Genomic DNA, 273720 nt, shown 5'->3' with positions numbered 1-273720 from the left:
CACATTCATTCCTAGAAGTGGTTCCAGGGATTTACTGGTGACTTAAGAACATAATATTTGACTCTCTTGGTTTGCTTCAGTGTCTAGTTTCTTATATCCTCTGATGCAAAGCCATAGTAATGATTCTTTGCTTTTGACTTAACTTTTGCCTGTCAAACTATATGGGATCAAAATCAAAGTTTTGAATTAAGTATTCCTTTTGCAATCAAAGTTCTTTTCCCTTGTCTGTAGCAATCTGTTGTCTTTCTGCTAGAGTACTTATTATGCAAGATGCTTAAATCATAAAGTGAGCAATGGAGCAAGAAAGTACCAGAGCTGACATTAAATTATATTTTATTTCAGCAAAGGTCACAACTAACATAGTATCAAAATATACAGGGTAAAAATTTACCAGATATACATACAGTACATAATACAAAATTTAAAAATTGTGCTGGAGTTCATATGTTGGCAGTTCTATGTTCTGGCCTTTATCCAGCTATCAGTTCAACCCAATGGTGGGATTCAATTTTTTTTACTACCAGTTCTGTGAGGGTGGCTAGGTGGTCATGTGACTGGTTGGCGTGGCTAGGCGGCCATGTGACTGGGTGGGCGTGGCTAGGTGTGGCCACCCAGAATTTTTACTACCGTTTGCCCGAACCAGCCAGGACAGGCTGAATCCCACCACTGGTTTAAACAGGTGAAGGGCACACAAGTTAAAAGCCCATTTTACAGAAGGTATTGTATATGGTGGATAGACTTTTCACATATCATCTTGGTTGTCTTGCTCCTTATGCTGAAATAAACGTTGATGGTGGAATAACAAAACAAAAACATTAGACATCTTTCATAACGCAGCAGGAGTTCAGCATTGTCACCCAATTTAACTTTAGCCACATCTCAATTCCTCCATTGTCAACTAAGGGACACACAGAGAGATGTTCACCGATGGCCGCTATAAATGTCAAGATGCATGCATGAAATTCTTTAGAACATTGTAAGCAGAATCTTCTTGCGCTGGCTACTTCAAACATTGATTTTCAGGGCATAAAGAAATGAGACATTAAAATCATGTGTGAATCCATCAGATTCTTTAGATTGCTGCTGGTGAGCATTTGTCGGGCATTTGTTACGACTGTCATTCTCAATATCCTTGTAAAATTTGACTTCAGGTGGTGATTAGATACTGACATCTAGTGAATAAAACCACTTCATCAGTTGCTCCTCTTGAATTCCTTCTGAAATGAGAAACGTTCCTTAAAAGCTAGCACTCTTTAAGAGGACAAGGATTCTTTTGATTAGAATCTTTTAACCTAGTATCCAGCCTCTAATAGACAATCAGCCTCAGATCCTAATATATCCAATCCCTATTTTGTGGACTCTGTAACCTACCTTCACTTATGCTGACAAAATTGTACAATGAAATAGACCATTAGGGCAGCGAAAAGATCCCACATAGCCACCTTGGTTGCGTCCGCTGAGTCCCGCCCAGCCGCCCTGTTTAAGATAACCCGCTCCCTATTAAATAAAAGGGAGGCGGGGGAACCCTTGCAGGGCAGAGCTGAGGATTATGCCCAATTCTTAGCGGACAAAATTGCTCGGTTTCGGTTGGACTTGGACTCCACCCCTGCAGTTCCAGCCGAGGCACAAGAGGATCAGATGGAACATCTCTGGGTTGAGTTTCAGGATGTTACCCCCGGGGATGTGGACAAGGCCATGAGGGCTGTGAGTGCCTCCACCTGCGTACTGGACCCGTGTCCCTCATGGCTGGTTACCAGCAGCAGTGAGGTGACACGAGGCTGGATCCAGGCGGTCGTGACCGCCTCTCTTCGGGAGGGGAACTTCCCCGCCGCACTGAAAGCGGCGGTGGTGAGACCCCTCCTAAAGAAGCCATCTTTGGATCCAGCTGTCCTTAATAACTATCGTCCAGTCTCCAACCTTCCCTTCCTTGGGAAGGTTGTTGAGAAGGTGGTGGCCTTTCAGCTCCAGCGGTCCTTGGAGGAAGCAAACTATCTCGACCCCTTCCAGTCAGGCTTCAGACCCGGTTACAGCACAGAAACCGCCTTGGTCGCATTGACTGATGATCTCTGGAGAGCCAGAGATGGAGGATTTCCCTCCATCCTGGTTCTCCTTGACCTCTCAGCGGCTTTCGATACCATCGACCATGGTATCCTTCTGCGACGACTGCGAGAGGTGGGAGTGGGAGGCACCGTGCTGCGGTGGTTCTCTTCCTACCTCTCAGACAGGTCGCAGTCGGTGTTAGTGGGGGGGGCAGAGATCGTCCCCTAGGCCCCTAACATATGGGGTGCCTCAGGGTTCGGTCTTATCCCCCCTACTATTCAACATCTACATGAAACCGCTGGGAGAGATCATCCGCAGGCACGGGATCAGATACCATCAATATGCGGACGATACTCAACTGTATCTGTCCGCCCCGTGCCAACTCAATGAAGTGGCAGACGTGATGAACCGGGGCCTGGAGGCAGTTATGGACTGGATGAGGGCTAACAAGCTTGTGCTCAACCCAGAAAAGACCGAGTGGCTGTTGTGTTTCCCTCCCAAGGATTCCACCAATATTCCATCTCTCAGGCTGGGGGGTCAAATTCTATACCCCTCAGAGAGGGTCCGCAACTTGGGAGTCCTCCTAGATCCACAGCTATCGTTCGACCACCATTTGACGGCTGTGGCTAGGGGGGCATTCGCCCAGGTTCGCCTGGTGCGCCAGTTGCGACCCTACCTGAATCGGGAGGCACTCACAACAGTCACTCGGGCCCTCGTGACCTCTAGGCTGGAATACTGCAATGTGCTCTACATGGGGCTGCCCTTGAAGAGCATCCGGCGTCTTCAGCTGGTACAGAACGCAGCCGCGCGAGCGATTGTGGGTGCACCGCGGTTCACCCACATTACACCTATCCTCCGCGAGCTGCGCTGGCTACCTGTCGATTTCCGGATGCGCTTCAAGGTGCTGTTAATCACCCATAAAGCCCTACATGGTAGTGGATCTGGATACTTGAGAGACCGCCTTCTGCCAATCACCTCCCTGCGACCAATAAGATCACACAGATTGGGCCTCCTCCGTATTCCATCGGCCAGCCAGTGTCGGCTGGCAACTACAAGGAGGAGGGCCTTCTCAGTAGTTGCCCCGACCCTTTGGAACGAACTCCCCGTGGAGATTCGTACCCTCACCACCGTCCAGGCCTTCCGCACAGCCTTGAAGAACTGGCTAGCCCGTCAGGCCTGGGGATGAAGATAGTTGCCCCTCCCGAATGATGAATGCATGTTGGTTACTGTTTTTATTATATGTGTCTTTGTTATTGTCTGCATTTCCCCTTCCCTGATTTTATGTGAGCCGCCCTGAGTCCCCTCAGGGAAAAGGGCGGCCTACAAATGTCAATAAAATCAAATCAAAATCAAAATCATTTTTCAAGAACTGTTATGAAGATCATGTATGTTAAGCCACCAATAAGCTTGATAAATCTATGTTACTTTAAACAAAAAGTGAAGAGAAAAACCAGCAGGCCTAAGAATGTTAATTTTAATCTCTCCAGTGATATCAAAGCTATAGAGCAAGGGTGTCAAACTCAAGATCCAGGAGTGCTTAGATCTGGCCTGTGGGGCCGCCCTGGAAAGAGCAAAGGACCAGCCCACAGTTTCCAGAGTTTGCCAGATTCATTGAACCATAAGTTACGTGTATGGAAGTTATATAGTTAATATGTTGTTGTGTTGATTTTAGTCAGGGTCACCGGAGGCTAAAACATGAAGAACGGTTGCAGGAACTGGGTATGTCTAGTTTAATGAAACAAAGGACTAGGGGAGACATGATAGCAGTGTTCCAATATCTCAGGGAATGAAGAAGAGGGAGTCAAGCTATTCTCCAAATCACTTGAGGGCAGGACAAGAAGCAATGGATGGAAACTAATCAAGGAGAGAAGCAACCTAGAATTAAGAAGTAATTTCCTGACAGTTAGAACAATTAATCAGTGGAACCACTAGAAATTGTGGGTGCTCCAACACTGGAGGTTTTTAAAATAAGATGGAACAGCGTGTCTGAAATGTATAGGGCCGTGATGGCAAACCTATGGCACAGCTGGCATGAGAAGCCCTTTCTGTGGGCATACAAGCTGTCGCCCAGCTCAGCTGCACCATACATGCACACGCACCTCCCGCCAGCCGGCTGATTTTTGGGATGCGCAGGGGGTGTCCCCAGTGGCCCATTTTTGAGCCCAGGAGGCTGCAGGGTGGCCTCAGGCCCAAAACAGGGTGGGGGTCATATATGCATGTGCGGGGAGCATGGGGGGGTCATGTGCACATGTGGGGGGGAGGGGACTGTATGGGGAGTCATGCATGCATGCACAGGGGCAGCCACATTGCATTATGGGTGCCGGCACGCACATGTAGTTTCACACACATGCACGCACATGAAGAGAAAAAAGTTAGCCATCACTAGTATAAGGTTTCCTGCCTAAGCAGGAGATTGGACTAAAAGACCTCTAAGGTCCCTTCCAACTCTGTTGTTCTGATAGGGTGTCATATGAATGAATTCATAACAATTAGAAGGCAGACACAGCTACCCAGTTTTTCAGAGGTCAGTACAGATTTTCCCATGCAAAATAACTCCTTTTCCATTCCTTGTATTTCCCCCGCCCCCTAGTAGCCTTTTCGGCTTCAAAAAAGAAGTGGGCAGGAGCAAGCAGATACATCTCTGATAAACTAATACGGAAGAAGATGAATTAAATCTTTAGTTTTAAATCAGAATTCTTTTTGTTGTTTGGTAATGAATTAATATTTGAGAAAATGGCTCCCATCTAAATGTTGGGAGCTGGTGAACCAAATCTTTACCTTTAAATTAGAATTCTATTTTATTTATTTTTTTACTTTTAAAAGTGAATTAATGTTGTGAGAAAAATGGTTCAGGGGTTAAATTTCCCCCAAAGTATAAAACAATGCAAAGTATTGTGTTTATGCATTCTAAATCAATCCTGACACAATCTCTGTGTTTTTTTAAGATGGCATACAAATTGTGGCATTATAAAGGGGAATTTATTCATGATGCTATTGCAGTATTTAATAGATCAACTTATAAAGTCCATCTTGAGATATTAATTCAAATAGGATCAGACAAAAGCATACCTTGAAATGGCCAAATAAATAGTCATCTTTTCAATCCAGATCTACTCCTTGTGACAAATCAGCAAGTATAAACATCACCTACCGTATATACTCGAGTATAGGCCGACCCGAATATAAGCCGAGGCACCTAATTTTACCACAAAAAAACTGGAAAAGTTATTGACTCGAGTATAAGCCTAGGGTGGGAAATGCAGCAGCTACCGGTAAATTTCAAAAATAAAAATAGATACCAATAATGTTTTTGAATATTTATTTCAAAGAAAAACAGTAAACTAGCGGTGTATTCAATGAAATACTTCACTCACCTCATGATGCTGATGTCCCACTGTGGTGATGATGTCCCGTGCAGCCGCGGGAGCGATGTCCCGCCTCCTATGACACACGGCACAGTGATTCCTATCATTGGATCACTGTACCAGAGGAGGTGGGACATCGCTATGTGGCTGCTTGCCATAACAAGGAGGAGGTGGGACATCGTTGCAGAGCGGCAGGAGGGGGAGGAAGGGGAATCGTAAGACAGCCCTGCATTACATTAGAACGTGAGGAGGGGGATGGTGCGGTGCGCGCTGCGCAGCAAACTGACACAGAGGGAGGGGAAACTCACAGGGGCACTGGGCCATTCACGAGTGTCACCCAGCGGCATGGCCCCGCCCCTTTTTCTCCTCCATTTTGGGCAAATTTTTCACTGACTCGAGTATAAGCCGAGGCGGCTTTTTTCAGCCCAAAAAGTGGGCTGAAAAACTAGGCTTATACTCGAGTATATACAGTATATTGATCACCTCGCGCCGCGAAATGGAGTGAGCCCCCAATACTTGTCCCAGCTTCTGCCAACCTAGCAATTCGAAAACATGTAAAAATGCAAGTAGAAAAATAGGAACCACCTTTGGTGGGAAAGTAACAGCGTTGCTTGCACCTTCAGCATTTAGTCATGCTGGCCACATGACCATGGAGATATCTTCAGACAGCACTGGCTCTTTGGATTTGAAATGGGGATGAGCACTGCCCCCTAGAGTCGGGAACGACTAGCACGTATGTGCGAGGGGAACCTTTACCTTTATATTGAACGCCAAATGTGAAAGAAAATGGGTTTGTTTAATGTATTCGCTTTCCTCTTTAGTGCATATTTAATACATGTACATCAATGTTTTAAGTCCAGTTAACATTCCTTTTCATTTTGACTGATAATATTTTTTTTATTATATTCACAGTATTAAGCAAAACATCAAAAAAAGGTCCAGATTGAGCCCAAGTCTTGAGCTTTAACAAATGGATATACTCTCAATTATTCTGTCTTAAGGTCACAACTGTCAGTACTTCTATTTGTAAAGTAATGAAGGGATGATCTATGACCCTCCAAGCATTGCCAAACTGCAATTTCCAACATCTGACAGGTACTCAGATCTTTACTAAGAGATTCCCAGAACTGTGTTTCAATAACAAGCTATTCATTTCTGTAGTGGTACAAACATCAACTTCCTGTTCCAATAAGAATTGGGAAAAGATCTATAAACATCTCTCTCACATAGTGGAAAGCTTCTGATCTTACCTGAAAACTGTCTTCAGATTCATATAGGAAGAGAATTCCAAGCACCAGTGTTACTAAGTCCTACCCTGTTTCCCCTAAAATAAGCCCTCCCCAAAGATATTGCAATACAGCAGCAGCCATGAGTTGACCATGCATGCCACCTCCTGCACCTCAAAAATAATAAGACACCCCCCCCCCAAAAAAAAATAAGGCCAAGGGCTTATTTTGGGATCAAAAGAAAATAAGACCCTGTGTTATTTTCGGGGAAACACAGTAGCTGTCTAGTAAGGTTAAAGTAAGCAGAAGTCCAGACTTGTACAATGAAAGATGTCCAGCACTGATCGATGGGGATTCAAACACTCTCAGTGTGGGTTTGAAGCCGCATCTTGCAATGTTTGAAGCCTCTTTCATCACCCTGACTTCAGGTTTCTTATTCCTATTACTCAACTTCTTTTCCCCCATACTCCTGGTATCTCTCCCTCCCATGGCTAAGGAGATTCTTGAGCCCATTTTCTTCCCTCTAAATCTGATGAATGATCATTGACGCTGAGACTATAATTTCAAGCACTGTATGGTCCATTGGTAGGCAAGTGCCTCTGTGTATGATTAAAACATTTTTTTTAAATCCATAAATGTGTCTTCTGCAGTGAATTGGTTATAAAAGTGCTTCTTATGATGTATCTTGAAAGCTATACTTTGCGTAGAATTTAAGCCAGCCAGAGAATAATAAATCGTGAATGAATTCTGGGGGAAATGGAACCATTGGGCGACAAGTGAAAGATTTGGATATGGATTTCATCTCTCCCTTAAGAAAAAGTTCAGGATAAAAAAATGCCTGCATATTTGGATTAGGAGAAATATTCAAATCCATGTCCAGAATCAGTACAACTTAATCCTTTCCCCATTTTTATATGTTGGACATTCCAGTTCTTGGCAGAAGGCTCATGTTTGCTGAAGCCTCCTAGGCTAGGAAGAAGATTGGGCAGCCAAGTGAGAGTGTCCTACTCTGCCCAGCTAATCAAATCAACCCTGTTGAACCTTTCTCTGAAAGCTTCCTACATTAGCCTCCTTTAGCAGGGATGGTTCACCTTTTTGTCATCGCGTGCCGAAAGCATGTGCGACTCATAATACAATGCATATGAAAAACCCCACATGCCCCTGCACATGCGCACATGCCCCCATGCTCTCCCGACCCCCAGGCATGCACACATGACTCCCCTTGCTATGCCCGCACATGCACACATGACTCCCCGCCCCCATGCATGGGTGCACCTGCATGCACCCTGCCTCCCATGCATGCGTGGTAGTGACCCAAAAATCAACTGGCCAGCGGGAGGCATGTGCACATGCACGGTGGAGTTGAACTGGGGTAATGGTTCGCGTGCCCACAGAGAGGTCTCTGCATGCTACCTGTGGCACATGTGCCATAAGTTCATTATCACGGTCCTATAGCATAAAGGAAAGGGCTAGTGACACAGAAGGGTCATAACTGAAGATCTTCTTGTGAGCAGGACCAAAAAACCTGGCAAGCAAAAGCATTTCCAAGTGTGCTTAAGTGTCAAAATGACAGCCACATCTGCGCTATGAACCCTGCCTCTACTTGCAGGAATTCAATCACATTGGCACAGCCAACATCCTGACTTGTTTAACTTCAATACAGGAGAATATTTGTAGCTCAGTGTTGAAATGAGGGGCCCTTGGTGCTCTCTGAGCTTGCTTGTTTTCTTGCAGACATTTCATTGCCCTAACTAGGTGCTATTAAGGAGTGCTGTTTGCTGTCAGTTTATATTCTGGTGACTTGCCTGTCTGTGTGGGTGAAGGCGATCATAAAGATTCTGTAGTTGGGCTGTTTATTGATGGCTCTTTGGCAATTCCGTGATGAGGTATTGTTTCCTTGATTGTTAATCTGCAACATCTACAAGAAAACAAGGAAGTTCAGAGAGCACCAAGGAGCCCACATTTTTTTTGTGAAAATTTTAATTAAACAAAAAAAAATCATCTTTCGTTACATCTTGTTGAAAGCGTATCGATTGGTTACAAATATATTCCGTGCGTTTCTTCCATAATCCTTACATATGCTTCATTCAAATCAGGTTGTACATTTTAAGTCAAGGGGAAAAAAAGTTATATATTTTACTATCCCTGTACCATAATTCTCATTTAGTTACCATTGTTTAAACATGTTTTTATCTAGAATCATTTATATTAAAAGACACAACCACCTACTGGCATTCATTTGCAATTTCAATAGATCTCCAATAACATTGCATCTTTATAACATATTCTAAAATTAATTCGGTTAAGTAAGATATCTAAGCATTTCCCCCCACCTCCCGTAACACACCTGTATGTATCATTAAATATTGTCCATTAACATTTCATTGTTATTATTGTAGTTAACTAAAGGTTATTTACTGTTTATCTGACCTCTCCAGGGCCACACAATATTATAACTTTATATCCATCTTTAAACAATGATTTATTAATAAGATTTATAGGACTCTTCCCTCAATCTCAAATTAGTTAATTACGTGTTAAGAAAATAAACATTAGACATCTAAGACAGATATTAACATTTCTATTTCATAATCACCCAAAATATACATTAGCATTTCTGTGGCCTGGTTATTTATCTTAACTAGGGTTATTATTTCTCTATTAGTATCATAGTAAATTTATGTTAATGGATAAACATTCAATGAAGGACCCCTCATTTTTTAACTTCTCTGCATGGATGGTCCTGCTAGCAGACAACTGATAATTTTCCCTTGTTCTGATTTAAGTACCCAAAACTGTGTTACTTTGCTTACACTTTTCAACACTCAGATCTTATAAGGAACATTCATGATTGTATGTTCCCAGTGTCAAAGCTGCCTAAGAGTGGAAAACTGTCTTTGCAGAATGTGCAAGGCATAGGCATTTATACTGCAACAATTTAAATATGTGCTGTCTTCAGAGGTGGGTTCCTACCAGTTCGCACCTGTTCGGTAGAACTGGTTCATCAAATCTACCGAACCGGTTAGAAGAGGTTCCACCAGTGGACCCGGAAAGCAGGCCACACCTACAGAAGAGGTTCCAAAAAATTTTGAAACCCACCACTGACACACACACACACAGACTCACACAGAGAGAGAAAGAGAAAGAAAGGAAGAAAGAAATACAGAAAAAAGGAAAAAAAGTGAGAGAGAGATGAAAGAAAAAAAGGAAAAAGGGACAGAGAGACAAAAGGAAGGAAAGAGAGAGAGAGAGAGAACACATGGCCGGCAAGCCACTCCCACCAGGTCACATGGTCGACAAGCCACTCCCACAAAGGAGGCCACACCCACAGAGTAGGTTCAAAAAAATTTTGAAACCCACCACTGGCTGTCTTCCCCGGTACCATTTTCCTAAGTCGCAGAGTAAGCCCTTGTATGTTATTTTCATTCTTACAAGGTCAAGTCATACAATCGCAGTCCCATTTTACATTGTTAGGGAAGCTATTGGACCACTTCCATCTCTGTTTCCGTTGCATTTCTAGTCGCCTTGGATGCTGCTAGGCCCACCGAGTGTTCAAGCAGCAGCTTTAACGTGATCATGTCCATGTACAACAAGACAGCAAAGAAAGACAAGCATGGAATGTGGCCTCAACCTGCAACGAATAAGTGGAGCTTTCAAATGAGAACGGGGAAGAAGCACCTGTTTTGACTGGCTGGCAGCCAGGATCCCATAGAAGCTAACCTTAACACCAAGGCAGCATATTGGAAACTTGGAAACAGCCTTGATTTTGCTTTTCAATCACATTTGAAGATAATGCCCGTGCCCTTGTGTATGTTCCATCTGTTTTACAAGAAAAGAGCATTCAGCCAAGAGGATTGCAAGAAAAGAATAACTGCTGTCAGGTTTGGCACAGCACAGGAAGATATTAGATTCCCTCTGGAGTGTCTGGAAAGAAAGGAAGATTTCAGTGAAAAGCTGAGACCGTGGTCGGTGGATGTGCTTGGTTGGGTTTGGTTGGGTTCACAAAAATAGGAATAGAAAAGAATTAAAAAATAAAGGAGAATCAGAATAGCATGATACATGGAAGAGATTTTATCAATGGTTGGAAATGAGAGGCAGAAGTTGGAACAAGAAATAATAAGGATTTGTGAACTTGGAATGTAATATATGTAAATGAGTATAATGAGTATATTGAGTAGAATGTGTGTGTGTGTGTGTGTGTGTAACTAGCAATGTAATGTAAGAAAACAATGTTATTTGTATATTATCTGTTTTTTTATGTTAGCATGTATGGCGGAGATAATGCCAGGATGGTCACACTGTGTCCAATATTTTAATAAGAAATGAATAAAAAAAAATAAAGAAAAGGGAAGGGAAAAGTGCAGAAAAGAAGGGGGAGGAAGGTGTTGACTTCCAACTACCTTTATTGTAGTAAAATAAAATAGTAACATCAAGCCACAATTTTTTACTTTTACATAATCCTTCTAAAATGGGACTAGAGATTCTCTTAATGCCAGAGGGAGTAAAGGTGCTGAGACCCTGATCCTGGGCTCTTCTGCATGCAACATAGGCTCTGTTCCATTCAGGGATTACTCTTGTTCTCTTCTCCAAGAACAAAATTGTGGGTTTCATACTAAATGCAAAGTTGACCTGAGAAAGGAAGTGAAGAAGCTCCCTGCCGCCGCCCCCCCCCCCCGGGTTGTGTGCTAAGCCCTTCCTTTATTCTTTGTACACACATGACTGTACCCCATTGTATAACACCAACACAATTATTAAATTTGTGGATGACATGACAGTGGTGGGGCTCATTAATAAGAACAAGGAGTCTGCTTATAGGAAGGAAATACAAGAGCTGACATTGTGCTGTAAAGAAAATAATCTTACACTTAACACCAAAAATACTAAAGAACTTATAATTGACTTCAGGAGGAAGAGAGATGTACATTTACCATTATACATAAATGGCAAGGAGGTAGAGAGGGTTAGTTTTAAATTTCTGGGCATTTATATCTCAGAGGACCTCTCATGGATCATGAATGCTAACATGCTTGTGAAGAAGGCACAGAAGAGGCTATATTTCTTGGGAATGCTAAGGAAGATAAATCTATCTCAGCATCTACTTCTGTCCTACTATCGCAGCACTATTGAGAGTGTCCTGACATACGGCATTCTTGAATGGCATGGGAGCATCTCTGCAGCGGACAAAAAAGCTCTACAGAGAATCATTAAAACTGCCCAGAATATCACGGGGCTCCAGCTACCAATCCTGGATGACATCTTCGCATCTCGCTGTTTGAGGAAGTTGCATAGCATTCTCAGAGACTCTTCCCATCCTGCTTACAATCTTTTTAGATTGTTGCCTTCTGACAGAAGATACAGAACAATTAAAACTAGGACCACACATCTTCTGAATGGCTTTTATCCCAGAGCTATAATTACACTCAACAATGAACTAAAGGGTCACCATCAGTGAGCTATTGGACAGCACTATTTGGTCTGTTGCATGGATGTTTGGGTGGTTTAGGGGCGGGGAATCTCTTGGTGGGTGGGTGGGGGTGTTTGGGTATTGTTATGTGTGTTGGGCCTGGTCTCTGGGTGTTATGTGAATTTTGTTGTATGTGTAAACTGTGTATATATGTACAATGACAGTAAGGTAAAGTAAAGGCTGGAGATTTCAGGAATGAACACAAAATAACCTTTCAATTGTATTAATGAGGCCGCTTTCCAGTTACAAAAGGGAAGAAATTCTTTTTAGCTGTCTGATTTCTGATCTTAAAGCATTATAAACAATTTTTGGCACAATTAACTGATTAGTAGCCTTTCCCCAGAGATGGTATTCAGCCAGTTCTGACAGGTTCTGGAGAACAGGTAGCGGAAATTTTGAAAGTGGGGAGGGAATGGGGATTTTGCAGTATCCTTCCCCTGCCACACCCACAAAGCCACGCCCACAGAACCAGTAGTAAAAAAAAAATGAATCCCACCACTGCCTTTCCCTCTTTGTTACTCAAAACTATACATTTTTTTTTTCAACAAGGAAGGGAAAATGAGAGAAACATTGTCCTTTTGCAAGTGTTCTTGATTCCTGGGAACTGCATGGCTCATTCTTGCCAAATGAACATAAAAAAGACAGCTGCCTTTATGTGTCATTTCTTGGTATCAGGCATCGTTTTATGCCCTTTGAGCTATCTATTTTCCTACATTATCTTGAAGGTCAGCAAGACTCAATTCAGGATCCTTGATCTCTTTGCTTCCCACCAAACCGCCTGATTAAATATGCTGTGATTGCTAGAAACAGCTGGCAACATTCAGCCGGCAGTTAATTCTGCCAGCACGGAGGTGGAAATCAAGTGACAGCTTATAACATAATGGAAGATTGATAGTGGCGCTGAACCTTACATGCAGAAATAAACAGTTTCATTTGCCCATTTAGTCATTCTCCCATTTAGTTTATTGTTTAATGGAGAACAAAGCATCCAAAGCTATAAACCAAGACAGGAATGTTTGCTTGCTATGAACTTTGCTAACCAGCAAGAGCCATGCATAAAACTTCTCTCAATTCCCAAACATACCCAGGGCTATAATGCAGTGCCTGCCATTTTCATTTGCTCCAACACCCAATTATTAACATCTGCTGTGTTAATAAGTAAACTAACAGAACAGTCATGGATAACTTTGCTTGCAAATAATGGGACATCCCCTAGATTTCAGTGGATTATGATAACCTGAGGAGGAGGAAGAGGAGGAGGAGGCGGCAGACTGTTAGCCTCCTTGAATCATGTATAAGAATAGCAATAGCAATAGCAGTTAGACTTATATACCGCTTCATAGGGCTTTCAGCCCTCTCTAAGCGGTTTACAGAGTCAGCATATCGCCCCCACAGTCTGGGTCCTCATTTCACCCACCTTGGAAGGATGGAAGGCTGAGTCAACCTTGAGCCGGTGAGATTAGAACCGCTAAACTGCAGATAACTGTCAGCTGAAGTGGCCTGCAGTACTGCACCCTAACCACTGCGCCACCTGAGCGGCCATATAAATTTACTAAATATATAACTCTGATCACAGATGGAACCCATAGAATTTTATGAAACTTCTGCTATGACAATTTTTTAGAAATCTATCAAAGACTCTTTATCCGTGCTGGCTGGGGAATTCTGGTAGTTGAAATCCACCTTTTTTTAAATTTGCCAAGATTGAAAAACATTGCTATACGAGAATGATGAATGGCAGTCTAGCTTCTGCTTGTACACATTCAATGAACCTGTCACCCATCTGAATAAATGGGTCTTTTATTGAACTGTTCTTACTATTAGGACTTTGTTCCCAACATTCACTCAGATTCTACCTTCCTGTAACTTAAATTCATTATTCCGTGTCTGGCTTTCTGAGAAATAAAGGACAGGAGTTGGTTTCCTTCTGAGCCATATCAGAAGGAATTTGAAGAGTAAGATGATATCGTTCTTTCTGCTCAGTTTTCTCAATAATCATAATCCCTCTTCTCAAAACGCTGCAATTGGTTCCTAATCCTTATTGTTATTCTCTGGGTATATTTCAGCTTCCTCGATTTTCATAAATACAGGATGCTCAGAACTACCAATCCACTTGAGATGAAGACTGTCAGTATAGAAACAATGGGACTATTATTTCCTGAGATCGGAAGAGTGGCATAATGCAGCCCAAATTTATGTTTGCCTTTATTTTTCCGCATTGTACATTCACCATGTATAATCCCAAGATCTTTTTCCTAGTTATTGTTAGCCAATCAGGTACCCTTCATTGAATATCTACAGATTTCACATCTAAATTTATCAGAGTTTGTTGCAGAAAAATCAAATCCAGAAAGCACACACAGATAACTGATTCAGCAGGACTCATCAACTTCTTTATATACATAAGAATAGATGAATAAATGTACAATACCAAGAGGTGGTTCTTCCAAATAAACACAAGTCAGGAGAGTTACAAGCAAACACAAGCAGCTAGTTTCATTTCAGCAGACAAGTCCAGACTGACTGCTGGTTTACTTTTCAGGGCAGCAGACTGCTTAAGTTTCTGTTTCAATTCTCTGCACAGACTCAGATCTGTTTAAGCTCCTGTTGGCTGACTTAGTTGCTATGCCTATTCATTGGCTGACCTTGTTCCCGCGTCTCTCCCAGTCATGACGACTTTAACAAAATTGAATATACATTTTTTAAACACGGAGATGTTTTAGGACAGTGCTGGCTCTTCGGCTTTGAAATGGAGATGAGCACCACCCCCTAGAGTCAGGAATGACTAGCACATATGTGCGAGGGGAACCTTTACCTTTCTCCTTTACAGGCATTATTTTGCAAATCTCAGTGGTGTTTTATAAGCTTTCTGATTTCAGTATTGATGGTACTGAAGTAGTTTTTATTATTTGAGTAATGTATTATTCATGTTTTGTTTTATAGACTGCTTTAGAAGGATATAGATCTCGCAAGTGATCTAAATATGTTCTACACTATTTAAGAAGCCAAGATTAGTCCCAGATGTCAACAACTTAAGGGTTACAAGTAATAGAATGAGAAAAGTGAGTATTTTTTTCTGGAAGTATTTCAAAGTAGACACTTTCCCATGAACTCTAAAACTATAATCCCAGTGGCAATCATTTAAATTGATTCTCAATGGAATTGCTATTGAATTTCAATTTACTTGGATTAATCATTGGACTCAAAGTTTTATCCCCTAAAAAAACTTCCCAGTCTGGACATTTAATTATTGAAATGACCTTTTTAGACTCTTTATAAATTCAGCAAAGAAAAATCAGTGAAGTTGCTAAATGATTGAACCTGGGTCAGAAAAACCTAAGTCCCTAGATATCCCTACGGATAACTGGATTATTTTGGATTTTGATTATTTTCTCTTTCAGTTCAATTAACATCACAAGGCAATATTTGTTGTGATAAAATGAGGGGGGAGCCCAAGAACCCACGACACTAAAGTCTCATGAAAAAAATGTGATCTAAATGCCAAAAATAGATTTAAAAATACTATGAAGCAAATAGCTTAGCCTGTGGATACTCAGTAGATGTGTATCTGATCATGTTGTTAAAAATAATAGGAAAAACAAATAAATTGCAGACAATTGAACTGAGTGCATTCAATCAGGCTTGACTTCAGACGGAATGCCCTTCCTTGGTATGAAGGCTGTTGCCTTGACCTGAATCAAAAGCAAAGGAGAAACTTTACAATGTATGGCTTGTAGGACTTCCTGACCTTATTCTGTACACAGCTTGACTGTTTTTATCTTCAAGATTGCTTATCTTGGTTCTTTATTTGTCTGCCCATGGAGATACAGGATGCAAGAGAAATAAGCATTGCATTGTCAGAGACAAGTCGCAAGTGAGAAGTGATTTCTGAGCAAGAAACACAGCCTTGATGCTGTAACATTATTCCAATAGAAATACCTTTAAACCACGGATTTCACTGTTTTGATCAGCTCATAAATTCAGGGCCATGAACTTTCTAGGTGATGATTATCTGGCCAATTGCAACAGTCCTTAATTAGCTTGGAAAGTTGCCAATGCCTTTTCTATTAGTCCAAATACTCTGTTACTGCAGAAAAATAAGATTCCTGTTTTTGCAGCAGCTTTTGTCCCCCTTAGTTTTCAGTAATAGGAGCCAAATGGATGGATTTAATAAAACAGGGCTGCCTATGTTAAGAAAATCCAAATCACAGGGAACTAAGCCATAATCCAATTTTATACCTGTTACAATATGGAACACGTGCCTTTTTAGATTTCATATCTCTCACTCAAGAATGGCCATAGAGCCGTGATGGCGAATCTATGGCACACATGCCTCAGGTGTCACGCGGAGCCATATTTGCCAGGCCTCAGCTCTGGCGTGCATGTGCGAGCCAACCAGGTGATTTTTGGCATTCCGGAGGGCTATGGGAGGCCATTTTCCCTTCCCCAGGCTTTAGGAAAGGCTCTGGAGCCTAGAGATGGTGAAAAACCAGCCCAACAGTTCCACCGGAAGTTCCGGTTGGCCCGTTGTGCCTGTTTTTCGCCCTCCCAGGCTCCAGAAGCTTTCCTGAAGCCTAGGGAGTGTGAAAACGGCCTCCCCCAACCCTCCCGGAGGCCTCTAGAGAACCGGGGGGGGGCGTTTTCACCCTCCCCAGGCTTCAGGAAAGCCTCCAGATCGTGCGCACACAGTTTTGGCACACCTTTAGAAAAAGGTTAGCCATCACTGTCATAGAAGATAGAGGAAAAGTCCACAGATGCTTTGTGTTTAGCAGAATGCTTTTACACTTGGAAAAAAATGTCAGGTCTTTGCAAAAGCTCTTTTCTTACTTACACTTTGTACCAACAGTCAATCTCCCTGGCAACTCCAGCAGTCTCCTTTGATTGTACAAAAATGTTTCTCACTCCGACCCAGGTTTTAAATGGTTTTGTGATGATCCTTCCAACACTGAGTCATCATGAGCTTTGTAGGGCTCCTCCTCCTGCTGCTTTTCTGGAATCATGTGGACTTATTAAACTCACATTAACCAAAGTCTGGGTTTGCTAGACCAGAACCAAAAAGGAAATTTCAGTCTGCAATGCAAAGAATGTATTCTGGCACTAAACTAAAGGTTTCATGCCAACAAGATTCAAGTACATTTAGGGCATGGGTGCCAATCTCGCCACGTCATGTTGCCATCACGTGACATTTAGCAATGTTTTCCCCCTTCGCGGAGCTAGGGTGGGCATGGCCTGTGTGTTATGCATCCATCCCACAGGTCATCAGTTTGACACCCCTGGTTTAGGGGATCCAAGAATAGAGAACATTGATTGGATATTCAACTTAGAGGACTGATCAGGGATAGGTTAGAAAAGTTATATATATACATATACATATACATATGCATATGCATATGCATATACATATACATATACATATACATATACATATACATATACATATACATATACATATACATATACATATACATATACATATACCTGTTTATCTTTGGGGAGTGTGCAGTGCCCTGCATGCCTTTTCAAATATTTCCTGACAGCCCTGAGAATTAGAAACAAAAGGCAAGGTAAGATTAAAAGTACAAGTATCAGGCACAGATCTATACAATTTGTCTGTGGATGTATATTATTGAGGTTTCCTTCCTAGCAGAATGGATTCTCACAAGAAATCAGATAATCAAATATATATTCTGGAGAAAAATCTGTTTACCCCTTAGCAATCAATTCAGCTCCATTATGAAAAGGAATAATAAAAGGGTCATAAATCTCCCAAGGCTAACAACAGTGGATCTCAACCAGTAATGAAATTCATTTTTTTTTACTACCGGTTCTGTGGGCGTGGCTTGGTGGGCATGGTGTGGCTTGGTGCGCGTGGCAGGGGCAGGAGACTGCAAAATCCCCATTCCCTCCCCATTCTTGGGGGAAGGATATTGCAAAATCTCCATTCCCATCCCACTCCTGGGGCCAGCCAGAGGTGGCATTTGCCAGTTCTCCAAACTACTCAAAATTTCTGCTACTGTTTCTCCAGAACCTGTCAGAATCTGCTGGATTTCACCCCTGATCTCAATTACAGCTTTGAGCAGGGGCCTTAGAAGATGGGTTGGAGGAGTTCAGTACTATGAGCTGCTCAGCCAAAGGGGAAATTTAATGAGCATCCAACAAAATCCAAGGCAATCTCCATCCATCCAAGACCATCCATGGAAACTTCTTTTCTTCCTGTAGGGCCAACAAAGGCAAACATCTACTTTCTGCTCTCTAGAAATCCAACCCTCCTTATGCTAGTTTTTGACCATGATAAAGATTTGGTTGATTGACCATAAATGTCCTCATGTTTGTTTGGGTTAGAGAAAGATTCTTTTTTTCTTGATGCCCTTCTAGTTTATGCTTATTGTACTTCAGCAAGAACTGAAATCTAGGCATTAAATGACCTGTGAATATTTAGTAGCAGCAGGCTTTTCCTGTGTATGCAAATTGGTCCATTTTGCATTGATTCAGTGCCGTGCCTTTAATTAGCATATATATTCCAAGCCATAGCCGCATTCCCCTCACCAGATGTTCCTGTACACTCACCCTTCATCATTTATAACTATAGCCCCACAGTCACAAATGTCCATACTTTATTGTGCAGATTTGCATTTGTATTTATTATGTGCATTATATATTGTATGCTATTTGGCCACTCCCGTCTTATCCAGTAACAGTGTTTTCCATTCTGTCCCTCTGCGATGGATACCGTGTCATCATGGAAGCTGCTAACTGTTCAGAGTTAGGTTGGTTGCAGGTGGCTAAAACATGAAGACTGAAGTTTCATCAATGGGAATGAATGAAAACGAGATCCTGAAAACTGAGGCTGTCTCTCAGGTTCTTTTCAATGGGATCTCTAGCTCAGATAATACTGCTCCAAATCAGAGGTAGGTTGGAGGGAGAGAGAGAGAGAGGGAGAGAGGGAGAGAGGGAGAGAGGGAGAGAGAGAGAGAGAGAGAGAGAGAGAGAGAGAGAGAGAGAGAGAAAGAAAGAAAACATATTTGCAATTAACAAAATGAAAAGCGGGGGAGCATTGTCCAGTTGGAGTTAGCAGGAAATTAGCTTGCAGAGCTATAAAGAAAGAGTGGCATTAATTGCAGTTTTGCCATCTCTCAGGTTTGAGTAATTCACCTTTTCCCTAGAGGTATAGGTGAGTCTGTACTGTTCTCTATCCTCTTGCACATAAAGCAAATATTGATGTACATGCAAATGACACAAACTGATCTTATTTGCATGAAGCCATAACTCAAAATGAGATCCATTCGGTTTTCATCTAATGTGCTATGTGGATTTACAAACCTTGATTTATGGTTTAGCAGAGACTGTAGGTAGCTTGCTTGCCCAAGGGCAGGAGGGAAATATAGGTATAACTCAGCTTCGGGCTCTGTGACAAGCCAGGTAATAAATAACACACACACACACACACACACACACACACACACACACACACACACACACACCATACCATGAACTGAACTGATAAGCTTTTCTGTAACAACTAGGAGAGCAGAGTGCAAAAACAAGTGGTACCTGCAATCATGTGGAACAGACACTAAGAAGAATCATTTTCTCTCTTTTCTCTCTCTCCCCCATCTCTCCAAATAGTCCAGTTAGATTATGACTGTTGAAAAATCACAGCATTTTCCCATTATTTTCAGATAGGAGTATACGAAACCTAAAGCTTGAGACCTAAAGTACGGATAATATTGTAAGGAAAGACAACCTTTCAAAAACAGAGGAGAAAAGAGGAGAGAAAAACCTTTTAGTGGGGTTTTGGAGAGCTCGTATATATTTTTTTTCCTTGATGCTCTGCCTCGTCTCTTAATGCTAATTTTTACAGTTTCTTAATTATTTTGCTATTAAAGGTTTTTTTCTGCATCTGTAATGTTTTCTTTCCACACCCCTGGGTTCACAGCATAATAAAGTATCTATTTCTATAATTTTAAAATCTTCCTTTTGTGGGATGGATTTAAGACTGGAGAGCTGAAATGTCTCTTTTGTCCCTTAAAAGCTATCCACAGTGGGAACAATAGATCCGCTGGGGGAAAGATATTAATTATGTCCTGCCCATTCAAGATAAGCTCTGAGGGCTACAAATAGGGTTGATGATGTTGCATGTCCCAACAAAATGTGAGTTGCCCACCCTTGATCTGGGAAGCTAGATCATCCTGTAATCTCACATGGATTACACTGAACAGCTATATGGGCAATCTTAACCTTCTGCTGATGTTCCCCGTGGCTGACTTTGAGAAGCCAAACACTCAATATTGACATAAATATAGAGCCAGAGAAAGCATTTCTTCCAGAACTACTCTAATGCCAACATCAAATTCTCTAATTAGATCTCTTTGGATGACTTCAAGCAGAACACGGATAGATATTTGTCAAGGATGCCTTGATTTGGATTCTACGCTGAACAGAAGGTTGGGATCAATGGCCTGAATCAGTATCTCTTAGATTCTGCAAAACTAGTATTCTATAAAAAGCATTCAGATACTGTACGTCCTAAGTGTTTTTAAATATCTTCACCTTTGAAGCTTAGTCGCTATTACACATAGACGGCTGTGGAAATCTCCTGCAAAGCAATTCAATACATTGCCCTGATTGAATTGCTAGATTGCCTGTGTGGGGAAAATGTTTCTCCACCATACACCATGGTGGCACAGTGGTTAGAAAGCACTGCCAGCAATTCGATCCTGATCAGCTCGAGGTTGACTCAGTTTTCCATCCTTCCAAGCTCATTAAAATGAGGATCCAGATTGTTGGGGGAAATATGCTGACTCTGTAAACCGTACAAAGAGGGCTGTAAAGCACTGTGAAGCGATAAGTCTAAGTGCTATTGCTATAACCCTTCAAACTGAAGTGGGGAAAAGGCTCAGTAATGTATCCAGCATTTGTTCTGCACTGGATATGTTATGTATTGTATATAGTTGTAGAACATAACAGGATATGTCTTCTGCATCTTTTCAAGGCTTTGCAAAGTGCAGGGTTGAAACCCTGTTGTGGTTCCAGTGGGTTAAGAGAGTTGGCATTCCCTTTGACCAGCAGATGGCAGTAGAGATGCAAGTAGAAAACAGAAAGTTGGCCTCTATGCTTCTGCCATAACCTAATAACCTTGCAGCTTTCTTCTTTGGAAAAAAGAATACCCATAGGTTGCTCGTTCTTGAAAAAATTAAGAAACACTGGTTTAATTATCCCTTCCAACACAATGATTTTGGGAATATTAATTCCCCTCAGTAAAAAAAAAGTTAGATTGGTAATCTCGAAGTTCAAAAGTATGCAAATGCCAATAGATAAATAAGTACCATTACGATGGGAAGCTTACTGTGTTTCTTGTTTCATGCCGGCTACATGATGGCACAAATGTCTCCCACCAAACTCAGGTTTCCTCTGCTGAGAGTTGGAGATGAGCCCTACTCCTGCCTATTGCAGATTTTAGGCCTCTTGGGAAGAAGCTCTGTAAGGCACCACCCATAGTGAGCTCTACAAAGGTATAGATGTCCAAATGTTATGCAATCTGGACTGTAATTTCATCAACCTTCAGTTTTCTGAAGCGTCCTCAGTTTTGTTGATGAGTAGCAGACACCCCATTCCACCAAGGGGATTCCATGTGTTCAGCTGTGCCCAAGGGCCTCTAGAATTAATGGGACTCTGAACCAGGTAATAGCTAACTTGCTGATACACTGTTCTTATTAACCATTCTGTGATTAACAGGGTCATTATTCCAGTCAAACTTTAGCCTTTATGTCTGGAATTGAAAAAGAGGGATGGGGCAAGAGGTGTTTTTTTAAATCTATTATTCAGCAACTGGATGTTAAAAGAATCACTAGGGAAAGCTGACTCAGTTGTTGCAAAAAAAATCATTTCGGGTTTGTGTCTTGTTTCCCTGTTGTATCAGCATAAGGATTGCATGTAATATTTCAAAGCAATTCCTCCCATCTTGCTAATGGCTATAGTGCGGATGTTAGCAACCAGCAGCTCCAGAGCCGCACGTGGCTCTTTGACCCCCCCCTCCTGTGTTTCCCTGCTGACCTGGTCGCGCAACTTGCTCTCTGACCTGAGACACTGACCCAACGTGGCTGTGGCCGAAGCCAACCTTGCTAACACGAGGGCTGGCAGGGTGGGAATGGGATCCAGGAGGAGGGTACAACGGAAAGGGGGACATGCCTGCAGTTGAGGAGTGAGCACGAGCCACAGCCATCGCTTCCCTTTTTTTTCCCAAAAAGTTTTTTTACTTTTCCTTTCAAATTCATTCTTAAATATACATTCTTATAATTGCTATTTAACATTGGTCAATTCATATCATTTTTCCACCTGTTTATTTACATTTTTATACTTTCTTATTTCCCATCTGAGTTATTTGTTTTATGCTTTGTTCCTTTCTCTTTCTATTTGTATCTTTTTTCAAGCCAATCATAAAATCACCCCCATGTCCTGTAGTACACTGATTCCTCCTTGTGCTTTATTCTCAATGTCAACCTATTCATTTCTGCACAATCTAATATCTTCTTTATTACCTCCCTTTCCGATGGGATTTTGTCTGTTTTCCAATTTTGTGCAAATACAATTCTAGTTGCTGTTATTATTTGTACAATCAAATATGAATCTTCTTTACTATATTTCTCTGGTAGAATACCCAATAAGAATATCTCTGGTTTAAATTCTATGGGCTGATGTATCATTTTTTATAACCATGTTTATATTTGAACCCAATAGCTTTTTGCGTCCCTACATGTCCACCACTTATGATAATATGTCCCTGGTAATTGGTGACATTTGCAACATTTAGATGATTTATCCTTAAACGTTTTTGCTAATCTTTCCGGTGTCATGTGCCATTTATAAACCATCTTATATAAATTCTCTTTGTATGCTGTCGCCATTGTCAGTTTATAGTTCCTTTCCCATAGTTGTTGCCATTTTTCTAGTTCTATTGTACTGCAGCTGAGGAGTGAGCATGAGCCACAGCCATCGCTTCCCTGAAACCAGTCTGAACCAGCTGAATCCCACCCCTGGTTGGAAGACAAGATTTGTTTAGGAAATTCTTAGCTGTTTTCGCATGCAGAGAGCAAGGTGGTATACAATGATCAGCAGAAAGGCATCTAAAAAGGACACATGTTCTAAGCCAAGAGTGTCAAACTCAAGGCCCTGGGACCAGAACCGGTCCATGGGGTGCTTAGATCTGGCCCACAGGGCCACTCTGGAAACAGCGAAGGACTGGCCCATGGTGCCTCTGCCAGCAAAAATGGAGCTCACAAGGGCTATGGCCAGTCCTCCTGAGCTCTGTTTTCTCTGGCAGAGGGTTGCAGGAGGCTATCACAGCTGAAAATTGAGTTTGCAAGGGCCATGGGTGGTCCTCCCAAACTCCATTTTCACTGGCAGAGGGTTGAAGGAGTCTGTTGCAGGCGAAAACGGAGCTCAGGAGACTGTTTTTGCTTCCAGAGTGCTCAGGCCACCACAGGGGCCCCCAATATGAACGGTGTTGAACTGGGCATGTCCATCGTGGGCACACACACCCCGCCCCAGGTCAAACACAACCCTGATGTGGCTCTCAATGAAATCGAGCTTGACACCCCTGTTCTACACTCTTATTGAATTCCCTACAAAGAGAAAAGCAAGATGGGGTTTATTCATTTACTTTAATGGCAGTTGTATGGAATAGTTTATGCACACTCTAGCTAGGCTATGGAAGAAGGCAGATTCAAGATTCTAGAAGGTATTGCTTGGGGAAAATACCAGAACGAAACCAACAAGATAAACATAAACTGAGGAAGGGAAGGGGCAGCTGTTCATGCGAAAATAAATAAATAAGTAATGACCATTTTTGGGAGCAACTTATCTAGCAATAGCAATAGCAGTAGACTTATATACCGCTTCATAGGCCTTTCAGGCCTCTCTAAGCGGTTTACAGAGAGTCAGCATATTGCCCCCAACAATCTGGGTCCTCATTTTACCCACCTCGGAAGGATGGAAGGCTGAGTCAACCCTGAGCCGGTGAGATTTGAACCGCTGACCTGCTGATCTAGCAGTAGCCTGCAGTGCTGCATTTAACCACTGCGCCACCTTGGCTCTTTCAGTTGATGGACTTTGGTTGGATCTGATCAACAAAGCATGTCTTGCATCCTCATTGGCAAATATTTTTGCCTTTGCACGCAATGATTTGAGATAGAGGCAAGCTGGTAATAATCGTGTGTGGGGGAGAAAAGGTTATCTCATGCTTTGGTACAGACTTAGTTCAAGAATAATCCAGCATAACAAAAGCTTTTTCATTTGATTCGGGCAATCTCTGATTTGTTTTAAATAGTATTTGTGATATCAAGCATTTTCATTTAACCATTTAAAAAAGTATGCATATAAATTATAAATGTATAACATAAGGAAGGACTTAATGAAAATAAAAGAATTAGAAGCAAAACCCAGTGACAATGAGTAGGCATAATCCTAAAACTGCATGTAAATGTGTGTATATAATGTTCTTTGATATTCTAGTATTTCTCCAAGCATCTATTCCAAACATCTTTAATCATAAAACATTCCTTTCTTTATTGTTGTTGTTGTTAGTTGCAAAGTCATGTCTGACCCATTGCAACCCCATGGACAATGCTCCTCCAGGCCTTCCTGTCCTCTACCATCCTCTGGAGTCCATTTAATCTCATGCCTACTGCTTCAGTGACTCCATCCAGCCACCTCATTCTCTGTCATCCCCTTCTTCTTTTGCCCTCAATCTTTCCCAGCATTGGGGTCTTCTCCAGTGAGTCCTTCCTTCTCATTAGATGGCCAAAATATTTGAGTTTCATCTTCAGGATCTGGTCTTCTAAAGAACAGTCAGGGTTGATCTCCTCTAGGACCGACTTGGTTTGATCGTCTTGCAGTCCAAAGGACTCACAGGACTTACTTTATTCTCCAGCACTTACTTTATTACTCAATTCTTCTTAAATAATTTCTCAGGGCTATCTGTTAATTAAATAGGATAGCTGCTTAGCTTTCATCCCAAATCTAAATTTCTTAACTCCCAAACCAACATTGGTGTTGTTACTCATTAACCCCTTTTTCCCCTGGAGAAAAGCCCTTACGGCACAGAGAAGTATTCCATCATTTGGCTTCTCCCAACTCAGCACTCTTGACTGAATTTCTGAGCCACCTGTCTTTCTAGTTCTGCTGTTTGGTGAACATTTCAAAACTTCAGTTTTTAAATCCCCCCCCCCTTCTTTTTTTAGGGCTCTTTAATAGAGGACTTCCCATTCTGCAAATCTTCCCTCTGAGGTTCAACGGAAGCCAAGTACAATGGTAAGAATATTTCATTTAATGGTGGGAGAAACTACTCTTGGAATGATGAATGAGTTGGGTTGAGGAGCCGAAGGAAAGATAACCTCATCTGAAATTATCTTGATGGCAATGAAGCGACAGAGGAGAAGTGATGATTTTATAGTATTTGAAAAATGAGGTTCTTGTGTTATTTATCTTACTTATTTTATCACCATTTCCAAAAGGAACCATCTCAGGGGCAGGTTCTGTAGAATACTACTTTATGGTGCACCATACTCTGCCCAGAAGCAATAAGGTTCCATTTATTCTGGCCCAACTTTTCCAGCATGGTTTGTTTGAAACCTTGGTCAACCACGCTCTCAGATGGATCAGAATTCTTTCAATACTGGGGTACCAAGGTCTTCCCCTATGCAGAATATATGTATGTATGTATGTATGTATGTATGTATATGTGTATGTATGTATGTATGTGTATATATATGTAGCCGATAGACAGAGAAAGGAAGCAGTATGCTTCCTCCCATATTTGGACATACCAGGGGTTGTGACGCAACACACACACAGACACACACACAGACACACAGACACACACACACATATATGTGTGTGTTTTTTTATTTGTGCTGATAATGCACAATGGAAGTAGTGAACTTCCTCCCATATTTGGGCATACTGGGGCTTGTAACTCTCTCTCTCTCTCTCTCTCTCTCTCTCTCTCTCTCTCTCTCTCTCTCTCTCTATCTCTCTATCTATCTATCTATCTATCTATCTATATATATATATATATATATATATATATATATATATATATACACACACACACACACATACATACATACACACACACACATACACATACATACATACACATACATACATACATACACACATATACATACATACATATATACATACATACATATACATACATACACATACATACATACATACATACATACATACACTGTGCGCCCCAAAGCAAAGCTAGTCCCTTGCATTATATCTTTCTAAGAATGCATCTGAAAATATGTGGCTTGTATGTAATGTTTTCCCCACTAACCGGAAAGGAAAAGAAGTAAATTAGCAAAATAGAAAATTAATAGAATAGAATAGAGTACAATAGATAGAATAGAATAACAGAGTTGGAAGGGACCTTGGAGGTCACTAATTACTTTAAGGTTTTTCTCATGGGAAATTGAGGACAAATGTTTTAAAGAAATTAATAAACTGAGCACTAGAAGCAAAAACACAATTCACCTTCTCATAAACTGTTGTAAATAGTTAGCAAGTCTCCTGTGGAAAATGTTTTCTGTCATTAAAATTCCAATTCCCATGGCAAGAAAAAGGTTTGGAATTTAAATATTTGTGAACTATGTTTGCTATGGATATAACAGCTCAGGGGTTGGGACTGTGTCCTGATTTTTTTTTCTCCAAGGGTTTCATGAAGAAAAGGGTTCCCTTGAATCAAACTTGACTTCTGCTGGGTATATGACATTTGCTCATGTCAATTTCTTGACAGTAATACAGAAATGATTTGTCATTGCCTTCTTCCAATACAGTTTCTTTAACTTCCTAATCTGGCCTATAGGTCTAGATTTCCTAGTGGTCTCCTATTTAAGTACAAGGCCTACATACATAAACAGTTGTTAATTATGAGAGATTACAATTGGAACCTCCAACTTCCAAGTCACATGCTGAAATATCAATGAATTTTCATTGCACCAAAGGAATACAATATCCTTTAAAGGGGCAGTTCAGATACGACCAAGAATCATGAGTATGTAGAAAGGCTCTGCTCCTAAACTCTTTTGGAGTCAGACAAACCACTATTCAATTCTTTGTCATCTAAACTGATTGTTGGAGGATTTTTCAACCCTGAAGTTCTGACTCTGGTTTTTCAAATCCGTTTTTTAAAGCTGAAACTGACATTTGAGTAGTGATCAAGGGCCTATCCTCCAGAAAATGAATGAGACCCCGAAAAATAAAATAAAACCAGAATAGGTAGGACCAAGACAGCAGTTACATTTGATTTAATTGAATTTAAATGCTAAATTAAAAAGAAATTAATTCAATAAATGAATATGATTCCTCTCAATTTTTTTTTCTCTTCTATCCTATTAAGAATATTAATTTGGCATTCACTTTTGTAAAAGGTTGGTAGGCAGTGAGACATTCCAATCTGCTGAGGATATCAAACAGTCCTATGGCTTCAACTGGAGCCCCTGCCAAAATAGTCTGGGAACAGGTTATTTGTTCATCATGGAGATGGTGCAAGCGTATGAATTTGCCCAAGCTTTAAGATCAGCAACAGAGGCTAATTTGGTCAATCTTCAAGGTCAGATAGATCAATGTTTCTCAACCTCAGCAGCTTTACGATGTGTGGACTTTAACTCTCAGAATTCCCCAGCTAGCATTCTTTCATAGTTCAGGGGGCTACATCCAACTGTTTCAAAAGTCTTGTAATTTTTTTTTAAGTAGACTGTCACAATACTTGATGTATTAGTTGGAAGAGTTATATTTTAGAATCTTGGAGTTATTTTACTGTACCTAATTTTGTGCATGTAGTTTGCCATTTTAAGTGGAGTTGATCCAATAAGGTAATCTACAAGCAAAGCTATCATCCATGTTGTTTTTTAAAAAAAATCTTCCCAGAAGGGTACAGATAAAACTGGCAGTTTTCATGAAACCTGCTACAATGAATTCTCAAACGGATTGAACTTATACTATGTGTTTTGGGGCACTAGGTACATGGTGAAGGTGGAGTCAGATTCCAGAACTGGGCTAGAACATATGGATCCTCTCCAGAAATGCATTTCCAGCCAACAACAGTTGATGAGATCAGAGAGGTAAGCAAGCAACATCCAACCAGGTGTTCTGTTGTTTTGATGTTCTCTATGACTGATTGTTCTCTACCTGTTCTCTATCTTCTTTACTTCTTTACTATTCTCTATATTCCATTCTTCTCTACATATAACAATATGTCCTGTTGTTCTCTATCTCTATTGTGCCAGCTGCACCTTATGGGAATTCTTGTTGGAAAGTATTGGGTTGCTTATTGGATTGCTTATAAGAGCCATGGTGGCACAGTGGTTAGAATGCAGTATTGCGGGCTAACTCTGCATTCCACTGCCAAGAGTTCAATGCTGACCTTCTCAAGGTTGACTCAGCCTTCCAGTCATCCAAAGTCAGTAAAATGAGGACCCAGGTTGTTGGGTGCAATGTGCTGACTCTGCAAACTGCTTTGAGAGGGCTGTAAAACACTGTGAAGTTGTGTATAAGTCTAAGTTACTATTACTAAGTGCTATTCTAAATGTGCAAATGTGTGATTAACATCTTTGCAGATCTTGGCTCTGGCCAGGCAGAAAAGCAAGAAAGTGAAAGTGGTTGGTGGTGGACACTCCCCATCAGACATTGCCTGCACAGAGGATTTCATGATCCAGATGGGAAGGATGAATAAGATCCTTGAGGTAAAAGGATCTGGCACTGGGTCAGATTCACCATTCATCTTGCTCGGCTTCAGAATTCCAAAGGCTTATTTCCTTTTATAAAAGAGGCAGCTGAACCAACAAGACTAAAGGCTGCTAGGAATGTGTAAAGAGCTCCTAGATGTTGGTAAAGGAGTGGAGAGTAATTCTGGCTAGGCTCACAAGAAGGACGAGGGGAGAAATGATAGGAGTGTTCCAATATCTCAGGGGCTGCCACAAAGAAGAGGGAATCAAGCAGTGGTGTGATACAATCGGTATGCCCCAGTCCAGGCATACTGGTGCCTGCTGGGAGCACCAAGTACGGTGTTCCAGAGGGTCCACCCATCCACCCACCCTCCTTACCTGTACTTGAGCTGATCAGGGCTTCTGCACATGCGCACGGAGCATACGGCGCCTGCACAACGCTCCACCGAGCAGCTAGAGCGACGCAGAGCATCGCAGACAGTAAGTACGCATGCATGAGCTGTGCACGTTCTGCACATGTTCATGTGGTGGACACCTGGCCACGTTGCACTGTACCGGTTGCAATGGGATCCGGAACTCACCACTGGAGTCAAGTTATTCTCCAAAGCACCTGAGGGTAGGACAAGAAGCAATGGGTGGAAACTAATCAAGGAGAGAAGCAGTTTAGAACTGAGGAGAAATTTCCTGACAGTTAGAACAATTAATCAGTGGAACAGCTTGCCTCCAGAAGTTGTGAATGCTCCAAAACTGGAAGTCTTTAAGAAGATGTTGGATAGCCATCTGTCTGAAATGGTACAGGGTTTCCTGTCTAGGTTGGACTAGAAGATCTCCAAGGTCCCTTCCAACTCTATTATTCTATTCTATACATATCATGCCAAACCATTTTTTAAATTAAGTCTGATTATCAAAGATCCAGTAAGGTAAAATTCTCTTTATCATATTAATCGATCAATCATGTTTGAAGATCACAGTGCCAATTTTATATGATTACTCAAAGAGTTTTGGTGCTTTGACTCTGGTTCTGTATTTAAAACTCCTTGTGCCCACTTTGAAAATAATTCCAAAGAAACAAGCACAGCACCCCTTTACAACTTATTACAGCATGAATATTTTTTTAAAAAAACTTCTATGCAGGCTTGAAAAAGATGCTGCTGCCTTAGAATCAAATATTTAGTATTTAATCCTTGTGGGATGTCTGATGCATTTCTTCCCAATGATGCTTGGCCCATGTGCAGACATAATCAGTCCTGATCGCATATTTCCTCCAGGGCTGCTTCTTTGATTAACACAACAATGTATTATTCCCCGCAGGTGGACAAAGAGAAGCAGCAAGTGACAGTAGAGGCAGGGATTTTGCTCTCTCATCTGAACGTGGAGCTGAGCAAACATGGCTTAGCTCTACCTATGTAAGTAAACCTTCACTGAGATGGTAGGCACATCCCTCGCTGAAACAAACAAAATGTTTAAAAAGTTATGATATTTATGCAGTTACTTACCCAAGGACATCTAACATTATACTAAAGTAACCAAAATATATTTTCAATCCCCAAAGGCGTGTCACAATTTTTGAGCACCCCGGATGCTCGGAAATTGAAAATTGAAAAATTTGACACACCCAATAAAAATGCTCAGAGGGTTGTGAGCAGAGGTGGTATTCAGCCAGTTCCGACTGGTTTGCCTGAATTGGTAGTGGCGAACTGTGGGTGGAACCCGTCCCGCACACCTGCCCCGTCTCCAAAAGGTCCTAGGTAGCCTCATTTTTGATACTGCACACATGCGTGTATGCCGCGTGTGTGCAAAGTGCATGCGCGGGAAGTAGCATGCATGCACAAAAGGCTTCCAGTAAACTTTTACAATGCTCACAGTTGCAAACTGGTGGTAAACCTAAGTAAATCCCACCGCTGGTTGTGATACATGTAAGGACAAATATTATCACCAGTCTATAAATGTGGCCAGATGTGTGATGGGCTTCTGAGTGGCAAATTGAATCGAACCATTTTGGGAAGCGGAGAAGACCTTTTTAGAATCTTCCATCTAGTAAAGGTCTCTAGGACCAGGTTTCAACTCACCTAAATTAGTCAAATACATTACAAACTTAAGATTCAAGGCACAAATTTGCTTCTAGAGCCGGGCAGAATGATTTTACCACAGGAGCTCAGGTATAGTTCACTCCAAAGACCTTATAATTGCATACAGAGGGAATCCTTCACCCCATTGCCCTTTTTTGGAGTGGCAAAAAAATTCTTTTAAAGCCAACTGGAAAATGAAATGGGCTTATGGAAGCATATGCAAATGCACTCAGGTGTGGTGACACCAAGATGGAAAAAAACTATAATCACAGAAGGATCTAATAAAACTGACTCTTTTTCACAGCCAAGGTTATCCAAGAGTAATTATAAATGCCTGAGCATCCAGAACTGGTTCTCTTCCCCCCCTCCCCCAACAAAACTAAGAGAGGATTTTAGAGGAAGCATGGAAGGATTCCTGGGATGGAGGTGGTTCCCTTGTCAGTTGAGTGCATATAGGAACACAATTTCAGTTTCACAAGGATCAGAAATCCATGCACCCCTGATTACATATGTCCTTGTTAACACGTGAAGTGTTAATACCACTTTATAATGCCTTGGTAAGGCCACACTTAGAATACAGCATTCAGTTTTGGTCGCCACAATGTAGAAAAGATGTTGAGACTCTTAAAGAGTACAGAGAAGAGCAAGAAAGATGATTAGAGGACTGGAGACTAAAATATATGAAGAATGGTTGCAGGAACTGGATATGTCTAGTTTAATGAAAAGAAGGACTAGGGGAGACATGATAGCAGTGTTCCAATATCTCAGGGGTTGCCACAAAGAAGAGGGAGTCAAACTATTTTCCAAGGTACCTGAGGGTAGAACAAGAAGCAATGGGTGGAAACTAATCAATGAGAGAAGCAACTTAGAAGTGAAGAGAAATTTCCGGACAGTTAGAACAATTAATCAGCTTGCCTCCAGAAGTTGTGAGTGCTCCAACACTGGAAGCCTTTAAGAAGATGTTTGATAACCATTTGTCTGAAACGGTATAGGATTTCCTACCTAAGCAGGGGTTGGACTAGAAGACCTCCAAGGTCCCTTCCAACTTTGATGTTAGGTTAGGTTAGGTTAGTTATGTTGTGTTGTGTTGTGTTGTGTTGTGTTCCGAATCCAAGGAATCACTCCAGGATCAGAAATACAATTCTGCATGCAACATCCCTTCATAGTCAGTGTCCTATTTCTATGGCTTGATAGGTTGTGACATATGCTCAACACTCATTGGGGCATGTTTTGAAGTCAGAGCAGGTGCAGTTAATTAGCTTTTTTGTATCAGTGTCACATTTGTTAATATCATCCTCTCAACAGTCACCTTTGGATTGGATCCCAGCTAAATCTCTCCCTTCTCTGTGTTTCGTGGCCCAGTTTAGGAGCTGTGTCAGATGTGGCAGCTGCTGGGGTCATTGGAACGGGCACTCATAACACTGGCTTCAGCCACGGCATCTTGGCCACTCAGGTAAGACCCCTGGGTTGTAACTGGTGGGGTGTAAAAATTTCCTAGCCATTATGCCTTACGAGCAAGTTATTAGAATGCTAATTATGTCAGCTTTTATTCCCCTGTGGGAGAAAATAAATGAGAATAATGTAGAATTAGTCCCTGTGTTTGCAAGGCACCATGGCAGAGCAGTTACTCAAAAGACAGTGCCTGCCTAGAGTTCAGAAGCCTAGTGGATCCTTGGCTGGGATATCCCAGGGCTATAGACTAAATTGGGAAGCAGAAAAACATCTTGTGAAATATATTAGCAAAGTACTTCCTTTATTATTGCCCCAAACACTACAGACAAAGGTTCCATGAGGTCACTGATTTGAGTTGGAAGAGAATTTTCCTTGCACGTTAGGAATCTGGCAAATAGTCATGTGCTGTTCACACAGTGTACTTACTACCTCCTCCCACCTCACCTTTCACTCTAGATAACTTTGGAAGGAATTGTTTGGGCCCAAAACTTTTCCTTTATGTTCCAACGCTGTGGTTTAGGTTTAGGTTTCGTTTTATTTATATGCCGTCCTATTCCCAGCGGGACTCAGGGCGGCTCACAAACCCAAGAGGGGAAAGGAAACACAAGAACTACAAATACAAGCATTTAAAATAACCAACAGACACACAATCGAGAGGGGAAGGGGAACTCATCAACCCCAGGCCTGCCGACACAGCCAGGTTTTAACGGCTTTTCAGAAGGCCTGTAGAGAGGTGAGGGTCTGAAGTTCCCTAGACTTTGCTAACATACGTGGTCTCTGAACTGGATCCAGATCACCTTTGTCTTCCAGTTCAGAAGAAGTGCAAGAATCTTCCCAAGCTGGCAACTCATATAGAGCAACTCACATGGAGATCTGCTCCAAAAATTGTGATTGGTGGGGTGGAGGCAATTAATTCTTTTAATGAACTTCTCCATCTTCATGCTTCTAAAAATAGTATTTATTTATTTATTTATTTATTTATTTACTTACTTACTTACTTACTTACTTACTTACTTACTTACTTACTTACTTACTTACTTACTTACTTATTATGGCCAATGTAGCCAACAAATTTGTCACAAGAGACATTGTTTTTACATTATTTCTTTCTTAAAAATAATAGGCGAGGGGAAAACCCCTATAAAGTCGGTAATATGACAAGGGGAAAGAAAATAAACCAGATGGTAGTTTGACAGAAAGTAAGACTTTTAAAAGCTTTTCCTCGATTGAGGTGACAGAAAATGCATTGAAGCAATAAGGCTTTTTAAAAGACACTTGTCTCGATTCTAAATGCTTGCGGTGAATGTTTGCACATCTAAATTGGCACAGAACTGACATATTGTATGGCACTTCGTAGATCGGCCCCCAAATTAATCAACAGGAACCAATAACATACAGAAGAAGGCAGGCTCAGCCAAGGACTTCTCAGAATTGTTTCTATTGAAAAACAATAAAAGCGAGTGAGGAGCAAAAGGGCTGCCTCCTGAACTCCAACAGTCAATTGTCTGTGAGGTTTGAGAGTTCAGCTTAGTTATGTTTTTGTCCCTGGTTCAGCTGCCATTTACTTGCAGCTGGAGCAGAAGTGCAATTTTCCTCAGAGGTGTTGTCCTAATGCAGTGTTTCTCAACCTTGGCAACTTGAAGATGTCTGGACTTCAACTCCCAGAATTCCCCAGCCAGCATTCGCTGGCTGGGGAATTCTGGGAGTTGAAGTCCGGACATCTTCAAGTTGCCAAGGTTGAGAAACACTGTCCTAATGCCTGTTTTTTCCTCTATACTCAAGTAGACCTCGCAACCCTACATTTCAGCAATCTGTTCCTGAGCTTATTGGCCCCTTTTCTCTACTACAGTCACAGTAGCATCCTACAAACGGTGGTTATGGTTACTGAGAAAAGGGCCTGGTGTTGCACGAGTTGCCAGCATAATCACCAACACAGTTCACGGGGGCCATAAAATGCAGTGGAGGAAAGGGAACTTAGGGGCTTCACAGCCATTTCCATTAGCCATTATTCTGATGTTATGGGGGGCAAATGTATGGAGAAGCTGCATGGATGATCTCATTGCTTAATGCCTTTTTGCATGGAATGTGGGCAATTTTTGTAACTCCAGGATCTCTAGTGGATCAGGGGAATGATTTAAATACTGGTGTCAGGGTTCCAAGTAACACCCCTAACAGAAGAAGAGCCAACGCTTGAGTTTCCTCAAAGTTCCATTTTATTAGAAATGTCATATTGGCACATCTGGGAAAACCCGAATCTGAAGGCTTCCAGGTTTTCCCTACCCAAATGAAAGTTCAAGTCTCTTCCCAGCACCCACATGTCCATCACATGGTCCAATCAGGTACCATCCAAAACTGGAGATACCTCCCAGTCACACCATCCCATCTGCAGGGCAAGACGTCCTTGCCTCTCTGAGAAAAGAATGTTATTTTGACTACATCTCACCCACACTCCATATAATCCACCCTCCCGTTTTCCCGCAGCAGAAAAATGTGGCAGGCCTAAAGGCCCGATGTAAAAGATGGCCTTCAGGTCTGACAACTGGTTGTTGTTGTTGTTGTTGATGATGATGATGATGATGATGTTGCACTCTCTTACTGATCAGCTTTGGCCTGCTTTGGTGAGATTGAAGGCAGAGATTGAAACAATGGGAATATAAAAAGATCCCAAATGGGAAAACAGAGGCTTTATTAGCAAAAACAAAGGTGGTATTTCTAGGGGTTGACTGACATTTTTATTTCCCATAAGTTTTTTTGAGAATGGCACCGTGAGAGGCCAACCTTTGCCCTATTCCCAGTCTTCTGCCCTTTGAGGTGAGCAGACTCAGGAAACAAGAATGAGTTGGATCAGAAGCAACCTAGAACTAAGGAGGAATTTCCTGACAGCGAGAACAATAAACCAATGGAATAACTTGCCTTCGAAAGTTATGAGTGCTCAATCACTGGAGGCCTTTAAGAAGAGGCTGGACAGACATTTGTCTGAAATGATGTAGGGTCTCCTGCTTGAACAGGGGATTGGACTAGAAGACCTCCAAAGTCCTTCCAGGTTTGATGTTCTATGTTCTGCAAAGATCTTTACTGCAAGTAGAGTGCAATGACATAAATCTTGAAAGCCTACTAATCCAGCTCAATTTATATCTAGCATAACTGCAGTAGAGTTACTCTGCGTTTCTTTCTCAAATGTTCTCTCCTGGACTTGGGAGGTTTGTCAAGGGCCCCTGCTTCCTCCTGCAACAGATGCCCTTTACTTTACATTCCCAGGGTCTCTTAGCCATTTCATTGTACCAAGGGATCAGAGGTGGGTTCCTACCAGTTCACACCTATTTGGTAGAACCGGTTCATCAAATCTACCAAACAGGTTAGAAGAGGTTCCACGAGTGGACCTGGAAAACAGGCCACACCTACAGAAGAGGTTCCAAATTGTTCCAAGGTGGCGCAGTGGTTAAATGCAGCACTGCAGGCTACTGCTAGATCAGCAGGTCAGCGGTTCAAATCTCACCGGCTCAGGGTTGACTCAGCCTTCCATCCTTCCGAGGTGGGTAAAATGAGGACCCAGATTGTTGGGGGCAATATGCTGACTCTCTGTAAAACCGCTTAGAGAGACCTGAAAGGCCTATGAAGCGGTATATAAGTCTACTGCTATTGCTATAAGAAAAAAAAAAAAACAAACCACCGCTGCAAGGGATGTTTTAGAAATAAATAACCAGCCACAAAAGTTATGGAGCAGACTTCAGGGGCCATTTCAGCATCCCTTTTCTATCTCTTTCTCTCTGCATCTTTCCCTCTCACACATACCGTATTTGAAGGCAAAAGGGCAAGGTTTAGGCGGAGGTGGGTATCACACACTGTAAGTAACTCTACAACAACATGGTATGATTGATGTGCAATAAGTTCACATGGTGCAATAGGACTGGGATTTGTTAGTAGGATTTACTGGATAACTGATATTTTTTTTCTTTCACTGTGAGTTGTATTGTGTTGAGAGGGTGCACGAAGGGAGGCTCAGCCAATCTCATTGGACACAGGTTGTATTCTGACAATAAAGGTTTGAATTTAGAATTATAGAAATAGGGAATAGACATTGTCCTTCCCTCCCTAGCACTAGCCTCCAAAAGAAACTCCCACGGGGCAATGAGGATAGAAAATATTTTTCACTGACCATGATGGAGGATATTGAGATTTTTTTATGACAGAGAATGACCAGCTGCCCTAATTTAACTGCACAGGTACAACCTAGTTAGGACAGGTTCCACCACAAAACCGCGAAGCCCTTATCCGCGCCGACATAAGTGCGGAGGCAAATCCGCGGTGTCCGAAGTGCTAAGAAAAACACGACCCTACTGCCGCGACAACAGCGCGGCGACAGAAGGGCGTTCTACGTGCTTCGTTCTTTGCCTCTGTACCTCCAAAGGTAGCCTTCCTCCTCCAGCTGACAGCGGCAGCGGGCATGGGGCAAAGCAGGCTGCCCAGCAGCAGCAGCCTGCGGGAAGGGTCCAGCTCAGCCGCGGGGGGCAGCAGGAAGCCCGCGAGGGACCTGAGCGTGGCCGACGACAACGCCCGCCCTGCCTCTTCCTCCAGCTTCCTGCTGCCCCCCCCCCCCGCGGCTAAGCTGGACCCTTCCCGCGGGCTGCTGCTGCTGGGCAGCCCGCTTTGCCCCGTGCACGCTGCCGCTGTCAGCTGGAGGAGGAGGGCTACCTTTGGAGGCAAAGAACGAAGCATGTAAAACGCCCTTCTGTCGCCGCGCTGTTGTCGCGGCGGTGATGACGCGCGGTGATGACATCGCGGCTTTAGCGACACGGTTTAATCACCGCTATTTTGACGAGCGCGGTTTTGTTGTGCCACGCTTAGGACAGGGTCCCAAGTGGATCGAAGCTCAGCAGACCTGCCTCTTGACTCTGAGAATAGCTTTTTCCCCCAGCCCAACCTGATTTCTGATTGATTCAAATCAATTTCACAATAGGTACTGAGATACTGGGGAATGCATCTCCTTAAATATCCCCAAGCAGGACCTATAGCTTAGCTTCTTCATGGTGGAATTTAATCTGCTCTGTTCCACCTGGATCTCTGCCCCCCCACACACACACAAAAGTAGACTTTCTCTTTCCTACCCCTCCACTGCAGGGTGCGGCCTTGACAATTTTCAATGAAAGAGCTTCCCTTTCTGCATGAAGAGCATCACAGCATCAATCCCAGCTACTTCAAGCTAAAACAGGGTCATGTAGGAGACGATACTTATTTGGAAGACTTTCATGCCAATCAGTCCCAGCAATACTGATGTAATCAAACATTTGCACTGATTTAGTAAAACATTTTAGTTGTTTGCTTGCAAATAGGCAGATTACTGCCCATAGACTACATGTGGTTTCCTAGCCCTAAACCCAGTGGTGAGTTGCCGCCGGTTTGGGCCGGTTCGGGCCGGTTCGGGTGAACCAGTAGTTGCGACTTGCGGGTGGACCCAATCCCTTCCTATATCACTGCATTTTTTGATGCTGCATGTGTGGACGGTGCACATGAGTGAATTGCTGTGATTCTGTGATGCTGCGCGTATGTGCAGATGGGCGTGCTCACATTTCCAGTGCTGGACGAGCCGGTTGTTTTCATTCAGGAATCTGACAGTCCATGGATAAAAACTGTTCTTCAGCCTGTTTGTGTGAGGCTGCCTATGCTTCTATATCTCCTTCCAGATGGTAGGAGAATAAAGGATTGACCAGGGTGTGAGTTGTCCCTGAGGATTTTCCTCTCTTCTAAGCCAGCGAGCCCTAGCAATATCATCTAATGGTATCAGGGGACAGCCCACGATGTTCTGTGCTGTGCTCACAACCCTCTGTAGTGTCTTTCTATCTGCAGCTGTCAAGCCAGCACACCACACCGTAATTCTCATCCACTCTGCTAAAAAGAAAAACCCACAATTCAATTCTAAAGCTGATGCAGTAAACGGGAAAAAAATCTCTCTAGTTAGATGTGGGATGCATTGTGTAACTCATTCCTGAAAAGGCAACCTCCACTTTGACTTGCAGTTGTGGTGAGGGAGGAAATACCAACAAAGATTATGAAGATTTTATTGAATTATGAAGAATGTTTCTATCCTTGGGCTGTCAGACTTTTAAATACAACCACAATCACTCCATGCGCAGGCTAGTTTTTTTTCTTTTTCTTTCTTTTTTTCGTTTCTGCTATAATTTTGCACCCGTGAGGTTAAAACCAATTTCGTTGTATTTACCGTATTTTTGGAGTATAAGACGCACCGGAGTATAAGATGCACCAAGGTTTTGAAGAGGCTTTTTTTTTAAAAAAGTCGGTAGGTAGATAGAGGGATAGAGAAGGAGAGAAAGAGAGAGAAATACAGTTGTAGGTAGGGAGAGAGAGAGAGTAGTTAGTTAGTTAGTTAGTTAGTTAGTTAGTTAGTTAGATAAAGGGGGAGAGAGAGAGAGAGAGAGAGAGAGAGAGAGAGAGAATGTGTAGATAGGTAGAGGGATAGAGAGAGAGAGAAATAGAGAGAGAAAGAAATAGAGTAAATAGGTAGGTGTTTTTGCTGGCACAGCACTTGATCTATGTAATTCTCATCAATCAGTTAAAGAGCTTTCCAAAAGGGAAAAAAAAGTTTTTGCACTCTGCAAACCTCCCAAAAACAGCCCGTTTTTTGCAAAAACGGGCCTGTTTTTTTAAAAAGGCATGAATAGCCTTGGGTGGGTGGGAGCTTGCAGAATGCTCCTCGGGAGATGGGGGCCCAAAAAAGAGCAAAAAATGGTTGTTTTTTTGTGAAAACGGGCCCATTTTTTGTCAAAAAAGTTGCATGCATAGTGTTATGGAAGCTTATAAAGTGCTGCTGGGGGCTGGGGGGGGCAAAAAAAGTCCATTCTTTGCTCATTTCTGCCCTCCCCAGCCCTCAGGAGCTCTCTGAAAGCCTCCATAAAGGTATGCACGGGCATTTTGGGGAAGGGGCGGGGCTTCAGGAGGTGTATAAGACGCACCCAGATTTTCAGCCTCTTTTTTTGAGGAAAAAAGTTGAGTCTTATACTCCGAAAAATACAGTACATACAATGACAATAAAGATTATACTTATATACTTAAAAGCAAAAGTATTATGGAATAGGAATAGCACTTAGACTTATATAGTGTTTTACAGTGATTTAAAGCCCTCTCTAAGTGGTTTACAGAGTCAGCATATTGCCCCCAACAATCTGGGTCCTCATTTTATTCACCTTGGAGGGATGGAAGGCTGAGTCAACCTTGAGCGTGGTGACATTTGAATTGACAAACTGCAGGCAGCTGGCAGGCAGCAGAAATAGTCTGTAGTACTGTTGTCAGCATTCCAAATATCATCCAGAATTAAATCAGAGTCCAAGGCAGAGCTTTCCTCAAAGTTCCAATTTAATAAGAGAGACATGTTGGTACATCTGTGGAAAACCCAAACCTGACAGCTTCCTGGGTTTTCCACCTCGTTGAAAGTTCAAGACCTTGCCCCCACACCCACAAGTTCATCACATGGTCCAATCTTCCATCTTTGGCATGTGATGGACCCGTTTTTCGCCCTCTCTTGGCTCCAGAGGCTTTCTAGAAGCCTGATGAGGGTGAAAATGGCCTCCCCTGCCCTCCCCCTCAGAGGCCCTCCAGAGACTTCAGGAGGCTTCCCTAAAGCCTCCGGAGGGAGAAAAATGGCCCAATGAGCAACCCGGCCATTTTTTGCCCTCAGGAGGCTTCCCTGAAGACTCCAGAGGGTGAAAAACTCCCCAACACACTAACTGGAAATCTGTTCCCGAACTTCCGGTTTGTGCATTGGGTTGTTTTTCTCCCTCCGGAGGCTTCACCTGCCCTAACAAATGGCTCCACATGCCACCTGTGGCACGCATGCCATTGGTTCGCCATCACGGATATATACATTTCAAGTACAGGTAGTCCTCAACTAACAATCATTTATTTAGCAACCACTCAAAGTTACAATGGCACTGAAAAAAGTGACATGTCCACACTTAGAACAGTCATAGTAATCCACGGTCACATGATTAAAATCTGTACCCATGGCAACTGTACTACCCATGGTAGTGTATTTTGTGACAGCTGTAGCATTCCAGGGGTATGTGAGAGCTACTTAAGACCTTCCCAACTGGCTTCCCTTGATCAATTTCAACAGGGGAAGCTGGATTCACTTAACAATTACATGAGTTACTAAAAACCTGTAGTGATTCCAGAGGTGGACGGTAACAAACAGTTTGCCCAGAACCGAAAATGTGAGCATGCGCGGCATCAAAAGAATGGCGATTATATAGGATGAGATAGCGCAGGGCGAGTGGGTGGGCCCAGCTGTTGGTCAGAACTACTGGTTCACCTGAAGTGGTCCAAACTGGCAGGAGCCCACCACTGAGTGATACACTTAACAACTGTGGTAATAAAGAAGAAAGTCATAAAATCAGCTGTGACTCACTTAACATCCTGTTTAGCAGCAGAAATTCTGGTCTTATTTGAAGCCAAGGGCTACCTATACTTGCAAATGCACATGCAAACATAGAGGATCCATATAAAGGCTCATTTGCATTAATTCATGAATATTGACATAACATTGCAGAATAGGATGCTCTTCGCTGCCATGTAAGTGTGAGGATTTGTAACCATGAAATGGTATGAGGTGGAGCTAAGATGAAACTCAGAGCTTTGATTCCTTCTTCCAATTATCTGTAGCCCAGGAATAGCCATTTGTGGCTACTTGTAAGACAAATTGCTCTCCCTGGTTCAGACATGGTGGCTAGCTAGATTACCTACGTTTGAATGTGGCTAATACTTTTTCTCCCACAAAACTCTGTGAGTTGTAAGGCCCGACAAGAGAAGGCTGTGGAAAAGAAAGAGAGGGAAAGCTAACAAGATGGGGCAGGTAATCAATTGGAAGACAAAAGAGATGATCGAATGGCCTTTTTGAGAACCAAGAAGGCATAAAATGTACGAGCAGCTGACAGAAACAGTTCTGAGGGGAAAAAACAAAGGGGAAAAACCTTAGGAAATGGGGAGAAAGTGCAGCAAAGACAAGACAGCCTGTGCTATGAGGGGTTGAGAAAGGAAGACATATTTGATGAATGTTGCCTCCTTGTCTCTTTCTGCCTCTGAGCATCATTTTCCTGCCTGAAAACTTCTGAAGAAAGTTTTACAGTGGCCGCGTTTTTCTTCTGGTACAAGTGCTTGTAAATAAGGGCATGTCGACATACAGACGACTTCTCAGAACCGACCGGGAGTGTGACATACAAATGTGTGAACAAAAGTAAATGCGTAATGGGAATATTTAGGTAACCAGTTGCAAAAGAGCACAGGGCTCTTACAACTTCAACAGTGGTCCAGGAAACAGAATCAGGAATTTCTGCAGCTGCAAGTAAAAGAAACAAAGTAAGTTCCCAAATAGAGTCTCAAAATACAGAATGCAGAATGCAAATTTCAGTTGGAAGAGAGCAATGTGAGCCCAAGTAATATAATGCACATCAACTCAAAGTAACCTAACTTTCAAATACCCATGGATGAATCTTGAGCTTGGTAAGCAGGGCATGATAGAAGCATATAAGGCATGGTTTGGAGAAAGTACATGAACATAGCAATAGCACTTATATACCACTTCACAGTGCTTTACAGTCTGCTCTAAGCAGTTTACAGAGTCAGCATATTGCCCCCAACAGTCTGGGTCCTCATTTTACCGACCTCAGAAGGCTGGAAGACTGAGTTAACCTTGAGCCAATCAGGATCGAACTTCTGGCTGTGGGCAAAGTTAGCATGCAATACTGTATTCTAACCACTGCACCACCACAGCTCAATATCACAACGTGATATTGGAAGATTAATGGTAGGAGATGCAGGGTAGAAAACTGGAAATTCATCATATTATAAATTAGATTATAGCATCCACTGCCAGAGGATGTAGCTGCAGAGGTGGGATTCACTTACCTTCTCTACCAGTTCGCAAATGTGAGCGCACACACCTCATCTGTGCATGCCAATGCTACATCAGAGGTGGTATTCAGCTGGTTCTCTCCGGTTCAGGAGAACCAGTAGTAGCAGCTGCGGGAGGCTCTGCCCACCCGCTCCGACATAATGCGCCAGCACTGCTCATGCGGGTGGGCAGAGCCTCCCCCAGCTGCCACTACTGGTTCACTCGAACCGGAGAGAACCGGCTCAATACCACCTCTGATGTAGCATTGGTCAGAGTTTGTGTTCATTCCTTGCTTGTTTAAGCACAGTTATTTAAACTAGCCATGTTTGCTTACTTCACATGACACACTAAATCTAAATGCTAGCTTATAACAAGAATGTTAGGGTTCAAATAGCAAACTAGGTCAAAACTAAGCAATAGTTTAGCATGAGGTTGAGCCTATTCTGTTTGTGTGCCAGGGGTGGGTTCCTGCCAGTTCTAACCTTTTCTATAGAAGAGGTTCCACAAATCTACAGTGCCGTTTAGAACCGGTTCCAGCTCCCTCCCCCCGCCCATCTGAACATCATCAAGATGAAGAGCGAGAGCAGGAATTCTGGGAGTTGAAGTCCACAAGTCTTAAAGCTGTCAAGTTTGAATACCCCTGGGGGTTTTTTTCTAAAGGGTTAGGGGTACAAGAATCTTGTAACCTGACAGCTTTAAGAGTTGCGTGCTTCAAATGCCAGAGTTTCTGAGCCAACATTTTGGTTGCTAAACAAGAGCATTGTTAAGTGAGTTTCACCACATTTTACAAGTTGGCCATTCCCCCCACAGTCACATGGCCAGCAAGCCACTCCCCCACCCGGTCACATGGCTGGCAAGCCACTCCCACAAAGCAGGCCCCACCTACAGAAGAGGTTCTAAAAAAAATTGAAACCCACCACTGCTGTGTGCGTACATGTATATATGAGTGCAAGAGAGAAACATAGGAAATGTGAACCGGTCCTCAAGTTCATAGTAAGATGTAGTCCAAATCTGGTAGATTACTGAATGATGTAGAACTGTTCAGAGAGCAGATTTTTAAAGCAATGATGTTGGCCCATATCATGGCCTCTTTTGCTTGCTAGAATGGAAGTCCATCTTTGTTATTGTATATAGTCAAAGCCGTTAATGGCTATCTAGAATAGCAGCAGAGTCTCGGCTGTGAAGTTTTCAGAATGATAGACAGGTTTGTTTCAATTGATTTTAGTGTGATTTCCCTAGAGCTTGTTATCTCTTCTGAACCACTTTGACCTCAGAAGATTGCCTAGAGATTAAAAAAAAAAAAAACCTAGTACGGCAGCAGTACCATGCCAAAGGCCTCCGACTCCTAATTTTCTCTACTTCCTGTCCCTTGTTTTTTCTGTCCCCTGGGAAGTCATTTTCAGCAAGTGAGATTGTAGGGAAGGCAAATCAGAAGATTGATGAAATTTACTTTGTAGAGCTACTGGAGACTCAGAGGGTAGCCTGAATTTCAACCCATTGGTGCCCTCTGCTGGAGAAAATCTCCCGAGAGAGAAAAAAACTGGGTTAGGTTGGGAAAAATGGATGGCTGGGATGCTTTCATCACGCACTGTGTGAAGAATTGGAATCTCAAAAAACATTGCCTATCAGTTACTTACATCACCATCTAGCATCTTCCACCTAGGGGACCCATCCAGTTCAGGAAGAATGCTAGTTATGAATCATTGGAGGGGATGGCACCTTAGGCTCTTGCCTTTCTACCAACTGTAAACTCAATGAGGAGTTTATCTTGGGTTGGGACCTTGCCTCTCTAGCAACTCAGTGAAACTGTAAAGCCAATGATTGAGCAGTGCAATATTCTCCACATCCTTGCAGAAGCTTGGCAGTTGATCAAAGGTCATGACTCAGATCTGCAGATGTTCATATTGCTGAAGCAGATGTACTTGAACAAAACCTGAAACTAGGAGTATTTATGCTGGGATTAAAGAATAGAATAGAATAAAATAGAATTTTATTATTTGTATGCCGTCCTTCTCCGGGAGGACTTGGGGTGGTGAACAATTCAAGGGGGAAAAAGGGGAACATAAAAAACAAAATACAAATAATAAAAGTAGACAACAGTCGCACAACCATACATGTCGAGAGGGGAGGGAACTCATCACCCCCAGGCCTGCCGGCAAAGCCAGGTTTTGACGGCTTTTCGGAAGGCCTGGAGAGAGGTGAGGGTCCGAATCCCTGCGGGGAGTTCATTCCAGAGGGCCGGAGCTGCCACAGAGAAGGCCCTCCCCCGGGTAATAGCCAGGTGGCATTGGCTGGTAGATGGCACCCAGAGGAGGCCAACCCTGTGAGATCTAATGGGTCTGTGGGAGGTAATTGGCAGCAGGCGGTCTCTCAAGTACCCAGATCCAATACCATGAAGGGCTTTATAAGTTACGACTAGCACCTTGAAGCGTATCCGGAGACTGATCGGTAACCAGTGCAGCTCCCGGAGGATAGGTGTAACATGGGTGTACCGAGGTGCACCCACAATCGCTCGTGCAGCTGCGTTCTGGATGAGTTGAAGTCTCCAAATACTCTTCAAGGGCTGCCCCACGTAGAGCGCATTGCAGTAGTCCAATCTTGAGGTCATGAGGGCGTGAGTGACTGTTGCGAGCGCCTCCCAGTCCAGGTAGGGACGCAACTGGTGCACCAGGCAAACCTGGGCAAATGCCCCCCTGGTCACAGCCGACAAATGGTGTTCTAAAGTCAGCTGTGGATCCAGGAGGACCCCCAAGTTGCGAGCCCTGTCTGAGGGGCGTAGATTTTCACCCCCCAGCCTGAGTGATGGAATATTGACCAAGTTTTTGGGAGGGAAACACAACAGCCACTCGGTCTTGTCTGGATTGAGTACAAGCTTGTTAACCCCCATCCAGACCCTAACAGCCTCCAGGTACTGGCACATCATGTCAACCGCTTCACTGAGTAAAATAAGCCAAGCACATGGCTATGACTATGCAATTAAAGCTTTGGCCTCTTTTACATATTTTGCACATACAATGTGCATAAAAACCAATAGAACTTCAATCCTGCAGTCAAAGCCACAACCCTAACCTTTTTTTTTATACTGTCTCCTGAGGATGACTCTCTGAACCAATACTTGATAAATCCCATTGGAAACAAAACATTAAATGAATGTTAAAACTGAATTATCAGTTCAAAGTAAATCTTCCTGGTGCTTGTTAGATACTTTTAATTTAGAGTTTAAATTAGCCAGTTATGAGTGATGGAATTTTCCTTTCTCTTTTCTCAAAGACACAATGCTATGAACCTTCAGCATGGTTTGTGTTTAGAATTCTGTTGAGCATCATTATTATTTTTTGCTTCTTTTTATTTCTTAAATCAATCATACGATTGAACTGACCCAGTCAGGGATCTTATGGTAAATGAAGCTGATGTTATTTTTTTTATAGTCAATCAGATTTTACTGAACCAAAATAAGTGAAGATAAGAAAGTAGACATTTTTATAAACAGATTTACAAAGTAATTCTATTTTATAACTCAAGAAATCACAAACTAGCTGACACCAACTTTGGCTAACTTTTGGCTCCCTTCTTATGGGGTTAATTTATGGTTCAGTGTATCATGACATTCCAGTAAATGGGTTTCTTCAATTAAAATTGTTCAGATAACCATGGGTAAGCATAGCAAGCAAGCACAGCCATTGTTAAAAATATGAGCAGTTTGGACTTTGCTGTAATAATATAATGTTACGGTAAAATTAGCCTGAAGTTGAACTGTAATGACTCTAATGTGGCATTGTGTTTAAAATATCTCCAAAGTACCCTCATGGTAATCAGTATGGAGTCTGGTGACGTACAAATAAGGGAGATTTTTTTGTACCGAGTCAAATAGTTCAATATCAAGTAATGATGCATATGAATTCCAGCAATTTAAAGTCTCCCTCATTTATCTGTGAGAAATAATTACATCAAAAACTCACAGATGAATGTCTATTTTGAAATCTGTGCACTGAATCAGGTCAGGCGTACAAATCTGCAGCCTTCTTTGTTTGTTCCTTTTATTGCTCCTGTATCCAAAATGCAGATTGCTCTCAAAAGGTTGTCCTGTCCTGCATTTATATGACCACCCCTCTTTCTAAAGTGACTCTGGGTATGCAATAAATGTTAAGAAATACCCAATATAAGGGTTAAGGTAAAGGTAAAGGTTCCCCTCGCACATATGTGCTAGTTGTTCCTGACTCTAGGGGGAGGTTCTCATTCCGTTTCAAAGCTGAAGAGCCAGTGCTGTCCAAAAGACGTCTCCGTGGTCATGTGGCTGGCATGACTAAATGCCAAAGGTGCACGGAATTCTGTTACTTTCCCACCAAAGGTGGTCCCTATTTTTCTACTTGCATTTTTAACGTGCTAGGTTGGGAGAAGTTGGGACAAGTAGCGGGAGCTCACCCCGTTACGCGGCACTAGGGATTCGAACCGCCAAACTGCCGACCTTTCAATTGACAAGCTCACTTCATAACCTAAACAAAAAGAAGCTAGCACTGTGGCTGAAGACAACTCTTTTATGAGCAAACCCATTATGCAATATGATGACAGCAAAACCAAGATAAGATTCAAGGGAGGTAAAATATCCTTCTCTCAAGATCTCTTGGATTCCCAAAGATTTATGGGAATTGATGTCCAACAAATCTGAAAGTCACCAAGCTGGAGATAGATGCAGTAGAAGTTGTGGTGCTTCAGATTGACTCAAGGCAATGTGTTCCAATGGGATGAGCATATATTCAGTTGTTTGTCTTCAGTTAGCCTTGGATGAGTGCAATGGCACCAACAGGGTTAATGAGCATGTAAGGGTGGTATTAGCAACTGGGTGGCTAGGTTCACTTAGTGCATTTAGGCTAAGAAAACATAGCATCTATGCTTGCATCACATGCTGTACCGAAACCAACCAACCCACCGCATTATGCTTTCACTTGATCGAAGGATTTATCATGTTGATTTATCTTGTTGAATGATTTATCCTGTTGATAGTCCCAAAGGTGCTTTTTGAGGAGGCAACTGGATTTCTTGTTTTTTTTCTTTAGAAGATGTTTCACTTCTTCAAAACATCTGAAAAAGAAAAAAAAAAGCCCAATTGCCTCCTGAAAAAGCACCTTTGGGATAACCATGACCTGGATGACTGAGAATCTCTACAGACTTTTAGCTATACAATTTGGGATGAACACCCTTTGAATGGTGTGGGAGTAGGAATGGATTTCTAGAGGAAAAATTGCAGGCTACAGGAACCGGGAGCACTACTCAGGTGACCCTGAAGACATGGATAAATGGATAAAGTGCTTCAACAACCTTCTAAAAGGGTGCAGATTACCAGCTGTCTGCAAGGAATATAAATCCTTCCATTCCTCACTGTTCTGATCCCCTGTACTCCGAGGCACTCCAAGACAACATTACTGCTAGACAATTTATTCACAGTAAATTAAACAGACCGACAAGACTTCGGCAGCAATCCAGACTTCCAAGATAAGAAATACACACAAGAGCTTCTCCAGCGTTGGTATATTAGTTGAATCCTGCAAACAGCCTCCTCCCAAAGTATCTCCTTATATACTCTCTTGGGAGGAGCCTAATTACAACCACCTGGGTCCAATTATCTTCTGTATCTGCGTAGTTGCTCTCTGCATTTATCTGCCCACCTTTGCCTGGCGTCCAGGACCAACTCCCTTTGGCTTTCACCGCTGCTCCACGCCTCAGGTGCCTCCTGGTGGCCAACCATCCTCTCTGGTCCCTGCTCAGAGTCTGAACCCTGTCCAGGGTCCTCCACATCTTCCAGAGCCAACTCATAGGGCTCCTTGCTGTCGGAGTCTGTTTGCAGCTCCAACGGCTCCTGCTGGGCCACAACACCTCACCATCCTGTCAGAGCTGAAGAAGCTCCTTGGATGAGAAGTGAAACGTCTTCAAAATTAAAAACAAGAAAGTCCAGTTGCTTCTTGAAAAAGCACCTTTGGGACAACCATGGATGACTGAGAAACTCTACAAACTTTTATCCTGTTGCTACTGCACACTCCAAGCAAACCACCCTGTGGCAGTTTAGAATTTAAAACAATGACATGATCAATAAAATCCAATAATCTCAGAGTAAAATAAATGTTGAAAATATGCTAAATAAAATCATAAATAGCATCAACACCCAAAACAGCACAACATAAAAAGCTTCAAACATTAAAAAAATAAAATAAAGTAATTATGTGTAAATCATAAGATATCAGGCCTTCTGCAGCTTCAATGAAATATTGTTGGCTTGGCTGATAGAACTCAGTAAACCCAGATTACAGGTAATCCTCATTAAGTGACTGCCTCATTTAGCAACCATTGGCTGTTACAATAATGATCAAAAGGTATTTCTGTGATTAATCCTCACATTTTCAACTTTTGCAGATCTGTAAAACCAAGTAAAGGTGAAGTAAGATCGTAAGCATAGGGACAGTTTCATTTAATGACTGCTTCATTTAGTGACTGAGTTACCAATACCAACTGTGGTCACTAAACAAGGACTACCTGAAATATGACTTCATGCAACATATTAAGGAAGGAAATAGTTGATCTGGGAACTTTTTTAAAAACTATCTTAGTATGTTGTATATATGTAATCACATGTAGCCGCTGACTTACGACCACAACTGAGCCCAACATTTCTGTTGTTAAGTGAGACATTTGTTAAGTGAATTTTGCCCTGTTTTACAACCTTTCTTGCCACAGATGTTAAGTGAATCACTGCAGTTGATAAGTTAGGAACATGGTTGTTAAGTGAACCTGGTTTCCCCATTGACTTTGTTTGTCAGAAGGTCGCAAAAGGTGATCACATGACCCTGGGATACAGCAACGGTCATAAATATGGATCAGTTCCAAGCATCTGAATTTTGATCATACGATCATGGGGATGCTGCGAAGGTTGTAATGTCGAAAAACAATCATAAGTCAGCTTTTTCAATGCTGTTGTAACTTTGAACAGTCATTAAATGAACTGTTGTAAGTCGAGGACTACCTGTACTGAATGTAGCTTGGTTAAATTGAACACAGAACTGTTGTGGCCCAGCAGGAGCCGTTGGAGGTGCTACCAGACTCCAACAGCGAGGGGCCCTTTGAGTCGGCTCTGGAGGATGTGGAGGACCCTGGACAGGGTTCCGACTCCGAGCAGGGTGCAGAGAGACTGGTTGGCCACCAGGAGGCGCCTGAGCCTTGGACCAGTGGGGAGAAGACAAGGGAGTGTGATACGGACGTCAGCAGTGGGGAGGAGCCAAGGGAGTTGTTCCTAGATCCACGGCACCGGAGAGCTAATAGGTGTAAGGAACAATTGCGCAGTTACAGGAGGTAATTGCACTCAGCTGGTGGTAATTAGGCTCCTCTCCAGACTATAAAAGGAATGCTTGTGCACACGCCCCTTTTGCAGAAGTCAACGCATTAACTAATGTTGGAGAACAGTATTGTGAGCTTGGCAGGCTGGATTGCTGCCAGGCTTATCTGTGCTGGATTGCTGCCAAGGCTTGTCTGTGCCAGTTTGCTGCCAAGGACCTGTCTGTATATTAATAAATTCCGTAAAGTATCTTTGGCTTGGAGTGCTTTGGTGTGGAACGAGGGGGGTCAGAACACAGAACTATGCATGATAATTTTAACTCACGGTCCAGGGTTTACCAGTTGGGCAAGTTGACAGATGTTTCTTCTTTCGTGGTGGGTGCATGCAAGCAAATTACAGTAAAGCAGAACTCTTCAAATATACTGTGATCGGTGGGCTGATTCCAATGGTGGAATTCAAAAATTGTTACTACCAGTTCTGTGGGCGTGGCTTTGTGGGCGTGGCAAGGGAAGGATACTGCAAAATCCACATTCCCTCCCCACCCCACTAACCTGCTTTCCAGCTTCGTTCTCCTGTTCAGAGCAACAAAAGAAGATCAGCTGGGAGGCAGCAGGGGATGGGGCCAGCCTATTTGCTGGTTCTCCGAACTAATCAAACTTTCCGCTACCGGTTCTCTAGAACCTGTCAGAAGTGGCTGAATACATACCACCTCTGGCTGATTCCCAGATTCAACCAGATCCTTTGCTTTCCCCCTGGCAGGTGGTAGCCATGACACTGTTGACAGCTGCAGGGGACATCCTGGAGTGCTCTGAAACTGTGAATCCTGAACTCTTCCGAGCAGCCTGTGTACATCTGGGTTGTTTGGGCATCGTTCTCACAATCACGTTCCAATGCGTCGCAGAATTCTACTTGCAAGAAACCACCTTCCCTTCTACGCTCAAGGAGGTAAGCTCAGATGCTGCGTTCGGGAAGTATAATTTAAGACCATTTTGAGAGGCACGTGTTGTGTCTGTGTGGCCAAGTTGCCATTTGATATTTTAATGTCTCAGAAGAATCAAAGCTGCTAGAAAAATTCTACCAGCATGCAACGGTAATTGGTTAACAAAGTATTCTTTTTCTATGCACAGCAGTCTCAATTAATCTAATTTGTTAGGAAATCTTCTAAGCTGAGGATCCTAAGTAGGAAGATTGAGTTTCTTTTCAGAGAGTATCTGGTCTTTGGAAATTATTTCTTAGTATCTAAAATGTGTGTGTGTGCATTCCCCAGGTGTTCCAAAGATTTTACCTCTTCTTTTCCCACCGTTAGGAAAGAACAATGTATATTCAATATATTTATACTTGGAGAACTTCACATCTCATGTTATCTTCCATAAAACAAATTTCTGGCAGACTTTGGTTACAGTACAAACGTACCCGTCTAAGAATGCTTTATTTTATATCAAGATTCTCATCTTGTTTGCCTCTAAGATAAATGGGCGCTGTTCACTCTCCATTTATTTATTCAACCTATATGCTGAATATATATTAAGGGAAAATGGATTGGAAGAACATGAGCATGGATTGAAAATTAGGGGAAGAAACATCAATAACTTGCAATACGCTGATGACACTAAACATGTAGCCCAAAATGCAAGCTCCAGTAATAAAAGTTAAGGAGCATAGTGAAAAATGGGATGAAAAATTAAATCTAAAGAAGACCAAACTAATGACAACAGGTAGAACAACTATCAATAATACTTAGCACTTATATACCACTTCATAGTGCTTTACAGCTCTCTCTCTAAACAGTTGGCAGAGTCAGAATATTGCCCCCAACAATCTGGGTCCCCATTTTACCAACCTCGGAAGGATGGAAGGCTGAGTCACCCTTAAGCCGGTCAAGATTGAACTCCCGGCGGTGGGCAGAGTCACCCTGCAATTCATTCCTTAGAATTGACAACGGAGATATCAGAGTGTTGGATAACTTCTGCCTTTCAGGCATTAATAGTAAGCAAGCAGTCACGAAATAAACTGTAGATGATGACTTGGCGGAGCAGCCATCAAAGCCTTGATAAAGATATTTAAAAGTCATGATGTATCTATAACTACAAAAGTTCAAAATCATGTTAGGCATGGTGGCGCAGTGGTTAGGGTGCAGTACTGCAGGCCACTTCAGCTGACTGTTATCTCCAGTTCAGCGGTTCTAATCTCACTGGCTCAAGGTTGACTCAGCCTTCCATCCTTCCAAGGTGGGTGAAATGAGGACCCAGACTGTGGGGGCGATATGCTGACTCTGTAAACCGCTTAGAGAGGGCTGAAAGCCCTATGAAGCGGTATATAAGTCTAGCTGCTATTGCTATTGCTATTCTTGTGATGATCTATGGAAGCAAACATTGGAATTTGAAGAAGCAAGATGGGAAGAATATCAACATTTTTAACCTAGGGTATTGGGGGAGACTCCTGAGAATATTGCGGACAGCCAACCAACAAATGGATCATCAAATAAATCAACCCAGAGTTCTCCACATTATATAAAAAACGTTGAGACTCTAGAGAAAGTGCAGAGAAGAACAATCAAGATGATTACGGGCCTGGAGGCTAAATCATGCAATGAACGGTTGCAATTAATCAGCATGGCTAGTCTAGTGAAGAGAAGGACCAGGGGAGACATGTTCCAATATTTGAAGGGCTGCCTCAGAGAGGAGGGGGTCAAGCTATTTCCCAAAGCACCCAAAGGCCAGGCAAGGAATAATGGATGGAAACTGACCAAGGAGAGATTCAACCTGGAAATAAGGAGACTTTTTCTGACAGGGAGAGCAATCAACCAATGGAACAGTTTGCTTTCGGAAGTCATGGGAGCTTCATCACTGAAAGTCCAATCTGCCATTTGTCAGAAATGGTGTAGGGTCTCCTGCTTGGGTGTGGGGTTGTACTAGAAGACTTACAAGGTCCCTTCCAACTCTGTTAATCTGTTAAATGACCAGGCTCAAACTATGCTATTTTGGTCTCTCTGTCTCTGTGACCTACAAATAACTTACAGCAGCCTGTTGTAGGCAGATGGGCTGCTTTCCAAATTCCCAGCCCACATTGTCAAAAGGGACTGTGCTGTCCCAACCCATCTGGAGGGGGACAGCAGGGAAAGGTTCAGATGAGAACAATTTGCCTCATAACTTTGCTCAATTCATGCTGCAATTTTCCTCGGAGGAGAAATGACAACTTTTGAACATTTCTAGTTTAAAAGGTGAGGTGTGGTATGTAACATTATTCAGGGAGTAGAGAAAATAAATACAAAGATATTTTTTCTCTTTTTAAAGTGAGATTGTCCAATTCATCTGACTAATGGAAAGTTATCTTAGATACAGCGCACAGGAATTTCCTGAGCTGGCTTCCAAGGACATTTAGTCAAGTATATGGAATAAGTTTATTCCAAGGATGATGCTGTTACTATTGCAAACTGTCTAGTTTTCATGCAGTTTTCATTACTTAGATCTTATTGGCCATGTGATTATCATGTTTTAATCCATATTTGACCCAGAGAATTGTGTTTGGGAGACAATTGATAAATGATGGCAATAAAGATAAGGAAAATGTGTAGAAATAGCTAGGAAGAATCAAAAAGTGGCCGAGAGGTGAAGACACTTGCCTCCCACTTGGAAAGTTGAGAGATCAATCTTAGGCAGGAACAGATGTTTCTCAATCAGGGTGCAAAGAGAAAATATCTGCTGCGAACTCTGCTTAGGCGTAAGGAAAGGCATCTGGCCAGTAAACTCTCAGCTCCATTCAGTCACCCCCAACTCCATCCAGATAAAGGGGATTACAGGATCGTAAAAAGAAGAAGAAGAAAGTTAGAATGAGCTCTCTGAATACCAAACACAGACGACCAACTGCAAGAAAAGTCTACTACATTCCTATCCAACTTTAAGGATGACTTAATAGGTCTTTGATGTGACCATCAAGCATAGATTTTCTCATATACTATTTTTTCAGGAAATATAGAGACCTTGAGTGGGCAGTTTTACTGACACTGGTAGCATACAAGAAATAGGGGTGAATGGGCCAATTTTTCAAACAATTGAATTCGCCCTCTTCTCCTCATTGGCTTTTTTGTTGTGGTTGCTGCAGCTTTGAAAGACTTAATATATTACAAACATCTAGATCTAGCTTGATATCTCTCTATCCCTATCCCTATCCCTATCCCTATCCCTATCCCTATCCCTATCCCTACAGCTACAGCCACAGCTATCTATCTATCTATCTATCTATCTATCTATCTATCTATCTACCTATCTATCTATCTATCTATCTATCTATCTATCCATCCATCCATCCATCCATCCATCCATCCATTCATCCATTGACCAATCTAATTTAGATACCATCCATCTCATTACCAGAAGAACTATAATTCCCATAACTCACAACCAGCCAAGCAATCAACCATGTTAGATGTTTAGGAACCACCATATGGTCTAATAAATCTGGCAAGCACCAAACATTTGAAAGGTGTTCCGTGTTAGTACTTCAATAAATGAAAGTATGGTGGATTAATCCATTGCAATTAACTACAAACGTGGAATTAAACCTTCAGAACAATTGAATCTCTGAATACCTGATACTGGCAAAGGCAGGACCATTAATAAGGGGGACTTGTTAGCTTCCTATTCTGATTATAAGCTTCCAGAGGCCTATAAGATGGACACTGGAAATGGGATGCTAAGAAGACTTTCTAATTCACCAAGGACAAGTTGCAGAAAGAGCAGCACTTCCTATTTTAAAAGAGGGATGCAGATGTCCAGAAGACCTAAATCTGAGCCCATAATTTTATGAATGACCTGGATCAGACATTACATCCCTGAGAAATGCTGGCCTGTGATGCAGAAGACAGTGGTTTCACGTCTTCACGTGATACCTGAATCAGAGTGGCCTCTTTCTTTTCTCTTCTTTGACTGATTTTCAGCAGTTCCCTAAATATGCTTCAGTATTGCATTGTTTGTCCTCAAAGCATTTCCTGTTCCCTGAAGCAGCTGGAGAGAGCAAAATTAAGAGAAAGTTTTCCCCTCCCTACCTTTTCCCCCCTTTTCTTTGTGCCATGATTTTCTTTGGCACATATATATCTCATTTTTTCTGATTTTGCACATGGGCTTCCAGATTAGGTTGTACAAACAGATGCTCTTTTTACGTGAATTGTTGAGCTTCCGTGGCTGCTCACCTTCTTTGTTTCTCTCCCTGGACCATTCTTGTCCAATATATTTTACTCCTCCTTCAGTTCCTGCATGTTAATTTGTGCCTCTTAGTTCCCATGGTCTCTTAGGCATAGGATTCAGTGAGAAGGATTGCAAAATCAGTGGTTACTTTCTTCTTTCATTTTGGGCATTTTCTTTCCTGACTTTCAACAGAAATCTATAGTAGCTACCATCCGTTTTCAAATGGAAGGCAACTTTTCCATTTTAAGATGACTAAAAGCTGGTGAAAATATAACAGTAAACCAAATTCCTTGGCTGCAGAAAGGAACTGAGAAAATTCAACCTATTCTTTAGCAATGATTTGCAGTTAGAGAAGATGCCAGGGTTTCCTGATCCTGAAAATTATTTCAAGGGCTCCTCCAGGGTTGAGAAAGCCTGATGTAACACAATCCTCAATATCAGAGTTTGTTGCACAAATCGCATCCAGAAAGCACACACAGATAACTGATTCAGCTGGATTCATTAACTTCTTTATATACATAATAACACAGGAGTAAATGTACAATACCAAGAGTGGTTCTTCAGTTTCAGATCAGAGCAGCAGGTGCAGACTAGTTTCATTTCCAGCGCAGAGCGTAATACATACAAGACTAGTTTCAGTTTCAATTCTCAGCACAGCACACAGAGCTGCAGGGCTAAACCACGCCCAGGCTCCAATCTGTTTCAGCTCCCATTGGCTGATCTGTTGCTATGCCTATTCATTGGCTGACCTTGTACCATGTCTCTGCCAGTCATGAATTCTCTGACACTCAATTGTGTCAGTTTTGCTGCTAGATTATTTATTTATTAGATTTTTATCCCGTCTTTATTACTTTATAAGTAATGTACATAATACTCCTTCCTCCTTCTATTTTCCCCATAACAATAACCCTGTAATCTGGGTTGGGCTGAGAGAAAATGATGGACCCTGAATCCCCCAGCCAGCTTTCATGTCTATGGTAGGATTAGAATTCACAATCTCCTGCTTTTTAAGCCAGCACCTTAACCACTACACCAAATTGGCCCTCTGATGTATTAATTCTGCAATTTTGGCTCCCATCTCCAGAGCAAATTTACAACCTTACACGTAGGAAGAATTGGGATTACTCTGGTTATCCAATCTCTCATTTTCTATTTTTAAGCCATCTTAAACTGGTTCATGGCAGGAAGCAGCAATTAATTAGAACAATTACTGATCTTGTACAATGGTGGCATGAAGTTTCAATGATCAAATTTTGCTAGCAAAACATTTAGAAGGTGGGCAGAGGGAAACACCCAAGATTTGATCCCAAAATATTTTAGTGCAAAATATTTTAAAGTGTAAAAATTGCATTTTATAGACCCTGTATAAAACTCCCAGGTGAATGTTCTTGTTCCTCTGCATTATTTTTGAGATCTTCATATTGATAAGAATTCCCTGGAGCATCCTAGGGCAGGAAGGAACATTTAGGCCTTCTACTCCAGTATTTCTCAAACCGTGACAACTTCCACAATTCCCCAGCCAGCAAGTGAATCTTCAAGCTGCCAAGGTTGAGAAACACTGCTCTACTCAGGCCAGGAATCCCAGTTAAACATCCCCAGAAGATACGTAACTGTCCACTCAATGAAAAGGATGACAACTGTTTCCACTGTTGAACTGTTCTTGCTGTTAGGAAGAGTGTAGACTATCTGTTTGTGTCCTTTTCTTGCAGCAAATTAATGGGCTGAAAAATCAGGCTCTTGTAGAGGAGAAGCAGTGGCTGTGTGATGGTTAAAATATTGAATAAAAGTAGGGAAATGCAGGTTAACCTTACCATGGAAGTTCTTGGGGGTGAGAGGGATGGTCATTAATGTTCAATCAAAACTATTTCACACAGCTGTTGTAAGTATAAATGGAGGAGAGGGTATTATGCATTCCTCCTAGAGGTTCATGAGGAAAGGTGAGAAGTAATAAATTCATAATTTCACTCTTGAACGTGAATTATTCAGCATGTCACACGAATGACCCACCAAACTAGAAACTTTAGCAATATCACCCAATTTAAAGATGTGTCCATTCCGCTCTCAATTTGAACACCTTGTAGGTTCTTGACAACCTAGATAATCACCTGAAGAAATCTGAGTATTTCCGCTTCCTTTGGTTCCCTCACAGTGACAACGTGAGCATCATCTACCAAGATCATACCAACAAGGTGAGTACGTGCTACCCAGATGAAAGTCATCTGCCATTAAGTTTATTTGAGAAAGAAAACTAGGAAGGCAGGGTTAAGAACATTTCAGTTGCTATGGGGTGATCTGAGTCTTGCTCATTTCAACAGGACAGGTTGAATGGGGAAAAAATGATAATGGGTAAACCATCTGTTGGGTTACCCATTATCATTTTCCCCCCATTCAACCTCCCTGCTAGGCAAAGCATAACTCTCATCACTCTACAGATCAAGAAATTACATCTAATCACAACACAAATATGCTAATCCCCATCAACTGTTCCCAGACCATCTCAAAAGTGCCCAGTTGAAAGAGACTGGTCTGTCCTACTAAAATTAAATGATTAAAGCACTGGGCTTCGACCAGAGAAACCCAACCATGGAATTTGCTATGTGAAGTTTGGATCAATCACTCGGTCTCTCAGACAAAAGGACCTCACCAGGTGGTGGTTGTTGGCATAAATTGATGATAGGACCCCGTTTAAGACCCTGTATGAAAAATAAAAAAATGGGATATCAGTGCAATCAATCAATTCCCTGTTGATACATGCTCGGGTTTATGATGAACTTAGCATTAAGTGGTTCTCGCAATACCATGGGTTTAAAAGCCAGATCCCCAGCCTTGTGACAAGTTCATAAAAATCCAATACTCTTGTTTTTGCAGCCTCCCTCTTCCTCAGCAAACTGGTTTTGGGATTATGCCATTGGATATTATCTGTTGGAGTTCCTCCTTTGGATCAGGTTAGTTTCTACATCTCTTCAAAACAAAAATTGCCTGGTGGATGGAAGGACTGCATTTGCCTGGTTCATATCTCATCGCTTTCTGCTTCCAATGAGGTTTACTATACAGGTTAGCTTGAGGTGGGTTCTTGTAGTTGTCACTCATGAATGTATCCGCCCCTTCTCCAAGCCTTCAAAAATGAATTAAAATATATCAACCCGGGACAATCTATTTGATATTCTGATTAATTTTTATTCCTGGAAGTCAAGGGATTTCATCCCACACTATGTATCAAGCAAGATTACTCATAGACAGACGCATGCAGAATCTCCTACTACTGTTGTAAATCTCCCTATTCATTCTAGTAGAGTGATAGCTGAACTTAGGCTGTCCTCTGGTGGGCAGAAGATGAAAGCACCTTTGTGAAGTGGAAAAAATTGGTGGAAAAAAGAAATTGCTCCACCCATAATGGATGGACTCAAAACACACCATTGGGAGACTTGAAAGAACAGATTAGGGATGGGTTGCAATGGAGAAAAATCTATGTGGTTGCCAGAAGTTGAAAACAACTTGATGGTACATAATCAATCAATCCATCCGCTCATCATCCATAACTTGTTGAAAAGTAAATTCTCATTTGCATGGTGTTCACAAGTATAAATAATATTCTTGGCAACTGTACTGAAGGGATTTGCCATTGCTTTTTTTAAAAGGTTTTCAGTTTAGACCACAGCCCAGATATTTCCTGGTGGTCTCTCATCAAATCAAACCAAATCTGGGCTTGCATAGATTTTCAAAATCAGCCAAGATTGGCTAGAGATTGCTCCGTAATTGTGCTATTCTATTGAAATCAGTGGCCATATATACAGTAACAATGAATGCAATACAATACAATACAATAGCAGAGTTGGAAGGGACCTTGGAGGTCTTCTAGTCCAACCCCCTGCCTAGGCAGGAAACCCTATACCATTTCAGACAAATGGCTATCCAACATCTTCTTAAAGACTTCCAGTGTTGGGGCATTCACAACTTCTGGAGGCATGATAGAGATGAAGAGTGATAGCAAGGTTTCTTTGCCTGTTAGAATGCACCCTGGGAAATAATGAATAGCAAAGTTGATTGTGAGCCCAAGTCAAAGTTGATTACAAGCCCAGTACTTTATTTGTAGAACGCTGTTTAGCTCCTGGGGCTTCTAGCCTTGTACTTAAATAAGGAGGCCATGGAAGAAATGCTAACAGCTCTAGACATGTGTTGCCACTCCCACATGGCTTCCTTTTCATCCTTTTGGAAGCTACAAAAAGACTCCGTGCTGTGTTCGTGAATAATTTCTGTGACATGAACAGCTTGTTTAGAGGCAGCAATGGGGAAGGCTTTTATTGCCCATTCAGTGAAAGTCTTGCACTACAAAGCTCTCTTTGATGACTTCCAGCATTGACTCTCCAGCCCCCACCACCACCACCACCGCCGTCCTGGCTGCTTCTGCAAAGTAGAAACAAGGAAAGCAGAATTTCAGCAGCTCAGGATATTTTTCAGTCCAGCCCAGGAATGTTTGACTAGGAGCACTCAACTTGGCCATGGCAGCAGAGAATGATGGGCAAAGCAATCTCACCACATCTGGATGATATCAGATTGGGGAAAGGTGGTCACAGAGTTGTAATCAAAGATTTGGGAGGTGCCAAACTGGGAAAGGTTTTCCTTCAGACTGCCAGGAGAGGAATCCCAATTCCCTGTGCTGTCAGGGGAATTCTGGGAATTGAAGTCCACACATCTTGCCAAGCTTGAGAATGCCTGCTGCCAACTATACCCTCTGAGGGCTTTAGCCTGCAGACAAGGTGTTCCAACAGTGACTTAGTCCTTCTCAGCTTGTTGTTTCTCCTTCACCTTCAGCGCATTCCTGCCCTTCTTGGTATCTTGGATCAACCGCTTCTTCTTTTGGCTCCTCTTCACCGGCAAAGTGGAAAATGTGAACGTGAGCTACAAAATCTTCAACTATGAATGCCGATTCAAGCAGCACGTGCAAGATTGGGCCATTCCCCTGTAAGTCAATTGGGACTCTCTCCCCCTCTCGCTCCAATAGAAACCAATAGATTCCACAATATCTGGAGGATATTTGACATATAACATGCAGGCCTCTACCATACCTTTATAAGTTAAAACTATTTCCCTGTGTGTTGGTGATTCTCATGAATTGTTTCGAGATCACATCAGAGTGGTGTAGTGGTTAAGATGCTGACCTAGAAAGGAGACTGTGAGTTCTAGGTTTTTGTTAGGCAGGGAAGCCAGCTGGGTGACTTTGAGCCAGTCAGTCTCTCTCACAGTCTAACCCAGTACCCAAAGTGGTGGTTATGGGGAAAATAGGAGTATTGAGTATATTCACTGTTTGGAATTGATAATGTAGAATTACACACACACACACATACACACACACACACAGAGAGAGAGAGAGAGAAAGAGAGAGGGAGAGAGAGGGAGTTGAATATACATATAAGATAACAGAGTAATATAGGAATACCACACACAAACACACAAACACACAAACACACAACATGATGTAAAAAAGATGTTGAGAAAGAGTGCAGAGAAGAGCAACAAAAATGATTAGGGGACTGGAGGCTAAAACGTATGAAGAACTGGGTATGTCTAGTTTAATGAAAAGAAGGACTAGGGGAGACATAATAGCAGTCTTCCAATATCTCAGGGGTTGCCACAAAGAAGAGGGAGTCAAACTATTCTTCAAAGCACCCGAAGGCAGCACAAGAAGCAATAGGTAGAAACTAAGAGCCGAAGTGGCGCAGTGGTTAGGGTGCAGTACTGAAGGCCACTACAGCTGACTGTTATCTGCAGTTCAGCGGTTCTAATCTCACCAGCTCAAGGTTAACTCAGCCTTCCATCTTTCCGAGGTAGGCGAAATGAGGACCCAGACTGTGGGGGCGATATGCTGACTCTGTAAACCGCTTAGAGAGGGCTGAGAGCCCTATGAAGCGGTATATAAGTCTAACTGCTATTGCTATTGCTATTGCTAATCAAGGAGAGAAGCAATCTAGAAGAAATTTCCTGACAGAATAATTAATTGTGGAAGGACTTGCCTTCAGAAATTGTGGGTCCTCCAATATTGGAAGGTTTTAAAGAAGAGATTGAACAACAATGTTTTCTGAAGTGGTGTAGGGTTTCCTACCGGAGCAGGGGATTGGACTAGAAGACCTCCAAGGTCCCTTCCAACTCTCTTATTCTGGTTGTTAAGTGAATCACCTGGTCATTGACTGAACCATGCAGTTTTATTTACTTGGCGCCCTTCAGTTGTGTTGGACTTCAGCACTTCAGTTGCATGACATCAAGATAGCATGGTCAACACTGAAATCTCACCCAGTGAAAGACGCCAGACTGTAGAAAGTTGGAGACAGTAAGAGAAGACTTTTATCTCAAGTTACTTACCTTAAAATGGTCTTCAGATCTGTGGTTGGTTGCCAACTCACCCGAGCCCAGGAGTGGGCTGCTACAGGTTTGCCCATGTTCGGGAAAACCCATAGCTAAAATTATGGCCAGTTCGGAAAACCTCCAAATTCCAACCCCTGGCTGGCCATGCCCACCCTGCTCCTCCCCTCCCAGGAGTCTCCACACGGCCCATTTTTGATGCCAGGTAAGTGCAGGGCCTGCTCATAGGGGAGGGGGGAAACCGGCCTCCTGGAAGGCCTCCTGAGCCAGGGAAGATGACCTCCCCCCCCCCGGCTGTGGTGTAGGCGGCCAACTAGGCCACGCCCATCATGGCCACGCCCACCGATCAACCAGGCAGAGAACCCCTTCCTGAAATTTTTGAAGCCCACCCCTCTCTCTCACACACACACACACACACACACACACACACAAATAAACATATAGGATAGTATATGTAATAAAAGAACTTCACTGTACAATGAGCTTAAAGGTTGAAGAAGAAAAGGAAACAGGTCTCTGAGATCAGAGGCACATCGTAAATATTGCCTATAGTTCCGTACAAGGAAAAAGTAACCATATAAATCATTGTCTTAGAATAAATAATGCTCCAGTGCAGCAGGGTGAAGAACTGAAACCAGACCAAAGTAAAGTAGACCAGATGATGTCCAAAGCATTTGAGGAATACGAAACAAGATTAGTTATTCCCCTGGCTGAAGACTTATTTGTATTTTGCATTTCTTAGTTTGTCAAACATATACAGGATAGCAGTTATAAATATGGACATGGACATGAACGAAAGAAATGAATACAAACAAATGGGGCTGTTAGGACAGGGATGGTGGGCACGCTGGTGCGCTTATGCACGTCCCCTTTATGGACCTCTTAGGAATGGGGTGAGGTCCAAGGTAGACAGTTTAAGATTGAAGCTGCAGGGGTTAGAGGATGTAACAATGGAGTCAGGTAGAGCATTCCAGGCATTGACTTATCCTCAGCTGAGAAGAAGGCCATTAGAGGACCCATCCCTAGCACCTGGGATGAGATGACATCAGGATCCTCTGTTTCTGGCCCTTGTCATTCAGATCTGGACCCAGACACTCAATCCGTTCCACATGTAACATCAGAATTCAGACTGTTTGCTGAAACAAGACCTGGCTGTGAAGCTTGTCTGGCATGATGATCACGCTCTGCATTCCCTTTGAATTCAGAGTGTATTTATTTCTACCCCTTTGCCTGTTGGATGTGTAGCCTTGTAATTGCTAATTGATTCCATTCTGGTATCATTTTCAAATCACTTAAAGGCAGGCACTGAATTTAAAGCCCGTCTTTAAATTCAGTTTTTATAACGGTATTTTGTCTTTCCTTCAAGGATTTAGGCTGAAATACATAGTGAGTCCTTGCTCCCTTTACATTTACTAACCCTGATAGCTTAGCTAAACTGAATTACTAATTTAAGGTCACAGAGTTACAGATGAATAGCTATTGCTCTTCTGTGGTCTATTTTGCCTTTGATGTAATTAAACAATAATTGTTTGTGTCTGAAGAAAAAATGATTGAAGAGTGCTATCATCTCCTCCATGGCTTTAGTCTCTGAAAATTAAAAGTTCCCATTTCCTTCACTCTCTCTTCATATGATGTTGTTTCTGGTCCCTTGATCACATTTGTTCTTCCCTGAACTTAATTGGCTTTGATCATAAAACACTGTTGCCCAGAACGGGACATCATTCCCAAGATGTGGATAGAATAAAATGGAAGTCTTTTTTCCCCCTTTCATCTGAAAACTTTAGTTTTATGGCCTATGCTTCCATGACCTAAAACTATATTTCTCTTTCGGGCCATAGCTATTCAGTCTGCAATCAACTACTTTCAAGTACTATTCTTTTCACGGTTATTACTAGCAAGCTAAGTAATCATGTATCTGTATTTGAGTCTTTCTTCTTCCTAAAGAGAATAGCATTTGTCTTTTTAAAAGTTAATTCTATTATTTATAATTTCCTAACTTTAAAAAAAAAATGTTTCAAAACGAGGGATTTTGAGAATGCCTTTAATTAGCTCTCATTTATTTAATGCACATTTCCAGCTATGACATTGGTCCACAGTGGTTTTTAAAGTCCCCTGGAGTAGCTATCACTTTGGACAATCTGGAAATCGTAACTATCCATGTTCACTGACAATAATAGAGCCACAAATGTTGCTGGATGCTATTGTGGGTGACAGGATTCCCTTCTTTTATTGAACAACAACAGCAAATGGTTGCTCCCAATGGGCTTAAATCAGCCTACTGTGAGGTAGACTGGGTCAAGTAACTGACTCTACAAGATGACTCAAACTCTTGTTTTATTGAGATTGAATATAGCAACAGAATTTGGCAAGTGTGCCTACATTTTCCTTTCCCTCCTATTTATATATGAGGAGTTTGAGTCTATTCCTCATACTCTCTCCCCCCCCCTCCTGTGTTTAATGCATCTTTCAGTAGTACTTGTTGGCCTAACAACGTCTGGATTCCTTCTTCAAGGTCATCTCCATGGTTCCATATGAGAAGGCATGGATAGTGGTGGAAAGATAATATTGTCCATTATAAAATACTGTCTGATTTGACTACAGAGGTCTTTTTTTTTTTAGTGAGAAAACAAAGGATGCTCTTCTGGAGCTAAAGGGGATATTGGAGACTAACCCCAAAATGGTAGCCCACTACCCAGTAGAAGTGCGCTTCACCCAAGGGGATGACTTCCTCCTGAGCCCTTGTTTCCAGAGGAATAGCTGTTACATCAACATTATCATGTACAGGTGAGAAGGGGGGGAGGCATAACTGGAAAAGACAAGCTGGGTAATTGGAGGCAAGTGTTTCTTTCAGTGCCAATGAAAACTAAAGTGAAGCTTAATTAACTGTGGGCCAAAAAAGCAGAGCTTTAAACATGAAAGACTTGTGGTTCAAAAGGGATGAATGAATCCTGTTTTGGCCCCTCATGATGTCTACACCTTTCATTCAACTTTAATGGCAGGCTCTAACAGAACACCTCTATTTTCTTTCCCAGAATCTCCCATCTGTGAGTCTGGCACAGAGAGAGCTTCTGGGGAAACAAGGGAAGTTCCCTTCCTACCAATAGGCATTCCTTTATTTCCAAAAGATTCCTCCCTCACGGTGCTCCATAGGGAGGGTGTCCTGGGGTGGTGGTGGCAATCACCGGAAAAGCACCCTGAAGAACCAGCACTCCTGCAGCGAGTTTTCTGTTTGCCAAAATAAATTAATAAAATATATAAACTCTGCTACCCTCCCTATTTCTTTTTTAAGCCGAGCCTCAGCTGCAAAGAAGTAGTGATACATTCTGATCCAACACTTGTCTTGTTATGATCAGAAGAGTGACATTCAATGTGGTCACTTTCGGTACCACATATCAAGGTCTCCAACCTTGGCAACTTTTAAGACTTGTGGACTTACTGGTCAATTTATGCAGCACTCCAGGATCATTCCAGCACTTCTAGAGGAGTGCTGCATAAATTGACCAGTAATTATTAATCTCACCAACAAACCCCACTGCTCCAGAAAGCCATCTGAAAAGCATTGTTCCAGACTACTGATATGTCAGGGGTCTCCAACCTTGGCAACTTTAAGACTTGTGGACTTCAACTCCCAGAGTTCCTCGGGAAGAAAGGAACAGATTTCTATCCTTCAACACCCTACTTCCTACAAAGAGCCATTTTAGAACAGCCAATGGTGCCCTTCAGATTTACTGAAAATGCAACTACAAGAATTTCCAGCCACCTGGGGATTTTGTAGATCTGAAGTTGAAACGTATCTGGAACGGCCCAGCCTAAAGATCATTCTACCAGCTGGCTGCACATATGTTAATTCAGAAAGTTAGACTGAATAACCAGAAACATTTTGTGACTGTGAAGATTGGAAGCTCTTCAAGAAGTCCTACCCCCACAATTATCTTATCCTGCCTCTAGTAGTATTGAAGATATCTTCTGCATTTGCAATCATGCTGACAGCCATCCAGCAGGACGACCAGGTTACAAAAGGTGCACAACCTCTCTCCTCACCACTACTTTTGAACCAGTATTTTCCCCCTTCCCTAATCCACAGAGAGCAAAGTCACCCAGTGTTTGTGGCATGTGCATTTTCTGCGACTTACTGCCTACTTGCCTGACCTAACAACCCTCCCACTTCTGCTCGGCTTTGTGTGTTAAAAGAAAAAAAAAGAAAGATTGTTTAACCATGCGGGCTTGCAGAATCTTGACTTGTTGGAAAGGAGCCAGGTTAAAACAAAAGCCATTCCCTCCCTTAGTGAAATACCACTAAGCTACTGGGTACTGTAAATCAAATAAATGAGCTGAAGTTGCTCCTTGTGAGCTGAATGTATCTGAAATCCCCATGATGAGGGCAGTATGAAAAATCCACATTTAAGATGCCTTCAGGATGCCCTCCAAATGGGGGTGATGGGGATAGTCAGGATGTGGCAAAGCAGAAGATTCCCTCTGTAATGATGTCACACATATGTATATTCTTTAAGGGAGAATCTCTTTAATCCTTGTTCTGACTTTCTGCTGCTGCTTCTTTCTCAAGGCCCTACGGGAAAGATGTTCCACGCCTTAACTACTGGCTTGCCTATGAAGGAGTCATGAAGAAGTTTGGAGGGAGACCACACTGGGCAAAGGTAATAGGTCTTCTAGTAAACACTGACACTTTCCCCCTTGCAGAGTCAGATCATTTTTGCAAATAAACAACACAAAATGAAAATAAGAGCATGTAGCAATCACACTTAGACTTATATATCGCTTCACAGTGCTTTCCATCCCTCTCTAAGCGGTTTTACAGAGTCAGCATATTGTCCCCAGCAATCTGGGTCCTCATTTTATCCACCTAGGAAGGATGGGAGGCTGAGTCAACCTTGAGCCTGGTCAGATTCGAACTGCCAAACTGCTGGCAGCCAGTGATCAGCAGCAGAAGCCTGCAGTACTAATTTTAACCACTATGCCACCGAGGCCCCTTGTAGTCTTTTATCAATTAGGAAGACAACTTGACCTGGTACAATTATTTCCTATGTGCTGTCCCATAGTTGGCTACCATACTAAGGTTGACTCCTTGCTCTATCATTGTTCATCATAAGATGAACCCAACAGTATCACAGGGCTTTGTCAGAGTTCCCACCAGATACAGCAATAAATCTCTGCAGGAATTCATCCATACATTCAGTAGTGATTTCACAACAGAAGTTTCATATGCTCAACTCTAAGGGTCTCCATGGATGGAGATTTGCAAAATGGCAGGTGTGTTGTGATTGAAGTCCCATCTCTTTTGTATATACATGAAAAACAAGTGGGGCTTTGATCATAGCATCATACTCACCATCCTACAGATTTTAAAGTAGGACCTAACTTAGAATAATCGCTTTATTGCTGAAGAAGTCATATACATGAAGAATGCACGGAATTCAGCAACTCCAGGGCTTGAATCCCAAACATTTTCTTCTACCTTTTTAAGTCAATAGAGTTCTGACATTTTTTTCTCAGCCTTGAAATAGGAAAGCTAAGATACCTGCTCAGGACTATATAACAATTTTGCCTGTCTGTAGCATTTTAGTTCCTACCACAATTGCTTCCGTTCTTATGGATTTGAATTAAATAATAATAATTATTTTAATATAATTAAAAGTAAAATGAGTATGTAAATTAGTTGATCTAAAAAACTGCTTTGAAATTTCAAGGCCATACAATTTCAAGAGATTAATTCTCTTGCCCAAACCAGGCTGCAACACAATTGGTCTTTAAATAAAAATGTGCACAGGAAGACTACAATATCTCTATGCCCTTTCCAGCCCTTGCATTGCATGCACTAATGCTGTGACACAGACAGTCTAAAGTGAGACTTGAAATAATAAATGCTGTCTAGCATCATGAGACCAAAGTCCCACCCATTCATTTCCATGTTGTGTTGCATGCTACCATCTTGACTTTTTCAATATCTTTCATATATCTGATGTCTCTGGTAACTTCTGCCTCTTGGCTTATCTTAGGATATAGTTTTAGGCTTCACATCAAGAAAAGAACAGCTGATAACACCTCTTCAGCAATAGAACAGACTGCCAGGGAGGTGGTGGATTCTCCCACCTGTTTGAAGGAACCTGCACTGTAGAGTAGATTATTTTCTATTTCTTAAATTATATTTTTCATATGCATGTATTCAGTGTGTCCAACTGAAAGCTACAAAAGCTAACAATTGTTATCTAGTATCTTGCTTTAAAATACTCAAAGATATAAACTTTGAAAGCAAGCACTGAGCTGCAGATGCCAATCTTTTTATTTCCTAAAATGCCTCTGGGATTTATTTCCAACAGTATTTTGGAAATATAAATTATGGTTCAGATCATGAGAGCTTCTTATGCTTAAAAAGATTTTACAAAACAAAATCAGGTGGAGCAGAAGTATGGCAGATGTCAGTGAGGTACTGGTAGATCTTCTAAGTGTCCCTAAGAGCTGATTTAGAAACTGGGAGATTACAACCCATTCAGGCTAAGTGCTTTAAGCAGGCTGTAGGAAGACAGACTGATTTATAGATGTATACACAGAGTATCATCCATCTGTAATTACTACCAGGAATTTTTGAAGGATGCTTACCAAAAGTTTTGGGTTACAACTTGCAGCACCCATAGCCAACATAATCATGAGAGAGTAAGAGGTGAATTATTTCTGTGCAGATGTTGTGATCCTATGCTTGTTGACACCCATTTTCAAGACCAGTATCATAAAACATATTTTCTGTCACCAGGCCCATACATGCACCCGGAAGGATTTTGAGAAGATGTACCCAGGTTTTCAGAAGTTCTGTTGCATTCGGGAGAAACTAGACCCCAGAGGAATGTTTCTGAATACTTACCTGGAGAGAGTCTTCTATTGAAGGTTAAAGTAGAGGAAGTGGTCGTGACATGGACAAGCCCCTTATTAAGGAGTTCTCCATTGGTTATTCTTGTTGGATGGATAAACATTTGCTGGGATCTGATGCCAAACTGAGCTGCTACGAGCACATTGCTTTTATATTGCCCATTTGTTGTTGTTAGTTGTGAAGTCGTGTTCGACCCATCGCAACCCCATGGACAACTTTCCTCCAGGCCTTCCTGTCCTCTACCATCCTCTGGAGTCCATTTAATCTCATGCCTACTGCTTCAGTGATTCCATCCAGCCACCTCATCCTCTGTCATCCCGTTCTCTTTTGCCCTCAATCTTTCCCAGCATTAGGCTCTTCTCCAGTGAGTCCTTCTTTCTCATTAGGTGGCCAAAGTATTTGAGTTTCCTCTACAGGATCTGGCCTTCTACAGAGCAGTCAGGGACTGACCGGTTTGATCATCTTGCAGTCCAAGGGACTCGCAGGAGTCTTCTCTAGTATCATAGTTTAAAGGTCCCAATTCTTTGGTGCTCAGCCTTTCTTATGGTCTAACTTTCACAGCCATACATTGCAACTGGGAAAACCATAGCCACTTTTGTTGGCAGGGTGATATTCCTGCTTTTTATTATGCTGTCTAGATTTGCCATAGCTTTCCTCCCCAGGAGGAAGCCTCTTTTAATTTCTTGGCTGCACTCTCCATCTGCGGTGATCCTGCCCATAAGTCCATTTAAATGTGTTGGGTAAATAGAAAAAAAAAGTAACAGAAGGGGGAACATTTTTGGAGCAATTAAAATGCAGTCCACTGTTCCTCATTTTCTTAAGAGAGATACAATAAATAGTTGGACAATGATTGCCTTTTCCCAATTCTTTATTCAAAATTATGTTGTGACCCGCTGGACAATTCCGTACTGCTGCTGCTTCCATTCTATTCCCCAATTCTTAGGAAGAAAGAATTACATGATTTGCAGTTGTCTTCAAACTAGCCAATTTTCATATCAACTTTCTTTTTTCAGACGCCAACCATGTTATACTTATTACACTAGCCAATTGTATGGCTGCAATGAAAATGAGGTAAAAACTGAGACAAAAGCCAATTATTTTGGGTTTAGAAGGTATTCCATATTAGTATTTTGGGTTTAGCTGATCTTTGATCTTATAAAGAATGGTTGCTATTATTTCATAGGTGAAGGAAATATCCCTTTTTATGCACATACATGATTTATTAGAACATGGATCTTCTGTCTATATGTTTATATTAGATTTCTTTTCTAAAATAAAATCCAGATGGGTCAACAATCAAAATCAAAAGTGATCCACTTGTTTCTTAGACAGCATTAGATTTTTTTAATTACTCCCCTTTCTGTCTTTCTAAGGTTACTCCTCAAGATTACCTCTTTTCTTCTTTGTTCTTACATTTGTCAGTTTTGGTGCTCTGACTCCTCCCCTCTAGTCTCTCCCTAATTCAAGCATTTTGATAAAAATGCGGGAAAGGATTCTCAGGAGCAATGTACATTTCCTTAATGATTCTTTAAATGTGCACTGTAAATGGAATAGGGTTGGTGGTGGAGTGCTAGATAAAGGATGGACAATTTTTGAAAGAAAGTAGATGGTGGAGTAGACTGAGAACTGTATGCCAGTGAATATGACTAGCATTCGTAGAGCAGCTCAACATTTGTGCACTCTCTTCTTCCAATCAACCACTAACCATGTATCCATTATCACCACTACATAAGGGAGAATCTCTTTAATCCTTGTTTTCACTTTCTGCTGCTGCTGCTTTCTCAAAGCCCTATGGGAAAGATGTTCCACGCCTTAATGCCATGCACAAACTTTCACCCACAGTTGGTCTCCCCAGTGTGAACCTGGAGGTCACTTCGGAAATTTGATTGCGCTTTCAACACAAAAGTGCAACCCCTTTTTATACACACCGTGGTTTAAATCCAGCATGTTTTTCCTGTCTTTTTCATGGTTTAAAGAACACCTCACTTTGCTTTTCTCCAGCTGGGCTGTAGGTAGCAGATGGCTGGCAGATTACACATTAACAGAGTTGGAAGGGACCTTGTAGGTCATTCAGCCCAACCAACCCCCGCCCAAGTAGGAGACCCTACACCATTTCTGACAAAGGGCAGTCCAATCTTTTCCTGAAAGCCTCCAGTGAGGAAGCTCCCACAACTTCCAGAGGCAAGCTGTTCCATTGTTTGATTGTTCTCACTATTGCCTATTGGCATAATCAGCATTTCTATCCAGGGATACCTTAGCCCTCAGCACCTACACCATGAAAGGAAAAGAGTTAATTCATGTGGCAAATTCCCCTGCAGAAAGAGGTGGGGAGCTGACTCATGAGTAACAGCAAACAAACGCTGGACTCCCAAGGAGGTAGAAAACCTGCTGCAGGCTCTTAAGCATTCAAGGTCAAGGGCTGAAAACAAAAAGGCCTCTTTTAGCAGTCCAAACAAAGCATATAAGAGAAAACTCCTCAAACATAAAATAGTCAAATTAAGAGAGAGAAATGGGATAGACAGCAGTAGCTAGAGGCTTGATATCCTCCTTCACACCAGCAGGCTATTCCCTACTTGTGAAGATTCTGGCACCTTCCTTTCTTGCCATAAGGAATTCCAATAGAGGAACTAGCTCTACTTAATGCCTGACAAATCAGCAGATCTCAACAAGGCAACATAAACAGGTGAAAAATTCATTTTTACAATCCTTAATAAGGAAATTTCTGAGGCAAGTGTGTAATAATGGAATTTGCAGAAGAATTGGAAGGAGGTTGCGACATTCACTGACATCTACATTGGCCCCACATTATGCACCTTGCCTTGTTTCCATACTGTTTAATAAGGGAAATCTTTTTTTTTTAAATCTAAGTTTCTCAAAGTTCAATCAGTGGCTACAGAAACAAAGTAAGACCATATCATCTTTCCAAAATATAAAGGTTAATACAATGCAAAATGCAATGTTTGATTCGGTCTTGTATAAACTGAATTATCATTTCTGGATTTCTTTTGAGTCAACTCAGATGCCTGAAAACTTTTCTTGGACTGCCATTAATCTAGTAAAGGGTGGTTCATAAGAAACGCTTTATCAATATTTGCTTTCTATTATGTTATCACTTTGTCAACATTTGATTCATTTGAATGAACAAACTTCTTAATCCTCAAAATGTGCACTACTTTATTTACTCTACCCCAAGGAATGTAAACTGGACTCTAACAGATCGTTTTTTGAAGGTGTATAGTTACATGGGGACATTTTCCAAACTAAATATAAACAGTATTTCCCCAACAAAACATATGTGTAATAGTAAAGGCCTTCCTATAGAACCTGGATTCCTATAGAAGGCTGGATTTTGCCACAGTAATATTTTGGAGAAAGCAACCTTTTAATCTAAATTTTTCATGCTATGTGTTTGGCCTTTGTGAAAATAGGTGTGTCTTTGCACCTCTGCACATGACCGGAACTGGATGGGTAGAACTGCCAGCATGTCAGTGGAAGATTGGATCATGTGATGGACTTGTGGGTGTGGGGGCAAGATTTTGAACTTTCAACTAGGTGGGGAAAACCGGGAAGCTTTCAGATTCGTTTTTTCCCAGATGTGCCAACATGGCTCTCTTAATAAATTGGAACTTTGAGCAATACTTTGCCTTGGACTTTGATTTACTTTTGGATGCTATTTGGAACCCTGACAATAGGAATGTTTGTTTACAAATATCTCACCTTTAAGGTGGTAAACATACCCAACACACCTGCCTCTTCCTATTTTCCTCACACTAACCCTGTGAGGTGGGTTGGGCTGAGAGTGTGTGACTGGCCCAAAGTTACCCAACCAGCTTTCATGGCTAAGCCAAGACTTGAACTCATGGTCTCCTGCTTTATAGCCTGGTACCTTAACCACTAGACCAGGCTGGCTCTATTGGTGTTCTTCTGATGACATTAGTTCCCCTTTCCATGATCCCTCTTCCGTGGAAGAGCAGGCTGCTTATAAAAATTGCAGGCACCCATCTGGCCTCCCTCCCATATGAGTCCCCCCGCCTAGCATCAGAATACAAGAGTTGCCAATAAAGCTACAACTTTGAAACAGATGGGGGAAGAAAATGGAGGAGGTATGTGTCTTGGAAGTTCTGCAACCAAAGAAAACACAGAACAGTGCCAAATAAAAGGAGGTGTTTTTTCTTTCAAAAGGAGTGGATGGTCCAAAGGAAAAAGAAGTGTAGAGGCACAACAAAGCACAATGTGGAAAAATGTTAGTCATTAACAGGGAAAGAAAAAGCAGAAGAAATCCCAGAGAGGAATTAAAGACAGAAAGTAATATAAGAAAAAAGTATTGCTAGTAGTATTATAAAAGAGTAATATAATAATATTATTGAATAGCAATATAATAGAATATAGTGGTGGTTATAATAGTAGTATTTAACAGAGTAATATAATAATAGGAATAAAATGTAATATAATATAGGGTGGAGTCAAAAAGCAAGCACTTGTTGTCAGGCCTGTCTCAGTTTGGACATTTATGAAAGAAAAACCCTTGCTTCCATTTGTTGCGAAAGGTATACTTTTACTTAAGCCAAGTGGTTACAGTATAGGAAAAGCCAAATCTGAAAATTCCCATGCAAAGCTGTTTTTCCCTTCTCCCTGGCCTTCCCCCTTGGTCATCTTGCTATTGTCCAATGAAGTTCAAATTAGTTGTTCTAGTAACAGGTCTCTGTGGTGGGCGTTTTGCTTTCCGTTACCATGCTGGTGTCCTTGGATCACATAACCGCTGTTTCTGGTTGGCACTTCTGGTTCCTGACACATGCAGGCCGCCATCAAAGCAAAGCAGGGCTGAGGTGGTGTGATGGCAGATCCGACACTCACATATAGATGTGTAAATTTCACATTTCACTTTTATACCTTGTTTTATTTTGACAAATCTTCCAACCCTTTTAGGGAACTATTAAAAAATTACTCATCCAGGGCTTGTGTGGTTCTTTTGAGTCAGGGTCAGTCTATTTGGGTATAGTTTAAAAAAAAAAACATGACAAGCCAATGCCTTTTTCCCATTCCATATTGCAGTTTTTTAAAAAAATCAAATCATGTTTCTATAGCTTGATTATTGAACAGGTGCTAGTAGCTATTGCACACTGGATTACATTAAAAAGTCAGCATCATATCCGTCATTGATGAATTGATACATTACCATATATTCCTGGTCTTATATTTGACCTTCCTCATTATACATCCCAGTTAATTAGCATGTTCCAGTGCACTGTGAACATTGTCACATTACAAAATGCTTTTTCAAACAGCACCAGCCAAGCACGATTGGCCTCTTTCCAAGGAGTTTTCAAACCCCATGCTAATAATGGCAGCCTTGAAGAGGTGACAATTCTTTATTTAATATACACCCTGCCTTTTTCCTTATATATATTAAATACTTATCTTATACAAGCATTTATTCATGATAGACGGAAAGAAAAGAAGATGCAGAAATGGATGAGAAAACTACATTTGGCACAGGTCATGATAGTCATTTAGCTATTATTATTTAGTATGATATACACCAATTTCAAATATTCCCCCATTTTTAACTTGTTTTTTTTTTAAATCTGCATTGAGATGCATTGTTTTAGTTTCTAAATACCTTCAGCTGCAATTGTTCACTCAGTTATGTAAATTTCACTGAATACATAAATAAATCTAAGCAGAATTGAGCTGTTGTAATCCCTATAACATTCATCCTCACAACATTCCTATGAAATACATTAAGACAATTTCCATTCCACAGCTGAGTAACTGAGGCTGGGAAACCATCCAAGGCCACATGGCAAGTTCCTGGCTTCACAAATTTTTAAAACCAAGATATCCGCTAATTGATTCACTGTGGAAATGGAGTCAGGATAAATCTGTCAGCTAATCTACTTGATTCTTAATCCTTGTCCAAACACCAACTTTGAGAAAGAGGCATTTCACTTAACAATAATTGAACAAGCACTTTTTCTTTTGGAAACTAAGTCAGTAGTGATGTGGAGGTTCTCTTTTCTTCAGCTTCTTGCTCTGCATCAGATATATAGATGGATGATGGAACTTCCCAGGGTTGACTTTCAAATAGTGGTGATGCTGGAAGGGGGTGGGAGATTAAAATAATTAAGTTTAGTGTTAAGAAAATTATATTATACATTGCATTTAAGAACATACTATCAGAGCAGAGACCTATCTAGTCAAGCACGCTGATTCCTGCAAGGATCAATCAATTTAGGAAGCCATCAAGTGGAATGCAAACCTAAGCAAATTCTCCTCTGTCATCTACAGCAGTGGTCTGCAACCTTGGCAACTTTAAGACTTGTGGACTTCAACTCCCAGAGTTCCTCAGCCAGCAAAGCTGGCTGAGGAACTCTGAGAGTTAAAGTCCACAGGTCTTAAAGTTGCCAAGGTTGCAGACCACTGATCTACAGCAGCGGCCTCCAACCTTCCTGCCTTTGTGGACTGTTGGGAGCGGGGGATGGCTCTGTGCAAAGGGCAGGCAGGCACGCACTGCCCCATTTGCACAAGCAGTGGGCACACGTGCAAAAGCTGCTTACATAAATGGAGCCGCATGTGGTTGCTTGACACTGCACATGTACGTGGAGCTGTGCATGTGCGCACCTTTACCCACCGTTTCCACAGCCTGCTTCTGAACGGGCCACGGGCCAGTAGTGGGCCACAGCATGAGGGTTGGGACCTCTGGTCTACAGCATTCAGATTTAAGAGAGATCCAAATAGGCTCTCGCTAAAGTTCAAATTGAGGCACAAACATCAGAGGAGACAGCACTTCTGTTTTCTTTTCATCCCCCTCTCGTTTTCAGCAACCCACCCCATATTTATTTTAAATGAACAAGCGTTTACTGACTTGGTGAGCTTCTGCTAGTTCGGGTAAAGGCTTTCTTTCCTTTCTCACTCAGTTTTGGGATGGGGCTTCGAGCAGGCGCAGGACGTATTTCAGCATTCCATTGAGCACTCTGAGCAAACATTTTAGCTGTTGATTTAGTCAGAGGGTAGCTGTTTGGCTGATGCTGAGCCCAGTTTGGGCGAACTGTCACTTCTGCCTCTGAGTCAAGTTCTGCCGAGAGGGACATCTAGGAAACAAAGTGGATAAACATGAAATTTGGAACCGAGCAAGTGATGACATTTCTGGTAAACATGAAAATGAAGCTTTGACTTCCATGGTTTTAGTGATAAAATTGAAAAAGATAGATGGACTCCAAGAGGTACCATGTACTGAGCCGAGATTTGGCTGTTGATTGCCAAGTATTTTCTGCTAAGGGATGTGAATGAGTGTATGGCATAGTAAATAATGCTAACTGGTAAAATGCTCTTGGGCGTAGTAAACTCTGGAGCATGAAGAGCCACAATTATACCAAAATATTCTCCAAAAATTTAATATGGAATCCTGAAAATCTCAGCTTTTATGTAATCCTGGGCCTCACTGTATGCGAGGGCCTAGTCATCCATTTCTAAACACAGTGATAGCAAAATCATGAAATGCATGTTGTAATGTCACAATGCAAGCTCCATCTTTTTGTTCTTGTAAGTTACATACAATGTGTAGAATTTGTGTTGCGATGTTCATTTCATCATTTGTTTCCCCTTGACCCTACCGAAACCCTTGGTGAACCAGAGGCCCCCAAAGCTGTGTTTAGTTTTAAGGGAGTTTAAAAATTAGAAAGTAAAGCTAACAGTAGAAAGGCATAGTTTCAGCTGCATTACCCAGAATCTTCTTATGTCCAAGCTGCTGGATCTCCATAATTCCTCAAACCCTCTTACAGTTCCCACCTCTCCCCCCGCCCCCAATACGCTACAATCAATTAGGCCATGGGTTTTGCCCCAGTTACTAGGAAAGAGGATAGACAAAAAGGCAAAAGAAAGAAACAATGAGAGGAAGCAATTAACTCAGTTGCTGTTTATATGTATTTTCTAGATGTTTGTATATACCTGTGGTTTTGAATGTTTTTACTCTTTGTTTTTAATTGTTTCAATTGTTTTGTAATTTTAGAAATGTAAGCTGTCCAGTCATATGGCTATAGAAATTGAATGAAATGAAATGAAATGAATGAAACAATGAATGAATGAGACTCTTTCTTTTACAGAAGTTTGGATAAACTCTAGATTCGTGTAAGAGACCTTTTTTTTACTGTTTGCTTTACTGATATAAACCCAGTTTATTCTAATCAGTTCAAGGTCAGGATTTCATTAGGTTATAGCACCTATATCAGACATATTGGTATAGGCTAGAAAGCTAAGCAGGATTGGAACTAGTTATCACCTGAAAGGCAGACCATCGAGGAACACTAGGTCTAAAAATTATTAGAAGAAATTTAAAAAACAATCCTAGAAAACAGTATTCACCTCATTTAATTTTTAATTTCCAATTTCATTGGAAATTAATCGTTTTTGCATTTTCAGAATAGGCAGCCATAATTATTTATGTCCACAGGTCTCTGGCTATTACTGTATTTTGGTTTTGGGTTCAGGTTTCCCTTAATTGTTCATTTATTATTTATTTCTTACTTCTATAATAGCAACGATGAGGAACAAGTGTTACAAATAATATCATCTCCAGAAATGCAGCTATCTCCTTTCTTTGAACAAAAAAAAGAAACAATTTGGAACCAAAAAAATCCTTAAACTATTAAAGTACACCTTTGACTCTACCACATTAACTTTTGCATGTTAAAGCAAATTAAAGTTTTAGAAGTCTCTAACTTATCCTGAATGTCCTGGTGTGCCTGTGGATTCTTTTCAAACCCTTACACTTCGCTCTTCCTACTAGGAGCAGATAAACAGATCACCGAAGCTCTGTCTTAATTTATTGTGTTGTCTGAATTGGGATCCTTCGCTTGTTTCCTCCCTGTATTAAGAAACAAAGCTCACGCTATGGCTCACAGCACCAGGGCCTTAACTCAGATCTCATAAAAAGATCATGAAATAAATGTCCATGTTCTGTTCATCTGTCCCTCTTGGCCAGAAAAGCATGTGATCCAAATGTTCACTCATCTGTCCCATTCATGCTATGACAGAATTGTTTCACGTATGGTTGGTTTGGGCTCCTGCAGTGCTACTGGCTCCAACAAGCGGGGGGATTAGACTGAAAATGCCATTAAGTCCAAACTTTGGATATTTGTAGGTTATAAAATGCTGCATTTATCTATGCAGCCTGTATGTCACCCATCACGCTGAAAACGTGAGTCACTGATTATTTATGAGAATCCTACTTTGAGACATCCGCAGGAAGTCATTCATCTTTATATGGCAGGGCATTCTGTCATGGCCTGTGATTTCAGACCTGAAATTTGAAGTGATACTTTGCGGATACTATTCATTAACCCCAATGATAGCTAGTGCTTAGTAATGCAAAACAAAAAAGCACATTAATCAACAAGACTTACGATTTCCAATCAGAAGGAGACATACTTTAGGATTGCAGCCTTAATTTATTTATCTAATATCTTCTCTAGCACTTATTATAAAGAGATTGTGGCAGATAAAGCTTGCCTGGCAACAGTGTTTAAGCCTGGAAAGGCTAATAGCAGCATTTTCCATTTCCATAGCATTTGGTTGAAAAAGCTAGAGTTAGAAACAATTTGTGAATGACAGAGATTAATTTGCAATATGATTGGCAGGTAGCAATTGAAAGAGCAACAGATGGGCATGCTAGAGCTTAAAATGTCAAAGATAGTGATGTTGTATGACAGGATGGGATGGCTGGCAGAATGGGAACCTGCTCCTGCCTCTCTGCCCCCAGAAACAGAGGAAGCACAGAATGAGCAATGGACAGCAAATGCTCCAAAGGGCTTCATATACCTGAGTCCCACAATCTGGTGTTCTTGATAATTCACTGTTAGGTTGCTAAAGGAGGAGGAAGTAGAATATGTTAATTCACAAAGTAAGGCTCCTCAGAACAAGGAAAATAATAAAAGACACTTGAAGGTGTTTTTTGGAACTCAAGTGTTTTGTATTGTTTTATAAGGTTAATCATGGGCTTGAGCAAGCACATATTGGGGATTTCATTCCAGCATTAAACCAAACATCATTACTGAATAACTTAATAATTAACTACACAACCTATTCTTCAAATATGTACAAATGATGAAATTGTTATGATAGATGCTTCAACAAAAACAGGAACCAAAATTTTAAATATATCTACACTGGAATTATTCCATAGTGAACAACTTGGAACCATGTAGGTATTCATATTTTCAGCTTTAAGTTATAAGAAGCTACACCAATAATGATAACAACAGTAGTAGAAATAATGACGATAAGCCAGGAAAGGTGAAGACCTATTTTGGAAATACTTTTCCAAGAAATTCAATATTAAATCTTTAATAGAACAAAGAGGAATTTTACGTCTCATCTTAGAACAATTAGAAATATCTCATTGGTTCCAATATCTTCAAATATACTGTATAATATAATTCAAAACAATTACTAAATCAAGATGTAACATTCAGAAACCTGATCAAAAATTAACAACACAAAATTTAGAAACCCTATTGGACTTATTTAGACTTATTGGACTTATTATATGATTCTGACACTGAATAAGTCAAAAACTGAATGATTAAATAGTGCAGTATCTAACAGAAAGAATAAGAGTATAATGCCCAGAGGTACCCCACAGACCAAGAGGCTTGGATTCAGGCTCTCTTCTCTTGTCAACACTGACTGGACCCAAACACAGAAAAAGCAGGACACTACCTCAGCACTATTCTTCCACTTCAGGCAGACCAGAACAACACTATGGCGGATGGCACTGAAAGAGATCAGTAAGAATCTTGGTCGCAGTTCCTCTAGTCATTAACAAACACAACTATTGCTATCTCTCTACTACGCCTGGGCCTCAAATCTGACTGAAAGGTGTCCAGATAATCAGTTAACGCCAGGACTCTCTTGTAGTCACAATCCATCACTTTCTCAACAAATTCCTCTAAAACAGAAAAGTTAGAGACTGAATAAAAATTCTATGAAGACCTCTTGAGGAAGTGGTGCATCACTGCCCTCCTCCTCAGTGAATCCATGACTACAGCATGAACCCAATCATCTATCACCTCCCAGACAGTGTACACTAACCAAGAGGGGCAGAGATGTAAAAAAGAGAGAAAGGAGGGTAGCTAGGTTAGCATCTGAGGACACTGTCCATCTCCTCAGGATCTATAAGTTCAAACCTGTCTCAGTTAAACACCTTGCTTCTGTCATCTCAAAAGGAATGTCCAGTCAGAATCCAGCTCTGAGTCATCCTTCCATTTCCCACCAGTCAGCCAGAACTGAAGTAGCTTCTTGGATGAGAAGCAAAACGTTTTCAAGGAAAAAAACCCAAGAAAGTCCAATTGTCTTTTGAAAAGCAGCTTTGAGACAACCATGACCTGGATTATTGAAAATCTTCATAGATATCCATCTCTTAGGGATTAGTGCAGAAATGTCAAACTGGCAGCCCGCAGGCTGGATGCATCACGTGCAGGCCACACCCACCCCAGCTGTGTAAAGGCAAAAAATGTTGTCATCGCGTCATTGACACCCGTGATTTAGTGCAAGGAATTTGAACATAGATTGGAATCAGATTTTCTTGAATACTTTCCAAATATGCATAAAATGAAATTAAGATAATCTATCAATTGGAGATCAGTTATCTTTTGTGAGTGCACTGCTGTTCGCATACTGGCAAAGTATCATTAATGAAGAGTGGGAGCGGGGGGAATCACAACTTAATTACACTGTCTGGTAGAACATGTAACTTTTTATTCATGCCTTTACTCTGCACAGTGATATTCTTCTTATTGCCTATGTCTTTAAAAGCTGATCCCAAGGATACCTCCTGTGAGCCCCATTCTGCAAAAAATATTCTGTCCGAAAAGAGCCTGCCTTGCCAGCAGTGATAACAATTTATATGCAAAGATTAAATAGCAGCTTTGAGGTCTGATGGTTAAATTGTAGGCTGCTATACTCAAACAGCAATGAAATGCAGTGGGGCACAAATAAAAGGGGCATTGGGAAAGCTGCCAATAGCCGAGGGTTGGACTCCTCACAGAGTCTGTTGCTTGGCTTACACAGTGAACCAATCACAATACTTGCCAGAGACTTTGCTTTTCTGAGCTTGTACGTTCCACTGCCTGGTTTCCTCTTTTTCTGAAAGGCTGACTGACTGAGGTCTGGGGTGAGACCTCCTCCTTTTCTTCTACTGCAAGAGTGGAGAAAATGGATATATTAAACAAAGCTACAATGGCTTCTTAAGACAGACAAGATGAAGGAGTTGTATCAAATGATACCCTGACCTGCAATGAGACTAGTTAGGACAAAAGCACTCACTCTGAAATAAGCCTGATCTCAGCCAAATTGAGAAAGCATGCACACAGCTGAATTGCATGAGGGCTTAAGAGCAGATACGCAGATGGTTCAGGGTTCTGTGGTTTCTAGAATTTTAAAAATCAGTTTGTAATCCATAACTTGGAGTTGGCTTGTTTTGAAAGTGCTGCTACCTGTTGGCTGCAAAATGCTTTATTTTGCTCATTCTGATCTGAAAATATCAAACAATTAAAATATCAGTAAATCTTGGTGAGACCTTTGGGGTATTCAAGAATTGGCTGCATCATAGATTCTTAGCAATGCTCAGTGCCAGAGACATGAAGATAGATCTAGCACAACAGGATTATACTTAGGGCTGGAGCTGCTCTAGGCATATCTGAAAATGACAACACAACTCTTCAATGACTTTCTCAGAATTCTGGTGGAGCCCAGGCTTAGCCAAAATATCTGACCACCACAAGAACCCTTATTCATATTTTACTGGCTGGAATTAGAGTCCAACTAGGTAGGATGTGCCAATAATCTTGAAAGGAGATACACAAGGAAATAGTGAATAAAAGATTTGGCTTTCGAGGAAAAAATAGGAGAATCCTTTGATCAGCTTCTGCTGATGCAGATGGCAATGTAATATCAAACATAACATTGGTTTTGTTGCCAGAGAAAGACATAGATAAAATACTGTAGGAGAAAAGTTTCTTACGCCTGCCTTGCCTGCTCAATGGGATCAAAGTTATCCAAATAGTTGTAACGAATGATATCTGTTGGATGCTTATCTGATGAACGCCAAGGTGGGAGGTCTCTCTTTCCTTTGTTTATCTTTCTTCTTAACAGAGATGCTGATTCAAGGACTGACAACAAAGACTGCTTTATTTCTGGGACATCTTTTGTTATTGGCTGAACATCAACCACCACAAAATCATTTTTGGGTGGGGTCTAAAGAAAGCAAAACATAAGCAAAGTAACCCCAAAGCTGTTATTGATATTCCATACTACACTGAGTCCCTCTTCTAATGTCCCCCATAGTATCTTTATTTATTGCTTGAAAAGAGTAGTGCACTGGTAGTAATGCACTGGTTCACCATAACTCAGTCTCTCTGAATCTGTTACAGATACTGAAGGCACAAAAAAAACTGAGTAAAATGACTGTTTATTAATCAATGAACAATCCAAGATTATCCCTTCTTAACTAGAGATGAAAACAAAACCTTTTCCCCTATAACCGTGATGGTGAACCTATGGCACGCATGCCACAGGTGGCACGTGGAGCCATATTTGCTGGCACGCAAGTTGTTGGTTCCAGTGTGCATGCACGCACTGGCCACTGATTTTCACCCTTCTGGAGAGCCAGGGGAGGCCATTTTCATCCTCCCCAGGCTTCAGGAAAGCCTCCGGAGGCTGGGGAGGGCGAATAACAGGGCCAACAGGCCAATCGGAAGTCCCTGTTTTTCCCCCTCCCCAGCCTCCGGAGGCTTTCCTGGAGTCTGGGGAGGGCGAAAAACGGCCCCAACGGGCCCACCAGAAGTTCAGAAATGTTCCGTTTCCAGCTTCCGGAGGGCCGGGGGAGGCTGTTTTCACAAGCCCCAGGCTTTAGGGAAGCCTCCGGAGCCTGGGGAAGGATCGTGCATATATGTGCGGGGGGGGGGGGGGAGGAGAGACCTGCACATGCACAGGTGGGCGGGGAGGATTGAATTGGTGTGTGCACGCACACGCAATTTTGGCACTGCGGAGCGACGGACTGAATGGTTGTGTTCGCTGCCGCCCCAGACGCCCCCCCCCCCCCTCGGATCTATCTTTGCTCACCTCACTATCTGTTACCTATCCCACTATCTACTATCTGCTGCCTGCTCCTGCGGCCCCTAGGAAAGATCTGGCCGTCCTAGGCTGACTGGTGTGCTTACTCGGGCAGGGAAGAGGACGATCCTTGAACTGGGCCCTGCGTCATTGCAGCCTCCTCCGGACTTTGCTCCTGGGCCTTGCTTAACCATTAGGAGGAGTAGGATTGTGGCTGAGCTGGCGTGGGAGCAATAGAGGATGGCGGCTGCGGTGGCGAGGACTGAGCTCCGAAAACACCAGTACTTCCCCCTCCATCTGCTAGAGTGGCACAAGTCAGCCTCGAACTTTGGCCCCCTACATTGGGGCCTTTATCCATCTTCAGGAAAGAGACTTTTAAATATACAGCCCGCTAACCTTCATTGGCAGGGTAAGACTGCATGGTTGCCGCCCATGAATTTTGGATCTTTATATCTAATCCTGCTTGTATACGGCCACCTTATATATCACGCACTTTTGACTTGGTGGCCAAGGACGTCTCCCCAGGACATAAGAAGGGAGAGGAGCGGATCACCGCTCCCTCCACCCTTTCCACATTACTATACATTATAATTGCGCAATTTTAAAACAGTATGATGAGTGTATGGGAGTTGGCTGGAATTGAATGAATGGCCCACTTTTATTATTTGTTACTATTGTATTTTTATATGTTTTTAAATATTACGTGGGAATTGCTAGGGTGGATAAATGAGAATGTTTGACTCGGAGGGCCTGCTGGGGAAGGCGGGGGTCAGTGGGGTGGTCGGGGGGACTACTGCTACGGGAGTGGGTCGGAGCATTACGGTCATTACAGGGAGGGGCAGACATGGCGGGGACTTTAGGGCTAGCCATTACCGGGGAAGGAGGGTTCGCTACATCACAGAGATCCCTCCTTCCGGCCCTATGAGCCCCACTCCAAGACCAGATGGCGCGAGTAGTCAGGACCCTGGTCTCAGGCTGTTGTCGCTAAATGCCAGGTCTGTTGTACACAAAGCTCCTCTCGTCCGGGACTTAATTGTTGACGAGAGGGCAGACCTGGCATGTATTACTGAAACCTGGCTGGGCACAGAAGGAGGAGTCCCCCTTGTAGAGATGTGCCCAGAAGGATTTCAGGTGCTTCATCAGCCGAGAGCCCAGGGAAGGGGTGGCGGTGTGCCTATTGTTATCCGGGAGTCTCTGTTACCTCGTAGGGTCCCTGCTCCGGAGCTTGTCGGGTGTGAGTCCCTGCTGATAAAGTTGGACCTCAAGGGTCAAGTGGGTTTGCTGCTAACGTACCTGCCTCCCAACTGCGTTGCAGCATCCCTCCCCTCGCTCCTCGAGTCAGTAGCCGAGCTGGCAGTTGAGTTCCCCAGGCTTATAGTTCTGGGGGACTTTAATTTGCCATCGCTCGGTGAACGCTCTGATGGGGCGCAGGAGTTCATGGCTTCCATGACAGCCATGGGCTTGACCCAGGTAATTCGGGGCCCAACCCATGCAGCGGGTCACATGCTCGACCTCGTATTCCTCTCGGAGCAGTGGATGTGTGATCTTGGTCTGAGGGGTAATGAGATCATACCCCTGTCGTGGTCAGACCACTGCGTACTGAGGCTTGACTTCCGGAGGCCAAACCCCCACCGTAGGGAGGAGGAACCGACCAGGTGGTTCCGCCCCAGGCGACTTATGGACCCGTTGAGGTTCCAGACGGAGCTTGGGGTTATTCCTGATACTCTCGCCCACAGTTCGGCGGAGACTCTGGTTGCCGCCTGGCATTCGGCGGCGTCGGAGTCTCTTGATCGGATTGCGCCACTACGGCCCCTCCGGGTCAGTGGATCCCGGAGACCTCCTTGGTTCAACGAGGAGCTCCGGGAGAAGAAACGCCGGAGGAGATGCCTAGAGCACCTGTGGAGGTCCGATAAGTCCGAGGCGAACCGAGCACTTCTGACTACCTGCACCAAGGGCTACGTCCGGGCATTAAGAGCTGCCAAAAGATCACACATCTCCGCCTTGGTAGCGTCCGCCGAGTCACGCCCAGCCGCCCTGTTTAGGATAACCCGCTCCCTCCTTAATAGGAGGGATGCGGGAGACCCCTTGCAGGGTAGGGCTGAGGACTATGCTCAGTTCTTGGCGGACAAAGTAGCTCGGTTTCGGTCGGACTTGGACTCCACCGCAGTAGATCCAGCCGAGACACAGGAGGATTACTTGGCAAATCATCTCTGGGTTGAGTTCCAGGATGTTGCCTCTGGGGATGTGGACAAGGCCATTCGAGCTGTAAGTGCCTCCACCTGCATTCTGGACCCGTGTCCCTCCTGGCTGGTTGCCAACAGCAGGGAGGTGACACATGGCTGGATCCAGGTGGTCGTGACCGCCTCCCTTTGGGAGGGGCACTTCCCCGCCGTACTCAAAACGGCGGTGGTGAGACCCCTCCTGAAGAAACCATCCTTGGATCCAGCCATTTTAAACAACTTTCGTCCTGTCTCCAACCTCCCCTTTATTGGGAAGGTTGTGGAGAAGGTGGTGGCCTTCCAGCTTCAACGGGCCTTGGAGGAAGCTAGTTATCTTGACCCCTTCCAGTCCGGCTTCAGACCTGGTTACAGCACAGAAACCGCTTTGGTCGCATTGACCGATGATCTCTGGAGGGCCAGAGATGGAGGCTATGCGTCCATCCTGGTTCTCCTTGACCTCTCAGCGGCTTTCGATACCATCGACCATGGTATCCTTCTGCGACGACTGCGGGAGGTGGGGGTGGGAGGCACTGTTTTGCAGTGGTTCTCCTCCTACCTCTCGGACAGGTCGCAGTCGGTGTTGGTCGGGGGGCAGAGATCGTCCCTGAGGCCCCTAACATGCGGGGTGCCGCAGGGTTCGGTCTTATCCCCCCTACTATTTAACATATACATGAAACCACTGGGCGAGATCATTCGGAGGCACGGGATAAAATACCACCAATATGCGGACGATACGCAACTGTATCTGTCTGCCCCGTGCCAACTCAATGAAGCGGTGGACGTGATGAACCGGGGTCTTGAGGCCGTTAAGAACTGGATGAGCGCTAACAAACTGGTACTCAACCCGGACAAGACCGAGTGGCTGTTGTGTTTCCCTCCCAACAATTTGGCTAATGTTCCAACACTTAGGCTGGGGGGTCAAATTTTATACCCCTCAGATAGGGTCCGCAACTTAGGAGTCCTCCTGGACCCACAGCTGACTTTTGACCACCAGTTGTCAGCTGTGACCAGGGGGGCATTTGCCCAGGTTCGCCTGGTCCGCCAGTTGCGGCCCTACCTAAACCGGGAGGCTCTCGCAACAGTCACTCGAGCCCTTGTGATCTCTAGGCTGGAATACTGCAATGGGCTCTACATGGGGTTGCCCTTGAAGTGCATCCGGCGACTGCAGTTAGTCCAGAATGCAGCCGCGCGAGTGATAGTGGGCGCACCGTGGTTCGCCCACGTTACACCCATCCTCCGCGAGCTGCACTGGCTACCTGTCGGTCTCCGGGTGCGCTTCAGGGTACTGATGACCACCTTTAAAGCACTCCATGGTAGTGGATCTGGGTACTTGAGAGACCGCCTTCTGCCGATTACCTCCCTCCGACCGATTAGATCGCACAGACTGGGCCTCCTCCGAATCCCATCCGCCAGTCAATGTCGACTGGCGACTACACGGAGGAGAGCCTTTTCTGTTGCAGCTCCGACCCTGTGGAACGATCTCCCCGTCAAGATCCGCACCCTCACCACCATCCAGACCTTTCGCGCAGCCCTCAAGACCTGGCTCTCCCATCAGGCCTGGGGATAGGTTCCCAATTTACCCGCCCGAGTGTTGACTGTTGAATGAAAGTTGTGTTTTATTATTTTTCTTTTGTTCACATTTTGTTTGTTTTTTGATATTGCACCCCCTTCCCCGTGATTGTAAGCCGCCCTGAGTCCCCTCAGGGAAAAGGGCGGCCTATAAATCTTAATAAAATGAAAAAATGGAAAAAAAATGGCACGCCGTAATAAAAAGGTTCACCATCACTGATCTATATTTTCTTGTCAGGTATCAATATTTTGATGAACATTAATTCTGATTGTATAAATTTTCTTTAGAGACCATGACCAGCCATGACAAATATATTTATGTGAAATTGTCTTTAGGCTTTAAAGCCAAACAAGTCAATGACCATCATTATACCATGCAGAAATAAATTTCATCCATTCTTTACAAACTGAGTATGGCCAGAATCTCTGGTTATTGTATTTAATTGGATGCAGTAGAAACATAACTGAGTTGTATTAAATCTGCTCCAGCTTTTTCAACATCATCTGAGAACAGTTTTTTCCAACACTATATAAATTTGTTGGGGAATACAGATGGAGCCATCTCCATCTGTATTCCCCAGATGCACCAGCAATGTGCTCTATCATCAAAACAAAGACCTTCCTTTAAATTTACATCACTATACGTTTTTATACATAAACACTTTGAAGTACCAGCTCAGATATCCACACATGAATTTTCAGGAGATTATACATTCTATGAGACAGTTCAGAATTTCAGAACAGCATCTAGTACAATCTTATAAAACTGTTCTGCTTCAATATGGAATTATAAGCCTGAATGTTTCCCATGTTTACTAAAACATACTTGCATATGGAAATTTCAAACATCCAATATATAATATAACATTCAGATTTATTATCCAAAATACTCATCTTCCAAAGGCTTAATAAATACCTTAGGTCTGGACACTCGAAATTCTTCTATCTTCTTAATATAGTGTTTCTTCCAGATTCCTTGCTCAAATGGAGTTGGAGAGAAATTGATGTACCATTCAAAACGCAGACATTTTGGCATCCAGAGTTGATCAAGCTGGGTTAAGTAGTTCCAGTGCCAATTTACCTGAAAGTGCCAAAATACCTTTACTGTGTTTCAAAGGACTATATCATAGCAAAAACCCATGAGATGTGGGGCACATCCTCCAAATACAAAACACATTTTGACAATTTTAAAACACAAGTGTTGTTTTAACTCTAATTGATAATTCCAAGGAAGTATTCATTTGTATATATATATTCTTTGATCCAACCTAGACTCTGGACTTTTGAAGTATATGTCAGTGCTACATTTCATAATTGTATATCTTCTAATTTGCAGTATGTGATTAGATGTATTTCCTGCAAATACACAAAGTACTGTACAAAAAGCAGGTGTTTTATAAAGGAGTTAAGAGTCATCTTAGTCACCAATAAAGGCTACTTTACAACCCATTCTGATTCGCTTTACATATTTTAAACTAAAATTGGCATGATCCCAAGGAAGCACAATTAGCAGTCATTCTGGCCAGCTATTACTAGAATTGTATCTATTCAAAGGACTTTGGGAGAGGGAAGACTATAAATCTAGCCCAGTGATGGCGAACCTATGACACGCGTGTATCACCGCCGCCCCTTTCTGAGCGCAGGGGCTGCTGGTAAGGTGTGCGTGCCATGCGCACCCACGTCATCAGTGCGGCGAGGGAGGACCCGCAGGAGAGGAGCGCGGGAACAGTGCGCTGTTTATTTATGAAAGGCTCTACAAATTTAAACTCTGCAAGTTTGAGCATTGCTCACTCCATAGCTCAGCATGCAAAAGCGCTTAATGAGGGAGAATTTATTAAAGAAACTCTCCTAAGATGTGCGCCAGTTCTATTTCACGATATGCAGAATAAATATGCAATTATTAAGAGAATATCTGAGTTCTCTTGGGGCGGGCTGGAGCGGCATGTTGATGAGGACGTGGAGCTGGAAGCAGCCAACTCCACAGCCCTGGTTCACGGCACCCCAAACAAGTTCAATAATATCAAGGGCAACATACGAAATCGACTGATGAACAAAGAAGTTACTAAGCAGGTATGTTAAATAATTTGTTTTTGGTTTATTAAATACAATTATATATTGCAATTATACATTTTTGTAGTTTAAACTATAAATTGCGCAAAATTATGTTTTTGTCGAAGTGACACACAACGCGAGTTATGCTCGATTTTTTGCCGATTTTTGACACACCACGCCAAAAAGGTTGCCCATCACTGATCTAGCCCATTATTATTTATTCTGACGTAAAATGGGTCTCCAAGGTCACAACTGAAATATATATTTTGAGAATCTTTTAGCTGAACTTGCCAGAAACTAGAACCATAAAGTTTAGGACCTAAATTAGGTATGTTGATGAGCCTTAACAATGAGTTGAAAATTCATCAATGCCAGTGTGACTCTAAACTGATCTTGCAATTATGCTCAAGTGTTGTAAAATTGCTAGCTGGAAAAGACTCAGATAATTAATCTACTTCCCATGTCCCCATCAAGGTATATAGAATTGACCAGTCTTACTGTGAAAAGCTACACAAGTGAAATTCATTAGCACTTCCTTACTCAGCTCATTTTGTTGTCAAAGAGCTTTTCCAGTAGGAAATATTTCCTAAACTATAATCAATACCTATTAAGTAAGACATTTCTTTGTGCCTTTTACAAAGCAGCATAGGTAACTATTGTTTTGCCTCAGCACCTCTGAAAATGTGAAGTCTGTTAACATAATTCCCTTAGCTTTCCCTTCTCTAGGCTAAACCTACCCAGTGAGTTCAGCTTTGTATCTCTCCGCTGCATCCTTTCCAACATGCTGAGTTTTACCTGGGCACATTGGGAGAGACTTCGAGGATCCAGGAAAGAAAAGATGTACAAAGTTAACACTCGGGGAAGCTGGGTGGTGAAATCCAGTGCTTCAATTGGCACTCGATCCTGCAGCAGTTTGAAACAGAATTTCAGCTGTGAAAGGGAGCAGTGCTCCAAGAAGTCTGCCAGGACTCTTCGCCTTTGACTGTCTGTCCACTTGTCAAACTGTGGGGGAAAAACGGAGTTGTGATTTTCATGACCTCTGGGGGAGCCATTTACAAGTGACTTTCCCTCATTATAGTTTACAAGCAATAAACTGCAAAGCCAATTATGAACTTAAGCTAATTCCAAAAGTGAGAGAGATCTCTGCACCTTTCCTTGTTTCAAAGGACACAAATGTCTGCCAAGAATTCATTCAGGCCACATTTTGCCTCTAGAAGTATTATCTAGGTATTTGTGGACAGTTCATAAGCATAATTTAAAAAAGAATACATTTTGCTTTGAGGACAAAGCAAAATCAGCAACACAGAATCATAAGAGTTGAAAGGAACTGTCAAGCCCCTAAAGTATTTCCCACAAATAATTGTCCAGCCTCCCACTAGAACACATCCAACTAAAGAAAGCACACCATTTCCCTCCATAATTGGTTCCACTTTCAAATTGCTCTTACTATTAAAATATTATTAATATTCAATCAGAATATGTCTTCCTATAACAAGAGCATTATTCTGCATTTTGTGTTTTGATGGAGATCAGGCAATTTTGTATAAGACAGTCATTCAGGTACTGATAAGTCTATGATAACTTTCCTCAACTGCTTTGATTGTAATATATTTTATGTATGTTATTGTAAGCAGTTAAAGTAATGTATGAGCCACTATATAGAAGGAAGGAAGGATAATGTGAGATACTAAAGTTTTTTACTGTATCACTGGCAACCTACTTCAAACTCTATTCCTAAGAGAAGAAAGTTAGGTACAAGTAAGAATTTCATAAAAGTGGCATGATATAAACTGTTATATACTGAATACACACTAGGAAACCTATTTTTTGAAGATCTAGAATACATTGTTTATGTATAGTATAAGGAATAAATAACCTCTAAATCAGCCTTCCCAAATGAATGTCCTTCAGACAATTCCTGTAATCGAGGAATTATAGAACTATGGAAGTAAAAATCTTTTACATTGTGAAAGTCCCTTTTTGGAAATACTCTTAGATAAATGTTATGCTCTTTTTAAAAATATTCACACACTATGTTGTATGGTTTAAAAAATGCTGATCGTAAGGATTTTGGAGTACGCTTACATTTCCCAGCGACGTCTAGATATTGTACAATAAATATTGAAGCCTGTAAGATTGACAGAGCAATTGAAATAAAAGATGATTACCCATTTCCCCAACAAGTTTCTTCTTTCTTCAAATACCTGTAAAGAAATAAAACTAATTTTAAAATTACTTTTTCTAAGATTCAATAAGAAATGACTCATTACATTATTAGAAACAATTAAGTAAATGAAGCTGTCAGAGGAACAGGATAAAAGAGGCAATTCTAATTTAAGAAATGATCGGAATCCTATCTGCTTCAGAAGACCTTAATACAATTTTCAGTTCAATACAATGATCGAAAAACATCACATGACCACATTATTTAGTAATGGGAATCCTGGAACCTCCTGATTGCTTTTGTAATCCCAAAATACACAGGAAGACACAGAAGTCCCAGATAAGAAGTGCATGAATGCCATAGAGGACTGGAGAGCTTGAGGAGAACCAGTGCGGGCCAAAAGTGAATTGAGGGTGGGCTGATATAGGCTATGCATGGGTGGGAGGTTGCTGTGGTGGGAAAAATGAAGGATTTCTATGGAGATTCTCAGTCATCCAGGTCATGGTTGTCCCAAAAGTGCTTTTTTCAAGAGGCAACTGGACTTTCTTGTTTTTCTTTGAAGATGTTTCACTTCTCATCCAAGAAACTGAAGAAGCTTCTTGGATGAGAAGCGAAATGTCTTAAAAAAAAACAAGGAAGTCCAGTTACCTCTTGAAAAAGCACCTATGGGAAAAAAATGAGGGAGTGCCTTGCAACTTTTCCTACTAGTTTCCTCACTGAGTTTGCTTGTGGGAAGCACGCAGTGCAGTTTGAAAATGTGATCATGTGATTAGAGCTCTCTGCAATGTTGTGAGGTTGCCAGGGAATGACAATTTATAGTTTCAACGTATGTGAAAGATATCAAGTCTGGAAAGTCTGAAGTATTGCTAAAACACGAACTATCTGGGTTTTATCCAGGGCAATTCTCCAAGCAGAAAAGGGGCTTATTAGAATCATACAAGAATGATCTTGATGCTGTTGTTACCTAACATGCTGGAGGCCTACGTAGCTGTTAAGAAAGTGGGCAAAAACACAAATGATTCATAATTTATAAAGTTCCTAAAACTTACCTTATCATTCATGAGCTGATGATTCAGTGGTGTCCAGGTGCTCATCTTTGTTTGCATCTTGGGACCATTCAGGTTTTTGGGAGGTCCAAATGCCATGTCTTTTTACATAGAAAGGAGCCAAAATAATTAAAAATGGCAATAACAATATTTGAATTATTTTGCAAACGTAGATTTTAGTTGGGCATCATAGATTTCATAATGATAAAAGCTGTTCAAAGTGGGAGATGATAGACCGTTATTTGTTGGAGGCGTTTAGTCACAGGCTGATGCTGTAGTATAGAATTCCTGCACTGGATAGGGAATAAGACTACCAGATGGTCTCTAAGTTACTTTCTAGCTCAATGATTATAAATGAACATCCCTCAATCTGGTACTCCTTAGATGTTGGCATTATAGTTGTCAGAATTCTAAGTTAGCATGTTGGTTGGGAATTCTGGAAGCTGCAGTCACAAGTGCAACACATCTAAAAGGTGAGAAGTTGGGCAAGGTTGAGCCAAATGGATGTGCAACAATGATCTGTGTCTTAACTATATCACAATTCTACTGTTGCAATCAACTTAATGTAAATCTAATGTGATGTAATGTTCCGTTAGCTTCAAATACATCATGTTATTAACATTAATAGCTCAAGGGGTGGGTGGGTAATCTTCTCGTGGATAAACATATCCCAACATTTCCAGCTATTGCTCCTAAGTTTTTTTCTTACAGGATTTTATCATTCTGCTTTGTTCTCCTCAGGTCATTCCCACCTACAAATATTTCTGCCTCATTACTCTAAAGCACATTTTTCGGAAGTGCAAAAAATCAATGATATTTATTACAATATCAAAAGCATAACAAAATTGGATGGTGATTCCTAGAAACATAAAAATATCCATGTTACAAATTGTAATCAAATTAGTTATAATTGAGCTGGAACGCTACAGTTTTTGTAAGGTAGACGATATATGCTTGTGTTCTACTCATGAATAGTGGGGTTGTGCAAAACCTTAGAAAGAGGTAAATTGCAGCACATACTTTTTTTCAAATTATGAAAGCAGCCACATTTTTCTCCTGGCTAGTATGGCTGCTTCATAAGCAATTTGCAGATGCCTCTTTGTAAGGCTGTTTTAACAATTCAAAATCGTACTTCTGTGTGTTGTGACGTATCTGTTTTGAAGGATTAGCAATTAGGGAATGGAACAACAAGATATCTACAGTATTTTTAGCTATATCGCTTTACAACACAAAAAGACCGGAATTTGAAGTCCCAATAAACCTCACAGAAAGGCAAGGAGCCAAGGTAAGCTGTTCACAGACGTAATTTAATTATATTTAAGAAAGATTAATTACTATAATGCTTGTATCATATTAACTAAAGTCATTAGACTAGTTTTTTTTTTTGCATTGTGCTAATCCCGGTTTAACTCAGCAGAAATTCTAAACTGGGGTTTCCAAGACATACAGGCTTTACACGTAAGAGTCTGTATTTTAAATGGTTGAATAAATCAGTGTATTTAATTTAAGACGGGAAATTTTATCAGTTAATATGTAATCATGAGATTGATTTCAACTTTGTTTTCATTCATATTGTTTTTTATTAGTGTAAGATTTCAAAATACGCGGAAGAAATAATCATAAGAAAAAACATAGGATACAGTATGTAAACTAAAATGGAGTAACTGCCGTTGCACATGAGTATGGCAATTTTACCTACCCGTGTTTCCCTGAAAATAAGACTGGGTCTTATTTTCTTTTGGGCCCCAAAATAATAACTAGGGCTTATTTTTGGGGGTGCCTCATTCCCCCCCCCTTGAAAAAAAAAGGGAGGTCCACTTCTTCCGCTTGCTCACAGTGGGGCAAGAAGCCATGCTGCACGCCAGTACTGCCACTGCAAGGCAGGAGGATGGAGCTGCTCCACATGCACCCCACACCAGCTTACCTTAGGGCCCCCACAGCCAGGCCTCCCATGCCCCAATCCTTGCCTCGCAGCCATGGCACCAACACACTGCTCAGCCTCCTGCTCCATTGCAGCTGTGAGCAAGCAGAAATGGACCGGCACCCATTGGCTGCTAGTGCTGCCACCACAAGGCAAGTGTCAGGGCATGGATGGCTTGGCTATGAGGGCCCTGGGGTAAGCTGGTGCAGGATGTGTAGGACAGCTCCACTATCCAACTGCCTTGCCTCATGGCTGTGGCACCACGAGGAACCAGACAGAATGGGTGGGCGGGCAATTGTGCAGGCTCTTAAGTACAGCTTATTTGTTGGGGGGGGGGGAAGGATTTATATTAAGCTCTACACCCAGGAGTTAAAAAAAACATGCTAGGGCTTATTTTTGGGATAGTTCTCATTTTCGGGGAAACAGGGTATATAAATATTGGAAATAAGAAAAGAGGGAGGGCAGAATGGCTTCAATAGAAGGTTTTTTTTCAGCAATGACTTCAGCCCATTAATATAATTGTATGTGTAATGTACAGGATATTGTCTTCTATTGCAACCTTTTTTCAATTTCCTCACTCCTTCCATTAGTGGGTGGCCATAAACAATGAAATACTTTGTTTTCTTCCTGAAATCCATTAAGAAAGGAAAAAACAGTACCTAAGTATGAGCTTTTTAGCCAGGAGAAACTGGAGTTCACTATAAGCTATATTTTAATGTTAACTGGATAGCGTACATCAGGTGAAATCAAGAATGTAAGAAAAATGTTGAAATATAAAACAGAAGAAACAAAAATGTTGTATCCAAGATTTCTAAACTAATTCTGAATTAGGAAAGTAGAGAAATCACCTATTGTAGTATCTTCTTGCAAACATTCTCCCCAAAACAACAATTTTGTGATTTGATTTATAGTTCATACCCTGTTATGTGTTTGTATTTCACTTCTAATTGATATAGCAGTTTTATCTTTAAATAAGTACACTCCACTTGCAATTATTTCTTGTACACAGGAAAGGGTTTTGATATACTTGGAATTACTCAATATTTTCAGAAATACTTTGAGGTTTTGAAATTTGGGTAAGTATATGTGTCCCTTAATTATTATTTAACACTCATAGTGAATGTTCTTATTTTCTTTACTATAGCTTTCTAAATAAACCACATAGACTGAGCTCATGGAACATTCTAAGCTGCCTCAAAATATATTACATATTAACATGATAAATAAACAAGTCATTCTCAATTCCTATTAAAATTATGTTATTTAGGGCTCCCTTATGCTATTAAGAATATCTATATATGTTCAAGACATTAGTTTAGACAAGGATGATTTTATGGCCAGATGTTATTTTATGTATTATTCATACTTTTGAAATTTAAGTCCCTAACTTCTATAATATATAAATTTAGGCTTTTATAGAAGAAACAGTTTAAATTGGATGCCACTGGATTCTAACAACACTAATAAAGTAATAAAGGCTTGGAAGTGGTGGTAGTACCTAGAGTATTTTTTTACTTTACATAGGTGTCCCTAAATAATTTTCAAATATAGTTAATTCAAATTTATCCCACCTTATGTATACTGTACATAAAGTATGATTTAGAAGGAAACAGACTTTCCTTCTAAATTTGGTCCATGATATATATTTTTCCTTATGTTCAGTCATATTCAATTCTCAGAGACTACCTGCACAATTCCTTGCAGTTTTCTTGGCAAGGTTTTTCAGAATTGGTTTGCCATTTCCTCCTTTCTAAGGTTGAAAGCCAGACACTGGCCCAAAGTTACCAAGTAGGCTTTTTTGCTTAAGGAGGAACTAGAACTCCCTGCCTCCCAGTTTCTAGCCTGGTATCTTAAACACTACACTAAAAGTCTCTTGCATAATAAATACAACTGGTAATTCTGTATTTTAAAGGATTACTCTACTCTTTCAATCTTCCTGTCATTTCAGGGAATATTGTACTCTATTCAATTATTCTGATCCAGAAATTAAGAATGTAATTACAAAAACTGTTATGATTTATAGAATAAAGAAATTTGGGGTTTAATCTTTCACATTTCCAGTGGAAAAGTGGAACTTTGGTTCTTTATAAAAATCAAAAACTTTATAGAAAGTTAAAGAAAATTTTCTTTCTGGAAAGAAATATCTTAAATTCAATTCATTTCTGGGCTTAACTTCAGAATTATTTGATTGTGGAAATCTATGCAAATATGAGGATCTTTTTTTAAAACAGCACTTAATTTTCCAGTATATATTTCAAAATATATAGAGAAAGAAAGGTACTGATTCCTTCATTAATGGAAAATATATATTGAGGGAGAATCTTGAAACACCTGATCAACTTGTTTTCTGAGCATCCATTAATACAAGGGTGTCAAACTCAAAACCCGGGGGCTGGATCCATATGGCGGGGTGCTTAGATCTGGCCCGTGGGACAGCCCTGTAAACAGCAAAGGACTGCCCCGCAGTGCCTCTGCCAGTGAAAAAGGAGCTTGGAAGGGCTCTGTGCGGTCCTCCTGAGCTCCATTTTCACTGGCAGAGGGTTGCAGGAGGCCATTGCATCCAAAACAGAACTTGGGAGCCCATTTTCACTGGCAGAGCACTCGGGCCGCCACAGGCGCCCCCGACATGAGTGACATTGAGCTGGCCATGCTCACACCAGCCCCCCAAGGTCAAATACAACCCTGATGCAGCCCTCAATGAAAGCGAGCTTGACAATTATATATAATTAATATAATTATTAGGGGTTTTTTGCACTGCTGATTTTTCTTTAGTGAGATTATTTGAGGTTATAAGCTTATGAGGACCCAGGTTGTTGGGGGCAATAAGCTGACTCTGTTAAGCGGTATATAAGTCTAAGTGCTATTGCTATTATGTTATCTAAGCAGAGGTGGGTTGCTATCGATTTGCACCAGTTTGGGTGAACCGGTAGTGGAAATTGTGACTGGATCACCAAACCAGTAGGGACGGTAGGCTCGCCACACCGCCAAACCAGTTCCCTGGTTGCCGCAGCATGTTTGTTTGTTTTTTGACATTTTTAATGTTCTGCACATGTGCAGCCGTATTTATAGGCAACTGCACACATGCGCGTGCAAATCACATATGCACCAAACCGGCAGTAACGCCAGCAGAAATCTACCCCTGTATCTAAGCTTTCAGAACCTAATGTGGGAAAGCTAAAGACAGCTATATCTAATATTAACATGAATAAATGAAGCAGAACCCTTCCCTGTCCCTTCAAATCTGCTCCAACAGGTTCCTCAACCCAGCAAAGCAGTCTGAAGCATGTTTGAGAGATATCCATTCCACTGATAGATGTTACAGACAAATATGCTCTCTCTTATGGAGTATGCAATGTATTACAAATCTCTTAATCTACACAAAAGTTCCCTCTTTTGAAAGGTTATGACTTTGGCTTTGAAACTGAAGATTGGGCTCGTGCCCAATTCATGCAGTACCATGTGAGGCCTACCTGATGTCAGTTTTCTATTGACAATAAAAGTGGTCTTGAAAGTTGATAACAGGGATATTCTGGGCCTGGGTTTTCTGAGTTCCTATGTCAGGCCTCTGAAAAGAAGTAAAAACAATTTTTTAAAAGATCTATTAATTTGGATATGTCATCATTATTTGTTGAAGTTGGTATCTGTATTTATATTGTCGTCGCCCCCCCCCCCCATAGGGATTCCAACAAAGATCATTGCAATCATATACTCGATGTCAGCAATGATATGCTAGCATAATTAACAATAGTAAAAATAGCATTGTTATATAAGCAGTTACACTACTATAGATTAGAAACATAACTCCTCAAATAAAAGGTGGAAAACATTTTCTAGATGCTTTACTTCCAAATAAAGAAAATGTACTTTTTTGTTCTAAAAATATTATTTGTCTTCTTTACTAAATGGAAGATGTAATAAAAGAAAATAATTAATTAAAACTCTACGCTTACAATCTTTTGTTATTTAATATGTATTTTACTGAATTTAAATTTGAGGAAGAGTTAGACTGTTCTCATATATCATATATATGAGATATATCATATATCTCATACTTCAGTTTGTATATATAAAATTCCTTCCCAATTTTGTTTTACACTAAAAAAAAATGGAGGGTATACTGTAGTGTACAGACTCTTTTCTCAATGTTAATAAGTCATATATGGATAAGGATTCTATTTAAAATAATTGCTAATACTAATAATGAAGATTTGTTAGTGACTACCCTAATGCCTATCTATATAAATATTTATAAATTATCCCACTCTCCCATTTTCTATTCCTTTTTTTTTAGCAACTCAGAGCAGCAGATGTCAATCCACCTGCACACTGACACTGTCAAATAGATAAAGATGTAAGACAGGACCTTCCAAGATCACAACTCTTGAACCCAAGGTCCTAATCTAATTACTTCTTTCTACTAGATATTTCATATTTCTTTGCAGGATGTCCAAAGCAGCAAACAAAGAAAAAAAAGTAATAATATAATTTCCTACACATATTTTCACAACATAAAAACAGGCATTGTAATAATTACCTTTCAAACACAGGGTATAATTTCAAGCAAAGCAAAAAAAATAATGATTTGAATTAAAGATTGTTATTATCATATATGTCAAGATGTGTAGAGGGAACTCTGCGTCTGTGGGGTCCTTCGTGCTCTGGTAAGTTTGTTTTCTTGCAGACATTTCATTACCAAACTAGGCAACATGACCCACCCCATAAGGACTCAAGGCTCAACTCTGAGCTAGAAATATTCTCTTCTAACAGCACCACCATTTGGATGACTGGCTTGCCGCCACACAAGCTCTCACCTGTTCTGTTTTGACTCTTTAAAGCTTCAGCAACGACATTAACGATGGCGAGGGCGAGGGGGACATTAAGGACATAGTTGTCTTCTTCCACAACTCCCCCACCATTCACGCTCCACACAACGGCCTAGTCTCTTGTACAGCGCTCCTTCCTCCAACGCCGCCGCCTGCGAGTTGATTCTCTTCACCATGGAAACCGTTGCCTAGTTGCAGAGGCCCATCCGAAGCGCAGTGTCCTTCCCACCTCCTGCTTTTGTTCTAGCTAGTAACCAAGCGAGAGCGGCGGTAGGGATCGGTATTTCATTGGGTATTTTTTTCTCTTCTTTCTTCGCCTCTCTCTCTCTCTCTCTCACACACACACACACAGATACACATATACATACATACAGACAGACAGACAGAAACACTCCCTCCCCCCCCCCGCATTCAAGACTCGTGAGGGGGCGGGGCAGAGTGTGAGGAGAAAAGGCGCGGCGGCGGCGCCGGCGGCCGTTGAGGAAGTTGTTCGCCGGCATATTGTACTTGATGGACCTGGAGTGGCGGAGGCACCTGAAGGAGGAGGAGGAGAAGGAGCCGGAGGCAGGTACAGTAAACGGTGGCGGAGAAAAGGGACGGGTTTGTTTGTTTGTTTTATCCTCCCCCTCTTCCTCGTTCCTCAGAAAAGGAGGAGTCCTTAATTTTCTCCCAGGAAGAAGTGTGAACGCTCCGCTTTCTTTTTCTTTTGTGTGGAGACCGGTTTCTCTCGCCCCATAGTAGCTGTCCGTCCCCCGCTCCCCTCAGCCTGGCCGTTTGTGTTGGACTACAGCGCCCAACATCCTCAGTCTCAGTAACCAAGGGCGGGTTGCCTTCCCTCGCTCGCTCCCTTAGGACAATAAAAACGTGATCTCAGCCTCTCCTTGCGCGACCGAGGAGGTTGGGGTTAAAAGGGCCGCAGGTACCTCTCTTTTTTCTCTCCCGTCCTCATGGCCCCTTCTCTGTCTCCCGTATTCTCCCATATCTTCAGGTCAAAGTGGGCTTGGCACTGAAAGACTGAGAGACAAATGGAGTACATACCTGATTATGCTCTATCTTTCTAGATGGGGAAAGAAAGCGGGAGGATTAATGGAGTCTTTCGGTCTTTGTTTTAACCAGTCATTTTTTGTGTCCCCACCCCACCCCCGGTAGAGGATATGAGAGAGCTGTCAAGAAATAATAATTGTTTATGTGACCAATAATTTTCTTATAGCTTTTTAGATCTGACAATCCTAGGCCACCAAAGTGACTGTCAAAAAAAAAGGCAAAATGTGTGAAATAAGATGTTTAAAGTGACATTTAATTAAAGGTCAAATATTTTAATGTAACTGAGCTTATCTGTACAGAACCTCTTTGGGGAGGGGGGCAGGGAGCAATTAAAAAACAATACAATATTCTTTTTGATTTACTGTCTTGCTGGCATATGTAGACACTGAAATAAGGAGGAATGTCTACAGAATTATTTTCACCAAAGAAGTGTTTTGCAGGAGCTAGAAGTAATCCTGGGTCAGAGTTGATTTAGAATAACCTTTTCAGATGGAGAATAACACTCCATGGAGAAATTGATATTCCAAATTATCAATAGTGCACAAAGAAAAGCAATGAGTTGCAAAAACAAATGCAATAATCCCTTTGCTTGCTCATTCTCTAGAAGAAAGACAGGGGAAACCCTTTCTGTGGATTGCCTTTCAGTCTTACTGGTGCTGGAAAAGAAATTGTAGAGCGAATCCTCTGATCTCATAAAACAATTTTCCTATTTTTATAATATCTTAATACTGCAAGGCTGCTCCCTTCATTGTCTCCACCATAATTCTAGCAACAAATATATTTTACATAACCACTTTTGTTCTGCTTTAATTTCCCCCCAGGAATGATAGAAGCAAGAATGTGCTTCATAGGAAAACTAAAATATTAAATATGCAAAGAATATGCAATGAGATAGATTAATGTTTTAATGCAAAAGGAGAAAATTACTAGTTATATTTTACTGACTGCCATACAAGGCATTGATTGAGTACCAAGGAACATACATGGGAAAGTTTTCCATTTCAGTAGATGATAGCAGAGAGTGAATTTCCATTTCAGTAGATGATAGCATGGAGAGTGAGTTTTCTTTTTTAGTTTATGAGATAATCCTTTAGAAGATATTATAGGACAAGCCTCTAAGCAAAGATTATTTAGCGCGAATTATTATTTTTATTCCAATGATGCAATGAAAGATTCCCAAATCACTACTTTGTAAACTTTTGGCAGTTGTGGATAAATATTTGGAAATAATAGATTCCCAGTTAAACAAACACCTTCTCTCTCTATTTTTATCTGCAAAATGGAAACCAATTTTTCAATGAATAAGATCATGATTATAGTTACATTTGTGTATGCTTCCCTGTCCTCCCTGTTTGAAAGCTATTTTAAGCTAAATTTTCAACCCAAAAATCCCCAAATTCAGTAGGCCTTTTCACTCTTAGATTATTTTGTATATCCAAAGCCATAATAATATTTTAGCACAAAAATAATGGAATGATCTTCTGTAGAAATCTCTTGAATACTAAAATGATGGACAAATCAATGTCCTAAATTGATCTCCACTCTATGTTATTAAGATACTCATATATGTATTTCTATTTCTATTTTTCTTTTTAAATTATTTACATGAGATCACAGTTGCAATTAACATTCACTTACAGACTCATAGTCACTTGAGATCTATTTGCTGTTGTTTTATGAATTCTGGTGTTTGTAGTGCTACTTTTATCACCGGTATGCTTCAATGAACCTTTTTTCATCCACTGATTCATTTTCATGAACTAGCTGAACAGAGAACAGATGCAGAGAATTTACCATAAGGAGGTGGGGACTGAGATAGTTAGCAGACTTTGGTTTAGGCTGCTAACTATCTCAGTCCCCACCTCATTAATACTGAAGATGGTGGGAAGCTGTAGTTGACAATCTGGTAGTCTGCAAACCACTGCTTATTTGACAAGAACCCGATATTGAAATCATTAAACTATTTTTAGTGCTTTAAGAGATTATGCTCTATTTTGTGCTTCTGCTTTCTTTTAGAAACAAGACAGTAACCATAAGAGTAGAACAAACCTGAATAACAGAGTTGGAAGGGACCTTAGAGGTCTTCTAGTCCAACCTCCTGCTCAAGCAAGAAATATACTGTTTCAGACAAATGGCTACCAAATCTCTTCTTAAAAACCTCTAATGGTGGAGCACTCACAACTTCTTCATGACTGCTATCATGTCATCCCTCGTCCTTCTTTTCACTAGACTAGATATGCCTAGTTCCTGCAACTGTTCTTCATATGTTTTAGTCTCCAGTCCCTGAATCATCTTTGTTCCTCTTCTCTGCACTCATTCTAGAGTTTGACTATCTTTTTGGTACTATGGTGATCAAAACTGGATGCAATATTCCAAGTATGGTCTTACCAAAGCATTCTAAAGCAGTACTAACACTTAATGTGATCCTGATTCTATCCCTCTTGTTGATACAGCCTAGGATAGATTAGTTTGGCAATTAAAGAGCCTGATTTCTCTTTCCTACTTATGTCACTGATTATTCTTTCACACTTAAATTGCAACTGAAATAATTTTCAAAGCTGGCAGTTTACTGTTGAAACATTAAAAATTGTACCACTAACAACTGATAGAATGCAGAGGTAACATTTTCATTATTGTTGCTAATGATTATATAAATCATTTCAGTAATATGCAGAAATATTGAGGTTTTTTCCTGAGTAATTACATGATCTGTACTTTCCTATATAATCTGAGTTGTTTATGTGCATGCTGGTTGTATTAAAAAGATTAAAAAGCTGATAGTGCTGCTGGAATTGAAGTAGGAATGTTTTATTTTAGCTATCAGTTCATATAATTTATTGGGCAGGGTGGTTGTTAGGCCCCTATAAGATTTGGGGGTCTGATTTTTTTAACTATTATCACCTATTTATTAATTTCATTTATTTATTTGCTTTTGAAGTGCAAACAGTTGTTTGGAGATGAGAAGACTGTTATGTAAATAAATAAAAATAAATAAATGAAAGTTTCTTAGTTGTATATTTTTGAAGATCATAAATGCTGAATCTCTCAGTAAAGTCTGAAAGCTTAATTTAATTACCAGAGATCTTGTAGGAAATATCACCAAAATGTTTAATATGACAAAATGAACATTATTAAGTGGTCTGGAAATAATTATATTAATTCTGTTTTAATTAAAAACATACCTTCTATTTTTATCTTGATCCTATATACTTTTGGCATATAGCCATAGATATCTTGAGTGATAAAATATGTTCAGGACACAAACCCTGATGCTGTATACTTGTGTCATGGTATAGGATGTAATCTGAGTAAAGAAGTATTTCAATTGAATTGCATCATGATGATGTGACATGTTTCCTCATTTGTTCCCACTTATTCTTATGGAAGTCTGTATATTGATTCCCAAGTTATAATCGTAAAATCAAATGCAATGGCCATACATAACAAAAACAGTTTTGTTACAGAAACATGAATATAAATAATAGTAAATTACAGAAATTTTATTCTAACATTTGTGGCAAAAGTAAATGCAACTAGAAAGTGAAGACTAATGTTACCTTCCTCTTTTCTAAACTATGATTTCTTGGATGTTTCTGTAATTGGTAGAAGGCAGATGGTACATTATTTTGAATAAATTCACAATAAATAATAATCAGTTTTCACCTATATAGAGAACTTTATATTATGCTTGTTATTAATAGCTACTAGATATAATGGTAAATATTACCTGCTATTCCAGATTCATTTTGCTCTTAAATACCACTTTCCGTGAAGAAATGTTAGAAGTAAGGACATTCTTGGTGTCTCTGAATCATAGGATAGTAGATTAGATAATCTCTTTTTGCATCATATGAGAATTCTTATATTATCATATCAGGCTGACTATAGGAAATGATGTTCTAATCATAGATTCCATTCCTTATATGCAGTTTGAAAAATGCTAAAACCATTATGAGAGGATATTTGTCATTCTTAAATTTTTATAACTGTATTAGTAAAAGCATGTGTTGTTCTTTACAGATAATGTCTTTATGTAACAGGCCTTTGTTTAAAGAGCAGTCAAGTATAAATCAGCTTAGCTAGAAGGATTCCTAAAAAGAAGGAAAGACTATCTAACCTTGCCAATAAGTATTTAATAACAGAACAACATTCTAAACTGGCGCAAGAATCCTTCACCATATATATCTTTACTGTATATATAAATACTAGTTTTCTGTTTAAACAGTACTAATTATGTTTGAACATAAACCTCACCTGAAAATAATTGTTGGGTTTTTATTGTTACAGTTAATTCTTTTGGATGATCACTAATTCTAATCATGTGTAAGGGCCAATATATTTCTCTGAAAAAAAGATGTCCTAGTTTACTACCAAAATATATTAAAGAGAGAAGATTCTCTTATTTCAGTGAATCTGAAATAAACTTCTTGCTTTAATGGTAAATTATTAGTTGAAAACTTTATCTATCTATCTATCTATCTATCTATCTATCTAATTGAGGTATTGCACATCTTACTCTCAAATCCTAGTTTTCCTGCCAGATATAGTAATATAGTAAATATAGTAAATAAAATAACTATACTTTTGCCATAACATTTTATTTTAAAAAATCACTATTAATCATGACAAACAAAATTAGCCTAGTACATGTAATATTTATAGTGAAGGGCTATTTAGCATTGAGGACTAAATTTCAGGGGAACATCATTCTATCTCCAAAGTTATGTAAGAAAAATGCAAATATAAGAACTAACATTTAATCTGGCATCTGGTTTCCTGTAGTGATTTACTAGATAGTTTTTGAAAATGCAGCGAGGCTTTGGAAGAAATGTATCCTTTGCTTCTTAAGCCGTTTCTCATATTAGATATCCAATAGTGCAGAATTTGCAGAAAGTAAATTTTTATCTTCCTGTACTAGGATTCCTATAATAAAGCTGAACTCTGAGGGATTCAGGACAGGTAAGCATTGTATCACATAATTATGGAATGTAATGCCATATTATATAGTTTCATATAAACAAATACTACATTCTTATCATTTAGTTATGTTTCATGTTTCCCCTGTCTTCAAAATTTATGTCTAGTATTTTAATTCTGTTTCTTCCACTTTTAGATTTGCTTTCAAAGGAGGAAATTATTATTATATGTGGGTAATCTACAGACTTGGGAAATAAACATAACTAAATGATGAGAATGTGGTGTGCGGTTATATAAAGCTATCTTGGTCATGTTTTGTAAAATTCGTGCTGATTTGTTCCAACCTGCAAATTCTGCTGGAATTGAATTAATTATTCATTTGGCATTTTGCTTAATCTTCTTTGCAATAGCCATGGCTCTTTTTAAGTTGTTCTATCAAACTCATGGCCTGTGGGTCAGATGTGTCATATGCTGGCCATGCCCCCTCGTTTTAGTGAAAGGGAAAAAGTCATGATATGTCATGTGATGACAACGTGACAACGGGAGTTTGACACCCCTGTTCTATAGCCTCTGCAATTCCTTAACTCTCTAGGTTGTATTTCACACACTGAGTATTTTTGATTTTCTTATTACAAATAGTCCTTGAATTATGGCCATAATGGAGCCTGCCCATCACTGTCATAACTTATGATGGCCAGAAAGCAGGTCAATCATATGATCAATCCAATTTTATGACCTTTTTTCTATGGTTCTTAAGCAAATCATTGCACTTGTTAAGCAATGTTGTAGTTGTTTAGTGAATGCCACAGTAGATAAGTCAAACCAATGGTTTGTTATGGATGCGGTTTGCCAAATGCAGAAGTAAATGTTGGTTTTTAGCAAAATCATAATAAAACTTGGGCTGCAAGGGCTGCAAATGGTGTCTAGTTGCTGAGCACCCTAAGTTACAGTCACATAACTTTTGGGGGGGGGGGGATGACGACGACCATCACAACTTTGAATCCAGGTCATAATAATACCTTACAGTAGTGATGGTCAACCTTTTCGGCACCGTGCCAAAACTGGAGTGCGCATACGCTTGCCAGAGCACCAAAACCCAGAAAAGAGCAGCGGGCTGGTGCGCATGCATGTGACGGAACCCGGAAAAGCAGGTGGCCTCCACATGTGTGCCCACAGAGAGCTCTGCGTGCCATCCTGACACAAGTGCCATAGCTTCGCCATCACGGCCTTAGGGTAAGTAATCAGTTATAAGTCAAGGACTAGCTGTTTTCTAGCTTCCTTTTCTCAAATTCTTCAAATTGCTCAAATCTATGCACATTTTCTTTATCCAGATCCGTGCATTTTCCATTTAGCTTTTCCTTTCTTAATGACTTTATTGCTTCATATTTTAAGCTCCAATTCTTCTATGGTTACATCAGATATAGCATATAACAGCTGGATCATTTGGGTCACATTTTAAACAGCTTCATTAATATTTTTAGTGTTTTAGCCACAGTCTTCTTGTTAATTTGATTCATTTTTGCCAAACATATTCTTTTGGCTTCTTTCATTTGGTCTTTGAATTCCCAACTAGGTCTTGATTAGCTAATAGTATTTGCAATTCTTTAGCACTTTTTAAGCATTTTTTTCTCCTTGTTCTTCACTGAAATCAATAGTCTTTTTACTTTCTACTGTATGTCGCTCACTCTGCAAATTGATATTATTCATAGTTCTGAATAAATCTGAATTTGTTTTTCAATTGTTTCCAGTTCAGTATTTATAAAAATTTGTGTTTCAGAATTACACACTTTTGGACCATAAATTATTATTAATTACTAAATGAAAATGTCTTTTCCCCCCCAAAGCTGGTACATTCACTTTTGAAATCTGCATTTCAATGATTCCAATTGGTAGAATCATTCTATAATTGTCTAGTTTTCTTCCTTTGACCAAATTCTTCGTTTTTTATTGCCTTCCAGTAGCCTGTCAACTCCACACCTAGTTGCCTAGCAGGGGGAATTGAACCTTTGAGCATTTGTCAATGAATACCTAGGAGCCATAGCATCCAATGTGACTTTTGTTAATCTGGGCAATAGTTGATCCAGCATGAAATTCAGATTATGTATTCTCACAGCATTGAATGGGGGGGGGGGGGGGTTGTCAGACAGATTTAGTCTGATTCTTCAACTGATATTGTTGCACCTGTTCAGCATAGCCCTTGACATCACTAAAGCATCCAAGCCCTTCCACTATGATGAAGTACTATTTCTTTGGAGGGGACTTTATTTATGATTTGTCATATAGTCAACCCAATGTTTAGACTGGATCTGGTATTTTTAATGAGTGCTTCCCAAGGACCTGGAATAGACAAATGTTTGATAGTAGTAAAGATATCATTCCACGATTGCAAGTAATGTATCTTTCATATATTTGGCATACTTCTAATAAGCAATGAAATTTTATTTATTGCATTTCTATCTCTTATTTATTTAGAAGTTGATGGCAGTGCACAGGAACCTCTCTTCAGTTATTTGTATCCCACCTTGATTATTTTTACAAATAACTCAATGTGGCAAACATATCCTATTTTCCCCATAACAACCCTGTGAGGTGGGTTAGATTCACAGTCTTTTAACCTGTTGTCTTAACCGGTTAGGCACCAAACTGGCTCTTTTGTATCAGATTGTATAAATCTTTCGCCTTTATGTCAATTATATCCCTATGACAATCCTATGAGTAGATTGGGCTACAAAAGAATGTTTTCTCCAAAGCAATTCTTTGTGCTCCATGGTCAGAACTTGAGCGTATATATTTTTAATTATGTCCAGTACTAGTTTGAATTTTAATAAAGTATTTATGTTCTTATCCTTAGATTATTGATAGAAGAAAAAATGCTGTCAACATGGAGTCTGTTTGGGAATGCGGTTAGTCAATAAGTTATGATGATACAGTACAACTTACATGGTGACATGGAAGAAAAAAACAAGACCAAGTATGTTATTAGTGTTTTGGAAATAAAAGTATTCTACTGGACTATGCTAAAAGCTATTAGTGTGAAGAGTTATTCAGTTTCTGAAGAACTTTAAGATAAAAAGTTGAAATATTCAGCAATGTCTGATAAATAATTTGGAGACCCTCATGATTGTTGCAGAAGAATGGCTGTGATTTGGATGATCCATTATCTTTGGCTTTTGGCAGTTCTAGCAAGATGCAGTGGTGGCCACAGTCTATTCTCATGTGAACCCATAATCCTGAGGATGTGCCAAGATCTTCCGTACAATACCACATTTATGCCTAACCTTTTGAATCATTATGATCAACAAACAGCAGCTCTAGCAATGGAAGTAAGTATTTGCATTCAAAATATAAATCAAGATCTTCACTACAGTTGTTCACAATTATTAACAAAGAACAATAAATGTATTTACTACTTTTTTGCTATTTGGAGGTTTTACAAAGCATGAAACCTTCATGAAGGGTCATCACATGTGATATTGTGTTCTCTGGATCCAGTGCGTTTTATTAATATATAAAATTTATTTTTCTATTACCCTATGTGTGATGAGAATTCTTTAAAATAAATATATATAATGTGATTAAAATGACTGTTATGGATTAGGGCAGTAACAGTGGATTTTGAACCAATTGTATTTACTTTCAATAAACTGCTCACGAACAATTTTTGATCTTGAGACATTATAGAGTTAAACAAGTATGTTCTATGCTTTGGTAGAGCATATGCAATTAATAATTGATTGATAATCTTTACAAAAATGTTCTTCAAAGAATATATTTGCAACTAGAATGAAGCTTTTTGAAATTTTCATGGGGGGTTGTAATTGAGGCTGCAAAGATTCTTCTGGACATGTTAACTTATAAGATGATAAAAGTGCTATTAGGGAAAAATGTAGGGGAAGCATTATACATGTTTAAAGATACAAAATAAAACATAATGAGCTATTCCAAATGAAAAATGAAGATATACCCTTTTTGTAGTTCATTAATCAGATCTGTATTCTTTCCAAGAAGGAAGGAGAAATGAAGGAATCTATTATTTTTTCTAATATCCTTCTAGAGCTGTTATAATGTATATCAGTTCCATAAGCATTCTTTTTACACAAAATGAATGGTATAATCTGTAAGAAGCAAGGCAAGAGCTATCTGTTTCCGAGCTAAAGGAAATGATTATGTAAACATAATTCATCCATTTCCCAAAGCTATCAGATATTTGCAAAATATATATTAATTTATAAAAATGGCTGGAAAAAGCCTAGATTTTAAATTTTACAGCATAAATGCATAAAGTCTCTCATTCCTTTGACTTGCAGTAGCCAATGTAAGGTTCAAGGTTTTACTGTTAGCAGTATTTCCTAGTACTGCTTGGGCATCCTCTGCCAAGTCTAGACAGGAGCTGAATTAAAAATTTCAAGTCTGGAGATCTGTGATTTACTTCTAGCTCTAGGCATGAATCCTGATATAATTTAACTTTAGTAAAATGATGTCTGCCTTCCAGTGCTATTTTCTTTTGCTCTTCTTCCTGTGTACTCCCAAAATCAATTCTGGAAGTTCAAAAGACTCTCAGAAATAGAATTTAAGAATGTTCAATTAACCTGCCCCTCTCCCCCCTGCTGTTGCTCCCATGAGTCAGGCAAGGATGGCTGGATGTGGCTCATGGACCATAAAATGCCCGGGTCTGATCTAAGCATATTGCCTTTATTAGGAATATATGTTAATTGGTTATACAGTTGCTTTGCTTCTGTTGCTGCTTGGTTTTTTTTTTTTTGTTGGTTTTTTTTTGTTGGTTTTTTTTGGTATTTTTATTATTTCTGGAACAGTTGGTTCCTTCCTCAATCATTTCTTAGTTTTTGCTATCATGCTATTATCAGCTTCCAGAACTCGATGCCCTTGAGATATCTTATTCCATCTTCCATCTCCCTCAGCAAGCTGAATGGAAGATGGTAAATAAAATATGAAGATTTTATTTCCATAATAATTATATTTTGAAGCAATTTTATATTTAAAGGTTCGCTTTGTTTTAAAATCAATGAGTTAAATTTCTTAGTATTAGAATTAATTCAAAATGTTAAAAAAAAGTCCCTGCGGATTGTATTCCACTAGTCGTTGCAGACTCTAGAGGGCGGTGTGTCAAGGCCATTGAGGCAGCATAGTCCAAAGGCATTTTCATGGTCAAGTGACCAGCATAATGTCATGGAGCACTGTTACCTTCCTACCGAAGTGGTACCTATTTATTTACTTGTATTTGTGTGCTTTCAGACTGCTAGGTTGGCAGGAGCTGGAGCGAGAATGGAAGCTCAGCCCATCATGTGGTGCCCAATTCAAAATGTAGGAGCACTGAATAAGAATATAATTATTTTATTGAAAATCATGAGAAATGTGCACTGCAATTTTAAGTAGCCCAACAGAGTCCTCCACAAACATCCTCCCAAAAAACTATATTTTTTTCAGTTCAAATTCGCTGTGTAACCAACAGCTGAATTTCAACAACAAACTATTAAGAAATAGGGATATACTTTTCTATTGCTTTTTCTTTTAAGCTTTACATATGCATCCAGAATGTCCCTAAAAACCAAAACTTTCCCTATTACATTGGAAATGTGAAAATGTGAGAGTTTCAGTGGAGGACTTTTAAATTATCTGGAACCACAGTGAAAATCTTTAATATTATGAGCCGAGGTGGCGCAGTGGTTAAATGCAGCACTACAGGCTACTTCAGCTGACTGCAGTTCTGCAGTTCGGCTGTTCAAATCTCACCGGCTCAGGGTTGACTCAGCCTTCCATCCTTCCGAGGTGGGTAAAATGAGGACCCGGATTGTTGTTGGGGGCAATATGCTGACTCTGTAAACCGCTTAGAGAGGGCTGAAAGCCCTATGAAGCGGTATATAAGTCTAACTGCTATTGCTATTGCTATTGCTATTATGATAAAAACCCTGTCTATATTTTTCCTTAGTTATTAATCCCTTTAAAGCTCCAACATATGAGTTATTGGAATGGCAGAAAAAAGTAGTTATATCCAGACATAGTGTTAAGTGTTGCCATTGATTTCAGGGGCAGCTTTGCTATTTCATAGCATGCAGACCTGTGCAGTGAAGATGCAGGTTTTTGAATTATTATTCCAGCATAACTCCCTGATAAATCAGAGTAGAAAATATTTGTGTATTTGCCATGATTGCATATTTCATGGTATCTTTGCCTCTCCTGTATACGGTATCTCTTAGTATATTAGCAAGACCCTTTTTCTTTGATAACTGTTCCTATGGTTACCAGCCTTTTGTGGTGTGACAAAGGTTAGTATTCTGATTCCCATGAGCCAAATTATACCCTTTGACTCTACCCTTTTCACACTTCAAACTAAGCTTGGCCTGTGGTAGGCTTGAAATCCTATAAATGCAATGTTCCCATGGTAATAGGTATGGAACACTGAGAGGAGCAGGCAGATTGTGAATAGAACATGCAAATCTTATTAATTTGGATGTAAATAAAGTGGAAGACTTTAAGGTTTTAAAATTCAGTAATTGGTTAGTAGAAAATAACCTTTTCCAAGTTATAAACTCATTTATGTTTTCTGTTTCTTGATTTGGATTAAATTGTTCATGTCAAAGGCGGTGATCAACAGTAAAACAAGTGTTAAACTGAGTTTCTGTTTCTCATTTTGCAAAGAAACTTCCAACTGAAATTCAGAATACATGCAGTTGAAAGGAGGGAGGAGAGAAATTTTGCTTTCCTAGGCATGAGCAGTTGCCATGCATTCAAGAGGAATTATCCATAAGAAATGTGAATTAATTTATATTTTGTACATTATATAATTGATTGTATTTTTGGGCTATATTTTGTCATTTTCTCTCTTAGAGGAAGGGTAAAGGAAGTAGAACATCATGCTACTGGATTTATAATATGAATATTCCCTCTAATCTGTTTAAAATAAATATAAGCATAGGCAAGAATCCTATTGAAATGCAATTCTTATTAAAAAAGCAGAAGAGGTACATAAACTCTATCTTGACACTGATTATAATGGAGCATACTAATTAAAAATTTAAAGAGAAAAACTATTTGAATAAAGCTCCCTTTGCCCTCTTATTAGAAGCAGCCTTTTGCTGCTAGCTGCTTATATATATAAATGCTTTTCTTTGCATGATATATTTTTTTAAATTTCAAGCTAAAGGTATTATTAAAACATTCCTTCTCTTTCTCTCCCTTATCTTCTAGTATTTCATATTGTTGATCCTCTCCCCCATTAAACTTGTGAACCCCATGCTGTTTTTGTAAGGATTCTCTATTGTAATAATTTATGAAATTTTAGTTCATAATATATTGCTTCTGGCTTCAAGTTAAAATCTGGTCATTGAATTAATCCTTTTCTGAAATCTTGCATTTAAAGTACTGAAAGAGTAGGAGACTGATAAAATTACTTTCTGCATATAGGTACTTACTTATTCAGAATTTGCATTACTCTAATAATATGCATTCACTGGGAATATTGGCTGTCATTGGGAGTGCTGACAGCTTGTCTTCCAGTGCCTCTTTGTCTAGACATTGTATAATAATATTGGGATATGAAATTGAGATACTGCCTGCATCTGATTTGCATCTTTCCTCCAAATAATTCTAGATACCATACATGTTATTACATCCTCAAAAATTCTGAAATGACCAAACTAACAGGGAATTATTTGTTCAAGCATCACCAAATGGGTTTTTTTGTTAGTCATTTCAGTCAATATTCTAATCCATTATCAGTACAATATTTTCTTCATCTATGTTTGCAGTTGTATCATATTTGTTTTTCAAGCAATATTCAATGCAGTATTATTGCCTTGTTTTTCTTTTACTTTTCCCCACGTCTTTTCTCTAAGTTCTCTATGTAATATGATACTGAATACACTATCTAAACATTTAATATTTGTATCTGTTTTCTAAAGAATTCTTAACCTGAATGTGAATACTGGTTATATATATATATATATATAATATTGCCAAAGAAGGGTAGAATCCTTTGTAATGTTAAAATTATTTCCTATCTAGAATAAGCTGATATTTTAAGTGTGCAATATTTTCGGTGTACATTTTGAGTTAATTTGGACTGGATATACAGCATTGAATAGTTGGGAGTATAAATCCAGTACTGCCCAAAATGTAATAAGTTCACATACAAACACACATATCAACAAAAGGAGGTTTGTGTCTGAGTGTGTAGCATTTCCCTGTCTGGCTGCTTTATCAATATATCTCATGAAAGCCTATTATATTACTAATGTATCATGATGCCCTCCGCAAGTCACGTTTTTGCCCTCCCAGGCCCCCAGAAGAACTCTGCAGGCCAAAAGCAAGTGCGTTTTTGCATGCAGAGCCCTACAAAGTGCTTCAGGGGGGGCAGGTAGAGCAAAAAATGTGATGCACGGAGGCAAAAAAAAGTTTTTTTTTGTTTTCCTCCTGTAAATTTAGGTGTATCTTATAGTCCGAAAAATACGGTATATTATTTTACCTGTTTTCGCAAACCTGTGTAAGGATTCTGAGAAATCAGAGTACACAATATAGAATTTGGTTGTTGAAATATTGGCCCAGAACCACTTATTTTTACTTCTTTTTATAGCCATTTCATCCTATGGTTAACCTTGATTGTTCCCGAGACTTTCGACCATTCCTATGTGCTCTCTATGCTCCTGTTTGCATGGAATATGGTAGAGTCACCCTCCCATGTCGCAGAATTTGTCAACGAGCATATAATGAATGTTCAAAGCTCATGGAGATGTTTGGTGTGTCTTGGCCTGAAGACATGGAATGCAACAGGTGAGTGAATCCTCAAGATTTGTGTTTATTAAAATTACTACTTAAAATTATTATTACATTAAAATTACCTACTATGTAATGTTTTTTCAAGATATATTTTCAGACAACATGTCATGTGCCTGTGATATTTTCTTGGGTATAAAACCAGTCCTGAGCTCCCTGTTCTCATATATATATACAAAGCTATATTTTCAAACTTGAAAAGTTTTACATTAGTTTTTAATCAATCATGTTTTCCAGCCCATCCTAAGCACAGTTTCTTTAGAGAATTTATTACAAACTCTGGTGAATGCTTTCGAAGGGCACTGCTAGGCTGCCTTTGTCAAAACTGAAAGCAGCTTCTACATAGGAGTACCACTTGTATAGAAGCCTCTTCTGGCTTTTGAAAGTGACAGATAGAAGTCAAATATAAACTTGAAACCAATTACATTGGCCTTTATTTCAATGAAAAGGAATATGTAACTTCCACAGTACAAATTACTGAGGGAAATCATGCTTACAGACTATTGCAGCCCAGTTATTAGATTTCAGAATTAAAATCTGAAAACTATGGGGTAGAATATTTAGTAGAGTTGAAAGATGTTGTATAAGTACTAAGACAAAACTGAAAAAAGAATGCAATAAATTAATGAAAAATACAGGAGCAGAAGTATAGGAATACATCTGTGCTATTTATATGCTTAATTAGGAGAAATATATCTTGATTAGATATAATTGGATAAACAGTGATATATTACTATTTCAGATATTTATACATTATGCTGACTTTTAATAACAATGTGTTTTGCTTAAGGACCCTGTTTTGCTGAAGGACCCAGATTGTGTAAGGCAAGGCATTCCAGATTTGTTTTTGAAGTGTTTGCACTCTAAAATTGAAGACAGTAAAAGCTGCCATGGACATGGCAAATGCCAAAGCCTTACCTGGCCACAAAAATATTAACACAAAGCAGTAGCATTTTTCTATTATTCATTTAAATGTTTTAAGATGGTTGGTTAATTGATTGATTGATTGATTGATTGTTTTTCTTTGTTAGCTACAAAAATTCTCTTTGATTATGTACAGGATAAAGGCAGTTGACTATCATAGTTAATATGAAATCTTCAGATATAAGCCTCTGAAAAGAAGCTGGTATTTACAGTTGGATATATGAAATTATTAATCTAAAATTTGTATAAGAATTTGTTTTCTATCCATAGAACCCTATAATTTAATTTTATTTCTTTTTAGACTGTTCCTTCAAATCAATTATTTTTTAAAGAACCAGAACAGGCAGAAATACTTGCTTATATTTAAAAATTATTACAAGTCCTTTGGTCTTGCTTTCTAGGTTCCCAGACTGTGATGAGCCTTACCCTCGCCCCATTGACCTCAATGTAATTGGGGACCCAACAGAAAAAGCAACAGTGGAAGTGCAAAGAGACTATGGTTTTTGGTGCCCTCGAGAACTGAAAATAGACCCTGATCTGGGCTACACATTCCTGCGGGTACGGGACTGCTCTCCTCCTTGTCCAAATATGTACTTTAGACAAGAAGAACTTTCTTTCGCACGATACTTCATTGGTGTGATCTCCATTGTCTGCCTTTCCGCTACCTTGTTCACTTTCTTGACTTTCCTGATTGATGTCACAAGGTTTCGCTATCCAGAAAGACCCATAATCTTCTATGCTGTTTGTTACATGATGGTGTCCCTCATTTTCTTCATTGGCTTTTTGCTAGAGGACCGGGTTGCCTGCAATGCCTCTGGCCCTGCCTCTTACAAGGCTTCCACAGTGACACAGGGCTCTCACAATAAAGCATGCACCATGCTTTTCATGGTACTGTATTTCTTTACCATGGCTGGGAGCGTTTGGTGGGTGATCCTTACCATTACTTGGTTTTTGGCAGCTGTCCCAAAATGGGGTAGTGAAGCTATTGAGAAGAAAGCCCTCCTCTTCCATGCTAGTGCATGGGGCATCCCTGGAACCCTTACCATCATTCTCCTAGCTATGAATAAAATAGAAGGTGATAACATCAGTGGCGTGTGTTTTGTTGGCCTTTACGATGTAGATGCCTTGAGATACTTTGTTCTTGCTCCTCTCTGCCTGTATGTGGTGGTTGGAGTTTCTTTGCTACTTGCTGGCATCATTTCTTTAAATCGGGTTCGTATTGAAATTCCCTTAGAGAAGGAAAACCAGGACAAGTTGGTGAAATTTATGATTCGGATTGGCGTCTTCAGTGTACTGTATCTTGTGCCACTCTTGGTTGTTATTGGCTGCTATTTCTATGAACAAGCTTACCGAAGTGTGTGGGAGACAACATGGATTCAAGAAAGGTGCAAGGAATATCACATACCCTGCCCTTACCAGGTAAGTGAGCCTATCTCTTAAATCATTTCTTTATGGTCAATTCCTTTCGTGTCCCTCAAGGCAGAAAGTATGCTGTTTTTTCTATAACTTTGATACCAGTCTCCTGCAATATATTTATCAAGTAAAAACATACTATCTGGCATAATTAGCTGACTAGAAATATGACTCAGAAGAAATCCAGTTTTATAAACTGAAAATTGAAATTGAGATTTGAACATAAATGTGAATTTTTAGAAGGTATGATTTTCAGAGAAAGAATCATTCGGTATATTTTTTTTAAAAAGATATATTTTTATTATTTTAAATGCCCTGAAATAAAAAGTCCTTCAGTTAAGAAATGGGGATATTAAAATAATTTCAATACACTAGGCACTAAGCATGTCCATATAGAATTGCACACAGTACTTTTCTGTAGGTTTATGTTGTAAAGATAGACATCTAAGCACTTGCCAAACATGAAAAATGATCAGAAGTACACACTGAACATGCTAAGTGACTGTTAGGGCGAAATACACACCAGTATGAAATGAAGAGGATGGTTTATTGAACAGAAGCAATCTTTATTATAGTATCTTGAATAGAGTTTATTCAGAAGAATGAATTGCAATTGCTTTGCTATTAAATGCCTTTTCTTTTAAGCTGATAAACTGCTGTTATGAGGTGGTAAATAAGATTCTGGAATAATAGTGCTTTCTTTTGTGTGTATCTCACTAGGTCGTATTTGAAAAAAGAGTCATGTGTAATAGATTCCCAACTTTGGCATTCCAGTCTCCAATCATATTTTATTTGCATTTTCTTTCACTGTTCATTAACATAAAACATGTCAACCACCTCTTCTAGTTTGGTATTCCAATGTAATAAACTGAATATAATGATGCTGTAGTGTAGTCTTTTGTGACTGAAATTTGTGGAAAAAAAAGTGTCAAAAATACTTTTGATAATATCCAAAGAAATTATATTCAAGCAATAGTAATCTATGTGGTTGCTAGTAGTTGGAAACAACTTAATGGCAGATTGTTTTATCTATCTATCTATCTATCTATCTATCTATCTATCTATCTATCTATCTATCTATCAATCATTCTTCCTTTATTTTTATAAATAACTCAAGACAGCTCCTTCTTTCTCCTCATATTTTCCCCACAACAACAACCCTGTGAGATGTGTTGGTCTGAAAGAGAGCGGTTGGCCCAAAATCACCCAACTGGCTTTCATGCCTAAGGTGGGACTGGAACTCCAGGCCAAAACCAAAACTATGGCTTAGAATAGTACTTAGAAACTCAGTATCTGTCTTGCTTGAAATGTAGATTGTATTGGTCTATTTCATGTTTCTGATCACTAGATCTGGGTTAGTTCTTGGGCATACTCCTTTTAACTATGCAGAATAGCACATAAGTAAATGACGATTCTGGGGATTTTTTAAATTTATGACATTTATATAATCATATCACAATGAAGTGACAATAGGCAGCTTGTTAAAAACTGCAATTAAAAGATATCAACAGTATTATTAACAATAAGATAATGGAGCCAGTCTCACCTTATGTGGGATGAAGTTTTACAGGGTGGATGCCATGGCAAAAAAAAAAAAGCATGTCTCTTGGGTCCTGCCAGATTGAAACACTTTTACAGATGGGTTCCACATCATATCTATTCTGCGGACCTGATGAAATAGGTAGATATAGGTGGAAGAAAGTGATCCCTCAAATAACCCAGTCCATGCCCTGAAAGTCTTTAAAGAGCATTCGGCGACTTCAGCTTGTCCAGAATGCAGCCGCGCGAGCGATCGTGGGTGCACCTCGGTTCACCCACGTAACACCTATCCTCCGCGAGCTGCACTGGCTGCCTATTGGTCTCCGGATACGCTTCAAGGCGCTAGTCGTCACTTATAAAGCCCTTCATGGTATTGGATCTGGGTACTTGAGAGACCGCCTGCTGCCAATTACCTCCACTAGACCGATTCAGATCCCACAGATTAGGCCTCCTCCGAATTCCATCTGCCGCGAGTGTCGACTGGCGACTACCCGGAGGAGAGCCTTCTCTGTGGCTGCTCCGACCCTCTGGAACGAACTCCCCATGGAGATTTGAACCCTCACCACCCTCCAGGCCTTCCGCAAAGCCCTTAAAACCTGGCTGTTCCGACAGGCCTGAGGCTAAAGAACTGTTGCCCCCGTCTCGAATTGGTATGACTGTTGTGTGTTTTTAACTATGCATTGTTTTGTGTTGTTTTAATTTTTTGTTTGTATCCCCCTTCCCTGGTTGAGTTGTGAGCCGCCCTGAGTCCCCTTCGGGGGAAAAGGGCGGCATATAAATAAAATCAACATTCAACATTCAAAGGTAAAAAAACATCACCTTGAATTGAACCCAAAAGTAAACTGACAACCAATGGCACTCAAAGAGCAGGAATGTAATGTGCTGTTCTAAGGGGAAGACATAATTGTCTGTGCCACTGCATTTTGCATCAGCTGAATCTTCTAGAAGCTATCCACCGGCAACTCCATGTAGAGAAGATTCTAACAGTCCACTTGAGGGGTGATCAGGGCATAAGTGACTGTAAGCAGAGCGTACTGGTCCAGCAATAGGCACAATTAGCAAACAACATGAAGCTTGCAGAAGCCCTTCTTGCTCCAAATTGCATACCAGGTCTGTTTGAGACAGTGCTGGGAAGAAAGGTGCCTATGGAGGGATAGTGTTGTGATGGACTATAGTGAAATAGCAATTTTTCAGGAAGGAGGTATAGCACATTCCAAGGAGAGGGATGAGACAAGAGGCCATACAACCATAGAGCTTGATAGGAGACAGAGGAAGAGAATTAGGATAGCCACTCCCTAGAATCTGTCAGGGTATGGGATAAGGTTTAACCTGGCTAAATTCTGTTTATTGAGTATAAAGAAATAAAGAACTGAACTTTGGCTGGATTGTTCTATGTTATTCTTGGACTGAGGCTGACAAGTGAATCCTATAGAGTCCAAAGAGACATAATCCCTGAGCTAGAGGGTGCAAATACCAAGAGCCACTCAGTTTTGCCAGGGTTTAGCTGAACTCTTGTTCTTCATCCCCACAGCCTCCAGTCATTGGAATAGAACATCAATAGTGTTTTTTAAGTCATCAGGGACAGAAAAGTATATTACATGCAGATGATACCACTCTCCATGGTGATGGATGATCTCATCCATGGCTTAATGTAAATTTTTGTCTTGTGCTTTACTTTTTATATTAAGAATTAAGCTTCCTAGTCTAGCGGATTATTTTTCTCTTGATATGAAGCATCACAGTCTAAATTAGGGACTATTTGATCCAAAGACATTCTTTTTTTATATGTAGAGTTATTCTTCAGGGATAAATAATTAAAGAATCTCAGATTATAATTGTTCACTTTCTCTCACCATCTGGTCTGTTCTATTATGTCATTTAAATTATTGATAAAGGAGCTAAAGGAAGCAGCTACGATTTGAAATTTGAGAAATCAAAAATCCAGCAAACCACCTAGCTTTTAATGGCTACACAGAATGTTTGTCTTTGTACATTGTACAATACCAATTGCAGAAATAGAGGTCAAACTATAGCACTGCATTTTTAGATGAGTTCCTATCCCATCATGTCAACAAAGTTCAATAGTCACTACACTGATTAACCATTTCTTGATGCCCTTCTCTAATATCTTCAATGCCACATTGCCCTGAAACCATAAGAGATTCAGACAACGTTGACAAAGCTGGAAGTTTGAAAAAACTCCAGATTTCTACCTACAGGCAGTCCAGCTCCCTCTTCTTCAAGAAGAGGAAATATATTTACGAAATATTGCTCAAGCACAAAAATAATTAATATAAATGAGAAGCTTGCAAATAAGAAATCCATGTAGACCTTTTTGTAGAGCATAAGAACAACTGCCTTTTTCTCACTAATTTAATACCATTCTCAATCCAGCAGTGATTACTAAATTAATTGTACAAATTAAAATGAAGGTATTGGGAACACTATTTCAAGAAAACAGCCCTTTTCCTAGCAGGGATATAGGGTTTTCTTTGGGTAGTGATACATAAACTTATTACCCAATCACAACAGGGACATTTAAATTGACTTAAAGTGATTTATCTACATCTGGATAAGAAGGACTTTCCAATAAGCAGCTTTGGATAATAAAGGAAAAAGTTTGGGTACACCTGGGTCTATAGTAATTATTTTTAAATGACTTAATACCTAGAACTGTATCTGTGCAGCCCTTTCTCTGCTTGTTACACTTGCCTCTTTTTTATAGGTTACCCAGATGAGTCGACCGGACCTGATCCTCTTCCTTATGAAATATCTGATGGCCCTCATAGTAGGAATCCCATCAGTCTTTTGGGTTGGAAGTAAAAAGACTTGCTTTGAATGGGCCAGCTTTTTTCATGGGCGCAGGAAAAAAGAGTGAGTTGAAGTCCATATACTTGGAAGGTGGGGAAGGTTGAAATATATGAGAAGCCAAATCTGTCTTTTCTAGTTGATATGTTAAACCAAAGTCCATAAATGTCATACCTGGCTATTTGCACTACTTGTGCTTTCAGAATTAAAAATGAAGCCAGAAACACCTTTTAACTATAAACTTGATTTTAGGAGGTATGCAGCTCTACCCCATTAGTTGAACTCTTCTGCCTGGGAAATACATTTTCCATTGATTTTAGTTCCTGAGCTTGTTTCCCCTCCTCAGTTCCAAAATCATCTGTTTTGGATTTATGGGTAAAAAAAAGCGTCAAGTTGCCATATACTGATGACATTGCATTCCAAAACTGAAGGTGACTTTCCTTTATGAGCTATAAATGTTAATAACATGGGCAATAAAACCATGGTGATGCATTATTGCAGTATTGAATGCAATATTGCAGGCTAACTCTGCCCACAATCTGGAGTTCAATCCTAATGTACTTGAGGATGACTCAGCCTTCCATCCTTCCAAGGTTGGTAAAATGAGGACCCAAATTGTTGGGGGCAATATGCTGGCTCTGTAATATTGTTAATATTAAGTGTCTGCATTACTTCCCAGGACCAATTTGCCAGATACAATTAAACCCTAACCCATAATATCATGCCTCCCCAAAGCTTATTATATTGCTTAGATGGCAGTTAGTATACAGCAGCCATGTGGCATGACCAAATTGTGCCCAATAATAGCTTATATCTGTTTGGTGGTTGCAATATTCTGGGAATGATACAATGCAACTGCTGTAATTGTAGTGTTAATTTTTAACCACTTTCAACCTTCTGTCATACATTGCCTTCATTTTAAATGATATACAGTAGATGTAACAGAAATATGCACTTCTGAATTCAGTATAGTCAGAACTTTTTGTTGCCTGGCTTCTTCTACATGCTGCTGTTTCCATTTATCATTTGGTGTTAAACTGATTTATATTTACCAGGGTTGTTAATGAGAGTCGACAAGTGCTTCAGGAACCCGACTTTGCTCAGTCTCTCTTGAGAGATCCAAATACACCCATAATTCGCAAATCCAGAGGGACTTCAACCCAAGGGACTTCTACTCATGCCTCCTCGACACAATTGGCTATGATGGATGACCAACGAAGCAAAGCAGGCAGTGTGCATAGCAAAGTCAGTAGCTACCATGGCAGCTTGCATAGGTCACGAGATGGCAGGTGAGAACATTAAAATATTATCCTGTAAATACATAAGCAGAGTATAAAAAATTCTTATCAAAGCCAGGGCAGAATGAATTCAAGGAAAATGATTGAGTCAAAGTTCTTAATGAAAAGTTATATGCAGTTATTCTTTCTTCTACCTACTCTATGCTAATTTGAAATAAAATTTAGCAAGTTGTTTTCTAGGGCTTAAATTGTCTTTCTCTAACCTGGTATATTCCTAATATAAGTTCATTGTGAACGTCTGAAACATATCTAGAGGACATGATTTGAGGAAGTCAGTTTTTGGTTGAGCTTCTGTCACAAGATCTCCACATTTAGAGAAATTCAGTACAAATTACCGTGTTTCCCTGAAAATACGACCTGTCCTGAAACTAATGCCTTGCCACATTTTTCACGTGGGCAAAAATACAAGCCCACCCCCAAAAATAAGCCCCCCTTACATTGCTTGCCGCCTTCGGGATACTGCTAGGTTGGGGAGTGGCGTTCTGCCTGCCCGGAGGGGGGAGTTACCGGACGGCTGCTCCCTTGCAAACTGGCTCCCGAACAGCCTCAGGCGAAGCAGCCATGAGGTGACCATGCTCACGAGCGGCTGCCCGGCAAACCCCTTCTCCAGCCGGGCAGAGCGCCATTCTCCCCAGCTCCCGCAGCTTGGCACATTCGGGATACCCCCTAGGTCAGTGCATGGAGCTCTACCTGGCTGGAGGGGGGGGGGGGTTGCACGAGCATAACTTCTCTGGTTTCCAAACTCCAAAACTTGGCTGCCGAGTCTTCCAGCAGCGGCCGCTCTAGGAGTGCGCTCTGTGGTTGTGGGTTAGCTGCTGGAAGACTCTCTGTCTGGAAGACACTCTGGCAGCCGGCCCACAATCAAAACAATAAGCCCTCCCCCTATAATAAGCCCAAGGCCATATTTCATGGGGCAAAAGTAAATAACACCCTATCTTATTTTTGGGGAAACACGGTAGGAAGTCAAATGCTGTAATTCTTAGCAATTCCATTCTGTAATATTTTCAGTGATATATAACTAATTAATGAGGGCAATCATGTCTAGAGCATTTTATAACCATTCCAGGGTGCAAGTTATATATATATCCCACCCAGTTGCTTATTAAATATAAACTATTTTTACTGAAAACTGATAGTATTGCAAATGAAAATATTTGGATTAAACTGCAGTACATCTAAATTTTGCTTATCTAATGTATATATTTGGGAGATAATTTAAATATTTTCAAGGTATATGTGTCTGTATTACTAAAACAGATACGTCTTTATGAATTAGATATACCCCCTGCAGTTACCGTGGAATTGAAGATCGACTACCTCATGGCAGTATGTCCCGATTGACTGACCACTCCAGGCATAGCAGTTCCCATCGGCTCAATGATCAGTCACGTCACAGTAGCACCAGAGACCTCAGTGGAAATCCAGTAACTCACATAACTCATGGCACCAGCATGAACCGAGTTATTGAAGAGGATGGGACCAGCGCTTGATCTGCACTTCTTTTCCCATCTCACACTTATTTTTAAATGAACGTCATCCATTTCTTATCAAAATAATATATCAGCTTTTACTCCTCTTATCAGCCAGAATGGCACCCAGTTCGGTCAGTACCTTTTTCCTGTAGCTCAAGATTTCTTAGGAAGATTGCCTCTAAGCAAGTCTGTTGTTGATCAAGTCTACAAGTTAACGGTGGATGCATTTAAGATTGGCTACTATAATTATTTGTTGATATTTTCCCCATCTTTTCTAAAAATCCCTATGCATCTATAAGTGTCAGAAGGCTCTATGAAAAGTTTCTCAAAATAGAAGACTGGATTGGCTTTTTTGTGGAGGGAGATATCTGTTTTGCTTTTTTCCATTCTAATAAAATAATAAACTAGTTAGTTATTCTCCAGTGGCACAGAATGTAGGCTGCATATTAAAAGCTGTATAGAGGGCATCAGAGATTATTAGTGAATGCACTGGAAATACATCAAAGGGGGGAGGGATAGCAAAAGTCTTAATATTGTTGGCTCTTAAGTTAAATTCTGGTCTTGGTGGAGAGGGAGGGAGTTTATCAACATTTAGTGTAAAGTTTCTTGTATGGTTTGTGTTTTGGTAGAAAATATTCCAATTTACTACTAGTTTTCAAAGAAAAGCAAAGTGAAGTTGGTTCTTAATTATCAAACTGAATTCAACACCTTCAGCATTCTCACTGAATAGGAGAGAAATTGATTTCTTAATATAGCAATTAATGTAGCCTTTAGGAATATTAAGAAAATTCCCACATGCTTCAATTCTTTCAGCATCAGTGCCTTGAACGGTTCTTCCTATATCTATTTTAGGACATTTTGGGAGGAAAGAGTTAATGGCCTCTTTCAAAGAATCTGAGATTTTTTTTTTGAGAAATGAAGGGCAAGAAGATCTATAAAATAATAAGTACTTTGAATTTATCCTGTTTATGAAGAATATTTGCTGAGCCCTGCAGTTAGCCATTGAGGAGAAAATGTTGAATTAGATCATTTTCAGTTCCAAACTCAAGATATGCATATGGAAACCAGAAGAACAAATGCAGCCAAACTCTTCAGTGTTCATATTGTAAGAAGCTTTTTGGATTCAACAGCCCAATTGCGAAGCACTAGCTTTCAATTTATTATTTCAAAGTTCTTTGATATTTAGGGACCAATTCAAGATTAACAGCAGTGAGACTATAATTCCAGAATAGGGATTTTTCTAATTTGAAGATGCAAGTCAAAATATATTGTACAAGACAATAAGACCAGTTAAATAGAATGAGTTTTACCTCCAAGTTAAAAGTACAAACAATGAGTTCTTAACTGCAGTGTAAACCAGCTATAGTTTTGTATTCATTCACACTTATGAATGATATGCACATGAGCAATTTAAATATGCAAACCTACAGTTCTTAATTAAAACATTGCCCATGCTTGTCTTGGACAGTGAACTTGATTTTTCTAAGGCAGCTATTGGCATGAGTTAAGGAAGCACTTGTGTGTGTTTAAATCTACCTCATCTATTGCTCTAATACTACTGCTGGAAGATTGTTCTGCTTCTTTTTCTTAAAATGCGCCCTCCCTTATATCAACTTTTTATATATATAATGGAGAACAAATATGCTAATTATCTGAATTTAATGACAAATCATTTCATTCTTGGTTCATCAAGAAAAGTAACCGATGCTGAAATACTTTGGAGCTATAAGAAATAGGCTTAGTATTATTTTAAATTCTAATTTATAAATTGTGAGGTGCCAGATCAGCAGCTTTGTAACTTGATTAGGTACTTTAAATCAATTGGGATCAAGCTAATGTTAATTATGAGAATATAATTATGAGGAAGCCTGAACAGCATCCAAACCATGGTAAGCAAGGATTTTTTTTCTGTTCTTGTTCTAGCAAAATTTGCAGTATTTGCATTTCAAGAGAAATATTAATATCAAGGGAGTTTTCCATAAAATGTAAATATAATGTAGGTAGCCCTTGTTATTTGTGATGGTTCTATTCCAGTCTAACATCAATTGATAACAGAATTGTGCATAACAAGACTTTGAAGAAGTGTGCTTTGTTCATGAGCAAGTCCACCGTTATTTTGTGCACACTTAAATATTTCCCTCAATTTAAAAAAAATATTCTAGAAATCTTCCAAATGTATCAAGGATAAAAGCTATCCAATCCTTTTGCAAATAATAAAATCTGATCTATATTTACCAACCATAACTAATCGATTGCAGATAACAAAGGTCACTTGTACCAACTTCAGAGAAGCGAGACTGTTAGATCAGAATTGGAGAAAGACAAGTTAAACCTCAAGTTTAGAGTTTGTTTGGGTTTTTTTAATATAATTAAAATATATATACACATTCATACACACCCACACCCACACTATACGTGATTCAATCGGTGCAACAAACATTTGATTTAACTCTAAGGCAGCACAATTATTAAATATCCAGCAATGTTTTTTTTTGTTCTTGGCATACAGCAGTCCCCAAACTACGTAATTCAAAATAAGGCAAAAATAAAAATCTCTGGTAGGGGAAAATATCTGTAGAATTTTAGGAAATTTTAAAAGATGTAAAATATTTTTTTCTTAATGTCTTTACAATTTGAGAAAGCATGGATTCCCATAGATTTAACTCACTGAGACAAAAAATTGTCCTACAAAATAGCGACGTAGTTTGCTTCTGCATTCTAGTCAAAGCTTACACATCAGCTGCCTTTTTCTATTAATGTAAGGCAGAATGGCGCCAAAAGAGTTCCCATAGCTACATATTTCAAAGCCACTTGCAAGCAGACAAAAAAATTGCCACATTCTTTTTTCCCATTAATTGCCTGTTAAGATACCTACCTTTTAAAATCTGAGATTTATATGCCAAGTAATGCTGCTTCTTAAAAAACTGTACTGGGGTATCTCCACTTCTCAACTGTTGAAATTGGGGCAAGTACCTGTAAACTAATATTTTTCTACCTTCATTGTTAAATGAGGCAGGCAGTTTTCAAAATCACTTTTTGCATCATACTGCCTACCTCCTTAGGCAGCTTGCCTGACCCCTCTAGCCCACAAGAACTATTTTACTTCAGTTAACCATATTTAGGTAGTGCTGGATAAAACATTCACATGGCATTTTTATAAAATGCTATACTCAAGACAGTGCGCAGAAAATCATATATTGTGATCATGCAGTTAATCTGTACAATTTCTCAAAACTAGAATGTGTTTTTCATTGGGATTGATGTGGCCAAAATAGAAAATTCTGGACTTAATTCAGCCTATGTTTATATAAATGAATAAAAACTAATTTGCAATCTCAAGTACTTTTTAAAGAATATTAATAAAACAATCCAAGTGGCTCTAGAAATTCCAAGGCATTCCTGCCACTTTGGGCTCCATCTTGCATACATGAAACTGCTAGTCCCAAAGCATCTATTTTTTCCTCCCTACTCAGGAGCTGTAGAAATAGATTGTTTAGACCAATTCTTCAGTTTACTTTCTCATGTACAACAAATAGTGTCCTGTGTTAGCATGCTGTCACCATAAACCAAACAGTTTGAGAGTTTATTGTTAGCGGGAGGCTTTTTTATTTTATTTTATTTTGGGTAATCGCAATAGACTTAATCTTTGGTTTTACAAAGAATTTGTTTTTCTCTTGCAAAGTGACACTAAGCAAAAAAATTAGGCTATATTTAGCATTAGCTTGTTACTTCATGGTTTTTTTTTTAAATGACTGGGACAAGCATCCTTGGAATGGTGTTATGTAAAAATCTATGTCCAATTTTGAATACAAGTTATGCAGATCACTCTTGTGGCTCTTTATATATAAAGAAAACTGTCTTAAAATGACACATAAACTAGTTTTAGTAGAATGGCATTTGGGCTCCCATTTGTTCCCCTTGCTGAGAAGCATCATTTTCCCATTCCCTAATTTTGATTTGATTATGTCACTATTGCAGGTAATGTTGCAACTATAACAAATATAGAATATTGAACAATTTAGTAAATAAGCCAGTTTCTGTCAGTTCTGGCATAGTTAGGCAGAGAAGATAAGTCTTCGTTCTAGAAAAAGAAATAGTTCAGCCTTAGCACAAAACACCTGTATTTAATATTGTTATTTGTATAAAATGACTTGATGGATATAAGCTACTTTTTGCCAGTGCAGAAAAACCAAAATGAAGTAGCAGATTAAAGAAAAGATTGTTTACTTTATTTTCAATCAGGAAAGTTTTTTTTTTAAATATATAATTTCTTTTAGGAAAAATCTTCCCAAATTAGTACTTCTAATCAATGGTGTTATTTCGTGAAGGGGAGCGGTGTTGTTACTGTTTCTATAAAAAATCAGGTTTATTACCTTTATCTGAAATTGTGATTTGAGTATAAGAGACAGTGAATATACCAGCATGGTACTTGATCTCCAATGCTAACAATTCAACTTGCACTAAACTCCTTGTAGATTTGATTCCTCATGTACTATAAGCCAGTGTCCTACTCACTTTTATTTTGTTTTTAGCACCTTAACTGTGCATGTACAAACGGTTACCATAGCATTGATTAAGCATTTTGTTTTTGTTTTTTAAAGACTAGAATTTTTAATAAAAAGATTAAAATGAAAGGTTTGAAGTGTTTGTTGCTTCTTTAAACATCTAGGAAAAAGAGTAAACTACAAAGGTATACATAGAATGTGCAGGCTTTTAGGAGAAGTGCAGAATTCTGCCATATACCAGGAGTCACCTCAAGACTTGTTTTATTTCATGGCTGATTCATGAAATATGATACAGGCTTCCCCTGGCTTATAAATCAGTTTCCCACTAATATCATTAGTTGCTTGACATAATTCCATGACCCAATAAAGTTTTAAAATAGCACACCAGAAACCAAATCCCTTTTTATTCCAAGTAAGAATTGCAGTATCAATCTTACGGTTTTAATATCTGCTGACTTCGCAGTTAAAAGCCACCATACTAGGTTTTTCACTGGAAGCTGTTTATTCACACATTATACTAAGCAGTTAGTACATTGGGGCATTTTTTTTTAAATAATCCAAAATTATTCAAATCTACAAAGCAAACTTAACATAGAAGCAATCTTTGAGACTGCAGATGACATCATTTTCTTTTTTCCAAAAATTTATTTCCTGAAGGACACAGGGAGTGTGTCTGGAGACATAATTGAAAATGTTCAGCTGTTAGGAGAAGGGAAAAATAGGTCTATTACACCACAGTTTTAACACACACTTTCTATCTTTGGGAACAAAAAAAAGAAATATCCTTGAATATTAATTTGTTTGCTGCTAAATTTCAGTGCTGCCATCTTTACATGGTCTGAGGCAACATGTGGACTCTGGATTGTCTAGTAGTGTTTATACCAAGTTGCATCTCCTTAGATTAGTCTTAGTATTGGACTAATAATCACATTTGTGGCCTATACATCTGCAAGTCCCTGCACTAAAGTAGATGGTTTCAGGTAAGCTTCAGAAAAGCTTTGATTGCTTTTGGTTACTGCAGCCATAATATGTTCCCTCAATGGAAATTAATCCCTATTGCAGTTTCAGTTCTCAAAATTGTGGTCTGCACTTAGGAAAATCAATTTAGTTTATGGCATTAAAAGTACACACAAATGTTTTAGAAATTTGCTACGATGTTCATAAAATGTGTAGTATAAACTTAAGAGAGTTATTACTTTTGTCAGCTGTTTGAAATTATACAGAATAAACTGACCTTATTCCTCTGCTAGATTTCTATGACTTCTTGTAGGCATGCCTTTCTCCTTTGGCTTTGCTCATGAGTTTCTACCAAATACCTTGAAGCATGAAATTGCAGGATCATCCAGCTACTAATTCCATCTGAAAGCTGCCAAAACTAACAAGTCTGAACAATATGTGAATTCCACTGATAACTATCCTTTCAGAGTACTTTAACTGGTGAATTCTTTATGGGACAAAATGTTGCAAAACTAAAGGGAATGGTTGTCATACTAGTGCTTTTCTCTAAAAACTGGTAAAAATCCAGTTGTGTTACGAGCTATCAGTGTTTAGGCACAGCTAATTCCTAGCCCAAAATAGTGAATGGGAGCAAGCTTTGGACAGCTGTTATATACCAACTGAACAAATGAAAAGTCCTTTGTATAAGTCAATTGTATGCAAATATTTCTCAGCTCTACATCAAGAAGGCTTAACATAAATTGGATCCAAAGCAAAAATCTGACATTACAGGAGTTCCTGGAAGATTCATAAAAGTTTGTGCTATAATAAAAATGTTGTTCTTTAGGTGAGACCTACTGTAAATTTGTGTTGCTGTTTTACCTTGTAAAGCTCTAACCACGCCTGATGTGTTATATCAAAGTGTTTGATTAATTCCCATAATCCAAATAGTGCCATCTCGACCTAGACAACTAGTTGGAAAATATAGGTGCTCAATGCAGAGCAGAGAAATAAGTATGTCTGCAGCTTCTATGGAACCATTATTTTCACTTCTGGGCTCTACCTGCATACATTTGTATATAGTACAAAAATTAATTTTTTTTAATATATCATTTGTGAATCATTTCGTATATTGAAAAGGAAGGCAAATAATAGTTTACACCTGAAGGTGTTATTGCAATATATGAATAGTATGCTATTTTTATCCATCATTATTTCTAGTTATAACAAGCAGCTTTAGAGGACTTCAGAAATATAAAATATGTCAGTTTGTTGCAAAATTTAAATCTAGAAAGCGCATACAGATAACTGATTCAACTGGATGCATTAACTTTCTTATATACATAAGAATATGTGAATAAATGTACAATACCAACAGGTGGTTCTTCCAAGTAAACACAAGGCAGGAGAGTTACAGGCAAACACAAGCAGCTAGTTTCATTTTAGAAGACAAGCCCAGACAGACTGCTTGTTTACTTCTCAAAGGAGCAGACTGCTTAAGTTTCTGTTTCAATTCTCTGCACAGACTCATCTGTTTAAGCTCCCATTAGCTGACATAGTTGCTATGCCTATTCATTGGCTGACCTTATTCCCATGTCTATCCTAGTCATGAATATTTTAACAAAATATATTTACTATGCGATATCTGAAGTGTTTTTCATTGGTCTGTGGAAAAAGCAGATATAGTAAACATCCATACCATGGCACCTTTGAAAAAAATGTCTCCTCTCATTTTACTTTTATCCTGTTCTGATATCTTAGTTCTGTTTGCAGGATCACTCAGCTCAGTTTAAACTTTCTAATACAACAATCCAACCTAGGAGCATTATTACATTGATAGGCTAATTGTGGCTTAGCCATTGTGCTGTTTTGCTGTCCTCTTTCAAATATTCAGTCCTCCTAAATCGTATTAGTAAATATGCAAAAATTAGAGGGAGCGGTGCAGAGATGGGTTGCAAATCCCGGCACTACCGGTTCGCTCGCGCGCAATGAGCAAACCGGTAGTGCCAGTAGGTGGGCGGAGCCTCCCGTCACCACCACTAACAGTTCGCCCGAACCGGGCTGAACCGAGAGCAACCCATCTCTGGAGCAGTGGTACTTTTCTGCCAAGGAAGTTTATCAAAACTAAGACAGAATCAGTAACAACTTTTAAGTATGATGACATGGCTTTTTACCATAAACTACTAAAACAGCAATTTAAAATTGAACACAATTAAGGAGATAGTGAAATGTTTTCTCTCTGCCCTGTCTCTTCTGATTTACTGTGCAGAGATATTTAGTAATAGCTATTCTATAAATCCAAAATAAAGGACTATTGATTTTCTGAATAACAGATTTATCTTGATTTCTGGCCATATTTAATCTCCATCCATTTTCATTCTGTAATTTAGAATACTATAATTTGTGCTTGGCTTCACATTCCCTTTCATTTTAATGCTTCCTTCATCGTTGCAAGAATTTTTATATATTTTAATATCCAATACTCTCTGAAGTATTCTGAAAATTCTGAAGTTTTCTAGCAGAGCGTACAAATAAATGATCCATATTGTGCACACAATATGGGATGGAAAGGGAGAGGAAGGAGAAAAAGATTGGCAGAGGAAGGGAGAGAGGGAGAGGGGAAGAAATGAGGATGGAAGGAAAAGAAAAAATAAGGAAGAGGCAAGGGCACTAAACATGAAAATGATCAGGCAGAGAGATGTATATTATAGCCTTTTACAAAATTGCTTGTATTGGGAAGAGAAGGAGGGAGATCAGAAAGGAAAGATGGAGAAATAAAATGAAAAGATGGAGAAAGAGGAAGAGGGGAGAATGAATTATGGCAAGATGACAGAAAATGAACAGAAGGCAGGAAGGGACAGAGCAGAGATAAAGTCAAAGGGTGGAAGAAAGGAAAAGAGATTATGAAGAGCAGATAAGATTATGTTCTGCGGCTGTAATTCTCTGCCCATTTAATTGGGAATAAAACTTGCTCATTTGCATTTTTATTCCACACTTAGCATAAGAAGACCACAATGAAGTTCACCAATAAAGAAAGCAATTTAAAATTAGTAGCAGGTGGCTTTCAAATCATCCACTATCCCCAGCAGGCAGAAAAAGCAATCAGCTAACAGACAAAATCCCTGGGTATACACCCCGAATGAAGGTTACTGCATAGAGCAGGGCTGTCAAACTCCCAGCCCGCAGGGCAGATGCACCACATGCTGGCCACACCCACGCCCGGTTTAGTGAAGGGGGGAAAAGTCACGATAGGTCACAACAATGCTGTCACGACATGAGTTTGACACCCCTGGCATAGAGGGTTAGATGGGCAATCTTAAGCAGCAACTTCCAGAATTGGAGCAACCATTAAAAAGGCCCTTTTTTGGTGACCTTATCACAGTGGTCTCCAACCTTGGCAACTTTAAGACCTGTGGACTTCAACAAAGCTGGCTGAGGAACTCTGGGAGTTGAAGTCCACAGGTCTTAAAGTTGCTAAGGTTGGAGACCACTGCCTTATCAAATTCATTTGTAATAAACGATGAACACTCTGGAACAAGATTTTGAAGATCTTGCAGACTTACAGAAGAAGAATCCTGTTTGTCCAACAAATCATCTATTCAGCATTCTCAGTCACTGAGCGATGGATCATTTATTTATTTATTTATTTTTGTCAAGCAGTATAAACATAATTATGAATACATGAAATGGATACGAATAAAAGGGAACAATAGGACAAGGATGGAAGGCACATTGGTGCGCTTATGCATGCCCCCTTACAGACCTCTTAGGAATGGGGTGAGGTCGACAGTAGACAGTCTAAGGTTAAACTTGTGGAGGTTTGGGGAAGAAACCACAGTGTCAGGTAGGGCATTCCAGGTATTGACAACTCTATTAATGAAGTCATATTTTCTGCAATCAAGTTTGGAGGGGTTTACCTTAAGTTTGTATCTATTCTGTGTATTGTTGTGGTTGAACCTGAAATATTCATTGGTAGGACATTGTAGCAGATAATTGTATGTACTACGCTTAGGTCTGATCGAAGGCGGCCAAGTTGTCTAAGCCCAACATTTCAAGCCTGATGGCATAAGGTATTCTGTTGAGAGCAGAGGAGTAGAGTACTCTTCTCATGAAATATCTCTGGCCTTGCACAATTGTATTAATATGTGATATGCAGTGTGGGTTCCAGACAGAAGAGCTGTATTCGAGAATTGGTCTAGCAAATGTTTTGTATGTTCTAGTTAGTAGTACAATATTACCAGAGAAGAAGCTACTGAAATCTTTCACCTGCAGCTGTCTCTGGCTACAACCAGATCATATTCAGGAATTTGGCAACCGGCATGTATTTGTAATAGTTGCAGCCAGGGATGATTTCTGGCTGCGCCGTGGGTGCATGTACACTTGATGCGTGCTCTGCATGCATGCATAATACCTAAAAAATGCTTCTGAGCATGCACAGAGCAAAAAACAAGATGGGGCCACCTATGGGGCCGCCGATAGAACCGGTTCGGGGGCATGGCAGGCTGAGTTACTATCTACTCGGCCGAACCGATTCGAACTGGTAGGAACCCACGTCTGGTTGCAGCATCTTGAGATCCTGTGATTGCCATTTGCAACCCTTCCAAGCTGCCTTTTAACAACCAAGTCAATAAGGGCTGTTGGCTTCGCTTAGTGACTAATTTATTTAACAGCAGTAATTTACTTAACAACAGTGGCAAAAAACAGTCATATAATTGAATGCAACTTACTTAACAACTGCCTTGTTTAGCCATGGAAATTATGTCTTCCAATTGTGGTCATAAGTTGAGTATTGAAATTCTCAGCTAGTCCTGCTTTCCATCTCCTCAGATATAATAAATATATTTATTATGTCTGCTCACTGCAGAAGACCCTGGGTGACTTATAATATTTATATAATTAACAGTTAAAAACACGAAACTGCTCTTCTTTTGTACATCTTTGTGACTTAATAGCAATTTCTGAAAATTAAAGGTATATGCTCAAAATCGTATCATAGACATTGGATCTGCATTAGCTGGACTTGGGGCTTGCACATCAATGGTTCATGATCTATTCCAGGGGTTCACACTTAAGGCCCACAGGCTGGATCCGGCCTGTGGGATGCTTAGATCTGGCCCATGAGGCTGCCCTAGAAACAGCGAAGGACCAGCCCGTGGTACCTCTGCCAGAGAAAATGGAGATCTTTCGGCTGCAGTGGTCTCCTGTAACCTTCTGCCAGCAAAAATGGAGCTTGGGACTCCATTTTGTTGGCTACCACATGATAGCGAGTGGTCAGTAGCCCTGATATGAGAGGTGTCGAGCTGGCCAAGCTGGCCACTGACATCAAACCAGGGGTAAAATTCAGCAAGTTCTGACAGGTTCTGGAGAACCAGTAGTGGAAATTTTGAGAAGTTCAGAGAACCGGCAAATACCACCTCTGGCTGGCCCCAAAGTGGGGAGGGAATGGAGATTTTGCAGTATCCTTCCCCTGCCATGCCCACCAAGCCATGCCAACAGAACTGGTAGTAAAAAAAAAAATGAATTTCACCACTGCATCAAACACAACCCTCATGTGGCCCTCAATGAAATCAAGTTTAACACCCCTGATGTATTCCATAATCAGCAATTAGCCACATCCTTGCTATTCCACCTCTCTGTATCAATAATTTAGTTGACTTGATTTGTCTGTTACATCTATCTATGTATATACTGTAGATTATGTGCATGTATATAAGTGTTGCTTTGATTGCTGGAAGACTAAGTTAGCAATGAAGAAATCATTGCAAGAAATCAACAGATTGACAGATAAGACGATATCCCGATTCATTTCATTTCTGTTTCATAGGCCATTCAGTCTAGCTCCAACTTTGGCATTAGTCTCCAACCATAAGTATCACATCTTGACTGCATGTTCTACATCTAATTTCAGGTTGAACTTGGACACAAAACCTTTCAACTTTATTTTTTGCATCAGTGGTTGAAGCATAAACTTATATTGTCTTATTAAAGGATTGTCTGCAAATCTAATTGGTACTTTTCAGCCATTGACTTCATTGGACCCAAGTACTATCCTTTATATATGCTTTGATAACTGAAAGAAAACAATTTTTTTCTTCTTTGTTTTTGGGTCCTGAGCAGTAAATAGTATGGTCGGCTGACCGAAAGTGTCCAATTTCAGTTTATGTCAATTTGGTAATGCCCAAAATGTCAATGTTCATGCATTCCATATCTCACCCTGTTAAGCTTTCCTTTGTTCCTGCTTTTTTGTTTCATGTTCCCACTGTAATTCAATCTTTGTAGTTTTGGATTATTTTTTCCCCTGCATGATCACAACTAGAGAAACAGACTTAATCTGCTCATGGCATACCATTAGTAGGCTGAAAGATAATATTTCTGAGTAGAATTAATATATCCGGGGGCCCATCATCCAGCACTATCATCATCAATCACTTCATATTTTTATACACATTTTTTTCTGGTGAAATATAGGGGTGGCTTATCATTGCCTTCTCCAGTGCAGTATGAAATGAACTTTCTGAATCATTAAAATGATCAAGAATCAGAATTCTACCAGGTATGGGATAAATGGTACAGGTGGATGGAGGAAAGAAACAAGAATCAATGAAGGAATATAACAAAACTCAAAAAATAATAGTTATGAATAAAATAAGAGGGTTAAGAATGGTGAAATCCAAATGAAATACAATAGAAGGGGAAATAATATAAGGTGAGCCATATCCATTGATAATTGCTATTAGAAAGAACAGGAAGTTCCTGTTCGTATTATATTGTGTAAATGAGGTGTACGTCAAGGTTTTGTGTGTATTTTACATGTTTGTTAATAAAAAAATATTAAAAATAAAATAAAAATAAAATGATCATCTGCCTTCAACATTTTTCTACATCGCTGCTGTTCAATAAATATCCCTTGCTTGTTTTAGTTGGGCAGCATTTAAACTGATGACTTTTATGATTTGAATGACCTTTCAGGGATTATATATACGCTTGGCATACATTCAAAGCATTATTTACTCAGCCCTGCAAGCACCACCATCACCATCATGGCTATGGAGATTCAGTCATCCAGGGCATAATTGTCCCAAAAGTGCTTTTTCAATAGACAACTGGACTTTGCTTTTCCTTGGTTTTGCTTCTCATCCAAAATGAGATAATAAAACAACAATAGACACAAACTTAAGGTAAACCGCTCCAAACTCGATTGCAGAAAATAAGACTTCAGCAACAGAATGGTCAATGCCTGGAATGCATTACCTGACTCAGTGGTTTCTTACCCCCCCCCCCCCGACCCCATCCCATTTTTCACATCAGGCTGTCTACTATCGACCTCACCCCATTCCCAAGAGGTATTTAAGGGGCGTGCACAAGCGGACCAACGTGCCTACCATCCCTGTCCTAATGTTCCTTTTTATTCGTATTCATTTCATGTATTCAAAATCATGTTTATACTTATTAAGTTATCGAATACATGCTTGATTAAATGAATAAAATAAAAAATAAAAAAGCAGCTTTTGGATGAGAAGCAAAACCTCATCAAGGAAAAACAAAAGTCCAACTGCCTCTTGGAAAAACATATTTGGGACACCACCACGAGGCAATGTAAAAACAGGACTCTTTAAGTGTTTGTCAGTCATACATTATTATGAGAATTCATTGTCGGTTTTTAGTAAAGAATGATTAAATAAAACTTGCGACAGCAAACCACGTCTACTAAAAGTATCGAACCGACGGCCTTGCTGGAAAAAAAGCAACCGCCTGTGATCGTACGAGTTATCTTTTTGAAGGCAACAGGGCTGATTTAGGTTCACTTAAAACGGGGGTTCTCTACGTGCTTACTCGACCTTAAGTGATACCAGATCCGAGCTGCAAAAACCCTTAAAATTCCTACATGGCAGCAAAATTTTCTGCTTCGTCCTGGCATCCGGATTTTGGAGTAGGTAGTATACGTAAACGCCATAAGGGAGAGATGGGGAACGATGGCCCTTTTATGACTTGTGGACTTCAACTCCCAGGATTCCTAAACCAGCCAGAATTCTGGGAGTTGAAGTCCACAAGGGCCATCGTTCCCCACTCCTGCCATAAAGGCATCAATACCCGTCTTGGCTCCGGCTGCAGCGGAATATCGTCAGTTCGAAGAGGCGGGACGTCTCGCGCTCTACCAATCCCTTCTCCTCGCGCGCGCGCTCAACTCGCTTAGAAAAAAACTGCCTCCTGTTTCTACTCGGTTCCCCGTATTTCTTCTTTGTTTTTACGGCACTGTCGTGAAGAGGAAAAAAGAAGCGATTTGCCTAGAGCGGCATAACAGAAGCTCCTGCTTGACGGCCGGCGAGAAGAAACGGGGAGGGGAGGGCTTGAGAAACCGTTTCGTTGTCGCCGGGGGGACCTTCACCATGAGGCAGAAAAAGAAAGGTAGAAAGGGGACGGGACAGAAGGGAGATTGGTATGAAGCCTCCTAAAATAGATGCTCTCCAGAGGCCTTGGATCGGGTGTAGGGCCGCGCTATTGGGGTATTCTGGGAAATGTAGTCCCACTACAACTGGAACGCCTCAAGATAGGACAGTCTCATGTGCACCGATAGGAAGTTGCGACTGAGATAACTTTTAAATACGATTGGCATCGTTAGCTCCAAAAGGAGTAACTTTATCATGAAAATGCTTGAGTGTTCAGAGACTTAAGGGGTTCCCTCTGTTCAGCGTAGGAATCCAGGTTAAAGCATCCCAAGGAGAGAACGGTCTTGTTTTCCACCCAAACACATCCACTGAAGGGGAAACCACCACACTCAATCACAGCCTGCCCTCCCGTAATTTAAATCTATGATCCCATATCCTGCTCTCTGGGACAGAATTATAGAGAATCTGCTGGGTCCCTTTCAGGTGTTTAACAATGCTAATATATCCTGTTAAGATCGAGGTTTCTTTACTCAAGACTTATTCCCAGTTCCTTCGTCTCTCTTCATAGTGTGTGTGTGTGTGTGTGTATGTGTGTCCGTCCGTCCGTCCGTCCCTTTCAAGTCAGTGCTGATTTCTGATCTGGACAAGTTCCTGCAGTTTTTGTAGGCCAGGGTTTTCAGTAGTTTGCCATTCCCTGCTCCTTAGGGCTGAGAGAGAGTGACTGGCTCAATGTCACTCAGCTGACTTTGTGCCTAAGGTAGAGTTAGAGTAGAATAGAATTCTTTATCGGCCAAGTGTGATTGGACACACAAGGAATTTGTCTTTGGTGCATATGCCCTCAGTGTACATAAAGAAAAATAAAATAGAATACATTTGTCAAGAATCATAAGATACAACACTTAGTGATAGTCACTGGTTACTAATAAGCAATCGAATTATACTAGGAAACAAATAAAACAATATAAAATTTAAAGATACAAGCAACATGGTAATAATCATAAGTGGAAAGAGATAGGTACTAGGAAGGAAAAGAAGAATAATAGAAATACAGTCTTAGTAGATAATTTGACAGTGTTGTGTGGATTTGTTGTTTAGCAGAGTAATGGCATTGCGGGGGGGGGGGGGGGAACTGTCTTTGTCTCTACTTGTTCTGGTGTGCAGTGCCTTATAGCTTCATTTTGAGGGTAGAAGTTGAAACAATTTACATCCAGGATGTGAGGGGTCAGTAGATATTTTCACAGCTATTCACAGATATTTTGACTTGTTCAGTATACAAGCCCTCAATGGAAGGCAGGTTGGTAGTAATTGTTTTTTCTGCAGTTCTAATTATCTGTTGAAGTCTGTGTTTGTCTTCTTTGGTTGCAGAGCCAAACTAAATTAAAACTCATGGTCTCCCGATTTCTGCCTACTGCCCTAACCATTATGCTAAACTGATTGTCTTCTTACTTGATTTCTAATCTTCTGATCATCCTTGCTGCTTTTCTCTAATTCGTTCCACTTTGCCTTAATCCATACTATGTGGTGTCCCAAACCCAGCCTTGATGGTACATCTCACCAAAGCAAAATGGAGTGGTTACTTTCTGTCATTTGGAAATTATACTTCTGTTATGTTGATGCTGCCTAAAATTGCATTTATATTCTTTTTGCAACCCAATTACCTTGTTCATTTAATTTATAATCTATTCCTTGGCCTGGTAGGACAAATATCACCTTTGCTCTCTGTGCATTTGATTTTTCCCCTTTAGGGAAGAACTTGCCTCCGTTAAACTTAATTCTGTGACTTTTGGTCCACTTCTCTAAAATACAAGGCTTTTTTCAATTTCCTTTTGGTCTTCTAGGTGTTATTCCATCTCAGATTTCATATGCATTTTTCCTGCATCTTCTCCCCCAAAGCATTACTGAAAGGATTGAAAAGTATAGGGTCAAAGTTTGAACCCCATGGTATCCACTCAATATGTCAGTTCAGTTTGATAAAACATTAATAAATGCTTTTTGAGTATGATTTTCCAATAAGCTAGGTGTTTACTTAATTGCCATATCCTCCAGTCCATGACTATTCTATGTGAATAATTGTTCCTTAGAAAAGAATAAACTTTTGTAAAAAATATATAGTTCTTCCAAGAACTCTTTCTCTATTACCTTCCTTCTTGGAGTCTTCAAACATCCTTGAGGAAAGTTAACTAAGGGACACGTAATAGTTTTCACTTCATCCTCTGCAGTATGTACTACAGTTATCTTGCCTCTTACCTGAAGGCAGCATTTTCTCAACCCTCACACATCATCTACTGCAGAGCAATACAGATGCCAGATTGATTAGTACTAAAGGCACTTGTGTTCTGTGACTCAGGTGAATAGGCTTTAGGCTTTGACAGAAGATAAAGGCTATTCTGTCTGAGAGAGCACAAGTCACTTTACATTTGTATGTGAGAAATCACTTTTGCCCAGACTCTTTCATAACCTTTTATTTCTATTTTAGGAGATCTCAGCCGAGCAGAACTCATGATGATGACTATAGCTGATGTCATCAAACAACTCATTGACGCCCATGACGAGGGCAAAGATGTGAATTTAAACAAGTGAGTTGTCTTTTATTTCTTCTTTGCTCTTCAACATTTTATTGTTTCTGTCTTCCCCACTTTTTATGGGAAAGCCAATGTCCTATAAAAGGTTTGTATCTGAAGTTATAAAGAGCTTAAATATAGCAAACACTAGGTTGGAGAGATCCTGGTTGAATGCTAGTGTGTCAGATTTTAGTGAATAGCAAAATATAATTGGAGATAGGCTGTTCTATGCCATGAGTAGCTCTTTAGGTGACCATCAACACCTTCAGTTGCACCCAAAAACCCACTGACAGCCAAAGCAGCTTATGGAGTACCGGTTATTTAGGCATATAATGAGGTATGCACATCTGTATTTGTGCCACTGTATTCTAGACTATAGCTTCTGAGTTAACCTCACAAAGCAATACCACCCCATCCAGAATCAAGAATAGACTTTCAGATCTAGACAGTCCCAAAATTCTTAGTCACTCAGTCTTTCTAAGTTGAGCTTAAGTCTGTTCCTTTCCATCCAGAACCTAAGATGCTGAGATAGAAGCTTAAGAACATAATTTGGCCAGCCCAATGATTAAATAAGTGCAATAACTGATATCTAACTCTTTGCCGACAGCCTCACCCAGTGGCTTTATATAGATATTGAATAGGATCGGAGAGAGAATAAAATCATAAGACATCATCCAAAGGCAAGGTTATAGGGCTGGAGCTCTTCCCTCCTTTTTTGTACCCATTGTAGTATACTCCAATGTAATTGTGTTGAAGAAAGACATATATAATAGAAACAACCTGAAGCTTTTTGGTTATTATTGACCATAGCATTAACAATTTCTTGCCAAGGCAAGTTTAAATATTGATGTAAACTGATATGAGTTGAAATCCAAATCATCTGGAGAGCATCAGGTTGCCTCTCCCTATTATATAGCCTCTAAGTAGCATGGCTTTCAATTTTAGGATTAAAACAAGGACGGCTGCCAAGTATGGCCTTTCAGCACAGCCACGCCTGGTTGACATCATTGCTGCTGTTCCCCCTCAGTACCGCAAAGTGCTGGTTCCTAAGCTGAAAGCAAAACCCATCCGAACTGCTAGTGGGGTAAGTCTTTCTTTGTTTGTTTTTCATGCACAAGGTCCCAGAGTCAATGATTGGGGGGGGGGGCAAGGCCAGGGTGAGCATGGCCAGCTCAATGTCACTCGTGTCGGGCACCTGTGGTGGACCAAGTGCTCTGCCAGTGAAAACGGGCTCCAGAGCTCTGTTTCGGCTGTGACAGCCTCTTGCAACCCTCTGCCAGCAAAAATGGAGCAGTAGAGGGCCACACGCAGCCTTCCCAAGCTCTGTTTTTATTGGCAGAGGCACTGTTGGCCGATCCTTCATTTTTTCCAGGGTGGCTCTGTGGCCCAGATTTAAGCATCCCATGGGTCGAAACCTGCCCCTGGGCCTTGGGTTTGACACCCCTGGTCTAAGGTGATAGCTACGCTTTGAAAAACAATGCTTGTAAAATTGTAGTTACAACTTCCTTTGGTGATTTTCAGGAAAAGTTTTTTTTCCATTCAAGGTTTTTTATTTTTTAATACAAATTATACATATTATAGGAACAAAGAGTTGTCTGGATCTTTTCTTTTACATCCTCTCATTTACATAGTCCTTTTTACATCATAGTTTTGTTTTCCCTTTCTGCCAAATTATTCTCTTCTATTATTTTTCATCTTTATGATTATTTTTTCTTAATACATAAACCATTGCCCCTTCAAAGTTACACCAAATTTTCCTTTCTTATTTTCTGCATTGGTATATCTTGCTATAAACAGCATACATTGTCTAATTCAATTTAAGCAGAGAGCATTTCTTTCAATTTTTTTCTACAATTAACAATGTACTATCATTTCTTTATTTCCTAATTAGTTACCTCTTAATAACAATCTTACTACTATTCTCTTTAGTCTACTAATGTAACTCTTTTTCCTTTTCTTCCTTTTTTAACCGTTTTCTCTCGTGCTCTCAAAAATTCCAGTTTTAATTCTCCTCCTCTTCTCCCCCTTTTCCCTAACTTCTTTTTCTTTTTCCTATTTTTGTGATTGTTGTATCTTTTCTTCAGAGTATTTACTTTTATTATTTTAGTAACTTTCCCAGGGGTTTTCCCTGTTCTCCTCCTTTCCTTGCTATTTTGTGGTTTCTTTTTTGGGAGAACTCCTTTCTCTGCCTTTTCTTTGTGGCAGGAAAAGTTAACAAAGTGATCAGGTTCAGGAAGTTCTGAGCAGAACAATTGTTTTAACCCTTCCTTCCTTGTGGATTGATGTATTTGGGGTATACAAAAAGACCAGATATTAAATAACTTCTCTGCAATACTCCTTTCTTTCAGATTGCTGTTGTGGCAGTAATGTGCAAACCACACAGATGTCCACATATTAATTTCACAGGAAATATATGTGTGTGAGTATGCCTAATAACATGTCAGAATATCTTAAATACCTAACCAAAACATATGGAATGCATTACAATATTCAGCTTCATCTAAAAATAAATTCCTATTAATTGTAAACATATTTTACAATAATAGAGTGGCTATTCTCTTTCTTTAGACTCATCTAAAATGAGGCTTGCATATGTATGTTATTTTTCTATGATTATGGTACCTGTTCTTTATGTTATACCGGTAGGTGCAAGACTTTTTTCATGTGAATTGATAGTGTAATAAGATTATTCTAAAAAGAAGATGTAGCCTAAATGTAACATTATTTTAATGTCAATTTATAAACTTGAAGGGACTCCAGCCATCTTTTAGGAAATAAAAATACTGAGCAACTGCAATTTAGTGCTTTTTTTTGGTAAATGTGCTCAGGTGATGAATTTTTGCAGGAAGTTTAAAAAAAAAGTAATATGGGCCTAGGATTTCAACCATGATTTGTGGAGTAGGGAGCAATTTAGACATAGATTTTGCTTGCACATGTATTTAAACAATGGCTTTTCTAATAATTAACTAACTAACTATGGTTATAATTACAATGGTTGTTGCAAATAACACACTGAACCAGTGCCAAAGAAACTACATTATGCTGTAGCATAATACAGCCATGGATTTTTTCTAGCAACACTCATTATCAACTTTGCCTTTCAGAAAACAACATTGGGACTGGTTTTCCTAGTACCTCTGAGGTCCCATTCCACTCTTTGAACTGGAAGGTCTCTGGTTCATGTTTTTTCTTCTGTCTTGGAATTGATCAGTATCCTAAACTGAATTCCTTTTCTGCCACTGCATCTTAGGGGCTGGATCTATTTAGGCTAATAGCCTGCTTCCTACAGGGATCACTTTGAAAGTTCATTGGAACAGTTCTTTTGCCTTCAAGCATTTGCTCCAGCCGAGGTGGCGCAGTGGTTAAATGCAGCACTGCAGGCTACTTCAGCTGACTGCAGTTCTGCAGTTCGGCTGTTCAAATCTCACCGGCTCAGGGTTGACTCAGCCTTCCATCCTTCCGAGGTGGGTGAAATAAGGACCCAGACTGTGGGGGCAATATGCTGACTCTGTAAACCGCTTAGAAAGGGCTGAAAGCCCTATGAAGCTGTCTATAAGTCCAACTGCTATTGCTATTGCTACTCATTTCAATATACACAGTTTATGGGTTGCCAACCCATGCTTTTAATTATATACTTAATCTCTAGCTATGATTTCATATTTTTCCTTGAAAATGCAGATACTGTCCTGGAGGGCCTGATTCAGACTTTGAATATTCAACACAGTCTTACACTGGATATGAGGTACTGCTCTCATGGACCTGTTGATCCTATTTTTTTTGTGGGGGGGGGGGATGTACTATAAACCAAAATATCAGAAATTTTAGGGGAGGACCAGTTTATTTTACATTCATAGAATAGTGAGGGCTTTGAATTTTTTTTTCTTTCTTTCAATATTTCACAACTGGAAATATCTATCTGGTAATTATTAGTCTCAAGTGTGAGATGGTCATTCTTGAGACCATCTCAATATTTTAGAAATTTAGTTAGAAATGAAGAGATGGTTGTGGGTACAGGTAAGTATACTTTCTACATTGTTGTACTGACACTGTTAATCATATAACAGCTTCCCCAACCCAATGCTCTCCTGGAGTATGTTGGATTTCAGCTTCCCTAATTCTCATCCAGAATGGACAATGCATATGGAGGACCTAAGTTAAAGATACAAGTTAAATATATTACATTTGTGAAGTAATATATTAAGACTTTTCCAAATTGTGTCTCCACAAGTGCTCTATTACATCTCTCCTTGTTTTCAAATAACATAGTCACTAAGAGTGGCCTCTGTTTTTAAAAAGACACTTAGCTTTTTATTAAATTGATAGCTGATTCAATCTGGTCATTTGCTAAAGTCTGATATATGAACCAGAAACAACTTTTAAGAAATTATGTTATATTGAGTTAGACACCTTTTCCCCTAACTCCTTAATCTATTCATCTAGCATATCCCCCCCCCCCCCGTATTTTGGATTGCTTTGAAATTGGATTGGAGATTGTATAAATTATTTTATAATCACTCCGTTAGTTGGAGATTTATTTATGAAATCCCATTTGGACAGCATCTGTGAAATTGATTTGCATATATCATATTAAAATTAATTCAGCTCTTAGAGTTGTTAAGATCAAATCAGATACATACAACACATATGATTCTCCAGAGCCAAGGATGAGGTTTCTAGAGCTTTTCTGGACATTGCTACTTAAATGTCAAATTCAATATGCTAGAATTAATTATTAAACAGAAGAATGGTCATCTTGTTTGCAGCATGTCATTTACATTTACATTACATAAATTTTAGTTTATATACTGAACCTGGTTAACTTTTTTTAATATGCTAAGCACCATTTTTGAGCAAGACTAAGTAATCCTCAGTCCAGTAAAAGCTATATACTCCTGATCTAACAAAAATAAAATTTGACAATACAGTTAGGAATTTGGATTTGATGCATTATTTGCCATTAATTCAGTATCGACTCTTAACAAACACATAAATTTTCTCAATCTGTCCATAACCTAAGAGTTCAAGTCTTCACGGAGTACCATTCGCCACTGTGACTGAGTCCATCCAACTTGCTAATGGTGGTTCTCTTCTTTTTCCTTCCACCTGTCCCAGCGTTAGAATTTTCTACGTACAGCTAAGTCCTTACATAATTGGTCTGAAGTACTATAAGATAATTTAAGCTTGATCATTTGTCCCTGGAGTGAGAGGAGTTTGAATTATAGACTCTTTAAAACAACCTTGCTAGTTGTTTCCTAAGGAATTTTGTTTTGATTTCTTTTAGCCAACATCTATGAGAGCCATACGTGCCAGATATGATCCTTATCTCCAGACCAGACACCGAGTTGAACAAGTAAGGATTTGTTATGGTGGAAGAATGTGATGATGATAGGATAAAAATGAAGCAATTTAGTTCTTTGTAGCTAAATGCGAAGCTTAGTCTACAACTATGTCCATGATTTTATTGCGTTCATGGAGATTAACCAATTGGCAAAAGATTCTTTCACATAGGGAAAGCATCAGTAAAAATGAAAACTGAACCAAAAGGAAACTATGCGGAATGCCAAATGGTTAAGTAAGGCAAAGCTGGATCTGAAGTTTTGCGCCCAAAGCATCTAGGAAACTGTTCCCTTCTCCCCACCTTTCCCCTAATTATCTTTAACTATCCAATTACATTCAAACAAATTGTTTTGCAACAGTCCCTGGCTTGGCAGGTTGGATGGCATCACATTCCATTGCATGAACTTGGAACTGCCAGCAGTTCTCATGTGGCACAAACGGTAGATTCGATTCCCCTTTATCCCAGCCACCCTTCTACCTCCCCTCAGGCTCCCTATCCCAATTTCCTATGGCAGACTGGCATTTGGCAAAGCGTGCATGTAGCTGGATGGCAATCCTGATAATTACTCTTAACTACTGCAGCAAATCATTTGTCTAGAGATCAGGGCTAGATTAAAAACTTTTCACCAAACTCTGAACCTTTTTCATTGAGAAGATTATAATTGCTTCAAGAGGGAAATAGATCCCACTAATATGACTTATATTGCTTGGACTTCATAAGTCAACATCAACTTCTTGAATGGTGATCTGCAGAGCTCTTATGCTAGATGTTAAGCATTCTCCACCATGGTATTTCATTCAAAAAGTTGTCTTACACTGAGTTACACCACTTATAGCCAAAGGTTATTTATATCACCTGCCAACAACTCTCTTACAGGTTGAGAAAGTAGTCTTCCTCTACAACAGGGGTGTCAAACTCGTGGTGCCCAGGTCAGATGCGTCATGCACTGGCCACACCCATGCCAGGTTTAGCGAAGGGGGAAAAAGTAATGATACATCATATGACAATGCGAGTTTGACACCCCTGCTCTACAAATTTCCAAATACTATTCAAAATAAATAAATGAATACATATAATTTTTTATTAAAATGTTGGTGTGAGGAAAGCAAGAGTACTCTAAATATTCCACCCTATCCCTCCATCCTCCTGGAATATCCTACATCTGTAACATGAATGGCCAGAGATTAAGGAGAGGCATAACATAGGCATTAATCGGACTCCAAGGAAGAGAATTCCAAACTTGATGGGCTATTAAGAGAGAAGGCTTGTGAGTGAGATGGATAGCTCAATATAAGTTTGTTGCTTGAAGTTGAAGGACACTCTAAAATAAATCTGCTAATACTATAATGCTTGTTTTATAAAAAGCTGTGAAGTAACATCACTTAAAATATTTTACAGTGTTTTGATAATCAGACGTAAAAATATGTAGTTTTTGGCATGGTTCAAAAGACTGATCTTGTTTTTACAGCTGAAACAGCTGGGTCACAGCATCGACAAAGTGGAATTCATTGTGATGGGTGGAACATTCATGGCTCTTCCAGAAGAATACAGAGATTACTTTATCCGTAATTTGCATGATGCCTTATCAGGTCATACGTCTAACAATGTAGCAGAAGCGGTCAAGTAAGTATCTTGTGCAGCAGATACTTTGGTGCATCAATTAATTTACTATGTTAATTTGTTTATTGTACCTGACAGTTGCATCATATGGGTGTTCACAGTGAAAATTACCCTGGTGTCTTTAAATATTTCTGGCGAGGTTTAAAATATTTTGAAAAAAATATTGTAAAAATCATTAAGACCAACAGTGATAACTATGGAAGCTGCTATACTGTTAGCTTAAAAAAAAAAAAGGATCAAGAGCTTCTACGAAAGTCTGTTCCTGCTGACTAATTCGGTTTCCTTGTCTGCACCGTTGCTTATTCAACAGGGAGAATGAGAATCAAGGCAAAAGTTTGGGGAAATGAGATGTTTTATGGATTATCAGCAGATAAAAATTGCCAAATAATTAGGTAAGGATAGCATCTACCCAAGAAATCTTAGGTATGTGTCCTTTATGATAGTATAGCAAAAATGTGTATCTCGCTACCAGCATTGGCCTCAATAGTTAAAAAGTAACCAATGTATTGCTCATTTTAAAATAAGACCAAAGGGAAAATGAATTAATTAAAGGCCATCTTGAGTGATTTTTATTTTGGGTAAATTGGTAGACAGCAGCATTAACTTTAGTAACTATTATAATATCTGTTGAAGATGGACCAATATATGTTTTATAGAGGTAAAGCAAACTAGTTGTCTAGAACTGCTTTTGATTATGTCCTTCACCAAGCACTTCTAAATAAATATATCTGTGGGTAACTTCATGGAATAATAATAAGCAGCAAAGTATGGACTAAATATATAAAATTTATTAATTTCTATAGCTGAGGCACTTTTTTAAAAAAAAGGACAGTTGGGTTTTTAAGGAGTTGGTAAGTGATTTGGAGTTGATGGTGAGTAGTGGTGCAGTCTAGCTGGTTAATGTTACCTAATTAAAATGCAAAACATTAAGAAATTCCAAAAAATCCCTAGAAAGTCTAAGCATTCCAATCTTTCATATAATTTGGAGGGGACATAGATAAGACATCCCTCCTTTTATCCTTCAGCAAATAAGAGATTCATGGATATTAGTGAGATTCACAAGATAAGAGGAATTTAGCTCTCTACCTTTGAAATCAAAATAAATATTGTTGTATCCTAAAACCCATAAACTTTTGTGAAACACGACTGTAAAACCATGCAAAGTACATACAATGTTCATTCTAGAATCTTAAACATTTCTTTCCTCTGGAGGGCAGCAGATACTTAAAATAGTTTATTAGAAAAAAATTTCCACTTGATTTTCCAGAGTTGCTCTTCAGGTGTGACTTGACAATCATAAATTAAATAGAAAAAGTATTACATGGGAAGGAATCCATAACTTTAGCTGTTTCTCAGACTATTGAGCTGGCATGCTGCCAAAGGGGGTCTGATGTTCATTAATCTTTCTTGAAGACACTTGCTTGAAAAACTCAAATTGAGTTTACTTGTACATGTATTCAGACAGCTATATAAAGAAGAGCTATAGATGTATGGTGCACCTATGTTTCCACAATCAACTCTGTCATGTCCAAGTATGAGCCTGAAGGTCAACAAAGTCACTGTTTCTTAATATAGATTAGGTTTCTCCAGTATAGTGCCTCTGGGTTTGTTGGATCACATCTTCCATAATCCCTATACAATCTAGGTTGGCATAACAATGCATGAAAATAATACCTCAATCAAGGAACTACTAACTCAGGCAAACAAGTTAACACAACAGCAGCCCAATCAAGGAACCACCAAGACCACTCCCACCAATACTGACAGGGCAAACTACTAGTATATAAAATGAGAACAAACCCCACTCCCTTTTTAACACTGATGATGTTACCTAGTTTGGTAACAAAATGTCTGTAAGAAAACAACCAAGCTCAGAGAGCACCAAGGACCTCACATTTCAACCCTGAGCGACAAATATTCTCTTCTATTTTTTTTTCTTTTTTAAAAAAAAATATTCTCTTCTATTGATAACAGTAAGCTAGCTAGAATAATATGTTTCCTACATAGTGTTCCTGCATTTCAATAATCAAATGATTGTTCTGTGTTATTTTACATTATTTTGTGGTTGCTTTTCTTTTATTTTAAAATCCATACTCTTTTGTAGAGGTGTGTGCATAGGTATGCATAAGAAAACCATTAGTCAGAAACATAGCTGTCAATTTACTGCTGAAACTCCAATGGAGGAAAGGCAGACAGCAGGTATGATGAAAATAGATGAATGTTTTAATCGTGATTGACATGTCCTCCTTTAAGGCAAGAAATTAAGACGTATTGGCAAGCTATAATCTAGGAGGGGTGTTGTTCTGGTTTATTATAGAATGTGAATGTACCTAATTATATATTATTCAACATACCATGGTTAAACAAAGTTAGTCCAAAGTGCTGAAGCAATCATTATTAATTAAATTGGATAGGTCCTGTATAGCTTGATCCCTCCAATAAGCAGGGATATGGTAGTACATTTTCAGACTAAGGTTTTCTCATTTCATTGAAGCATAAGATTTGTGAGCTATAGCTCACTTCATCAGATGCAATGGAGTGGTTAGATTGATGTCAGATTTAAATTGGAATGAGTCAGAGGGGTATTGCTGATCAATTGGGTGAAAAATTGCTTGTGTATAATCACCCTTTCATTATATTGCATCCAATAAAGAGAGCCATAGCTTACAAAAGCTTATACCTCTTAATGAAATCCATTAATCCGAAAGATTCTACTAGCCTTCTTCTGATATTGGGCTACCATAGACTAACACAGCTCTCTTCCTGTAATATCTGATCCCATCATTGATCAAAATATCCTAGCAGTACAAAGAGATTGTCAGGTTGGTAATCGCCAAAGGAAATCCCACAGCTTTTTTCAACATGGCTCCATAAATGTACTGTTTTACTTTAAATATCATGTATACAGTACAGATCACCAGTGTAGTATAGAAGTTAAGGCATTGGAGATAGTTCAAGTACCCACCTAATTGTAGAATTAAGTGGTGACTTTGTGCTAGTCATATTCTCTCAGACCAACACATCACACTGAATTATTGCAAAGATTAAATTTGGAGAGACTTTCCCATATATACGGTGTTGTGTTTACATGTTCAAAGAGCTATTCTATAGGACAGAGTTGAGGAAACATTTTGTTTAAATGTCTTTAATCATTAATTTATTTTATAAGGCTAGCTGATTGAAATTTAAAATGCTTTCAGAATGTGTGTATGTGTGTGTGTGTATGTTCCAGCATAATTCTGGAACGCCTCAAACAAACTTGGTACCCACATGACTTACTCTCTGGAGACAAATACTGTGGGGGAAAGACACCGCTAACACTCCTTGGGGTGTGTGTTCTGTTGTGCCTTTAAATGGCTTCTACTGTACTGCCATAAAATGGCTTCTACTGTATAGTGCAGTGGAATTGCCATGGTAATGGCTTCACAGTACTCCATGCGGGGGCTCCCTCTGATAAGGGGGAAAATCCAACATTAGAAATTATGTTTGGTCCGGATATTTCCCCCCTTTAAATAAATACACGGGGAACGCCGGGTAATCGGCTAGTGTTTTAAAAAATGTCACTTGGGAACAATACAATAATAGGGAAGATGCATATATTTCCTGGAGAAACTTCAAGGGTAGTTTAGATGCCGGGTAGTGAGTTTTTTCCACAGCAGACAGTGTCTGTTTAGTTCATTGATGGCACATGTGTCCAAGACAATATGCTACAATATTTCGGGTAACATGCCAAGATTCGCCAACATCCAACTAAGTTTTTTTTTAAAGCCTGCCCTCTTTTCGTGTGACTTTTGGAAGCTGCAACAGAATGGGATATGCTCTCACATGGGCACTGGAGCCTCAAAAATTGTAGAAGAATTGGACCTGTGAGAATGGGGCATGCTTTTACAAGTTTTTCAGAGGCTGCGAAGAGCATGAGAATGGGATGTGTTCTGGGGCAGCCTCTGAACCCTCCCAAACTTTCAGTAGAACAGTATGTCAGCGTTCCAAGTATCATGTAGAATTAAATCAGAGTCAAAGGCAAACTGATCCTTAATATTCCAATTTAATAAATCAGACATCTTGACATTATGCTATGGAATCCCAATACAGCAAATGACATCACAATTCCACCCAGTTAAAAGTTCATGATCTTGTCCCCACACCAACAATCCATCATATGGTCCAATCTTCTTCTTCTACGCTGGCATCCACACCCAGCTTCTTCCGGTCAGGTGTACTGGTGCGGAGACAAAGGATGACCTTGGCTTCTAGTAAAGAATGAAAACAATACATTCCACCATCTCACTCCTGTCTATTCCCCCCTCCCATCAACTATACTAAAGAAACAGCATAATGAAATAAGAGAAAGTGTGGCAGCCAAAATTCTAAAAGGAATATAATTGCAGGCCTGACACAGTGTGTGTTTTGGGGTGGTTTTTGGAGGCTGAAGAGGCCATAAAAGAAAAACCGGTCTTTGAAGCCACTTACAAAGGCCTTGTTCAACCCAGAGCAGCTTTAGGTACACCACAGGGACCTGTCAACAGAAAGAGAACACCACCTGAATGTAAGAGCTGAGGTGGTGCAGTGGTTAGAGTGCAGTACTGCAGGCTACTTCAGCTGACTACTAGCTGCAGTTAGGCAGTTCAAATCTCACCGGCTCAAGGTTGACTTAGCCTTCCATCCTTCCAAGGTGGATAAAATGAGGACCCAGATTGTTGGGGGCAAGAGACTGACTCTGTAAACCATTTAGAAAGGAATGTATAAGCACCATGAAGTGGTATATAAGTCTAAGTGCTATTGCTATGTGGCATGCAGTAGATCCATGCGGGCAATTGTGCGAATCCCAAAGGATTATGCATGTTTTGAATGACATCAGTGATGCTAGAGCTAGAGTTGACTTTTCTTTTGTTTATTATTATTAATTTTTGTGTGTGTGTGTGAGAGAGAGAGAGAGGGAGGGAGGGAGAGAGGGAGGTTGGTTCACCAACACTGGTCTAGCTGATATGCCTGACTTTTTTTCTACTGAAGAATTCATGGAATATGTAGAGATAGTCCTTGGCTTATAATCATAACTGGGACCGGAACGTCCACTAAGTGATGCAATCATTAAGTAAGTCATCGGGTGAAACAAATCATGGAGTGTTAAGCAAATCCATCTTCCTCCATTGATTTTGCTTGTCAGAAGCCAGCTGGGAAGGTTGTAAATCATGATCACAGGACTTGGGACACTGCAACCATCGTAAAAACCTGGTTGCCAAGCACCTGAATTGCAATTATACAACCCAAGGGACACTGCAACAGACATACATCATTTATTTTAGCACTGTCATAACTTCAAACGTTTGTTAAATGAATGGCTATAACTCGAGAACTACCTGTAAAGCAATGAAGTGCACTAATGTGCTTTTTTGTAATATAAGGGCAGCAAACCTCTATTTCGTTATTATCTTAACTGAACTAATTGATAAAACATAAATGTCATCCTGATTGCTAGAAATACTTTTCTAAAATACTTGAGCATAAAATGTGTGTAACTCGTATCATCATGTTGTCATGTGACGTATTGTGTCTTTCTCCCCCTTTGCTAAAATGGGGGTGGGGGTGGCCAAGATGTGATGCATCAAGCCTGTGGGCCGCGAATTTGACACCCCTGGTATAAAAGTTTGCAACTGGAATTAACAAAAGTAGCCTTAAGCAAGGAAATTGCTTAATCAGTATATAATTTTGCATGTCTGTTAAAAATAATTTACCAGACAATGTAAATATTTCTCTCTTTCTCTAACACAGTTTTCATGATGATAATTTTTTTAAAACTTTCACAAAAGCTTAAATAATTTAAACAAATATTCTTCAATAATATTTTGGCAGCTTGGCTCTTAGCTAGCACTGTAAGGGTACCGTAGGATTTTTAGAATGACATCAAAAGAGAAGAGCAGTCTTGGCCACCTCTGCACCTTCACCTGCATTTAGTATTTCTTTCACCTTCCCTTTAGTGCAACAAGGGATGATGGGGATTGTGGGTCAAGGCAGCTGGAGAGAAGCTCTGAGGAAAAGACAATTCTAAAGAGCATTAAAGCAATCTCTGTTCTTTGGAAGTCCCATATGCACCTGGCATCTGAGCCTTTAAATGTACATTGTCTCCAATGAATGGCCAGTCAATTGTCTACTACACTGAATGATAATTCAGCTCCTTATAAAATCAAGTTCTATGCCCACAATAAATATCTTTTTAGTCCATGAGGTTCCTACATGGCCACATATTGCTGGCCTTTTATAGAAAAATTCCAGCAGATGCAAGCAATTTTTCCCAGAAGGCATTGCATGAAGGAGCCTCTGTGTTTGGGGGAAACAGAACCATCCCCTGACCCAATCACAAGGGCTTTTCTCTTTCTAAAGAATGCCTGGCAAGGCTGATGAATTTTATCTCTTGAGAACATGAGGCCACTAAAGAGATTTCAATAGGCTTCCTAGATCCCTATCAAACAAGGCCCAGCTGGGGATTTAATGATTACATGGATAAGGCAGAGGGCGTCACATCTGTGGGAGGACAGCTGCCTGCATGGCAATCATCACTCTGCTGCGACTTGACTTTGTTCTTTAGAGAAAGGGTTTCACTTCTAGGTGTTGAAACACAGAATTCTGGGGAGAAAGCAGGTAGGAGGGGAAGAGAAAGTGATTGGAACAGGAGCACATAGATGACCTTAACTTTTTAAATGAAAATAAACTGGGTTTTCTTTATCTTACTTTTTCTTCTGACTCATTTAGGAGATGGAGGAAAATGTTCGCCAAAACCAATCCAGTTCTGACTCACGATTTAAAACCTTGAGTGAAGTCCAAGAAAGTTTAACTTGGCCATCAAGTTGTTAGTAACTTTTGGCAGAGAAAAGAGAACAGATAAGACCTTTAATTATGTGTCTTTTGAACAGGCTTAAAGAATTTTAAACAAATTGGAGTAGAAGCAAGCTGGCAGAAGACAGATGGGGGGGATGCTTTTATCCTTATCCTGCCAATGGGAAGAGCGCTGGGTTCTCATTTTACCTGCCAGAGATTTAATTTTGCATTGTGTAACTTTATGCACAATGATGCTGTCAGTTATTTTTATTTGGAAAATAAAATTCACACTGCGACTTGTAGTTTGGCTGAATTTGAAGACCTGCATTGATTTATTCTAAAGGCAGTCACAATGTCAGTGGCTCTTTAAAATGATTTCAGTCTCTTAGTTGCTCCCCGTTTCAGTTTTTTATGGTTATTAAATGGAAATTAGATAATAAGGTATTGTAACAAATTCTGGTATCTGCCAAGCAGTTTTTTAGACAATGCTGTGTTTTAGTATTTTATAAACTATTGGTAACAGACCATTTTATTTTCCCTGAATTAAAATTAGAGAAGCATTTCAGTATTGCAGACATATTTTATCTATATTGCTGTTCAGATCCCAAAATGGAATGAAAATTAGGCACATGGAGTCTTTCTGTTCAAAGGAAGATTGAATTGTTGAGGTATACAATAATATGGTGAGATGAAGTCTCAAGACACCTCTCAAATCTGTAGAGTCCCATCAATTCTGTGTTACTAAAGTATTTGCAGAAGCCCAAAAAAGTTATAACTTAAATCTTTTTCCAGATTCTGCCTACAACAGCTTTTTCCAGCTTATGGCCCTTCCCAAGAATAGCAGTTCCCATCATTCTTCAACCAATGTGGCTAACAGCCCTCTCAGAATAACTAATTCTGAGGCAGTAACTGCTTGAACTCATGTCTACTTCTTATTTTTCAACATGAGGGTAAATTTAAAGAAGTTGGAAGAAGATGAGAAATCACTGCAGGTATACGCTCAAATCCCCCCTTTTTGTGTGCATGAGCATATTCTTTAAAGAAGTAAGCTTATCACTGAAGAATTAATTCAGTTTTTATTGCCAGAGGTAAGCAATGTTTCTGAGTCAGTGGATCCATTTAAAATTTTGAGAACATCTCTTTAACACTTCTAAATGCTTGCCTGTTAAATCCAGCCACAATCTTGTAAATTCACCATTTGAAGACATTAAAACATACACATTTTTTAAAAAAAATGTAAACCAAATGTATTATAAAAACCAACCAAATTTTGGCAATATGAATACCAATTTTATTTAAACAATAAAAGATGGCAAAGATGATAAAGTTCATTTAACAGACCAGGAAACACTTTACATCTTTAACATTCTGAAAGTCATCAAGGAAGAGGCTACTCTGAACTCTGTGGTAAGTCTGTTCTGAAGCAATGACATTGAAAAGCAGTGCCTCCTGGCTTCAGTCTTTTTCTTTTCTTGGAAGTGGGAAACCATGAAGAGTTTCTTCCAGGATGATGTACAAATTGAGTTAACCTGATCTAACCTCTTCCCAAAGTTAATACCTAACAGTTAAAAAAAATTATCAGAAAGCAAAATAGTAAATTTAACCATTCTTTCCAAACTCCAGTATGCTTTAGATCAGCGATCCCCAACCTTTCTGGCTCTGTGTACCAGTGTTGAGGGGTGGGGATAAGGGATGATTTAACATGCATACACTGCTTGGACAAATGAAGCTTCGTGTGCTTGCCTATGGCTTGCGTGATCCAGTTCCCAACACGCAACGGCCCAGTTCCAGGCTGCAGCTCAGGGGTTGAAGACCGCTGCTTCAAATCACTCAGATTCACTTTGGACATGGAGAACAGATATATACTGTACATCTCAGGCGGCGCAGTGGTTAAATGCAGCACTGCAGGCTATTTCAGCTGACTGCAGTTCTGCAGTTTGGCTGTTCAAATCTCACCGGCTCAAGGTTGACTCAGCCTTCCATCCTTCCGAGGTGGGTAAAATGAGGACCTGGATTGTTGGGGGCAATATGCTGACTCTGTAAACCGCTTAGAGAGGGCTGAAAGCCCTATGAAGCGGTATATAAGTCTAACTGCTATTGCTATTGCTATCTCCAAACAAAGCTACTCATCATTTTATGAATGGTGGATCCCAGTCACATCCTTCCAGTGGTGGGATTCAGCCAGTTCGCACCTATTCGGGAGAACCAGTTCTTAACTTTCTAAGAGGTTCAGAGAACTGGTTGTTGGAAGAAATCTTCTTTTGTTTTTTTTCCGCTTTACAGGGCTAATCCTGTAAGGAAGGCAGGAAGGAAACATTCTGCTGTTGTTTCTAGCTTAATCTTTATTGCCCTGCTTACAGAAACTGCCTCTCCGGTTAACCCTTATTACATTGTAACAGGTAAGGCAAAGCATCCATCGACCTGAATAATGTTGAGTTGGCCACACCCACACGGTCTCATGACCACTAAGCCCCACCTACCCACCTGGTCATTAGGACAGAGAACTGGTTGTTAAATTATTTGAATCCCACCACTGCATCTTTCTAAATAAATATGATACACTGTTATAGGCTAATTTATCATATGATTTTTCTAAAAACAATATTTAAAAGAATTTGATTTCCCCATGGGCATCTTATGTCTTTCATTAATATGAACCATATTAGGTGATAAGGAGGGGTTGTTAAATTTCCTGAAAACATAAATTAGCTGAGAACTCTCTTGGTGGTGCATTTGTGCCCAGTATTATTTCCTCAACTTTGAAATTGGAGAAGAGTTCAATATCATATCTGGTTACTCCTACTAGAATTCAGTGGATGATTCCCGAGATGGTTATATCCATCTCAATTTTACAAGGTTTCTATTATACCTCTGTTTTCAGTTTAAAACAAAGGTACCCTAGAAAAAGTAGTAGTCCCATTGACTCTGAGAAAATTCAGAAAGCATATGAGTCCACAGGAACTGTGTGCCAATAAATATAAATAAATAATAAAATATTTTAGGACCAGTTGAATTTAACAAAATATTGTAAACGCCCGGGAATTTTTGGCAGATTAGAGATGGATGGAGGGATCGATGTTTTCAAGAAGGTTTCATCGCATAAAGTAGTTAAAAGTCTGTTGGAGAGGAGCACAAATGTAACGTGTTCAAATCGTGTCTACATTTGTTTACAGTTTAAGATAGATTGAGGGAGAAGTTTCTCACAATATAATGGATTAGTCTTAGTTTGTTCCATGAATTCTCCCAAAATTCTGGAGAATAGATAAGTAAACAAAATCTTAATTCTCCTTTTTTGGAAATACCAAACTCGGATACAAGCTTAGATCTGTTTCTCTCCCTGAGTAAAACAAATATCTCTCTTGTTAAATGAAACTCAGTAGAGAGATGAGCATTTATTTGGATGAATGCAAGATTAATATTAAATAATATTTTAAATGTTTCCTGAGTGTGAATCTTATATTTTTTCATTGTCTTGTGAGATAATTTTCAATTTTCCCACATGAATTAATGCATGAAATATCTTGGCAAAAAATGGGAATGAAAGAAAAAGCAGTGAAAGAAACAAGAGGAAAAAGTATGATGACTACGGGAAGAGAAAGTACATATCCTGTATGAAGAAGTATTAGAAGATGAATTTTCCAATATAATGAGTAAAAAATGGATGCCAGGAAACAGGCAAAAAAAATCAATATGTATTATATACTACTCAATGGAGTAGCCATGAGGACTGGAGCTTTTCTTCTTTTTATGATTTTAATAGGATCTGTTATTTCCTGAAGAAATAAAGGTACAGCTAGAGAGGAAGTTTGATCATGTGTGATCTTTGGAAGAGCAATATTACATAAGAATTGATTTGTTTTTTCCTCAGTTATATTGGAGTCAGTTTTATATAGTAACAGATAAACGTTTTTAAAAGTTGATTGATGAAGTTGTAGCCATTGTATTCTTTTATCCTGACTATCTTTAAGTAAGAAAAATAATAACATTTTGTTATAACTGTTTCAATCAAGAGGCCAGTGATTTATTTTCTCTTTTCTTTCATTCCCAATGCTTACTTTATATACCGTACTTTTCAGAGTATAAGGCACACTCCCCCCCCCCCCCAGTGGTGGGTTTCAAAATTTTTAGAACCTCTTCTGTAGATGTGGCCTGCTTTGTGGGAGTGGCTTGCTGGCCATTTGACTGGGTGGGAGTGGCTTGCCGGCCATGTGACCGGGTGGGAGTGGCTTGCCAGCCATGTGACTGGGTGGGCATGGCCAACTTGTAAAATGTGGTGAAACTCACTTAACAACACTCTTGCTTAGCAACCAAAATGTTAACTCAGAAACTCTGGCATTTGAAGCACGCAAGTCTTAAAGCTGTAAGGTTACAAGACCCTTGCACCCCTAACCATTTAGAAAAAAAAACCCTGGGATGTTCAAACTTGACAGCTTTAAAACTTGTGGACTTCAACTCCCAGAATTCCTCCTCCAGTCATGTTGGCTCAGGAACTCTGGCGTTGAAGTATGCAAGTCTTAAAGCTGTCAAGTTACAAGATACTCTCACCCCTAATTATTTAGAAAAAAAGCCCAGGGGTGTTCAAACCTGACAGCTTTAAGACTTGTGCACTTCAACTTCCAGAATTCCTCCTCTCGCTCTTCATCTTGATGATGTGCAGACGGGCAGGGGGAGGGAGTTGGAACCAGTTCTAAATGGCACTGTAGATTTGTGGAATCTCTTCTATAGAAGAGGTTAGAACTGGCAGGAACCCACCCCTGCCATTCCCTAAAAGAGGGTGGAAATGTCAGTGCGTCTTATACACCAAATATGGCCATTTTTGGCCTCCTGAAAACCCGCCCTGCACATCCCGGTTTTGCCAAAAAGGGGCCCATTTTTCGCAAAAAAGCCGGGTGCACAGAGGGCTTGGGAGGTGTGGAGAGTGGTCCTGGGGGCTGCGGAGGGAAAAAAGTGGGGGGTTTGGGAGGCCAAAAACGGGTCTGCTTTTTGCAAAAATGGGATGTGTAGAGGGTTTGAGAGGACTACAGAATGTTCCTGAGGACCAGGGAGGGCAAAAACTATTTTTTTCTTGTTTTCCTCTTCAAAATCTTGGTACATCTTATACTCCAGTGCGACTTATACTCCGAAAAATATGGTACTTCAATCACAATATAGCAACAGAAAACAAGATTCTCCCAAAGTCATATTTAATCAGATTTATTAAAACATTAGAGAAAAGGCTTTTTGATAAGTGGATAGTTAGCAAAATATTTTACTTTACTAATACACTAGGGTGTGATGATTTCTTAATTATCTTGCTAACAAGATAGGACAACTCTGCAGATGTTCCAGGCTAACAATGTTTTATTTCTGTGTTAGGCTCCAGGAAGCTAACATTCATGTGTCCATTTCTTTATGAAAGCCGCTATGGGTTGCTCTCACATTATAAGGAATGTTTAAAAATTATACATAATTTCTACTAAAGTTAGTGGCCATATACTTTATCATCTAGATCAGGGGTGTCAAACTCACGTCATCACGGTGGTGTCATGTGATGTATCAGTACTTTTTTCCCCTTTGCTAAATCGGGCGTGCGCATGGCCAGCATGTGACACATCTGGCCTGTGGGCCAGGAGTTTGACAGCCCTGATCTAGACCAAACATCTTTTGGGAGTGAAAGGAGGTGCTAAAAATAATTAACATTCCTCCTGATCCAGCTAACACCAGGCTGGCTGTTTCTTGGACCTCATATGCCACAGCATATAGCAGGGCTGTCAAACTCCTGGCCCGCAGGCCAGATGCATCACCCGCTGGCCACACCCATGCCTGGTTTAGCAAAGGGGGAAAAACTCCCATCACGTGATGCCACTGTGACACCCTGAGTTTGACATACTGGCATACAATATGACCCACATAATGAGGTAATTTCCCATTTGGTTATTAAGTGAGTCATGGGTCATTAAGGAAGGCCTCACATGACCCATGACTTGGGAATTTACTGCTGCCTTCTGCATTGACTTCTTCTCTGAAGCCAGATGTGAAGCATGCAAATAGCAATCACGTGACCATAGGAAGCTGCGATGATTGTAAATTCCTGCGGGTTGAGATGTGTCCAAATGTTGGTTGTGACCATGGGGAAGCCTTGATGATCGTAAATGAGAGAATTGGTCATAAAGTTACCTTTCCAGCGCCATCATACCTTTGAACAATTGCTAAGCAGGGTAAGTTGTTAAGCAAGATCAACCTTTATAATGTAGGGGGCATTTGCCCAGGTTCGCCTGGTCCGTCAGTTACGGCCCTACCTGAACCGGGAGGCGCTCGCAACAGTCACTCGAGCCCTTGTGATCTCTAGGCTGGAATACTGCAATGGACTCTACATGGGGTTACCCTTGAAGTGCATCCGGCGACTGCAGTTAGTCCAGAATGCAGCCGCGCAAGTGATAGTGGGCGCACCGCGGTTCGCCCACATTACACCTATCCTCCGCGAGCTGCACTGGCTACCTGTCGATCTCCGGGTGCGCTTCAGGGTACTGATGACCACCTTTAAAGCACTCCATGGTAGTGGATCTGGGTACTTGAGAGACCGCCTTCTGCCGATTACCTCCCTTCGACCGATTAGATCCCACAGACTGGGCCTCCTCCGAATTCCATCCGCCAGTCAATGTCGACTGGCGACTACACGGAGGAGAGCCTTTTCTGTTGCAGCTCCGACCCTGTGGAACGATCTCCCCGCTGAGATTCGTACCCTCACCACCATCCAGACCTTCCGCGCAGCCCTTAAGATCTGGCTCTCCCAGCAGGCCTGGGGATAGGTTTCCAATTTACCCGCCCGAGTGTTGACTGTGGAATGCAAGTTGTGTTTTATTACTTTATTTTGTTCACTTATTGTTTGTTTTTTTGGTATTGCACTCCCTTCCCTGTGATTGTAAGCCGCCCTGAGTCCCCTCAGGGAGAAGGGCGGCCTATAAATCTTAATAAAATGTCTAAAAAAAAAAATGTCTAACATAACGTTGTTTAGTATGAGCCTTAAAAAAAAATGGAGTATCTACAGTATTATAAATCAGAAAAAAGTGCAGCCTGAAGGTGCACATGCCATGGATTCAGTCCTGCTTGATTACATGCTCCTGGTCTCTTCTAGAATATTCTGGAACTTGCCTCACAGGGTGACTGAACAGAGACCATTTAAAGCAAGCTCTTGAAAACATTCATCTATAATGAAGCTAGAAGAGAGAATACAAATATTTTGCAGGTGTGAACCTCTGTATTTTCTTAGTGGTGAAAAGTCTTTGCTATGCATCATAGCTCATTTTGTATTTCTATATCTCCAATAATTGCCTTAATTATTTCCTTGACCTTATTGAGACCCCAAATCAACAGTAACCTAGGTAATGGACAGTACTTATCTTATGCATCCACTAATACCATTTAAAACCAAACTCATTGGGACCAAGTTAATCTTCAGTCCTGTAAATCAAAAGTTGATTGCCAGATCCTAGCCTCTTTCCTGAAGCTCTCTTTGTCTAATCTCATCTCTACACTGGACACATATCTAGGTCTCATAAGTATTTCAGAAACCGCATTCACACTTTTTCATCACAGACATATCAAACCAAAGTAGCTCTGATTAATATAAAAATGGAGTGAAACACTACACAGTTATGTATAATGGTGAAAAAATAAAAAATAAAGGAAGGGGGTGAGTTTGTGTTTATTTTAAACAAATGTTTGAAAGACAAGTATTCCATAAATTTCTATTTATGGAATACTTGTCTACTATTTCTTACATGTATGATTTGCACATCTGCATATACTAGAATCTATAAAAGCTAAAGCAAGTAAAATAACATTAGGAGGAAATATACTTAGAAAATAATAGCCCCACCTTAGCATAAAATCCTTTCCTTAACATAGAATTTTGCAGTTTTGCAGTTGTCTCATGGCAACTGTGATTATTTGAGAGATATGAAATGTATGAAATACACACACAATATCTTTGTATCATTTTTAAAAAAATCCAACTTGTAATTAACAATTTGTTTTGTAAAGCTTGCATGCAACCGTGTAAGTCTGAGTTTGAAATTTCCTTCCTACGTGCCAAATAAGCTTTTGTGGCTTCTCTTTCTGATTCTCTTCTACCCAAAAATAAAAAAAAATCAAGCCATTTAAAGTTTGGCTTACTTAGACCATAATAGAACAAGTTCTGCTTCATCCAACTTTGCCTGAAATGCTGACTGGTTCATGATCTATCCCTTTAAATTGCATGTTAATGTCCTCCGACATTAGTTATATGGAGTGAATTTTATTTATTTGAAAAGTGTTTCCAAACTGCTTATTAAAATAACCCTAAAGGTAAAAATATTAAAATATAATAAAACATTGTAATGAATCTGAACTCACAAAAGCATTCCTATAATTAAAAAAAAGCAATAAAATGTGCCTTGGAAGGGAAGAGATTATTTGTAAGTAAGTAATTCAGAAGCAGGAATTGTTCTGCTAACAGATGGTAGCCGAAGAGCTGTTTGTTGAAAGCAGCCAAATGATAGCTCAGTCTCTACAATAAGATTTCTAATGTGCTATAGTTTATTCAATAATCCTATTAATGTTTGTGTGTATTGGGGGGGGGGCGGTCCTTGAAGAATTGTCTATGGTTCAGAGTTGGCTATTCTTATGAAAGAATTCAGGCTATATTACAGAAAATATGAGAAAGATATCCAATGATATTCAATTATACATCTCAATTCCAGGCCGACAAAGTGATGCTGTCAAGGCCCTAGTATCTGAAGACTGTGTAGGTCTGATGAGGAGGAATACACTCTGGTTCAATCCTGACAAGATTGAGTGGCTGTAGATATTTTGGAGGCCTGGCTCTGGGATCTTCAGTCTTTGGTCTTGAAATGGAATGCAGTTCCTTATTCAAGACTGATGTACAGTTTGGAGAATCCTTATGGATTCATTGCACCTCATTACACCTACAGTAAAGAGCAGGTGGCAGCTATGATCAGGAGTGCCTTTGCACCAGTTACATTCTTTCCAGAAACCAAGAACCATTTCAGTCATTCATCTTAGTCAGCTCACAAACTGATTGCTGTAATGGGCTTTCTATTGGGTTGCCTTTGAAGACTGCCCAGAATCTACAGGTACTCCAGAATACAGTGGTACGGTGATGGACATTTCTTGTTATGGCCATGTGACATCATTGTTCTGCAAGCTGCTCTAGCTACTGATTGGCTTCCAAATGCAATTTAAGATACTGGTTTCATCTATAAAGTCCTTTGTGGCATAAGACCTCCCAGACTTGTTGGGAGTCAGATGCCCTAAAAATTATACTCTGTTTCCCCGAAAATAAGCCCAATCAAGCTTTTGAGCGCATGCGCTAAAATAAGCCCCCCCTGAAAATAAGCCCTCCCTGAAAATATTGCAACACAGCAGCAGCCATAAGGTGACTATGCTCGCTGCCTCCTGCACCTCAAAAATAATAAGACCTCTCCGAAAATAAGGCCAAGCGCTTATTTTGGGGTCAGAAGAAAATAAGACCCTGTCTTATTTTCAGGGAAACATGGTATATATGTGTGGGCCATAATACAATGTTTGAATTATCTCCTACAAGCCTTAAGAATACATTGCTGAACTCACAAGGATGGCATTGATTGAAGTACAGAAAGATTAAAAGTCAAAATGAACAATTATAGAGGAAAATGTTGTGGGAGTAGACATAACGATCTGAACACCCATTTTCCATCCCTTGGACCAGGCAAATGACATTTGATGGTAAAACCATCAACTGTCAGTACTGCAAGTTTCCATCTCTCTTTCTCTCTCCCCATATATCTAAACATAAAAACCTGGCATGTTAACAGTTTATATGTAACACCATCTTCAGTGCTGGATGGGGTTATTTGGCTCCAGAAAGACCCAATATGCTATTTGTGGGTCCTCCTGACCTCACAACTCCTAGAAGAGCAGACGGCAGTCATGACTAGGAGGGCATTTGCACTGTTTCATTTATGCATCAGTTACACAGATTCTTGGACCGGGTGGCTCTGCTGACACTTATTCCTTCTGTAGCCACCTTCTGACTGGAGTATTGTAATGTGCTTTATGTGGGTCTGCAATGGAAGAATATCTGGAAGTTTCCACTTGTGCAAAATGCAGTGGCACAGGCATGTGTGCTTCTGAAACAACACATATTACTTCTCCATTCTGTCAGATGCATTGTTTGCCTGTCTCCTTCTAAACCATTCTCCACTCTGAAGTGAAGTCAGCTACATATGCCCTTATTTTTCAGAAGTCCCTCAAGACCTTGGTTTGTCATCTTACTTGGAGGTTTCAGGGACCCAGTAAGATCTCTTGTGTGTCCTCCTTTTTCTAACTTGTTTAATATGACTGGGTTTGGCACGTTTATTGTTTTATGATTTGTTTTGCAGTATGCCATCCAGATTCGCTTCTTGGGAGATGGATGGGCATATCACTATAATAAATAAAAGAAAAATAACAGGCCACATTTAAAACATCTGCAGAACAATTCCAGAAAGGGCCAAGAATATTCCTCTTCCCTCTAATAATATCATATCACTGAATGTCCTTTTTGTAAGTGATTGTTGTTATTCAGTATTGACTGGGTACACCTTAATTGCTACTTATTTAGAACAGGTTCATTGAGCACTAGGCAGCTTCTTAATGGTATGGGTGGTTGGCAGCTTTCCAAATTCCTAGTGCTGGAAGGAACATTGGTCATTGTTGGACTTGGTCATTCTTAGGTTCAAAGAACCTAAATGGCTGGATTTATTCCCTGATGACGTCCCATACCATGGCTGATTCCTAAACTACGTCACTTGCATTTTCATATCCTGGTCATTGGTAGGAACATGAATTGACTTCTGGGCTGTCTTATCTTTCTTGCCCCACTGGTCTATGAATACACTTTGTAGAATGGGTAAATTGTGGATTATGCAACTCTGCTTTGTCTAAATTTTTCTAAGTTCCATTCTGGTGACCTGCCTCCATTGTGAATCTTCCAATGAGCTTGGCCATTTTCTTCAAAGTAGCTATTACTTTTCTTAATAGGATATAGGGGTTCTTAATCTATATGTTTCTACATATGTTGCATTCATACCAGATGAATATGATGCAAAGTTATATTACAATCATCTAATCTAGATCTCAACAAATACATTTCTATAACTTCTAGATTTAACTCGCTGCATAGTATGGCTATGACAAATAACAGTAGCTGCTGCAATGCAGAGTTTTAGCAGTGAGGATATGATCCCCTGCCTGCAACTAGGAAATGTAGTTAATAACCTAGTTTCTATCTCTTTTTATATTTAATTGTGTTCTTCTTCTTTGAAATACTTTTTCTACAACTTCAAAGTAGAATGATTACTTCAAAATCAAGATATATTTACCTTTGATTTTATTTGCCAGGTTGTGTTTTGCAACAGTGCACTATATATTAGTCATCAGCGGAAAATTTGTGTTCCACCATTCATTCATTCATTGAAAATAGGCTTCTGAAAACTACTTCTTCCCTGCAGCGTGGGATGTGGCTGAAAGTAAAAGCTTCACAGTAGTTACAGGAAGTTGGCAGACCAGAGGCAACAAGGTTTTTTTTTAAGGATTCTCTAGAGAGTATAATTATAGTCTCTCCAACAGGAGCTAGATTTTGCTTCCAGTGGATTCCAAGATTGAGCAATGGATTCCTTTTCAGATTGTGAAGCAGCATCTAGAGTTCAGTAACTTGGGAAAGGCTGATGAACAGTACCCCACTTTACTTCCCAGATTCAAATTGAATCTGAAGGAATTAAAATCCAATGAAAGTAATAAAATACAAGGCAAAATTATTTATCCACTGGAATTGATTGATCACGTACCCTTACACCTTTATCGGTTGTTAGATAGACCTTCTTCAGGAGCATCTATCACCATCTAGTTCTTTAGGTTGCCCCAGCTACGGTAAGTACCTAATCACCACTATAAATCAAGTCTATCCACCTTGGTCTTCTTTTATTTCCTTCCACCTTTTTCAGCATGATGGACTTGGTAAGAGAACTGGTTCTTCACATACTGTGCCCAAATATCATAAAGCCATACCATTTGCATGTCAAGTGACAACACTGATTTATTGTTTTGTGATCTATTTGTTTGTTTTCTTTGTTGCTGTATTCTCCAGCAACAAAGTTCAGAAGGGTCAATGCTCTTTCAATACTATTTTTTTTCCTTCAAACTCAAACTTTCACACTTTTGTCACAGGGAAAAGCATTGTCTTCACAGTTGTGATCTTTGTAGGTATAGACATAGCATCTGAATATCCTTTCCAAGCCTTTTGTTGCTACCTCGCGACATAGTAGCCTGTGGCACAATTCTCAAACTACCTGAAATAATAGCCAAAACCATGTTTAATAAAGCAATACTGCTCCAAAAAGCTAGTATAAAATAATGATAATTTTAACTGAAATAAAAGAATGTCTACACACTAATAATGTTGACTAATATTGATTGCTTTTTCTCATTGAGATATTTCAGATCAGCATTTCCCTTAAATGCGAAAACATTTAAAAACATTTAAGTACCAAGACTCACAGGTTTTCATTTGAGGATAGCCAGTTCTTGTGCTAGCCTTGAATGAGGTGGCTTATCTGTATATATCTGCAAATCAGTCCCATTAAATACTAATACACTATGCACAGGCGTGCACTGAAGTCAAGGCTGCGGTTATTTGAAGCACAGTGGACATGCACCAGTCTTTGGTGAGCTTCAGGAACATTTTCAAGACAATTCACATGTTGATTTGTCTATCATAAAATTGTGAAAAAAATCTTGCATTTGTGAATACCAGAAACCCACTGGCATTGTTCTCTGGTTCTTTTCATAGAGCAGAGGTGTCAAACTGATGGTGTATGGCCTGGATGTGTCACATGCAGGCCACGCCCACCCCGAGTTCCGCAAAGGGAAAACCGTTGTGATACATCATGTGACTGCAATGTGATGCCACGAGTTTGACATCTGTGTCATAGAGGGGGAAAATAACTTCTTTGTTTTCTAATATTGGAAGTAGAATTAACGTTTCTTTAAAACTAGTTCGCGTTGAAACATGTCTGAAGCAAATAGTGTCCTGAAAAGAGAAAACATTCAAGCAAATGTCCTTTTTCTCCAAAGCTATTATGACATGAGGCAGCATAGTTTTTCACTGCAATGGATAATCACAAGTGTGATCAGCTCCAGACTATCTTTTAGTAAAAGATCCTAGTTTACACAATATTTCAGCAGCAGACTGCAGAGATTTAGAGGCAGTTCTGAATGCACCATTGTCATAGCTGTCATAAAATGATTTGCTAAAATATTCTCCGAAGCCAGTGATTGTAATGAGCTGTGCCAGCTTAGATAGATGTAACCTGTGGACCATAACATGAACAATCTTGACTAAACTTAACCCATTTCATTTGCAGTTCTTTTTCACCTCACTTTGCCTATTACTTCCTTCTACAGATACTCTGAGCGAAGCCTTACAAAGTGCATTGGGATTACTATAGAGACCAGGCCAGATTATTGTCTAAAACGGCATTTGAGTGACATGTTGTCCTATGGATGCACAAGGCTGGAGATTGGAGTACAAAGCATTTATGAAGATGTGGCCAGAGATACTAACAGGTAAGACTTGGGGGGGGGGGGGGGGAAACAAAGGTAAAAAGGAATAAGAGAATAATAACAGAGTTGTAAGGGACCTTGGAGGTCTTCTAGTTCAACCCCCTGCTCAGGCAGGAAACCCTATACAATTTCAGACAAAAGGGAATTAGAAGCTTTTAGAGGGAGATTACACAAATTTAGAAATAAGGCTCTAACAGAATCATCTGTGGAAAAATGGCTATATTTTCAGTGTTTCCTGCTTCCAAGATTCCTGGCTGGAATTTTGCATTATGTAGGCGGGATAGGCAATGTGGGAACATTGCTTAGCATGCCTACGATATTCTTTTGACCACCAGGTTGTTTTGATTTTTGTTATCCTTTTTAAAATTAAAAATAAATAGGAAGTTGGTGTACTACAACACAAATTATACCTTTATCTTTACTTCTAAGAAAGTATTTGAGACATATAGCTGACAGTCTGTGAAAAATGGTGATTGCTTGGAGCTCAGTGTTGTGTATGGAATGTGCCTACCCCATAAATTGAAGTGATAGGTAATTTCTTGGAGCACTAAAGAGAATGATGGGGAAGCAAGTGGCAAACAAGTGATTTGCCACTCACATCCATCCTGCCATCAACTCATGATACTAGTCTGTGAAATATGCAGGTAGTCCTCAACTACAATCGAGGCCAACATTTCTGTGGTTAAGCGAGATGTGTGTCAAGTGAGTTTGCCCCACTTTACAACCTCACTTGCTACAGTTTTTAAGTGAAGCATTACAGTTGATAAATTACTAGAGTGTTTAGAGTGTTTAGAGTGTTTATTATAATTTATAGGCCGCCCTTTTCCCTGAGGGGACTCAGGGCGGCTTACAAAACATGGGGAAGGGGGTACAAAGACAAAAGACATAAGACAATACATAATATTAAAAATAAAGCACAACATTCATTCATCATTCGGGAGGGGACGAACTAAGATTTTTTATCCCCAGGCCTGACGGGATAGCCAGATCTTAAGGGCCGTGCGGAAGGCCTGGGCGGTGGTGAGGGTGCGGATCTCCACGGGGAGATTGTTCCATAGTGTCGGAGCTGCGACTGAGAAGGCTCTCCTCCGCGTAGTCGCCAGTCGGCACTGACTGGCGGATGGGATTCGGAGGAGGCCTACCCTGTGCGATCTGATGGGACGCAGGGAGGTAATTGGCAGAAGGCGGTCTCTCAAATAGCCAGATCCACTACCATGGAGCGCTTTGTGAGTGGTAAGTAGGACCTTGAAGTGCACCCGGAGATCAACAGGTAGCCAGCGCAGCTCACGGAGGATCGGTGTTATGTGGGCGAACCGTGGTGCGCCCACGATCACTCGCGCGGCCGCATTCTGGACTAGCTGAAGTCGCCGGATGCTCTTCAAGGGCAGCCCCATGTAGAGCACATTGCAGTATTCCAGCCTAGAGATCACAAGGGCTCGAGTGACTGTTGTGAGGGCCTCCTGGTTCAGGTAGGGCCGCAACTGGCGCATCAGGTGAACCTGAGCAAATGCCCCCCTGGTCACAGCTGACAAATGATGGTCAAAACTCAGCTGTGGGTCCAGGAGGACTCCCAAGTTGCGGACCCTGTCTGAGGGGTATAAATTTTGTCCCCCCAGCCTGATTGATGGAACATTAGCCAAATTATTGGGAGGAAAACACAACAGCCACTCGGTCTTTTCCGGGTTGAGCACCAGTTTGTTAGCTCTCATCCAGTCTTTAACAGCCTCAAGGCCCCGGTTCATCACTTCCACCGCTTCATTGAGTTGGCACAGGGCGGACAGATACAACTGTGTATCGTCTGCATATTGATGGTATTTTATCCCGTGCCTCCGAATGATCTCGCCCAGCGGTTTCATGTATATGTTAAATAGTAGGGGGGATAAGACCGAGCCCTGCGGCACCCCATAAGTAAGGGGCCTCGGGGACGATCTCTGCCCCCCCACCAACACCGACTGCGACCTGTCCGAGAGGTAGGAGGAGAACCACTGCAAAACAGTGCCGCCCACCCCCACCTCCCGCAGTCGTCGCAGAAGGATACCATGGTCGATGGTATCGAAAGCCGCTGAGAGGTCAAGGAGAACCAGGATGGACGCATGGCCTCCATCTCTGGCTCTCCAGAGATCATCGGTCAATGCGACCAAAGCGGTTTCTGTGCTGTAACCGGGCCTGAAGCCAGACTGGAAGGGGTCAAGATAGTTAGCTTCCTCCAAGGTACGCTGAAGCTGGAAGGCCACCACCTTCTCAACAACCTTCCCCACAAAGGGGAGGTTGGAGACTGGACGGTAGTTATTAAGAACTGCTGGATCCAAGGATGGTTTCTTCAGGAGGGGTCTCACCACCGCCGCCTTCAGCGCGGTGGGGAGATGCCCCTCCCGAAGAGAGGCGGTAACAACCGCCTGGATCCAGCCTCGTGTCACCTCACTGCTGTTGGCAACCAGCCAGGAGGGACAGGGGTCCAGTATACAGGTGGAGGCGCTCACAGCTCGCATAGCCTTGTCCACATCCCCGGAGGCAACATCCTGAAACTCAACCCAGAGATGGTCTGCCAGATCATTCCCTTGTGTCTCGGCTGGATCTGCAAGAGTGGAGTCCAGGTCCGATCGAAACTGAGCAACTTTGTCCGCCAAGAACTGTACATACTCCTCAGCCTTACCCTGTAAGGGGCTCTCCGTCTCCCTCCTATTTAGGAGGGAGCGGGTTATCCTAAACAGGGCGGCTGGGCGGCACTCGGCGGATGCTACCAAGGAGGCAATGTGTGATCTTTTGGCTGTTCTTAGAGCCCGAATGTACTCCTTGGTGCAAGCTGTCAACAGTGCCCGGCTCGACTCGGACCTATCGGACCTCCACAGGTGCTCTAGGCGTCTCCTCCGGCGCTTTATCTCACGGAGCTCCTCGGTGAACCAAGGAGGCCTCCGTGGGCCGCTGACCCGGAGGGGCCGTAGTGGCGCAATCCGGTCCAGAGACTCTGATGCTGCCGAGTGCCAGGCCACAGCAAGAGTCTCCGCCGAACTGTGGGCGAGAGCATCTGGAATAACCCCAAGCTCCGTCTGGAACCTTACTGGGTCCATAAGTTGCCTGGGGCGGAACCACCTGGTCGGTTCCTCCTCCCTACGGTGGGGATTTGGCCTCCGGAAGTCTAGCCTCAGTAGGCAGTGGTCTGACCACGACAGGGGAATGGTCTCATTTCCCCTCAGACCAAGATCATAACTCCACTGCTCCGAGAGGAATACGAGGTCGAGCGTGTGACCCGCTGAGTGGGTTGGGCCTCGAATTACCTGGGTCAAGCCCATGGCTGTCATGGAAGCCATGAACTCCTGCGCTCCATCAGAGTGTTCACCGAGCGAAGGCAGATTGAAGTCCCCCAGAACCATAAGCCTAGGGAACTCAACTGCCAGCTCGGCTACTGACTCGAGGAGCGAGGGGAGGGCTGCTGCAACGCAGTTGGGAGGCAGGTACGTAAGCAGCAGACCCACTTGACCCTTGAGGTCCAGCGTCACCAGTAGGGACTCACACCCGACAAGCTCCGGAGCAGGGATCCTACGAGGTACTAAAGACTCCCGGATTACAATAGCCACACCGCCACCCCTTCCCTGGGCTCTCGGCTGATGAAGCACCTGAAACCCGTCTGGGCACATCTCTACGAGGGGGACTCCTCCCTCCGTGCCCAGCCATGTCTCAGTAATACATGCCAGGTCTGCGCCCTTGTCTGTTATCAAGTCCCGGACGAGGGGAGCCTTGTGAACAACAGACCTGGCATTTAGCGACAGCAGCCTGAGACCAGGGTCCTGACTACTCGCGCCATCTGACCTTGGAGTGGGACTCATAGGGCCGGAAGGAGGGATCTCTGTGATATAGCGAGCCCTCCTTCCCCGGTAATGGCCAGCCCTAAAGTCCCCGCCGTATCTGCCTCTCCCTGTTATGACCGCAATGCTCCGACCCTCTCCCGTGGATGTAGTTCCCCCAACCACCCCGGTGGCCCCCGCAAATCCCACCAGGTCCTCCGAATCATACATTCTCATTCACTCACTCAGACAGTCCCCACATGGTGATTAAAAACACAGAAATACAACAATAATAATGATAAAAGTGGGATCATTCATTCAATCTCATACATACTCCTAACATATCCCAAACATAGTGAGAAAAAGACAACCGGGTTGTTAAGTGAATCTGGCTCCTCCATTGATTTTACTCTTCAGAAGATCGCAAAAGGTGATCACATGACCCTGGGACACTGCAATGGTCATGAATATGAACCAGCCATCACATGATCTTGGGGATGCTGCAATGGTTGTGAGTGTGGAAAAAAATCATGTCACTTTTTTCAGTGCTGTTGTAGCTTTGAACGGTTACTAAACAAACTCTTGTAAGTTGAGGACTACCTGAAATTCATCTCACAGATTGCAGTAACTGAAATGCTTCCAATTAATTGCTTCTTGAGGGCTGAGGTAACTTTAAAAACACTCTTGCAGAGTTGAGTTTTAATATATAAGATGCAGCCAAAATAGTGAGATTATTGCAACTTCTTCACAGCAATTTTAGGGCTTCTTACTTTGGTGTCTATGATGGTTTGGCATATATAGAATAGAATAGAATTCTTTATTGGCCAAATGTGATTGGACACACAAGGAATTTGTCTTTGGTGCATATGCTCTCTCAGTGTACATAAAGAAAAATAAAATACAATACATTCATCAAGAATCATCAGATCCAACACTTAGTGATCGTCATAGGTTGCTAATAAGCAATCAAATCATACTAGGAAACAAATAAAACAATATAAATTTTAAAGATACAAGAAACATGGTTATAGTCAAAAGTGGGAAGAGATAGGTACTAGGAAGGAAAAGACGAGTAATAGCAATTATTAGTCTTAGTAGATAATTTGACAGTGTTGCCGGGATTAGTTGTTTAGCAGAGTGATGGCATTTGGGAAAAAACTGTCCTTGTGTCTAGTTGTTCTGGTGTGCAGTGGCCTGTAGCGTTGTTTTGAGAGTAGGAGTTGAAACAATTTATGTCCAGGATGCGAGGGGTCTGTAAATATTTTCACGACCCTTTTTTTGACTCAGGAAGTATATAAGTCCTCAATGGAGGGCTGGTTGGTAGCAATTGTTTTTTCTGCAGTTCTAATTATCCGTTGAAGTCTGTGTCTGTCTCGTTTGGTTGCAGAGCCAAATCAGACAGTTATAGAGGTGTAGATGACACACTCAATAATTCCTCTGTAGAACGGAATCAGCAGCTCTTTGGGCAGTTTGAACTTTCAAACTTAATTAAAAATTGGGTTTTAATATATAAGATGCAGCCAAAATAGTCAGATTATTGCAACCTTTTTTTCACAGCAACCTTAGTACTCCTTACTTTGGTGTCTATGCTATGGCTTGGCATATATGAATGTCATTGAGATTTATTATGATTTGAAATAAATGGCAAGGAGAAAAGAAAACTTCTCTGATGCTAATAATACTAATATTTTGGCCAGAGAGCAAATCTAACTGGCAATAGGTTTATGTTAGACGAGAGAGGGGGGGGGGGGAGGGAGGGAATGAGAGAGAGGGAGGGAGGGGAGAGAGAGAGAAAGAGAGAGAGAGAGAGAGAGAGAGAGAGAGGGAGGGAGGGAGGGAGGGAGGGAGAGAGAGAGAGAGAGAGAGAGAGAATATCCCCAAGTAGTTTGCAAGTCATTTGTGCCATTTGGCAGCACTAGGCCAGAGATTATGTTCTCTAGCATAGCAATTATTTTCTTTCCATATGAACTCAAGTCCTGATACTTGAAATGTCCATGAGGTTTTCTTGGCAGTGGTACAGGTCTAATTGACAGCCCTGGTATTCCTGGAGGTCCCCCATCTAAACACCCACCAAGCTCAGCTCTGCTTACCCTTCCGACTCCAGAGATGTTCACTTAAATGCTTAAATGATGAGACATGCTCCAGCTTGCTAGATGTTAACAGAATTAGACATTCTGAGAGCAGAATGCAAATCTAGATCAGTCCATAGCCTTAACCCTGCATGTATTTTTAATACTGGCATTATGCTAACGTTCCCTGCCCCCTTTCTGTATTTGTGGAAATTGTCTCAGATGTACAGCAGAAGTACAACCAAGTAAAACTGGTCCACTAGGATTGGGTGGATTTAAATAAGTTTGAATAAATAATAGCAGTAAACAAATATTTGCTGATTTTTAACCAAATTAATGCAAAAGAATTGTGCTGATCTGATAATTTGGGGAGTGAACCAGATTTAAGGGGTTCATATGTACAATTGACTATATTTAAAAAGGGAAGTGCATCAAAGTTTACCTTTGAGATGAGTGACTATCCTGGATTTGATAGACTTATGAATATTAGGGCCTAGGATTCAAAGTTGAAAGAAGTTTGGGTTTATACCACACTATGACTGCAGAAAGTTTTAGTCATCATACATAATTCTAAATTAAACGTATTCTGCTACATATTCATCCAAAATGAAAGCTTCCAGATCTAAAGCTCTCATTAGAGTTTTTATGGGCAGATTATTGTAGTAAACCACAAATGATTGGCTTTCCATGTGTCAGGTGTTCTCTTTGGATGCAGGAAAAACTTGGAAATGCTGTGAAGAAATCAACAGCAATTCCTTTACACTCTGTATCCAAGGCAGTGTGCTTGATCAAATGTTGCCCTGTTTTTTGGAATTTCCTTTGGGCAGAGATTTATTTAACTTAGTCCTTCTTTGACTTTACGGAAAAATTGAAACACCTACATATTCCATCTTTCATGGGAGGAGGGTGTGTTGTAATGGGAAGTACTAAGGCTAAAACCCAGCCTGAAGATGGCGAGTGAGACCTCGCCGAAACATTGCCAAGACAATCTCAATATTACATGGGAAAAGACCCAAATACAACAAGACCAGACTACAACAAGACCAGCATATATACGTGTGTGTGTGTGTGTGCGCATGCATGCATGCATGCATATACAGAGAGAGAGAGAGAGAGAGAGAGAGAGAGAGAGATATGATATAGATGATAGATAGATAGATAGATAGATAGATAGAGAGAGAGAGAGAGAGAGAGAGAGAGAGAGATGATATATAGATGATGGATGGATGGATGGATGGATGGATGGATGGATGGATGTGTACATATATACATATATACATATATACATATACATATACATATACATATATATAGTCACAACCCCTGGTATGCCCCAATTATGGGAGGAAGCTAACTGCTTCCATTCTCTGTCAATCGCTCATCACAAGAGTCCATCACGACAGAAACCCAATATTTTTACTGTTGCCTTTGTTATATTTGTGTTTTTTTATTTGTGCTGATAAATAAATAAAGGCACAAATTTATCAGCACAAATAAAAAAACATATCTATATCTATATCTATATCTATATCTATATATCTATATATCTATATCTATATCTATCTATCTATCTATCTATCTATCTATCTATCTATCTATCTATCTATCTATCTATATATAGAGAGAGAGAGAGAGAGAGAGAGAGATGCCAAATATCTGTATATGCATTTAGCCCAGATGGTACTTGCAGAAATCAAATTCGATATTGAATATTCAACAAAAAAAGTGGCTGCCAGCTGCTACATTCCAGTTACGATTATCAGTAACTTCACACTTTTGTTATCTCGTTTTGCATTCATATCTGCAAACATTTAATAGTGTCTATAAAAATGTAGTATGTGAATGAGCCTTGAAGTGTTCTTAACTGTTCCTAACTTTTCCCTTTAAAATATTTCACCTTCGCTTTCCAATTTTTTTCTTGTAATATGGAATTATAAGCATTTCTTAGGTAGGTTAGTTTTCTATTAAAAGGTAAATGGCTCAAAGAAAACTGTACGAAAAATTCCCTGATGTGAAATTTTTTCTGATTGAGTAAAATGGGCTGACTGACTGACTTTCTGACTCTGGCAGGCTTTCAAAACAGCAATAACATACATTTTCAGAGGTTTCTGTAATGTATTAGTTCCTGACCCCAGCTGACTTGGCTCCCCCACATGCCCCCCGCCCCCTCACATGTATGGCAGAGACCCGAGGACCAGCTGGCTGGTGGGAGGCATACATGCGCGGTGGAGCTGGGCTGGGGCGATGACTGGCGGGCCCACAGAGAGGGCTCTGTGTGCCACCTGTTCGCCATCATGGACCTAGATGATCTAGTACACTATTAGAACAATGTTCTATAGACAGATGAAACCCCCTCAAATTGTATTTTTGGTATTAATCAGAAATGTTATACTTGAAGAAAATAAAACATAGTGAATTTCTGCTTAGTGTGTTCAGTAAAGTTATGACACCACACATTATTTTGTTAAACATTGATGCTTATTGTTTAACCAGAATCTCTTCATGTATTAATAGGGCTTAGATGAAGCTCAGTTCACAACTTAAGTCTAAATAGCAGTCTAAATGACTCACTACCCTTTTCTTATTACTCCAGGCATCTAAAATGCATTTTGGTACATTTATACATACGTACATTTTTTAACTTTATCTTCTGCTCATCTCACTGTGGGCAAGGGGACGCAGCGGCTAAGACACTGAGCTTGTCGATCAGAAAGGTTGGCAGTTCGGTGGTTCGAATCTCTAATGCCGCATAACAGAGTGAGCTCCTGTTACTCGTCCCAGCTTCTGTCAGCCGTTCAAAAGCATGTAAAAAACACAAGTAGAAAAATAGGGATCATCTTTAGTGGGAAGGTAAGAGAGTTCTGTGCGCCTTCAGCGTTTAGTCATGCCAGCCACATGACCACGGAGATGTCTTCAGACAGTGCTGGCTCTTTGGCTTTGAAACAGAGATGAGCACCGTCCCCTAGAGTCGGGAACAACCAGAACATATGTCCGAGGGGAACTTTTACTTTTACCTTTATACATACATGCATTTGTTAAGTTTATCTGCTGCCCATCTCACTGTGGGGCTATTCTGGGTGATTTACAATAGTAAAATGGAAAAAGGAAATAATAAAAATAAAAAATGTAAATATAACAATAGAAAAGCAGTGAAAAAATAAAAACAAATAAAGGAAAGTACAATAATATGAATTCAAAGAAGGGCAAGAGGGGGAACCAAAAGTGCAGAGGGGAGATGGGATCAGCTAATCAGTCCAGTAGCCATCTCCAGTGCCCTTCCATATTGGGGCCCAGGCCAAACAGCAGAGTCAGATCTTCAGGCCCTTGCAGAAGGACAGGAGGATAAGAGCAAACCATGTTCATGTTCCAAAAGGCCGGCACTACAGCTGAGAAGGCAATGTAACCCTACAAAGTAAAGGGGTTAATAAAACATTTGGGAAGGAACACAATGAGCAATTCTTAGCCTTCATTTAAAACACTTGAAATTGTTGAATGCAATAAATCACCCAACATGGGTTTCTGCCTGTGCTGTGCAATAGGAGTCTCCTTCATTCTTTTTCTCCATCACAAACAACCTGGATTCATATTAGGAGATTCTATAATCTTGTGGGCCAGAGGGAGAATAAATTCTGTTGGCAGAACTGATATGCAGTTCCATAATTAATTGGATTAAGTACAATGTTTTATCAACAGAACTGTGTATCAGTTCTGCCAACAGAATGCTTCATTTTCCTATCTAATATTTGCCTCCTAATAGTGTGGATTTGTTTGCATGTATTTAGCATTCTTGTCCCAATAACCCCAAGTCTTGTATGCATCTATTAACCTTCCGCTAATGACTTCTTTCACCTATAAAGAAGAGAGAATCTGGAAGATATTTTCATGCTTATCTCAGGTAGCTATATGCTTTTAAGGGTCCTGTTATCTTTCACAGACAAATAAATAATTGAATATAGAATATATTACAATATAGAAAGCAGACCTTCCGTGTTTGAGTAAATTAATATCTTCTCTAATTTTTCCTACATCAACTCAATTGGAGGTAGAAAAATTAACAGATATAGCAACATGGAACAGAACATGGGTACAAATTGAGGTTTGTAGAAAGAATGTTACTAAATGTGTATTTCACGCATGTTCCATTTGAACATGGTTCTGCCTTTAGCTTTTGTTGGGAGTAACATGCTTGTTAACATGACTGTTAATCAGTTACTATATATTAATGATATATATGTTGTTCTTGATTGTAGCTTCAGTATTTGAAATCTGCTGCTTTCAGAAATTATGGGTATAGGTTTGTCTAAAAAATTATGTAACATTAGAAGGGAAAAAAACTATACAAGATTTGTAGTAATTGATTTTTCTATGCTTATTAACATTTGAATTACTCTCTTTTTTGATAATGGACATAAAAAAGACTTTTAACCAATATGGCCAACATGTTTAAAATTATTTTATCTAGAACATAGTTTCCAGGCCTTTCTTTGTTCCATGCTTATTAATTTTTTGGTTATATTGTTCCTTTAATGTTATTTATAGATTTTATGAGTTTTCATAATATTTAGAAGGTAAAGAGTTTTGGATACAGGTATTCTAAAATGTCTACTCAAGAGGTTTTCATCACAGGGAACATAATTTTTGCATATGTAGATGTAAGTTTCTCAACAAATTCCTTATTCCAGGGGCCATACAGTAAAGGCTGTGTGTGAATCGTTCCACTTAGCCAAAGATGCCGGGTTCAAGGTGGTAGCGCATATGATGCCAGATCTCCCCAACATGGGACTTGAGAGAGACATCAACCAGTTTGTGGTAAGAATTTACTTTTTAAAAAAATTATCTCTGATTATTGCTCCCTTAGACTGATGAGACAATCAGGCTCACTTGCCTGGAGAAGGAGAATAAAGAAAGCAACCAATTGAAACTTGATCTTTCCTTTGAGTATCCTTTTATCACCAAGCCTTTTCATCAGATGCTTGACTATTTGACACAAAAACTCATCCTGACTGTATCTTAAAGTCCAATGTTTAGCAAATCAGTGGTGATTACATGGACAAAGAGTCATTACAAACTGGCTGAGTAAGCTATGCAGAAATTGGTGTTTAGCAAGATCATAACTGAATCAGAGTTCACTTTAGCAAAAGGGGGAGAGAAAGGGAGCATAGGTTGGAGACAAAGTAGCATCTATCTATCTATCTATCTATCTATCTATCTATCTATCTATCTATCTATCTATCTATCTATCTATCTATCTATCTATCTATCTACATACACATACACCAAGGGTGTTTCCCATAATATTATTATACTATTTCCCATAATACTAATATAACTGCTCAGGGCCATAGGTTCTAGAGAAGCTAAAGGAATATTTCACCAAACATACTGCAGCTGGACAAATTAATAAATAGTTTACAATTAATACTTTTACAGCACTAGTTTCTATGTCCAGTGATAATTTAAAAAGCTTGATATTATCAAGATATGGTTTAATTCACATATTTTGATAAGCCATTGGTTGCTTATCCAATCTTTGTGGCCTAAGCCTTAATTGTCAGGGTTCAAACAATATACCATTAACCATCAAACGGGTCTCCTTGAACCTCAAGATGGGTGGCAAATACATTTGATGATGATGATGAAGATAACAACAAGAATAACAAATAGCACCCTATGCTATCAACTACCATTTAGAGACACACTATCTAGGTTTGCAAAACATGTCATATCAGACAAACCATATCAAGGCTCATTCAGTATGTGAACCCAGCTGCATTTCATAAATATTACAATAATTTAACAGGATATCCAATGTTGAAAGATAGAACTAAATTACTAGGTATCATTACATTACTACAAGCAGTCAAATGGGTCTAGGACTATTCGGCGTGGCCAGCTCACTGCCGCCAGCTCACCACTACCAAGTTGCCTCTGCCAACTCACTGCCACCAAGTCACTGCAGGACAACTCTACCCCACAATTCGCTGCAGGGACAGTTCCCTGTGGGCAGCTGGAGGAAGTGCCAGCCTGGTGAGCAAGTGGGTGGGCAGAACAGTGGTAGCAACTGGAGGCTTCCCATTTTCATATCCCTTGCCGCTCTAGGCCATTCAGCAGTGGTAGTGTTTGGGTCAGGGGTGGGATTCAGACGGTTCAGGCGAACCGGATGCTAACTTTCCATCTGGTTCTCTGAACCGGTACTTGGAAGGATTGGCTGGCTCCGCCCACCCTAACCCTAACCCCTCCCTTGAGTCTCCATTTGGCCCGTTCATCATGCCAGGTAAGTGCAGGGCCCGCACGGAGGTTCTGGGAGGGTGAAAAACGGGCCTTCCGGAAGGGCGGGAACAGGCCTGTTTCCAGCCTTCAGAGCCGGGGGGATGCCGTTTTCGCCCTCCCAGAGGCTTGAAGAAAGCCTCTGGAGTCTGGGGAGGGTGAAAACGCCCCCCACACCCACACCATGGTGCAGGAGGCTGAGTAGGCCATGCCCCCCATGCCCACACTCACCCAGCAAACAGGCAGAGAACCGGTTGGTAAAATTTTTCAATCCCGCCCCTGGTTTGGGCCATTTGGCAGTGACAGTGGACGGGGCTGGGGACAAAGAGGCAGCAGCAACTGTGCATGTCCCATTTTCACACACATCCACCACTGCCGAGCTCCGGGATACAATTACAACATTCATTAGTGAATTTTAATTGGCCATTGTATTTTAATAGGTCACGTGGTTCCGTACCTGAAGTGTTTTGTTTTATTTCAGCAAAATCTCATTTTAATAGACTGATTGAGTATAGTGCAGTAAGAACCAGAGTAGGTTATCTTTGGACTTAACATCATTTGTGTGATGACATCAGGTACATTTTTACATAAATAAATATACATTCATTTCTGACATCTGCATAATGTAGATATCACATCAGTGAAGATGCAAATGACTTATTTGTATCATTCGGATAATTACTTCTTTATGCAAGTAATGTAAATCATAGTGGAGATTTGCTTTGCTTTGCTTCATGTGAAGTCTTTTCCATTAAGATCTGACCAAATGAGATTTCATTATATTAAAATGAAGACAAGTCTAAGGAAAGGAATAGTTTGTAGTTAAAAGACCACAAAGCAGCAAATGGAGGAATCCCAAGTGGGCATTTTCCACTTGTAGAACTTAGTTCAATGCTGTTTTGACAGCATGGGTGATTCATGGACACCCCCCGCTTATATCCCCCCCCCCCCCCAAGTCACCTCATTTTTCTTGCCTTGCGACAACACACGTGTGCCTTTTATTGCCTAATGTAGTCTTGAAATGCTGGCTGTGTTAAAAACCTCATTAATTTTGGTGAGCAGTTGATTTATGCCAGCTATTAATTTGATCATGTTATGCTGAATCTGAGGCACTTGAAGGGATATGCGTTCCCTTTCTCTAGTTTTCTCTAATTTCGGCCCTATTGATGTTAATTGTTCACAGTAGAGGTTCTGGAACAGTGTTGTGAATTATGTGTTGTTAATCTGCACAGTTTATTATTACACTGTAAACAAAAAGATGCTTTTGAAATTCTCTCTTCAGAATTTAGAAATCTCAATAGATATTGCAGCAACCCATGGTTCTTGCTAGCAATAGAAAGTCCCGCATGAAATCCTCATGAAATTTTTATATATTTATCTAGCTTTATCAAACACCATAACCTAAGAAGAACCATAATGAATCAGTTTAAGCACCTTTCTAGTCCAGCATTCTCTTTTTGTAGTAGTAATTATGGAAATCTCTAAGAAGAACATGAGTACAATATTCATATTCCCAAAACTGGTAGTAAAAAGATCGGCTGACCATGATATGGAGAAGGGACAATGAAGGTACATTGCAAAAAAAAAAAAAAAAAAAAGTAGCCATTAGTAATCTTATCCTTCATGATTTTTATTTAAAAGTTTAAAGTAATCTCCATTGCTAGATTTTTTTGAAAGCGGATTCCATAGTTAACTGTGAAGTTGTGAAAAAGTTTTTTCTTTCTTTTGTTTAGTATCCTAATCGCCAACGATTCCTATTCATTAAATGACCTAGATTTTCATACAACTTGGATAGCAAATGAAGTGTAATGGTTCAAGTGCTAAACTAAGATAAGGAAAATCCAGGTTCAGATTTCTAATTAGCCATGAGGTTCGCTCAATTATTTGATCCTAGCGTTATCTCAGAGACTAATGAATGTCTTAGGATTGTTATGAGGATGAACTTGGACAAGATAATATACAATATATTGTCCTGTAAGAAATGCAGGATAAACAAATAGTAAATATGCTGTTAAAAATTTATAGTATTCTGCAAGAGAAAGAAGGAATTTCACTTCATCCTGTTTTTCCACACCATAATTAGTGATAGTTACCTCTGCCATTTCCACCCCTATTCCCATCTCTTAATTCATGGAGGTATAACTACTTATCAGTAAATCTAGAACAGCAAGAAATGTCTTCATATTTCAACAATACTTCATAGGCCTTAAGCTATAGGCCTCCCAAAATGTTTAAATAAGCAAATAAAAGGGATGAACAAAGGAAAGGTATTTTTCCCATTATTGTACACAGAGGGAAAATCTCTTAAAAGACTTATAAAACTGACAAACATCCCCTTGAAAACCTGCCATTTTTGCAGAAGGGAAAAAACCCTTCAAGAAAATCTTTTTACCTTTTCCACTCTTAGATTAGCAGAGGAAAGATACAAGGTGTTTGGCAGCAGTGACTTGAAAAAAATATTTCCAAGAGCTTTATTCCACAAATGCCTGAAATAATAACTTTAATTACAAACAAATTGCAGTCACTTACACTCTGAACAATATAATGCTCTTCTTTCAGCCCTGTGTCTATCCATCTGTCCGTCCATCCATCATCAGAATGACCCTCCCAAACAAACAAACAAACAAAAGATTGCTTTGACTGGAACAGCTAACACAACAAAAAGGAGTAGTTTGGAAATGGGCTATTGGGGAGGGGGGGAGGGAGATCCCACTGTGCAACCCTATGACCATAATCTCTACAGAGTTCTTTCTTTCCTTTGATAAATAAGCATCTTGGCAGCAAACCACTGAATGTTTTTAGACTCCACGTTTTCCCTTGATGGTAGAGATTATACATTCTTCTAAAATAGAAATATATGACCACCCTGGGTAGTGTCTAAAATATAAGCCACAATTCATCTGACCTTGCTAAACCAAGCCAACAACATAAAGTCTTAACAGATTTTCATTGTTTTTGGTTTAGCATGTCAGGTGAATTGTGGCTTATATCTTAGAATGAGTGAGCCCCAATAGTTGTGGTTTATGCCCATGGTCCCCAGCCTTTGCAGCTTAGCAGCCCGGCCGGGGGGGGGGGGGGCAGAGAGAACCGGTCTGTGCAAGCAACAGGCTGGTGCACCGTGACCCAGCAAATGCGCACACGACAATAGCGCACTGACAAAACCGCGTCGAGAAAACCGCGATGTCTTAAACATGCCCATAACAACGTGCTGACAAAACCACGCCCACAAAAGCGTGATTTAAGTTAGGGTTAGGGTTAAGTTTATTACGTTGTTTTTGTTGTTTTTTGATGGCGTGCTTTCGTCGGCGCACATTTGTTGGCGCGCTTCTGTGCGTATTTGTTGCCGTGATTCTGACCTCGCGGTTTTCTCGCCGTGGTTTTGTCGGCGTGCTTTTGTCGAGTGTGCATTTGTCGGTGAACCCTGGTGCACACATGCGCACGCCACTCAACTTACACAAGCGGTGGGCCAGGACACATATTCATGCACATGCAACTTGACTTGTGCAAGTTGTGTGGCATGTGCACATGCGCTGGCCCACCGCTCGTTCAAGTTGAGCTGCACACATGGGTGCATGCTATCCCACTACTTGTGCGACTCAGTTGCAAATAGGCAATGGCCTGGTAGTCAGTGGTTGGGGATCCCTGGCTTATACAACAAAGCATCATTAAAAAGAACCTGTCTTAGCACATAGTACAGCCCCAACCTTTCCATGCACTGTAGCAGTTATGGGACTATACAGAAAGTAAAGTTTTGCTGGTTCCTTTCTTCTTTTCAAAAAAAGCTACTGTTTAACTGTTTATTAAATTTATAGGCCGCCCAATCCCGGAGGACTCTGGGTGGCTTACAGAAACAGAAATTAAGAGAAATTAAAAACAGATAAAACACGACAAATTTAAAAAGACACAACATGCACCCAATCTGAGCAGGGCTGGACCTCAGTCCAGAGGTCAACAGCCCCCGGGCTGCCGGAATAGCCAGGTCTTAATAGCTTTTCGGAAGGCCATGAGAGTGGGTAGACTTGGATTTAAATGACCCAGAATTGTTGATTGAGAAGGGTGTTTAAATTAAATAAATATATTCCATATAGTATGAGAAATGTACTAATTTTTGTACCAACAGCTAATACTGTTCTGTTCTGATCCATGTGCTCAGATCTCTTATCTTTGACACTCAGTGAATAGCACAAAGGAGACAAACTGTGAACATGTGCTAGGTACATCTGCCTCTGTCATGAACTACGTGGGGCAGCTTTCTATGTGGAAAAAAACCCCTCTGTGAACGACTATAAGCAGTTCGCAATTTTTCTCTTGCACCTTCATTTCTTTTAACAGATGATGAATGGTAAAAACTGTTCCTCTGCCTTGGGCTGCTTATGACTCATCAGCTGAAAATGTGCAGGGCAATTTTGAGAGTTGAATGATAAACCTTTGCTATCCTCCCTCTGTTCTGCCTTTGGATTAATTGTTGCTGTAACATCACTGACATTTAAAATCTCTGAAATAACTGCAAGGGAAAAAGTCAGCTGTGCAGATTCTCTGCTTGAGAAACTCATATGCCTTTGCAAGGAATTGCCCAACTTGTCGACTTTTTTTGCTAGCAGAGTAAATGTGTAGTAATAGTACAGTGTTACTTTAGTAATAGTAAACAGCGTAGTCTAAATGATAGTGAAGAATTCTCAAATAACTATAACCAGATTTAAGACTGTCAATTATGTTCCCCCCCAAGCAGCCCTCTTCTCCAGGCTGTAGAATCCCTACGATCTCCACATTCCTCTTTACATAAATGTAGGTAAAGCACTAACTTCAACATGTCCTGACATTTATTTTTTTTATGCAAGCAGTGTCTCAAAATAATGTTAATTCTGGCTTTAAACTCGGGTTTTTTTGTTTTCATTTCAATAATAGCAATAGCAATAGCAGTTAGACTTATATACCGCTTCATAGGGCTTTCAGCCCTCTCTAAGCGGTTTACAGAATCAGCATATTGCCCCCAACAATCCGGGTCCTCATTTTACCCACCTCGGAAGGATGGAAGGCTGAGTCAACCTTGAGCAGGTGAGATTAGAACAGCCGAACTGCAGAACTGCAGTCAGCTGAAGTAGCCTGCAGTGCTGCACTCTAACCACTGCACCACCTGGACTTCTCAATAATGTATGTGGGTAAGAAATTCTGGTGACAAATCCTTGGTGTTTCCCGTTTTGCATCCACATTTGGATATACATCCTAATACCCAATATTTTAATACCGTTTGTTGATGTTTAGAAAGGGTATTCTTAGTACCCAGCTTATAAGCCACCCACTTTATGCCGTTGTTATTTGATGATGGCTCCTGGCCTAGGTGGTTTTGAAAAGCAATTTTTAAAAACCAGAAAAGAAAAGAGGCCTGTTGAGTTAATCTCAATGCAAAGGGCCTCGCTAAAGAAAAATCTGGGATGTTAATGAATATCAAGGGGCAAGAATGAGGGAGAATGCAGAAACAGCATGTGTTTCAGAGGTGTTTAATTCATCAGTTTTTTTTTTTTTTATTGAACATTTATAGGCCGCCCTTTTCCCTGAGGGGACTCAGGGCGGCTTACAACAATGCGGGAAGGGAGTGCAAGACAAGACATAAAAGAAAAACGTGAGTAAAAAAATTAACCATAAAACACAACATTCATTCAACATTCGGGCGGGGAGAGAGTAAAATCCTATCCCCAGGCCTGAGGGGATAGCCAGATCTTGAGGGCCGTGCGGAAGGCCTGGACTGTGGTGAGGGTGCGGATCTCCACGGGGAGGTTCCATAGCGTCGGAGCTGCAACTGAGAAGGCTCTCCTCTGCGTAGTCGCCAGTCGGCACTGACTGGCGGATGGAATTCGGAGGAGGCCTACCCTGTGCGATCTGATGGGACGCAGGGAGGTAATTGGCAGAAGGCGGTCTCTCAGATAGCCAGATCCACTACCATGGAGCGCTTTATAGGTGGTAAGTAGGACCTTGAAGTGCACCCGACGATCAACAGGTAGCCAGCGCAGCTCACGGAGGATCGGTGTTATGTGGTGCGCCCACGATCACTCGCGCGGCCGCATTCTGGACTAGCTGAAGTCGCCGGATGCTCTTCAAGGGCAGCCCCATGTAGAGCACATTGCAGTATTCCAGCCTAGAGATCACAAGGGCTCGAGTGACTGTTGTGAGGGCCTCCCGGCTCAGGTAGGGCCGCAACTGGCGCACCAGGCGAACCTGGGCAAATGCCCCCCTGGTCACAGCTGACAAATGATGGTCAAAACTCAGCTGTGGATCCAGGAGGACTCCCAAGTTGCGGACCCTGTCTGAGGGGTATAAATTTTGCCCCCCCAGCCTGATTGATGGAACATTAGCCGAATTTTTGGGAGGAAAACACAACAGCCACTCGGTCTTTTCCGGGTTGAGCACCAGTTTGTTAGCTCTCATCCAGTCTTTAACAGCCTCAAGGCCCCGGTTCATCACGTCCACCGCTTCATTGAGTTGGCACAGGGCGGACAGATACAACTGTGTATCGTCCGCATATTGGTGGTACTTAATCCCGTGCCTCCGAATGATCTCGCCCAGCGGTTTCATGTATATGTTGAATAGCAGGGGGGACAAGACCGAACCCTGTGGCACCCCATAGGTTAGGGGCCTCGGGGACGATCTCTGCCCCCCCACCAACACCGACTGCGACCTGTCCGAGAGGTAGGAGGAGAACCACTGTAGAACAGTGCCGCCCACCCCCACCTCCCGCAGTCGTCGCAGAAGGATACCATGGTCGATGGTATCGAAAGCCGCTGAGAGGTCAAAGAGAACCAGGATGGACGCATGGCCTCCATCTCTGGCTCTCCAGAGATCATCGGTCAATGTGACCAAAGCGGTTTCTGTGCTGTAACCGGGCCTGAAGCCAGACTGGAAGGGGTCAAGATAGTTAGCTTCCTCCAAGGTACGCTGAAGCTGGAAGGCCACCATCTTCTCAACAACCTTCCCCACAAAGGGGAGGTTGGAGACTGGATGGTAGTTATTAAGAACTGCTGGATCCAAAGACGGTTTCTTCAGGAGGGGCCTCACCACCGCCGCCTTAAGCGCGGTGGGGAAGTGCCCCTCCTGAAGAGAGGCGGTAACAACCGCCTGGATCCAGCCTCGTGTCACCTCTCTGCTGTTGGCAACCAGCCAAGAGGGACACGGGTCCAGTATACAGGTGGAGGCGCTCACAGCTCGCATAGCCTTGTCCACATCCCCGGAGGCAACATCCTGAAACTCAACCCAGAGATGGTCTGCCAAGTCATTCCCTTGTGTCTCGGCTGGATCTGCAAGAGTGGAGTCCAGTTCCGATCGAAACCGAGCAACTTTGTCCGCCAAGAACTGAACATACTCCTCAGCCTTATCCTGCAGAGGGTTCCCCGTCTCCCTCCTATTTAGGAGGGAGCGGGTTATCCTAAACAGGGCGGCTGGGCGGGACTTGGCGGACGCTACCAAGGAGGCAATGTGTGATCTTTTGGCTGTTCTTAATGCCCGAATGTACTCCTTGGTGCAAGCTGTCAACAGTGCTCGGTTCGACTCGGACCTATCGGACCTCCACAGGTGCTCTAGGCGTCTCCTCCGGCGCTTTATCTTCCGGAGCTCCTCGGTGAACCAAGGAGGCCTCCGTGAGCCGCTGACCCGGAGGGGCCGTAGTGGCGCAATCCGGTCCAGAGACCCTGATGCTGCCGAGTGCCAGGCCGCAGCAAGAGTCTCCGCCGAACTGTGGGCGAGAGCATCTGGAATAACCCCAAGCTCCGTCTGGAACCTAACAGGGTCCATCAGTCGCCTGGGGCGGAACCACCTGGTCGGTTCCTCCTCCCCACGGTGGGGGTTTGGCCTCCGGAAGTCTAGCCTCAGTAGGTAGTGGTCTGACCACGACAGGGGAATGGTCTCATTTCCCCTCAGACCAAGATCATAACTCCACTGCTCCGAGAGGAATACGAGGTCGAGTGTGTGCCCCGCTGAGTGGGTAGGGCCTCGGATTACCTGGGTCAAGCCCATGGCTGTCATGGAAGCCATGAACTCCTGCGCTCCATCAGAGTGTTCACCGAGCGAAGGCAAATTGAAGTCCCCCAGAACCATTAGCCTAGGGAACTCAATTGCTAGCTCGGCTACTGACTCGAGGAGCGAGGGGAGGGCTGCTGCAACGCAGTTGGGAGGCAGGTACGTTAGCAGCAGACCCACTTGACCCTTGAGGTCCAACTTCACTAGTAGGGACTCACACCCGGCAAGCTCCGGAGCAGGGATCCTACGAGGAGCTAAAGACTCCCGGACTACAATAGCAGTTGGAAATATATTTTCACTATATCGGTGGTGGCGAACCTTTTAGACATCGAGTGACCAAACATGTGCATGTGCACATGTGCCCAAACTGAAATTTGTGTGTGCGCAAATGCCTGCATGTGCATGCGGACATGTGTGCATATGTGCATAGACATGTGTGGATATACGCAGCAGAGAGCTGAAGCCCAGCTGGCTGGCAGGAGGTGGGCCATCCCAACACTGGCAGCGCGGCTAGAAGTAAGATCTTTTTTCTTTTGACAGCTTCTGTTTCATCGTTTGCAGGGAAACAGAAGCTCACGAAAGAAACGCCATGGAGAGTTGAGCTGGGGCAACGGCACACATGCCAGCAGAGAGGACTCTGCCTGCCACCTCCGGCATGCATGCCATAGGTTCCCCATCATAGCACTATATCTTCACTCTGATTAAAACTTTTCTGATGGTTTTATGAGTGGTTGAGTGGTATGATCTTCACAATTTAATCCGTGAAGATTTTGGAAAACTACACAAAACTAGGAACCATAGAGGAGATGACCCACATATAAATTGAAACTACCATAATTTTATGGGACCAGGATGCAAAGTGATGGGAACTTTATCACATAGATTGGTGGGATTTTTCTTGTTCTTCTCCAGGCTTAGTTGGAATATTCTGGAAAGGGTGTGCATGTGCTCGCACGTATGTTTTAACTATATTAAATCTATTGAGGGAGTTGCATTACAATTTTGTAATGCTTCTCTCAAAATGGCATGGAACAATCTTCAGCAATTGCAAAAACTATCCTTTTCGACCGTGATATTCACAGGGGTTTAGGAAGGTGCAGGTTGCTACTCTGGCCCAAGAGGTGGAACTATCCTGGTATCCCTGTAGTGAAAGGGCTTTTATGCAGGAGACTCAGTTAACCTGTTTTGAATTTTAGGACTGATTGAGAAAGATGAGGTCTCCCAGATCTGAAATATGCAAATATGCAGATGACCTTGAAATAACAGCAAAGAGTCCAGACAACTCTACACATAGATTTTTCACCTTTTCAATTTTGACTTTGTTGTAATTGTTGTGTTCTGATTATATTCCTTTCTGTGTGTGGGGTTTTTGCTGCTGCTGCTGTTGTTCTTTTGCATTTAAACCAGGGGTGGGTTCCGGCAGTCACTACTACTGGTTCGCTTGCACGCATGCGCTGCGCACACATGCGCAGAAGCAAAAAACAGAAGCCCGGAGAACCAGTTTGGGAGCGTGGCAGGCCTGGGTCACTGTCGGTTCCAGCGACCCAAGCCGCCAAACCACTGAACCAGTCCGAACCGGTAGGAACCACCACTGATTTAAACATCTTCTTAATTTCTGAAGATACTGGTGTGCTATTCTTGGTGGCAGATCTGTTCTACCTAAAATGTACAACAAGCATTTTGTGGTGTCTGTTGTATATCTTTGATATAAGCAAGCTTTGATAACATGTTTTTGGCCTCCCTATTCCAACATGCTTCCTGTCTTTCACAGTATTTCTTACGGTAACAAAGTTTCTTCTGTATGCGCTCAGACATATACAGGTAGTCCTCAACTTACAGCCCCAATTGGGACTGGAACTTCTGTCACTAAGTGATGAGGTTGTTAAGTGAGTCACACTGAGTTTATGATCTTTTTTTGACAAAGTTATTATTCAAATCATGCTCCGCTGAAGCCAATCTGTCTTTCCCCATTGACTTTGCTTGTCAGATACTGTGTTTCCCCCAAAATAAGACAGGGTCTCATTTTCTTTTGACTCCCAAAATAAGCGCTTGACCTTATTTTTGGGGAGGTCTTATTATTTTTGAAGTGCAGGAGGCGGCAAGCGTGGTCACTTCATGGCTGCTGCTGTGTGACAATATTTTCGGGGAGAGCTTATTTTAGTGCATGCGCTCAAAAGCCCAATTGGACTTATTATCAGGGAGGTCTTATTTTCAGGAAAACAGGGTAGGTTGCAAATGGCAGCCAGGTGACCTTGAGACACTACAAACATTGTAAATACATTCCAGTTTCCAAATGCTGGAATCACAATCCCATGAGCATGAGGACATTGCAACGGTCATAAGTGCATTGACCGGTTCATAAATCGCTTATTAAATGCTGTTGTAACTTTGAGTGATTGTTAAACAAATGGTTGTAAGTCAAGGACTACCTGTACAATGCAAAGGGAATGAAACAAATTGACCACATAGCTTCGTTTGATTTGGAGGGGGGCAAACACTAGTTGGGGAAGAAAAGAATTCTAACCTCTAGCAAGCTTGGCATAAAGTCTCACAAGAAAGTAAACAGTTTATTACCTCTGTACATGTCCATGTGTCAAGTGGCTGTTTTTACATCCTGGTAGCTTGGAGTCATTCAACAAAAATCAGTCTTGGTTGTTTGATGTATTATTCCAAGGCCCACTCACTGTTCATTATTTTGTCAGGAATTCAGGCATAGATAAGGATGGCTGCATGGTAGAGGCTGAAATTATTGATTCTTTCATCTTCCTGAATGAGGAGCGTAACATTAAGCTGCTGCCTGTTATGCCTAACCTGTACAATCACCACGCAGGAATATTCTAGGTCGATGCTAGGCTGATTAGAGCTGAACCCAAAAAAATCCAACTCTCTTCAGGGCATCATTATTATTGTTTGTTATTGCTTTCTACAAGATTTTCTTTAAAAATTAACAAGCACCCTTTTTTACTTGACTATTTTTTCAGTGTCCTATGTTTCTGTCTCTCAATTGAGAATATATTCTCAGTAACACTGACTTATAGTCAGTTATGATTAACTAGGTATTGTAGTGAATTTAACTCTTTCATCACATAATCTTTGATCAGTTAGGATCACCCATATTTCATAGAATTCTTTATAGAATTCTTCATTGGCCAAGTGTGATTTGACACACAAGGAATTTGTCTTTGTTGCATATGATGTCAGTGTACATAAGAGAATAAAATACATTCATCAGGAATAAAATGATACAGCACTTAGTGATAGTCAGGGTTACTAATAAGCTATCAAATTGTGATAGTCAAGGTTACTAATAAGCTATCAAATCGTACTAGGTCATCCAGAGAAGAGAGTAGTAATTGGAGGGAACCACAGTAGCAACAAAGATAATTTTAATGTGATAGATCAGTGTTTCTCAACCTTGGCCACTTTTAAGATGGTTGGGCTTCAACTCCCAGGAATCCACCCATCTGAAAGTGGCCAAGATTGAGGAAATGCTGTGACAGATTTTCATATACAGCAGACTACAAATTTTCAAGCTTTTAGGCCCAGTTCGAAATTTTGTGTTGTGTCCTTGATGCCACAAAAATTGTCATAGCAATGGGACAATTTGGGAACACTCTCCTTTGTTTGTAAGAATGGTTATAAATTTTGCATTGAGTGGATAGTTTTAATTCATAGTGCTCTTCTCTGCCTCCTGACATCCTCCTCTCTCTCCCTCTATCTATCTCATACACACACATACACACACACACACAAAAATCTCATAAACACACACACACACACGCATGCACACATACACACAGAGAAAGTTTCCTCTCCTTCTCAGATTTCTCCACTGCACTATCATTCCCAAACTTTCCAGGTTTATCTGAATCTTTCTTATCATTACTAGCTTCAAATTTTTTAGCTGAACACAGGACACAGTGAAAGCCACCAAGCCTATTTTTTCTTAAAATGTTGCTAGCCACATATTACAGAAAAAATGAAGTTGGGGCTGGTATCCAAAAATTAGAATTCTACTTTGGAGTACTGTAATTCTAATAACTGGATAAAAAATATCAAGTGGGAGTGTCTATACTGAACCCTCCACATCGTGTATCTGATCCCCACTTCTGACCCGTGCCTAATCCACCAATATATGGGAGAAAACATTAAATAAAGTACTAGAACTAGCACACTAAAGAGCAACAAATTTTAAAACAATACTTAAAACCCCATCAAAATAAACAGTAGCTTGTTTAGTGTTTAAAAGTCTGTTGAAGCAAAAGGGTTGGAAGAAGCCCATTGTGGTCTTCTGCAATTTTAACTCCTAGCTTTCCTGAAAGCTACCTGCCTGCCTAATCTTCACATAACAACAGAACAGAGATCCATCCATCTTCTGGAATATTGTCACTTTCTCATCCATTTCAGTTTTTCCTTGTTTGATTGTTTTTGCTAAATTATTCAGAGTGAGCAGTAAACCAATTCCATAGATATTTCTCCTGCCAAAGCAAGATAATCACCTGTTTGTCTGCCCCTGCAGGAAAAGCTGTAGCTGCACAGTTGAATAGCCATCCTCTCACAATAATGGGAAAACTGTTTTTTGACATCCACATTACTAATTTGTACAATTTGCATCCTGCTTATTTATGCTAGCAGGTTTAGAAGAATGTGAATGAATGAGGTTTGTTGATGTCATTAGTGGTAATAATAGTGGAAGGGGAGGTTTTTTAAGAAAAAGATTAAAATAGATTGACTTGTGCTGGCAAAATCAGTCTTGAACCTTATAGACTAACTGGCGTGTGTCCTGAAAACCTATGCTGCGGGGTGGTGGGTGTTGGTGGAGATGTACTGATTTTTTTTTTGATAAAGTGAACCCTTTGGAACATAATAGTACTGCTTTCTTTGGACGCAAACATTTGAAATATAATATTTTGGAGATCAAAATATACAATTCCATCTCCAGAAGTTTTGTTTATAAAAAGATTTTCTTTGCATTGGACTTTAAGCCCATTGACCTAGGCAAATGTTATATCCACGTGTGGTTTCTCCCAGGTATGAACAGTAGCTATTACTGCTCTGTTTCATTACAGTGTGAAAATTGTTATTGACTATGATCTTTCCATCATCTTGGTTCCCATGATTCCAAACTAATGTCTGTGAGATCTACTTGAGGGCTTCCTGTGAATCATAAATTCCTTCACCTGCTGTTCTTCCATAGCAGTTGTTAACTTACATATTTATGTATCTGAACATGGAGGTTTTAGATAATCATTATGAACTGTCAAGCCTGTTGCTCACTGAATTTTTTAAATCACAATTTAAAGGCATTTTGAGACAGCAGCTATTTCAGTAACTGGCGCATCACATTCTATCCATCAACATTGTGTGAAGAATTGGTCTGTTTGGCACAGAAGAAAAACATAAGACTCCAAACTAGACAGGTTGTGATTGGGGTTGGCATCTTCAACTGTCAAACAACCTTGATAACATTCAACCCATGTTTAAAATCAGCTCACCTTATGGAGTGCTGCATAGTGCACCGAGGGAGAACTACCTGTCAGGTGTTAAGACAGCTATTTTTAAACACAGGTTTAAAAAGATTTAGTACTCTTCTGAAATAGCATTAAATCCATGGTTTAAAAATAGGCTTAGGGCCTCTCATGAGTGGTGTGGTACAGCAGGAGTTTCAGCTGGTACGCACACAGAGGAAGGTTTTTTTAGTGTGATGACAGAAAGGCTTCTAGTCAATGAATGCCTCGCCCTGTCACTGAATCACACATCCCTCCAATGCCTATCTACTGGCATGGTGAGGTTTTGTGATGAAATCTTGCTGCTACTGGACTATACAGACTCCCCACTCCCATCTCCCATGTGCCTGTCAGAGTGATGACTTATTGAACTGTACAGCTGTTGTGAGCCATTGCACTGATCTCTCTTACGTGTTGCTTCTTCTGCAGGAGTTTTTTGAGAATCCTGCCTTTCGTCCAGATGGCATGAAGCTATACCCAACTCTTGTGATCCGTGGCACTGGCCTCTATGAACTCTGGAAAACCGGGAGGTACAAAAGTTATCCTCCAAGCACCCTTGTGGATTTGGTGGCAAGGATTCTTGCCCTCGTGCCTCCCTGGACTCGAGTGTACCGAGTACAAAGGTAACATTTGATTTTCCCATCCTAAGTCTTAATAAAATATGGTAGTGCAACAGTGAGATAACAAAACAGCTTGATTTCCTCATGCAGCATCTATTTCTGACCCTATTATGCTCTCAGAATAAATGTTTCTGGAAATCTAAATCATTTCACTATCCCTCACTTCCCTGAAAGTAACTGGCAATGTTGCACTTCTTCTGCTCTGTCATTCAAATTCTCATCACAGATATCAAGCCATTTACATGTGATTCAGGATGAATCGACACACCAGGCTAATGTTATGATAATTGTGGCTTGTGCTTGATAGCTCATCTGTGCATAACTACTAGGGTTCATCTCTGATGAGTCACCATACATTGTGGCCACTTGAATCTTAGACAGATACTTGCAAATGAGCTTTGAAAATAGAAACCAAGCTGGGAAGGGGTAAGCAGTGATGATCTGTAGATATTCAGCAAATGTGGATTGACCCCTAGGCAATAAGGGATGAAGGACACACAACAGAAGAGCACTTTGAGCAATAGAGTACAATATTAATGTAAAACTACTATGTGGTGAAAGTGTGGATAAATGAGGGAATTTTGTGGAGTAGCTAGGTAGAGGAAATGTTCAGTATCTAGAGGAAGGATATTGCCGAATTGTAATTCACTGCAACCCAACCAGTGTGATCAGTAACATAGGATTAGAGGAATAGCAGCCTTAGAATATTCAGAGAGCCACACGTTGTCAGTTCTTACTCTATTATACATTCGAATGCATATGGCAGCCAGTGACCCAAAAATGGTGTGACTATTTGCATAACTTGTTTTAGCCAAAAGAAGGAATGCATTGCCTTTCTTTAGTCAAGATATTAGCTGATAAACATTTCAGAATATTAAACCAATTTTTGTCACCACTGATTTTCACCTAGTGAGGGAAGAGTATCCCATTTATAATTGTCAGCACAGAACATATTGATAACAGTTGGTCTGCTTAAGGGTGGGAATTAATAAGAAGCAATATAATTATCAAGTAATTTGTCTTTGCCTGTCAGATGGTCGAAACCATGTTAGGGGACTACCAGGAATGGTGTTTTTTTTTAAAGATATAGTCTTTGAAAGCTTGCCCACCATTAAAGGAATCAGTGGGAGTCTAGACAATCAGAAGAATACTCCATTGAGGATATTGCAGAACATCTTTCCTCAACCTGGTGCTTTCTGGTTGTATTAGATTATATCTCATAAAATGGCATTAGTAGTGATAGCTTGAAATTCATGGATAGGGAAGCCTCCACGGTAAAGATTCTCTCATGTTGGACTTATCCAGTCATGTGATTCGAATTTTTTTACTACCAGTTCTGTGGGTGTGGCTTGGTGGGTGTGGCAGGGGAAGGATACTGTAAAATATCTATTCCCTCCATACTCCAGGGGAAGGTTACTGCAAAATCTCCATTCCATCCCGATCAGCTAGGATTGGGAAGCAGAGAATAGATAAGGGTAGGGCCAGTCAAAGGTGGTATTTACTGGTTCTCCGAACTATTCATAATTTCTGCTACCGGTTCCCCAGAACTGGTCAGAACCTGCTGAATACAACCTCTGATTTTATTCCCCCCCCCCCCCCCCCCAATAACAGCTGCTCGACACCAGCTAAAATGCCAACTTATGTAGTGGTAGGAGAGCTCTATTCTTAAATTTTCATTTGTAATATTGCCATATCCAATAAGCCTTGCCTAACACATGGCTTCTATTTGATGCCTTGCCTTGTTGAAAAAAATATTAGAAAAATCTTTGGGCAGGTAAACTTCAGCAAACGGACCTGTGACATTCCACGTTGTCTTCACTGCTGGAAAAATCTAGCGAGGACACCTTAAACCTTTGACATCAATGGAGAGGGAGAATGGAGATTTGTCTTTACACTCTTCACATTTGCCATATTTGCATATGTGTGTATGCTGATCTTGAGTCACATCCCCTTCTTACACAGAAACGAAAATATGTTTCACAGCAGATGGCCACCCAGGGCCTTCGGGCACGCCAGTACACTGTGTCACTGTTCCAGAGATGATAGACTAGCTCAGTGGATACTGCTATGTAGACTACGTGCTAGGGTGCAAGAGTGGTTTTATTGACATCCCTGTGGTGAATCGTGCAACAGCCTGGGGTTCCTGCAGTATTTTGGTAATTGGAAAGAAGCACAGCTCTCTGACGGCTGCCTATGTTCTAACGTGCCTAGATAGAAATTGCATTCTCCTCCAATGTATCCTTTAGCTGGAGCAGGGAAGAGCTTATTAACTCTTAACTGTTACTGCCTGAAGACTGTTAATGTCTGTTGACGAGATGAGGTTGTATTTACTCCCAGGGCCCAGCTGAATAAATTAATGAGTGAGCTAATTATTACTGTATTCTGGGGGAGAGGCTAGGCTAGGTGGTTGATGTAGAAGAGAGCAGGGGGTGAGGGAATTAAGCCCCAGCGTGCCAGCGGGTGGAGAATCTGTCGTGATAGTCTGCCGTACCTTCTCATCATCAAGCCTCTTTTTTTTCTTACATTCCCAACTTTTGTAGTCCCCAGATCTTTTTTCTTCATTTTCCTTGTAGCAAGATAGCAGTTTTCAGCCTGACATATTGGAACTTTAAGAGAAAGTTTCAGAAATGCTGCCTTTTTGGTTTTGCTGTCTCTTGTACCTTACACTCTTACATGTATGCCACGTCTTCCCCCCAAAAGACTTCTAACATCCCTCTCCCTCGTCAATAATCTGGCATGACCCCATAGTTCTCATCTCCAATTTTTTAAAAAGCCGTATGGACACAGCATAGGCCCAATATAATGTTTATGTCTCTAGTCCATGTTAATTTTCCTGGAAGGGTGCTTTAGATGAAGTAAGGGGTTTCCTATCTCCCACTCTTATATTTATTTATATTTTATATTTCTTAATCATCAATTCCCCTCGTCGTATAATTATATTGCAAAAGTGTAATTCTCTTTAACTCCCCCCTAGAATGGCAATGAATTGGAACATATAATCCACTGTTAGATTTCACTGGGTGCCCTCTTCTTAATGATTGTAGCATATTCATGTTTTCCTTTTCAATTTTCTCTTTCTGTTATGCCACTCATTTTTTGCTTGATCAAAGCTTATATTAAGATTTCAGCTCAACTTTTTATATTATTTACTATATTTTGCCTTTTCTCCAAAATCCCAAAGCAGAATACCCTGGTGGGAAAAATATTTTTCCGTCACTTGATCCTTGTGAACTAAGTTTCGTTTGAGAACAAATGGTCTCTTTTGTAGGGCTGAGGATTTGAACCTGGGTCTTGGTCCAAGTATAATACCCAAATGATTATACAGTGCTATTATCTGGATCTCTAGCAGCTGTCCAGTTGTTGTGAATTTTTTTGCTTCAAAATATAAAATAATCTTCAACTTTAGGTTAAGCAAATTCTTGAATCTCAAGCCAGTAAATGGTTGCAAATAATTATGGCAGTGTGATATTTTTGTGTCCGGAGGCAGGGCCTTTCTGAAATCTAGCTCAGTGTTTCTCAGTCTTGGCAACTGTAAGATGTGTGGACTTCAACTCCCAGGATTCTCTGGCCAAGTTTGCCAAAGTTGTGAAATGCTAGTCTAGCTAATGGAGATAAACAATTGGGCAGGATATTTCTACATTTTCTGGAAGCATTTACCATATTTGGATATTTTGGGAACCAAACTTTGGTGCAGTGGATCTGTGTTCAAAATCAACAGCGCTATTGTTAATATTCATAGTTCAGTTATTGTTGCCAGAGTAAGTCACAACACAATGTTTGTGGACAGGAAATAGATGGCAACAGAAGAAGCAACAGTATCATTCAAGATATTAATGCTTCTCCAAAAGAACAAATGTGTCATATTTGGAATTATCTCACATTTATCTGAATTATTTTAGCAACTAAATTTTTTGCTATGCTTGTTAAGCAAATCATTGTGGTCATTAAGCAAATCCAACTCCCCTCATTGACTTTGCTTGTCATATGCCCCCTGGGAGTCATGTGATTTTGGGATTCTGCAACCATTGTAAATACCTGCTAATTGCCTGTCACCTGAATTCTGATTATGTGACCACAGGGATACTATGACAATCGTTAGTGTGAGGACCTGTCATAAGTCACTTTCAGTGCTGTTGTAACTTTGAATAGTTATTACATGAATGGTCATAAGTCAAAGCAATAGCAAAGACAGCAAACTCTTAGTCATGTATCAAGAACAGCACCAGAACAATGCAGGGATGAATTCCTGCTGATTCAACCAAGTAGTAATAGACAAAGAACTGTATTTTATATTTAAAGCATTGATGGTTAATTTTTTGAAGTTATGTTTTCGTTTAATGGAGGGTCTGTTTCTTGCAGAGATATCCCAATGCCTTTAGTCACTTCTGGAGTGGAACATGGCAACTTGAGAGAACTGGCTTTGGCTAGGATGAAGGACTTGGGAACAGAGGTAAAACACATAATTTTATTCTGTATTTCTTAAGTCTACCAGACTTGTATCTATTCTTAGCTGTACCAAGAATGATTGCTTTGTTTTGCAAGATCTGTGCAAAGTCACCTGGTAGAGAGATGGGAAGCATACAAATGCATTAAATAAGTATTTTTCTGCACTCATAGGTCTGATGCAGCCATAGAGATCCGTGAAGAAGCAATCGTTACAAATAGTGAAATCTTGTTTTTTTATGGAAGGGTATATAATAGGCAGCCTGAAGTCCTTTGAAACAATTGCCTCATCACAGATTAGTTGCATGAACATTGTTATTCTCACCATTGTGATGATGGATAAGTATACTCCATCCTGCTGGGTTCCCCCCCCCCCCCCAAATGCATAGAAGAAACCTACGCTTCTGATTTTGGATTTTTCTACCTAAATAAATACCATATTTTTCAGAGTATAAGACGCTCCAAAGTATAAGAGGCATCTAGCTTTTGGGGAGCAAAACAAGGGAAAAATCTGCCTCTGCCTCCCAGCAATTTGCCTCCTTGCAACAAACAGCAAACAGTACAGACAATATACACTGTTTGTGGTGTTACATTTCAGACTATACTTGTACAAATGCTGTTAAAATTGATGTGGCTTTCTGGAAGTATAGTTATTCTCTGCTATTTAAAAGAAGATACAATAGCATGGGGCCTCTTCAAATTAAGCCTTTATTTTAAAAAGCTTCTTCATTTTGTTAAGTTGTCTACAACAATAATAAAGCAGTCTTTAAAAAATAAGTCTAATAATTTGAACATTCTATAGGCATTTATAGTTATTGACTTACCATATTTTTTAGAGTATAAGACACACCGGAGTATAAGATGCACCAAGGTTTTGAAGAGGCTTAAAAAAAAAAGGTTTTGCACTCTGCAAACCTCCAAAAAATGGCCCGTTTATTTTTAAAGGCATGAATAGCCATTAGGAGGCTTGTAGAGTGCTCGGGGGGGGGGGGGGAAGATGAGCAAAAACCAGCCCATTTTTCATTAAGACGGACCCATTTTTTGTCAAAGAAAGGGCATGGATAGCCCTTAGGAAGCTTACAGAGTGCTCCTGGGGGCTGGGGCAAAATTGAGCAAAAAACGGCCCATTTTTTGCTCATTTCTGCCCTCCCCAGGAACCCGTTACTCGTGCTTGTTACTTGTTACTCGTGCAAATGGAGCTGTGTGCACAAGTATGTACGCCTGCTGTTTGCATGGCCCAGTTCTAAACAGGCTACAGCCCAGTACCGAGCTGGGCCCTGGGGTTGGGGACCCCTGATATAGCTGATTTATAAAAAGCTATTCTGTGTTTGCAGATATATTAAAACAAGACCAGTCTTGCCTAAAGTTCTCCTATTTACATTAGATGGCTTTTCTTTACAGCTTGAACTATACAAATATAATTTATAATGTCTTAAGACTGAAGGGATTTGGGTGAAGTGCCACCAAATGTATTTGTTCATGGAAAAAGGCTTTTAAAATGTTTTTTCCCTTGTTAAGCAAAGCTCATTGTTGCTTGTTCTCCCTTGGTGTATTTAATGTATTTATATAGGATAGAAATAAATAATCATTTGGAGCAAAAGTATATTTGGAACATTGACAGCATATGGTGGATGCATCCTCCAAAGATGACTATAATAGAAGGCTGCTACTTTACTGAAGCTGGCGCTTTGCCACATGCCAGGATCCTACTTATTTATTTTTCTTTTTAAAATGTCAGGTACCATCGGGAGCCTAGAGGACCACAAGTTTGGAAGTGTCTTAGTGCCCAGGAGCACTTTCTTCCTATCGAACCTACTGCAGAGGAAAATGTCACATTTTACTTTATAGGCCCTGGATGTGAGGGCGATCTGGCTGCGACATCTGTCACCCCATTGATCGCCAGGGTTGATTCGGCTGATCTGGCTGGCTAGGCGGGTGTCCCCTTCCTCCCTCACCGCTCCATGTGCGTCCCTCCCGAAGCTGCATGCTCGGTGGAAGAGGACAACCATCCCAGATAGAAGGAGTGTACCGATCTTCGGTCAAGGGAATACGATAGCTGCGCTCCCCTGCTAGAACCTCCAAACAGGCTGAATAGGAGTTTTAAATGGCTTTAAGGTTAAAAACAATGCTTGATTTCTGCTTAGAAATTGATAATAGATGTTTAAGAAGCAGTCTGCTGTGCTCTGATTTTTGGTTCTTTCAGCATTTTTCTCAAACATTGCCTCAAACTTCTAGACTGTTTTCAAGGCAGTCAAGATATGAGGTAGAGCACTAACTTTATCTTGGTCCTTGGTAATCACTATTTTACAAATATCTAGAAATCACATTCTTTCCCTCTCCCTCCTTCCCCATTAAAAAAGGATCACAACTGTTATACCAAGCTGAGCTTATTATATTTTGGATTCTTTGTGCCAGTGATGTCACTTGTACATCCAAAATTGGGGACCACACTACTTGAACTAAATGATTTATAGATCAGATCCATGTTGTCTTCTAGAAATTTTGGATTACAGTTCTCTTAAACTGTTATACAAGTCATTCTGCTGTACTTGACAGGAATTAAACACAAGCGGCTTGTCCTGTTTTAATGTAAACTCGGGCAGAATAAACATGATACTGTATTTTTTGGAGTATAAGATGCTCTGGAATATAAGATGCATATTAGTTTTTGGGGAGGAAAACTAGAAAAAAAATCTGCTTCTCCCTACCAACATCCATCAGTATTCATCTGGCTACTGTCCTTGCAACAAATAGCCAACAGCCTGATCAGCTTCAGCACTTTATTGCAGCCTGATTCAGCACAAGCAGCTGATTGGTGGTTGGATCATCCTCCTGGAATAGTGCCAATCAGCTGTTCCAGGCTGTGGGGATTGCCACAGCACATCACTGCCAATTGCCACCTCTGCACGTCACATTTTTGGCCTATGCGCATCGCGTTTTAGCCCCTGCGTGTCACATTTTCATCCCATTCCAGACTGTGGGGATCACCACAGCACATCGCCGCCAATTGCCACCTCTGCACATTTATGAACTCTACATGGCCCCGTTTTTGGCCTCTCTGCATCACATTTTCAGCCCGTTCCAGGTGGTGGGGATCGCTGCTGCTGCTGCCAATCCCTGCTGCCTGGAACTGGCCAAAAATGCAACATCCGGAGGCCAAAAATGGTGTGTGCAGAGGCTGAAAACACGAAGTGCAGAGGCATTGATTGACAGCGTGTTTGTGTGGCGATGGGTGGTGGCGATCCCCACAGTCTGGAACAGCTGATAGGCGGTATTCCAGGAGGACGAGCCAACTACCAATCAGCTGGTCGTGCTAAATCAGGCTGTGCTGAAGCTGACGAGGCTGTTTGCTGTTTGCTACAAGGAGGCAAATTGCTGGGAGGCAGAAGCTGAAGGGTGGGGGCCAGTGGGTGGGCGGGGCTTCAGCAACATTCGCTGTCTAAGATGTACATACATTTCTACCCACTTTTTTGGGGGGAGTGCGTCTAATACATCAAAAAGTATGGTACTTTTCATCACATTTGAAAGATTCTTTCCCCTAAGACTTTCTTAGAAAAGCATGGCAAATTTCAGCCCCTAAGCCTTCATGGAAAGCACACTCAACATTTATGACAAATTTTTCAGGAGTTTCTCTGCTTCAATCCTTACTTAGCCAGTGCAAAATACAGTTAACATTGGTGTTTCATATTTGATGAGAAATTTTTTCTCACCTGGCTGTTTTAAAAAAAAAAATCAATACATTTCTCCATAAGATGCAGATCGCTCAAGAAAACTATTGTCCGCTAACATTTACAATGGATGGGCTTTTATTTTATATACCAGGCTTTCCATTCCTTATCCTACAATGGAGAAGTAAGCATTTTTATTTTGAAATCTCCCCTTCAAATTGTCATCTTGTCTATTCTAACTTAATTTTCAACCCTGCAGGAAGTGATGGTGATGATGAGGGCAGTATTCCTTAGCCTAAATACATTCCCTGTTGCAATTCTTGTCTTCTTATCTGAAGCTTTATCGCTTACTCCTCCTATCTAGTGTCGTGATGTGAGAACAAGAGAAGTTGGAATACAAGAGATACATCACAAAGTCAGACCCTACCAGGTGAGCTTTGTTTTTCCTTCGTGTGAGTGTTTAAAAAAAACAAAAACTTGACACTCTATTATAGAGGTTGAGATAGAAAGAAATGCTTGTCTTTGTTCCCAAAGTAACAAAAGGAATCTGCCTTTTATCAAGCCAGATCAGTAGTCTAAATAACAGTGAATATGTCTTGAATGAAAACATCTCAGCTAGTGATTCTCAACTGGTGATGGATGTACCATCAATAGAAAGTGAAACCGAACCAAATTAGGTGGGATGCGGAGTACGTTTAAAAGTCCATCTGATGAGAAAAGGCACAACTGCATCTCCTGATACACATTGCTGACTGTGGTTCACCCAGCGTTTTTGTCTAACGCGGAATCTACTTCGACTCTTGCGCATCCTTGTCAGTTTTACAGTTCCTGGAAGAAGAAAAATCATGCTTACCTTGCATCTGCCAGAATTTAAAATGCTGCTGCTGTGGGTTTGCAATAGCCATCGAGTCTATTGCTAGACTAGGGAGTTGAACAATTGCCCACTTGGCACCTTAGCAGCAGCAGAAGCCATCAGAAGTGAAAGGCAATGTGTCATTCCTCTCTGCAAGCCAACTGGGGTTGTCCCACATCCATCCCATAACTCGCCTCCTTTCTTTTATAACTTCTGTTAGGCACTGATCTTGGCATTGGCCCATGCATGCCCATTGACAGGATTCCAAATGGTCTCCTTTCCCACAGGGCAGCTTTGACTGTTGCAAAGATTTATTGGGCATTGATCCTTTCCTTTCATTTTAACAGCTGCCTTCTAGGTAGAAATGTCCCTCTGAGCAGCCAGTAGTATGGGAAGTAGTCCTGGCTGAACGTCTGTCTCATCCATCATCGTTATCCTAAAGGCATTTTTTATTTTAGCATCTGAGAATCCAGCAAGAAAAAGTTAATCTGGGAGCCCTTTATCCAATCCTTTTTTTTCCCCATACCTTTTTATTTCTGGTGAGATCTAGGCTCTTTTGGCAGATGCAGTTGTAGATATGGATATAGAACCATTGTTCTTGCTCTCTTTATTAGCAAAAATTATTTTTTTTTAAAAAAATGTTTATTTGAGGAAGGGAAATCTACTTCAAATAAAATTAGCATAAGTCAAATAAACATGTTACCAAACATCTCAGCCAATTTAGGCTCAGAAAATTATTTTCCAGTTCAAAAAGCATGTTTATCCATAATTGGGTCTGTGATAGAAAACATTCTATTAACATTTTGTTAACATTCCAGAAAGCTGTGAAAACACTGCTTTTACAGAGAGCCCTCCAGGGCAAACAATGCTATTTAATTGGAGGAAAGTGCTTTTGGGGGGTGGGGGCGCGAGGGGTGTCTGATTTATTGTGGCTACATGATGTTGCTTTGTGGTATGTTTTTATGAGATGAAAGCTGCCTAGAATCTTTCAATGAGACAGCACACAAATACATGTTGAAATTATAAAATATGTCACAGTATAATCAGCTGTGGATGATAATTACAAATATTTTGTTTCTATTTACTTAGTCCAGGAATATAATAACCCACCATGGAACTCTAGTTCCTTGAGATAGTTTAGAAGTGGACAAAATCAAACAAAGTTAAGATGAATACAGATTAGATGCTATGGCTATGGAAGATGATCTTTCTGAAAGGAGGTGTCCATTCTGTTCTGACCGAGGAGGCTCAGGTGGCAGCAGAACCCTGGAATGAATCTTAATAGCTTCGGCTAATAAACTGGTTGCAGGGGAAGAGAGCCAATTTGCACTAGTGGCAGGTTAAAATTTCAAGATGCTTGTGATGAAACTGCCTTTGAAGAAGAATTGAATACCACCAATTGAACATTGGTGGTATAAACCACCCGACTTTATGACATACGGAGAGCACCAGCTGAACTAGTTGCCAGAGTATTGGCGGCTTTAAGCTGCACATTTCAATTTATTTATTTTATTTTATGTATTGATATTTTAACCTTGGAAGAAGATTACAGTCAAAGATAAACAACTCAAATTGCATATTGCCCCCAGAACTGTCGGTCCTGCTGCTGCAATTTTTTTACAATCTATACAAAGCCTTGGAGAGTTCCTCTTCCATGTGAGAAATACAGGGTATAGATCAGGGGTGCCAAGCTCACGTCGTCACATCATCATCACGTGACATATTGGGACTTCCCCCCCCTTCGCTAAACTGGGGGTGGGCGTGGCCAGCACATGACACATCTGGCCCATGGGCCATGAGTTTGTCACCCCTGGTATAGATGAATATTCTCTGTGGTATCCCTGCATTTTCAAGCTTTGCCTGGAAGTATTCATGATCCCAACTCTTCTTGCATTGTGAAAGCAAATTAAAACAATGCTATTGCACTCTTAGCTCAAGTTGATTGGGAAATTCTATCATAGGATATTATAGCAAATGGATTATGTTAATTAAAAGCAGCAGGGTTATTTTCCATTAGATGTTGATGGGAAATAAAATTAAAATCTTTAAGCCCTAGATTATGCTTAAAACATTAAACTTGAGAGAGCCATAGCATATGATATAATACAGTACAATAGGAGTGTTGGAAGGGACCTTGGGGATCTTCTAGTCCAACCCCCTGCCTAGGCAGGAAACCCTATACCGTTTCAGACAAATGACTATCCAACATCTTCTTAAAGACTTCCAGTGTTGGGGCATTCACAACTTCTGGAGGCAAGCTGTTCCACCGATTAATTGTTCTAACTGTCAGGAAATTTCTTCTCTGTTCTAAGTTGCTTCTCTCCTTGATTAGTTTCCACCCATTGCTTCTTGTTCTACCCTCAGGTGCCTTGGAGACTAGTTTGACTCCCTCTTCTTTGTAGCAACCCCTGAGATATTGGACCACTGATATCATGTCTCCCCTAGTCCTTCTTTCTCTTAAACTAGACATACCCAGTTCCTGCAACCGTTCTTCATATGTTTTAGCCTGCAGTCCCCTAATCATATTTGTTGCTCTTCTCTGCACTCTTTCCAGAGTCTCCACATCTTTTCTACATTGTGGTGACCAAAACTGAATGCAGTATTCCAAGTGTGGCCTTACCATGGTATTATGAAGTGGTATTAACACTTCACGTGATTTTGATTCTGTCCCTCTGTTTATGCAGCCTAGAACTGTGTTGGCTTTTTTGACAGCTGCTGCACACTGCTGGCTCATATTTAAATGGTTGTCCATTAGGACTTCAAGATCCCTCTCACAGTTACTACTGTTGAGCAAGGTAAACATGAGAGCTGTGGTGGCGCAGTGGTTAGACTGCAGTATTGCAGGCTAACTTTATTGACTGCCAGCAGTTCAATCCTAAGCGGCTCAAGTTTGCCTCAAGTTTCCAAGGTAGCTAGAATGAGGATTGTTGTGGGCAATAGGCTGACTCTGTAAACCACTAAGAGAGAGCTGAAAAGCCCTGTGAAGCGATATATAAGTAAGTGCTATTGCTATTCCCAAAACTCTGGGAAATCCTGAGTGTCAGAGCATTTGCAGCATGACTACTATTAGGAGACAACCCAGGAGCAAAGCACAGCACACAGAGACTTAGATATTTAACAGTGGTTTATATACAACATATACAGAAATATACACAATAGCAATTACCCGACAAGTAATCAATCTTCTTAACTCTACATGGAGAACTTAACAATGGATACAGTGGACATAAGGAGAGAGACATTCACCGTCTCCTGGCTTCCTTATATAAACACCTCCTAAAGTGGTAAAGACTTTTGTGGACCCCTTCATATCTTCAACTGGCTATACCAATGCTGATTCATCTTCATTGCATCTGCCTTACATTTCATCAGCTTTACAGTTTCATCAGCTTTACAGCTGGTCAGCTCTTAAATCTCACTCAGTTTATATGAAATAATCCCAAATACATCACATCATCTTCTGTATCAAGATTTATGCAGCATGGGCAGATATATGATCAGATTATCAAAAGCAACAAGAAGATTTTATAATAGACTCTATCACCACAAGCAGAATCAAGATTGAGTCTAGAATTCAAAGTCCAGGATCAATAGATGTTCAGGTATTTGAGCAACAAAGCAGGAACAAGGTGAAGAAACCGGGGCAGTCTCAGCAAGCATAGATACATAGAAGAACAAGCTGTCACTGACATTGTGTTTGAATCCTCTCAAGCAGAGGCTTATATAATGGAAGCTCCTCTCCTCTGCCCAGATAGTATCTCAGCTGATCAGATCTGGATCAGAAAGAGAGATCCTTGAGAGGTCTCTGATGAGAAGTCAAGAGAGGATCTATGGAGGGATGGGGCAAGGCAGGAAATCTCACTAATGCATAACAAAACTCCAACGGAGATACTGTAGAACTGTCTTCAAGTGTTTCCTCTAGAGCAGCAACTGAATTAACCCAACAATAACCAATCAGCAATTAACAAGTTCATCTTGTGAAAACCTCCAGAAACTACACAGTATTTGAAGCATGGCTTCAATTCCAGATTTGGGCTGGCCAGCATGTAGAGGGGCCCACAGTCTTCATATTCTAGTGACTAGACTATTTGTATCTACATTGCTTGAAATGGCAGAAGTTGTTCAAACCCTACCTTTTTTTAAAAAAACTTCTGGAGTGCTAAGAGCCTAAGAAGAGATTTTGATTAGACAAGCATCCTACCTTCTGTAAAGGTAGGATGCTTGTCTAATCAAAATCTCTTCTGTAACATTTTGTTCCCTCAGTGGCCAACTATAAGCAAAAAATGCATAAGTTGTGGCTAAGCACGATGCTTCTTCATATATTCTCAGCAGAAGGTGTTGAGAGGCGGCAAACGCTGAGTTCTCTTCTGAGAAGTGTTCAAGTGATTTTCCACAAAAAAAAATGTTTTCATTTAACATTTTAACTTCTGTGGAAAGACAATAATCACACTTTTTGACTCTTCTCTTAGATGTTAAAAATCCATCTATTGTGACCCGCACATTGTGAAACTATTTCATGCTACTTTTCTCCTGCACACAGAAAGAATTGCCTGCATTACCATGAAATTGGCTTTGGTCCCTTTTGAGTGCTGCACAATGTTTATAGTGGCTACTATCTAATATCATTTATCAACCTTTTGGCTCTTTCTCTTTTGACCAGGTTGAGCTGGTCCGGAGAGACTATGTGGCCAATAGTGGTTGGGAGACCTTTCTTTCTTATGAAGATCCTGAGCAGGACATCCTGATTGGACTTCTACGTTTGCGGAAATGTTCGGAGGACACCTTCAGATCGGAGCTGAAGGGTGGTGTCTCCATTGTCCGGGAACTCCATGTCTATGGGAGTGTGGTTCCTGTCAGCAGCCGAGATCCCTCTAAATTCCAGCATCAGGTAACTGCAGCTTATTAAAGTGAACAGCGGCAGCAACGTATAGAATTAATCCATCTGCATTTGATGCATATTGATATTTGAGCTCTTGAATAGGGTATCATTTTATAATAAATATAAAAGTAAATGAAGTCTCCTTTGAGTCAAACTAAACTCCAGATGATTGACTAATTCTCTTGGCAATAAGATGGATGAAGCTGGTCACTGCATTCATCTATGGCAGGGGTGTCAAACACAAGGCCCACAGGCCAGATGTGGCACACAATGTGCTCGGATACAGCCCACCAGTTTGCCCTGGAAAATGTGAGGGGCTGGCCTGCATCGCTTTGGCCCGGTCTACCCGCATCGCTTCAGCCCGGTCTACCCAATGCAAAGAGGAAACATGACAGCAGTTTGGGGAGCAGCATGAAGCTGGCCACACCCACCCAGTCGGCCATGCATACCCAGCCCCCTGTGGTCAACCAGAGCCCTGATGCAGCCCTCTATTAAATTGAGTTTGACATCTCTGATCTAGGGATACTTTTTCAAATTCCTAATCTAGCTAATTGGTATTTCCTGGCAGTTTTATATCAAAATAGAAAAGAGGAGTACTTCTGTTTACGTTTTTGAAATCAGCCAAGATTAGCTACATAGTAGAACCCTAATTAGGTCTTTTTAACAGTAGCATTATTTGCATTCCAATCAATGACACACTTATATACGTTATTTCAATAATGTTTATATTCCTGCAGCTTGTATCTTTTTAGTGCTGCTTTCTGTGTCTATTCTCATGCTAGTCTCCATTGCTACAGTTTCTTTTGAATGACTGTGCAAACTTCCTTGTACAGTGCATACAGGTGAAATGCTAGGGATTAGTAACAAAGTGTAGACAAATAGTGGCTCCTGAAAGAATTTAAAAAAAAAAAAAGTATGAAGAAAACATTTCCCTTTTTTAATTTTGTCAAGTGTTATGGTGGAAAAATCAGAAATTAGATACAAAAATATTTCATAAGTCTTTAAAATATATATAAAAGTATTTTTTCCCTTGGTCTGAGAAAAATGCCTTTTATGTCAAGTTGTAAACAGGCTAATGTAAATGTTGCAAAATAACGTTTTTCTCATTGTTTGAACCATGATTCCTGTATATTCTGTTCAGTGTTTCCAATGCTACCAATTTTAATTTGATACTCATATTTGGGGCTTAATAGAGTCAGCTTATAGGGGAAATGGCATAAGTAATTAAGTAAATAATAGCAAAATGCATGTACAATAACTTCAGAATTCAAGTACATGGACATCTTGCTCTTAATACTGCTCTCTCTAATACTGGTATATTAGCAGTTTCGCTTCTACAGAAATCAGAAAGCTGTTCTTTATAGGCATATTTTGCAGTAAATCCTAGTGAACTTTATTTATTTATTAAATTTCTATGCCTCCTGTGACTCCAAAAAAAATAAAAAATAAATAACTCTGAGTTAGATTTGATGCCAGTGTCCAACCAACTCCTTGTTGGAGACTGGGTAAAATTACTACTAATTATTAATACCAATAGAATTAATTGTTGGAGCAGCTGATTGATATATGTCATTGTTTCTTATGGATCTATTCCATTGTTTTCTAAGTTGATATTTTCCATGTGTCCTCAATTACAACTGCCATAATTTTCTTCCATAAGTGAGACAAGACTAGATTATATACATATTTGTTTATGGGTATCAGTGGTGGGAACAATTTTGATTGTACTGCGCATGTGCGCACAAGCATGCCCGGGTGCCACGCGTCCACCAGCGAACCAGCTGTAGTGACTGCCGGAATCCACCCCAGTGGGTATGTGTGCACATGTGTCTTTGAGTCAGTATTTACTCCTAACAATTCCTTTGACAAGCTCTTGAAGTTTTCTTGGCAATATTTTGGAAGTGGTGTGCCATTTCTTTCATCCTAGGACTGAGAGAGTGTGACTTGCTCAAGGTCATCCACTGGCTTTGTGCCTAAGACACAACTAGAATTCACAGCCTTCCATTTTTTGGGATAATGCCTTAACCACTACACTAAACTGGCTCTCTTTTTCTATCATTTGGCTTCACTAAACTGAGTCTTTACCCTATTTATTTCTGGATTGATATCACGCCCAACCCAAGAAGGACATAGAATAATCCAGCTAAGGCTCAGTTTTTGAATTGCTTATACCATAGAGGCAGAATCTTACAATACTAAACCTGTGCTACGTAATCCTAATGAATATCCCCTGGAAGATTCAAAGGAGTGGCTATACTTAATCTCTTTCTCTGATCCAGCTCTGGGCTGTGATATCTCTTGTCTCATCCCCTCTTCTTGGAATATACTCCCTCCTTCATGGGAAACTGCCCTTTCATTGTAATCCATCACACACACATGCACACACACCCCCTTTAGCAGACACTTTCCACTCCATCTATAGATAGACTTTGTAAAGATGATCTTTTCTACTTACATTTTTGTTATGGCACTAAAACTAGTGTCTTGGCAAGGGTATTTCTAGCTTAAATTTCTCAGTGACACTCTGGTTTTCTGAACAGTGGAAAGTTCTTTTTGCACACTGGTTTATTCAACCCTAGGGCAGCCTCCACTTACAGCCTGGCTAGGTTGATAAGACCCAGATTGCCTCATGTCAATCCCAGTTACGATAACGTCCATGGAATTGCCTTGTGAGTTGTGGTGGCACACTGGTTAGAATGCAGTATTGCAGGCTAATTCTGCTGACTGCCAGCAGTTCGATTCTCACTGGCTGAAGGTTGACACAAGACATCCATTCTTCCGAGGTTGGTAAAATGAGGATCCAGATTGTTGGGAGCAATATGCTGGCTCTGTAAACTCTCTGTTTAGAGAGGGCTGTAAAGTACTGTGAAGTGATATATAAGTTTAAATGGTATTGCTATTGCCTTACCATAATAAATATGTGTTTTCACAATGTGTTTATAGTGCATTTCCTTTCCATTACCTCAATTCTCCACCATGTGGGCTGTACAGCTGCTTCCCATCATTGCTTTTTTCTCTCTAAATAAATGGAATACAGTTAAGTAAATATTAAATTAAGTGTCTCTTGGATGTGATCATTAGTTCGCCACCTTTGAGCTTTTAGCCAGAATAGAGAAATTATCAGATGCACTTTATATACCTAATGTTTTCAATTCAAGTCATTGCGATTTAAAAGGAGGTGTTTTGAAGCGTTCTTTTTTTTTTTTTTGGCCGTATGTGCATTAGAATGTGACTTCTGTTTGATGTTAATAACCCTGGGCAATGAGGCAGCAGCAATAGAGAAGTAGGGGAAAGAGCAGAAAATGAATTCTTATTTCCCGAAAGTGAAATTTCAAAAGCCAGGAGTGGAAAAGTGTTTGACGCACGTGGAAGACAAAAGGGAGAAAAATCAATTGAATAAAGCTAGCACTAATAAAGGGAAATAGATTGGAAGCGAAGTCCTGAGTGGATGACGCACATAGATGGACTGGAGGAATGTAGCTGCGGTACCCCAGAAATGACACTATTTTGCTTCCTCTTTCCCTCCCATGCTTGACATTCCCAGAGCATAATAGAATACTGCATAGCGCATAGGTCATGTAAAGCTGTATTAATTTATGGATGGATCTTCTTGGAAAAAATGGACTGGATTTTTTCCTCTAACTCTTTTTTCTACCTTGGTCTATTCCTACTGGTACAACTAAGCAACAGAAAAATATATTGGGCACAATTGTTTCAACCGCACTGTTCTTCTTGGGCTGCCATGACCAGCAGTTTTGACTGCTCCTCTGCTGCCAAGTCAACACCCATTTATAAAGTTGACATAACTCTCTGCTATCTCATTTTACATTAATCAAAATCTTAATGTGAAATCAACAAATCTATACGTATCAAAATGGCCAGACTCTTCCCTCCTCTCACCCCTAAACTGTCTGTCTGTCTGTAAGCTCAGTTTTTCAGCCAGCTGAGCCTTCATGTGTTCCACAGTTGTTGAGAAAGTCCATTACTACACGATTGCGCATTTTTGGATATGTGTCAGGCTATTGTTAGACCTGGTTTAAACCGTGTTTTGATCTCTTCTTTAAATTTAGTAAATAACGCAGGTAATACTCTGATATATCCTGATTTAGGCATGTGGGAAATCAAGCTGTCTTACTAGGAGCATTTCCAAGCATTTTTTAAATGGAGGACAATATCAGAAGATATCATTCTCTCATTCTAGTTACCCCATGTTACAACAGATGCTACTTTAAAGACTTGGAGATGTAGCATCCTCAGTACTCTGCATAGCTTAATAACCCATAGGAAGAATATAAAACAAAAATCTCCCACTAAAGATTCAGGCTTGGTATACTTGCTTTTCTCTTAGTTGATAGCAATAGCATTTTGGCAGGAGTCGGTTCCAGCAGGTGTGCACGTTGTGCATGCATTCACAGTGCAATTAAAATTGTTCTGCGCATGTGCAGAACTTAAAAACAAGGTGGTGGTGCCAACAGCGGCGCCAAGTGACCCAGTTCGGGGGCGTGGCAGGCCTGGGTCGCTGCCAGTTTCAGCAACCCAGGCTGCCAAACTACTACTGGTTCAGCTGAACCAGTAGGAACTCACCACTGCACTTAGGCTTATATACTGCTTCACAGAGCTTTACAGCCCTCTCTAAGTGGTTTACAGAGTCAGCATATTGTCCCCAACAGTCTGGGTCCTCATTTTACCAACCTCAGAATGATGGAAGTCTGAATCAACCTTGAGCCTCGTGAGATTTGAACTGCCAAATTGCAGGCAGCCGACAGGCAGCCAATGTAGCCTGCAGTACTGCATTCTAACCACTGTGCCACCTTGGCTCATGATAAAGGGAAATTAAGTTTAGGGAGATTTAGGTTTAAATCCACCCCACCCATGAAAGCTTATTGGTGACTTAGCCAATCCAATCTGTTGCACAAGGCTTTAGACCAGGGTCCCCAAGCCCCTGTCCATGGACCAGTACCAGTCCACGGCATAGCAGAAACCAATCCTCACAAACAAGGGAAGCCCATCTATGGGATGCAGGCAGCCTATGAAACCATTCCCCCTCCAGTCCGTGGAAAAGCCTCTCTCCACAGAACCGATCCCTAGTTCCCAAAAGGTTGGGGGGGGGCACTCCTTTAAACCAAAAGGGGAAAAAAATGAAGGATGGAATACTATATATGGGTAGTCCATGACTTATCCCCACAGTTGGGACCCCAGAATTTCTGTTGCTAAGCAAGGTGATTGTTAAGTGTATTGTGTCCAGTTTTACTACCTTTTGACTATTGTTGTTAATCAAATCACATGGTTGCTTAGTGAAGCTTGCAGATGATGATTATATGACCCTAGAATGGTACAACCATCATAAATACATGCCAGTTGTCAAGCACCCAAATTTTGATCATGTGTACATGAGGATGCTACGTCGATAGTCGTAAGTAAGAGGACTGGTTGTAAGTCATTTTTTCAGAGCTGTTGTAACTTTGACCGGGCATTAAGCAGATAGTGGTAAGTTGAGGGCTACCTGTACGTCTACTTGAGTTCTAAAAAGAAAGATGAACACAAACGTAACTAAGTTTACCTGTCCTTCATTCTTTTCATCTTAAAGCATGTTAAATTATGCAGTTTTACCCAGAAATATAGCCTTTCATGACCATAGACGATTTCCTGTCATGATTTCGAATTTAATTGACATGGTTGTCATGGTGAAACGACCTGAGGGAGCTTGGTAAAAAATAGTTTTATTTTTGGAGGAACAGCCACATTATATGTTCATAAACATGACGTGATAATTGTAACTATATTGCCTTTTAAAAGGCTTCCTTATCTGATAAGTCAGTTGCAGAAAATAATTGGCCCTATTTATAACAGGTACATTTACAAGCTAAAGTGTTCTTCTACAATGTTTTTTAGATGCAAGTCCTTTTATTTTTAAGTTGGACTGCCCATGTTAAAGTTGAAGATAAAATCACACAAGTCATTTCCTTAGGCCATTTCAAATCCTTCCTGAGCTGAAGCGAGTTGTGGTCAGCTAGATAGCACGGAATAACAAAACAACACTGGAAAATGAAATGGTGCTTGTGTTAATATTGCGAAATTGAGAATTGAGAAATGCCATTTTGTGTGCATTAATTGTTTTGAGTGGAGCTTGGCTTGCTTGTCCTATACAAAGTGACTGACAATTGAATCATAGGTAATATTATGAATTAAACAAATGAAGCCCCAGTTGTGTAGATTGACATTACAGAATCCTGTAACAATGGTATCAGCATACACAGAGGGTGCCATTACTTGAAAATTGCTATTCTTACACCGTTTGTTTCTTCTGCATCTTTCTGAGATGGTCTGTATTGCTAGTGTGTTATCATTTGACATTGGACAATTGTCTGTAAGAAAGTACAGGCCAATCATTAAGATCTATGGGTGGAAAGGCTTTAGTTCCAAGCTGAGTTGGATCTCATATGTTTGAATCGGTTTTAGTTCAGAACTAGATGGGACAAGTGATGTTCTGTCTTTTTGTTTTCTAAATCTCTGTTGCAGTGGGTTATTCTAGTGTACCAGCCTGGAGTTGCTGATCAGGATTCCCCCCCCCCCCAGTTCACTGGCTGGATACGGCAGTTTGAGAAATGTCCAATGTAAATTGCTGTGGATCTCTTCTTCATGGGTGGGCAGATAACAGCCCACAACACACGCACAGAAGATCATACTGTCAAAGTTAAGTGGTAAAATAGCCAAAGATGGAATTGGTTTGCTTCTCAGAAGTGTCCTGTTCTTACTTAAAATAAAAAACCTGAAACAGCTGCCCAAAGGCCATAAAAAACTCAGCCCCCTGCTCCTTCAAGTGATGTTACAATATCCCCAGAGGACTTGTAAAAAGGTTAAATCATGGCAAGTGAACCAAAGTTTATTACATTGAGATGTTTCTTTACTCATCCAAGTAACTACTTCAGTCAAATGAAAATTTTAGTTAGGCATAGAATCTACATTTACATATCCCCAGAGGACCCCTTGTGCGTCTTCAGCAGACAAAGGTAGTTGTTCCCAGCTTGGGGAAACTCTTTTCTTCTTCTGCTTCTTGTATTAGTTAAATAGTTACTGTTCTATCCTAGGAATCTGGCAGTGCATTTTGTAATATTGTGGGCAAAAGTGTCTAGGTATGTATAATCGATAATAGGATTTCAGTTGTTTATTCTCTACAGCAGTTGTGTCCTGAAATTTAATTAATTACAAGCTTCTAGTCTAATCTAGACAAAACTAACTCTGTATGTATATACTATTCAGTTTTGGGGTAAACAACTTTATCTACAATGCAGCAACTTTCTCCCATTCATATTTTCTCAGTGAGTTACTAAAGTGCCAACATCTGGTCACTTCATACTCCACACAGCATAAAACCTCACTGCGTTTCCCAAATTTTGCTCATTGTCAGATAGATTTTTCTCAAACATTTTTCCGGAAAACATAGCAAGTCATGTCTCTATAGTTTTGCATTCAATGAATGCTATGATCTTTAGAGTCAAGGTATTCTTCCAGTTGCCATACATAGTTGTAATCTTCACAGTCATATAGCTATAGCACTTAGATATATATAGCACTTCATAGTATTTTATAGCACTCTCTGAGTGGTTTTCAAATGTTGCCCCCAACAGTCTGGGTCCTCATTTTACCAACCTTGGAAAGATAGAGGGCTGAGTCAACATTGAGCCAGTCAGAATCAAACTCCTGGCATTCAGCAGAATTAGCCTACACCAATTAGCTTATATTAAATAACTTGCACAGCCACTCTGTGACCAAACCATATCCATATTTTAATATTTTTCTAATTGTCCCATCTACACTTGCAGGCTTACTATTCTTAAGTATTTTCATTGCTTTTTATCTTCATAAATGGTTTAGATGAAGGAATAGAAGGGGAACTCATCAAATCTGCAGATGATACTAAGGTGGCAGGAATAGCCAACATCCCAGAAGATAAGCTCAGGATCCAAAAATATCTTGACCGGCTTGAACAATGGGCCCTATCCAACAACATGAAATTTAATGTGGAGAAAAGCAAGGCTTTGCACCTGGGCAGGAAAAACCAAAGGTACAAGTACAGATTAAGTGAAACCTGGTTCAAAAACAGTAACTATGAGAGGAACCTTGGATTCTTAATGGACGATCACTTGAATATGAACCAATACTGTGCGGTAGCAGCCAAAAAGGCTAATATAATCCTTGGTTGTATAAACAGAGGCATAGAATCAAAATCACAGGAAGTGTGAGTACCACTGTATGAAGCCTTAGTAAGGCCACACCTGGGATACTGTATCTAGTTTTGGTCACCACATTACAAAGAAGTTGTTGAGACAACTTTGGAAAAAGTGCAGAGAAGAGCAACTAAGATGATTAAGGGCATGGAGACTAAAACATATGATGAACAGTTGCTGGATTTGGAGTTGGCTAGTCTAGAGAAAAGAAGGGACTAGTGAGGACATGATAGCAGTAGTCCAGTATTTGAGAGGCTGCCACAAAGAGGAGGGGGTCAATTTAGTTTCCAAAGTACCAGAGGGCAGAACAAGAAACAATGGATGGAAACTAATCAAGGAGAGAAACAACCTGGAATTAAGGAAAAACTTCCTAACAGTGAGGACAATTAAGTAGTGGAACAAGTTGCCTTCCGAAGGTGGGTGCTTCATCACTGGAGGTTTTAAAGAAGAGACTGGACAGTCTCTTTTCTGAAATGGTATAGGGTCTCCTGCTTGAGCAAGGGGCTGGACTAGAAGACCTCTAAGGTCCCTTCCAGCTCTTTTCTGATTGAAAATTTATTCTTCACCTCTATTTCTTAGACACTAACACAATATTCAATTTAGTTCTATATTTCAACATATTTATTTTATTTCCATATAGATCCCTAAAATATTCCATCATTATTCTCTTATTTCATCTTCCTTCCACATCATTTGATTTCTATTATTTTTAATTCCATTCACTATGCTGGCGGCTCATTGTTTAGCCTCCTTCACCTAAATTATTATTTCCATTAAAACCACTCTGCCTTTTCTCTGCTTCTTAATCTTGTTTCTTGTTCTTTCACTATATTCCTTGAAACTATATTTTATCCTCTATTGACATGCAATATCTTTCATTCTCATTTTTTTTGCATTAATATTCCCTTACAGTAATTGCATTTCCAGAACCCTTTTTTTTATTTTTGCACGCCAGCAAAAATCTTTGTTCATATTTCTCCAGATACCCGTGTGACATTCTATAAAATAATTCCTTTTTCTCTGTTCCAAGCAGCTACCACACCCTCTTTCTACATTTTGTCTGGAAATTTAAAAATATATAGTCTAATGCTTTTTATATGATTAATATTTTCTTTTTCTCCATGCATTCTACTTTCACTTGTGTTTTTCACATCTTTCTTTTCCTTCCACATCCATTTTCCCAGAGACATTTTTGACTTTACAAAAAAAAAAAAAAGGTCTATCCCATATCCAGAATATCTCATTACCAATGTAGCTTTCACAGGTGTTTTGTCTTTCATTATAAGCAAGCATATCAATAATCTTTTCTATTTATTTATTTTCCATTTGCAGAAATGGTTAGAGTTATGTGTAAATGACATATTTGAAATAATATCTTTCTCTAAGCAATCACCAAACCATCACCATTCGCATCTATTCTTGTATCTCAAGATGGCTCAATTTATTCTTAGATTGTTTGCACCCATCCATTCATTTCATCTAATACAGGGGTGTCAAACTCAAGATCCAGGGGCTGGAACTGGCCCATGGGGCACTTAGATTTGGCCCGCAGGGTCACCCTGGAAACAGCGAAGGACCGGCCTGCAGTGCTTCTGCCAGTGAAAATGGAGCTCCGAGTTCCATTTTCATTGGCAAAGGGTTGCATGAGGCTGTGGCAGGCAAAAACTTAGCTCAGGAGCCCATTTTTGCTGGTGGCGCACTCAGGCCTCCACAGGTGCCCCTGACACAAGTGATGTTGAGCTGGCCATGCCCACCACAGCCACGCCCACCACAGCCCTCCGAGGTCAAACACAACCTGATGTGGCCCTCAATGAAATCGAGTTTGACACCCCCGATCTAACAGAATAATGCTTACCTTCGGATTGCATTCATTTACAATGTTGTTTCGTTTTTTCCTCCAAAGTTATCCTTGGTTCCTCAATTATCCTATTATTCAGCGAAACATGCTTTCATCAAACTATGAAGTCCTACTTTGAATCACAGCCACAAAGTCATGGATAAAACCAATTAATATGTTCTATTTCCTTCATTCATTTCCTTAGGCATACATTTGACTTCACAAGATTGGACCACTTTCATGCACGTCTATTATATCTGTTCCCTTTCTCTTAGTTCCACAAACACATAACATATCAACCTTCAATTTATGATCTTTGGTTCAGCTGATTTTGAATGTAACAAGCAAAATCTAAGATTATACTTTATGCAAAACAACAGACAAAATTTATTGTTTGCAAACAATCTGGACAATGCACATACATTATCTAGGTTTTATGGATATATAGTACAGTTTATAGACTCTGTGTACATTTTACTCATGCATAAAATTCCACTAATGGACATTAGGCTTTAACAGATTTCCAATTAGTCTGTGAAATCAAACATTTAGTCTATTTTTATTTCTTTATTTCATTTATTGTCACATACTTCACTATTTACTGTTCTTACATTTCAAGTTATACTCTTCCATATGTCATGAATTTCGCTAGAGTGGCCTTAACATTGCTAGTGGGTAGAGTGGCTAAAATATCGGCATATCTTAAAGATCATTCAAATGAAAGATATAAACGAGACTGGAAAAAATGGATTGACTATATACAAAACAAATACGGGACTAATATATGCTATGTGTTAGATTTCAATGTAATGCAATAATAATAATAATAATAATAATAATAATAATAATAATAATAATAAAGCGATTTATTATACGGAATAAAGTGTTTAGTGAAGTTGAACATGAGGAAACTCAGGAAAATTGGAAAACCCAAAAAACAATATCACAAGCGGAAATAACTGATATTCAAGACACAACTAAAGACATTATAGTAGAACTCCCAGAAGAAGCTCTCGGGGAGGAAATAACATCATCACCACTAGAACCAGTTATCACTGAACCAACTGATGAACTAACTCAAAAACAAAAAGAATTGAAGGATAAGATCATGGAGCATTTTCTGTTTAATGAGGAAAGGCAATGTTTACCATCACTAAAAACTGTGCCTAAGAAAATTTTGGCCCCTATCATGAAAATGGTTAATGCAGTGTTTTCAACAATTGAACAGGGATCCATCTTGGAAACAAACCAGTTAATGTACAGCGCAGCTGTAATAGTCACTAATGAACTAGGCATTAAAATTAAAGTACCTAGTCACACAACAGAAAAAGCATCAGAACCAAAGTGGAAAATCCGTTTAGAACAAAAAATCAAAAAATTAAGGGCAGATGCTAGTAACTTAAAGAACATGCATGAGCAATGGCTTAAAAACAACAAAATCATAGATCGGCTAATCAGAAGATATAGATTGGATACAAGAAACATCAATGAAGCTGTAGAGATTGTAAAACAGCGGATAACAGCAACAGCTAGAAAAATTGAAAGATATGAGGCACGAATCATCCAGTATAAACAAAATCAGCAATTTCGATCAGACCAACGGCGTTTTTATCAAAGTCTTAATGTGAATGGTGACACCAAAAGTGAAAAACCAGAAAAGCAGGCCACAGTTGAATTCTGGAAAGAATTGTGGGAAAATGCAAAGGACTACAACAAGGAAGCAAAGTGGATACATGACTTTGAGAAAAGCATTGGCAACAAACAAATGCAAGTATTAGAAATAACAACTGAGATGGTCAAAAATCGAGTTAAAAAGGTAAAGAATTGGACATCACCTGGAAAGGACCAATTACATGGTTTCTGGCTCAAATATCTGACCAGTTTACATGCAATATTGGCCAGGCAACTGAATGAAATTTTACAAAAGGGCCAAATTGATGAATGGTTGACAACTGGAAAAACATACTTGATTCAGAAAGATGCAACTAAAGGAACAACACCTGAAAACTACAGACCAATAACATGCTTGCCAACAACCTTCAAATTACTCACAGGCATTATTGCAGATAACATGATGGATTATTTGGAAACAAACAACATCTTGCCAGTAGAGCAAAAAGGCAACAAAAGAAGGAGCAGGGGCACAAAAGATCAGCTTCTAATTGATAAAATGATATTAGAAAATTGTAAGAACAGAAAAACGAACTTGAATATGGTCTGGATTGATTACAAAAAGGCATTTGACTCACTGCCACATAGTTGGATCATAAAATGCTTAGAAACAACTGGCATTAGCAAAAATATTACATCCTTTACTGAAAAGGCGATGAAACAATGGAGAACTGAGTTGGCAGTAGGGAATGAGATCTACGGAATGGTTAATATCAAGCGAGGAATTTTCCAGGGTGATTCACTTTCACCTCTTCTCTTCATCATCGCACTGATCCCACTATCAGTAATCTAAAAAAAAATGAAATTAGGCTACCAAACAGCCAAAGAAGCTAAAAAAAATTCGCATTTACTATATATGGATGATTTGAAACTCTATGGAAAGTCAGAAATAGAAATCCAATCATTGACAAACAGAGTCCGAGTATTCAGCACCGATATTTCAATGCAGTTTGGCATGGAAAAATGCGCCACTGTATCCATAAAAAGGGGCAAAATCACTGCATGTGAGGGAATTGAAATGCCCAATGGCCAATTAATTAAATGCAAAGAAAATGAAGCCTACAAATACTTAGGCATTCTGCAGTTGGATAACATCAAGCATGGAGAAGTAAAAACTATTGTCAGGCGAGAGTACACCAACAGAGTTAGGAAAATTTTGAAATCTAATGGTGGAAATACAATCAAAGCCATAAATACCTGGGCAATACCAGTTATAAGATACACAGCTGGTATAGTTAACTGGACACAAGCTGATTTGGACCTTTTGGACCGAAAAACCAGGAAACTAATGACAATGCACTACAGTTTACATCCACGTGGTGATACTGATAGACTATATCTGCCCCGAAAATCAGGTGGCGGAGGATTATTACAAGTGAAGCAAACAGTTGAAGAAGAAAAACATGCACTGGCTGATTATTTAAAAGAAAGTCAAGAACATCTATTAATAGAAGTAAAGAACAAAAATCTACTGAAGGCCCAACAGACGAAACAAGAATACAGAAAAGATGTGATAAAATCAAGAATGGAGAGTTGGCAGAACAAAGCACTGCATGGCCAATTTCTGGAAAAAATAAAAGATAAAGTGGACAGTGAACAAACTTGGTTATGGTTAAAAACAGGTACATTAAAGAAAGAAACAGAGTCACTAATCCTGGCTGCGCAAGAACAAGCTATCCGCACAAATGCCATTAAGGCCAAAATCGAAAAATCCTCTGATGATGCCAAATGCAGACTTTGCAAAGAAGCTGACGAAACTGTTGATCACATACTCAGCTGCTGTAAAAAAATCGCGCAGACTGATTATAAATTGCTGCACAATTCAGTAGCACAAATGATCCATTGGAATTTGTGCAAAAATTATAATATTAAAACAGCAACAAACTGGTGGGAACATCAGCCTGAAAAAGTCACCGAAAATCAGATGGTCAAGATCTTGTGGGATTTCCGTATACAAACCGACAAAATACTGGCGCATAATACACCAGACATCACACTGGTTGAGAAAAATAAGGTCACAATCATAGACATCGCAATACCAGGTGATAGCAGGGTCGCCGAGAAGGAACATGAAAAAATCGCAAAATACCAGGACTTAAAAATCGAAATTCAACGACTATGGCACAAACCAGCAGTGGTAATTCCAGTGGTAATTGGCACACTGGGTGCTATTCCAAAAGCACTGGAATTACATTTAAAACAGTTAAAAATTGACAAAATCACCATCAGTCAAATGCAAAAAGCTGCACTGCTTGGATCTGCACGCATATTACGAAAATACGTTACGACGTCCTAGGCCCCTGGGTGGGGCCCGACTAGTAACCAATGCCAAATCCGGCGAAACAACTGGCCGCTGTGATACAATTGTATAATAATAATAATAATAATAATTGATAATAATAATAATAATAAGTAGTAGTAGTAGTAGTAGTAGTAGTAGTATAAACTTTTATTCATTAAACATGAAGCTCAGTCAACTGAACATTTAAAAATGTATCACAAATATCATTGATTGGTTCTGATGATTGATATGGGTTGCTGCCAGCATCCTATTATTGTTATATCATTATCATTATTATTTCTCCTCTTCCTCCTCCTCCTCCTCCTCTGTTCACATACTACCTCCAATTCAGACAGTTCAAATGCAGTCCCAAAACAACCTCTATATCTTAACAAACCTATCCCTTTTATATACTTTCACTAAGATTTGCCTGGCCTTAGGCATTTAATTAAGTTGCTTCTAGGGTTGATGTGGCATTTTTCCAGGTTTAGCATGTACAGAAAAAGTTTTAACTTTCAAATTACTTGACATAACTGTGCCAATCAGGGCATCTTCTGACATCCATTATGCCTTTGTTCAAATGAGGTTTTCGGATTGTAATTTTAGAAAGATTGGGAAAATATAGACTAGATTATGAGCCTGAGTCATAGCCATGCTATAGGCAGCATTATTTGCTAATGCTAAATAATTTATCATCTATTTCAGTTGCTTGTGTTCTATAGGTGCCAATGTTCTCTAGTCATGCTCCCATTATTCATTGTATGCCTGGTAGGAGCCAATATAGTGGGCATCCATGTACCAATTCAGAGGCACATGTGTTGTACTGATAAAGGATATCTCAACATTCTCCTTCGGGTTTTTTTTGTTTTTGTTTTGGTGGTTTTGGATCTCCCCCACCCCCGTAACAGATCAATGCAGCTGTCCCATAGGAGCTGGTGTAATTGTTAAAAACAAGGAAATGTTTGAGTTATTTTAAATCATTTTTTTCCTTTTCCTCAATCCTATCTGCTTCTCCATAGTTCACCATACTACCTTCTAAGTCAGGGGTGTCAACCCCGCTTTCATTAAGGGCCGCATCAGGATTGTGTTTGACCTCAGAGAGCCAAGTGGGCACGGCCAAGGTGGGTGAGGCCGGAGTAGGCATTGCCAGCTCGTCATCCTGCAGCCCTTTGCCGCAGGCCAGATCTAAGCACCCGGCAGGCCAGATTCAGCCCACAGGCCTTGAGTTTAACACCTCTGTTCTAAATGTTCTGCCAGCTAATTTCTAAATTATAAACTCCCTGTATTCTGGAAACTTACATTTCCCTTCCTCTGTACTATTTCTTTTTCTAGGGATTTGGAATGCTGCTCATGGAAGAGGCAGAGAGAATTGCCAAGGAAGAGCATGGCTCATGGAAGATAGCTGTCATTTCAGGTAATAAACTACTAGCAACTGTGTAAGTATGTACCCTCCTTTGTTAGCAGGTGAATGGGAGAGAAAGTGTTGGATAGCCGAGAATCGGAAAATTGCTAAAGAAAAAAAGCTTTCTAGATCAGAAGTCTTTGTCTGTGACAGAGGGAGCATTTTGCTATTGAAAATAACCAGTCACGTATGTTTACAGAGAGTATCTATGGTTTGATGAGATTTCTAATTGTTTCTTCATATGTTCATCCTTCCAGGAAAAAAGGACATGTTATGAAATATAGATCAGATAACTGGAATCAGCAGTTTCTTTAATTTACTTTCCATGCAATTGTCTACTTTGTGTGGAGATTTTGACCCCACCACAACATCCATTGGAATTTGAATGGTGAATAGTCTGCCCTTTAAAACTGCAGGATATATATAGGGCAAGTTGTGAGATTGCTTTTTCCCTCTCTAGGATGGTCTCAACTGATATTTCAGCAGTGATCAGGAAATAATGTATATTTCCAGCTACTGATAAACACCACTCCCAAATATTGCTCTTCAAACTATATAAATTGGGGATAAGCAGCTGTACCTGCTTTGTTTCTGGACAGCATAATCAGTAGGAATGGTTTATGGGAATTCATCTCTAGTAATGTCTTGTTTGGCTACATGTAACATACTCCTAATGTGCATACTTATTTTCTAAAGAGAGAGGTACTATAGTTCAAATCTATCTAGGGACCATATCCTATATCCATGATGGCGAACCTATGGCACACATGCCACAGGTGGCACGCGGAGCCCTCTCTGTGGCCACGCGAGCCATCGCCCAGCTCAGCTCCTCTGTGCATGTGTGCGCGCCTCCCACTGGCCAGCTGATTTTTGGGTCTCTGCCGTGCATGCAGGAGCCCAGAGGAGGCCGTTTTTGCCCTCCCAGAAGCTTGAGGAAAGCCTCAGAGCCTGGGAATGGTGAAAGCTCCCCCCCCCCGTGGTGCAGGAGGCCAAGTAGGCCACACAGGGGGGTCGTACACACGTGCATGCGTGGAGGGGGCACATGCACAGCGGGCGGAGGCATTGTAATGTGGGTGTGGGCATGCACGCACACACAATTTCGGCACATGAGAAAAAGGTTAGCCATCACTGTCCTATATCCTCCTAATTGTGAGGAATTCCTGTACTTTGCACAGAAATAAGATTGATATTCACTCCTAGCTTTGCACTAAACTGAAAGTTACATCAATCTGCTGATACAATCATAAATTTACACACAGTAGTCACCGTGTGCTGGAGACGGTGGCGAACTCTTCAGAGTCAAATTGAAAAGAGGGTTGCAGAAGGAAAGAGAAAAAAGGGAGTCCCCATTATGTGTGCATTGTACTGTTCACCTATTCATAAATTCAACCCAAGGGTTAATACTCTTGGCGGAAAGTCTAGAATAAATTTAAATCTATCAAAGAATAAGACAGCCAAGGGAAGGCCTGAAGCAATAGTACTTTTCTCTATTATCCCATTTCTGGATATTTTAGGATTTTAACTTTGGGATGGGAAGGATGATATTTTTAAAAGAGCCAGTTTGGTCTAGTGGTTAAGACAGGGGTGTCAAACTCAAGGCCCGGGGACTTGATCTGGCCCGCAGGGTTCTTAGATCTGGCCCGTGGGGCTGTCCTGGAAAGAACGAAGAACCGGTCCACGGTGCCTCTGCCAGCAAAAATGGAGCTTGGGAGGACTGCAGGTGGAGGGTTGCAGGAAACGGTTGCAACCTAAAATGGATCTTGAGAGGGCCATGGGTGGCCCTCCCGAGCTCCATTTTCGGTGGCAGAGGGTTGCAGGAAGCCATTGTAGCCGAAAACGGAGCTCAGGAGTTTGTTTTTTCTGACAGAGTTCTCTGGCCACTACAGGCGCCCCTGACACAAGTGATATTGAGCTGGCCATACCCACTCTGGTCCACCAAGGTCAAACAAAATCCTGATGCAGCATTCAATGAAATCAAGTTTGACACCTCTGGGTTAAGGCACCAGGATAAAAACCAGGAGACAGTGAGCTGTCGTCCCGCCTTAGTCATGAAAGCTGGTTAAGTGACTTGCAGCCAGTCACTATCTTAGCCCAACCCACCTCACAAGGTCGTGGTGTGGAAAATAGGAGGAGGAAGGGATATTAGGTATGTTTGCTACCTTAAGTTTATTTATAAAAATAATAAAGACAAGATTTTTTTTAAAAAAAATCTGATTGCCAATCTTTCCCAAGCACCAAACCTTTGTTGCATTTGCAATAAGTGAGAAAACTAAGGCTTCTCTAATGGCCCAATAAAGAGATCAATCAAGGAAGAAGGATGAGACGTTTAATCGTTATTCATGGCAGTACATATGGTACAGGACATGTCTTGTACACTCAAAAAGCAAAAGGCAAATAAGAGCAGGGTGCTTCCCCTCCTTAACAACTTCTCTCACTCTCTCTTGGTCACATTTTCACCCGCCCTCAAACTGTTTCAGAGATACCAAAGAAGTGCTATTTTTGTTGTTGTTAATTATTCTCATTTTCCTTACAAAGAGGCAAAGGAGAGGAAGCGCTTAAAGAGAGTGTAAGAGTATATTTTAAAGCAGCATGAAATGCATAAGATGATATTGTGGAGAAGCCTCCAAGCAGTCTTTAGAAAGCTTGATGTACTTTAGAAAATCTCACTTTTACCTCAGTTGGGGATCATTCTTGCTGCAGACTTGATTAAAATCTCTCTCACTCTCTCGATCTCTCTCTCACACACACACACATACACACAAGTATGCAAAGCAAAAAAGAGATAGAAAGTAAGATAAAAAGAAAGGAAAGGAAAAAGAAAAAGAAAATATACAATTATTTCCATTCTTTTTTTCTATTGAGTAATGGCAATGTCAATTTTTCTTCATCCCATTTTATCATCTCTGAATTATCAGACTTTTCTACGGTCCATGTAGAATTTACAGTCTTTCCAACAGATTCTTATCATTTTTGCCAAATGAATTAATCTTATGGGAAAGGCAGGACATATTTCTAGATGTGGGTGCTTCCCCGAATTTAAAGTCATATCTTTTTGAAGAAATTTCTTAGACACCTCATGGTCTCTAGCATTGCATGGAGACCTGACCTGTGCCTTAAAAGAAACCCACAATAGACTGTCCTTTTCACAAAAGTCAGCCTTCATAAAGGTATAGAGAGGGGAAAAAACACCAAAAACCAAATTGTACTTTTTATAGGGTGAAATACCAGACAGAAACTCTGTAGATGAAGCCATTTAAAATGACATGGAAATGTGAGCAAGTTACTTTCTAAATCCTCAGTGAGTGTACCTAGAATAATCCAGAGACTTCATTTATGGTACTTTTTTTGAGATTATTCAAGTCCACCAAGATGATCAGGCAGATCAAGTTGTAGGATATAACCTACCAGTATTACCGTATTTTTCGGGCTTATAAGACGCATCATGATTTTGAAGAGATAAATTTTTTTAAAAAAGGTTTTGCACTCTGCAGGCCTTCCAAACCCTATGCACGCCTCATTCGCCCCCTCCCAAAAGGCAAGAAGCCTTTTTTGGGAGGCTTATAGAGTGCCCCTGGGGGCTGGAGGGGGAGCAAAATGAGCAAAAAAGTGGCCGTTTTTTGCAAAAAAAAGGGGGGGCATGGAGAGGCTTTGGAAGGCTTATAGAGTGCTCCTGGAGGCTTGGTGGGGCAAAAGTGGCGCAGTTTTTTGCTCTTTTTTGCTCTCCCCAGCCCTCAGGAACCCTTTGCAAGCCTCCCAAATCCTCTGCACGTCCATTTTTGCAAAGGCGGCGGGGTTTCAGTAGGCTAAAAATGCTGTATTCAGTGTATAAGACGCACCCAGATTTTCACTCTCTTTTTTGAGGGAAAAAGGTGTGTCTTATACTCCGAAAAATACGGTAAGTCAAATGGTGTAATTTGTAGAAAAAATTGCCAAGGATATGTTTTATAGATTCCACTTGATCTTCACATTTCAGCAGCAATTGCCAGCATCCCTGGCAATACAGGCAATCCTTGATTTATGACCGCAGTTGAGCCCAAAATTTCTGTTGCTAAGTGAGACATTTATTAAGCAGGTTTTGCCACTTTACAGCTTATTTTGACACAGTTGTTAAGTGAATCACTGCAATTGTTAAGTTAGTAACATGATTGTTAAGTGATTCTGACTTCCACATTGGCTTTGCTTGTATGAAGGTCACAAAAAGTGATCACGTGACTCCAGGATGCTGCAACTGTCATAAATATGAATCAAATGCCAAGTGTCTGAATTTTGATCTTGTGACCATGGGGATGCTGCAATGGTCATAAGTGTGAAAACTGTTGTAAGTCACTTTTTTCAGTGCTGTTGTAACTTCAAAAGGTCACCAAACAAACCGTTGTAAGTTGAGGATTTACCTGTATTAGATAAAATTGCTTGCTGCTTTAAGCCATGATTTTTTTGTCCAGGCTGTATTTATACAAGTATATTTCCATGCCTCTCGTTCATTTTGTGGGAAACATTTCTAGCACGTGGCCAATTCATCATCATTATCCTCATCATTTTTTTTTCTTGTCATAAATAAACTTACAAAGCTCCCCTAAGCTTTTTCATCTACATTTTGACTATTGATGCATAGCTCATATGTTTCTGTTTTTGAAACTCTTTCCATCAGGTTAATAATTGTTTTGATTTGTATGTCTAAAATTTTATTCCAAATAAAATACTTTTCATGGAAAAGAGGAATATGTATACTGGTCTTTAGGACAGGAAGGATGGATTAAATTTACCTCAGGATACATTTTTGGTCATATCTGCCTCAAGATCCAACTAAATTCATTCCCCATACTGAGATTTTCCAGGTGCATTGGGATTGCAATTCTCAGCTAACATTTCTTCCAAATAATTTTGAAAGAATGCATAGCCATACGATTTAACATTTATACCTCAAACCTTGTGTTTTTATTTCTTTCAAGCTTATTGATATTACTGGATGGATAACTGCTGCTTTTCTGATCTTGCAAAAAAAAGGGGGAATGCAGGAGTCTCTCCCTTTTAATTCTAGGTTGACATATTGTTTTGACTATTTAATAGGAAAGTAGAATGTTTTCCTAGTTTTCATACTTCATAAAGGATTTAAAAGAAATACTTTGGGCCTCATGTGAGTGCCACACTCCTCTGCTGATTCATTAAAGTAGCCTGCCCATAATAGCAAATGTAACAGAAATCAAAAGGCACTTTAAAGATTCGTCTTCTGATGATTCTCCCACCTCTCAACAAGACAGGAAGCTTTTCTGTCAGCCCACCGCATATCTGTATTTTGTACACATAGAAAAACCAAATTAAAATCGACAAGCTTGTTGAAAAATGCATTCACTGCTTAAAACTTCTCTCTGTACCAATTTAGTACTCTTCCTTGGCAATTGGTTGCCAATCAGGTAAAGGAGAACTTGGTATTTCATTCTGTTATCTATCTTTCAGGGAAGTTGCCCCTCTGCCCCACCCCCAGAGAAAGCAGGGAGAACATTGTAGGCTTGTAAATGACTTCCTTCGCCTCTCTCTTACCTAAGCAATTCTTCTTGCTTAGGCAAGAGAGAATCTGTGCGGTCTGAGCTACCTGCCATACAGCTGCAGTTTGGGTTCTTAACCACTGCGCCACTGTGGTGGCACAGTGGTTAGAGTGCAGTACTGCAGGCTACTTCCGCTGATCACTGGCTGCCTGCAGTTTGACATATTGAATCCCACCAGGTTCAAGGTTGACTCAGCCTTCCATCCTTCTGAGGTGGGTAAAATGAGAACCCAGATTGTTAGGTGCAATAGGCTGACTCTGTAAACCACTTAGAGAGGGCTTTAAAGCACTAAGAAGCGCTATATAGGTCTAAGTGCTATTGCTATTCTATCCCAAGCCAACATCAAGCTCATCTTCCCATAGTTTTCTCCACTGGACCATAAGCCCGATTTAAAATAACGCAAGATAAGGCCCTGAACAATGTCCATCTTAAACCCCCTTCCTATTCCAGAGCACACCCACCCAAACCCTTAACACTGGTGAGGGCAAGAAACGTCTCTGAAATTTCCTCAGTCCTCTCAGGCAACATCAATTCGGGGTGGTGAAGGAGAGAGAAACATGAACAGACAAAATCTTAAGAAATACTATCACGAAGGAGGAACTGAGTACATTATAACCCTGTCACTACACTAACGGAGCTTGAAATGAATCAAATCAGAAGATAGTTAAGAACAGGCGCTCCGGTGGAAGCTTCTGGCAGTCACTGATGAAATCTTGTGCCACCTGCCATGCAGCTGCAGTTTGGGTTCTTAGCAGTCTCTGCTAAGAAAAATGTGCTTAGAATAAATTGAACAAGTCATTGTGCTTTGATTCCCATCCATGTTTATATCTTTTGGCTGGCTGTGGACTTAAAATGCAACTTTTTCTGCCCAGTGTTGACCAGTTGTTTATACAAATGGTGGTAACTCTTCGGGTTTGTTGTTCTCCACATTTAGTTGCTGGCATTTAAGAAGGCTACTTTCCTTTTTTTATCTACCCTAAATTAATTGGCCACAGGCAATGGTAATAGCAATAGCAATAGCAATAGCAGTAGACTTATATACCGCTTCATAGGCCTTTCAGGCCTCTCTAAGCGGTTTACAGAGAGTCAGCATATTGCCCCCAACAATCTGGGTCCTCATTTTACCCACCTCGGAAGGATGGAAGGCTGAGTCAACCCTGAGCCGGTGAGATTTGAACCGCTGACCTGCTGATCTAGCAGTAGCCTGCAGTGCTGCATTTAACCACTGCGCCACCTGCAATGGTTTCACGCCTGCATGTCAGCTTCACAAAGGCTGGGTTTGTGCAGCTTTTGTTTAATGAGTCCACAAATGCTCCTTCTAAAGATTGGTGTTTAGAAGATACTGCGTGGTTGATGAGGACAGGAAAGTATTTGGGCTGTACTGTTTCATTTGGAAAAGAAAAAACTACCCCTTTTTATGAGGTTAGAACATTACATTCAAAGAATCTCAAAACTCTTGATACAAACTTACATTTAATGGAATGTTAAAAATAACAAGCAGCAGGTAATAAAATAATGCAATGTTGCAATGTATATTTAGCTTTTTAGGTTAATTCTCTTTTTTCTTGGGCTTCTCCCCATTCAGTCTATGCCTGGAGAATGGGGCTTCATCAACAGCTTTCTTTGCCCTGGTACCAATGCTTCCTATTGACCTTTTTTTTTTTTTTTTGAGGACATAACTTAAAATGGAACCACCATCTCAATAGAAAATTGAAGCAGAATTAAGGTGATCTGGCAGGAAACTATATTTCCCTTTGAGAAAACAAAACCAGTCCTCCACTTTGGAAGCATTCTTTGTCATGTAGGTGAAGAGCCTGTGTGAGATTATTGATCTTCAGGACACCAATTAGCAGACTGCAACCATGATCTAGTCCAACACTTTAATTGCTACATCACTCTGATTCTGCCATCATGTGGAGTCTGACAGCATATTTCACAGATACAGCCAAAATTTTCTGACAGTGGTTCCATCTTCATGCAGTTTCAGTAGCTGCTATCTTTAAAGCTGGTAATACATCCATAAAATACATCCATACATCCATACATCCATATTCCCGCATTCTCAACATTTATTTATTTAAAGTAATTTATAATATATGTCCCTTCTCATCATCACCAATTCTAAAGCAGTTAACAGCAATCATTAAAAAGGCAGCTGATTAAAAATATTACGGGAGTTAATGGGTAATTGAAGCTAAATTTAAAAAATGAGTTTTTTAAAAACATTTGAAATATGGATCTTTATAACGGCTGGAGAAAAAGCTTTTCCATCCTATCATGCAGTAATATAATAGCAGTAGCAACAGCATTTAAACTTATATTTTGCTCCATAATGCACTACAACACAAACTGCACAGTTTTCAAATGTCAGCATATTGCCCCCAACAATCTGGGTCCCCATTTTACCAACCTCAGAAGGACAGAAAGTTGAGTCAACCTCAAGCCAGTCAGGATCAAACTCCTGGTTGTGGGCAGAGTCAGCCTGCAATACTTCATTTTAACCATTTCATCACCACGACTATGGAACTTTGGTTCCATCCATTGAAGTGATTGGCAGAATATTCAGGACAGAATCCTTTCTTTGCACAGCTAGTAATTGTAACTTTCTGCTGATATATGCAAAGGGTATTATTAATTTGGATATCTTTGAAAAAATAGTCAAGTTCAGAGAAGAAAACCTTAATTTATTACCTTTATATCCTATCTTTTTCTGAGATGTGAAGGTGGCGTGTTGGTGGTCTCCCCTAGCTTTATCTTCGCAAGAACAGCTCTTGTGAGAAAGTTTGAAGTGAGAGAGACTAAGGCCTCAAGTCCTCTCTCAGTGATGATGAGGTGTAACCTTTATATTCTGAGAAAACAAAGGACAGCTTCTTGGGAATATCAACAGGCGAAGCATTTTGGGAGTTCCTTTGTAGACTTTCCAAGACTTCTAGTTGCTCCCTCTGGGAAACATAATGCTAGACTACATCTGAAGGGTACTGGGATGGGAAAGGTTTAAAGGTAGGTTCAATTGTATCAATTCATAGTTTTGCTTATAGAGCAACCTTTCTTAATCTGGGTGCTGTCCAATTATGCTATGAGCATAGTTCACAGATTCTTCAGCCAGGTTGGCTAGTATGTTTGACTGGAAAGCCTTAAAATTGTGATGTCAGCCTATCTGGAGATCATCTGGTTGGCAAAAGCTGCTACTGCTGTTCTTCCAGAACATACGAACAACTTCCTCCCATATATTGCATATACATATACACAAGCTAGGTCTTGGAGCACTAATCAACAGTGGCCAAAGCATTTGTAGACATTAATGGTGGAAAGAATAGGAGAAAGCTGTTGGGGCAGTAGGCTGCGTACTGAGCAGCCCTGATTCTATTTTCTAAAGATTTAATTTTACATTCTAGATGCTTGTTCAATTCTTTCATGTTTGGCCAATCAGTCCTCCATTGTTCTCACTTGAAAAGGTGGGCTGTATGTCCTTAGCAACCAAAAAGCCGTCCCTCCCCACTCTATCCCCTTTTCCTTCTCCTTCCTCAGCAGTTGTCTCCAAGAGCCAAACATAAATGGAACAACTTACTTATTGTGAAAGTGTTGCTTGATCTTCCAAGATTGAGTAATGTACCAGCATGGCAGAAGGAATTGCTTTTGTTTTGACCTTAGGGGGTAGCCCTATTGGAGCTCCTCAGTGCTTTGATTCACAATCTTAATTTCTGTTTCCAAATGTTTATATGTCTAAAATGGCAGTTTCTGACTTTTCGTAGGAAATCAAGATGTAAGTGCCACTTAATTTTTTTTTAATCCTTTGTTTTAGCTTTATGGAATATTTCGGAAATGTTGCCTAAACTGAGAGGGAAACCCAAGTTTGTGGTGGATTAGGTATGCTTTTCTTTTGGAAGAGCAGTTTTCTATTTGTTTCATAGTTGGCTAAATAATATCTGAGAGTTTAGAGTCTATTTCCAGACTGTTTTTATTGACTTTTTTATCTGGAAACAGATTACCTCCAGCAAGTGGACTGAGGTAAGTTGGAGGAGCTTTGTAGGAACAATCTCATTTTTTTTCTTGTCTCCTTGCTCACCTAATTTATCTCCCAATCCCACTTTCACCAAAACTGTGTCTTCTTGAAAAGATTAAAGATAACATTCTTCGTGATATTTATCCAGCCTTCAGAGCCCGAATATATAGAACTACATAGTAAAAAAAAAATGGCCAACCCAAGTTCCCTGTTATCAGGCAGTGTTCTCCTGTCTGCTGCCCCTTCATCATTGAAAGGAAATGGAGGTGTTCTTCCTCTTGTGGGGGCCCTGAGATTTTCATCCAGTTCGTAAACACCTTCATGTCCTTGTAGGGAACTCAAGGCCAGCTCCGTTTGGAAGAATTGTGTTTTTATTGTGTGTGTAAATTTGGAGGTAGACAAGATACCCAAATTTTACATCTCTTACGTTATGATGACATCTCATCTCCGCTGCTGTACGGGGTGGGTGGAGGGGAGGGCATTGACACCTTGCAGAACTGCCTGTCTTTGCTGTGAATTAATTACCATGTAGTGAGTTGATCAGCTTTCCTCCAGACCAGATTTCGATTTGTGTGCCATCAAGTAGAAAATTAACATGGACACAGGCCAGAAATGTTGCATGCCTGAGCGCACACGGCTGCCAAAGTGCCTGTAGAGGAGAGGAGGGGCATTTCTGGGAACTGATGACATCCAAGCTGGCCAGCCCTTCATAGTAGCCTTTAAAAGCAAAAGACAAAAGTGGCCTTTGGCAGGACAGAGAGCTCGGTTCCCTTCCTTCCACTCACGAGATTGGAAAATCCTTTAAAATAAATAAAGAAATAAAGCTAGGGGAACATTCATCCATACCAGTCTGCCCTGAAAGAAAGAGGCACAGCTTCATTTCAATCAGGAAAATGTTTTCCTCCATTTTTATTCCATAGGTATAAATTAGGATTATGAACTGATAATAAAGCTGCATTGGGAAATCAGCAGCCTCTCTCTATATTAAATTCTCCAGTGATGTCTGTTTCTGAATCCCTGTTACACCTTCCTATAGGTTCTGTGTAGGAAGCTGCCTGTTGTTTCTCCATCTAGCACAAAATTCTTGGCTTAAATTGCAATGGTTTTCCACCAGCTCAGCAGTAAGGAAAAGGCTTTTCTTGCTTGCTTTGGAGGCATTAAAAGTAAGCAAGGATGGGAGAGTGAGGACAGGTCAAACTAAGCAATTTCCACAGCACATTCTTTTGAATCCTTTTTGTTTTTAATTCAAAAGAAAAAAAAACAAGAAAGTCCAGTAGCCTCCTGAAAAAAAAAAAGCACCTTTGGGACAACCATGACCTGGATGACTGAGAATCTCTGTAGACTTACAGCACATAGTTAAACTTAAGAAAGTCATTAAGAAAATGCTACAACTTTGAATGATGAGGAAAACTTATGAATAATAAGTCTTTCACAGAGACTAGTCATACTGGATATAATATGTATACTTTTTAGAATCACTTATTGTTTGCGTATTGGTCATAAGTAATTGTGGATGGGGGATGCTGCTGTCCCTTTTTTGGATTTCCCAACAGTAGCAATTGGCCGGTGAGTAAGAGAATACTGCATTAGGTGAACTTTTAGTTTGATTCAGCAGGACTCTTCATATTCATCTGATCCTTTTTTAAATTGATGAGGTCAGAGGCTGTTTAAGACTTCCTCTATCCAAACCTGGTGATTGACTTCTGAGTTATGGGCACCATTAATTCTCCATTCACCTGAGAGTTTATTGTGTACAATGAGGCTGGCCCTGTTCAGGCAGCCCACAGCTCCGCATTTCCAAAATCTTATTGAAAAACCATTCCTTGAGATTTGTGCAGTATTCCATAGGCAATTCAAGTTTTACTTTCCATATAAAAGGAGTGAAAGCTGATTACAGTTTATACATCCAATGCCAGAGGTGACGTTTGTAAAGCCAGAGGAGATGCTGAGATTTACTACAATCTTGAGAAAGGGGTTTTTTTTTTCCTGAGGGAGAAAGATTCACATGAGCTCAATATGACACCAGGAGGAGCTAATGACAGACATGTCATGGTATAGATTTTGAAATAATAAACTGTCCTTGAATGTTTTACTTTATTATGGCTGAACCTAATGATTAATGTTCTGACAATAATGTTTGGGGGGCAGATAAATCTGTCCATTCCATCCTTGTGAAGATTCTAGCTCCTTTGGACTGTAGGTTTTTCTTTCTGCGATTAAAACCAGGCTCAGAACTGTCACAGACCTTCCAGATGGAGTGATTATATCTCATTGAGCTCCTGCAGAGATGGCAATATTTCATTAATGGCACTTCAGCTCGGCCTCATCCCCAGCTGTATTCCCCCTCCCAAAAAACCCCCACTGTGGGCATCAATGCTTACAAAAGAAACAGAAACAATTTAAAAAATTGGCACACAATTAGATATTTATGTATAACTTATGGCTGCAATTGTTTTTATTAAAAAAAACCAAAAAGGTAAAGGAATCCCTGCGGGTTTTACTCCACTTGTTATTGCTGAGTGTAGGGGATGGTGCTCATCTCCATTTCAAGGCCATTGAGATAGTGCTGTCCGAAGACATTTCCACATGTGACCAGCATGACGCCATCGAGCGCTGCTACCTTCCCATCAAAGTGGTACCTATTTATCTACTCGCATTTGCATACTTTCGAGATGCTAGGTTAGCAGGAGTTGGGGCAAGGAGAGGAGCTCACCCCATCATGTGGCGCTCAGGTTCAAACATAGGCTACCGGCTTTCCAGATGAAACTTAAAAATGATCTTTCAATAATTATTAGGGTTTGATTTAAACAAGAGATTGATTTTGTTGTGATTGTGTTTTTGAAGATTGGATGCTTCTAGTATGTTTACATACCATATTTTTCAGAGTATAAGACGTACCTTTTCCCCCCAGAATAGAGGTTTGAAATCTTATACACTGAATACAGCATTTTTGGCCTCCCAAAACCCTGACCCTTCACAAAAATGGATGTGCAGAGGGTTTGGGAGGCCTTCAAAGTGTTCCTGGGGGCTGGGGAGGGCAAAAACAAGGGGAAAACAGGCCATTTTTTCGCTCGTTTTTGCCTCCTCCCAGCCTCCAGGAGCACTTTACAGGCCTCTCAAACTCTCTGCATGCCCCATTTTTCACAAAAAATGAAGCGTTCAGAGGGTTTGGGAAGTCTGCAGAGTGCAAAAACTTTAAAAAAGAATTTACCTCTTCAAAATCTTGGAGCGTCTTATACTCCGAAATTTTGGTAGCTTTCCCTCATCATGCTGTACTTATGACCAGTGCTCATCAGCAGAGGTTGGTGGTAGGATATGACAACTCACTTTTAAGCAGCATCTGGGCTTTCCTTGTTTTTGCGTTAGGAACTGAACCGCATCTTTTAGTGATTACATATGTGCCTTTGCTGGTTCTAAAAGTGATAGAAAATTTTCCTATCCTTAATTAGAATTAATCCTCAAAATAAAAAAAAGCAGACTCTATCCTCAACATGGTTCTAGTTAGAAACAGAAAAAATAAAGGAGAGAGGAATTTAAGTGCCATATAAATGAATAAGTCCATTATTAAATCCATATGCAAAAGATAATTCTCAGTGGGCTACGGGGAGGCTGTGCTTCAGAAATTAAAAACTTGGATACACCTGGCTCATTCATCACATTGTTTAGTAGGCAACTTGGAGTTACTCACTGTCTCTCTACCTAATTTTAATGTTATAGCGTGGGATAGAAAATGAAAGCTAGCCATGAAAACCAACTTACACTTTATAAGTTGAAGCACAAGTACATACACAGTGGCTACTTATGTGTATCTTCTTCTTCAGTTGATCAGACTAGGAAATCAAAGTCATATAGGCTAACACTTCTTTTAACATAAGGTTATAATAACAGAATCTTGCAAGTGTGGATGTATTTCCCTCCTCCATTTTTCTTCATGAGCAGTTCGTTTCAGATGCTTTCTCAGGTTACAATTCTGCCCCAAACTTGGGTTTCTTTTATCTGATCATTTTCAGCTCTTCCTACTGTTCCTCAAGGTAATTTCTTCTATTCATTACAAGGGAATATATTAACTGTATTTCATTTAAATAAAGTGCAATTGTATTCAAGGGCCTCTGCAGTGGTGGTAAACAAAATCAAGATGGCAGCTGTGATCCACCTCTTCCTTTTGTAAATCATCAAAGAGGCAAAGCTTTGGTCATGTAGCCACAGTTGCCTTCTTGACAATTTCAATCTCCTGCCTTGGTTTTTTGTCCTGATTATATTCTGCCTCCAGTTTGGAATATAGCTCTTAAGGCTCTTGCCATTCTGGCTAAGGCTTCTAGAAGCTATAGTCTAAAATATTTAGAAAGCATCAGGTTGCTAATTCTGACCTAAGAATTTGCATCAGCTTTGTTTCAAACAATGCTCATTCAACAAGCTGAAAAGGGAAGGGGGAGATAGCTGAGAATAATTGATTACAGGACCAGCCTTGAAGAGAAAATGATAGTGTTTTGTTTATTGCCACTTGCAAGCCCCATTTAAAATCATTTCAAAGTATAACAAGTGACGGACAGCCCATCCTAAATTGTATCATTTGCCTCTCCAAAGCCTGTGGGTGGCAACCCTGTATTTAGTTATGAGTGCCAGCAACCACCAGAAGCAGCCACTTGCCAGAGGCAACCACAAACTTGTAACATGCAGAACAAGAGCAAGGAAATAGAAATTGCAAAAGAGCTAAATACCAACTCCATCTTTTCTCCAGGAAGAGTTTGTGGCAGTGCTATTATGGGGCAATATAAGAACATAGAGAATTTGCTGACTTACCCATCCTCCAGTATTATGTATACATCGTCTGCTAGAAATACCTTTCCGCATTCCATATAGAACTAACATATTCCATGTTTTAATGTTTGCTGATAATTGGTAATTGTTTTGTGAATGACCAGATACTCGTCAATATCTTCATCAATGATTTAGAAAAGGTGATAAGAAAGAGAACTCATCAAATTTACAGTCAAGACCAAGCTGGCAGGAATAGCTAATACTCCAGAACCGTGCTGGCGAACCTATGGTATGCATACCACAGGTGGCATGCGGAGCCATATTTGCTGGCACGTGAAAGGTCAGCATGCGCACGCCGGCCAACTGATTTTCGGTCTTCCAGAGGGCTGGAGGGGCTGTTTTCACTTTTCCCAGACTTCAGGAAAGCCTCCAGAGCCTGGGGCGGGCAAAAAACGGGCCCAACGAGCCAACTGCACCTCCCATGAGGGTATGTGTGCGTGCATGCGCAGGGGGGTGTCGCACACGCATGTGGAGATGTGCATGATGCATTGAATTGTGGGTATGGGCATGCAGACAATTTTGGCACACCTTTATAAAAAGGTTCTCCATCACTGCTCCAGAAGATAGGCTCAAGATATAGAAGGAACTTGACATATTGGAACACTGGGCTCTATCTAACAACATGAAATTCAGTGACAAAAAAAAGAAAAGTTCTGCATTTAGGCAAGAAAAACCAATGCACAGGTATAGAATAGGTGATACTTGGCTCAATAGTAGTAACTGCAAAATGAATTTTGGAGTCCTAGTGGGCAATCACTTAAAAATGAGCCAGTAGTGTGCTGCAGCTGACCAAAAAGCCGATGCGGCCCTAGGCTGCATTAACAGAGCGATAGATTCAAGATCATGTGATGTGTTACTACCACTTTATAATACCTTGGTAAGATCACACTTGGAATATTGCATCTAGTTTTGGTTGCCACAATATAAAAAAGATGTTGAGACTTTACAAAGCCTGCAGAGAAGAGCATCAAAGATATTTAGGAAATTGGAGGCTAAAACATACAAGGAACAGTTGCAGGAATTGGGTATGTCTAGTTTAATGACAGACATGGAATGATATAATAGCAATATTCCAATATCTAAGGGACTGCCACAAAGAAGAGAGGGTCACCTATACATTTCCAAAGCATCTGAAGACAGGACAAGAAGCAACAGTTGGAGACTAATCAAGGAGAGAACCAACCTAGGAGAAATTTCTTGACAGAACAATTAATCAATAGAATGACTTGCTTCTAGAAGTTGTGGGTGCTCCAACACTATAAGAAGAGATTTGGCAAATCTTTGTCTGAAATGGTGTAGTAGGGTTTCCTGCTTGAGTAGGAGGTTGAACTAGAAGATCTCCAAAGTCCTTACCAATTCTGTCATCTTATTCAGTATTAATAAGCTTATCTGTATTGCCTGTGTTTCATTTCCTATTCCCCAGTATAATATTTCAAGTGTCTGATAAAATAGTTCCTGGTCCACCAAAAATATTATCATATTATCCTTTGCAACTAGGCAAATAAGAGGCTCTGTATAGTGTTCCAGTTTATGTGTGTATGCAGAGGTGGGCTTCACATAATTTAACAACCAGTTCCCCTTGTGCAGAGCCAAAAATGTGAACGCATCCGTGCTTTGCTCGTGTGTGTGCCTTCCACACTTGCTTACAGCTTCAAACACACTGCGATTTCATACAGGCAGCTTCCAGCACACCTCCTTGGGCAGCCGCAGTGAGTCGAGTGGGAGAGACACGGAAATCAGCTGGGCTGCATGGGCAGGGCGAGCAAGTCAGAGAGAGAGAGAGAGATATAGGACAGGATAGCAACAGGGCAGGTAGGCAGGCTCGGCCGGTGGTCAGAACTAACGGTTCACCCGAACCGGCAGCAGCCCACCTCTGTGTTGGGTATGAGTATGTCTAGTTTAATGAAAAGAAGGGCTAGGGGAGACATGATAGCAGTGTTCCAATATCTCAAGGGTTGCCACAAAGAAGAGGGAGTCAAACTATTCTCCAAAGCACCTGAGGGCAGGACAAGAAGCAATGGATAGAAACTAATCAAGGAGAGAAGCAACTTAGAACTGAGGAGAAAGTTCCTCGCAGTTAGAACAATTAATCAGTGGAACAACTTGCCTCCAGAAGTTGTGAATGCTCCAACAGTGGAAGTTTTAAAGAAGATGTTGGATAACCATTTGTCTGAAATGGTATAGGGTTTCCTGTCTAAGCAGGGGGTTGGAATTAAAGACCTCCAAGGTCCCTTCCAACTCTGTTATTCTGTTCTGATCTGCATGTATGTAGTTATCCTACATATCAGTCAGAAGTAAAAATGAAGTGATTCTATGTTCACCTTTCTTATTTTAAAAAGTACCATATATTTCAGAGTATAAGACGCACTGGAGGATAAGACGCACCAAGGTTTTGAAGAGACAAATTTTTTAAAAAAGTTTTTGCACTGTGCAAAACTCTCAAAAACAGCCTGTTTTTTGCGAAAACCAGCCTGTGTTTTTTTAAAGGCATGAATAGCCTTTAGGAAGCTTGTAGAGTGCTCCTTGGGGGGGGGGGGGGGGCAAAACAAGCAAAAACGGACCCATTTTTTGTCAAAAAAATTTGCATGCATAGCCTTTAGGAAGCTTGTAAAGTGCTCCTGGGGGCTGGGGGCCAAAATTGAGCAAAACAATGGCCCGTATTTTGCTCACTTCTGCTCTTCCCAGCCCTCAGAAGCTCTCTGAAAGCCTTCTACAGGCTCTGCATGGCCATTTTGGTGAAGGGGGCGGGTTTGGGAGGCAAAAAATGCTGTATTCAGTGTATAAGACGCACCCAGATTTTCAGGCTCTTTTTTGAGGGAAAAAGGTCCGTCTTATACTCTGAAAAATACAGTATGTCTTTCAGAACTTATAAATCTTATCTTTTATGTATATATGATTTAGAATTTTCATACTTGATCTTCTGGATTGGCAAGAACCTGATGTTAAAAAAAAGAATATGATTTTCATAAAGCCCACACATTATTCAAAATAATGGAACATATAGGCCAGCCATCTTTCAGAAAAATCTATAGCTCGCATACGTCTATTTCCTTGTTTTTATTCAGCACCTTCAACCCCTCATTGAATCACTGATTAAGAACTTTATTTTCCAGCAGCAAAATAGGAGATATGCTAATGGGTTCTCTTTGTCTCCACAAGATACATTGGGGGAAACCATATGCTCTGGGTTATAGTTCCTCATCTGGAAAAAAAAAGCTTTAGTTCAGTTTAATAATCATAAACGCAAATAAAAAGATCACTTGACTGTCAACAATATTATTATGTAGCAAATGTCACAGAATAGTCATGAACGTTTTAGTTAATCGTGTGGAAAGCCTGGTCACGGAATAACTAAAAAGCTCTGCAGCTGAAATGGAGGATTGGTTTAAGTCAAAGATTTGCAGCCCATCAAGAGCCACATTCCCTTGAATAACGTGATAGAAGTGTATTGGGGAAGGAGCCTCTCTGGCACCCACTTTTTCCTCCTCATAACATCTCAGCAGATAAAGGACGGGTCACTCTTATCAGTAATTTGAGCTTGCATAAGATTTTTGATGATTAAGCCTCAAGCTGAATGAAATCAGCCCAAGGGCTACAAGGTTTCCCATCTCTGGTATCAATGGAAGAGCATGGTGCTCTAAAGAAAAAAAAACAGGGTCCCCTGTAATGTGGGAACTGGGGATGAATAACCTGAGGACTGAAACATGGGGCAATATGAAGCAAACTTAATTGGTGTCATGTGCAGATGGTAGCGAAGAAGACATGCAGATGCTACGTTATTTCAAAGGAAACATACTTTTCCTATAATAGATATAATAGGGGTAGTTTGAAATATGTGTTTCAATGCATCTTCCAGTCGGACTGGCTATTTGCATATTCTTCTCCGTAAGTTGTTTTTTGAACTACGTCTTTTTTCCCCCCTTGCAGGTGTGGGTACCAGAGATTACTACAGGAAGATTGGCTATGGACTAGAAGGGCCCTATATGGTGAAAAGACTGGACTGAAATTTAGCGAAGAACACCTGAGGCTTTGCATTTGCACATTAAGGCCCAGAGCAGAATGGAGATGCCATGGCCCTACTTCAAACATTGTCTGAACTAGCCAAACAAGGTCCATTTAGATCACTTGATCTCAAAGAGTGGATTCTCTTTTGAGTATCACATTCAAATCCATCCAATGAATTTTGTTGGCTCTTCTATAACAGGCAAAAAAAAAAAAGAGTTGACCATTATTTCATTTCTCTGATTATCATTTATAAAGGGGTAACAGCCTGGAAACCTTCAGGGTTTCAGATCTATGGTATCATAAGGCAGGGGTGTCAAACTTGCGGCCAGATGTGTCACATGATGGACATGCTAACCCCCATTTTAGCAAAGGGGGGAAAAGTGATACGTCATGTGATGACAACGTGACACCACGAGTTTGACACCCCATCATAAGGTGTCTGCAACGTAGACCTTTTTATATCAGCTGCAGCTATTTTTAACAGCGTTGGGCTTTCTTTTGGTTTAGTCTAATGTTAAGTGACAATTGCCTCGTATGCAAGATTAAACTTGCCACTTTTAGTATCTGCCGTGTTAGCCTGACCTTCAGTTGTTTACTTGATAGCCTCAGAGTATATCTGGCTTTACAGATAAAGTTTATACTCCTACTTGCAGATACACAAGAGAAAAGGCATTATTTCTTCTATAAAGTAAAATTGCTCCTGCCAATTAAATACAGGTTTTTACATTCACTGCGTATTTATGTTGACATCTGTATCCCTCCACTTTATTATCTACGTACCAGTGTGGTTCACAAAAGCTTAAGACCACCATGCTGCATTAAACCATAGAGTCATTAAAATGAATTTACAATCCAGCAGAGGGGATCATAGAGAAACAGTCTATTAGCCTCTAGACAAGATGAGTGGCATACAAATAATATTAAAAATCTTTTCAGAATCAAGGTGGATTTATCTTAATGAAGAGGAATTACTGTAAACTATTCAAAAATTCAACTTTGAGTCAATATTCTAAAATCATACAGTTTCAGATTTTCACTGCTTTTTTGCTTTGGCTAGGATGCAATTTGCGAGACACTTAGTGAAGCTAGAATTTTGTACCAGGCTACAAGTGAAGCAAAATTTTATGGCAGGTTTAGTAAGACACCCCCACCCCCAAAAATTTACATGCAGGGTTTGGGTTTAGTCCTTGGCAGTATCTCCAATCTGAAGGACCTCAGATCAAGAGACTGGGAAAGGCCTTTCTGTTAAGGCCTTGGAAGCCACCAGTGATATTGCAAGCGACATTTCTATCATCCTGTTGTCCTCCAGTTATGATGCAACCATATCTCCCAGAATTACTGTGGAATATCTGGTTGGGATATTGGACACAGTGGACCAAAGATCTAATTTTCTCTTGGATACTATCAGATGTGTCCAGACTCAACCTGCCATATCTGTGGGTACCTGGCACTGGAGCAAGCCTTTTTCAGGGACTCAAGTATCTCCATTGGGATCTTTCTAGTAACTCCAGTAAATTGAGTTTTATTATATATTTACTCAGTAAAGTGAGTAAAAATACTAGGGTCATTCTAAGAACTCCAGTGAAGATACTGAAAGAAACTGAAACCCCCACCACCATGCTACTTCTTGCTTCTTACATTGTATTCACAACGTGAATACTATAAACCTTTTCTACAAGGTGCAGTTGCCTGCAGAATGATTTTAGCTAATAAAGTTTTAAAGAATTGCCGTGACTACATGCAAATCCTGAAATTCTTATAATCCCACTTCCAAAGCGCTGATTGCAAAAGCAGTTAATGCCTTTCTCTTCCCAGCTATCCATAAAACAACCCCAGTAGGAAGCAGAGGCTTCAGTAGGACCAACAAAGATTGGAGAAAATTAAAGCATGCCTGAACCAGCCAAATAGCTCTCAACTTTTCAAAATCCCAGCAATGACTAGTCTTCTGTCAGCCTTGGAGCAAGGCACAGGGCACCTGCTTGTGTAATTTAAAGCGCCACCTGCCAGGTTTCATAAAAAGCTGCAACAAGAAGTGTTTTCTTCTAGCTGTGTATGATTTGCCTCACAGGGCTAAGAATGAAACAATTCCTGATTGGCCACTTCTTACAATTTCTGCTTTTTCTTTTTCTTTTAGTCTGTGCTAAGCAGGGTAGTCTGTAGCATAGAGTCAAAATAATGGCCTTTCAAACCGGACCTTAATTTTAAAAAGAAATACAGATGAGAGATTCAGAACTGAGTGAGCAGTGTGTCAGGGTTCCAAATAGCATCCAAAATTAAATCAGAGTCCAAGGCAAAGTATTGCTCAAAAGTTCCAATTTATTAAGAGAGTCATGTTGGCACATCTGGAAAAACCAAAATATGAAAGCTTCCCGGTTTTCCCCACCCAGTTGAAAGTTCATGCTCTTGCCCCCACACCCACAAGTCCATCACATGGTCCAATCTTCCACTGCCATGCTGGATGTTCTGCTCATTCAGTTCCGGTCAGGTGCAGAGACAAAGGATGACCTTGGCTTTCTAGAAAGGAATTTTGTTGTGGCTACAAAGCATCTACTTCGTACAATCCCCCCTTCCATTTTCCCACAATAGAAAAGACATAGTAGAATAATAGAAAGTGTAGCAGGGCAAGGATCAAAGAGGAATATGGCTCTTAGAAACATGACATAGAGCAGGAAATGTTTAAATTTGGCCTGCAAAAAGGGGGTAGACCCAGACCCAAAGGTTATGAAAATTCAGATCCCCTCAGGTAGCTGTGCTGCCTGCCAGGCCAAAACGTCTTGGGATACTGCTGTTGTTTAATTAAATGCTTGGCGTGTCTTTCTTTGTACAGCGTACAAATATTGTTTATTTATATTATACATTTTAAGTGCTATTCTGTTTCCAGGTCTCCTTTCCTGAAGAAAGTTAGTTCTGACAGGATTATACTCCTCAAAGGGCTCGGGATGAGGTCTAGAGGGATAGAGCAGATACGTAAGGTCTATCCTCTCATTATAAATAAGAAAAAGAAGAGCTTTAGAATTTCATTAGGGCTGAAGTTGCAATTCCACTGCTTCCTATTGTTACTCTTCTTCCTTCCTACATTTTAAGGCATTACATACACACTTCCAGGACTGTCCTGTAGTTTTATGTAGTGGGCTGATGAGGTCTTGGCTTTAGTTTACAATGTCCTTCTGAAGCTTGAAAGGGGAAACTAGTTCCAGTTACCTCTTTCTGAACGTTTGGAACTACTAGTAGTTTAGATTTATAGCATTCACCTTTCCTATTGGCTCCCTAGCTTTTCTGCAACATGTTACTAAGGTTCTATTGTGCCTGATCTGTTGACTTTAATTTGGCTTTGATGGGAGAAGTTATATGGACATGTTTGGTGGTCGGATTTTACACATTAAAGATTTTGATTGTTTCGATGGATCAGGATAATTTGTCAAAGGCAAAAGTAAACAAGCAACTGTTCTGACCTAGGCTTCTTGAGAAAGCATAAATCACTTAGTCCCAAAAACCTTCTTTTATTTATATGGCTGTAAATTATGGTCATTAATAGTCCACAAGGTTTCACAAACAGTCTGTGAAGGTTCCGACAGATGTCTGCTCGAGTTGCCACAGTCTTTCAGGTGAATGTTGATAAGCACCCACCTTACCTCCTTGGAATGTTGCCAGAGACCTAATTGCCAAATGCAGAGCAAGGCCAAACTTAGCAGAGAATTAAACAGAATTTTTCAAAGCTTGAATCGACCAGATGAACTATTTGCTTCCTGAAAAAGCTTATGTCTCGTTTGCTCCTCTTTTATGTCTTATAGGAGGGGCCAATTATTTCTAAGCCTTACTCCCAAGTTGACCCTGTTTTCTTAATTGTTCTTGCCTTCTGGCAGCTCTGCGCATGCGCACACTGAGAACAGGCTCCCGCTGTTCTTCTGCCTCACTGATGTCAGATTCTGGAGGCAGCAAATAATTACCAGATGGCCTTGGTTCCCGCTATGCCTCCAACACAGAGTCCTCACCTGAGGCTCCCCAGACTCCAGGACTGGCCCATGTTCCTCCCCAACCTCTTCAATGTCTGAATCTGCTGCCAGATCTGCTGGCTGCTAGCGGGCCACAAGAGCAACTGCACAAAATGAACAAGTTGTGTCATCTTGTGTGTAGTTCCTATTTCGGAGAGGGGGCAGTTTGGGGGAAAGGTTCTTTGCTTTCAAAAACATATTTGATTATATTGCGAGCTTACATTATGGTTTCAGTCCCAAAATGGGAAATCTCACAATTTATTATCCATAGCAGTCAGAGAGGGTTTTGAAGACTCAGAAAAGAAAAGAAGGGATCCTGAGGTCACAGGATATATGCACCCTACATTAGAGAAACCCACAGCTTAGTGTGGAGCTTCATAGGTTCAGACAATTGGAATCTGCCTAATCTCGAGATCTCGAGCAATCCAACCAGGGATTGTTTTCCCACTGGAAATATATATGTGTTTGTTTGTGTGTGTGTGTGTGTGTGTGTGTGTGTGTGTGTGTGTGTGTGTGTGTGGTCACTCAAAAAGAGAGGGTTGTTCCAGCATGTTCTAGCCCATGCTAGCTGATGGATTCTGGGACTTGAAGTCCACACATTTTAAAGTTGCCAAAGTTGGGAAACCCTAATTTATTGGGTCTTTAAGTAGGCTGATAAAAACCGATGTTCCACCTATGTCTATGAGGATTCTCAGTCATCCAGGTCATAGTTGTCCCAAAGGTGCTTTTTCAAGAGGCAACTGGGCTTTCTGGTTTTTCTTTGAAAGCATTTTGCTTCTCATCCAGGAATCCTCTTCATCTCTGACCGGATAGAGGGAAACATATGAATAAATTATCAATCCTTCCATTCCACTCCAGCCAGTCAGAGCTGAAGAAACATCTTGGATAAGAAGCAAAATGTTTTCAAAGAAAAAGTGCCTTTGGGACTCAGACAACAATATGGCCATGGAATTGAAGGAACTATCAAAGGATGATCATCTTGATTATGAGCTCTCAGGCAACGGAGAGTTACATTATTCAATTAAATTCATTATCAGATTGAGAAAGCAAAAAGTTAATACTCCTCTGAATACTTTTCAAGGCCTTACTGAGTTGTGGACTCTGGAAACATGACAGAGGCAATATTTATAGTCAGAGGTACTTGAAGTCTATACCAAGCCTCAACTGTTGTTCCCTTGGTTTTTATTTGGCAGTAAACTTTCTGAGTAATAGGCTGTTTTCCACTATCACCACCACTATTTTTATCTTTTGCTATCAAAGGAGTACATTTTAACTGAATCCTTGATGAATCCACAATGTTGTTGCCACATAATGAAAACAAACGACTGGTATTTCCAAAACCTGTTGTTATCCCTATCTCCCGTCTCTTTTTTATAACATCATCAGGTCTGGAGCAATGTATTCTTTTCTGCATTTTACTACTTTATATACTTTCTGGTCTGGTCTCCTCCAATTGCGCATCTTGACTATGTTGCGATTTTTGTTGTGACATTGGATAAACTCGTTTTCTATTTTACTGCCAAAAGTGGGGAAAAATGTCAGAGAGAAATCCAACCCCGTTTGTTTCAGTAGATCTTTAGCATATTTCAAGGCAGGTAAAAACTGTCCTGGAAAAACTACTCTTTTCACAGCAGATCACTTGGTCCATTGAGAACTCAACACTGCATATTCAATGCTAGTATGTACAGGAAACTCAACAGGTTGCTGTCAAGACTTGAGTCGCAGTTGAGAAGCAGGATAGAAATGCAATTGTGCCCCAATTAATATCCCCTAGTATCTAGGTATCTATTGGCCTATTGGAGGTAGCCCAGCCATGAAGCCAAGCAAAAAGCCATGAATACTAATCTACTTTTACTATAAAATCATAATAACAGAATCTTGCAAGTCTGAAAGCTTTCCAGAGAACCAGGAAGGATCCCTTCTGAGTTCCTTTGTCCACCTGCATTCCTACCTCCCTACTTTGGACTTGGATCTCTCTTTTTGGACCTTTGTCTAGGCTGTGGCTCTTCCTCCTGTCTCCCAAGGCTGTTATTACAGCCCATTAGAGTACCATCCTGGCATCTTGAATAGTAATCATTAGCTAATAGTCCTTCCGGCTATGAAAGAGAATACAGTAATCGGTCATCATTAGAAACAAAACCAGATCCTATACTACAATTCTTAAGAGAATGTCAGAATGAAAGGAACCGCAAGGACCAGCTAGTCCAAAGTGCTGCATTGTGTAGGAAAACCAGTTTAAATCACCCACGAGAACAAAATCCAAGCAGGGATGGCTCTCCCATATTCAGCATTATACACAGGAAGGCAAGTTTCAAACATGTGGAATATGGCATCCAGCATTTAGTTACAAACCAGTAACAATTTTTAATGCTTAAGGTAAAATGCAGATAGCTTAACTGCACTTAGCAATTGGAGACACAAACAGAAAGGAAGGATGTGCTAGTAAACGTCTTGACACAATGCTTTTAATTAAAATTTAACAATGATCTAATTGCCTGTTTTACTATTTTAATAATAAAATAGGAAGTTAAAAAATATGATAGGTGGCTGCTAGGCTCGTCTTAAAAACTTCCAAATTCGATTAGGTAGCTCACTCATAATATAGGTACCGGTAAAGTAAATTAGTCCACTGTTCCACTGATCATTCTATGTCTTCTTGATGAATATAAGCCTGACATGTTTAGACAAGAAGCTGATTGGATTACACAGCTCCATCCTTGGGAATTTCTTGCTTAACTTGGCTTATGCGATCAACCAAAGAAGAGTAAATGTTCTTTTTGCCTCCTCTTGTTTTACCTAAAGGCACCCGAGAATTGTAGAATCATTATTTGTACAGGTGTGTTAAATTCAAGCATTAATGGACAAAGAAATTAGATCCCATTTAACCCATTTTAATGTCTGTGCAGGCTACATCCTTCTTATACTGTAAAAAGGGAGAGAAATGTAAATGTGCTTCCGTTAAACAGTTTGCACAAATACTCAGAAGAATAATTGGGGAAGTTTGCTTTGCCAATTGCTTGACCCAGAGAGGAGTGTTTTTTGGCAGATGAAGTGACTGATCTGTCTGTGGAAATGGTTACGGATGCACAGGAGCTCTTATCTCAAAGCAGCAGGTGCTGAATGAATTATCCTTTTTTTAATAACACTGCAGAGGCTGTTTGTGGGTCCCTGTAAGTGAATGTGTCTGTTGCTCTCTGAGAATACCCACCATTGTCTTTCATATCTTGTACAGTTGCTGGCCAAACTTTTAAAAATAGCACTGCTTCCAGATTTTTCAATTAGTCTTTGGGAAGGTAGATACCTGCACTTCTTTATGTAACTGGAAAACAACATTTAGATGCTTTAGGCCATGACTGCAACATCAGCCATGCTGGATGGAGACAGCGGATGCTGAAAGCTATATTCATTACACAGGTCTGCAAAAAAAAAATTTTCGAGAGCTGTTTTGGTTATTCCACGTAATCTTTATGTTTTTTGGTGTGCTGAATCTGAAAATGACCTCCATTTTGTCATATGACATCACGTTTCCTGACAATTTAGGTAACTATGTTAAATAAGGCAATACCTCAAAATAAATGGAAATAGACTTATAAAATTAAAGTTTTATTACAATATTTTCATGAAAATCCTTTTTTGAACTGAAATGAGCTCATCTACAAATGCTAAACTCAATTCTTCTTCCTTGTGAGGGTCCTCTTGGTGCATTTACACTTGTAAGTAGCATCTGGAATGTCTCTCTGAAGCATCCAACAGTAGTCTGCCATCATTGTAATGCTCCATTTTCCCTGGTATCTCCTTTCCATCTCTTTAATGTCTTGGTGGAATTGTTCACCTTGTTCCTCACTCACAGCTCCCAAATTTTCAGGAAAGTAGTCAAGGTGGGACTGGAGGAAATGCACTTTCAAACTCATCAGGCAACCTAAAGCTTGAAATGCTTTCAGCATTCTTCTGATGATCTTTTTGTAGTGAGGATCTTTGTTATTCCTTAAAAATTTCTGTACGACTTCTTTAAATGCAATCCACCCTTGTTTTTGAGGATCCGTCATGGTATTGACAAACTCTTGATCAACTATAAGCCTTCTAATGTCTGGTCTGACGAACACACCTTCCTTCAATTTTGCCTCCGACAGGCATGGAAACTTGTATTTGAAGCATTCTCCATCTCTTGGAAATGATTTTACGAATTGCTTCATCAATCCAAATTTTATGTGGAGAAGTGGTAGAAGAACTTTATGGGAAGGTATCAAAATTTCTTGGAGGACATTTTTTTCACCGACTGTTAACATCCTCGGCTGCCAACTCTTCTTGGTCCAGTGATTTTGTCGGTCTCGACTGTCCCATAGACACAGAAAACAAGGGTATTTGGTATACCCAGCTTGTTGCCCAAGCAGCATTCACAAGACCTTCAAGTTCCCACACACTTGCCAACCATGGTCTTCATATTTAAGTTTATGAAGAACCAATTCCAAGTTCTCATAGGTTTCCTTCAAGTGTATGGAATTACCTACAGGTATGGAAGCATAGAAACAGTTGTGGAGTAAAACTGCTTTGAGACTTCTTTTTGAAGAATCTATAAAAAGATGCCATTGCTCTGAATCATATTGGATTTTAAATTGACCCATCAGACCTTCAACATCGATGCAATAAACCAATTTGTCTTCCTGGGTGAAGTAAGGAACGAACTCCTTTTCACGATGTCTGAACCATGAAGATGACACTCCTGGCAACAATAAATTCCTGCTTTTCAGCCTTGATCTGAGTAACTCAGTGGCATCTTTGGGAAGATTCAAATCTCTTACCAAATCATTCATCTCCTCCTGAGAAAACAATTTTGGTCTTGTATCATCTTCAAAGTCAGACCTTGATTCGTCATCTGGTTCACCTTCATCGGAGCTAGGTATCTCTTCCAAGGTAGCTGGGGGCTTGGGTACTGGTATATCTTTGCCATGGGGGATGGGACGAATTGCTGAATGAAGATTGGGGTATGAAAGGGAATGCTTCCATTTGGAATTAAACCCTTTCACATCCCATGAACAAAAGTAACAGTCATCACTATGGTTCTTTTGCTCTTGCCATACCATAGGAATCCCATAACAGAAAGATTTTTTCTTACCCTTGAACCAGTTTCGGAGGTCCTCAACACATTGTTTGCACACTTTATGAGGCGCCCAAACTTTATCTTGATCTCCAATTTTTAGTCCAAAGTATGCAAAGTATATTTTTTTCACAAAGTCTGTAATATTCTGTTTTTGCTTCAACACTGTATATTCACCACAGATGAAACAGAAACTGTCTGGCGAATTAATACACTTTCATGGAGCCATAACATAATGGTTGAAGAATGACGAGCTAACATGAATTGCGATGAAAAAGTGTGAACAGCCTAGAACCAAGAACCTGATAATGATTCATGCACAAGTGTGGCATGCAGGAGAGAGCAGCTCTGTGTCTGTACACGAGACGTCACAGTGCTAGCTCACCCCCTGCACTGACTGGAGATGCTGCTATCTGCCCTGTGTCTACCTCCCACTGGATTCTTCAGGAAAGATTAACCCCTTCTACCATTAGAAGCACAGACTTAAAACTTCCTTAGAAGTCGGACAAACCCTTTAAAGTTTTTTTGGCATTTTATATCTTAAATGCACTTATGTGAATTAATTAATAGTAATTTGAACTTTAAATTTGGTTAAAAACCCATAATAAAAAAAATACCAAATTTTTTTAAAAAATGATAAATTTGAAGACAATTTTGCATGTTGTGGCAAATCATGATGTCTAGGAGTTTTTTCAATATTTTATTTTTTTCAGCACACCAAAATACATGGAAATTAGATGAAAATAATCAAACAGGTTTTTAGTCGCAGACCTGTGAATCCTTTGCGCTGTTTCATTTTTCTTCAAAATCTGTTCACAAAGTGCATGCATCATATGGAAAAGATCTCTGTCCATTCAGACGTGAGCCTTATTTTAAAAATTAATCAGACTTAATTTCAGATAGGTTTATGTAAGCACAGTTCTGCTTGTTCCAATTAACATCTAAAGTGTTTTAATAGTGACCATTAGGAGATGATGCTTTACCAGCTATCCCTACAGAGCAAAGGGTGGAGTAACTGGGACCCAAAACTCAAACACCATTTAATTTCACAGCCACTCTTTTGTTATCCAATCCAGTTTATTAGATTTTTTTAAAATCACAAAATGCCAGTCAATATAATTAATCGTGATTCTATTGCTTGAGAAAACTGAAATGTGCTATGTTCTTAAATTTGCTTATTTTTATTTTTGCCCCCCCCCAAAAAAAAACAAATTACACATGCTAGCAGTCAAATAATATCTCAAAATCCAGAACAAACCCAGAAATTACTTTCTGATCTAGAACTGGAATTCATGAGACTATGCAGACCAATACACTTTTGATTTTTTTTTCCAATGGATCTGGGAAATTCCAATCTTTCCTGCCAAAATATTTTGGAGAGGATGGAAAACTACACCCCCCCACCTCCCCCCAAAAAAGGAAAACAGAAAGCTGGGCAAATTCTAGAAGACAATATTTTCTTGGAGGAATTTGACCCATTTTCAGAATAGGTTTTGAAACTATCAAACAAGCAAGCCTTGACAGCTAGAAAGCTTTTCAATAAATCAAAGTGTCTGAAAGAAAATGAGGGAGTCCATCCTTTAATTATTCCCTTTTGCACAAATGGGCTGCGTGCCCAGAAAATCACTAAAAGTGTATGTTGTTAACCACATAGAAAATACACACAGTTGGTCAGGGAGAAGGATTAGAAGTAGTCTCCTCTGAAGAAAAGTTGCCATGGTTTCTTGATATGGAGATATTTGGACAGATTTGTGACCTGGCTTTTGATAGGGCCAAATTGTCCCTTGAGCAATACTGCATAATACCAAGCCACAAAAAGTGGGTTGCAATTTCATTTTGTGCCCGTGGAAGTTAGCGTTCATCTTATAGTGTAGGTAGTCTTCATTTAGTGACTTTCTCATTTAGTGACCAATCACAGTTATGACAGTGATGAAAAAACAACTTTACCATCAATCCTCACATCATCAAATTGAAATCTATTTGAAATCTATCAACAGCAATTGATTTTTTTGTAAATAAAGATGGCCAAACAATTATTAAACAAGTTAGGAAACCAATGCTTATGATTTATTGCAGCAATATATTGTCGATATGTATATCTGTCAGCAAATCTTTTAGATAAATGGTACAAGGAAGAGGACTTTCAAGCAATCAAGTCACTATTTTTGTGAGTGTGTTTATTTATCTGACTCATTTCCTGTCCTTTTGTACAGGAGCTTAAGGCAATATACGTAGTTTTTCTCCTATATATAAAACAACCTGTGATTTTGCTCTTTTTATTCATTATAAGTTGTTGAATTGTTTTATTTATTAAATGACCGGACCATTCTGTACACTCAGGCACACTTACACGTGTGTATCCCCTTGTATATCAAGATATAGAAAAGCTATCATACTGCTTATGTCCTGCTACGTACTCACACCATAGTTGTTTTAAAACATCTACAGTCATTTAAGTGTTAGCAGTTTATTTATTTATATAGTAGCCCAATCAATAGATCAAAACAGCACATCATCATCAAAGATGTTATAGTACAATGAAGTATAGTAGGTCAGAGTGAATGTGGTCCAAGCAAACATAATCAAAAAGCAATCAAGGTTGGCACAGAACCTCCTAACTCGATGCGTGGGAACAAAGCCAAGTCTCTGAAAAAGCAGGTACGGTTGGAGCCATCCAAATCTCACAGGGATTGCTGTTCTGTAAGACAGGCATGTCAACAGAGAAGCACATCTGTTGAATTTCATCAGATGACAATGATGGGACCTGGACCCCATGCACCCTTCTGCCAAGGGCAGAAATAATCACAAAAAAAGAGGTCTTGAAGAAATAAGGCTCTGGACTGGTAAGTGCTTTATAGGGCACAACCAGTGCTTTCAACTGCCTCTGGAAGACTACTAGTAACCACTGCAGCTCATGAAGCAGAACTGCTACATAGCCATAGCTAGGTTTGCCCATAACTACTCAGGCTGCTGCATTCTGGACCTGCAGTAGCCTTCAAATGGTCCTCAAGCGTGGTTTGCTCATGTAGAGTCCATTCCAGTAATAAAGGTGAAAGATGACTGAGAAGGACTGTCCAGGAATAAGTGCAGTTGGTGACCAAGATTGATTTGGTCAAAATCCATCTGCTCTTGAAGACATCTGTCCAGGAAGATATCCGAACTCTGCTTGATTTCTGTCTGGATAGTGTGATGGCACCCAGAACCAAAAGAGAAAACTGACTGGATCCAGGTGGCTCTAAAATTCATAATTGCCACAATAATTTTCTGAAATTGTTGGCTAATCTATGCCACCAGAGATAAAGCATTTTGCTTGATTAGGCAAAACAGTGGACATCACACACACACACACACACACACAGGGGGGGAGAGAGAGCAAGCTTTCTCTTATTTTTCATATTGTATAATACTATGAAGATGGTTCTGAAGAAACAAGGACGTCTTCCTAACAGTCTTCAAACAGATGTCTTGGATCAGGAGTGTCCCACCTGAGCAATTTTAAGAGAGTTCTTCTAGATCAGGGGTGTCCAACCTGGGCAAGTTGGACTTCAACTCCCAGAATTCTGGAAATTGAAGCCCATAAGTCTTAAAAGTTGCCAAGATTGGACACTACTGATCTAGAAGATCATTCTCTGCCTACTCTTATTTTGCAATAACTTCTGAAGATATGCAGAAACACAAGATCTTAATAAATTATAAGTCACTAGTTCAGCTAGACTGACAGTAATGATTAAAATTGGAATTCTGGCTATAATTGTGTGTGTGACCATATTTTCCAAGGAAGGAAAGAAAGTAAGTTTAGCTTCATTGACTTAAAAATGATTTTTTTCAGACAAAAAAAATTCCAGGTGTTCCCTATGTGCAAGTACAGATAGTCCTTGACTTACAACAGTTCATTTAGTGACCATTAAAAGTTACAATGGTGCTGAAAACAGCGACTATTTTTCACACTTAACAACCATTATGAAATCCCCATGGTCATATGATCAAAATTCAGATGCTTGGCAACTGACTCATATTTATGACGGTTGCAATATCCTAGGGTCATGTGATCACCTTTTGCGACCTTCTGACCAGCAAAGTCAATGGGGAAGCCAGATTCACCTGACCCTCTTAGTAACTTAACAACTGCAGTGATTCATTTAACAACCGTGGCAAGAAAGCCCATAAAGGGGGGGAAAATTAACAACCCTCTTGCTTAGCAACAGCAATTTTGAGCTCAGTTGTGTTTTGTAAGTCGAGAACTACCTGTATGCACAATTCTGGAGTTAGCATTTCTGTTCCAGAATTGGCATAAGATACAAATCTTACACAAATAACTCCTGTTGTTGCTGTCTTGGGACACAAGGTTCCATGGTATCTTCCTTCATATTTTTCACACAGTGTGCTAGACGAAGAAGTGCAGAGCATGTCAGAAACCTCAAGACTAATTGATGGCAACCAGTTGTAATTACTTTCATGATGGAGCCCTTGGAAACCCTCTGCCAGGGAAGTTTTAAATTATCCTCTTCCCATTTCACAACACCCTTCAACTGACGAAAGTGAAGATTATAAAACACTCAGCCGCTCCATTCAAAGCTTGCGTTCAAGATTGACTTTAATTTTTTAAAATAAAAGTAAACCTGCTCCTTTCAAGATCTCATTAGGGGGGAATAGGCATGTCTTGAATATCAGAAATGTCAGAAAGGTCACTGACGTTTTCTGTCAGCTGCATTTTGTAGTACCAGTTGGCTGAGAGCTAATTCAGCAACTGTTTAAACAACAAAGCAGGTCAAAATATAGTGCCCTACTTGAAATGTCCAGAAGTCCGGATGCTTTGATTCTTGACCCAAAAGTCTGGCATTGGAATTACAAACTCCTGTCATACAAATTGCCACTGTGTGAAAAGCCTTGACACTTATTTCAACCAAAGGTACTTTGCTTTGAAAAGATTCCCTGTGAGTAAGAACCACTTAACTAGGACCCAAAAATTTTAGTTTTATAAGTGTGTTATCATACCTGCAATCCATCTTTTCTTTTGGACTTCAGGCCTGCCACTCTTTCTACTGTTCACTTTCTATTGTGGGAAAATGGGAGGGAGGATTATACGGAGTTGGGTGATATTTAGCCATAATGACATTCTTCTTAGAAAGCTAAGGTCATCCTTGTCTCTGCACCTGGCCGGAACTGGATAGGTGGAAGCTGTCAGCGTGGCAGTGGAAGATTGGATCATGTGACGGACTTGTGGGTGTGGGGGAAGGATCTTGAACTTTCAGATGGTTGGGAAAACCTGGAAGCTTTCAGATTTAGGTTTTCCCAGATGTGCCAACATGGCTCTTTTAATAAATCGGAAATTTGAAGAATCCTTTGCCTCAAACTCTGATTTAATTTGGGATGCTATTTGGAACCCTGACAGTAACCCAAATCTGAGGTAGCTTGAACCAGGCTCAGGAGTGAATTAAGCATCAACTGAACTCTTTCGGAATCAATAAAAAAGAGCCCACCTGCTACAATAATTAAAACAGCTATCATTAGTGCTTTCTTGTTGCTGCTTTTATTACATAAGCCCTTTTAACTAATTAATCTAGTGTGCTACAAAGTAAAAACCAGCATCATCTTTCTGACTATGTGGATAGTACAGGTAGTCCTCAGGCTACAATGGCAATTGGGACTCTGTCGCTAAGTGATGTGGTTGTAAAGTCATCACATGACGATGCCACTTGGCAATGGCCATTCCAGCAGTCCAGTTGCCATCATTAAACAAGGACTTCATGGGTCATTAAGCATCGATGGACCTCATATGATCACAGCTTCTGACTTCCTGCCAGCTCCCCCATTGGCTTTGCTTGTGTAAGATGGGGAGGAACGACATAAATTATGATCCTGTGACCAAAGGTCAACCGTGAAATCAGAATTATGAGCCAAGTACCAAGAACCAAGATCACAATCACATAATGATGGGGATACTGTAACAGCCAGAACACAAAGGATTGGTCGTAAGGACCATGTATTCAGTGTTGTCATAACTTTGAATGGTCATTGAACAAATGGTGGTAATACGAAGGCTAAGAATGGTGTATGGCTACCGTTTAATATGGTTATGTTCCCAACTCTCTAGGAAAAATAACAGTGAAAAACTGAGATAGGAATGAGACCATTCTGGGAAGGCAGGAATATCCTCTACAGTAGAAGTCGCCAACCTTTCTGGCTTTGCGGACTGATGTGGGATTGGGGATGGTTCCGTGTGAGTAGAGGGCACGCATACTTGCTGCTCATACAAATGGAGCTGGGCATGTTCACCTGCCCGTTGCATGCGCAAGTGAAACTCTGTGTGCGCACATCCACCTGCTGCTTCCACGGCCCGGTTTTCAATGGGCCACAGTGGGCCAAGGCACTGGGGTTGGGGACCACTACTCTACACTTTATCTTCTGGTAGCTTGTACATTTTTTGTGGCTGACCACACTCACCACTGCAATCATTCACCAGAGAAGCTATTTTGCAAGAACGCCCATAACAGATTCTCCAAACATGTCCTTCCCCAAAATATATTATTTAAATTTATATGCTACTTGACTCCCAGCAACTCTGGGCGATTTCCAAATTATTTGGGGGGAAAAACCCCACACAAAACAAAAAAGGGTAGAGCTAGCAGAATAACAATCCATGTCGAAACCAAAAAACCCAAGCTAGGTTAAAAGGAGACTTCAGTCATCCTCACCATCCTCACACTGGGTGAAAATTGCCTACCCTTCTGAGCTCAGTCTTCAAGACCTGCAGTGATGGATTGACCGTTACCTCCTGAGGCAGTTAGTTGCATTTTCAGATTAATGGGATGCTTATTACTGCTTCTAATTAGAAAACAGCAGCCCTGATCCTCCCCATCCTTCAGCCCTGGCAACTATTCAGTGTTAGTTGCTAATTTGAGCAAGCCGCTGCACTTTTCTGCTTGGAAATTCCACATTCAACAGGAAAAACTGCAATTAAATGGTGCATAAATGAAGGATGTTATGTTCTGTAATTCATGGAGGGACCTTTGAGAGCAAAAAATTTGGACTCTCAGGATAAAGTAGTAAAGTTCAACAGAACATGAAATGGAGTTCTGCTCTGACTGCCTCTGTAACATTACAAGACAGTGTAATAAGCACTGGACAGTGTGTGGGAATTTACCTCCTAACTCCAGTAGAGATCCAGCTTCTCTTAAATACTAGCTCAACATGGTATGTCTCATCTCTAGTGAATAACCGAAGCCAACTGAGGCATGTCACTGAGATGGGATCCTGTTTTCTTTATTGTTGTTGTTGTTAGCTGTGAAGTCATGTCCAACCCATCGCGACACCGTGGACAATGTTCTTCTAGGCCTGTCTGTCCTCTACAATCCCCTGGAGTCCATTTAAGCTCATGCCTACTGTTTCAGTGACTCCATCCAGACCAGTGGTGGGTTGCCAAATTTTTTTACTACCGGTTTGGGCATGCTCCCGCACTTGCTTGCGTGACTCTTCTGCATATGTGCAGAAGTGTCCAGGTGGATGGGCAGAGCCTCCCACTACCACTACTATCAGTTCACCTGATCCAGGCCGAACTGGAAGCAACCCACTTCTGATCCAGGCACCTCGTTCTCTAGCATTCCCTTCTTCTTTTGCCCTCAATCTTTCCCAGCATTAGGCTCTTCTCCAGTGAATCTTTCCTTCTCATTAGGTAGCCAAAGTATTTGAGTTTCATCTTCAGGATCTGGTCTTCTAAAGAGCAGTCAGGGTTGATCTCCTCTAGGACTGACCGGTTTGATTGCCTTGCAGTCCAAGGGACTTGCAGAAGTTTTCTCCAGCACCCTAGTTCAAAGGCCTCAATTCTTTGGTGCTCAGCCTTTCTTATGGTCCAAATTTCACAGCCATCCATTGCAACTGGGAAAACCATAGCCTTGACTATACGAACTTTTGTTGGCAGGGGGATGTCTCTGCTTTTTATTATGCTGTCTAGATTTGTCATAGCTTTTCTCCCCAGTTCCAAGGGGTCTTTTAATTTCTTGGCTGCAGTCCCCATCTGCAGTGATCTTGGGGCCGAAGAAAATAAAATCTATCACTACCTCCATTTCTTCCCCATCTATTTGCCAGGAATTGAGAGGGCCATGATGCCATGTTTTTATTTTGCCAAATTTTCTTTATTAGGCATTTGAAATGCAGGTTGAGTCTGAAATTCCATTCCACATTGGCAAAACCACTCATCTGCAGATGCTATAGAGACTTTCGAGGATTGTTACCTTCGGAGTCATGTGTACACCCTCTTTTTCACAATTCGGTGCTCAGGGTAAGCAGCGATGCCTTTGTTCAGCTTAAAAGGGAGACCTTCACAGATCAAAAACAATAAATAGAAATCCTTCTAATGTTCTAATGTGCAAGATCAGTAGAATAACTGATGCTAAGAAGCAGCTGGTTCTCCAAATTTTTTTCTATCCATTTGCTTATTCTGATAATAAACACTCCTAAATGAACTATAGTAAACAATACAACCAATTGAACTTGGGGTTAATTCTTTAGCTTTTTCTTTTAATTAAATAACCTACGATCAATACTGTCTGATTCAAAAACCAGTAACAATGAGCTGATTGTAGAATAAATCCTGCATCTTTTTTTCTAACATACACACTTTTGGGGGAACTTTTCCATACAATGCAGACTTTTCCATAAATACTGCAAATTCACTGCAAAATTGGGGGAAATGTTAATATTAAATATAACGAGTTCTCAGTTTATTAGTTTTGGAAGTGCAAAATTAGCTAAGTTTGTATTAAAATGCAACTGAAATAAATTTCTATTCCATCCCTACTGACAGGTTATGAAATATTGTATCTAATCCCTGCTAAAATAAGAAGTCTGTAATCTGGAAACACTCCAAAATTGATTTCAGTTTTAACTTCAACTGCAGATTAAGATTTCATAATGTGAGCTCAATACTTGGAGAAATTGTCATTTAAAGAGATTAGTAAGTAGAAACATCAAGATCAAATAACCAAGCACCTCAATTGCATGAAGAGAAGTAAATGATCTCTCCATTTGCATACAGGACTGTTTCCCAATCTGATAGTCTCCATTATGTGCTGAAATACAATTCATGGAATTTAATACTGATTGATAATTCAACTGAAGGACTAACAAAATCAGGTATACAGAAATCTAGTATTGGAAGGAAAAAATTCTCTAGATCACAAAATTCATATAACAATTCTTTTCAGCCTCCAAATATTGCTGCCCATACCAAAGATGAGATGTTCTTTAAACAGCAGTTAGACTAGTGACAGAATAACAGAGTTGGAAGAGACCTTGGAGGTCTTCTAGTCCAAGCTCAAGCAGGAGACCCTATACCAGGGGTGTCAAACTTGATTTCATTGAGAGCCACATCAGGGTTCTGTTTGACCTCAGGGTGCTGGGTGCTGGGGTGGGCATGGCCAGCTTGACATCACTCCGTTTTTGGCTGCGATGGTCTGCTGCAACCCTCTGCCAGCAAAAATGAAACCCAGGTGGGCTGCGCTCCAAAGCTCCACTTTTCCCGGCAGAGCCACCACGGGATGGTTCTTCACTGTTTCTACAGCAGCCCCGCAAGCTAGATCTAAGCACCCCACAGGCCAGATCCCCTACGCCTTGAGTTTGACATCCCTGCCTTATACCATTTCAGATAAATGGTTCTCCAATCTCGTCTTAAAAACCTTTAGCAATGGAGCACACACAAATTCTAAAGGCAAGCCATTCCAAAGCGGATTTTAAAATCAGACCCAGCGTTGCTGAGGATTCATGCAGTAGCTGCAAATTTTGTAGGAACCCCTTAATTCCTGGTTGCGAAAGTGTCTCTTTAGTTTTTAGAGTCTACATTCTGCCAAATCCAGATATGAAAGACATTGGACATTGCATTCTTGAATAGGAACACTTGCCAAAGGAATATTTATAGCAACCGTATAGCGTTTCAAAAACCGGTCCATTCTCATGATGTCATGGTAAAACTAATGAGAAACCATACAGTGACAGGTAAATAACACAATTTGATCTTTCAATTAAACTCCAATTTGCAACAAGATAGAAGAAATACTTGGCAGTCCCATGTGGCATCCTCCTCCATCTTGCACCAAGAGGCTCCTAGCATTCCAAATGATACATTCCAGTGGCTCTTGTACATTGGTGCCAAGCGAGAGGAAGGCCAAAGACAGCACCATTTGGAAAAAGAGGCCATTTTAGAAGAAGCCATTTCTCCTATTTGGATGGGGAAGGTTTGACAGTCTTCTCAAAGGTGGAAACAGCAGACATGAAGCCCTTCCTATTCTGACTGTAAACATTCAGAAGCTAACTGGCTTGGTCCTGTTGGAAACAGCAAAGCTGAATGAAGGCCCTTGCTGGAGAGAAAGTGAAGGAAAACAGGTTTCTGCTAAAAACAAATTCTCACTTTGTCATCATTTCATTTCAGCAGATGTAAATTGAAGAGTGCTTTGTTGTGCTTACAATTTCAGTTTGATTGCAGTTCTATATTTGACAAGATAAAGTTTTCTTGTTGTGCAATAAAAGAATACCAATGAACTAAAAACCACCATACAAAAGCTAACATAAAGTATTGCATGTATTATATCAATCTGTATACTTCTCACATCAGAGGAGTATCAAGGTTGTATACTGGCTTGCATAAGTGGCCTTTGGGCAGTGTGTCTTTGTTAGAAGGTACAGCTTTGGAGGAGAAGAGCCTGGGGCCATAATTTTTTTTCTTATTTCCGCCAGCTACAATATGAATGGGTCAAATATCTCTGTGTTGACTTTGTAGAAGCAACGCTTGGTTTGCCCCCCATTTGACTTCCAATGTCCCTCTGGGTCTCTTACGTTGATCCACAGGAAAAAGCAGGCCACATTCCATGACTGCAGGGATTTTCAGTCATCTGTAGCTCATAGGATGTTGGGTGGAAAGCAGATCTGCATTAAGGAGGGACTAACCTCCAAAGGCTTTAGGCACATCGCTCTACCTTACAAGATTTAGCACTGAATGTTCATCACAGCCTAATTCTGCTCAGGCTTTTCCAGTGCAAGTCATGCCCAGAAGTAACCACATTAGTAGGAGAAGCCGTGCTGGCTGAAGAATTCTGGGAATTAAAAGTCCACACATCTTAGTGTCGCCAAGATTCAGAAACACTGCAATAAAGTATGGCTTTCCAGCTCTGAATCAGTCCCCCCACCCCAAACCTTCTAAACCTCTACCTTTGGGAACAAATTGGATCCTTTCCCCCACCTCCATTTTCATTATGGTCCAGATTCTGAGGCAAGCCCCCGCCCCCAGAACAAAAAGGGCTATATTATAAAAGTGTTAGCTTGTTTAGAAGTGGAATGACTCTAACAAGCTCCCACAAAACAGTGCTATCAAATATGTTGAAACCAGGGGTGGGTTCCAGCAGGCACTACTGTTGGTTCACTCATGTGCATGCCCCATGTGTGCATGTGCTTAATGCGCTCTGCCGTGCATGCGCAGTGCAATAAAAATTGTTATGTGCATGCGCAGAAGTGAAAAACAAGATGGTGGCAACTATGGCATTGCCTGGAGAACCAGTTCGGGGGCATGGCAAGCTTGGGTCGCTGCCAGTTCCAGTGAGCCAGGCCACCAAACCACTACCGGTTCAGCTGAACTGATCTGAACTGGTAGGAACCCACCACTGGTTGAACCTCAGCCTGCTGTTAGTGTTCCAGAAAGACCTAACTCCAATGAAAACCTCCGAGACAGTCATTTTCTCAAAGCTCCCCTTTATTAGAGTAGGTATACAGGCACAACTGGGAAAACCCGAATCTGAGATTTCCGGGCTTTCCTTCAGTAAATCAAAAGTCCAAAAGTCCCATCCCTTGCACCCATCAGTCCATCACTTGGTCCAATCCCAATCCATCCCACTGAAGACATCACTTCAACCACTCCTCTTCCAGGTGCAGGAATGCCATGACCTTGACCGAAAAGAAGAATGCTATTATGTCTAACTACATTCCCTCTACTCAATCTCCCCTCTGAATTTCCCAAGCACGGGAATGTGGCAACGTGGAAGCCACATGTTAATATGGCTTCCAAAGTTGATGCCTGCAACAGGTCCAATGGCTCCAGGAGGCAGTCTTTTATGGCCCTAAGTAGATGGTAACATACTATGTCTTTGGAAAGGGAGAAGTGGCTTTTGATTGACTTGCTTTAACTATATGATGCCAAAAGGACTCCTTTCTGTTGTGGCCCCGCAGGAGCCGTTGGAGCTGCTGCCAGACTCCGACAGTGAGGGGTCTTATGAGTCGGCCCTGGAGGAGATGGAAGACTCTGGACAAGGTGCCGACTCCGAGCAGGGTGAGGAGAGACTGGTTGGCCACCAGGTGGCGCCAGAGCCTTGGATCAGAGGGAGTGATCAGGAAAACACTTGTGAGTTGTTTCGGGATGCACGGCGTCGAAGGGCTACTTGGCAGCAAGAACAACTGCATAATTATACGAGATGATTACGCTCAGCTGATGCTTATTAAGATCCTCTCCTGATTATAAAAGAGACTGCTTGTGCCATGCCCTTTTGCAGAAGTCAACGTTCACGATTAGGAGAAGCCAACTTGGAGAAGTGGTTTGCTGTGAGAGTTTGTTTGCATTTGCTGCCTAGGTTTGTAGGACATGCTGCCAGAGTGCTTATCTCTTTGTTTATTTTGGTCTTGCAGCCAATGAGAGTCTGGACTGATTAAAAGTATTCTTATTTACGTTTGTTTTTTGGCTTTCGCTCCTGGACGGAGAAGGGCGGGTCAGAACACTTTCCTACATTACAAAAGGATTTTCTCTCACACTTGAGCTAGCAACCCCCCAAATAGGAAAACAATTGGTTTGGGTGGCTTGGATCCCTGCTGCCAGCATGGTTTGTGCAAATCAGATTTTGCATACAGAATATTTTTTAAAAGGTTAGAAATACTAATCGTAAAAAACCTGAAATAGCAATCCCATTGGCTCGTTACAGCACAACAAGCTGCTTTAACATTTGTTAAAGTCTGACATAACACAAGTAGTAAGATGTTCACATTCAAACACTGGGCATAGCCTGCTATGTGAACGCAATGCTGGAGTTTACTAAAATGTATTCATTTATTCATTCCATTTTTGTGACTGCCTGCTTCATAGCAACGTCATTAGGAGATTGATTTCAACATAGACAAGACTTGAAGAGGAAATAATAGATCCTAACTTTTAGTGTGTCGTTGTGTAATGGGGACTGTTATTCCTGCACTCTTGTGCTGTCATTTGCAAGAGTGCAGGAATAACAGCCCTCATCACATTAGTGTGAGTGTTTTTATTTATAGGTAGTCACACAATTTGGAAGATGCTTGGAGCTGAGTAGCCTGGGGTTTAGTCTGAAATTTAAGAATTGCTACAGAAACAACATTCAACAACTCCTAAAATTCTGCCTAATTATTTGTCCTACAAAACAATGCCTCTGCCCCCACTTTTTTAAACCAGGGATCTTTTTTGGGAAAGACTGACAGCAGTGGTGGGTGGGGGATGGTTTCACACACTATCTAACAGGTTGCAGATTAATACTGGTTCACAGTCCAGAGGATGCAGACTTCTGCTACAAAGAACTGCAAACTTGGTGGTTAGTCTTCTTTAGAACTTAGAATAACACAGTTGGAAGGGGCCTTGGAGGTCTTCTAGTCCAACCCCCTGCTTAGGCAAGAAACCCTACACCACTTCAGACAAATGGTTATCCAACATCTTCTTTAAAACTTCCAGTGCTGGAGCATTCACACCTTCTGGAGGCAAGCTGTTCCACTGATAAATTGTACTAACTGTCAGGAAATTTCTCCTTAGTTCTAAGTTGCTTCTCTCCTTGATTAATTTTTGCCCATTGCTTCTTGTCCTGGGTGCTTTGGAGAATAGCTTGACTCCCTCTTCTTTGTGGCAGCCCCTGAGATATTGGAACACTGCTATATGTCACACCTAGTCCTTCTTTTCATTAAACTAGACATACCCAGTTCCTACAACCGTTCTTCATATGTTTTAGCCCCTGCACTCTTTCTAGAATCTCAACATCTTTTTTACATCGTGGCAACCAAAACTGAATGCAGTATTCCAAGTGTGGCCTTACCAAGGCATTATAAATGGTATTAACACTTCACTTGATCTTGATTCTATCCCTCTATTTATGTAGTCTAGAACTGTGTTGGCTTCATCTGAGGCAGAGCATTCCATAACTTAATTATCTCCTGGCTAAGTGGAGTAGGATCTTCTGCTGCAATGCCAGAACTCCATCACAACAAAATTAAATCATGGTTTGTGATATGAGAAAAAATCATCAAAGCTATGGGTCCTCTGTAATCACAAACATCTCCTAACATGAGCTAAGGTTCTAATACCTTTAAAAAAAATCTCATGTGTTTTCTACCAGTTGTTATTCAAATTGAAGGAAAATAAGTTGCTTCAGAAGTTGATTTTAAATAACATTGATGAAATCCTCTTGTTCTTGTGTATATGTTAGTCCAAGCATTTGTCTAAGTGTCTAATGATCTGCAGGTTCTTCAACTTCCTCCTTCAACTTCCCCAGGAGGAACTTAATCATGAAGGAATTCCTCTTATACTATAGGGAAACTTCTTTTTGAAAAATTGTTGGAAAATTTCTGTTTCCCCCTGGAAAAATTCAGAAAAATGCATCCATTTTCGCTGCCCACAAATTGGTAGTGAAATTCCAATGTGTTCAGTTCAATTTCAGAACCACCTGTGCAAAGTGAAATTGAGTTGGGAACTTGTTTTATGAAGTACTTTTGACACTGCTTCTAATAGGAAAAACAATTTCTGGAACTGTACTGCTATAGGTCTATGGAGATTCCCAGTCATCCTGGTCATGGTTTGCCCAAAGATGTTTTTCAGGAGGCAACTGGACTTTCTTGCTTTTTCTTTGAAAATGTTTTGCTTCTCATCCAAGAAAACAAGAAAGTCCAGTTGCCTCCTGAAAAACACCTTTGCACTTCTGTAAGCTACTTGTCAGGGGTTCAAATAGCATCCAAAAGTAAATAAGAGTCCAAGGCAAAGTATTGCTCAAAGTTCCAATTTATTAAGAGAGCCATGTTGGCACATCTGGGAAAACCCAAATCGGAAAGCTTCCTGGTTTCCCACCACCTAGTTGAAAGTTCAAGATCTTGCCCCCACACCCAGAAGTCCATCATATGGTCCAATCTCCCACTGCCATGGTGGCAGTTCCACCCATACAGTTCCAGTCATGTGCAGAGACAAAGGATGACTTTGACTTTCTAGAAATAATTTTGTTGTGGCTACACAGCATCTCACTCCTTACAATCCCCCCTCCCATTTTCCCACAATTGAAAATGCATAGCAGAATAATAGAAAGTGTAGCAAGCCAAAGTCCCAAAAGAAAAGATGGCTGCAGCTATGACACTACTATGCAATTTAGATTAGATTTTATTTGTGTCTTGCATTTATTATTTTTACAAATAATTCAAGGAAGTGAACATATCCAGTATACCTTTCTCTCCTGTGAGGTGGGTTGAGGGACTGGCCCAATATCACCCAGCTGGCTTTCATGGCTAAGGTGGGCTTCAGCTCATGATCTCCTGCTATCCAGCCTGGTGCCTTAACCACTGGCCCATTCAAAAGAAGCTCATGTCCACAAAAAGCATCAAAGTCACCTTGACCATTTAACTGGAGAATGTTCAGACCATTTATGCTCTGCTGAAGCATTTCCTCTCTGGATTTTAAAGGATCCCCCTGGCTGTCTGTGACTAACATGACTGCAAAATAGCCCATATCATATAACTGTAAGATTCTGTTCTTTTCCATTCACTTGCTGAAGCATCAGCTGACCCTCAGAAGAGTAAATAGGGCTTTGATTGTCACCTAATCTGTTGCTAAAATACTAAGAGAAAAGAAGACGGAGAGGTGGGAAGAATATTTGCCCTCTAATAAGGTTGATTTATTTTTTTCTTAGTGGGTTATTCTAATCATTGGCTCCCATTAACTGCAGACCCTGATATTTATCAGAATGTATATGACTCATCAGCTATTGGGAAACGGGAATGAGGAGTAATGGGAAATGAATGAGAAGTAGGGAGTGGAGTGGAACGAGGTGAAACTGTTCAAATCATTGTTTTCTCAGAGCCGTCACTGATGACTTTATTTTTATTATATTTTTTGAAAATAGCAATAGACACATAGAAACCATTCACATCCAGGGAGGAGCGAGAAATGAATCTGTGCACACAACTCAGCCTCGTCTATATGGTCTTGTTAAAAGGCACCAGAGAGCAAAGCTGAATGGAGGCCTGAGACAAAGAGAGCTAATGAGACTAACCGACCCTCAATGAAGTAATCTTCAAATTTGTGATCGTGGTAAAGAACTACAGACTTGGGCAAGAGCTCTGTAGGTTTAGCTGGAGGTGCAGTTCAGTGGTAGAGCATTTGCTTTGCCCATTTAGACATAAAATGTATTAGCCGCCCCTCTTACCACAGGGTAACTCTGGGTGGCTTACAGTTACATATACTGTAGATCTGTTCCTGACTTCTTGCCAAGTAATTGCTGCTACAGCATGTCATTTGGAAGTCTCCAAGCCTGGTAAAAGTCTGTAGTTATGAAATCTCACGAAAGACTGTTTATCGGGACTTTGCTGGAGAGGAATTCCCTTTGGCCAGGGGTGGGTTCCTACCCGTGGTTGGTACCAGTTTGCTTCGCTTTGCGTGCGTGTGCAGTTCACTGTAAATTGTTTTGCAATGTGAAAGCTAATAAAAACTAATAAAAAACACGCCTGCAATGGCAACGGAGACCGAGGAACCATTCAGGGATGTGGCCAGCCTGAGTCACTGCCGGCTCTGCGACCCAAGCCAAATCACCACTACTGGTTCGCCTGAAGTGGTGTGAATCGGTAGAAATCCACCTCTGCCTTTAACCTAAATAAAAGAGGTTTTATCAGGACAAGGCTTCATGATCTTGGGAAGCCTATAGAACGCCTATGTGGCACAAGATCTGCAGGATCGCCTTTACCTCAGGACATCTACCAGTCCTTCCAGTCAGATAAAGTGGGCACACCCCTGATTCCTTTCCCCAAATATCGTCAGCTAATGGGAGTGAGGAAACGTACTTTTTCTGTGGCAGCCCCTGCCCTATGGAGCATCTTGTCTCTGGCCTCCACTCTTTTAGCCATCTGAAAGGCTTCAAAGGCTTGCCTTTTCCTCCAGGTGTTGGGAGAAGATTAGATAATGGCACGTTAGCATGGATTGGCATCAGGTTTTCAATTTTTTTTAGGTTTTATGTTTTAACTGGTTGTATTTTATAGTTTTAAAAATTAGTTTATGTCTTTTAATCTTTAATGGGAGCCTCCCAGAGTTGGCTGAATGGTGAATGGCTATATAAATGTTTTAAATAAATAAAATAAATATGTGCCACAAGCTATAGCCAGGGAAAGGTATCTCTTTGCCTCATCTTGGTGAATCTCTGCCAATCAGAAGTAGCAATGTGTTAGATCAGGTCATTCATTTAGGTTTCATAGCACTTATGAACAGCCACCTCCAGCTAGGACTGGTTCTCAGGCAGTAAGTGGAAATGGATAATACCTGAAGGCCAGGAGTAGAGAGGAGAGCAGAAAGATTAAATTCCTAATTAGTCTTTCAAAGCACCCACAACGTTTAAAATGCAATTATTCCTATTTCGACATCAGAAAGCATTGCATTAAAAAGACAGCAGCTAAAAAAAATGCCTCAGGTACAATATAATTTAAAAGCAGCTGGAAGAAGAACATCTTCAGAATTTCCTTTTAAAATATGCAGTAATGAGGTTATACACATTTCTCTCCCCAGGTTAAGTGAGCACTAGGCATAGGCGTCCACGGCTAGTCACAATAATGAACATATGACAATTTGCACACAAGGTGATCATGACACAACCACAAGGATGTCATTGCATCTTTGCATCCCAACATCTGATGCAAGTTGCAGGGTTTCAACTGTAGCATCATGGTTCATGTTCAATCACTTAAAACCTCCACCTCTGCTCCACACATTTCTCTCTCCATGATTCACTAATAGTGCTTCCTTCAGATAAATGTCCCATCTTTCTTCTTCGTCAAGAGTGGTGAACATCCCAATGACCAGCAAAGTAATGGCTGGGAAGAACATTGGCAGATTGATGGCTGCTGGTCCAGGGGTGGGCTGCTGGGGGCTTGCAGGGATTTGGGAGAACCTCTAGCTAAGATTCTGTGCAGTTCAGAGATCCCACCCCCCAATCCCACTCCTGGCTGGCCCGACCACCCCGCCCCTCTCAGGAATCTTTTCACAGACTGTTTTGGATGCAGGGATATACAGGGCATGTGCTGAGGCTTAGGGAGGGTGAAAAACAGGCCTACCAGAAGCTCAGGAAGGCCGGAAATGGCCCTAGAGGGCCTCCAGAGCTGAGGGAGGCCATTTTCACCCTCCTGGAGGCTTGGAAAAAGCCTCCGCAGCCAGGGGAGGGCAAAAATGTCTGTCCCCTCCCCTGGCTTTGGTGAAGGAGGCTAACTAGGCCACACCTACCACACCCATCCCCACCCAGAGAACCGCTTGCTAAATCTTTGAAGCCCACCCCTTTACTGGTCCCTTCCTGGCAGGTACAAAAAATAAGAAGGAAATTCACATTTATGCCTCTAGGATAGGATAGGATGGGTTGGATGGAATAGAATAGAATAGAATAGAATAACTATTGGCCAAGTGTGACTGGACACACAAGGAATTTGTTTTTGGTTGCAAATGCTCTCAGTTTACATAAAAAGACAAGATACTTTTCTAGTGAACTTCCAAGTCTAGTTGTAGCTCCCCACAATTCTATTTTTTTCTCCCTCCCAAAACAGCAGTTAATAAACTCCATCTCCTTGGAAAAGACAAAATGAACAAAAAATCAGTCAAGGCGTGATCACTTATACAGCAGCAAAAACAAAATAACATCTCAAAGGCTTGCAGAACATATACACCTACACTTTCTCTGGATATTGTTCCAAGAAATTATAGAGATAAAAATCTCTCTGCTACCAGCAGGTTTATTGTGCAATTTCACTTGTTGAGGCAAGGAAGGTACTTTTGCTGTCAATGGAAGCCATGGGCCCTTTGAAACAAGTGAAAGTTTTGAGATTGATTGTTGTTATGTTTGAAAAAAGCTGGGCAAAGTTTTTAACAGGCAGTTAATTTGTAGCAGACTTTTGTGGACACCTCATTGTGGCTGATGACAATGAAAAATGGACTCATAAATTTCTTCCTTATTTCTAAAAAGAGACCCTGCAAGATAAGAAAATAAAGAGTTCAGTCCGTTAGCTTTTAAATTAGATAAACATTTCTCAGTTTCAACTCTTTAGGTTTGGGGGATACAATTTATAGAACTCTCAAAAAACATGACCCAATAGCTGAGAATTTTAGAGGTTTTAAACTCAATCAGGGATATCCACAGGTCAAAGTCGAGATGATGTCTGCAACTGTGTGATCAAAGCTAGCATTTCTGCTTTATTTAAAAAAACATGCTGTGGATACCTCTGATTATAGCACACCTAGAGAGCACCAAGTTGCAGAAAGTCACTGGTTGACCAACTGAATATTCTAACACTAAGAGTATTTCTGTTTTGCAGCTTATGGAAGATCTCAACACAATTCTAGCATCAGGGTATTTCCTTCTACACACTTTGTTCCAACCAGAAGATTGATAGTGCATTAAAGAGAGACATAAAATAACTTTTCTTGATTTGATTTTTAAACATAGTTATCCTGTGTTTCCTGAGACCACATATTATATGAGAGACCTATAACAACATACCTGGAAAGCCTGGGAAAATCACCAGGACAGACATAAAATTGATATGCCTGTGATTCTCCAACCCTTTCATAATCTTGAGGATACTACAGGACAGGGGTGTCAAACTCAAGGCCCAGGGACTGGATCCAGCACATGGAGTACTTAGATCTGGCCCACAGGGCCACCCTTGAAACAGCAAAGGACCAGCCCGCGGTGTCTCTGCCAGTGAAAACAGAGCTTGGGAGGGCCGTGTGCAGCTCTCCCGAGCTCTGTTTTCACTGGCAGAGGATTGCCAGGAGGCCATCACAGCCACAAACGGAGCTTGTGAGGGCTCCGTTTTTGGTGGCAGAGGGTTGCCAGGAGGCCATCACAGCTGAAAATGGAGCTCATGAGGGCCATGTGCGGCTCTCCTGAGCTCCGTTTTTGATGGCAGAGGGTTGCCAGGAGGCCCTTGCAGCTGAAAAAGGAGCTTGGGAGCCTGTTTTCATTGGTAGAGCATTCGGGCCGCCACAGGCACCCCCGACCTGAGTGACATCAAGCTGGCCATGTCCATCCACCCCAAGGTCAAACACAACCCTGATGGGGCCCTCAATGAAATTGAGTTTGACACCCCTGCTACAGGACAAATCCATCCGTGATCCAGAGTCATATGCCCAGTGTTGAAATCCACAATGGTAACAGTTGCATGGACATAGCATATGGATCAGAGGTGGTATTCAGCAAATTCTGACCAGTTCTCGAGAACTGGTAGCAGAAATTTTGCATACTTCAGAGAAATGGTAAATACTACCTCTGACTAGCCCCACCCCCATCTATTCTCTGCCTCTTGAGTCTCAGCTGATCAGGAGGAAATGGGGATTTTGTAGTAACCTTCCCCTGGAGTAGGAAGGGAATAGAGATTTTACAGTATTCTTCCCCTGCCACACCCACCAAGCTACACCACGGCCACCAAGCCACGCCCACAGAACCAGTAATAAAAATTTTTGAATCCCACCACTGATATGGATAATGACCCAGGTTTTTTGCATATTGTATTGAACCGGTTATTAGGTTAAGGAGCAGTATAATGTATTTGTGTATATCATTTTATACAGAAAGACAGTAATTGGGTCTTAACCTAGGCTTAGCCATTGCAACCTCTTTAGAAACTCAAAGAAAAAGATGAATTAAAAAGTTAATAAAAAGTTTGAAGATTCTCAAGGATTATGAACATTCTAAAGCAGACTACATGATAATTTCATTTAAAAGTGACATGCAATTATCTAAATTGGGAACCATGTGGATAAATGACAGTGATAAAGTGTGAAATGAAATGGCACTCTTAAAAACACCCCTAAAATGACTAATCCAAAGGAAGGAATGTGCAGAAGTCATCCATTTGATTCAGTGAAATGTGAATGAAAGAGGAAATTCAGAGAGTTGAAGCTGGAGAACAACTGGCTAGAAGAGATAAATCAGAACCAGGCTCTTACTGGGAGGGTCCAGAACAGGAAAGGGATTTTTCTCTCCTGAAATAAATAAACAGAATTGCATGAATTGAAAGGTAGTGTTGTAATGCATCCATGGACAAACTCCAAGACATCTTAATTTTTAAGAATCTTTCCAGAAGGAAAAGAGAAAAAGGAATGCCAGACACAAGAAAATGTCAACTTCCAGTGTAATTTTACCCTCATTCCATAATCCCCACTGGTGTTATTAGTAAATAAAAATAACAAATGACTAGGAAAGGAAAGGAAAGGAAAGGAAAGGAAAGGAAAGGAAAGGAAAGGGAAGGGAAGGGAAGGGAAGGGAAGGGAAGGGAGGGGAAGGGAGGGGAGGGGAGAAGAGGGGAAGGGAGAGGAGAGGAGAAAGAGGAAGGAAGGAAGGAAGGAAGGAAGGAAGGAAGGAAGGAATGAAGGAAGGTGATAGGAGAAGTTATAGGACCGTGATGGCGAACGTATGGCACACGTGCCATAGGTGACATGCAGATCCCTTTCTGTGGGCATGCCCTCCATTGCCAGCTGCTCTTCTGGTTTCCAGTCCACACATGCGCTCTGACCCACTAGTCTTTGTGGATGCCGGAGCACTGGAAAACAGCCTGAAAATGGCCTGGAAAATGGCTTGAAAACAGCCCAGAAAACAGTCAAAACCACCCCAAAACCAGGCATCCCTGTGCTGGCCAGCTGATCTTTGAGATTCCAGTGCTCTGGCAGGCACAAAGACCAGTTGGATGGCATGCATACGCATGCCGGAAACCCAAGCCCAGCTGGCCAATGTGTACCTGTGCACCAGTCAGCTGGTCTTCAAGTTTCCAGCGCTCTGGCGCATGCACTTGCACATGCCTGCCTGTGCGTTCCATTTGGGGCACCTCGTGCTGAAAAGGTTCACCATCCCATCTTCATTGTTAAAGAACAACACCAATTTTCCCCCCATCACTTGACAGCCCCTGATGAATAAACAAGGTCCCACAATAGCCACCGTTTTGTGAGAACACCTACAACAGTGTTTCTCAACCTTAGCAACTTGAAGATGTCTGGGCTTCAACTGCCAGAATTCCCCAGCCAGTGAATGCTGGCTGGGGAATTCTGGCAGTTGAAGTCCAGACATCTTCAAGTTGCCAAGGTTGAGAAACACTGACCTACAATATGTTCTCAAAAATCCCCAATATAATTACAGTACTAACCTGACAATTTGGAGATAGTTGTTTTAGTGTTCCTACCTGTCTATAACTGTTTGGGAAGAAATTGCCATTGGAAATGGTTTCAGAAGGTACAGCTCCCTTTTGTCATTTAGTCAGCATTGCAAACCATCAAAAGGAGTGATACACAGTACATTGTTTCCAGATTAGAAGATTCCAGAAAAATTTTCTTTTCAGAAGATTAGTGCCTGCACACAGTAAGAAGGAACATGCAAATTCCAAACCAAGAATATTCCCTCAATTCATAGCAGGATAAGAGTTTTATTAGGACCATCCAAAAGGGTGTAAATACTTGGCTTCTCTGGAATACTTAATCCTATATTAAGGAGTCAAACAGAGCTGTCCTCCTGCACCTTCCTTATTTAATTTTTATATTAATAATGTTGCAATTGCGCTGCAGTTACAAAGCTTCTTCCCTTCCTCATTGAACAGACTGAAATTTTAAGTTTTAATGTATGGCTAGGACACAGTGCTGGGTTTCAAAAATTTTTAGAACCCCTTCTATAGGTGTAACCTACTTTGTGGGAGTGGCTTGCCGGCCATGTGACCAGGTGGGAGTGGCTTGCCAGCCATGTGACTGGGTGGGTGTGGTCAACTTGTAAAATGTGGTGAAACTCACTTAACAACGCTCTTGCTTAGCAACCAAAATGTTGGCTCAGAAACTCTGGCATTTGAAGCACGTAAATCTTAAAGGTGTCACGTTACAAGACCCTTGCACCCCTAACCCTTTAGAAAAAAAAACCCGGCGGTGTTCAAACTTGACAGCTTTAAGACATGTGGACTTCAACTCCCAGAATTCCTCCTCCAGTCATGTTGTCTCAGGAACTCTGGCATTTGAAGCCCGCAAGTCTTAAGGCTGTCAAGTTACAAGACCTTTGCACCCCTACCCTTTAGAAAAAAAACCCCCAGGGGTGTTCAAACTTGACAGCTTTAAGACTTGCACACTTCAACTCTCAGAATTCCTCCTCTCGCTCTTCATCTTGATGATGTGTGGATGGGCGGGGGGAGGAAGTTGGAACCGGTTCTAAACGGCACTGTAGATTTGTGGAACCTCTTCTATAGATGAGGTTAGAACTGGCAGGAACCCATCCCATGCTAGGACATGACTTTCGTTTCCTTTCCTAAAATTGGCTTTAGAGGATTATTGGTTAGATTAACTAATAGCTGATTACTGTAAAAGGAAAAAACTGGGGACAAATTATGAAAAAGAGTACAGTAATGGCTTTTGGTAGAAACAATATCATACTCAGGTGGGCTGAAGGCTAAAACAGTTGTAGGAGTTGGATATGTTTGGTCTAGAGAAAAGAAGAACTAGAAGTGACATGATAGCAGTATTCCAATATTTGAGGGGCAGCCACAAAAAAAAGTGAGTTAAGCTATTTTCCCAAGCCACAGAAGGCAAAACAAGAAACAATGGATGGAAACTAACCAAGGAAAGAATGGGTGGGCACGTGCACACCTTTAGAAAAAAGTTAGCCATCACTAGACTAGAAGTTCTTAATCATAGTCCTGGATTTTTTCTTGTTTTCACCTCTTCGTATCAAATACTTTTTATTTCTTTGTTTACTAAAATGAATATCAAAAACTCAACATTTTTTTCGCCAACCCATCCATCCCATCTAAAATCTAACCCTTATCCAGAAGCAAATTTACATATACAAATGTATGTGTTCCTGATTATACCAAGTTCTCGTGATGTAAGAGAGAACCCCCCTATCAGAATTTCTACGTCTCTAACAGTCCCTCCCCTCCTCTCTTGCAACGTTTCATTTTCTACATATTTTCCAGTTCTACAGTATTCTTTGTGAGGGCTGTCAATCAGACTTGGGTTATATCAATCTAAAAGTCATTGCACTACAAATGTGTATAAAGGTATTATGACAAGCCTGAAGTCAATCAATCAGTTTGCACAATTGATTGTGGTCTTCAGTTTAAGTTTTCCCAGTTCTAATCCAATACCTTCATAATTATCTGATACTGGCTCTTATTCTCTGTTATCTCTTTTTCAATTAAAGTTTGCATTATAGTTTTAATATAAAAACAACATTGCTGTAAGCTTTTTGAAAGTCCAAGTAAACAATGTCCACCTCTGTTCAGATACCTGTAGACCAGTGGTGGGTTTCAAATTGTTTTAGAATCTCTTCTGTAGGTGTGGCCTGCTTTGTGGGAGTGGCTTGCTGGCCATGTGACTGAGTGGGCATGGCCAACTTGTAAAATGTGGTGAAACTCATTTAACAACACTCTTGCTTAGCCACCAAAATGTTGGCTCAGAAACTCTGGCATTTGAAGCCCGCAAGTCTTAAAGCTGTCAAGTTACAAGACCCTTGCACCCCTAACCCTTTAGAAAAAAAATCCCAGGGGTGTTCAAACTTGACAGCTTTAAGACTTGTGGACTTCAACTCCCAGAACTCTGGCATTTGAAGCCCGCAAGTCTTAAAGCTGT

The 273720-nt window shown here is 40.5% G+C and overlaps 4 protein-coding genes across 5 annotated transcripts; 3 read left to right on the top strand and 1 right to left on the bottom strand.

The window, feature by feature from the left end:
* The first annotated feature begins 14850 nt into the window (after positions 1–14850).
* Positions 14851–68225, top strand: LOC116507951 (L-gulonolactone oxidase-like). Of its 2 annotated transcripts, XM_032216378.1 has the most exons (13): positions 14851–15157; positions 25334–25403; positions 28127–28228; positions 28724–28849; positions 30143–30237; positions 32263–32353; positions 50334–50519; positions 56839–56946; positions 57626–57702; positions 59570–59719; positions 63734–63898; positions 65679–65769; positions 67881–68225. In XM_032216378.1, exons 2-13 carry the CDS (start codon positions 25401–25403, stop codon positions 68007–68009), a joined length of 1323 nt encoding a protein of 440 aa, XP_032072269.1. In that variant the 5' UTR covers positions 14851–15157; positions 25334–25400; the 3' UTR covers positions 68010–68225. The 2 variants fall into 2 exon arrangements, with proteins under 2 accessions (XP_032072269.1, XP_032072268.1); XM_032216377.1 differs by lacking the exon at positions 14851–15157 and having other exon boundaries at positions 25020–25403.
* A 5010-nt stretch (positions 68226–73235) lies between these two features.
* FBXO16 (F-box protein 16) lies at positions 73236–96631 on the bottom strand. Its single transcript, XM_032216647.1, has 10 exons — positions 96545–96631; positions 91157–91254; positions 90112–90147; positions 88739–88945; positions 86808–86972; positions 81013–81245; positions 80082–80187; positions 77811–77855; positions 74860–75085; positions 73236–74090 (listed from the first exon to the last, which is right to left on the bottom strand). The coding sequence occupies exons 2-10, from the start codon at positions 91250–91252 to the stop codon at positions 73981–73983; spliced, it is 1224 nt and encodes a 407-aa protein (XP_032072538.1). The 5' UTR covers positions 91253–91254; positions 96545–96631; the 3' UTR covers positions 73236–73980.
* Positions 96632–106992: 10361 nt separating this feature from the next.
* On the top strand, positions 106993–122120 carry FZD3 (frizzled class receptor 3). The gene is made up of 6 exons (XM_032216528.1): positions 106993–107181; positions 112449–112645; positions 113974–114991; positions 119250–119398; positions 120388–120621; positions 121907–122120. The coding sequence occupies exons 1-6, from the start codon at positions 106993–106995 to the stop codon at positions 122118–122120; spliced, it is 2001 nt and encodes a 666-aa protein (XP_032072419.1).
* Positions 122121–135838: 13718 nt separating this feature from the next.
* Positions 135839–240597, top strand: ELP3 (elongator acetyltransferase complex subunit 3). The gene is made up of 15 exons (XM_032216720.1): positions 135839–135949; positions 138407–138506; positions 139437–139575; positions 140840–140910; positions 142170–142233; positions 143773–143841; positions 145298–145452; positions 165724–165885; positions 176416–176542; positions 191944–192137; positions 196494–196584; positions 200610–200675; positions 205759–205986; positions 221327–221408; positions 239688–240597. The coding sequence occupies exons 1-15, from the start codon at positions 135931–135933 to the stop codon at positions 239762–239764; spliced, it is 1644 nt and encodes a 547-aa protein (XP_032072611.1). The 5' UTR covers positions 135839–135930; the 3' UTR covers positions 239765–240597.
* Positions 240598–273720: the final 33123 nt, after the last annotated feature.

This window comes from Thamnophis elegans, chromosome 4, assembly GCF_009769535.1.
Source record: "Thamnophis elegans isolate rThaEle1 chromosome 4, rThaEle1.pri, whole genome shotgun sequence".
Classification (NCBI taxonomy): Eukaryota; Metazoa; Chordata; class Lepidosauria; order Squamata; family Colubridae; genus Thamnophis; species Thamnophis elegans.
The sequence above is the reverse complement of the archived record's forward strand: the minus strand, read 5'-3'. Positions and strand labels throughout refer to the sequence as shown.

Bases quoted from the DNA above. Each gene is read 5' to 3' on its own strand.
- LOC116507951 (XM_032216378.1), top strand. The intron at 50,520-56,838 runs GTAAGCTCAGAT...AACACCTTGTAG, and splicing joins TCCCTTCTACGCTCAAGGAG to GTTCTTGACAACCTAGATAA. The intron at 57,703-59,569 runs GTTAGTTTCTAC...CTTCACCTTCAG, and splicing joins GAGTTCCTCCTTTGGATCAG to CGCATTCCTGCCCTTCTTGG.
- FBXO16 (XM_032216647.1), bottom strand. From the start codon at position 91,252: ATGGCATTTGGACCTCCCAAAAACCTGAATGGTCCCAAGATGCAAACA. The intron at 88,946-90,111 runs GTAATCATCTTT...TTTCCCCCACAG, and splicing joins GAAACTTGTTGGGGAAATGG to TTTGACAAGTGGACAGACAG. The intron at 81,246-86,807 runs GTATTTATTAAG...TGCTTTCTTTAG, and splicing joins TTCGAGTGTCCAGACCTAAG to ACCCCACCCAAAAATGATTT.
- FZD3 (XM_032216528.1), top strand. From the start codon at position 106,993: ATGGCTGTGATTTGGATGATCCATTATCTTTGGCTTTTGGCAGTTCTA. The intron at 112,646-113,973 runs GTGAGTGAATCC...CTTGCTTTCTAG, and splicing joins GAAGACATGGAATGCAACAG to GTTCCCAGACTGTGATGAGC. The intron at 114,992-119,249 runs GTAAGTGAGCCT...TCTTTTTTATAG, and splicing joins ACATACCCTGCCCTTACCAG to GTTACCCAGATGAGTCGACC.
- ELP3 (XM_032216720.1), top strand. The intron at 142,234-143,772 runs GTACTGCTCTCA...GATTTCTTTTAG, and splicing joins AGTCTTACACTGGATATGAG to CCAACATCTATGAGAGCCAT. The intron at 196,585-200,609 runs GTAAAACACATA...CCTCCTATCTAG, and splicing joins TGAAGGACTTGGGAACAGAG to TGTCGTGATGTGAGAACAAG.